This window comes from Poecilia reticulata, chromosome 6, assembly GCF_904066995.2.
Source record: "Poecilia reticulata chromosome 6, P_reticulata-male-v2, whole genome shotgun sequence".
In the NCBI taxonomy this organism is placed as follows: Eukaryota; Metazoa; Chordata; class Actinopteri; order Cyprinodontiformes; family Poeciliidae; genus Poecilia; species Poecilia reticulata.
This window is the reverse complement of record NC_088835.1, coordinates 2,267,700-2,495,909: the sequence shown is the minus strand read 5'-3', so window position 1 is coordinate 2,495,909 and position 228,210 is coordinate 2,267,700. Positions and strand designations below refer to the sequence as shown.

General features: G+C 40.1%; 4 protein-coding genes and 3 long non-coding RNA genes across 12 annotated transcripts; 5 read left to right on the top strand and 2 right to left on the bottom strand.

Moving 5' to 3' along the window:
- The first annotated feature begins 8,123 nt into the window (after positions 1–8,123).
- si:ch211-284k5.2 (uncharacterized) lies at positions 8,124–38,049 on the top strand. Its single transcript, XM_008410890.2, has 9 exons — positions 8,124–8,399; positions 15,065–15,145; positions 15,955–16,118; positions 17,689–17,872; positions 23,937–24,034; positions 28,905–29,088; positions 30,090–30,187; positions 36,834–37,011; positions 37,927–38,049. Exons 1-9 carry the CDS (start codon positions 8,307–8,309, stop codon positions 38,026–38,028), a joined length of 1,182 nt encoding a protein of 393 aa, XP_008409112.2. The 5' UTR covers positions 8,124–8,306; the 3' UTR covers positions 38,029–38,049.
- Positions 38,050–38,989: 940 nt separating this feature from the next.
- LOC103465763 (integrin alpha-11-like) lies at positions 38,990–156,230 on the top strand. Of its 6 annotated transcripts, none has more exons than XM_008410892.2 (30): positions 39,002–39,680; positions 51,252–51,363; positions 87,593–87,702; positions 91,657–91,748; positions 98,978–99,092; positions 99,200–99,327; positions 99,916–100,064; positions 102,514–102,658; positions 121,381–121,546; positions 121,644–121,714; positions 123,111–123,255; positions 123,723–123,871; positions 128,172–128,315; positions 128,562–128,765; positions 128,921–129,051; positions 129,478–129,650; positions 132,345–132,484; positions 132,578–132,688; positions 135,136–135,218; positions 135,301–135,505; positions 135,582–135,680; positions 146,231–146,307; positions 146,633–146,716; positions 146,953–147,052; positions 147,381–147,494; positions 151,398–151,481; positions 151,597–151,707; positions 152,947–153,042; positions 154,714–154,827; positions 155,108–156,230. In XM_008410892.2, exons 1-30 carry the CDS (start codon positions 39,632–39,634, stop codon positions 155,186–155,188), a joined length of 3,582 nt encoding a protein of 1,193 aa, XP_008409114.2. In that variant the 5' UTR covers positions 39,002–39,631; the 3' UTR covers positions 155,189–156,230. The 6 variants fall into 6 exon arrangements, with proteins under 6 accessions (XP_008409115.2, XP_008409114.2, XP_008409113.2 ...); XM_008410891.3 differs by having other exon boundaries at positions 39,003–39,680; positions 151,395–151,481; XM_008410893.3 differs by lacking the exon at positions 155,108–156,230 and having other exon boundaries at positions 38,990–39,680; positions 151,395–151,481; positions 154,639–154,821.
- LOC103465762 (uncharacterized) lies at positions 60,435–60,757 on the bottom strand. The gene is made up of 2 exons (XR_533844.3): positions 60,587–60,757; positions 60,435–60,515 (listed from the first exon to the last, which is right to left on the bottom strand). It is a non-coding gene; the product is annotated as an uncharacterized LOC103465762 (long non-coding RNA).
- Positions 156,231–160,022: 3,792 nt separating the features above from the next.
- Positions 160,023–171,538, bottom strand: fem1b (fem-1 homolog b). Its single transcript, XM_008410889.3, has 2 exons — positions 170,836–171,538; positions 160,023–161,907 (listed from the first exon to the last, which is right to left on the bottom strand). Exons 1-2 carry the CDS (start codon positions 171,168–171,170, stop codon positions 160,272–160,274), a joined length of 1,971 nt encoding a protein of 656 aa, XP_008409111.1. The 5' UTR covers positions 171,171–171,538; the 3' UTR covers positions 160,023–160,271.
- A 22,766-nt stretch (positions 171,539–194,304) lies between these two features.
- On the top strand, positions 194,305–196,778 carry LOC103470752 (relaxin-3 receptor 1-like). The gene has a single exon (XM_008419401.3). It carries the CDS (start codon positions 194,547–194,549, stop codon positions 195,687–195,689), a length of 1,143 nt encoding a protein of 380 aa, XP_008417623.1. The 5' UTR covers positions 194,305–194,546; the 3' UTR covers positions 195,690–196,778.
- A 2,084-nt stretch (positions 196,779–198,862) lies between these two features.
- On the top strand, positions 198,863–199,628 carry LOC145551888 (uncharacterized). The gene is made up of 2 exons (XR_014087752.1): positions 198,863–199,183; positions 199,277–199,628. It is a non-coding gene; the product is annotated as an uncharacterized LOC145551888 (long non-coding RNA).
- An 8,672-nt stretch (positions 199,629–208,300) lies between these two features.
- LOC145551887 (uncharacterized) lies at positions 208,301–211,403 on the top strand. Its single transcript, XR_014087751.1, has 2 exons — positions 208,301–209,623; positions 210,658–211,403. It is a non-coding gene; the product is annotated as an uncharacterized LOC145551887 (long non-coding RNA).
- Positions 211,404–228,210: the final 16,807 nt, after the last annotated feature.

Sequence of the window (228,210 nt, the reverse complement as noted above, 5' to 3'; positions counted from 1 at the left end):
CCTCTGCGTCTGCCTTTCTCTGAAGAACTACTGAGGGGAGGAGACAGCCAGGTGAGGAAAAACTGTTCTTATCTACCGATTCAGTATTTTTATCATACAGATATTGGGCTGTTGTTGATGTGCTATTAGCTAGCAGCTAGCTATTAGCTGCTAGCAAAGAAAGATAACTGAAAAGCGTCTTCCCCGTATCTTTAATGATGGCAGTCCGATCATCTCCATAATGGATATATGTCTTCTAATTTCCTTTGCTGCATAACGTACATTGCATTTATTCCAGCGTTAGGTAAATGTATCTTGAAGGAAAATAACACTTAAATAAAAGTCCAACAAGGATATTCATTTAGAATTAAAAATGACTCGCCCTGAATTACCATGATAGATATAATGAATGTAATGAAAGTGTGTCATTAATGAAGGAGATAAAACTCAATCCAGACTTTAAGTAAGTTTAGGGTCTGGTTCACAGAGTATGAAGTTAAATTTTTTCCCCAGTTATTCAATGAAAAAAAAACTAACCTCAGTTAAATCAAATAAAATTCTAATCAAAACTTTTGGAATTAATGATTTCTTTTTTTTTACACAAAAAGTTTAGTTTAAAAAACTTTTTTTAAATTAAATAACTAATTTTTGACTTCTGAACTTAAAAAGTTATTTGCCAAACAAACTTTTATTTGCACACATCCGAAATCTTTTGTTGTGATTTTAGGTCCTGCCCACGACATCATGTGAGAATCACAAGCAAAACTTTGAATCTCAAATAAAAACTTAGAATAGAAAAGATGACATGCGCAAATAAGTTTGTTTTGCAAATAATTTTTTTCACTTCATGAGACAAAAATGTGTGATTTTAATTTAAATAAATGTTTTATAAGCAAAACTCAGTAGGCTTTTCTCATGGTGACATGCATTAACAATTAAATTTTTGCTTTTGTTTTTTTAATTTTTCTGCAGTTCCACGTTAAAGTTGGATGCAGCTCTGCTTTCCTGAATGGACCATCTTCATCTCCACTGCAAATGTAGTAAACAGGCAGTTCTTTTTTTATAGATTACAGTACACTTAAAAGTTGCATTGTGCCCTTGTTTATATTTTTAATAGTGTAATTATGTAAAGACAAAATATGTCTGGTGGTCCAGCTCTGATTTACATATCTTGCTAAATTGCTGGTTTGAATATTGTAATACTTTCCTATAACAAAATAGACCTGCAGAAAAAAATTACTAATAAAATATCTTACATATGCATAGTTGTATGCTCTGTATAGATTTTCCTTAGCTTTTATTGTATATCTCACAATTTTGTAATTTATCATTGTTTTTTAAACTCTGAAAGCTGAGTGGCTTTGTTAATAGTCTGTCCTAGAATGCGGTTAGATGTGCCCTTTTTTTTTGAACACCTGTCCCTTTAGTGGTCTCTGCATGGCCCTGACCTGAAATGCATTTAAAACACATTCAGTACGTATTTTGTTATTCAGTTAAGTGGCATTTTCTTGAAGTATGTAACATATTTGTCTTTCCTATTAACAAGACAAGAGCCTCGCTTTCCACGCATTCTTCATTTCTACACAATGTATCAGCATAAATATTTTTTACTTCTGCAGCATTCCTCCATGTTGAATCTTTAGTTCTGCTTTTAACACATTTACAACGTCAGATAAATTGTTTTTTCTAAGATGATCCTGGGTTCAGCTGAAAATTTTCTTCATTTTCCATAGGATCCTCACAGTAGTTTGGGAACAGTTGGCTCCTAACAAACAAAAGTAAAACAAACAAAAAGCACCTAAACTTAAGCCATTTTATAGCTGCTTCTTAGGCAAAGTGACTTTTGGGGTGTAGCTTCTTATTTCTTTCTTAAAACAACTTAGGTTTTTTTCTGACGCTAATAACAATGAAACAGTTTGGCCAAAATCTCTATCAATAGGCAAAAATATATAGTTACTGTCATATCCTCGTTACTGAAAATCAATCTAAAAACATAAAAAACAAAAAGAAAAACAAAAAAATTGCAACACCTACAGAAGTCCTGAAGAAAGCAGAATAATTTTCTTACACAACATCTGGAGGCAAAGACCCCTGATGTCCAAAAGCTCAGTGGTCTGAAAACTTGAGAAAAGTAAAAACCTCTCAATATTTATGGAACAGACCTACATACACGAAAAATTTAGTTTTTCAACTCTGTGTTCTTTTTTTGTTAGTTTGTTTTACAGATCATCTGTCTCATACTATGCTGTCATGACAAAGTGACAATTTTAACAAATGTAAAAAAATGTCAATTCAAAATAACAGTGAAGGATAGCAATGGTCATAGACTATTTTCCACTGAATGTTTGGGAAGTTAAAGGGAAGAATTAGGAACTTCTCTTCCTAACATGGTGCCTCCTCACCCTGACTCTCATACCACAGAGGAACCACAGAGCTCTGTTAGGTTAAAAGCACATCTTCTGAATTTTGGATATTTTTCCTTCAACAGGTTCCAGAGGAATCACCTCAAACCAGATGTTGGACTGGATTTTATTTCAATGTCATTTGTGAATGTTAGAGCCTCATTTTCAACAGTGGAGCTATAAAAGTTGAAAAATGTTATCAAGTCTCATCAACATCAATATTTCCACTAAATAAGAGGCAAAAAACAAAATAGAGGAAAAGCCTCTCAGACTCTGAGCCCAACAGCACCAAACTATTTCTTTATATTAGACAATTAATTTAATTTCACATAATTATCGCAGTGGAAGCCATTTGTTTGTTAAGTACTTAATGAAAAATATATACTGTGTTTGATGTTTGTTGTTGACTTATTCTCCCAAAGAACGGGGAAATTTGAACAAGTTTGTCATTTATTTGAACGTTCAGAAATTACAGCGGTTGTGATGCACTACAGCAAAGGTAAAGAAAGGTAAAACAACCCGAACAGATGATCAACTGAAAACAACTCGCACTCTTTTACTCTCGTCTCTCTCTGTCATTTAAGCACACCCGTTGTCATGGCAACCTCCTGCGCTCCACAAGCCGACCCGAGATTACGTTAAAAATATAACATTCAGTCCGTTATGATATTAGGTTTGCAGGCTTGATATTTATTTTGCGATCATTAATAAACCTCTCATGAACACAGCGGTGGTTTATTAGTTAATTTTAAATTCCTGCTCTGCTAGTTATTTTGGTAATGGAACCGAAACGCACAATTGGATAACACCTTATTGAAACAATAATTTCTGAGATTGTTCGTTGGGTCATTAATTTGAACATGTTTTGTTGATTTTTGTTGTTGTTGTTCTTTAATAAAGTTACGAACATTTTAAGCGAGCCATAGGAGGACGTGCTGGTCTCAGCGTCCTGGCTGCGTTCAGTTTGTCACCTAATGCCGAGATCAACTCAAAACCTTCCGCGATCGACGTGTTACACCTCTGCTCTAGCAAAGCACGAAGAGTTCACAAACAATATGAAATGAGGAAAAAAGGTATTCATTAACTGATTAAGTCGTGTTTTAGATTGTTCTTGAAAAACTAATCAGTCACGGCTGATTAGTGGGTGCACTCACGGCTGCACAGTGAACCCATTCATTCTTTACAGCAGGCAGCCGCTCCCCTCTCTTGCAGGTACTGCGTACCCCCGCTAAATCTTTTAGGGGTACGCAGTACCCTGCCGTACCCCGCTACTTTCACCCCTGTTTATAACTGAGCTAACTAGAACAGCCCGTGTCCGTCACTCTTTTTCCTCCCAGTGCTCGTTAGTTCAGTTGCTATGACAACGGTAAATAAAACTGTTGTGTGGTGTAATACTACTCCATGCCACTAGGTGGAGCCGCTGACAAGTATGAATGAGAAACGGTAGGAAGCGTAAGAGAGATGATGTAAGAGAGTAGTTGATGTAATACATTAAATAAATGCACAGTTAGAACGTGTCTTGTTTCCACACCATTACAAATTGACGACGAGAGATCCTGCATGTGTTTTTTTTCTTCTACTGAAGTTTTTCTACCTGCTGAATTAGCATGGCTACTAACGTCCACTTGCCGCCATTGTTTTGGCCTTGCCCATGAGAACCTGCTCTACCATTCAACATGTGGATGCGTATGTTCAACAATTACTTGCTCGTGATTAATGCAACAGGGAATGCTTGGCCTGACACACGAAAAAGAGCGAATTTATTACAATGCTTAGGAGCCCCAACGACAACGAACATTTTACTCATTAACTAACACACTTGACACGTTTTCTTCTGCTGTTGCTGCTCTAGATAAACACTGCACCGAAAGTCAACATTGTTGCATAAAGGCATGCTTTTAGAAAGCAAACACAATCACCACATCAGACCATTGAGCAGTACATGACTGTTCTTCGTGACCTTGCTTCTAAATGTGACTTTGATGAGAAGACCGAAGAAATGATCCGTGATCAGAAGGTCGAACACATCTTCAACTCCAGAATAAGAGAGAGACTCCTACTTGAACCTGATTTGACTCTAGATAAAGCTGTTACTGTTGTAGCACAAACGGAATCGGCAGCTGACCAAGCTAAAGCGTTAACAGCTAATAGCGACAGCCAAGTCCAAGCCATACAGTCATGGCCAAAAGTTTTGAGAATGACACAAATATTATATATTCACATGATCTGCTGCCCTCTGGTTTTCATGTGTGTATGTCAGATGTTTTCATCACATACAGAAATACAATTGCAATCATATTATGAGTAACAAAAGCTTTTATTGACAGAATGAGTTAATGCAGCAAGTCAATATTTGCAGTGTTGACCCCTCTTCTTCAGGACATCTGCAATTCTCCCTGGCATGCTCTCAATCAACTTTTGGACCAAATCCTGACTGATAGCAGTCTATTCTTGCACAATCAATGCTTGCATTTTGTCAGAATTCCTAGGTTTTTGTTTGTCCACCCGTCTTTTGATGATTGACCACAAGTTTTCAATGGGATTAAGATCTGGGGAGTTTCCAGGCCATGGACCCAAAATCTCTATGTTTGGTTCCCTGAGCCAGTTAGTTATCACATTTGCTTTATGGCAAGGTGCTCCATCATGCTGGAAATGGCAATGTTCATCACCAAACTGCTCTTGGACGGTTGGGAGAAGTTGCTCTCGGAGGACATTCTGGTACCATTCTTTATTCATGGCTGTGTTTTTAGGCAAGACTGTGAGAGAGCCGACTCTATTGGCTGAGAAGCAACCCCACACATGAATGGTTTCAGGATGCTTTACAGTTGGCATGAGACAAGACTGGTGGTAGCGCTCACCTCGTCTTCTCCGAACAAGCTGTTTTCCAGATGTCCCAAACAATGGGAAAGGGGAGTCATCAGAGAAAATGACTTTACCCCAGTCCTCAGCAGTCCACTCCCTGTACGTTTTACAGAATATTAGTCTGTCCCTGATGTTTTTCCTGGAGAGAAGTGGCTTCTTTGCTGCCCTCCTTGAGACCAGGCCTTGCTCCAAGAGTCTCCACCTCACAGTGCGTGCAGATGCACTCACACCTGCCTGCTGCCATTCCTGAGCAAGCTCTGCACTGCTGGTAGCCCAATCCCGCAGCTGAAACACTTTCAAGAGACGGTCCTGGCGCTTGCTGGTCTTTCTTGGGCGCCCTAGAGCCTTTTTGGCAACAATGGAACCTCTCTCCGACCCCTTATGACGCACAACAACCTTGGATCTAACGTTCCCTCGCCCGGACGCGGGTCACCGGGGCCCTACTCTGGAGCCAGGCCTGGAGGTGGGGCACGATGGTGAGCGCCTGGTGGCCGAGCTTTTACCCATGGAGCCTTGCCGGGCTCAGCCCGAAGAGGAGACGTGGGTCCCCCTTCCAATGGGCTCACCACCTGTCGGAGGGGCCAAAGGGGTCGGGTGCAGTGTGTAACGGGCGGCAGCAGAGGGAGGGGACCCTGGCGGTCTGATCCTCAGCTGCAGAAGCTGGCTCTTGGGACGTGGAACATCACCTCTCTGGTGGGGAAGGAACCGGAGCTAGTGTGTGAGGCTGACAGGTTCTGGCTAGAAATAGTTGGCCTCACCTCGACGCATGGCTCTGGTTCTGGAACCAGTCTCCCTGAGAGGGGCTGGACGTACTTCCACTCTTCAGTTGCCCACGGTGAGAGGCTCTACCTCTTCAGCCTCTACCACTGCCAGATGGGCCATGAAAAAAACTTGGACTTGACATTGTAGGTCCATTTGATACGGCTATTTCTTCTTGCAGATTTGCTATTACATTGACTGATTATTATTCTAAATGGCCTGAACTTGCTTTCTCACATACTGTCACTACGAACGATGTTATTCAGTTCTTATCAACCGTTTTCAGTCTTCATGGCAACCCTGAGAACATTGTTACAGAGAATGGCACTCAGTTTACATCTGGAGCTTTCTCATCATTCCTCCAGAATAGAGGAATATCTCACAGCAGAATATCTCTCTACTATCCTGCTACCAATGGTGCCATTGAAAGGTTTCATCGTGCCCTCCGCACCTGCATTCAGACTGCAATCCAACAGTCTACATGGTGGAAAGACACTTTCTCAGAATGGCTTCAAGTATATCGTGCAACACCTCATGTAACTACATCCACCTCTCTGTATGAACTTCTCTTTGGGAGGAAAATGCGTACTAAACTGAACATACTCCCTTTGCCTCCTGCCACATCTTCACTGCACGACAAGGCACAACATGAAGTCCTGAAACCTCAAACCAAAATGAAATGCTACACTGATGCCAAGCGCAGCACAAGAGTACCTTCATTCCAGATAGGAGAGAGGAGAGGGTAAGGATACGGAATCCATTACACGTTGCAAAAGGTCACCCTAAGTTTACCCTTCCTGCAACCATCCTTTTGATGGTTGCAGGAGAATGAAGCACTTGCATGTGTGTGGGCTACAGAGAAATAGAGAACACATCTGTGTGGTCGACGCTTCACCCTTCAAACAGACCACCAACCTCTGACCACACTTCTGAGCACAAAAGGAATGAGTCAAGCTGGACTGCGCATTGCATGATGGTCAGCTCGCCTGCTATGTTTTGATTATGATGTCATTTACTGACCTGGTTCTCAAAACTACACACAGACATGGTGGTAACTGTGTACCACCATGTCTGTAGTTCTGACATTCCGTCATCACAGTAAACACACCTTCATGCTAAGTGACGGAAGGAATTGGAACGTATTCCACCTTGCACGCTGCACTCCAGTTTCTGGACAAGACTCTACTACGACAGGACTGGAAAATTCCTGACCTGATTCACTTCCTCACAAGAAGCTCCCACGTGCAAAATACTAACCAGGTTGGCACGGAGACTTTCTTATGTCTTAAAAGTTATGTAGAAACCCATCTGTTTCATAAAGTCATAGAAGGATTGCCAGAATGTTAAGACAGCTACCGGTTACCAACATGGGTTAATTTGTTTTATTACAAAAAATTGAGAGAAAATCTAGTTAAAATTAAGGGTTTATGTAATCTTTATTATTACATTTGTTTTATATTTCTGTTGCTACAAATATGCAGATAATTTTCAAATGCATTTGGATAATAGGTTTTACTCTTCAGCAAATTCTGTTCAAGTATACTTTGGAGAAAGTTTAAACCTTAACAAGGGTGGAAATGTTGTGTCCACCCTTGTTGGACACAACATTTCCAACAAGGGTGGAAATGTTAGTCACTATGGCCACTACATAATCACTATGTAGTGGCCACATAGTGACTATGTGGCCACTATGTGGCTGACTATAGTGGCCACATAGTCAGCGGCCACTATGTGGAGCCGCTGACAAGTATGAATGAGAAACGGTACTAACAGTAAGAGAGATGATGTAAGAGAATAACGGCATTGTAGTCGTAAGGTTAGTTGTAGTTGATGTACGTTAAATAAATGCACGGAGTTATTCAAGAACGTGTCTTGTTTCCACACCATTACAAAAACACAAAAGGACTAGTAACTGTGTACCACCATGTCTGGAGTTCTGACATTCCGCCATCAGAGTAGTTCTAAAGAGCAGCTCAGGGCAGATAAAATTCTATGTCTATTTTGAGTCTAACTGACACTGTTTTGTGTCAGTTAGACTTTTGTTTTGAGTGAATTTGGCTAGTTTTTAATTATGTCGCCACAGTTACTCTAAATGCCAACAAAAGTAATAGCTCCCATCACGGGATCGAGCCGGCCTGGGAGGCAGGCCTCTCTATGCATTGCTATGGCAAGCCCCAACTAATAACTAACTGATCTGGTGGCACAGGAGAGGTGTGCGGGGAGTGAATAACGTCTCTAGGCAACAGCGTGTTAACACAACCAGTACAGACAGCTCCAACGATGAGAGGTTAAAGTAATATCGACATGTACAAGTGCTATCAGCCCTTTAATCCTGTCGCCAGCCGTTTCCTGCAGCAGAAATGGGAATTCAGACGCTATTCAACTCACCTCCACAAAGTAAGTTGATGGGAAAAGCAGGGGTGAAAGTAAGGGGGTACGGCAGGGTACTGCGTACTCCTAAAAGATTTAGCGGGGGTACGCAGTACCTGCAAGAGAGGGGAGCGGCTGTTCTGCTGTAAAAAGTCAGTGGGTTCACTGTGCAGTCGCGAGTGCACCCACTAATCAGCCGTGACTGATTAGATTTTCAAGAACAATCCAAAACACGACTTAATCAGTTAATAAATAACTTTTTTTCCATTTCATATTGTTTCTGAACTGTTCGTGCTTTACTAGAGCAGCGGTGCAATACGTCGATCGCGGAAGGTTTTGAGTTGATCTCGGCATTAGGTGACAAACTGAACGCAGCCAGGATGCTGAGACCAGCACGTCCTCCTCTGATTGGCTTAAAACGTTCGTAACTTTATTAAAGAACAACAACAAAAATCAACAAAACGTGTTCAAATTAATGACCCAACAAAAATAATAATCTCAGTGATTATTGTTTCAACAAGGTGTTGCGCAATTCTGTGCATTTCGGTTGCATGATCAAAATAGAGCAGGAGTTTAAAATTCCTGCTCTGCAACACAGGGTGGTTGCACCCTGTGTTCAGGGAGGCTTATTAATCATCGAAAAAATAAATATCAAACCTGAAAACCTGATATCGTAACGGACTGAATGTTTTAAACAAAATCTCTGTTCGGCTCGAGGAGCGAGCGGTTGCCACGGCAACGGGTGTGTTTAAATGACAGCGAGAGAGAGAGGTGCGAGTGGTTTGAGTTGGTCACCTGTTCGGGTTGTTTTGCCTTTGCTGTGGCTCATCACAGCCACTGTAGTTTCTGAACGTTCAATAAACGACAAACTGGACTAATCTCGTTGGTATGTGACTATACATCATTCACAACAAACATCAAACACGGTAAATATGTTTCATTAAGTATTTAACAAACAAATGGCTTCTACCGCGATAATTATGTGAAATTGTCTAATTCAAAAATAATAGTTTTATTGCTCTCTGGCATCTTGCTTTGAGCTCAGAGTCTGAGGCTTTTCCTCTATCAAAATTTTTTTTTGCTTCTTATTTAGTGGAAATATTAATGTTGATGAAACTTTCTACCAAATAACCTTTTTCAACCTTTATAGCTCCACTGTTGAAAATGAGGCTCTAACATTCACAAATGACAGAAATAAAATCATCCAGTCCAACATCAGGTTTGAGCTGATTCCTCTGGAACCTGTTGGCAGTGGCGGAGCCAGAGGGGGGGCCAGTGCCCCCCCCTCCTGTCATCTGATTGGCCCCCCCAGATGCCTCCCCTGATGATTGACATGTAACAGCACCAGGTTATTCCTGTACATTATTTGGAATCATTCTTAGCCAACCTAATATCTAAAGAAGAAAACCAATAATAAATATATGAAAAGAAAATGTATAAAACTTTATATAAGTCCATGTGATGACATAAATAGATTTTTATCAGGCGCGATACCAGCCTCCTTTATACTCATAACAACAAGCTGATATTCTTCTCCTGGGTGTTTTAGTTATGCTGCGCTGTGGTGCAACTCAAAGGCTAAAGCACGTCATACCTGGTGGTGATGGTAAAACACCAATAAGTTATTTATTGATCCTCCGCAAAAAGAAAAAAAACCGAAGAGGGGCCGACAATGTTCGTAGTTGTCGGAGTTGTAAGAGGTAGCGCTAGAGTTTTTTCGTTGCCTGTCAAAGAAAAAAATCATTTTATTTCCAATTTCTAGTCATCCAATGAAACATTTATTATTTCTCTGCGAGAACGTTTTTTTAAACAATTCACGAAATGACGGGATTAGAAGACGACAGAACTCTGATCGTTTCCTGATCCCGCATCATTTCCCTCAGCGGGAGAAAAACCAGCAGAAGCGGATCAGCTGCGCTAGACGCTCCAAAGCCGCTGGTCCGTTAAAGCGTCCAGATCAGAGATGATTCTCTGACTGATATTGTTCTTATAATGATTAATAACAGTGGCGCAACTACACATTATTCAGGTGGATGCGAAAACATAAATCGGCGCCCGATTTAGCCCCCCCCCCCCCCCCTCTCCAGACGACGATACGTGAAGGGTAAAACTCGCTATATTTACCTCGTTATGTGCGCGAGGTGAAGGAGCAGGAGGCGCTCTGAAGTGTTTGGGAAAACATCATCGGCGCGTCGCCCCCTCCAGACAGAGTTTTTGGCGCCCCCTCTGGTGCTGCGCCCCTATGCGTTTTATACGCTGCATACCCACTTTTTGCGCCACTGATTAATAATGAGCTCCGCGATGTTCTCTGTGCGTAAAGTTGAAACTGTCTGCGCACCAAGTGGTCAGCTGCGCTTGATCACAGTCTGGACAGAAGACGAGGGTGAGGAGGGAATCTGACATATTAACTAGGTTAGGTTTTTACTGGTTTTGTTTTTAAAACACCATTAACATAAGCAGTGTAACTATATATTGTATATTTGGCGTTTGTCGTCTCATGTGTGATTAGTTGGAGCGTAACGGTGGAGCATTTACGCGCATTTATTGCCCAGCGCACTGCGCTTGTTTCTGTTCAACGGATCTGCACTTTAATTTCTTTCCTCTGTCAACAGTCAGCTGTTATTCCTCTACTTAAACTACAATAAGTAGATCACATTCTCTTTAGGTTTTCTCTGTGTGCTCCAAACTCATTAAATGTAAACTCATTAGAAGCCCGAGCACCATCAGGCAAACAATTCTGGTCCGACCCGGACTATTTTTACCTGTCCACCCAGAACGTCCTAACCAAGGTGTCCATAACTCTTCAACACGCTGTCAGCTCCCGGTCAGAAAGATGCATTTAGTTCAGTGTCCATGAGATGATATTCAGAAAGATCTTTTATTTGATTGATTTTAGTTGCCTCTGCGATGAACCTCTTTGCGTAAAGTCTATCATGTCTCCATGTGCGCCAGTCAAAGGTGTTAATTATAACATGTCAAATGACAGAGGGGCTTAAAAAATAACCATATATATATATATATAGATAGATAGATAGATGTACACACACACACACATTTTAAATTTTTCCCTCCCAGAGGTAGTCCTGGCCCCCCCTTGGCCCCCCCAACTTTAAAAGTCTAGCTCCGCCACTGCTTGTTGGAGGAAAAATATCCCAATTTCAGAAAATGAGCTTTTAACCTAACAGAGCTCTGTGATTTCTCCTATCAGTATGAGAGTCAGGGTGAGGAGGCGTCATGTTAGGAAGAGAAGTGGAAGTTGCAGGATCTTCAGAACAAACAGGTCATGATGCTGGGCTACTGATTATTCCTCTGTCTGGACACAGGATCAATAGGATCAGTTTCAAAGCTAAAATGAATAGTTATATAAGAGACATGGAAAACTGGGACTGTTGGATTTAGGTCTCATGGCATCTAAAGGTGTCAACACTGCAGCCAGTGGGCTGAAGGAAATACAGCTTTATTTTGTAACAATTCAAGAGCTACCAGCTTTTATTGCTTCGCAAAAAAATTAATCAGCACAGAAATTCCATTCCAAAGCACACAAAAAAGCAGTTTTATATACTGTATATCCATCCATCCATCCATTTTCTTGACACCCTTGTCCCTTGGTGGGGTCGGGAGGGTTGCTGGTGCCTATCTCCAGCTAACGTTCCGGGCGAGAGGCGGGGTACACCCTGGACAGGTCGCCAGTCTGTCGCATATACTGTGTGTGTGTGTATATATATATATATATATATATATATATATATATATATATATATATATATGGATTGATTACAAGAAAGCCTATGACTCAATGCCACACACTTGGATCATTGAATGCTTAGAGATGTACAACATCAATAGGACTCTAAGAGCCTTCATTGCAAACTCGATGGGGCTGTGGAAAACCACCCTTGAAGCCAACTGCAAACCACTTGCACAAGTGTCCATCAAATGTGGCATATACCAAGGAGATGCTCTGTCCCCACTGCTGTTCTGCATAGGCCTGAACCCTCTCAGCCAAATCATCAACAAGACTGGCTACGGATACCGACTCAAGAATGGGGCCACGATCAGTCACCTCCTCTACATGGATGACATCAAGCTGTACGCCAAGAGCGAGCGAGACATCGACTCACTGATCCATACCACCAGGATCTACAGCACTGACATTGGGATGTCATTCAGACTAGAGAAGTGTGGTCGGATGGTTACAAAGAGAGGGAAGGTCGCCCACACAGAAGGGGTCTCACTCCCAGAAGGAACAATAGCAGACATAGAGCACAGCTACAAGTACCTGGGAATACCACAAGCAAATGGCAACCTCGATGAGGTCACAAGGAAAGGAGCCACAGCCAAATACCTCCAACGAATAAGGCAAGTCCTGAGAAGCCAGCTCAATGGCAAGAACAAGATCCGTGCAATAAACAGCTATGCCTTACCAGTAATCAGATACCCTGCCGGAATAATTAGCTGGCCAATGGAAGAGATGAAGGCCACAGATGTTAAGACTAGGAAGCTACTAACCATGCATGGAGGGTTCCACCCCAAATCCAGCACCCTGAGACTGTACACGAGCCGTAAGGAAGGAGGCAGAGGACTAGTGAGTGTGAGAGCCACTGTCCAGGATGAAACATCCAAGATCCATAAATACATCAATCATTAATTTTAATGACAACACTAATTAAGTGTGTAACAGTGGTTTGGTTAAACCAGTCATGTAAGGCCCAAAAGAACAATTGCTTGATGTAAAAATGGTCAAGGCTTTTATTTTGAAATGTTCAGTAAGCATCATTTTAAATGGCCACACTAATACAGTCTGTGACAGTGATTTTTTTAATCAACAGAGCAATTGCAGGATGTAAAAATGATCAAGGGTTTTATTTTGAAAATTTTATTAAGCTTCATTGTAAATGGCCACACTAATCCAATGTTTAACAGTGGTTGTATTAAACCACTTATATAGTAGCCCTCTGCTTTAACTGAATGTTTGCCATAGTGTTTGTAGTCTGAATCAGCAGCTGTGGCCTGTGTTCTGTTGCTATGGTAATTAGGGCACAGGGTGCCAGCTGTGAGAGAGACACACAGGGGAAGACATAGTTCTATCTGTTTGAGCCAGTTTCACTAAAAAAAGCAGTCCGAACAACTCCTTCCCATTCAGGAACCGTAAGGCCGATCTAAAAACCGTTTGAGAGCGATTTCAAAATTATTTTTGGGTCAAAATTCCACTCCATTTCTCACTCTAAAAAAGGGGCAGTTGGTGTCAGTTACACTCTGCGTTTCGGCAGTTGGAAATTTTGCTCGTTTTTTGCTTTTTACGTCGCCGTTTTAACTCCGATCCCCAATAAAAATAATAGCTCCCTTCTCGGCATCAAGCCGCATGATTTGATACCAGTTTTGTGGGTGGGCACACAGCGGTACGAGCTGCATTAACGTGATGGAAGAAAAATAAATAATCTATAATAAAGAGACATTCTATTGGGTGTAGAACAATAGGTGCCTGCCATGCAATGCATGGAGGTACGGTTGTACCTCCATGCAATAGATACCGCCCATCAGAACGGTATCTGATGGGCGAAATATTGGCCATCAGATACCATTCCCCGACTATAAAACAAGGTGAACGGTATCTGATGTGTAAGATTGAGCATTAAAATGCATTGCCCTGTTGTATATATATATATATATATATACACTGCTCAAAAAAATAAAGGGAACACTTAAACACTTAAGTGAACACTTAAGTGTTCCCTTTATTTTTTTTAGCAGTATATATATATATATATATATATATATATATATATATGCACCATAATGCACAAACATAGTGCCATGGGAGGACAAGCCCCTACATGGGATGTACCACCGACAAATAACTGAAGTGGCTGATAGCAGAAAATCCAACCAATGGCTGGAAAAATCTGGACTCAAGGACAACACAGAGGCTCTCATCCTGGCCGCCCAGGAACAGGCCCTAAACACCTGAGCAATAGAGGCTCAGATCTACCAGACCAGACAAGACCCAAGGTGTAGGTTGTGCAAGGAGGCCCCTGAGACAGTCCAGCACATAACAGCAGGTTGCAAGATGCTGGCAGGGAAAGCATACATGGAACGACATAACCAAGTGGCGGGCATAGTGTACAGGAACATCTGTGCAGAATATGGACTGGAAGCCCCGAGATCAAAGTGGGGAACACCCCCAAAAGTGGTGGAGAATGACCGATCTAAGATCCTGTGGGACTTCCAGATCCAGACAGACAAGATGGTAATGGCGAACCAACCGGACATTGTGGTGGTGGATAAAGAACAGAGGAAAGCCGTTGTGGTGGATGTAGCAATACCAAGTGATTACAACATCAGGAAAAAGGAGCATGAGAAATTGGAGAAATACCAGGGCCTCAGGGAGGAACTGGAAAAGACCTGGAAGGTGAAGACCACAGTGGTGCCTGTGGTCATCGGGGCCCTCGGGGCAGTCACCCCCAAACTGGAGCAGTGGCTCAAACAGATCCCAGGAACAACATCAGACATCTCAGTCCAGAAATGTGCAGTTCTAGGCACAGCCAAGATACTGCGCAGAACCCTCAAGCTCCCAGGCCTCTGGTAGAGGACCCGAGCTCAGAGGATGAAACAGACCACCCGCGGAGGGTGAGAAGGGAATTTTTTTTTTTTTTTTTTTTATAATTCAGTTTTCTTTGGTTCTACCTGCACAGGTGCAATTTGCCCACCCTGTAGTGGACACCAGGAGAGTGCTCACAACAGCAAATTCCCAATATAAAATGAAGAGATTGCAGGTCAGTAAGCACACATACACACAGAGATGCAACAAGTCATAAAGCTAACTATATGCAACAGTTTAGTGACCTAGTATAGAGCCAGTATCCTACAAATCATTTAGAAAGAAAAGGTAAAGCAAATTACGTAGGCAGACAGATAGACGGATAGATCAGTGTTTCCCAACCCTGGTCCTCAAGGCACACTGACCAGCATGTTTTAGATGTTCCCCTGTTCAGCACACATGATTTCAATTGATGGCTGATTAACAGGGTTTTGCTGAATTGCAATCATCTGAATGGGCTGTGTTGAAGCAGGGGAACATCTTAAACATGCAGGTAAGTGTGCCTTGAACGGGTTGGGAAACACAGAGAGGGAGGGAGGGAGTGTGTGTGAGGGAGAGAGAGAGAGAGAGAAAGAGAGAGAGAGAGAGAGAGAGAGAGAGAGAGAGAGAGAGAGAGAGAGAGAGAGAGAGAGAGAGAGAGATCCTACAAAAGCAATGTGCAGAATATTTGAAAGGTAAAGAAGGCAAATATTGATAAATGTAGGTTTGCATGTGGACAGACCAAGGAAACTGAGTGCTGTAAGCAAAACCAGTCTCTGCAAAGTCTTTAGTCTAAGGTTTTACTGTAGGTTATTTTCATTGCAGTTGGCCATTTCTTCTAAAAGCTTAAAAATAATTTAATAGGTTTTCCTCCTCTTTCTACATCACAAATAACTCTCCAAATTGTGGAGTTTACCCCAGTGTATGGATTGTAAAGACAAGAAAATATAAAAATTAGTTTTAATATGTTTCCATGTTAAATTTCTGGTTTTTAACTTGGTGAAGGAGGAACGACTGTCTGCTGCCAGGAGAGACAATCGTCTTTTGGTTTCCAGGATGAAAAACAATCGTCTTCTGGCGTCCAGGATGAAAGACAATCGTCTTCTGGCTTCCAGGATGGCCAACATCAAAGGCACAGTGGACCACAGGAATGAATACCGACGTAAAAGGTTAAACTATTTGTTTTTGATACAATATAAAAGAAACTATTTTATGAGTCACCTTTATGTTTTGAGTCACTTGACAATTGGTATCATGAAAGGCTTTGCTATTCTTCAATTATTTCATTCTTAACTAAAATATTTTTTTTACACAAGCACATCTAATATGTTAAGTGGAAATTGATATCAATGTAGCTACATTATATTGCCAAAAGTATTTGCTCACTTGCCTTGACTCACATATGAGTTTAAGTGACATCCCATTCCTGATCCCTATAGTTCAATATGAAGTTGGTCCACCTCTTGCTGCTAGAACAGCTTCCACGACCTTGTGAAGGCTGTCCACAAGATTTAGTTTTTATGGGGATATTTACCATTCTACCAGAAGCACATAATGAGGTCACATACTGATGTTGGACGAGAAGGACTGTCTTTCAGTCTCTGCTCTAATTCACCCCACAAAGATGTTCTGTCAGATTGAGGTCAGGACTCTTTGCAGGCCAGTCAAGTTCATCCACACCAGACTCTCCATCCATGTTTTTATGGACCTTGATTTGTGCTCTGGTGCGCAGTCATGTTGGAAGAGGGGGCAAGCCCATGTCCCGAATAACAACCCCACACCACTATCCCCCCTCCACCAAACTTCATAAATGGCACAATGCAGTCAGACAAGTACAGTTCTCCTAGCAACCACCAAACCCAGACTTAACCATCAGATTTACAGGAGAAAAGCAATTTGTCACTCCAGAGAATGCGCCTTCACTGCTCTAGAGTCCAGTGGTGGCGTTCTTTACAAGACTGCATCCGACGCTTTGCATTGCACTTGGTGATGTTTGGCTTGGATGCAGCTGCTCCACCATGGAAGCCCATTCCATGAAGCTCTCTGTGGTCTGTTCCTGAGCTAATCTGAAGGCCACATGAAGTTTGGAGGTCTGTAGTGATTGATGCTGCAGAAAGTTGCAGACCTCATCGCACTTTGTGTGCTTCAGCATTCGCTGACCCCTGTCCATCAGTTAACATGGCCTACCACTTCACGGCTGAAGTGGTAGGCCATGTACCCAAACACCAAACAGTTTTTCCCAAACACTTACATTTTCTTATAATACAGCTGACATTTAACTGTGGAATATTTAGGAACGAGGAAATTTCACAACTGGATTTGCTGCACAGGTGGCGTCCCATCACAGTTCCACAGAGAAATTCACTGAACTCCTGAGAGCAACCCGTTCTATCACAAATGTTTATTAAAAAAAACGTCTGCATGCTTATCTGCTTCATTTATACACTTATGGCCATGAAAGTGATTGGAACACCTGATTTTGATCATTTGGATGGCTGGGCAAATACTTTTTTCAATATAGTGTATAATATGAATGGCTGAATATGTAAAAGGTCCACTGATGGACTATGTAGAATCCAGAACAGGTTAATGATTGACCGCAACTGAAATCTCTTCATAATCTTAGATACAGGTGCTACCTGATGCTTTTTTCTTTATGTTGGTTTTTTGGGGGGACATCTTGGAGAACAAATAGGAAACAAAATAACAATTTTGTTGAACTTTTTTCTGCATCCTCAGTTTGAATGCTGGCAAAAGGAAGCAGGATCTTATGGTTATCAGTGAGGGAAATCAGGCCATGTGCCAACGACTCTTATCCCGCAAGTCTGTATACTCCCGGGAACATTGGTTGGGTGACTGGAAGAAGACGGAGCATTTACTCAAACACATATCCCGGTACCCCAAGGAACAAGCAGCTAAACAGGTGAGACCACACTATCATCATGTCTGAAAGTTTTACTCAGAAACAAAGAATTCTTAAAGGGATCCATGATTACTTGTAGTAATAGACTTCATTTGAGAAATATTTAGGTTGTTTAGTTTTACTGAACTCTCATAAAATATTGTCACATGAACGTTGCCATGTGGGTCATACTGCAATGCATTCTGGGTAAAAAACATTTAACTGTCTGATTGCTTTAGGTCCATCTCGCCAAAATAGCGATGGGTAATGTCTTTAAGCCTTTTCAGAATGAATCAGAGAGCATTGAAATAAATGGGAATGTAGAAATCACAAGGAGTAATGATGATGGAGCTGGTGTCTTGGTGCTGCTGCCACCTTCAACTTCATAAATGAAAGACATATCTGTGGTCGGACTGTGTGATCTGTAAGTAAGTGACTCTATAGCTCCGTGTCTGGTCCAGTAACAGCTGTTTAGGGTCCAGTGTCAGTTCAGTCGTATATATTCAGTATCGGCAGCCGCAGCAATTAGCTCTGTTAGCATTTCAAAAAGCTTCCAGCACTGCATGTATGATGTTCCTCCCAGCTGTTTAGCCGGCAGCAGTGGGATTTAGGCACTTTGTGGATAAAAACTGTTGATCACCTGTTGGACCCTTTGTCAGTTTTGCTCATACAAATGACTCACAGTCGCCAGGAGTGAAATGTTGAGGGCACAATTAGGTCCTTAGGAAGTTGAGTTTGGCTCTTTCCCGCACCTCTTCCTCTTCTTCCCTTTGACTATTGACCCTGTCCTAAACTTTGTTCTTCCACTGTCAGGACATAAACTTGCCAGTTGATGGTTCATACTGATAGGTATTTTTCTAGAACCTACATAAAAGAACCACAGACAACGTATATGAATTTTATGACCAAGCTTTTGCAAAAGGAGAAAACTCTGTCAATTGCTCCTCCGAGCCGTTCACAGAGCATTCTGAAGATCTTTGGGTACAGCTTGTCTTTTATTATCAAACTTCAAAGAGGGAGGATAGGTAAGATAGACAGCAGAGGAAAAACAGCAGAGGTCGTAAAACATCATACCCAAACACAGCAAAGGTCGTAAAACAATTTACCTAAACAACTAGCAACCCAGTTCCAGATGCGATATCGGATCTACGGTCTGAGCCCGGTTCAAATCTCGGTCAAACTGTTTCACATGAAGATGAACAGACAGTTGTGACCCCCAGGTTAGTTCATACACACACTAAAGAAGAGAACACTTTAAACTGACTAACATTAGACTGAATATGAACTAAAGCAACAACAAAATGATAATACCAAAAAATCTCCATCACATACCTCTGAACTATTTCAGAAAACTGGTTGATCGCTCCTTTTTTTCATGTGGGAAATAATTCGGAATCACCTCACTTTTTTATTAAGACACCATAGCGAGACCATTACAAAGTGAATCAAAATTGGAAATAAAAGAAGAAAGCGCCCATTAAAACGGAATTAGGTTTTAATAGGAAATTGAAATTTGAAAATGTTGTTGATCAGTTAAATAGCATTGAGGGGAAATGCTATTTAACAGCTTTTTAAATAATACTGGGATCATTATGAGAATATGAGGTGTAGATATTAGGATCCAGTAGATGGCAGTAGTGCAACAATAATGGATACAAGCTGCTGTTGAAATCTAAAGAAGAAGGCACCCATTTTCTTTTAGCACATGCTAGTAGCAGACACGAAGGATGAGCACTTTTACTGTTACAGTTACTGTCCGGAAACGACCGTAATCAGTTCAGTTAAATCTAAACTTGGCAACTTTTTCTTTTTCAACGTAATAAATGTGATATTCAATTGACCTGTTATGACTCAAATTTTGACTGTCCGCCCCCCTCTGCTGCTGCTGCATCGTTGTGGAAAACCTGGAGCGGCAGAGATATCTGCGGTTTATATGTGTATGTTTACTGGTTAAAAAAAAAACTTTGGGGTTGTGGCTTATAGTCCGGTGCGGCTCATAGTTAGGAAAATACGGACTATAATCCGTCCTGGATTTTTTCTGTGAAGAACCCAGAGAGGGTTATTTGGTTATTTATTTCATTAATAATGTTATTATTTATTTCCTGATTTTTGTTCTGCGAAGAACCCAGAGAGGGTTATTTGATTGTGCTTTCTGGAAAACAATACATTACAATACAATACAAGCAATCGTTTCACTTTTTCTGTTACAAACTGACTCCGGCCCCCGACCAGAGAAGGAAAACGTTATGTGGCCCTCACAGGAAAATGTTTGGGGACCCCTGGCCTAGGGTCTCAGCAGCAGCAACAACAATCAATGTGGCCAATATGTAGCCTTTTATAGTCCCTGGCTGTTCCAATTAACAAACCCACCAAGAAACAGGGTAAAACAAATACACAAACAAACTTTGACAAAATAACCAAATCTTCAGAATAATATACATTACCAAATGCTATTCATTTTAAGCATATCTAAAAACAAATCTCTATCGATAAAAATATAAATACAACATTAAATTTATAAAGTGCATAGCTCTATTGCTCCCCCTCTTCCATCTGCTTTGGTCTCTTCTGGAACCTTTAAAAGGTGCTCAGGCCCCTGGGAAATCTTTTAGCCCAGTGTTTCTCAACTTTTTTTGGGCCAATGCCCCCCTAGCCTTTATCCAGGTCCCTCAGCGCCCCCCACCAAAGAATTTGCAGGCTACTTTGCACTGACTATTATTTTATCATTAATATTACTATCACTATTGTAGATGTTTTGATTTTTATGCTTGTTTCTGTATTTATCATCAAAAATAATTTCCCAGAGAACAAAAAAGTCATGGGAATAGAAAGTATTTTCACAGGCGTTCATTGCATTGGTAGGCCTAACAGCAGCCAATCAGAGTGGAAGAAAAATCTTGCCTTGTGCCATTTTCTAGTTGTTAAATATTCCACAAAATGACCAGATAAAAGATGAACAACATGCCAGTTTAAACTTTGAACTGTTTGCAAAACGACTGAGCTCTGCAACATTAAAACATGGATAGAACTGTAGCTACATTAATCATAACTCTTCTTCTCTTCAGTGTTTGTCAGTTTCTGGTGGTGCAGCTCTGTGCTGCCTTCAGGAGAATGGGACATCAGAGTATCATCCATAAAACTTCACCCACATGGCATTTATTGTGCAAACCAGAGCTTTCAGTGGAAAAACAAAAGTTTCAGGTCCTTTTAATGCCATACAAAGATGAGACAGAAACATGGATTATATCTTTATATAGACCTGACTATTGATTTATAGATTAATAGTTTTACTGGACAGAAATTACAAAGAACAAATCTGGTTCTTAATCAAATCCTAATGAGTCAAATTCAAAGTGTCATAGAGTCATCAACCTCATGACATTAACACTGAGATGAAAAATAATATTGAAGAAATAAATATATCAAATGTAATTAAAAACATAAATATGTGATACGTTATTTACTGTTATGTTCTGTAAGATATATTTATTCTCAGTACTAGATGATAGGTATTTTCCTAGAACCTACATAAAAGAACCACAGACAACGTATATGAATTTCATGACAAAGCTTCTGCAAGCAAAAGGAGAAGACTCTGTCAACTGCTTCTCAGAGCCGTTCACAGAGCATTCTGAAGATCTTTGGGTAGAGCTTGTCTTTTATTTTCAAACTTCAAAGAGGGAGGATAGGCAAGATAGACAGCAGAGGAAACAGCAGGGGTCGTAAAACAATTTAACATCTGGCCCATGATCTGAGCCCGGTTCAAATCTCGGTCAAACTGTTTCACATGAAGATAACAGGCAGCTGTGACTTCCAGGTCAGTTCACACATACAGTTTAAACAAGAGAACACTTTAACCTGAATATGAACTAAAGTAACAACAAAATGATAATACCAAAAATCTCTATCACTAGATATGGTCGCAACAAACCCATGACACTTCAACAATATTATTTTACCTTTTATCTGGAAATAGTGTCCGTTTATTCTTGCCTCTGTATTAATTATTGCTCGAAAAGTCTTGCTATACCAGTTTATTCTTCTGTATTTACTTTAGTTTCTTAGTTTATTCTTGCATTTTGTTCTTCATTCATTTCCATTTAGTTTCCTTTGATTAGTATTATCCTCTCTTGGTTTATTGCTATGTCCACTTTAGTTTCTTTCCTGTTGCTACATTTATTTGATCGTTTATTGACCATCAGTAATATTCACTGAAAAAATCAACACATGATGTGTTTCACATCATGTGTTGATTTTTTCACTGTTCAGCGTCAGATTCTCTGTTTTTATGCCATAATTCACATCTAGTTCGTTGCTCCGTTTTATGTCCCGCTTCTCCTGTTTCAGAGTTTTGCGCGATGTGCGTGTCTTTTTTTTAAGCCCCTAAGGTGCAGGGCAGTCGGGAAGCGTATCGATGGGGAAAAGGCAGACTGACATAAACCTTTTAAAACAACGGAAACAATTTCTGCATTCTGATTATTGAAATTTAAAAGTGCTGTGTTGTTCTATCACCCCCATTTCATACCGGACCACTTACAGCACTGGTGTTAACGCTATAAAATGAACGCTCTATATCGTGGTATCACCTATGGAGGGATTTCTTTCTTTCTTTATTTAAATGGGTTCATTTTTCAGAGGGATACACAGTGAGGGTATCGTGATTTCAGCTACTAGTAGCACGAGAACGGAGCTGCGCCAAGAACCTAACAGAAGCTAACAAACACTGAATAGAAGAAGAAGAGCTGCCATCGATACAGTTGCAGCCAAGCATGGTTTAATGTTACACAATACAGTTTTACCAAGTTGCTCAAAGTCTAAACTGGCATTGTTGTGGATTTAAGGTGTAAAGTTTACCTTTGATCAAACGCCCCCCAAAGGCATCCCAGCGCCCCCCTTTTGTAAAAATGTCCGCCAGCGCCCCCTGGCGTCCTCTGAACGCCCCTGGGGGGCGGTACCGCCCACGTTGAGAACCGCTATTTTAGCCTGAACACCCTGCAGAGGAAGAGACGGAGGTAAGCCACACCCACACAAAGCTTTCAAACATTTCAGTGCATTTCAAACAATCACAATACTTATATTATCCCTTTGTTTGATGTATTTTAGCAGGATACCATCAGTTCCAGCTGAGATGCCACTGCATAAAAACACACAATCAATAAAATACTTCAATCTGTTTGTATCCGTTTCTTTTATCATTCAACATGCATTTCTTTTATCATTTAACACACATTTTAAGTGTTGTACAGCCAAGTAATGAAGACCTTCACTACAGTGGCATTATCTAAAATTACACCAGTCACACGCTAAAGGTATTGTAAATTGTCATTGTGGAAGATCAATTGCAAGAGACTGGACAAGATTCACATTTATGCTGTTATTGTAATGTGTTGACAGACCATGTCATTTTGATTCAAAAACGAAAAAAAGAGCACTGCAGAACACAAAAAATCTTAGAGGAGAAATGGGAACATATGACAATCACAAGGAAAAGTGTACATGCAGTGTGCTGCAGCCTTCTTTATGCAATGTGCAGAAGCTCTTCTTCTTCTTCTTTCTCACTATTAATCCCATCGCAATCTTTGTCCTTCCACTATCAGGAATGTAACATTGTTTTGTGCTCTGGCTATAAGCACTATGTACTTGCAAGTTGATGGTTCATACCTCTGAACTATTTCAGAAAACTGATCGTTCCTTGATCTAATGCTTCACGTATTTACCGATGTAAAGTCAGGATTCACCTGGCAGCAATTTATCAGTTCAGGACAGATTCAGAAAAAACATCAAATAAAAATGTATAGAAAATATGCCTGGCATATTATCAAGAATCAAGAATACCTTTATTAGTCCCCCAGGAAGGAAACTGACATTCTAGTACAGCCCATCCAAAAGAATAGACAAACACCATGTGGAAAGACGTGTTTGAGGCTGCAGCCATGGGAGGTGATCAATGACCTGAGTGATGCCTGTTGAACTGTGAACTTACTAAATAAGTTGTAAATGTTTACAAAATATAAATTTTTTAGCCACGGAGTTCATCTTATAAGCTGTATGTGTTTGTAATCAGTTCTATGTTTTGTGTTTGCAGAGACTGGAAAGGAAAAAGAAGATGGTGACCTTTAACAAGCAAGACCAGTCTACAAGCAAGTCAACCACTGGCAGAAGCAAAGACATTCCTGGAGACCAGTAAAGCTCACAACTTATACAGAAATGTTTAGCAAATTCTGCTTTAACATTTTAAACAAATAACATGCTGCCACTAGGCCTCGCTGTCAAAAACCCTTAAGTGGCCAACATCATCTACATCAGTGGTCCCCAACCTTTTTATTACCACGGACTGGTCAACACTTGGAAATTTTGCTGCGGCCCGGGTGGTCGGGGGGCAGTGAATCGTCAGATAAGTCCGGTGGATATCGGATATGTGGAAATGTTTATTATTATGTAAATGCCATTATTATATATGTTTATTATGTTTATTCAGTTTAAAATGTTAACTATGAAAAAGCATAGTCACCTCCAAATCATAGTGCAGCAAATAGAGCGGCTGCTCCCGCCGTCTTTTATCCACTGCCTTTTTCCTTTTGTTATGTCTTTTAACTCTTAAAATGAGTCCACAAACTATCATTATTGCTTCTACATCGTCATCCGTGTTTGGTTATTCTAAATTCCCGTATGCTATGTTGGGAGTTTTGTGGATTTTCTTCTGGAATTGGGATGTTCGTGACTGGAATCGGTTCGTGTTGCTCCTGCCGTGTGGCTGAAGACACAAACCAATCAAACTTGTTGTACTTTAATCAGCTTTGTGGTCACAGAGGTTTGGAGAATCGGCCGACAATTCTTAGATCTTGCCATCTAAACCAGACTTAAGACTCAAGCTCTACTCATCTCCTCTCGACCACTGCCCAAACGCTCTCTGACTGGTCGCTATGGTAAAGCTTACATATCCCTTCAAAATAAGATACAGATGCACCACAAAAACAAACATTTTACTTTCGTGAAAATTTTAACTCACGATAATGACTAGCGGGAGCCCTGAGCTTGTTTCTCTGCAACAAGACGGTCCATCAGGGAGTGACGAGAGACAATGACACATGAAGTGTTGCTTAAATCCACAGCCTGTTTGGTTTCTACGTGGCGAAGCAGCTTGAAGCTTCATTGCCTCAGTAGCAGCCGGTCGCCGCATGTTACGCAGAGCGGGCTTGTAATCTGGGACTAACCTACCGGTCCAGGATAAATCCATTCTGCTGTCTCTTCTCTGGGCCTTTTCCCCTTTGCAAAGAAACTTTCCAAAGACATCTGATCCATTTCTTACTCATTTTGCTGCTTGTGGACTCAGCGTTGGCGCGCAAGTAACCGAGAGAATCCGGTTAAAGGATTTTCAAATTAAAAGATCCTCCAGACTCAAATAATAAATATTTAATTATTTCTTGCGCGGCCCGGTACCAATTCACCTCTATGCTGCACTATGACCGGGGGTTGAGGACCACTGATCTACATGACATCACATGCAGCGAAGACATCACAAGTCTTATTTACTTCATGGAAGCAAATAAGACAAGACATAATATTTTTTATTGCTCGTTATGGATCTAGAGCATAAAATTACGGTGGTACGCTCAGTTATGAATGAATAAATACAGTTAATTGAAATATAATATTAATGTAACAAGAATTTAACTAGAAAGTTCCTGAAGAAATTTAACGGGAGCCTGCTGAAGTTTGCCCGCTGGTTTTGATGCAGTGTTCTGATGCTAAACATTAGCATCAATGCTAAGCTTGGCTAAAACATTACAGAGGATTATGTGGATAATCAAAAGCATGTTGGCTAACATGGACTTGCACCATTCAGCATGTTAAAATTAGTGCATAAGCTAAAATGAACCAAAATGCTAATCTTAGCATGAATGCTGTCAGTAGCATGTGGGGCATCACTTGCATGTGTCCGTCATTGATTTTCTCCATTCAGTATACTAAACATGACTAATAAGTAAGAAAAGCGTTCTGATCCTCAACATTAGCATCAATGTTAAGATGAGCTAAATTGTAGTAAATAACCTGTGGAGAGTCAGAAGCATGTTGACTAAGCTGTACTTGCACCATCCATTATGTTAATATTAATGCATAAGCTAAAATTAGTCAAAATGCTAATGTAAGCGTGAATGCTATCAGTAGCATGTGGGACATCACTAGCATGTTGTCTGTCATTGACTTACTCCATTCAGTATACTAAACATGGCTATTAATGGCTAATAAGTAAGAAAATTAGGTAGTAGCTTATTTTAGGTAAAATGCTATTGCTAATGCTTGCTGTGCAAGCCAGTACCCTACTCAAAAGAAAATTCTAATAAAGGCTAATATTATGGCGGTGCACTTACCTGAGAGTATTATTGAGGCTTTTATTTTTTAATTTTTAGTAACCTTCATTTGAAATGGCAATACTAATCCCATGTGTAACAGTGGTCTGGTAAAACCAGTTATGTAATGCCCAATAGAGCAATTACATGATGTAAAAATTGTCAAGGCTTTTATTTTAAAATTTTCAGTAAGCTTCATTTGATATGGCCACACTAAACCCATATGTAATAGTGATTGTGTTAAAGCAGTTATATAATGCTCAAAACACAAGTCGTTCTGAATGCCAGCTAAGTCCTCCTCTTTAGTAACTGACAACTGTCAGTTACATGTTGTAGTTCTGACATGCTCCTCCGCCCTCTGTTTTAACTGAGAGTTGGCCATAGTTAGAACTACAGTGATGGCGTGTTTGAAGTCCTAAGCAGGCCCTCTGCCCTGCTTTGTGTTCTCTCGCTACGATAATTAATCCCCTGCCAAGTGCAGCTGTGAGTGAGCGGGAGAGAATTCTCTGTTTAAGCCAGCCTGTTTCTCACAAAAAAGCACTTCAAACAACTCCTTCCCGTTCAGGAACCGTTATACATATTCAAAAACTGTTTGAAGCGTATAAGAGGGCTATTTGTCATCTCCGATATTCCCGCGATTCATATCTCCACCTCACTCACAGTAATAACAGCGATGAGACAAAGATTGTGCGTGCTGAGGTCTGACATTTTTCAGAAATATAATTGGGTCAGAGCATGAGTTTGTCCTGTTGCATGACATTGGTTGGAAGCACCTGAACAGAAAACCATAAGCCCTTGACAGAAATCCGTCAGCCTTAGAGAAATTTTGAAAACATTTTACGGGAGCAGGCATGTGTATCAATGTCATGACCGACTTTCATGCCAATAGACAAATTTTGGAGGCAGGAGAGCGATTTCAAAATTATTTTGGGGTCAAAAATCCACTCCGTTTCTCACTCTAACGGAGCAGCAGTTGGTGTCAGTTACACTTTGCGTTTCGACAGTTGGAAATTTAGCTCGTTTTTCACTTTTTACGTCACACTAGAATAATAGAATAAAGAGATATTCTATTGGGAGTAGAACAACAGGTGCCTGCCATGAAATGCATAGAGGCAGTCACTGCTCTCCCTATGCATTGCTATGGCAGGCCCCAACTAGAAAATTCTTGAAGAAATTTAACCGGGGCCTGCCAAAGTGTGTCCGTCGGTTGGAACCCAGCGTTCTGATGCCAAAAATTTGCATCAATGCTAAAGAAAGCTGCAATGTACTCAACAGCATGTGGAGAGTCACAAGCATGTTGAGTAACATGGACGTATGCCATGCTGTATGTTAAAATTAGTGCATAAGTTAAAATTTGCCAAAATGCTAATAATAGCATGAATGCTATCAGTAGCATGTGGGGTATCACTAACATGTTGTGTGTTATAGACTTACTCCATTCAGGATACTAAACATAGCTAATAAGTATGAAAAGCATTCTGAAGCTCAACATTAGCATCAAGGCTGCGTTGCTATGGTAATTAATGACCTGCACCTGGGCTGTGTCTCTGTGTCAAACAGAATGGTGGAGAAAGAGTTCCTATCTTTGTGAGACACTGATCTGAAGTCTGAAGCACTTTTACAGAGAACTACAACCCCTAGAAAAATTTCGAAAACATTTTACAAGAGCAGGCATGCATCAATGTCATGACTGACTTTCAGAGCAATAGGGCGATTTTTGTGCCCATGAGGGCAAGTTAAAAATAGTTTTGGAGTCAGAAATCCACGTGCTGTGTGTGTGTCAGAGAGAAAGATTCCTGATTCTGTGATACTCAGTCTTGCTCTTTGTTCATTTTTTCGCAATTTATGTTGCCATGGTAACTCCGAATCCCACTGAAAATGGATCCGGACGTTTTGATACTACTTTTATGGGGGTGCACGCAGCGGTACGAGTCACATTAACGGTGATGGAAGAAAAATAAATAAACTTAAGAGACATCCTATTGGGTGTGGAACAATAGGTGCCTGCCATGCAATGCATGGAGGCAGTGACTGCCTTGCTTCACTGGCAAGGCAGTCACTGCTCTCCCTATGCATTGCTATGCAGGCCCCAATAAAGATATGGATACCACATACACTATATTGCCCAAAGTATTCGCTCACCTTCTTAAGTGTTTCCCAATTATTTTCTGTCATGCCGCCCCTAGGGATAATATATTTGTTCACGTCCCCCGACTCTTGCCCAAATTGAAATACTATTGAGAATCTGATAATATTTAATAATTTATCTGTACATCCTACTGGCTCCACCATTAAATGACCCGGTTAAAAACAACTGAAATGAGAGGTAGTAGCTCATTTTATTGTTTTAAGTTTCTAAACAATTTCCAAGTTCAGTTTATTAACTCAAGACTGCTCAGTCTGTCGGATTCTCAATAGAGAAAAAGTGCAAATGATAAGTGATTTTAATTATTTGGATGGGTGGGCAAATACTTTTGGCAATATAGTGTATAATATGAATGGATTAATATGTAAAAAGTCCACTAATGGGCTATGTAGAATCCAGAACAGGTTAATGATTCTTAAGTGAAATCTCTTCATAACCTTACATATAGGTGCTACCTGATGCTTTTTTTCTTTAGGTTAGTTTTTTTGGGGGACATCTTGGAGAACAAATTGGAAACAAAATAACACTTTTGTTAAACTTTTTTCTGTATCCTCAGTTCGAATGCTGGCAAAAGGAAGCAGGATCTTATGATCATCAGTGAGCAAAATCGGGCCATGTACAAACGACTTGCATCCCGTAGGTCTGTATACTCCCGGGAGAATTGGTTGGGTCACTGGGAGAAGATGGACCGCTTGCTACAACACATGTCCCGGTACCCCAGGGAACAACCAGCTAAACAAGTGAGACCACACTATGTGTGTTATGTGTCAACATTAAAATTTACACTGACTACACATGTAGGAAACTGAACAACTTTTCAAATTTAACCAGAATATGTTGAAATCAATGGGAATCTAGAAATCACAAGAGATGATGACTGGGACCAACGGAGAAAGAGGACAGTTGGCCATAGGAGCTGGTGTTTTGCTGCTGCTGCTGCCACCTTCAGCTTCATAAATAAAACTGTCGCAGCCTGGGGTGGGTTGTCTTTAAGGTTATGAGTGAAAGAAACCAGCCTGGAATAATACTCCAGGAAAACTGAATTGTAATAAGGGCACATGCAAGTTCTACTGGAAGAAGGAGACAAGATTCAAAAGTTCTACATTATTTATTGGAGTTACCTCTGGTCGGACTGTGTGATCTGGTAAGTAGTTCTACAGTTCTGTGTCCGGTCTGGTAACAGCTGTTTAGGGTCCAGTCTTGGTTTAGTCGGATTGGTGGTTTCATATTCAGTACTGGCAGCAGCAGCAATTATCTCTGTTAGCATTTCAAGGAGTTTCTAATAGAAATATTAATTTAAAAAAAAAAAAGGTTTCCCTACAGAGTCCAGTTTATTTCTCAAAATCTGTAGTTTATCTCTCAAAGGTAAATATTTGTCAGTGAATATGTCAGTGCCTCAGAATGACAAGGAAACGCAGGGAATTGTACATAATCACTTGCATGGATGTACAAAAGCATTTGCAACTTGTTCACAGAAATGAGAAACTGTTTTTTTTCCTGTTGTACACAAGTGACACAGTGAATTAAAGATTGATCAAGTAGTTTTGAGAATTTCAATTCTGTTCTGAGAAAAGCACTAAAGTGATTGAGAAAAACTGTAAATGTATCATAGCACATGTCAGGCAGCATCAATGTGACCTGAGTGATGCCTGTTGAACTGTGAAATGGTGGAAGTAATATGTAAGTTCAGCTTATAAGCTGTACATGTGTTTGTAATCAGTTCTGTGTTTTGTGTTTGCAGAAACTGGAAAGGAAAGAGAAGATGGTGACCTTGGACAAGCAAGACCAGTCTACAAGCAAGTCAACCACTGGCAGAAGCAAAGTCGTTCCTGGAGACCAGTAAAGCTCACAACTTATACAGAAATGTTTAGCAAATTCTGCTTTGACATTTTAAGCAAGCAACATGCTGCCACTAGGCCTCAGTGTCTAAAATCCTTAAATGGCCTACATAATCTACATCACATCCCATGCAGTAGATAAGACATCACCAGTCTTTTTTACTTATTTTCATGGAAGCAAATAAGACAAGACATAATATTTTTATTGCTCATTTTGTATCTAGAACATAAAATTACGGTGGTACGCTCATTTATGAATGAATAAATACAGTTAACTGAAATGTAATATCAATGTAACAAGAATATAATAAAGATGTTGATACCTTATACACTACATTGCCCAAAGTATTCACTCACCTTCTTAAGTGTTTCCCAATTATTTTCTGTCATGTCGCCCCTAAGGATAATACATTTGTTCACATCCCCTGACTCCTGTCCAAATTGAAATACCATTGCGAATCTGAGAATATTTAATAATTTATCTGTACATCACACTGGCTCCACCAATAAATGACCTGGTTATCAAAACAACTGAAATGAGAGGTAATAGGTCATTTTATTGTTTTAAGATTCTAAACAATTTCCAAGTTCAGTTTATTAACTCAAGACTGCTCAGTCTGTGGGATTCTCAATAGAGAAAAAGTGCAAATGATAAGTGATTTTAATTAACTTTGACGTACATTTTTACAATAGAAATTTATTATCTTGCTTCTTTTTCAGCTTGTTTTTCAAAAGGTATATAGTTTCAAAGGTAAATTTTGTGCAAAATTTGCAACAATATTGTTTATTCCAGCTTTTTAGAAGAGATGAAAAGTGGATATTTTACTTTCACAGAAAATACGCCTTATCTACTGTATGTTTTGGGCTTTTTCTGAATGCTACAGTTATTTCCTTACAATGGGGTTAGAGCCAGACTAAGAGTGTTTGTTGTTTATTTGTTTTGTTGTTGTTGCTTTTTTGCTTTTATTTACAGTAAAGTTGTAATGATACAAGAATAACGTTTAAAAAAAGTTCTGAAAATTCAACACCACACTGTGCCAAAAAGAGGAACACCTAGGGTCTTGTAAAGTTATAGTTGGTTTTTACAAATAAGGAAATATTTAATCTTAACATATCAGAAACTAATCTGATCTATTAAGACGCTTTAAATAATAAACAATTATTTATTAAAGAATTGTTATTTCAAAGAACGACTTGCTGAGCTGGTAATGTCATATTTTGATCATTCTATCAAAGCTTTTTTCTTATTAAAATTTAAAATTACATTTTTCTTCTCGTCTTTTAAATACTTTGTAGTATCTACTCTTGTAATATGACATTGTTCTCGTAATTTTATGACTTTTTTTGTAGTTAAAAATAAAATCTTAGTCTGGCCCAAAAACTCTGTCATACTTGTTTTACTAACCTCTGCTGTGGTTTTTCTTTTCACTGTCACAAACTTCTTCATCTATCCTCTATGGCGGTAGATAAGTTTCTAAACATAGACATAATATAAGAATAGACGCCTCGTGGACCGCTCTCGCCTATTGTAGCTGATGAGATTTAGGGCAGCCATCTTTTAGCGACTCAGCCTTATGTGTTTGTCAGGCACAATGATGTATCTGCATATTTAATCCCATAATCATAACACGCATTTTTGTTAATGAAAACCGTTAACCGTCAAACAGCTATCAAAGCTACATTTATAAACACTTGTATTATTTAATTGTATTGATACATAGTTCAGAATATTTAAATATGCTTAGTGAGGAAAACAATAGAATAGAAATTCTATTGTTTTCTAATATTGATGTAATATTGAAGTATGATGAGCATTTTACAAAGCACAGAACCGTTCATAATTTATTTAATAAATTCTTAAGTAATATCAGTACATATTTATACGAATATACAAACACAAATAATGATTAAAACTGACGCAAATAATACTGAATAACATATTAGATTTTTTTATATATTTATATAAGTATATATAAATATACATATAAACAGGTATAGCCTAATATATATTATTGATTGACTGTTTTCCATCTGACGAGTTCTAGCTTCAGTGATTCAGCAGCTGAGATTGAGTCCAAAATACGATGCGAGATTCATCCATGCTGCAGTAAATCTGTCTCTCTTTAAAGATAGTTCCCACTTCTTCCTCACATCGTGTCTTTAGGAAACCTTCAAAACAAAAATCAAAGTTTTAGGAGGTGTCTTACTTTTGACAGAGTGAAAGAATTACATATACATAATAGTCTATACCACCTTGTAAACTTTGCTGGTGCAGTATAACATATATTAGAAAACTTATATTGTTATAGTACTTATAACAATATAAGTACTATAATTGTTATAGTACTTATAACAATATAAGTTTTATAATATATGTTACACTGTTTCATTTCTAAGGTACTCACTTGTGTCAGATAATCTAATTCAGTGTTAGAGAATAATGAATTTTTTATTTAATATTTACAGAATCTCAGTTAGCCTTCATAGCGGGGCTGAACTCCGGCATTACGCCAAGCACTATAGCTCAGTGATTCTTGAGAATAGGGAAAAAACAGGTCCCTATTATCCTATGGATAAAGCACAAAATTTGAATAAAATATACACAAAATATAATTTTTTCAAATATCTGACTAAACTAACCTGGGTCATGTGAGCACAACAATGTATATTTTCCAGGTATTTGCTGAATATTTTTTTATTTTAAACATTGTAGTTGGTGGATGATGTCCGTAAAAGCCATTGTCCAGGAGCAGAACTGAATACATTATAATAGTTTAAAACAATTAAAGAAATACTAAAATTATATATTATGACAATTAAGTATAAGTAGTCATATAAATAATTAGAAAAGTATCAATAAATTGAATTAAAAATAATTTTTATATATTTTACAACTCCATTGAAATTTGTCCCTAGTTTTTGTCAACACCGTCAGAAATTAAAAGAATGTAAAAAAATCAGGCATTATTAGGGGGCACCAGAACTTCTGAGGACCCCATGACCACTTCCTTTCTCTTTCTTTGCTAAGAGGGCTAGTTAGCTCTGGTTAGCTTATGTTATTCTCTAGTTTTTTCTTCTTTTTATTCCTAAATTGTTTGTCAAAACCATGATGTGTCAACGCCATAACTGACAATTTACAAAACTTTGATGAAATTTTGTGAAATAAAAGCTTAATTTTGATCAAATGTAAAGATTTCATGGACCTGAAGAGCTACAATATGGCCTCCTTCAGAATAACATTATATAAATTGAGGTAGTTTGGCATTTTGTCAACTCTGTCAGAAGTCAACTCCATCAGAGTTTTTGTGATTCTTTTCATGAAATTCTTGTCAAATCTCACTTACATGTGTAATTAATTCATTTTAATGTATTTTACATAAATTGCATTACTTCATATGTATCAAGTTTTTAATTTTACTTACTAGTTTCTCACCACCTTCAGTTCTGTCAACTCCGTCATGCAGTGTCAACTCCGTCAGATGGACTTTTTGTTGTTTTTTTGTTTTAAATAATATTTATTTTGTTTCTTGAGAAGCATTTGTCTGTAAAATGAGTAAAAATATCACTAAAAAGGTCATTAAAAATTATTTTTTATTTATTTTTGTCAGATGGTGATGACAACGTTCTAGGTCAGGTCAATTAAAAATGTAATTTTAAAAAAAAATTTGCAACTGGGAGCCTGTTCCTTAGCATCTTTACATTTCCAAAACATTATTTGTCATATTTGCATACATAAGGTTGAGAAATAACAAAAAAAAATTTATGGGAAAATTAAAACCCATTTTGTCCCTATTCTCAAGAATCACTGAGCTAATATTAGCTGGTATCTCACCGGTTGACATAAATACAGTAAAGTAATATTCTAATCACAAAATATACACAATAATATGTCCGTCATACTTGTGAAACGTTGCCTGTCGAGCCCTCACATCAATAATCCGTCGATCCGAACAATATCCCTCAGTGCTGAGCAGGGCCGTGCAGAGACCACTAAAGGGGCAGGTGCTCAAAAAAAAAAGGGGGCACATCTAACCTCATTCTAGGACAGAATATTAACAAAGCCACTCAGCTTTCAGAAATTAATAAACAATGATAAATTACAAAATTGTGAGATATACAATCATAGCTAACAAACATCTCTATAGAGCATAACACTATGCATATGTAAGATATTTTATTAGTAATTTCTTTCTGCAGGTCTACTTTGTTATAGTAAAGTATTGCAATATTCAAACCCGCAATTTAGCAAGATATGTAAATCAGAGCTAGACCACCAGACATATTTTGTCTTTACAGAATTACACTATTAAAAATATAAACAAGGGCACAATGCAACCTTTTAGTGTACTGTAATCTATAAAAAAGAGCTGCCTGTTTGCTGCAGTGGAGATGAAGATGGTCCATTCAGGAAATCAGAGGTGCATCAAAAAGACAAAAGCAAAAATTGAATCGTTAATGCTTGCCACCATGAGAAAGGCCTACCGAGTTTTGCTTAAAAAATTTAAATCACACATTTTTGACTCATGAAGTTAATTTCTGTTATTTGCAAAACAAACTTATTTGCGCTTGTCAGAAATCATTTCTTGCTATTCTAAGTTTTTGTTTGTGACTCAAAGTTTTGCTTGTGATTCTCACATGAGTTGTGGGCAGGGCCCAAAATCACAACAAAAGATTTCTGATTTGTGGAAATAAATGTTTATGTTTGGTAAAAATGAGTTATTTAATTAAAAAAAAATTTTAAACAAAACTTTGTTTTGTTTTGTTTTTTTAAAAAAGGAATCATTACAATTCCAAAAGTTTTGATTACAATTTTATTTGACTTAACTGAGGTTAGTTTTTTTTCATTGAATAATTGGGAAACAAATTTAACTTCATACTCTGCGAACCAGACACTAAACTTAAGCTCTGGAAGTTTGTCCCCTACATTAATGACACACTTTTATTACATTCATTATATATAACATGGTAATTCAGGGTGAGTTATTTTTAAACGAAACGATACATTCAGCGTTTTCCGTCATCTGACAAGTAGCAAGTCTACTCCACTTTATTCACCAAAAACGTTTTTTGTTTTTTTTATTCACCAAAAACTGTTCTGTAATCTGGAACGTTCGCAACGTTGAGCTCCACAGTTAGCCGCCTCATCTCACTGCGCGAGAGGCAACTGCGTCGTGCGTCACGGGCAAAGGTAACAAGGTGACCGGCTTATTATCCATCCATCCATTTTCTTACACCCTTGTCCCTCGGTGGGGTCGGGAGGGTTGCTGGTGCCTATCTCCAGCTGGTGTGCCGGGCGAGAGGCGGGGTACACCCTGGACAGGTCGCCAGTCTGTTGCAGGGCAACACAGAGACACACAGGACACACAACCATGCACACACACACTCATACCTAGGGGCAATTTGGAGAGGCCAATTAACCTGACAGCCATGTTTTCGGACTGTGGGAGGAAACCGGAGTACCTGGAGAAAACCCACGCATGCACAGGGAGAACATGCAAACTCGATGCGGAAAGACCGGGGCCGGGAATCGAACCCAGAACCTTCTTGCTGCAAGGCATCTTCTGCTGTTTTGCTTGAGCAAAGTAGGAGAGACGACCGCTCCAAGATGGCAGCCATATTTCCTGCGTCGGAGCAGCCAATGCGGGGTCTACTCTTATGTCTATGTTTCTAAACATCCGAGCTTGGTCTTAACGGAGCTCTCAGTTATGCTCAGCTGAGTGTAGACTACCTCTTCTACTGGCTTGAACAGGCAGGATATTGATTCATTTGAACTGCTGCTACCTAGTGACAGGAGGCTTGTTTAGCAGTCAAGCATAACTCAAGACAATTATAAAATCCTGCTTCTGGAGACATGGATGCAGAGTCTGGTGTGGAGACACCAGACTCTGCATCCATGTCTTTTTTTTTACCTTGCTTTGTGCTCTGATGCACAGTCATTTTGTAAGAGGAAGGGGTCAGCTCCAAACTGTTCCTACAAAGTAGGGAGCATGGAGTTGTAAAAGATGTTTTGGTATGCTGACCTATTCAGTTTTTTCACTGGAACTAAGGGGCCAAACCCAGCTCCTGAATAACAACCCCACACCACAATCCACCCTCCACCAAACTTTACACTTGGCACAATATAGTCAGACAAGTACTATTCTCCTGGCAACCACCAAACCCAGACTCGTCCATCAGATTACCAGATGAAAAAGCATGATTTGTCAGTCCAGAGAATGCCTCCACTGCTCTAGAGTTGTTTTGGTGGCGTTCTTTACACCACTGCATCTGATGCTTTGCATTGCACTTGGTGATATTTGGATGAAGCTCTCTGCGGTCTGTTCCTGAGGTAATCTGAAGGCCACGTGAAGTTTGGAGGTCTGTAGTGATTGAGTCTGCAGGAAGTTTTTGACCTCATCACACTATGTGGGCAAATACTTTTGGCAATATAGTGTATAATGTGAATGGATTAATATGTAAAAAGTCCACTAATGGGCTATGTAGAATCCAGAACAGGTTAATGATTCTTAAGTGAAATCTCTTTATAACCTTACATATAGGTGCTACCTGATGCTTTTTTTCTTTAGGTTAGTTTTTTGGGGGGACATCTTGGAGAACAAATTGGAAACAAAATAACTCTTTTGTTAAACTTTTTTCTGTATCCCCAGTTCGAATGCTGGCAAAAGGAAGCAAAAGGACATCCCTGGGCAAAATCAGGCCATGTACCAGCGACTTGCATTCCATAAGTCTGTGTTCTCCCGGGAGCATTGGTTGAGTGACTGGGAGAAGACGGAGCTTTTGCTACAACACATGTCCCGGTACCCCAAGGTACAACCAACTAAACAGGTGAGACCACACTATGTGTTATGTGATAACGTTAAAATTTACACTTACTACACATGTAGGGAAAAGCAACTCTAAATTCTATAACTTATGGCATTCTTTCATGACATTCTTACTCTCTTCAGTCTCTTTTCCCGTACTGAGTGATGCCCACTGCACCTCCCCCACACCTGTCCATTCCCCCACCCCTTTTTAATTTTCATCTTTTCATTAGGTGTGTATATGTTTTGTCCTGTTCAGTCATGTATGAAAAAGAAAAATACTCATAGTAGGTGAATTGTATGCCTTTTTCCATCTGTACACTCGATACCTCTTTTGTGCCCGTGTTTAGTCTTTTCTGTTGATGTCATGGACATCAACAGAAAAGATGTCCATCTTTTCATAGTACACAGTTGAAACTGTGTACTATGTGGCATACTGTGTCATTAGTAGTTAAATTGTATCTTGTAATGTCTCCTTTCCTCCTAATAAAAATATTAATAAAAAAAGGTTTCCCTACAGAGTCCAGTTTATTTCTCAAAATCTGTAGTTTATCTCTCAAAGGTAAATATTTGTCAGTGAATATCTCAGTGCCTCAGAATGACAAGGAAACGCAGGAAATTGTACATAATCACTTGCATGGATGTACAAAAGCATTTGCAACTTGTTCACAGAAATGAGAAACTGTTTTTTTTCCGTTGTACACAAGTGACACAGTGAATTAAAGATTGATCAAGTAGTTTTGAGAATTTCAATTCTGTTCTGAGAAAAGCACTAAAGCGATTGAGAAAAACTGTAAATGTATCATAGCACATGTCAGGCAGCATCAATGTGACCTGAGTGATGCCTGTTGAACTGTGAAATGGTGGAAGTAATATGTAAGTTCAGCTTATAAGCTGTACATGTGTTTGTAATCAGTTCTGTGTTTTGTGTTTGCAGAAACTGGAAAGGAAAGAGAAGATGGTGACCTTGGACAAGCAAGACCAGTCTACAAGCAAGTCAACCACTGGCAGAAGCAAAGTCGTTCCTGGAGACCAGTAAAGCTCACAGCTTATGCAGAAATGTTTTGCAAATTCTGCTTTGACAAACAACATGCTGCCACTAGGCTTAAGTGTCTAAAACCCTTAAGTGGCCGACATCATCTACATCACATCACATGACATGCAGCTTGCTGTGTTTTATGGAAGCAAATAAGACAAGATATATTTTTTATTTATCATAATTGATCATAAGGAACATAAAATTATGGGGGTATCCTCAGTTATGAAGAAATTAATACAGTTACCAAAATATAATTTTAATATAACAACAATATAATAAAGATATGGATACTACTTACATTATGTCAGAATGTGCTGACATTTGACAAGCTAGAATGATATGTGACATAAGTTCCTTTGGAAAAATATCAGGTGCTTATCCAATTTCAATTCAAATTATTTATATTGCACCATTTCACAACAAATGCTGTCTTGAGGCACTTTACAAGAAAGTCTTTTCATGCTGACATGGCTGAGGAAGTTGTTACTACCTACCACCAGGGACAGAACTAAAACATGCAGGATGTGGCCCTCAACTTTGGGCACTACTGGTGTATACATTCCAACTGATTGTATCAAGCAATACAGTAAGTCAAATTCATTACTGAAAGGAGTTTAAAAAGATTTATCTAAGGAAGGCGAGCAGTTTCCTCCTGTCTACTGTCACTGCAAACATAGCGACAGTAGAGAGTTGTCTTGTTGACTTTTCAGCAATCCCTCATGCTGAGCATGCATGTAGTGACAGTGGGGAGTAAAATGTCCCCTTTAACAGGATGAAACCTCAAGGAGAACCAGAACCTGGTTCAGTCCATCTGAAACAACTGACCAGACCGTCAGCTGTTTGACAACCTGGTCAAGTAAATGTTCTGACCAGCAGAACATTTACTTGATGGCTGGATTTTTTGTTTGTTTGTTTGTTTGTTTTGTTGTTGTTTCTTTTGGGGGCTCTTGGCTCTTTTTAGAAGCAGCAGATACCCAAAGGGAAGGACAGAAACATGCAAACAGTGAATTTTACAAAATAGTTGTCCATTTCAGACAGGACTTTAAGCCCACTTCTGCTGAGTGTATGCATTGCACATAAGAAATATTTCACACATTTTAATTCAAGTACAGTCTAAGGTTAACTGGCACAGGAATCTTTTGCATCGCACTGAACTTAAAAATCTATTTATTTTTTATGCCATTTAAAAATGGGAAATCATACAAACTGGATTTTTTTGCAAATTGGGTTTTTAGGGAGTTGATAAGAGTACCAGACCTTCAGAGAGTGTAGCCTATTGTTCACAGACTGAGCAAGAAAAAAAAGTCCTTTAACAGGTTACATTGAGGCACATCTGGTCTTAAGCACAGTGAGCTGAATCACAGACAGTTGGAGGAGTTTCCTGTTTTTGTAGCACCACAGACATTAAAGCTAACTTTTGAAAGAGAGGAGGTAAAGTGTAGGGCCATTTAGAGAACTTGTCTGTGTGAGCCCCTCCTCCTTCTCTTCCACTCTGTTCTGCCCCGTCTGTCTCCCATCAGAGCAGCACAGTGAACAATCCACCCTGGGATGAGACGTGCTTATTCTTACTCCATTCATCACTGTTTGTCCTTGAGAGCAACTCATGGATTATCACCACGTTCTTGTGCTGTGGATGTGCACCCTGTGGCCAGGTGAGTGAGCATGCAACACATGATGCATGATGCAGAGTTCATTTCAAATAAGTGCTGCAGGTGACTTTAAGGACATGCCAAATTGTAACCTTTGAGGCATTTATGTGAAATCCCTCCAAGCTGTCAATTACATGTAAGGGACTGTATTTTAAGACATTTAGCAAATTAGCCAAGCTTCCTTTGATTTACTAAATAATCTGCCTCAAATATTTCACATTTCAAGGTGCAGCATCAATTAGAACTGAACAGAGACAGTCCAGTTTATGAGACTGAAGAACTGTGTGTGTGTAATCAGGAGGTCAGCAGCACCGGAGCACCACAGGGAACTGTACTCTCACCATTCCTTTACACCCTGCTCATTTCAGATCTCCAACAGTCAGAGTCCTGACATATACAAAAATACTCAGATGATTCAGCAGCTGACTGGTTTATCAAAGATGAACAGGAAGCTGAGTACAGAGAGCTGGTGGACAGTCTTAACTCATGGTGTGGAAACGATCATCTCATCTTGAATTTGAACAAAACACAGGAGATGATTGTTGATGAAACCAGAATGTGATTCTGTCCTGCAGACTGTTCTGGAGGCTCTGGAGATGATTGTTTAAAACCCTCCTGTTGTCCTCGGGTCAAAATGACCGAGATTTGTATGTATTTTCCCTATACACTGAAAATGAGGACAACAGGAGGGTTTTTAAAAAAGATGTGTAACAAATTAAGGAACACGGAGAACCACGTTGAGCATCCCCTGGATAAGACTCATACAACAAAGATTAGGGTTTTTTTTAGGCTTGCTGTAATACTGACGGCTACAGGAGATCCTTCCTGCCCACAGCCGTCACCATCTGTAAGGAGTCTGTAAAGGGAATTGGAGAATTATAAAGTATTTTTTAATTGAATTGACCTCATCAGCATTTCTTCTGTTTTTGTTTCTTCACTCTTTAATGTTTCAAAAAATAAAACAGGTCATTTCTATCACGCAAAAACATAATCCAATTGCATCCAAACTTTTAAAATGACCAATTCATTTAACAATAAAAAAAATGTATCCATGCCATCCTGACTGAAAAAGTAATTGCTCCCTTAACTTTAGAACTGGTTGTGCCCTACAGCATGAATGACCAATTCACTGTTGCACTATGGCCTCCTTACTGGATTTAAGTCAAGACTTTAACTAGACCACTCCAAAGTCTTGTTTCAAGGTTTTTCTTCATGCAGACTCTTTGGTGTCATCATATACAGTACAAGTCAACAGTCGTTTTGGACTTAGAACTCTTCCATTCATGTTATTTTTGTCCAATTTTTTTTCTTTTTGTTGAATCATGAACCCAGAGCAGGAGTCCTCCACATGTTGTCATTTCACAACTCTTGGATTAAGTTTTGAATGTTGATTAGGGTAGAGATTAAAACCCCCCCACCAGATCAACCTAATAAGGTGGTCTGAAATGTTTCTATTATTCAGTAAGATCAAGTTAATAAACTCTAATGATTAAAGTCAATTCAATTCAGTTTATTAGTACACCAGTAATTCACAACAAATGTCATCTTGAGGCACTTTACCGAAAACAAGATTTTCAATTCAATCACACATAAATGGCTGTTAAAGAAGAATCAATCAATCACATTTTATTTATATAACACATTTCAGCAACAAGGCAGTTCAAAGTGCTTTACATTATAAAAACATAAAAATACAAAGTCATAGAACACAGTCAACTGAAACATTACATTTTGTCAAGTGCTATTATTACATATGAGATTATTGCTATGTAATATCAATACATATGTATTGATATACAATAATGTATATTAATAACATACATTATAGATGTAGACGGTAATGTTTCATTGATTGCGTCTCAAAAGCAACTCTAGACAGGTGTGTTATTAGTCTACCTGTTTTTAATGTACAGCTGAAATAACTTTTTCAACTCCTTTCAAGGAGTAAGACATCTTTCAAAGAGAAGATCTTAAAGTGAAGGGGTCTCTGTCTTTAGATACTCTTAACTCATTTCCTGTCAGGTCCATATTAGTATTTCTGGACCAAGTCATGCCTCTGGAAGTGCATTGGTAAATGGACCTTTCCTGTCTTTATTGTAAAATGAAATTAAACTATTTATTAGAATCTAAGTTCTTGACTATTAGGCTCTTTGTGCTTGATAAATAAGTGAAGCAGACATTGTAGAACCAAAGAAGAATCAGGTACAAAAACAGAAATCAGTGAGAAGATCCAGCAAACTTCTAAAAGATGACCAGAGAAGATCCTTTCTATTTATGTTTATATTATTTTTATTAACTTGTTTTCTCAATTATTCTTGATCTGGCTTTTGAATTATTTGGGGATATATAGATAAAATCTGAAGCCAGTCTCCTTCATAAAATCAATTGGAGTAGTTCATAAACTTTTCATTAGTCTGACATTTTCATTGGGCAACATTCATTTGAGATAGAACAACTTTTGGGGATCATTGGTGTTCAAATATTTGAAGTCTAAGCAAAATTCTTTTTGCTAACCACATGGGGCTTAGCATAGTGATGTTCTAATCTGACAAAGTTTGAGAAAGTGAAGTCAGAGTTGGATTACTTTAAAGTTGTATCCTTTCCACAATACATGAAAAGGACACAAATCAGGAGAGTGGAACTTTTTGGTGGCATGAGCTCTAAACAGAAAACTAACTAAATGAGGAGAGGAGACATTTATGAAACACTCAATTTCAGTAACTATAAACTGCAAAAGTTATTTATGCTTAGTTGCTCTTATAGTTACTAAAATAGTTACTTGCAGTAATTATTTAATTTAGAAAATTACTATTTTTTGTACTACATCACTTAAGTTGACTAACAACATTCAGTCATCCAAAGCCCCATAATGCAGATTTCACATGCAACATTTTCCTTATTGTTTTGAGATTAAATTACTTAAAAACTAAAATACAACTGTGTGAAATTTAAACTATTTGTGGGCAGCCTCTTATATTTGTGGATCCAAACATTGCCTCCAAATCAGGGCCTTCGTGTATAACTTTTTAAAATGTATTGATTCTGCAGATAATGGTGATTAATTGAGCCTGAGTGAAATTGGCTTCAGTTATTAAAGAATATAGTCAATACATAATTTACCACATTGGGATAATTAGTTTTGGATAGTAACTAAAACTAAAGACAGTGTTGACCCTTTTGGTCAGAACGGTGCATTACTTTAGCTAGCAATAGTAGTTCAGGAAGGAGGTGGAAAAGATCGATTGTTTTCACAGATTATGTGTCTCATAACAAACTGTCACGACATGGTGACAGCTTTAACAAATATGGAGAGATTTTTTTTAAATTAAAGTTATGTGGTAGGATGGTGTTCCACCCTCCCCCACTCTGTGCACCGGGCACCGTTGATTGGTGGGCGGGGCGAACGCCTTTATAGTTGGGCAGGCCGCTGCGAGGTGTGTGCGTCTTTGTTTCTCCCACTGTTGATACGGTCGGCGGCTACATAGCTGTCGGAGCGCTTGGGTTTGGTCGACTCGTCTGCGATCGTAAGTGGCAGTTTTGCTCTCTGTGGCTGGGATCATGGTTGGTTTTTGGGTGCTACACCTATCGTGCGTTTCTGCAGTGTTGCTCTGATGGCGTTGCCGGTGTTACGTCAATCCGCGTTTCGCCATCAGATACGGTTCCCCCGGCGTCTTCTTGCCGCTCTGCCCCGCCCACGCGGCAAAATACGCGCGTGCTCGTGCTGAGCACTGAGAAAAGCACGCGCATAGGGAACTATGGACATTGTGAAATCTCAAACAATATGTTTCGGCAAAGTTGTCACTTTCTTCACGTTTTAGCTGGAAACTAATAATAACAAGAACAACAACAACAATAATGATAACAATAATAATAATAAATAATAGTGATGATAAATACATATATGTCACATATATAATTATTATGTATATATATATGTTTTGTTATATATATTCATATATATATTTATGAAATAAAAACAGGGCAATGTATTTTAATATTCGATATTACCCATCAGATACCGTTCTCCTTGTTTTACATCAAAATGCATTGTCCTTTATATAATATATATATATATATATATATATATATATATATATATATATATATATATATATATATAAAAAATATAGCTCAATAGGTAAGTCACCAGTCTTCCACCTGGGAGACCTGGGTTCGAGGCCAGGCTGGGGGCTGGGGCAAAAAGTTACAACGGTGACATTGAGCTGTCAGTGTGGGTCCTTAGGCAAGACCCTTGGAGCTATATAGCCTATCAACTACAACTCCCCGCCCAGAGACTGGGTATGTAGCCCCAGTAATGAACGAACCATCTGAGCTGAACGAGGCAGCAACTGACCTCAGCCTAAAGAGATACACGAGAGAGAATGAAGCCAGGAGGATTAACCGGCTCTTCAGCAGAGGAGCCAAACACCAACTCCTTGTAGACCACACAGTCGCCCGAGATGTACAACATCAATAGGAGCCTTCATTGCAAACTCGATGGGGCTGTGGAAAACCACCCTTGAAGCCAACTGCAAACCACTTGCACAAGTGTCCATCAAATGTGGCATATACCAAGGAGATGGTCTATCCCCACTGCTGTTCTGCATAGGCCTGAACCCTCTCAGCCAAATCATCAACAAGACTGGCTACGAATACCGACTCAAGAATGAGGCCACGATCCAGTCACCTCCTCTACATGGATGACATCAAGCTGTACGCCAAGAGCGAGAGAGACATCGACTCACTGATCCATACCACCAGGATCTACAGCACTGAACCAGGATCTACAGCACTGACATTGGGATGTCATTCGGACTAGACAAGTGTGGTCGGATGGTTACAAAGCACTGAACCAGGATCTACAGCACTGACATTGGGATGTCATTCGGACTAGACAAGTGTGGTCGGATGGTTACAAAGAGAGGTTCCCAGGAGGAACAATAGCAGACATAGAGCACAGTTTCAAGTACCTGGGAATACCACAAGCAAATGGCAACCTCGATGAGGTCACAAGGAAAGGAGCCACAGCCAAATACCTCCAACGAATAAGGCAAGTCTTGTATGGCAAGAACAAGATCCGTGCAATAAACAGCTATGCCTTACCAGTAATCAGATACCCTGCCGGAATAATTAGCTGGCCAATGGAAGAGATGAAGGCCACGGATGTTAAGACTAGGAAGCTACTAACCATGCATGGAGGATTCCACCCCAAATCCAGCACCCTGAGACTGTACACGAGCCGTAAGGAAGGAGGCAGAGGACTAGTGAGTGTGAGAGCCACTGTCCAGGATGAAACATCCAAGATCCATAAATACATCAAGGATAAAGCCTCAACGGACAATGTGCTCAGCGAATGTCTCAGGCAATGGGGAACAGAAGACAAGGTGCTGGAAGTACCATCATGGGAGGACAAGCCCCTACATGGGATGTACCACCGACAAATAACTGAAGTGGCTGATGTCAGGAAAACCTACCAATGGCTGGAGAAAGCTGGACTCAAGGACAGCACAGAGGCTCTCATCCTGGCCGCCCAGGAACAGGCCCTAAACACCAGAGCAATAGAGGCTCAGATCTACCACACCAGACAAGACCCAAGGTGTAGGTTGTGCAAGGAGGCCCCTGAGACAGTCCAGCACATAATAGCAGGGTGCAAGATGCTGGCAGGGAAAGCATACATGGAACGACATAACCAAGTGGCGGGCATAGTGTACAGGAACATCTGTGCAGAATATGGACTGGAAGCCCCGAGATCAAAGTGGGGAACACCCCCAAAGGTGGTGGAGAATGACCGAGCTAAGATCCTGTGGGACTTCCAGATCCAGACAGACAAGATGGTAATGGTAATATATATATATATATATATATATATATAATTAAACATACGTATATACATTTATAATAATTATATGTGACATATGTATTTATCATTACTATAATTTTTTATTATTGTTATTAGTATTATTACTATTTGTTTCCCGCAAAAACGTGAAGAAAGTGACAACTTTGCCGAAACATGTTGTTTGAGCTTTCACGGTGTCCGTAGTTCCCTACGTCCGCGCTTTCTCAGTGCTCATCACGAGAATGAGCGTATTTTGCCGCGTGGGAGGGGCGGAGCGGCAAGAAGACGCAGGGGGAACCGTATCTGATGGGGAAACGCGGATTGACGTAACACCGGCTGCAGCTGGGGGTTGCTGTGGCGTGCGGCTTCCGTCTGGTCCTCACCTGCTGACCCGCTTCCTCACGGGTTAGGCTGTGTTTCCACCCCTGGGTAAGATACCTTCTATTTAGCTTTTGATTTCTTTTATCTGGATCCACCGTTAATTGGTTTTCTGTTTCAGGCACCTGATTGTGTTTGTGGCTGCAGCGCTTTGGACGCTCTGCTGTCTTGTCTTGTCTTGTATTGCTGTTGTTTGTTTGGGCCGCTCTCAACTGAAACCGTTGTGGATTGGGCCGGCTGTGTGGGCGGGGCGTTACTCCCCTGGCCCCATCGAATGGCATTTGGAACTGAATGACGACAACAATTTGTTCCACTGTTTGAAGTATTTTCTTTTGCAGTTTGTTTTGTTATTGAAGTACTAATTTGTTTTAGTTTTTACTCATTTCTTTTGGATTGCATGTTTTCTTTTTTGTTGGACTAATTTCCTTTGCATTGCATGTTATTTTGGAATAATTGAATTTGTCCATCCTTTTTCCTTGTGTGTTCCTTTTGTTCCAGGGACCGAGTAGTGGGCCTGAAGCCTTGTTTTTAAAAACTGTTTTAAAGAAGAATTGTTAAATAAAATATTGTGCACTGATAAGTCTGTGTTCGGGTGCATCTTGTCACTTTAAAAAAAAAAGATCTCCACCTGCTGGTCACAGTTACATACTGCAGCTTGCATAAAATGCAACTACATAGCATTTTTTGAGAAGTATGGAATGTTTTATGTGTATTTTTCACGTTGCTTTTGACTGTTGCTCGTGGGGAGAGACATTTCAGTAATCTAAAACTAAGAAAAAAATTAAGCAATCTACTTGCATACTGTATGTCAACTGTTGTATGTAAAATTCATGAGCAGTAAATATTGTGCTAGTATCAGTATTGGACCAAAGAAAGCAAGGCCTTTACAATTGTGATGCTTTTTATGGGTCACATTATTATACTTGAAGTGTGTTATTTTGGAACAATTATAAATGTATTTTAATGGTAATTGTATAAAATCACAATTTAAAGTGTACCAAATGTACTATACTTGTTTGGAACAACTAAAGTTATACTTTGTGTACCTTAAGTATACGGCTTTTTATGTAATATAAATGTGCTTGATTAGTATATCTTAAGTGTATTATTTTTGTGATCAAATCACATTTAAAATATATTTAGAAGTATACAAGTATTATGTGTTTTATATATTAGTAGTGTGATCACTTGCTACACTTTTGGTTTGCTAATAAAGTACACTTTTCAGTTACTTAATGTCTTTTATTATTATTCTTTGCCATAATACATTAATGTTCCATACACCTTACAGTACTGCAAACACAACAGGCTACAGAACACAGAAGGATCAATTACAACACATTTTCTGAATGACAAAAACTTACATTGTGCATTCAATATATTCACATTTTTCAAAAGTACAATATACTATCAAAATTGTACAAACTGTCAATATATTAAAAGTTTACAGACAACATGCTTATGAAAATTAGCGCAATAAAACAATAAGTACACTTTAAAGGAAATGTGAAAAATATTTTACCAAGGACAGAGTATTTTATACAATGTCACAGTATTCCAGTATTACTGCAGACTAACTGACATTTCTCCTTCCTAAGAACAGTGAGAGGCGGGGTATACCAACGAGCAAGTTGAACAACGTGCATAATTAGCATTTGTATTTATTTATTTCAAACAGGTTTTACAAACTAGTGAATCAGTAGGATAGAGAAAAACATGTGCATAAATAACCAAGAACAAAACAATTAGTTTAATACTACTTTGGTGTTTGAAAAAGAGCAGGAAGAAATGAACACTTAAGTGAACATTTAATCCTACCTCTTATCTCAATTTAATGAAATATATTACCTACTCACTCAATAATGATCAAAAATTTGAAATTAAAATTGTTGTAATATTCATGTGCCTGTTCAATGCACTGTGCTAATAAATTATATCACACAAAAAAGATGGCTACAAACTAACTCATGAGACAATAACATGTACGGATAATATTGGTAGTAGCAATGATGACTGTAAATAACAACCTGACATATAGCTAAAGGTTCCCATAATGATGCATGTTGCACAGAATTTTGTTGTTTCTGCTGTTCTTGTCTCTGTAAAATCCTTTTATGCTTATAAAGCTCATGATAGCTGGTTAAATGGGCAGATTATCTGTCCTGTTGCAGAACCAAACCTGAAATAAGCTGTTTATTGCAAAGACACAACTGCTACCTGAAAACAGCCTTTCCTGAAGAAAGGAAAGCATGGTGCATATCTAATATTCAAATGTTTCTCAGGTGACTTTAACAAAGATTTTTAACAGATTCTCCATTCTTAAGCTAGCCAACTGACAGCAAACTGAGATGATTGGACCAGATGGAACATTACCTACTTCTACTACATATCTAAAGGAAGTATCTGGCATTTTCTTTCTTTCAGAAGGAACTGAAGACAAAGGAACGGTGGAGCAGAGCGTGTTAAAACTGTAGCTTCTTTAACATACCTTGATTTCAGAAACATCAACCATCTTTAACTGTAATGAGATTAGAATTTTCCACATCTTTCTATATTGTAATGGTGTTAATATTGGACATTATGAACAGGAAATAAGAGTGCATGACAAATGGCCTTTGCCCTGTTCTACCTGCCAGGAAAGTGACATTAGCAGGAGCTGCAGTGGTTCTAAGCCAGCCATCTGTCTGCCTGCTGAAGAAGTGACTCAAAAGGCCACGTCAGACAGTGTGCTCACTTCTTCTCATAATCACTTTCATCTCTGGCCTAATTGGAATCATACCATAATAACTTTCATTTGAGACACTGGAATTTTTGCACCTTAAAGTTGTAACGTCTGCAAGCATATTCTTGGTCTGCAACAGCTGCTAATCATTAATCTGTTTTCACTTATGACAACAACAAAAATAAATATGAAGAAAGAAAAACCAGCCAATGAACACTGTTCCACCAAGAGCAACGTCTGACCAAAAGAAGGTCTGCTCAGTTCTATGAAAAATGTTAAGAATTTGCCGTCAGCGCCAGAGGATCATCCAAGTTACTCAAATTGGTGGCAGGAAAACGAGACACTCAGACATGGATCAGAATCTTGCATCCACACTCTGGCAAGCACCTTGTGTCTCCTGCCAACAGATCTGATAAATCATTCTGGGTTCAGCTCACACCGATTACTCTCAGCTGGGAGGAAACCATCACTCTAAAGACTCTGACAGTTCTTCTCTTTTCCAGTGACTTTTATTTCTCTCAGCAGTAGAAAAAAATTATATCATTGCCATCTGTGCTGGCAAACAGTCTGACTGAGCAGACTGTTTATTTCTTCAGCTGCGGTGTTGAATCACAGCACACACAGTACATACTGCAACAGAAAGGTAGCAAAGTAAAAGCTAAAAAATACATGGTGATGTGGTGTTATGTTGAATAGTGTAGCAAATTTAAAAACAGATACAAGAAAAGTTACATATAAGGCAATAAAACCGTTTCAGTGCATTTCAAGAAACTTTCCTCTTAAGAATGGGATTTATTTGCCAACTTCTCCACAGTATAAGTTAGCATATGCATGTCTCATGTTTACAGAAAATCCAGTGAAATACAGGAAAACATATCTTGTAGGTGTTGGTATAAAAACAAAAACACTTTGTCAGAGGTGAGCATGTCAATTTGAGATAATAGAAAAGCAACAGCAGCACGAGTAACAACCCATTCTAACCAAGAAGAATTCCTTACCCACCATAAGCTCCAATGTTACCTGGATCATGTAACAACCTCACTGAAAATTAATACATCTTGTGTCTTTGAAAAACAAATGTCCTCAGCTGATCCATATGTGCAGTTTGGTTAATCAGATCACCTGTCAGCACCGTTTATTGTCAGATGTCTGTAATCCTTCGGATCCCAGTCAGGTTGTCATTTATCTCTACTATCTCCGATGCTTTTATAGATTTTTTTTTTTACGTAGAGTTTTTTCCCTGTTGTGTTTTGCTTTGTAGTTTTGATAATTGTTTTAGCTCAGTTTATTTACAGTTTTAGTGCATGGAATCTAGTCTTGTTTTCTGCAGTCATGTGATTATTTTGTTTCTCACTCTTTAATCCCTATAAACACAGTTAAGTTTCTGTCTTTCTTTAGCTTTAGTTTCTGCCAACAGCATACAATCAGCATTCCATTTCCATGTACAGTATTCAGTATTCAGTGTGCAGCCGTAACAAAACTGGGACCAGTGTCCATTAGACTAATACGAAGCAGAATGAGATATTCGTCAGGATTCTCATGAAATGTGATGCTCAAACAAAAATGTAAAACTTATCAGAGCAGTTAGAATAACCAGGGCTTTACAAAGTGTGGGGTGTACAGTAAAACATGTTGGTGGCAGTGTAACGGTCTGGGGGTGCTTTGCGTTTTCAGAATCCAGAGGGTCTGAACTTAAAACCCTCCAATGTCTCAAAGCTCAGGTTGTTGTGCTTGGTTCGGCCAGCACATTTCACAAAATATGGCAACCATCTTATGCCATATTGAAAGACTCTCAGACAATTCAGCAAAATGTCAACTAAGACTTATTTTGTTGTTACTTGCTTTGTTTCTATGTTTATGCAATAGATGTGTGGATTTGTGGGTGGATTTGAATGTGTTGGTAGGGGATTTATTTTGCTGAAAATTCAAACAAAAGTATTCAAATAAAAACCCTCATTTGTGGCTGATTTACAACTGTGTAAAGATGTTCCTCCACCACTGAAAAGTTGTCCTAACCAGTCAGTAGGTTTAAGGGGAAATCACTTTTTCATACAGGACTATGTAGGTTTGGATTTGTTTCCTGCCTTAATAATAAACACTTTCATTTTAAAAACTGCAGTTTGTGTTTTACTTGTGTTGCCTCTAATATTTAAATTGGTTTGATGTTCTGAGACACTGAAATGTGACAAACATGTTAAAAATAGGAACTCAGTAGAACAAACACTTCTTCACACCACTGAGTAAAACGGGTAACAGCAAAAAGAGTAAAACAGACATACAAACTACAGAGGTCAAATTTATCACATAACACATTTCAACAATAAGGCAGTTATTGTTGAAATGTGTTTATGGCATAAAGTAGTTTATGCCATAAACACATAAAGTAACCAATTATGAAACAAGCAATACATGTTACATTTTGTCAAATGCCATCAAATTCATCAAAACAAATGTACATCAAAAATATTGATGTATATAATCTAACACAATAAAATACCTGAATAACACAATTAACTGGAACAAAAGGAAATTTTTTTTGACTCAATATAATCCCCAATTCTGTGTTGTAAACGTGTGTTGGTTAATTTATTTGTTGAGTGTGCAAAATATGACTATGTGTTTTCCTGTGTTTTAGATCTTCAGCTCTGCTTCAACTTTGACACAAAGAACTACAAGATCTTCCACGGTTCTATAGAGGCTCAGTTTGGATACACGGTTCAGCAGCACGAGGCAGGAGGGCGCCAATGGTAAGAGTCCCCCTAAATTTAAATATTCACAATCAATCAAACAGAATGAGATTTCAAAGCCAATATTCTGACATGTTTCAAGTTTTATGAAGAGTCCTGGGTGCTTTTCCTATATTTCTTTTCATTCATCCATCCTGAAACACTGCCAGTGTACCCATGTCTTTGTACCTGTATTTACATAAAGAAATGTCGCTATTACAGAATAATGAGTCACACAAAGAAGCTGCTGGAAAGAATAGAGGAAGATCGGTTTAGGTCAGAAAAGTGCATTTATGATTTCATGTTAAGAATAGTATTACAGTTGCAGACTTTGTATTAGGGTCCTGATAGAGAAATGCTGAGGCCAGATGGAGATGCATTGATTGATTGAACACCTTTTTACTTCTTAATTAAATCCTCTAGGCATGGTGGTGCCTTATCCATAAAACATAAACAAGACAGTCATTTCTAAATAATTGGAAACGGCATCCTAGTAGCTTTAAAGAAGGTGTATGAATGACAGAGTGCAGAGAGGAGCTGTGGTATTACATGAGGAGGTCTGAAGTAGTTCTTCACTGGCCAGTGACTTGTCAAAGTGACACAATTCAGACAAGGATGGACGCCAATACTAAACAAGCTCAAGTTTATTGGACACTTTTCTCCACTTTTCTCTCCTGGTCTGAGAGGCTAAGATCAGGTGTGCAGGTCCGATCTAACTGGTGGGGCAGTTCCAGCTCTCAGGGTCAGACAGGCAGAGGGCCAAAGTCAGGAAATCAAAATCAAGTGAGTAATTATGTCCTAGTAAAACATACAGGGACAGCAACAGGGCTTAAAGTAAAAAAAAATCCTGAGCTTGAAACTTATAGTTATGATAGAAATTAACGATACCGTTGCTATTGCCACAGTTTAATAAAAAGTGTTTTTGAATAGTGCAAACAATTGCTTCTAACAATAAAATTAACAAGCTAAACACTCAAACTTAAATAAGACTTCAGTACATTTCAACTCAAAACAAAATGTAAAATGTCTGTGCCCTAAAGGTTTGCCTTACAGGCAAAAATTCTTCAACATTAAATAAGAGTCCTTTCAGTCAATGTTTTATCAAATAATTTAGATCATGCAACATTACCAACTAACTCAGTGTTTCTCAACCTTTTTTGGGCCAGCGCCCCCCTAGCCTTTATCCAGGTCCCTCACCGCACCCCAACATAGAATTTGTAGACTACTTTGCACTGACTATTATTTTATTATTAATATTACTATCACTATTGTAGATGTTTTGATTTTTATGCTTGTTTCTGTATTTATCATCAAGATAATTTCCCAGAGAATAAAAAAGTCATGGGAATAGAAATTATTTTCACAGGTGTGTAAGAAAAATGCAATGAACATTCACGTTAAAATCTGTAGGCCTAGCAGCAGCCAATCAGAGCGGAAAAATATTCTTATTCTTTTCAATTTTCTAGTTGTTAAATATTCCACAAAATGACCAGATAAAAGATGAACAACATGCCAGTTTAAACTTTGATCTATTTGCAAAACGACTGAGCTCTGCAACATTAAAACATGGATAGAACTGTAACTACATTAATCATAACTCTTCTTCTCTTCAGAGTTTCTGTCGGTTTCTGGTGGTGCAGCTCTGTGCTGCCTTCAGGAGAATGGGACATCAGAGTATCATCCATAAAATTTCACCCACGTCGCATTTATTGTGCAAACCAGAGCTTTCAGTGGAAAAACTAAAGTTCCAGGTCCTTTTAATGCCATAGAAATATGAGACAGAAACATGGATTATATCTTTATATAGACCTGTCTATTGATTTATAGATAATAGTTTTACTGGACAGAAATTACAAAGAACAAATCTGGTTCTTAATCAAATCCTAATGAGTCAAATTGAAAGTGTCATGGAGTCATCAGCCTCATGACATTAACACTGACATGAAAAATAATATTGAAGAAATAAAAATATCAAATCTAATTAAAAACATAAATAAGTGATCAGTTCTTTACTGTTATGGTCTGTAAGATATATTTATTCTCAGTACTAGATGTGGTCTCAACAAACCCATGACACTTCAACAATATTATTTTACCTTTTATCTGGAAATAGTGTCTGTTTATTCTTGCCATACAGTCGTCTGTATTAATTATTGCTCGAAAGGTCTTGCCATACCAATTTATTCCTCTGTATTTATTTTGGTTTCTTAGTTTATTCTTGCATTTTGTTCTTCATTTCCATTTAGTTTTCTTTGATTAGTATCATCTTCTCTTGGTTTATTGCTATGTCCACTTTAGTTTCTTTCCTCGTCGTTTATCGACGCTCGGTAATTTTCACCTGCTGCGCCTCCTAATTGTCATGTTTTTCACATCATGTGTTGATTTTTCACTGTTCAGCGTCGGATTCTCTGTTTTTATGCCATAATTCACATATAGTTCGTCGCTCCGTTTTATGTCCCGCTTCTCCTGTTTCAGAGTTTTGCGCAATGTGCGCGTCGTTTTTTTGTGTGTGTTTTTTTAACCCCTAAGGTGCAGGGCGTTCGGGAAGCGTATCGATGGGGAAAAGGCAGTCTGACATAAACCTTTTAAAACAACGGAAACAATTTCTGCATTCTGATTATTGAAATTTAAAAGTGCTGTGTTGTTCTATCACCCCGGTTTCATACCGGACCACTTACAGTTCCGGTGTTAACGCTATAAAATGAACGCTACGAAATACAGTTTTAGCAAGTTGCTCAAAGTCTAAACTGGTATTGTTGTGATTATAAGGTGTAAAGTTTACCTTCGACCAAACGCCCCCCAAAGGAATCCCAGCGCCCCTGTTGTAAAACTTTCCACCAGCTTCCCGCTTGTCCTCTTTCCTCTAGCCATGCCCAGCGCCACTTGTTTTTAATTCCTTTCTCAAGTAAACGTGTTTCTTTACCGGGTGAGACAAAGTCCATCTTCTTTCATATCGCATTTCATTTAACCGCCGAACCGAACGCATGCGCTTCTTTTCCAGTGGCGGAGCTAGACTTTTAAAGCTGGGGGGGCTAAGGGGGGGCCAGGACTACCTCTGGGGGGGGCAAAATTGTAAATGTGTGTGTGCACATATATATAATTTTAAAAAATAACCAAACTGAATATTTGGTTATTTTTTAAGCCCCTCTGTCATTTGACATGTTATAATTAACACCTTTGACTGGCGCACATGGAGACATAATAGACTTTACGCAGAGTTCATCACAGAGGAAACTAAAATCAATCAAATAAAAGATCCTTTCTGAATATCATCTCATGGACACTGAACTAAATGCGTCTTTCTGACCGGGAGCTGACAGCGTGTTGAAGAGTTATGGACACCTTGGTTAGGAAGCTCTGGTTTGACAGGTAATTTGACGGGTAACAATATTTTGGGTCGGACCAGAATTATTTGCCTGATGGTGGTTCAGGCTTCTAATGAGTTTACATTTAATGAGTTTGGAGCACACAGAGAAAACCTAAAGAGAATGTGATCTACTTATTGTAGTTTAAGTAGAGGAATAACAGCTGACTGTTGAGAGAGGAAAGAAATTAAAGTGCAGATCCGTTAGGCAGAAACAAGCGCAGAGCGCTGGGCGATAAATGCGCTTAAATGCTCGATACGCTCCAATTAATCACGCATGAGATGACAAACGTCAAATATACAATATATAGTTACACTGCGTACGTTAATGGTGTTTTAAAAACAAAACCAGTAAAAACGGAGTTAATATGTCAGATTCCCTCCTCAGCCTCGTCTTGATAAGAACAGAGAGCAGTTCGCTGGTTTCTGTCCAGACTGTGATCAAGCGCACAGCTGACCACTTGGTGCGCAGACAGTTTCAACTTTACGCACAGAGAACATCGTGGAGCTCATTATTAATCAGACTAAGAACAATATCAGTCAGAGAATCACCTCTGATCTGGACGCTTTAACGGACCAGAGACTTTGGAGCTCCTAGCGCAGCTGATCCGCTTCTGCGGGGTTTTTCTCCCGCAGAGGGATCAGGAAACGATCAGAGTTCTGTCGTCTTCTAATCACGTCATTTCGTGAATTGTTACCTGATTTCAAAAACGTTCTAGCAGAGAAATAATAAATGTTTCGTTTGATGACTACAAATTGGAAATAAAATTCTTTTTTTCTTTGACGGACAACGAAAAAAACTGTAGCGCAACCTCTGCTCCAAACTACGAACATTGTCGACCCCTCTTCATTTTTTTCTCTTTTTTGCGGAGGATCAATAAATAACTTATTGGTGTTTTACCATCACCACCAGGTATGACGTGCTTTAGGCTTTGAGTTTCACCACAGCGCAGCATAACTGAAACACCCAGGAGAAGAATATCAGCTTGTTTTTATGAGTATAAAGGAGGCTGGTATCGCGCCTGATAAAAATCTATTTATTTATGTCATCACATGGACTTATATAAAGTTTTATACATTTTCTTTTGATATATTTATTATTGTTTTTCTTCTTTAGATATTAGGTTGGCTTAGAATGATTCCAAATAATGTACAGGAATAACCTGGTGCGGTTACATGTCAATAATCTGGGGGGGCCACTAGGGGGGCCAATCAGATGACAGGGGGGGCACTGGCCCCCCTGGCCCCCCCTCTGGCTCCGCCACTGTTCTTTTCTACAAAGCGTTTTACAGTCATTGGTCAAGAACACGGGAGCTAGAATTCTGATTGGCAGAAGACATCTTTGTAGACGGAGCTCTTTAAGCCCGGAGACTACAGTTTGGTTGAGGCGGACCGTTTGGTCAAAAGCCGGAAATCCGGCCCCCGGCCTGAGCTCTTTAAGCCCTGGATAGCAAATACAAGAAAATGGTGAAAAATTATAATGTAGCCCTGAATGGATATAAATTGTGTGACATGTCAATGACATATTGAAACAATACCACAGCGATTTTGTGCTGTAATCAAATGTAAAGGTGGTCCCACAAAACCGTAGAGCAGGGGTCCTCAAATCCAGGCCTTGAAGCCCACTGACCTGAAACTCTTAGATGTGTGCCTGGTTCAATATACCACAATCAATTGGATCCTCTGAAAACGACCTCGTTATTTGACCCAGGTGAGCTAAACCCTGCAGAACACAAACACACCTGGATCTGAGGGGTCCTACATTAGTGTGTGACAAATTTTGTAGCCATCAAACAATCTACTGACAAAGAATAAACCATCTACTTCTACTAATCAACATGAAAAGGTAGGAAATAATCCGAAAATATTCAGCAATCTTATTTGAATAATTGCTTAAGTTTTATTTTATTCATTCATTTTCTAAATCTCGTGTCAAAAAAAATTCTACTTCTGATTTCTTTCTCATCTTAGAGGAAAAGGAATGAAGTTCTACCTTCCAGCTCCAAATTAAAATAACAACTTTCATATGTAAAAATACAATATAGGTTGAGGTTTGCAACCAGCAAAGTGTTAGCAGTCCAGCCTTTTACCTTTCTCCCTTTGTTGAGGGAGCTTAGGCCTGTACTGCTCCAAAATATCTCCTCATATGGATGAATTGATCCCAGCTGGGACCAAACATGAAAGTAATAGCTAAATACTGAAGTTATTTCCATGACTGAGTTCCGTAAGATTCTCCAGTTTCTTGGAAGAACACAGAATAATTCAGATAAACCTGTTGGGTGAAAACATGAGAAATGGATAACAGACGCTGTTGATCGGACTGAACCATGTGAGCATCATACGGCTAACCTGTTCTGGTTCAGATTGTTTTCAAATTCTTCAGAATTACATTCGAATCTTTAGCTTCTAAAGTCCCCCAACTTCCATTTTATGAATAGTTCCTATCTATTTAGTCATTAGCAGTCAAGTAACTTAAGAAGGAAACTGGTTGCACTCAAAGAAAAAAGGGTGTTGAATATACCACACACCACACTTTTCAGTTTATTTGTAAAACATTTTTTGAATCATGTATAATTATATAACACTTTGTGTTGGTCTTTCACATAAAATTTATATTTATGCTTGTAATGTGACAAAATATAGACAAGTTGAAGGGGTATGACAGTGTAAAACCCTCAAATACCCATCTATAGACATTTCCACACAAAAGGCCAGAAATATCCTCCAAGCTAGTTGGACACTTTGAAATACCTCACACAACACTGTTACCATATCAATGTTCAATTATTCTAATAAGAGCTATAAAATGAGAGAAGAGTATTTACACTGTTATATTTCTCAGTTATTAAAGGAAAAGAGAATCACAGAATGTCGGGTTTATCAAACAAAGACAAAAGCAGCTTTCTTTAAAAAAAATAAGTAAGGCCTTTGGTGTGTTCCTCCGTGCAATCTGGAGTCAAAACTAACATACCGAAGAGATCTGGAAACAAATAGAGAAAAAGTTTATCAGCAAGTTGTGCAATACTGCCACATTTTTAGACAGGGCTACAGTCCTCCAGCCATGCAACATCTTTATGCCTTTGACATCTCAGGTAAACAAGTGGAAAGTATTAGTATGTCATGAGTTCAGCTAAGCCTTATGTCATGATGAAGTGCTGCATGTGGGAACGGTGAGCTCTAGCTTTTCCATCTGCTCCAGTCCCAGTTTCCTACTAAAATGAGCTACATTTGCATTCCAGCATTCAACTATGATCTTATTCCTCCCTCCTCACACAGAAAATCATCCTTTTTCCACTTCCTTTGTAATACACGTTTGTTTTCAGCAAAAGGATATTTTTTTAAAATCTCATTTTGTTTTGTCATGTATTACTTTGAAGTAATTTTTTTTTTGGTTAAAACTTGTATTATAGGAGCCTTGATTAATGTCTTCAGACAATTTCTGCAGTTCCATCAGGAACTGAGGACTTACATCTGATGTGAATAATTTGTTTCTGTGTGCTGGCCTGGTCATTAGTCACCTCCTTGTTCATTGCCTCTAACAACCTGCTTTGCTATAACTAACTCATAGGTACTTTAACAGAGCAATTCCTTCCTCCTAAGGTTATCTCTGCCTTAGTGAATCTTCTGAGGCTTTCATAATCAGAATCTATGAACTTAGGTAGAATTTATTTCTTATGCTCCGTTCATCCATGAGATAGCCAAGGACCAGAATTCACTTACTCAAGATAAAGCCACAATAAAAATCTGTGTGGAAAAAGTCCAGCTCACAAAACGCTTCTCCCTTGGTCCTTCAGCTGTCCCTTGGCGCTAGTGCGCATTTAAGTTGTTGCACTTTTTAGACGTTTTTATCCCCAAAACAGCTCACCAAAGTTCTTCTTCTTCTTCTTGTCAGTTTTACTGGCGGTTGGCAACAAACTGTTAGTTGCATTACCGCCACTTACTGGTATGGAGTGTGGCTCATGATGCTCTAAATATTTATCCATATCTATATATACATATATTCTATCATAAATTCTACCTAAACATACACTCACACATACACACGTAAAAACACATACGTGCTTATGCACAACTTTGTATACCATTCTTCTATATTATGCACACATTCACAAACACAGTTACTATAATCAAATTCTATGAAATAATTTAGTTTTCTTTAGAAATTGAATCATTATTTGCATATGTTTACTCCCCAAATTCTTCCTCAAAATATCTAATAAATTAACCTTTTCTTTAATACTTTCAAACTCTCTCTTCATACATCTTCTCTTTTTCATATGACATTCTAATGTAAGATGCTCTATATTTTTATATTTATCACAGTAATCACATTTGCCAGTTTTGTGCTTTTGAATTTTAAAAAGTGAATAATTAAGTCTTGTATGCCCAAATCTTAACCTTGCTATTACTCTTTCCTCCTTTCTATTTCTTTCTCCTACAATCTTCTGAATTTTATAAAACCATCTTCCTGTTTTATCTTTATCCCTTCTTTTTTGCCATACTTTCTTCAGTTTATCTTTAACAATACTCTTTCCTTCAGATTTACTTGTTTTAACTGTAAAGCTAATAGGATTCTGAATTATCCTCTTTGCCATTTTATCTGCCCTCTCGTTTCCTTCTACTCCAGTATGCGCTGGAACCCACACAAATATAACTATTAAACCCATGTTTTGTATTCTGAATGAAATATGAAATATTTCTAATAAAACGTTCATTCTACTATCTGATTATATTTTAAACTTAATAATGCAGAGCTTGAATCTGAACATATTGTTTTTAATGGTTTTATGTCTTCTACCCATTGCTAATATTGCCAACATTTCTCCTGTGTATACTGATAATCCATCTGTAATTCGTTTTCCTATTTTTATATTGAATTCTGGTACTACAAACACTATTCCTATTTTCTCAGTTATTTTTGATGCATCTATATGAATTTGAAGATATTGATAATGTTAGGATTTGAGTTTTCTGTGTTTATTTTGGGTTTTTTCTGGGTTTATTGTGATCCTGTTCCCCTCTGTCTGTCCTGTCTGCTCCCTAATTGTTTCCCAGGCGTGTCTCGTTTCCTGATCACCCTCCCAGTGTATTTAAACCCACCTGTTGGGTTTGACTGTTGTCGGGTCCTCATCTTTGTCACTGTCTAATGTCAGTTGTTGTCGTCTCACGTCTCTGCTCTCCAGTTGAACTGTAAAGTCCTGGTTAGCGTTAGCTCTCGTTTTCAGTTCTGTGTATCAGTAGCTACAGGCAATTAGCAGTGCGCTAAACTTTCTGCCGTGCTGCCTGTGTTGGACTGTTTTGAGCTTTCATCATTAAATTCATCATTTTCACTACAACCTGGGTTCAGCCTGCATCTCTCCTCAACACCTCAAACCCACTTCATGACATAATTACTTAAATTTAATTGCACTGAATAACTATCTACAATGTATGATTTATCTTGTTTCTTTTCCATTATTGACATATCTACTATTGCTTCTGGTAGAATCCAGGGTGGTATAATTGATATTGGTGTTTGACTAATTTCTAAACTATTCATTTAAAATTTTTCTTTTCAATTGTTCATCCAAAGCTCATTTCTTTTTCCCCAACATGGATTTAAAATGTCCAGAGTTGGATGATCAAAGTTACTGCCTTGCAAATTTAACCAATAATTTTGTTCTTAAATCTGTCATGTCGATATTAATTTTCCGAACCCACATGCAAGAACACGACCAGAAGAGACGAATAAAAGTACAATTATGGTTTATTGAAGTCAGGGGAAAATGGAGAGGGGGAGAATACTGGAACGGAGGACCAGGTCGTCTTACTGCCGATGAAAGACACGAGGTTAGAAACTGCGAGGAGACTGTTGTCCAGAAATAATCAGAGAATGCTTACTTGAGAAGGGTGGAGTGATCAGCTTGAGTTTGTGTGAGTATGACTCGATGGAGAGCGGACAGTGATAATTAGCGGCCGGAGTAGCGGCGTAGGTTTCTGTTCTTGTAGCATCTTTTCTCCGGTGAGCACTCAGGCGATGAGAAGGAGCGGAGCTGCTGCTAATATCCAAGACCCACGCCTTCTAAACAAGCTGCAGGTGTGCGCCCGGGTTGAACCTCGCCGCTATCCAGGGGTAGCACATGGGTGACATCTAGTGGATGTCACGAGGAATAACGGTTCCAGAGACAAGTGAAAAATAAAAACTAAAACTAAAGAAAACAAACTAAGAAATAAAAGGGGAAAAAACACAGACCCTGACACTAACGGCATTTCTCCCAGTTCTATTTCTAATGCTGCAGTCGGTGTGGTTTTGAATGCTCCAGTAATAATCTTAGTGCCTGAAGTTGAATAATGTCTAATTTAACCAGATGTGTTTTAGCTGCTGAACCATAAACTAGACAACCAAAGTCTATGTTAGATCTTATCATTCCAGTGTAAATATCTGTTTTAGTGATTGTGTATCTGCTCCTCAGTCACTGCCAGCCAAGCATCTCAAAATATTCAACATTTTCTTACATTTATCAACAATTTTTTGAATATGTATATTCCATTTTAACTTTTCATTAAACCATAGCCCTAAAATGTTATTTTACCTGTTCTAATTCTTGGTTATATAATTTTAATTTTAATATCATTACTTTCGTTTTATCAACTGAGAACTTAAATCCCCATTGCAACGCCCATTTCTCTATTTCAATAATAACCTCTTGTAATTTCTTTACAATAAAATCAAAATTGTTCCCTCTTTTCCAAACAGCTCCATCATCTGCAAAAATGAACAACCCAGGTCTTTTCCAATATCTTTAAATACGTCATTTATCATAATTGAAAACAGTAATGGATTTATAATACTCCCCTGTGGAGTTCCATTTTCTACAATATATTTTCCTGAGATAACTTCTCCAATTCCAACTTGTATTTATCTATTTATTCAAAAGTCTTTAATCCATTTAAATATTCTCCCTTTAATACTCAATTTATGTAATTGAATTAATAATCCCTCAACCCACATCATGTCATATGCTTATTCTATATCAAAAAATACTGCCACTAAACTTTCTTTATTTACTTGAGCTCTTCTAAGCTCACCAAAGTTCCAGCACTCTCCATCGAGTCTTTCTCTTCTCTCTCGGTCACTTTAGTTAGTCCCGCCCCTCAGTCAATCAGAATTCAGGAAAAGTGTAATCACCCAATAGCAACTGACCTTAGGCAGAACAACCAAAAGAAAAACATACACAGCACTATAGTCTCACACCTCGTGTAGAGCTGTTCATTACATACAAACTACCCAGTGGCGCAACTACCGTGTTTCCCCGAAAGTAAGACAGTGTCTTACTTTCTTTTTATCCCCAAAAGCCCCACTATGTCTTACTTTCGGGGTATGTCTTATATTGGAAAAAAATTGTCAAATTTTTTGTTTTAACCATAAAATTCACATTTATTAACAACCTGAACAGTATTGTATTATGGTATTTTAAGCAGGAGGCGGCAGTGACAAGTGCAGGGGACGGCGCGGTGACGTATGGAGAGGGAGACGGTGTGGACGTGGGCAGGAGGCGGCGCAGCTAGATGAGAGGGAGGCGGCAATACCCCCGTGTTTCCCGAAAGTAAACGGCTTATATTAGCCGACCCCCCTGAAACCCCGATACGTCTTACAATCGGGGGTGTCTTACTATCGGGGAAACACGGTACACATTATTTAGGTGGATGCGAGAACGAGTTTCAAACTTTGCGCCTTCATTTTTCTTCTCTCTTCGCTGCTCCATCTGTCTACGCCCTCAGCCAATCAGTAAAAAGCAGCGAAGCTTGGTGTTCCCGCTAAATCCTGAATATACCCAATTTGGGTTGTCTTGGAGTTTTTATCGCAACCTGTGGGGTTTTCCCTGTCTGGGAACGAGAATACGACCTGCTGAATGTGACAGGTAGCCAATCAAAAAGCGCGGTGACGTAAGAACAGAGGGGAATCCCAAACAGCTGACATATCGCGCAACTGAGTCCGGTGGATATCGGAGATGATATGTGGAAATGTTTATTATTAAATATAAAGGTCATTATTATGTTTATTCAGTTAAAAATGTTAACTATGAAAAAACATATTCACCTTCAAATCAATAGTGCAGCAAATAGAGCGGCTGCTCCCGTTGTCTTTTACCCACCGCCTTTTCTTTTTGTTACGTCTTTTATTCAAATGAGTCTACAAACTATCACTATTGCTTCTACATCGTCATCCGTGTTTGGTTATTCTAAATTCCCCCTATGTTGGGGGTTTTACTGGATTATCCTCTGGAATCGGGATGTTCGTGACTGGAATCGGTTCATGTTGCTTCTGCCTTGGAGACACGAACCGATCGAACCTGTTGGACTTTTATCAGCTCTGTGGTCACAGAGGTTTGGAGAATCGGCCGACAATTCTTAAATCTCTCCGTCTAAACCAGACTTAAGACTCAAGCTCTACTCATCTCCTCTCGACCGCAGCCAAAACGCTCTGACTCTGGTCGCTATGGTAACGTTTACATATCCCTTCAAAATAAGATACAGAAGCGCCACAAAAATGAACATTTTACTTTTGTGAAAACTTTAACTCACAATAATGACTAACGGAGCCCTGAGCTTGTTTCTCTGCAACCAGAAGGTCCCATCAGGGAGTGATGAGAGACAATAACACCCGAAGTGTTGCTTGTATCCAAGCAGGCTTCAAGCCTCTTCGCCGTGGCGAAGAGGCTTGAAGCTTCATTGTCTCATTAGCAGCCGGTCGCCGCATGTTACGCAGAGCGGCTTGTAATGTGGGACTCACCTACCGGTCCGGGATTAATCCATTCTCCTGTCTCTGCTCTGGGCCTTTTCCCCTTCACAAAAAAGCTTTCCAAAGACATCTGATCCGTTTCTTACTCATTTTGCTGCTTTTGGCCTCAGTGTTGGCGCGCAAGTAGCTGGTTAAAGGATTTTCAAAATAAAAGATCCTCCAGACTCAAATAATACATAAAACGGAAATATTTCACTATTTCTTGCGCGCCCCGGTACCAATTGGTCCACAGACTGGTACCGGTCCACGGACTGGGGTTTGGGGACCACTGGTTTATAACATCTTGTTGTCAGTTTACTTTTATATATAGAACTAAATCTTTTTGGTTAAGCCGTTTTAATTCTGGGATAGTCACATGTTCAAAATTTTACTGCTAACTGTTTAAAAGTTAGCTAGTCTAGTCACAATGATTTAGAATGAGACTGAAACAGCAGCAAAATTAGCCTTTTTATTATTTAAAGTGAGCAACACCTGATCATACTCGACCACTTAACATGTATTTATATTATATTATCCATCCATCCATCCATCCATTTTCATCCGCATATCCGGGGTCGGGTCGCGGGGGCAGCAGCTTCAGAAGGGTGGCCCAGACTTCCCTCTCCCCAGCCACTTCTTCCAGCTCCTCTGGAGGAATCCCAAGGCGTTCCCAGGCCAGCTGAGAGACATAATCCCTCCAGCGTGTCCTGGGTCCCATCGGGAGGGGCCCTCCCGGTGGGACGTTCCCGGAACACCTCACCAGGGAGGCGTCCAGGAGGCATCCTTACCAGATGCCCGAGCCACCTCAAATGGCTCCTCTCGATGTGGAGGAGCAGCAGCTCTACTCTGAGTCCCTCCCGGATGACCAAGCTTCTCACCCTATCTCTAAGGGAGAGCCCAGCCACCCTGCGGAGGAAACCCATTTCGGCCGCTTGTACCCGTGATCTCGTTCTTTCGGTCATGACCCAAAGCTCATGACCATAGATGAGGGTGGGAACGTAGATCGACCGGTAAATCGAGAGCTTCGCTTTTTGGCTCAGCTCTCTCTTCACCACGACGGACCGGTACAGCGCCCGCTTCACAGTAGACGCTGACCCAATCCGCCTGTCGATCAGCCGCTCCCTTCTTCCCTCATTCGTGAACAAGATCCCCAGATACTTAAACTCCTCCACTTGAGGCAGGACGACCCCCCTGACCCGGAGAAGGCACTCTACCCTTTTCCGGCTCAAGACCATGGCCTCGGATTTGGAGGCACTGAGCCTCATCACAGCCACTTCACACTCTGCTGCGAATGGCTCCAGTGAGAGCTGCAGATCACGTTCCGATGAAGCCAACAGAGCCACATCATCCGCAAAAAGCTGAGATGTGATCCTAAGGCCACCAAAACGGATCCCCTCAACACCTCGGCTGCGCCTAGAAATTCTGTCCATGAAAGTAATGAACAGAATCGGTGACAAAGGGCAGCCTTGGCGGAGTCCAACTCTCACCGGAAACGAGCCCGACTTACTGCCGGCAATGCGGACCACACTCTGACACCAGTCATACAGGGACCTGACAGCCCGTATCAAAGGGCCCGGTACCCCATACTCCTGGAGTACCCCCCACAGGGCCTCCCGAGGGACACGGTCGAACGACTTCTCCAAGTCCACAAAACACATGTACACTGGTTGGGCGAACTGCCATGCACCCTCCAGGACCCTACTGAGGGTGTAGAGCTGGTCCAGTGTTCCACAACCAGGACGAATACCACACTGCTCTTCCTGAATCCGAGGTTCGACTATCCGACAGACCCTCCTCTCCAGGACCCCTGAATAAACCTTACCAGGGAGGCTTAAGAGTGTGACCCCCCTGTAATTGGAGCACACCGTCCGGTCCCCCTTTTTAAACAGGGGGACCACCAGCCCAGTCTGCCAATCCAGGGGAACTGCCCCCGATGTCCATGCGATATTGCAGAGTCGGTGGCCCAACACAACCCTGCAACATCCAGAGCCTTAAGGAACTCCGGGCGGATCTCATCCATCCCTGGGGCCCTGCCACCGAGGAGCTTTTTGACCACCTCGGCGACCTCGTCCCCAGAGATTGGAGAGCCCAACCCAGAGTCCCCAGGCTGAGCTTCCTCATGTTGGTGGGATTGAGGAGGTCTTCGAAGTATTCTGCCCACCGGCCCACAACGTCCTGAGTTGAGGGCAGCAGCACACCATCCCCACTATAAACAGTGTTGGTGCTGCACTGCTTCCCCCTCCTGAGACACCGGACGGTGGACCAGAATCGCCTCAAAGCCGCATGGAAGTCTGTCTCCATGGCCTCTCCAAACTCCTCCCACGCCCGAGTTTTTGCCTCAGCGACCACCCAAGCCGCATGCCGCTTTGCCCGCCGGTACCCATCAGCTGCTTCTGGAGTCCCACAAGCCAAAAAGGCCCGATAGGACTCCTTCTTCAGCTTGACAGCATCCCTCACCGAAGGTGTCCACCAACGGGTTCGAGGGTTGCCGCCGCGACAGGCACCAACAACCTTGCGGCCGCAGCTCCGATAGGCCGCCTCGGCAATGGTGGTACGGAACATGGTCCACTCAGACTCAATGTCCCCCACCTCCCCCGGAACGTGTTCGAAGTTCTGCCGGAGATGAGAGTTGAAGCTCCGTCTCACAGGGGACTCTGCCAGGTGTTCCCAGCAGACCCTCACTACACGTTTGGGCCTGCCAGGTCTGACCGGCTTCCTCCCCCACCACCGGAGCGAACTCGCCACCAGGTAGTGGTCAGTGGACAGCTCCGCACCTCTCTTCACCCGAGTGTCCAAGACATACGGCCGCAAATCCGATGAGATGATGACAAAGTGTTGACATGGTGTTCGTGATGGACAATCCGTGACGAGCACAGAAGTCCAACAACAGAACACCACTCGAGTTCAGATCGGGGAGGCCGTTCCTCCCAACCACGTCTCTCCAGGTCTCACTGTCATTGCCCACGTGAACGTTGAAGTCCCCCAGTAGAACAAGGGAGTCCCCAGGAGGGGCACTCTCCACTACCCCCTCTAAGGACTCCAAGAAGGGTGGGTAATCCGAACTGCTGTTTGGCCCGTAAGCACAAACAACAGTCAGAACCCGTCCCCCCACCCATAGGCGGAGGGAGGCTACCCTCTCGTTCATCAGGGTGAACCCCAATGTACAGGCGCCCAGATGGGGGGCAACAAGTATGCCCACTCCAGCCCGGCACCTCTCACCGTGGGCAACTCCAGAGTGGAAGTACGTCCAGCCCCTCTCAAGGAGACTGGTTCCAGAACCAGAGCCATGTGTCGAGGTGAGGCCGACTATTTCTAGCCGGAACCTCTCAGCCTCGCACACTAGCTCCGGTTCCTTCCCCACCAGAGAGGTGACATTCCACGACCGAAGAGCCAGCTTCTGCAGCTGGGATCAGACCGCCAGGCTCCCCTCCCTCGGCTGCCGCCCATAGCACAATGCACCCGACCCCTTTGGCCCCTCCGATGGGTGAGCCCATCGGAAGGGGGACCCACGTCTCTTCGGGCTGAGCCCGGCCGGGCTCCGTGGGTAAAAGCCCAGCCACCATGCGCCCGCCATCGTGCCCCACCTTCAGGCCTGGCTCCAGAGTGGGGCCCCGGTGACCCGCATCCGGGCGAGGGAAAACGATGTCCAAAGTTTGTGTTCATCATCAGGGGTCTTCGGGCTGCGCTTTGTCTGGTTCCTCACCTAGGACCTGTCTGCCTTGGGTGACCCTACCAGGGGCATAAAGCCCCAGACAGCATAGCTCCTAAGATCATTGGGACACTCAAACCCCTCCACCACGATAAGGTGGCAGCCCAAGGAGAAGTATATATTATATTATATTATATTATATTATATTATATTATATTATATTATTTAGATATTTAGGAGAACAGCAGTGCTAGAATGATGTTGAAGAAAGGTGAAGAAGCTCTGGTGAGGTCTTCATTTAGTTTATTGAAATATGTATTAACTGTTTTTAATTTTTAAATAAACTATTTTATTATGAGAGGAGCAGGTCAGGGAAGACATAGGAGAACCAGGTGGAGTTTCAGAGTGTGAAGATATAAAAATTATATTAATTTCAATAAAACCAGAAAGGAGAACAGGTGAAGACTTATGTTGTAACAGTCATGCTGTTTGGTTCCTAGAGATGAGTAGGTATCACCTCAAGGGGGCACCTATTTCCTTTGTTGTTGTTGTGCTATTGTACAGAAGAAGAACTGATCTTCCTTTTTGTTGTAGAAGAGAACATAGGTGATTATCATAGACATAATATAAGGATAGACGCCTCATGGACCGCTCTCTCCTATTGTCGCTGACGAGATTTAGGGGGGCCATCTTGGAGCGGTACACCACTCCACTCAGTCCTATGTGGTTAGCAGCACAATGACGTATCAGCACATTTAATCGATTGTAACACGCTTTTTTGTTACTGGAAACCATATTCAAACATCTATCAAAGCTACATTTATGAACAATTGTATTATTTTAAGTATGTTTTTAATACATAGTTCAGCATATTTAAATATGCTTAGTGGCTATATCAATAGAATAGGAATGGAATATTCTGATATTGATGTATGATGAGCATATTACAAAGCATACAGCCGTTCATAATTTAATAAATAAATTATTTAGTAATATTAATACATATTTATAGAACTATACAAACACAAATAAATAATGATTAATACTGACAAATAAATAATGATTAGTACTGAATAATATATATATATATATATATATATATATATATATATATATATATATATATATATATATATATATATAAAACGGTTATTAGATATACAGATGAAATTCCTGCTAAAATTTGTTTCACAATTATCCTGTAATTGGTGGTTTATGGCGCCCCCTATTGGTTACCTATAAATTGGATGAGAAACCAAAAATTCCACACAGTTGGTTCAGCACTCTGTTGTGGTAAGTCAACAAATCCGGTTCTCTTCTAAATGGTGTTGGAAGTTTGTTCAGGAGGGTGACTGGAATCTTTGTTACATTGCACAGAGCCATAGGTTGACCGGTAGAGAGGCTCACTGCGCCATATGTGTTTTATCAACCACTGATTACAGGTAATTATGTTATATTAAATGTCAGTAATTTATTTTGTCAGATATGTGTATCAGTTTGTCAGTTGTGTTTGCCATTCTGTTTGTTTGTTGGTTTCTATGGCAACATGACATGTTTCTTTTCCACTAATCCCCAGAGAGCTTTTAATGACTGCTGTTGTATTTATTATTCATATTCTTTTATTTGTATTCTAAAACTATACGATCAAATGGCCTAGAAAATATAATGTCGGAATTCACTATAATTGTTTGTGAATTACACAATTGGTTCAGCGCTCTGTTGTGAGCCTTAGGTTGACCGGTAGAGAGGCTCACTGCGCCATATGTGTTTTATCAACCACTGATTACAGATTGCAATAAATCACCTAAAAACCAACCAACCGGCCTCCAAGTGTGCATAACAGGACGGACGGGTAAAAACAGAGCTGTCACATTGGTGCCGTGACCTGGATTTCAATCAAGCTCATCGGACCTGTGATCGTCCTAGCTGCCACATTGGTTTTTGAAGACATCAGTTCACACTATGTTTCTGATCATGTTCACAGTTGATATGGTAGCATTACAATGCAGTGTAAAGATATTACTGTACACTTTTATGTGGCATTACAGTAACTCACAAATTACTAGTTTTATTTTGTTGCTTTGATTTATTTTGTTTATTTATTTATTCCAAGTTGGTGATTTTATTTCCTATTGTATTTTGGATTCTGAATATCTTTACATTTGTCAAACTCCTGAACAATGTCTAATCAAAGTAACCACTTTTGGTTTAGCACACCCTAGTATTGGTAGGGGAAGAGGTGTGCTTGCTCCTATTCCTTTTTCTGTTGATAGTCCTGCTCCAAGTGGTCTTATGCCCTCATTAGATGAGATTCCTGGTGCTAGAGTCCATAATCCTGTTGACTATCATGGCAGCACATGTATGCCTAATGTTATACCAACACCAAATCCTAATAGTGATAGTTCTGAGCGTGTAGCAGCCCAGATGAAATCTGTTATCCAGGAGATAGGACATGAGTTGGCTGACACTATTATGTCACGCATGCAGCCACATAACACAGTTGCTCCCAGTTTTACAACCACACAAACTGTAATGAGTACTGTGGGTCAGTCCGGTTGTGTATCTGATGTTTCCCAAGTTCAGGTTGTCATGCAGAGAAAGGTCAAAGAACCTCCATGTTTTGCAGGTAATGGCTCAGATTCCATTACATTCTATGACTGGGAAGATCAGATGAGAACATTTGTTAGGAAAAGCGATGTTAAGATTCAAGAACAGGCTGATGAAATACTTATGCATCTGAGGGGAAAAGCTAAGGATGTAGTTAAGTTTGGGATTAGAAATAGCAACATTAATACTACTGCTCACCCTGACATGATTTATAATCTCCTCAGAAAACACTTCGGCTCTACTAAGTACTCTGCTGTCCCCTTAGCTGACTTTTACTCGACTTTGCCGAAAGACCAGGAAGACCCATATGACTACTGGCTGAGACTAAACCGAGCAGCTGACTTCGCCTCTGACTGCCTGAGAGAGCAGGGCAAATCATTGGAAAACCCTGAGATGGAGGTGACCCGTATGTTTATTAGGAATTGTCCCTGTAAAGACCTGGCTCTCACTTTCAGGTCCAAAACTATTGATAGGTGGTCAGCATGTGAAGTCCTCGAGGTGCTGAATGAGTACTATGCTGAGATGCGCTGTAGAGAAACTTCCCCAGTACACCACGAGAAGACAGTGGACATTAAAGTGCACAAAGCAGAGGTGAGCCATGGCTTAGTCCCTACACATAATAGTCAGGAGTACCCCCAGACACACAGCCCTCAGTATGTGTCCCTTAAAGATGTAATGACCATGTTAGAGAAGGTTCTGCTGCATGGAGCCTCTGATCAGTCACATGTAAGAAGACGAGCTCCACCCAGGCGACCTCTAGACAGTACAGACAAAATTGATGGTTTCACTATTAAACCATGTATTATGTGCAAAGCTGATGACCACAGTGCCTTGTGGTCATCAGCTCAGTGCCGAGAAAATAGGCTTTGTTTCAAGTGTTATGATCCAGGCCATTCACGCCACAACTGTCCAACTAAAATAACTGCTCCAGAGCATCAGGAAAACTGACTGGTCTGCACACAGGGGAGGACAGTGCAGATCAACTCAATAAACCTCCCACCAGTAATGAGTTACCAGAAATCCAAGATAATGCATCCCTCTATGAGTTGTATAGTAGTACATTGACACCATCCAAGAAACTGATATTCCAGGGATCCCAAAGAATAGCAGAAACTAACAGCCTGTTCTACACACCTGTGTCTGTACAGAATGGGCCCACCCTCAAAGCACTGTTAGACAGTGGTTCAATGGCTTGCACAATAAGTCAGACCTCTGTTCAGTCCCTTTTACAGCAGTGTCCTGACATAGCAAAAAGTACGGCTGAATATTATGTCATCATAGGCTGTGGTGGACAACAGGTTTTCCCCAAAGACATGTATGACCTTGATGTCATGGTTTATGGATGCAGGATGATAATTCAAACAATGGTTGTTCCAGGCCAGACAGAACAAATTATTCTTGGCAGCAATGCCATCAAACACATTCTAACCCAACTAAAGAACACTGACAGTTACTGGAGACTAGTTTCCTCACCCAACAATGGCCAGACACCCGACCACTGCCAATTTCTGTCACTGCTATCCAACACAGAACGTTGGAGGGGTGATTGCATTCCAGATAAAGTAGGGACAGTGAAAGTCAAGAGTTGTGTGACCCTGAAACCACAGAGTGAACACCTTGTCTGGAGCAAGTTACCTGAGTCAGCAGTTATGTCGGCAGGCAGTACAATGATTGTCGAGCCAACACGGTCTAAAGCTGGGCCAAAGCATATCCTTGTTGGCAGAGTTGTCACTCCTCTTTGGGGAGATCGATGGGTACCTGTTAGGGTCATCAATCTGACAGACCGAGTTGTAGTACTGAGGAGAAAGGCCAAATTAGCAGATGTGTCTCCATGTATTGCAGTTGAGGACCTGCCAAAAGCTGACAAGATTGAGTGTAATGTGCAGTGTGTACAGAGTGAAGTTGTGCAGCCAAAGTCAGAGGAGGACATGATGAATGCACTGAAAGCTCTGGGTCTGCAAGATATTGACCTGAAATCATGCGAAGTGCCACTGCAGTGGAAAGACAAGCTCCTTGATCTTATTGTGCAGCATGAGTCAATCTTCTCCCGTCACAAGATGGACTGTGGAGAAGCTAAGGGTTTTGTTCACCGCATTCATCTTGTTGATGACAAACCGTTCCTTTTAACCTACAGACGCATACCACCAAGCCAGTACGAGAAACTGAGAACGACTCTGAATGAAATGGAAGAGAGAGGCATTATCCAGAAGTCAAATGGTGAATATGCATCTGCACTTGTTCTGGTATGGAAACCAAATGGTGACCTCAGAGTCTGCACTGACTTCAGATGGCTCAATGCGAGAACCGTGAAGGATGCTTACCCACTACTGCATCAAGCTGATTCTTTGGCTGCTCTTGGTGGTAAGGCCTTCTTCTCAACAATGGACCTGACATCAGGCTTTTATAATGTCCCTCTGCACCCTGATGACAAAAAATATACAGCCTTCTCATCTCCATTTGGACTTCATGAATACAATCGCCTCCCTCAAGGCCTATGCAAAAGCCCGGCTACATTCATGAGGATGATGATGTCCATATTCGGTGATTAGAATTTCACAAGCCTATTGTGCTACCTCGATGATCTGATGGTTTTTGCACCTACAGAGGAAACTGCACTCCATCGCCTACACATGTTTTTCTCCCGCCTCAAGGAACACAACCATAAACTTGCACCCAAGAAGTGCTTCTTCCTAAGGCGATCTGTGAAGTTTCTTGGACATGTCATCAGTGACAATGGTGTCCAAACAGACCCTGCGAAAGTGAAAGCCATAAATGATGTCCAAGTCACTGACCTCACGGAGTCTGATGGGAAAACACCTTGCCCTAGCAAAATCAGATCATATCTAGGCATGATAATGTACTATCAAAGCTTTATTGAGGCATGTTCCGCAAAGGCAAAACCACTGTTTAAGCTTACAGCTGGACTGGATGCTCAAAACAAGCACAAAAAGGGTAGCAAACCTGTCAAAAAGAGAGGTCATGTGAAGCTGACACCTGCTGATTGGACAGATTCATGCCAGACTGCTTTTGAAACACTGAAACACGACCTCATGACAAGTGTTACTCTAGCCCATCCATATTTCAAAGCCCCATTCATTCTAGCTGTCGACGCATCCTTTGATGGTATTGGAGCAGTCCTGTCACAACTGCCGTCTGGTGGAACAGTGGTTAGGCCAGTTGCCTTTGCAAGTAGAACTCTTTCACGCTCCCAGCTAAACTACCCTGCTCACCAGCTAGAATTTCTTGCATTAAAATGGGCAGTATGTGATAAATTCAGCCATTGGCTGAAGGGTAGACACTTCACCATATGGACTGATGATAATCCATTGACATATATCCTGACTAAGCCCAGACTTGATGCATGTGAACAGCGGTGGGTGGCAAAGCTTGCTGCATACGACTTTAACCTGAAATACATTCCTGGCTCAAAGAACATTGTTGCAGACGCCTTGAGTCGTGAGCCATTTATCCAGTCATGTGTGGGTCATCGCCTCGTAAATGAGCCATATACCTGTTGTTGGATCAGGTCAACAGTGTGAATGACAGACTCGTGCAGGATGTCTTCAGAGTGTCCAACAGCTGTCAAGCTATTGTAGATGATGGTGGTGAGATACCAAATGAGCCAGTTCAAGACACAGTTCCAACAAACACAAAAGGCTCAGTATCAGCAGAGGAAGTTGCTGCCATCCTCAATGTTCAGTCCAGTGGAGGTGTGAGCCATATGATGGGAACTGGTGTTGACCCCAATTTTCTGCTGGATGAAAACCAATCATCTGCATTTCCACAGAGTCAGCTTGTCAATTGGCAGGAGGCTGACAACACAATCAGCAGAGCCATGTACTTCGTACGGAGACATAGAAGACCTACCAAACGTGATAGGGCTAATGAATCACGGAGCATGATTAAGCTGTTGAAACACTGGACCAGACTCACCATACAGAATTCGCATGCTGTACAAGGCAAGGAAAGATACTCACATGAACAAGAAAATCCTCCAGTTCATAGTACCTGACTCAATAAAACAGAAAGTTCTTCATGGTCTCCATGACGCAGCGGGTCACCAAGGCCAGCACCGTACCTTGTCTCTGGTGAGGCAAAGGTTTTTCTGGGGTGGCATGAGCCGTGATGTCATGAACTATGTTCGGTCTTGTCAGCGCTGCATTGTAGGGAAGACACCTGAACCACACAGTCGTGCACCACTCCAAAACATAGTCACTACAGAGCCTATGGAATTAGTCTGCATAGACTTTTGGACTGCTGAGCAAGGGAACAAGTCTGTAGATGTTCTAGTTGTTACTGATCATTTCTCCAAGATGGCACACGCCTTTCCCTGCAAGAATCAGACTGCCAAGGAAGTTGCTTGTCGTCTCTGGAACAACTTCTTCCTCATTTATGGGTTTCCTCGCCGTATACATTCTGACCAAGGGGCCAACTTTGAGAGCAAGCTAATCAAAGAGCTTCTAGAGATGGCCGGAATAGAGAAATCCCATACAACCCCTTATCACCCCATGGGGAATGGTGTTGCAGAGAGATTCAACAAGACTCTGGGAGACATGATCAGATCCCTTCCCCCACAGCCAAAAACAAAGTGGCCACAAATGCTACAGCTACTAACCTTCTGCTATAACTGCGCAGAGCATGAGACAACAGGGTTTGCACCATTCTACCTGGTGTTTGGAAGGATCCCTCGTCTACTTGTTGACGTGATGTTTCAACATGCCCTCACCAATGATACTGTTGTCAGCTATTCAGACTTTATCTCTGACCTAAAGAAAAATCTACATGAGGCTGCTCAGATTGTGCAGAAAAACAACCTCAAAGAACAGACTCGCCATGCCAAGCTATACAACCGCAAGATCAAGGGATCACCTCTTGTCATTGGAGACAGAGTACTGATCGCCAACAGAGGAGTACAGGGGAAACGCAAGGTTGCAGACAAGTGGGAATCTACCTCTTATGAGGTCATATCAGTCAAGCCTGATATTAATGTCTACAGAGTTAAGGATGTCTTAATGGGCAGAGAGAGAGTTGTCCACAGAAACCTGCTACTCTCTGTTAGCTTCTTGCCCTGTGAGAGTGCTGAGGACCATGAACCTGACCATGAATCTGACAGTGCTGCTGCTATGCATGGAAGTGGTCTATGTCCAGATGTACCTGATGTGATGGAGGAAAGCGATGTCCACACGGTCAACTGGCTGATGCAGTCCGGCGATGATGGAACCCATTCAGATGATGACGACTCATTTGACCAGAGATCCAGTGCCGCTCAATCTCTCACAGTCATCACATCCAGCCCAGCCAATCACCCGATTTCCATCCACAATATTGGCCACTCAACAGTCGATGATGTAGAAGATTCAGAACATTGTCCAGATATTCTATCCCCAGACATGGTCACGACCAACTCTGTCCATCCAGACATGCCCTGTCCTGACGAACTCCTCACGGACTCCCCCCTCCCGGTTGACAATCCTCGAGACATTAACACCAGATTGTTTCCTCACAACTTGACCGCCATATTCTTAGGGACCGTAGTTCCATTAGGCCCCCCAGACGTCTTATTTGTGAGATGAATAACCAAACAGTAGATGAGACTGCTTTATCTGCTGTGTCCGTTAATTCCCTGATTCAATTTTTTTCAAGTGCACTTTCAGTTAAGTAGCAGAGTTAGAACAGTGTTAACCATAGAAGTGCTTGAGTAGTACTTTTAGAACAACAGGAACAGTGTTTACATTTCAGAGGTGTAATGGGCACCTTTGAGTCTGTTTTTAGTTAGGAGCTTGATCGCCTCCTTTCTTTACATACTTCCTTTTGGGAGAGTGTTTGCACTGACAAGTATACCCAGTTTTGTTCCTAGTGTTACATTTTTTTTTTTGCTTTCTCCTTAGTACACCCAATTTTTTGTTTTTCCTTTTGTTTGATCTGAGGCATTACTTTTGATATTTAGCAGAATTTCAGGGGGGTGTATGTAACGGTTATTAGATATACAGATGAAATTCCTGCTAAAATATGTTTCACAATTATCCTGTAATTGGTGGTTTTTGGCGCCTCCTATTGGTTACCTATAAATTGGATGAGAAACCAAAAATTCCACACAGTTGGTTCAGCACTCTGTTGTGGTAAGTCAACAAATCCGGTTCTCAAATGGTGTTGGAAGTTTGTTCAGGAGGGTGACTGGAATCTTTGTTACATTGCACAGAGCCATAGGTTGACCGGTAGAGAGGCTCACTGCGCCATATGTGTTTTATCAACCACTGATTACAGGTAATTATGTTATATTAAATGTCAGTAATTTATTTTGTCAGATATGTGTATCAGTTTGTCAGTTAGTTTGTTATATTTATCAGTTTGTCAGTTGTGTTTGCCATTCTGTTTGTTTGTTGGTTTCTATGGCAACATGACATGTTTCTTTTCCACTAATCCCCAGAGAGCTTTTAATGACTGCTGTTGTATTTATTATTCATATTCTTTTATTTGTATTCTAAAACTATGCGATCAAATGGCCTAGAAAATATAATGTCGGAATTCACTGTAATTGTTTGTGAATTACACAGTTTGTTCAGCACTCTGTTGTGAGCCATAGGTTGACCGGTAGAGAGGCTCACTGTGCCATATGTGTTTTATCAACCACTGATTGCAATAAATCACCTAAAAACCAACCAACCGGCCTCCGAGTGTGCATAACAGGACGGACGGGTAAAAACAGAGCTGTCACATGTGTATATAAAAAAAAATAAAAATTCCCTTCTCACCCTCCACGGGTGGTCTGTTTCATCCTCTGAGCTCGGGTCCTCTACCAGAGGCCTGGGAGCTTGAGGGTTCTGCGCAGTATCTTGGCTGTGCCTAGAACTGCACATTTCTGGACTGAGATGTCTGATGTTGTTCCTGGGATCTGTTTGAGCCACTGCTCCAGTTTGGGGGTGACTGCCCGAGGGCCCGATGACCACAGGCACCACTGTGGTCTTCACCTTCCAGGTCTTTTCCAGTTCCTCCCTGAGGCCCTGGTATTTCTCCAATTTCTCATGCTCCTTTTTCCTGATGTTGTAGTCACTTGGTATTGCTACATCCACCACAACGGCTTTCCTCTGTTCTTTATCCACCACCACAATGTCCGGTTGGTTTGCCATTACCATCTTGTCTGTCTGGATCTGGAAATCCCACAGGATCTTAGCTCGGTCATTCTCCATCACTTTCGGGGGTGTTCCCCACTTTGATCTCGGGGCTTCCAGTCCATATTCTGCACAGATGTTCCTGTACATATTCTGCATATATATATATATAATATGTGTTTTCCAGAGTTCTTGTTTCAGAGAGATTCAGCAGCTGAGATTCAGTCCAAAATCCGATGTGAGATTCATCCGTGCTGCAGTGAATCCGTCTCTCTTTATAGATATCTCCCTCTTCTTCCTCACATCGTGTCTTTAGGAAACCTTCAAAACAAAAACGGAAGATTTGGGATGTATCTTACTAGTGAAAGAATTACATATAAATAATAGTCTTTACCACCTGTGTAAACTTTGCTGGTGAATGACACATACGTTTTATAATATGTGCTATATTGTTTCATTTCTAATATAGGCTCTTGTATCAGATAATCTAAGTCAATGTTAATTTTTATAATATTTACAGAATCTCAGTTAGCCTTCATAGCGGGGCTGAACCCCGGGGGTTCAGCCATATGTGAAGTGCTTACACCAAGCACTGTAGCTAATATTAGCTGGTATGTCGCCGGTGGACATAAATACAGTAAAGTAATATTCCAATCACAATATATACACAATGATATGTCATTCTTACTTGTGAAATGTTGTCTGTGGAGCCCTCACATCAATAGTCCATCGATCAGAACAACAATATCCCTCAGTGCTGAGGCATCTTCTGCTGTTTTGGTTGAGCAAAGTAGGAGGGACGACCTCTCGAAGATGGCCGCCGTTTTTCCTGCGCCGGAGCAGCCAATGCGGGGTCTACTCTTATATTAGAGTATGATGAGGTGCAGAGCGAAGGGCTTAAAGAGCTCCGCCCGGTGGCCGGATTTCCGGCTTTTGACCAAACGGTCCGTGTAAGTTTGCGACCCAAGAGAAAAACAGACCGGAACCAGCAGTTGTAAAGTACTCAATACTTTTCTTTTTTTCTTCAGTTCAGTTCAGTTCAGTTCAGTATACAGCGTGGCATATCAGGTCACAAACAAGAAGAGCGAGAATCTCCCTTTCACCTGAACCACCTGGCTCTTAAATGATTGGCTCCCACCAGGACTAATTGGAGGGTGGAGACATTCACATTTTCAGACAGAAAAAACAAACATTTGCACTAAACTATCCTAAACAATGTCTACAGTTACAATTAACTCAAACAAAAACTATCTGGCCAAACAAAATTCAAAATACATCTCTCCCCCAGAAACTGGATTTTCCCAATGAGGCTGATTGGTATCACCAGGTCCTGTCAGCAGCTCATGGGCGCTTCCATGGAACATGACCAGGTGACCTCAAAGAGAGAAGAGGATTAAAACAAGTAAATAAATCAAATTACTTCCCAAAACAATACATTTACACAAATAAATTAGAATTTATAAAACACAAAAACAGCACCTGTTAGGGAGGGGGCAAATCCCTCACACTTCCCTCCCCTTCAGGAGACTCGCTGTGTCCACAGCCAGTGGCGGAGCTAGACTTTTAAAGTTGGGGGGGCCAAGGGGGGGCCAGGACTACCTCTGGGGGGGCAAAATTTTAAATGTGTGTGTGCACATATATATAATTTTAAAAAATAACCAAACTGAATATTTGGTTAGTTTTTAAGCCCCTCTGTCATTTGACATGTTATAATTAACACCTTTGACTGGCGCACATGCAGACATGATAGACTTTACGCAAAGAGTTCATCACAGAGGAAACTAAAATCAATCAAATAAAAGATCCTTTCTGAATATCATCTCATGGACACTGAACTAAATGCGTCTTTCTGACCGGGAGCTGACAACGTGTTAAAGAGTTATGGACACCTTGGTTGGGAAGCTCTGTTTGGACAGGTAATTTGACGGGTAACAATATTTCGGGTCAAACCAGAATTATTTGCCTGATGGTGGTTCGGGCTTCTAATGAGTTTACATTTAATGAGTTTGGAGCACACAGAGTAAACCTAAAGAGAATGTGATCTACTTATTGTAGTTTATGTAGAGAATATCAACTGACTGTTGAGAGAGGAAAGAAATTAAAGTGCAGATCCGTTAGGCAGAAACAAGCGCAGTGCGCTGGGCAATAAATGCTCCACCATTACGCACCAATTAATCACACATGAGATGACAAACGCCAAATATACAATATATAGTTACACTGCTTATGTTAATGGTGTTTTAAAAACAAAACCAGTAAAACTAATGCCAGATTCCCTCCTCACCCTCATCTTGATAGAACAGAGAGCAGTTCGCTGGTTTCTGTCCAGACTGTGATGAAGCGCAGCTGACCACTTGTGCGCAGACAGTTTCAACTTTACGCACAAGAACATTGTGGAGCTCATTATTAATCAAACTAAGAACATCAGAGGATCATCTCTGATCTGGACGCTTTAACGGACCAGAGACTTTGGAGCTCCTAGCGCAGCTGATCTGCTTCTGCGGGGATTTTCTCCCGCTGAGGGATCAGGAAACGATCAGAGTTCTGCCGTCTTCTAATCACGTCATTTCGTGAAATGTTACCTGATTTCAAAAACGTTCTAGCAGAGAAATAATAAATGTTTCGTTTGTTGACTACAAATTTGAAAAAATTATTTTTTCTTTGACGGACAACGAAAAAACTCTAGCGCACCTCTGCTCCAAACTAGAACATTGTCGGCCCCTCTTCGTTTTTTCTCTTTTTTGCGGAGGATCAATAAAAACTTATTGGTGTTTTACCAACCACCAGGTATGAAGTGCTTTAGCCTTTGAATTGCACCACAGCGCAGCATAACTGAAACACCCAGGAGAAGAATATCAGCTTGTTTTTATGAGTATAAAGGAGGCTGGTATCGCGCCTGATAAAAATCTATTTATTTATGTCATCACATGGACTTATATAAAGTTTTATACATTTTCTTTTCATATATTTATTATTGTTTTTCTTCTTTAGATATTAGGTTGGCTTAGAATGATTCCAAATAATGTACAGGAATAACCTGGTGCTGTTACATGTCAATCATCTGGGGGGGCCACGAGGGGGGCCAATCAGATGACAGGGGGGGCACTGGCCCCCCTGGCCCCCCCTCTGGCTCCGCCACTGTCCACAGCGAGACAAGAAGTCTGCAACTGTATTCTCCTTTCCTGGAATGTAACCTATCTTGAACCTGTAAGGTTGAAGAGACAGGAACCATCGTGTGATGCGACTGGGTGTGTCTTTCATGGCCTCCAACCATTTTAGTGCACGATGGTCAGTCTCAAGGGTGAATTCTCGCCCCAGCAGATAATATCTGAGAGAGTCTATAGTCCATTTGATAGCCAGACACTCGAGTTCCACCGCCGAATATCTGGTCTCTCGCGGAAACAATTTCCTACTGATGTAGGCGACTGGTTTCTTCTCCGCCTCTTCTCCCTGCAAAAGAACCCCACCAATTCCCCTGGCAGATGCATCAGTCTGTACTATGAAGGGTAAAGAGAAGTTTGGGCTCTGAAGTACAGGTTCTTGACACAATGCCTGCTTCAAATCCTGGAAGGCCCTCTCCTGTGCTTCTCCCCACACAATTTTTGTCTTTGATGTCCCAGTGAGGTCAGAAAGAGGGGCTGCTCTAGCAGAAAAGTTCCTAATAAAGCGACGATACCAACCTACCAGGCCCAAAAAGGACCTGACTTGTCTTCTGGTTGTTGGTCTCTCTGTCGCTTTGATTGCCTCCAACTTGTCTTTCACTGACTTTATGACTCCCCCACCCAGGATGTGACCTAAATATTGGAGTTCCTTCTTTGCCAATGCACATTTCTTGGGATGAATAGTCAGGCCAGCTTGCTTGATGGTCTGTAGCACCTGTCTCAGATCAATTAGGTGTTCTTGCCAGGAGTTGCTGTAAATGACAATATCGTCAAGGTAAGCTGCAGTAAATGATTCCATACCTGACAGTACCTTATTCATCAGTCTTTGAAACGTGGCCGGTGCGCCATGAAGTCCAAAAGGCATCTTTGTAAACTGCCATAATCCCTGCGGGGTCCTGAAGGCAGTGAGAGGCTTAGCAGCATCCGTTAAAGGGACCTGCCAATATCCCTTGCAAAGATCTAAAGTACTTATATATTTAGCCTGGCCAACACATTCAATGAGGTCATCCAACCTTGGTAATGGGTAAGCGTCAAAGTCTGATTGAGCATTTACCTTTCTAAAGTCAATGCAAAAACGGATACTCCCATCTTTTTTGATCACCAAAACCACTGGATTGCTCCATTCGCTGGTAGATGGTTCAATCACGCCCAGTTTAAACATGACCTCAATTTCATCCTTTAACACAGGAGACATCTTCTCTGGAATCCGATACATTCGCTGTCGAATGGGAACACTGGTTTTCAGATGAATATCATGTTCCACCAAGTTTGTGGCACCTGGTTGTTCTTTGAAAAGATCCGCCTCAACCAAACTGTAGTCTCCGGGCTTAAAGAGCTATGTCTACAAAGTTGTCTTCTGCCAATCAGAATTCTAGCTCCCGTGTTCTTGACCAATGACTGTAAAACGCTTTGTAGAAAAGAAGCGCATGCGTTCGGTTCGGCGGTTAAATGAAATGCGATATGAAAGAAGATGGAGTTTGTCTCACCCGGTAAAGAAACACGTTTACTTGAGAAAGGAATTAAAAACAAGTGGCGCTGGGCATGGCTAGAGGAAAGGGGACAAGCGGGAAGCTGGCGGAAAGTTTTACAACAGGGAGCGCTGGGATTCCTTTGGGGGGCGTTTGGTCAAAGGTAAACTTTACACCTTACAATCACAACAATACCAGTTTAGACTTTGAGCAACTTGCTAAAACTGTATTTCGTAGCGTTCATTTTATAGCGTTAACACCGGAACTGTAAGTGGTCCGGTATGAAACGGGGGTGATAGAACAACGGTACCGCAGCACTTTTAAATTTCAATAATCGGAATACAGAAATTGTTTCCGTTGTTTTAAAAGGTTTATGTCAGACTGCCTTATCCCCATCGATACGCTTCCCGAACGCCCTGCACCATACGGGGTAAAAAAAAACACACAAAAAAACGACGCGCACATTGCGCAAAACTCTGAAACAGGAGAAGCCAGATAAAAGGTAAAATAATATTGTTGAAGAGCCATGGGTTTGTTGAGACCACATCTAGTACTGATAATAAATATATCTTACAGACCATAACAGTAAAGTACTGATCACTTATTTATGTTTTTAATTAGATTTGATATTAATAATAAAATAATAGTCAGTGCAAAGTAGTCTACAAATTCTTTGTTGGCTTCAAATCGCACTTCTCTCAACAGCTGGGTTTAGACCCCCAAAGACAAAGACCAAGGCAAAGATGAAGATAAAGACAAAGATAAAGACAAAGGCAAAGAGGATGAACTGTTGTGTTCCTTCCGTGGGACCAGGAAGATCGTGAGACGAGGAGAAGGGAGCTACAGAGCTGCAAGACAAGAAGCTGAGGACCGCTACGCACATGAGGAAGTCACCCTGATGCCCGAGACCTGCCGCTCTAAGTCAGTACTCTTCCTGTCCTGGGAACCTCCTGCTGCTGCTGCAACACCTTCTTCATCATCAGGCCAGTTCTGGGGTTCAAAATGCCAAACTCTGTCCGTCTCCCTCAAAGTTTCCCTTTTTTAGTTCTCAGTGTCAGCATTAGGGAAAGATAGGCTAGATTATTGATTTTACTTATTTGATTATTTCTGCTACTGAATTAAGCTGTACTGACCCTTGCAAAATTGCCTTACTAATAAAATAATTAGCATTTAAGAAAATCTAAAAGATGTTGTGGACATTCAATTAATGAGTCACCTTAAAGTTCTTTGATGGTTGTAAAATAGCTATGAAGTTTGATTTTGGGAGGAAAAAGTAGAAATGTTTTATAGGTTGCTTTTAGCCAAAACTAAAACAACACCCTTGGGACTCGCCCGAGTCACTAAAACCAACCTGGTTCAGTAACAAGTGCACGTTGTAAAAAAGAGAGAGCGACCGTTAACAGGTGTGCTCTGTGAAACTAGTTGGCTGCAGGCTGCTCAATCTGGCTAATTCACAGGGTGAAGAAGGGTGGGACATCTGGAGGGGGAGGTCGTTAGAAACCAGGCTAGTCTTTCTCGATGCCAGCTTAAACAGAGTTTACTCAGTTCTGAACAAGGTAAATCCCATCAGATTTAGAAAACTCAAATTACCCGTTAGATGGAGAGCTGGCTGCACATCTCCCTCCTCTGAGAAGAGGAAGTAGAGTGAAAGAGAAGGGGAGGGAGGTGTTGCGCAACAACAACTGAAAGGACTCTTATTTAATGTTGAGGAATTTTTGCCTGTAAGGCAAACCTTTAGGGCACAGACATTTTACATTTTTTGAGTTGAAATGTACTGAAGTCTTATTGAAGTTTGAGTGTTTAGCTTGTTAATTTTATTGTTTGAATAGTGCAAACAATTGCTTCTAAGACACTTTTTATTAAACTGTGGCAATAGCAACGGTATAGTTAATTTCTATCATAGCTATAAGTTTCAGGCTCAGGATTTTTTTTTACTTTAAGCCCTGAGAGCGGTAAACTAACGTTACTTTTCTCATGTATGGAAATATAATGCTTAGTACCGTGGAGATCTGGCTTTACTTGGACGAAGTTAAATAAATTGAAAGTGTGGAATACTTCAAAAGTGCGTCCTACTGTTTTGGGTTAGAGTGGCTAACCGCCGCTGCTAACTCCTTCTCCAACCTCTCGCCGCACCATCACAATGTCAGGTTGATTTCTTTCATTATTTCCACACTATGAGGGTAATGGTTAGGAGACAATAAGAAAAGTGCTTGAGGAGAGGTTTAAAAATAAATTAGAGAAAATTTTTGCTACACTGTAAATAGAGTTGAGATGTATAACAATGTATACATCTGAAAATTAAGTTGTTTAAATTCTCATTCTGTATGATAAAAACATATTTTTTATATTTAGTTCACATTCTGACATTACTGTAGTGTCTGTTGTAAATACATGAATCCATGCAGGAACATCAGGCTGAGGGAGAGTCAGAGGGAGGCAGAGACAGAAACACATATCCGTAGATATTTTAGTTAAATGTTTGTGGCTGAAAATGACAGGGAAAACAAACTTTTGGGCTTTTTGCCTCAGTGTTTTTTATGGCTCATGTTTGGTAAGTTACTGAATGCAGAGCTGCAAATTGAGACCGAGTTAACAGTGAAGAGTTAAGGTGTCTGTTAGACGTGAAAAGTATAATTTTTATTTATTTTGTAACTGTTGCACTGATGTAGAGAGTTGTTCAAGAAGAACAAAACTTGTTTTTTAGATTTTATTTTTGTTGGTCATACTGCTGTATTGAGTTTAAAACTGCTAAGTCCTATTTTATGAGCTGTTTTCTACTTTGGTTTTAGAAAGAGGTAGAACCAATTCAATTACCAGTCAATTTATATCCATGCATTTTGACCAATAATCAAATGTCTTTTGATCAATAAGATATTTCAGAATCTGGTAGCCTGTCTGTGCTACCAGAGTATTTAGCTTGCTAGTTGTGAGGCAAATTCTAAAGTGAGTGTTCATCCTGGAATAACGGTCATTATACTATGCATAACTTTAATCTGATTATTGGATTGTAAATAGTAACATGTTAGAATACTTCTTACTGAAACAAGGGTCAGATTAGAGTAACGCATTACTGATGTGTTGATGGCATAATTGTTTGACATTTCTGCTCAAGCTATTTACTCATCTGTCAGGTTTCCGATATGCGTCCCCCCCAATGACAGACTCGTTCCTACGCCCTTGGCTCTCTGTATTTTGTTTGTGCAGCCAGAGGCTACTGCCGTATTTCTATTTCTTTTCTTTTACAAAAGGGGGGCGCTGGGATTCCTTTGGGGGGCGTTTGGTCGAAGGTAAACTTTACACCTTAAATGCACAACAATACCAGTTTAGACTTTGAGCAACCTGTTAAAATTGTATTGTGTAACATTAAATCATGCTTGGCTGCAACTGTATCCATGGCTGCTTCTTCTATTCAGTGTTTGTAGCTTCTTGGCGCAGCTCCGTTCTCCTGCTCGTAGCTTCACCGCATCAGTTCAGCATTTCACCGACTGATGACGTTGCTGTGATTCACTTGTCTGGAGTCTCATTTTCAAATATTTCATGTTTTATTAAGGATTTTTGTACATATGTTTTGGCAATTCTGTGATCATGTAAAAGCAGAAACTTGTATTAAAAAGTGTTTTATTTCCGTTTGAAGCCTGCCCGCTTCCATGAAAGGACAACAGAAAATCGCTCTTATAAACATGTAATAACTAAAATCACGATACCCTCACTGTGTATCCCTCTGAAAAATTAACTCATTTAAAAAAAGAAATCCCTCCACGAGGTATTGTGTTACCACGATAGAGCGTTCATTTTATAGCGTTAACACCGGCGCTATACGTGGTCCGGTATGAAGCAGGTGTGATAGAACAACGGAACTACAGCACTTTTAAATTTCAATAATCAGAATACCGGAGCTAAAAGGTTTACGTCAGTCTGCTGTTCTCCATCGATACGCTTCCCGGTCTTGTGCGAAATTCTGTTTCCCCATGAAAATCTGTCCCCCCTCTGTCGGGAGCACGCATTGCAGCTAGAGAAGTTGATCCGGCGGATCTGACCATTTTCACGACCCTTCTGATCAATTTCTCGATAAAAACTACTCATATAATCATGTCAATGTTGTAACTTTCAGTTTAATCGGCATCTATCAAAATAAAAATACATACATAAATAAACAAGGTCTAAATGGTAATCTGATCTTTATTGAAGTCTCACAAATCACATAAAGGTTTCACAAATCTCAAACATGGATTAAAATATTCTGCTATTGGTTGAGAATAATTTAGTCTAGCTTTGAAGAGTCTAGGTGTTGGAGTTGGAGCAGCTCTCATGTGACACAGATCCAAAAAACGTCTGAAATCGACCTTTATTGAAGTTTCACAAATCAGAAAAAGGTTTCATAAATCGCAAACATAGTAATAAAGAGTCTTCTTGAAGAGGAGAATAATCTAGTCCAGATTTGAAGTGTCGCATTGATAATTTTATCTAATATTGTATGCAATATTGTATGTATCCAACATCCTACATATGCAGGATGTTGGGGGTTTTCTTGACCCTCAACCGCATCTACTTTTAATAACTAAAGGAAATTAAATTATTGTACTTATTAAGTTATAGACATACAATTTTGTTAAATAACTGTTTTCACATGTTGATGTATTAAGTTTTGGCTAAGTACTTATTTTTTTATCAAAACATACAAATTACAGTCATGATAAAAAATGTTCATTAACACTCAAAATAAGATTATTAATGTTATAATCACCACTGTTAAGAATAAGTCTCGCAGCAATGACCAACCTTATACTGTAGACTGCCGCAGTGGAAACAGGAAAATCCACAACCTCTTTTGCTAGGAGTTTTTCTGCAAACTGAAATATACAGCTTCATTTAATGATTCAAATTTTGGGTAACAAATAAATTAATTCACTGTACATGTTCATTTTATGTAGGGTAACATAATATTTCAGGTGGCTGAAAGAGCTAAAATATTTTGTTCCCCCTTCCTAACTTTGGCAAAAAAAGAGCAAATGTTATAAAAATCATAGTATTTATTGTTGATAATGAGAGGATTAAACACAGTTAAAGACTTCCAGGTAAATTAATTTGTTTCCATTTTATAGAGGGGGAACAGAATATTTCAGGCGGTTAAAATATTTTGTTCCCCCATCCTAACTTTGGCAAAAAAGGGCAAACGTTATGAAAATCACAGGATTTATTGTTGTTTAAACTGGCTTTGTTGTACATCTTTTATCTGCTCATTTTGTGCAATATTTAACAACTAGAAAATGGCAAAGAATAAGAATATTTTTCCACTCTGATTGCTGCTGTTAGGCCTACCGATTTTAAGTTGAATGTTCACTGCATTTTTCATAGACGCCTGTGAAAATAATTTCTATTCACATGGCGTTTTTTTTCTCTGGGAAATTATTTTTGATGATAAATACAGAAACAAGCATAAAAATCAAAACATCTACAATAGTGATAGTAATATTAATAATAAAATAATAGTCAGTGCAAAGCAGCCTACAAATTCTTTGGTGGAGGGCGGTGAGGGACCTGGATGAAGGCCAGGGGGGCTCTGGCCCAAAAAAGGTTGAGAAACACTGAAATAGGCCATTCATTGAAGGTGCGCCTTGTAATCCGCTACGCCTTATAGTGCGGAAAATAAGGTACATAGAAAAGTGAAAGACTGAAACAACAATGCCAGCATTGTATATGCTGGCATTCTATATCCAGCATATATGGAATGCCAGCGTAACGCAAAGTATTCACATGTATATGACCCTGCTGATGTCACATAGTGAGACTGTCGTGTCAGAGACTCTGTGCCCTGTAAAAATCTGGTTGTTGAAAAGTCAGATGCAAACGGTGTGTTTTGGGCCTAAATGTGGCTAGTGAGGCCTACGATAATTTATTTGATGTTCTGGGTTCTTAAGTGACCTCCTGGATGAATTGTTGTTGTGGTCCTGAAGAAATTGGTTTGTAATCTTTTTCCAGATTAACAGAGCTAAATAAGTTTGTTTCTCATCTGTTCTGTAATTGCTTTAAACTGGGACATTGCATTTTATTCAGTAATTCTGTGTTGATAGACCGTGACTGAAGTTCTAATATGGCATGAGAGGCAAACAATTCTGTGTGTGTTTTCCAGGTTGCTGGTCGGGGCTCCCTTTGAATACACAGGACAACTGCAAACTGGTGATGTTTATAAATGTCCACTGGATATCAAAAGCTCTTCAAACTGCAGCCGTCTTGACCTTGGTGAGCAAACCTCAAATAGATCATCAGTAGATCATGAAAATATGGCAGAGGTGTTTTTTTCAAATAATTGCTGCATTATGAACAAAGCTTGATTTGAGGTCTCATTGAAGTATAACTATGTATTGCTTGAGATGACATATGTAGCATATGATGTATGCTCTTTACAACTTAATGCAAAAGGGTATTCTTACATACCCATCGATCCCATTGTGGCATCAGTATAATGTACAGTACAGACTAAAAGTTTGGACACACCTTTTCATTCAGAGTTTTCTTCATTTTCGTGACTATGAAAATTGTAGATTCACACTGAAGGCATCAAAACTATGAATTAACACATGTGGAATTATATACTTAACAAAAATGTGTGAAACTACTGAAAATATGTCATATTCTAGGTTCCTCGAAGTAGCCACCTTTTGCTTTGATTACTGCTTCGCACACTCTTGGCATTCTCTTGATGAGCTTCAAGAGGTCGTCACCTGAAATGGTCTTCCAACAGTCCTGAAGAAGTTCCCAGAGATGCTTAGCACTTGTTGGCCCTTTTGCCTTCACTCTGCAGCCCAGCTCACCCCAAACCATCTCAATTGGGTTCAGGTCCGGTGACTGTGGAAGCCAGGTCATCTGGCGCTGCACCCCATCACTCTCCTTCTTGGTCAAATAGCCCTTACACAGCCTGGAGGTGTGTTTGGGGTCATTGTCCTGTTGAAAAATAAATGATGGTCCAACTAAACGCAAACCGGATGGAATAGCATGCAGCTGCAAGATGCTGTGGTAGCCATGCTGGTTCAGTATGCCTTCAATTTTGAATAAATCCCCAACAGTGTCACCAGCAAAGCACCCTCACACCCCCTCCTCCATGCTTCACTGTGGGAACCAGGCATGTAGAGTCTATCCGTTCACCTTTTCTGCGTCCACAAAGACACGGTGGTTGGAACCAAAGATCTCAAATTTAGACTCAGACCAAAGCACAGATTTCCACTGGTCTAATGTCCATTCCTTGTGTTCTTTAGCCCAAACAATTCTCTTCTGCTTGTTGCCTGTCCTTAGCAGTGGTTTCCTAGCAGCTGTTAAAATTTTTATCAATATTTTTTTTCACATATTTTTAAAAACTGTCATTATGTTGTGACAGTATAGTATGAGAGGTAATCTGTGAAAAATCAATTTCCTCTGCCTTCTCTCAGTGCTAGAAACAACCAGTCAGTGGCAGGAGAGTTTTAGTGCTGTCAATCACAATCTCATGTGGTGCTGCTCATCCTTCCTCCCCCTCAATTTGTGCCGTGCTGCAGTTAGCATAGCACAGAGCTGTGCAGATTCAAACTGTGAATGCTCAGTTTAGTTAGCATAGCTACCAATGACGGCAGATAAACGGTTTCTTGTAATGATAAGTTGTTTCTCCACCATTAGCACATTTAGCAGTGAGTGAATGAGGCTAATTCACATTGCTAAGAGCGTCCTACTAGTTTTGATTGGTTGTTTTGGTCAGAACGGTGCATTACTTTATCCAGTAATAGTAATTCAGGAAGCAGATGGAGGAGATTGATTGTTTTCACAGATTATCTGTCTCATAACAAACTGCTACAACATCGTGACAGCTTTAACAAATATGGAGAAAACATATTTTTTTATTAAAGTTATGTACTGCAGCTTGAATAAAATGCAACTACATAGCATTTTTGAGAAGTCTGGATTGCTTTTTTTTGCACATTGATTTTGACTGTTGCTCATGGGGAGAGACATTTCAGTATCTAAAACTAAGAAAAAATTTAAGAAATCTACTTGCATACTGGATGTGGACTGTTGGATGTTAAATTCATGAGCAGTAAATATTAATGAACCAATAAAAGCAAGGCAGATGCAAGCCTTTAAAATTGTGATGCTTTTTATTTGTCAAATAGACTCATAAAATTGTAACAGCAACTGCGCCGGGGGGCCCAAACAAATTTTTTGTCAGGGGGCCCACGATTCCTGTCAGGCACGATTCATTATAAGGTAACAGTTTAAAAAGACAATTTCAGAGATGAATTAATTGATACTATTGATTTGTTTTGGTGTTATTTTTTTGTCTTTATCTAGATATTAGAACATAATTCCATACCATCAAATGGTTATGCCTAGGCTAGGGATGTCCAAACATTTTGCAAAGGGGGCCAGATTTGGTGTGTTAAAAATGTAGGGGGGGCGACCTTGGCGGATGTACTTTACATAGAACAGCAATATATTTAAACACATTTCAGCAAGCCATTCTGTGTTTTACATTTGCTTTTTTATTTTAATTTCAGCGATCGTAAGCATGTCTTTTGGTTAATTTGAAACATGCATATCATATGCAATTGAATATTCACTTAACTTCACTTTTTTAACACTAACTCTTTTCAAACGGTTAAACAGAATTAATTGTATGCTATTGTGCAAATTACATTTGAAATATTAAAAAAATATCTCACCATGGCAGTTCAATATTTACAGAATTTTTAAATAAAATAACAGAAAACATAACAAGTAACAGTCATATCAACAAGTGCAGGGCTCATTTGAAATATGACATATTGGTAAATGTTGATCAGATTTTTAAAAGTTTATTATTCTGGAGTGAATACTGAAAACTTGTCTGAATTTATGACTTATTTTGATCTTAAAAACCAAACTATTTATTCAGAGATTTATTGTAAATGACAAATGACTTGCCTGCATTAATGTGATACTGAGATCTGGACTGCGGTACATAGGCCAGGTCTGACTCAAAGGCAGTGGTATTGATGCGCAAGATGTCTCGTAAGTGAGAGACCGTTATTTAAGTTCACAACCGAGAATGTCTTCTCACACAAATACGTCGACTAGGGTGGCAGCCCGTCCCGTAAAATAGGGAACCGTGCCGTATTTGACTGTTAAATGTAGCGTCCCGTAATGAACCGAAACGGGACGCGATTTGTTCCGTATTCTACAAATATGTACGTGTAATAACAAAGAAGTGGTCCCCGAGTACTTTATAGGCTGCCCCAGTCATTGTTTCACTCACGGTGTTGCGATATTGCGTCCAACTGCACCCCCCCACCTCTCCCTTATGAGACTAGGACGACGCGTCCCTTATTTTGATTTCTGACAGGTGGCAACCCTAACGTCGACCCAAACAAGTTTAGCATTTTCTTACCAAACCAAATCTCTCGAAACCTGTCCTTATCCAGCTGTCTGTAAAAGTTCGCGAGAGAAAGCTGCTGGTGCCGACCGCGGCTCTCTGCGTCACTCTGCGTCACTCTGCAGCTCAATGCGCTCCAGCTGCAAATGGTCTGAGTCACACGGGCTGCTGCCCTGGGTAAATGGGTAAATGAGGAACAGCATTTAGTGTGTAACCTACGCCCTATGCTGGTAACAGTACTGCTGCCCAACGTATTAATTCTACTTGCGGGCCAGACGTTATTGATTTTATGACAGAGGCTCCGGGCCGGATGAAATTTGACCACGGGCCTAGGCAGTTGGTCAGGATCCTTACTCTAAAGGCACACATAGTCAAAACGACGAGTGTGTCCTCACTGTAAAATGTAGTGACTCTTTGTATGCATATGATTCATGTCGATGTTTTATTCAAGTTGTGTATGCCCTACCATAACCACAATGCTGATACAAACATGAATTTTTGGAATAGCTAGCATTCCAGTCTGTGGACTGCCCAGCAGGGGGCCTTGTTAAAGTTTCCTTGCTGTCTGGCAGCACTCTCCTTTAAATTGTTGTTTTTCCTACAGAGCTTTTAAGGATGATGCTTTTGTCCGAAATGCAATTTTGTTCCACTCAGGATTTTCTTTGGATTAATCAGGTCCTTTCCTTTTTTCCACCTTGAGTGGAACAAAATTGCATTTCGGACAAAAGCATCATGCCTTAACATAAGGATAGCTGAATGTAGTGATCAAGTGTTCTACATTTTATTTTTTACATCTAGATTGTTTTGATTCTGATCAGGAAAACTTTCTCTGGACAACGTGTCAGAGAGGAAAGACAAGATGAGACTAGGAATGACACTGACCTCCAACTCCAAGGATAACAGCTTTGTGGTGAGTTATAAAAAACATACTGAGTTTGAAATGAATTAATTTTAGCCAGGATTCAACAGCAGACATGGAGGAGGACTCTTTCATGCTGTTTGGTCAAAGCTTTCTGTCCCTACAACACCTACCAGTAGATATTGCTTGGAGCGATTTGGAACAATTACTGGCATGGGCTCATTCTCATCAGTCACTTCATTAGAAGCAGCTTGCAGGTAGATTCAGCAAGATGTTGGAACTAGGGCTGGGGGATATGAGGAAAATCTAATATCCTGATATATTTTTGCTATACCACGATAGACAATATATATTACAGTATTCTTAACTGAGCTCCAATGTTATGTAGGGTAATGTTTGAGTGTTTTTGGTGCTGAATCCTGATGCATAAAGTTGCGTTGTTGTCAGCTGCTATGGCAACGAGTCTGCGTGTATCGTAAAGCCGACAGAGAGCGAGAAGAAAAAAAAAGAGTAGTTTTGAGTTATTTTTTTTTGTTCTACTACTCTGTATAGATGAGGCACAGACATTTAATTTCCATTTTTAGCCATTTTCCATTTTTTAGGAATTTCTTTGCTCAAAATGGAGGGGTTTTATTCAATAGTTTCCAGGTCATGTGACCTATTGACTCAAAATCACTTTCAAATAATTATACTAGTCTATATAGATAAGGCTGCCACCTTATCGTGGTGGAGGGGTTTGAGAGTCCCAATGATCCTAGGAGCTATGCTGTCTGGGGCTTTACGCCCCTGGTAGGGTCACCCAAGGCAGACAGATCCTAGGTGAGGAACCAGACAAAGCGCAGCCCGAAGACCCCTATGATGAATACAAACTTTGGACTTCGTTTTCTCTCGCCCGTACGCGGGTCACCGGGGCCCCACTCTGGAGCCAGGCCTGGAGGTGGGGCACGATGGCGAGCGCCTGGTGGCCGGGCTTTTACCCACGGAGCCCGGCCGGGCTCAGCCCGAAGAGACGTGGGTCCCCCTTCCGATGGGCTCACCACCTGTCCGAGGGGCCAAAGGGGTCGGGTGCATTGTGCTATGGGCGGCAGCCAAGGGAGGGGACCCTGGCGGTCTGATCCTCGGCTGCAGAAGCTGGCTCTTGGGACGTGGAACGTCACCTCTCTGGTGGGGAAGGAGCCGGAGCTAGTGTGCGAGGCTGAGAGGTTCCGGCTAGAAATAGTCGGCCTCATCTCGACACATGGCTCTGGTTCTGGAACCAGTCTCCTTGAGAGGGGCTGGACGTACTTCCACTCTGGAGTTGCCCACGGTGAAAGGCGCCGGGCTGGAGTGGGCATACTTGTTGCCCCCCATTTGGGTGCCTGTACGTTGGGGTTCACCCCGGTGAACGAGAGGGTAGCCTCCCTCCGCCTATGGGTGGGGGGACGGGTTCTGACTGTTGTTTGTGCTTACGGGCCGAACGGCAGTTCAGATTACCCACCCTTCTTGGAGTCCTTAGAGGGGGTACTGGAGAGTGCCCCTCCTGGGGACTCCCTTGTTCTACTGGGAGACTTCAACGCTCACGTGGGCAATGACAGTGAGACCTGGAGAGGCGTGGTTGGGAGGAACGGCTCCCCCGATCTGAACCCAAGTGGTGTTCTGTTGTTGGACTTCTGTGCTCGTCACGGATTGTCCATCACGAACACCATGTTCAGGCATAAGGGCGTCCATATGTGCACTTGGCACCAGGACGCCCTAGGCCGCAGTTCGATGATTGACTTTGTCATCGTCTCATCGGATTTGCGGCCGTATGTCTTGGACACTCGGGTGAAGAGAGGTGCGGAGCTGTCCACTGACCACTACCTGGTGACGAGTTGGCTCCGGTGGTGGGGGAGGAAGCCGGTCAGACCTGGCAGGCCCAAACGTGTAGTGAGGGTCTGCTGGGAACGTCTGGCGGAGTCCCCTGTGAGACGGAGCTTCAACTCTCATCTCCGGCAGAACTTCGAACACGTTCCGGGGGAGGTGGGGAACATTGAGTCTGAGTGGACCATGTTCCGTACCTCCATTGCCGAGGCGGCCTATCGGAGCTGCGGCCACAAGGTTGTTGGTGCCTGTCGCGCCGGCAACCCTCGAACCCGTTGGTGGACACCTTCGGTGAGGGATGATGTCAAGCTGAAGAAGGAGTCCTACCGGGCCTTTTTGGCCTGTGGGACCTCAACTCGGGACGTTGTGGGCCGGTGGGCGGAATACTTTGAAGACCTCCTCAATCCCACCAACATGCCTTCTGTTGAGGAAGCTGAGCATGGGGACTCTGAGTTGGGCTCTCCAATCTCTGGGGACGAGGTCGCCGAGGTGGTCAAAAAGCTCCTCTGTGGCAGGGCCCCGGGGGTGGATGAGATCCGCCCGGAGTTCCTTAAGGCTCTGGATGTTGCGGGGTTGTGTTGGCTAACGCGACTCTGCAATATCGCATGGACATCGGGGGCAGTTCCCCTGGACTGGCAGACTGGGGTGGTGGTCCCCCTGTTTAAAAAGGGGGACCGGAGGGTGTGCTCCAATTACAGGGGGATCACACTCTTAAGCCTCCCTGGTAAGGTCTATTCAGGGGTCCTGGAGAGGAGGGTCCGTCGGATAGTCGAACCTCGGATTCAGGAAGAGTAGTGTGGTTTTCGTCCTGGTCGTGGAACACTGAACCAGCTCTACACCCTCAGCAGGGTCCTGGAGGGTGAATGGGAGTTCGCCCAACCAGTCTACATGTGTTTTGTGGACTTGGAGAAGGCCGGTGTCAAGACCGTGTCCCTCGGGGGGCTCTGTGGGGGGTACTCCGGGAGTATGGGGTACCGGGCCCTTTGATATGGGCTGTCAGGTCCCTGTATGACCGGTGTCAGAGTCTGGTCCGCATTGCTGGCAGTAAGTCGGGCTCGTTTCCGGTGAGAGTTGGACTCCGCCAAGGCTGCCCTTTGTCACCGATTCTGGTCATTACTTTCATGGACAGAATTTCTAGGCGCAGCCGAGGTGTTGAGGGGATCCGTTTTGGTGGCCTTAGGATCGCATCTCTGCTTTTTGCGGATGATGTGGTCCTGTTGGCTTCATCGGAACGTGATCTGCAGCTCTCGCTGGAGCGGTTCGCGGCCGAGTGTGAAGCGGCCGGGATGAGGCTCAGTGCCTCCAAATCCGAGGCCATGGTCTTGAGCCGGAAAAGGGTAGAGTGCCTTCTCCGGTTCAGGGGGGTCGTCCTGCCTCAAGTGGAGGAGTTTAAGTATCTGGGGATCTTGTTCACGAATGAGGGAAGAAGGGAGCGGGAGATCGACAGGCGGATTGGGGCAGCATCTACTGTGAAGCGGGCGCTGTACCGGTCCGTCATGGTGAAGAGAGAGCTGAGCCAAAAAGCGAAGCTCTCGATTTACCGGTCGATCTACGTTCCCACCCTCATCTATGGTCATGAGCTTTGGGTCATGACCGAAAGAACGAGATCACGGGTACAAGCGGCCGAAATGGGTTTCCTCTGCAGGGTGGCTGGGCTCTCCCTTAGAGATAGGGTGAGAAGCTCGGTCATCCGGGAGGGACTCAGAGTAGAGCCGCTGCTCCTCCACGTCGAGAGGAGCCAGTTGAGGTGGTTCGGGCATCTGGTAAGGATGCCTCCTGGACGCCTCCCTGGTGAGGTGTTCCGGGCACGTCCCACCGGGAGGAGGCCTTGGGGAAGACCCAGGACACGCTGGAGGGATTACGTCTCTCGGCTGGCTTGGGAACGCCTTGGGATTCCCCCGGAGGAGCTGGAAGAAGTGGCTGGGAAGAGGGAAGTCTGGGCCTCCCTTCTGAAGCTGCTGCCCTCGCGACCCGACCCCGGATAAGCGGAAGAAAATGGATGGATGGATATATAGATGAGGCTCATCTATGCAGACTAGTAGAACAATTTCGAAGTGATTGTGAGCAGGGGTGAAAATAAGGGGGTTCAGCAGGGTACTGTGTACCCCTAAAAGATTTAGAGGGGGTACGCAGTACCTGCAAGGGAGGGGAGCAGCTGTCTGCTGTAAAACATGAATGGGTTCACTCTGCAGCCGTGAGTGCACCCACTAATCAGCCGTGACCGATTAGTTTTTCAAGAACAATCTAAAACAAGACTTAATCAGTTAATACATAGGTTTTTTCCTTATTTCATATTGTTTCTGAACTGTTCATGCTTTGCTAGAGCAGCGGTGCAATACGTCAGTCGCGGAAGGTTTTGAGTCAATCTCGGCTTTAGGTGACAAACTGAACACAGCCAGGAGGCTGAGAGCAGCACGTCCTCCTCTGACTCCTTATCAACACGTGCGTAGCTTTATTAAAGAACAACAACAAAAAATCAATAAAACATGTTCAAATTAATGACCCAACAACAATAATAATCTCAGTGATTATTGTTTCAACAAGGTGTTGCGCAATTCTGTGGTTTCGGTTCCATTATCAACATAACTAGCAGAGCAGGAGTGTAAAATTAACTAATCAACCACCACTGTGTTCAGGGAGGCTTATTAATGATCGCAAAATAAATATCAAGCCTGCAAACCTAATATCGTAACGGACTGAATGTTATGTTTTTAACGTAATCTCTGGTCGGCTTGTGGAGCGCAGGCGGTTGCCATGGCAACGGTTGTGCTTAAATGACAGAGAGACGGAGAATAAAAAGGTGCGTCTGGTTTAAAGTTGATCACCTGTTCAGGTTGTTTTACCTTTGTTTACCTTTCCTGTGGCGCATCACAGCCACTGTAATTTCTGAACGTTCAATAAACGACAAACTTGGACTAAATCCCTCAATCTTTGTGAGTATAAGTCATTTACAACAAACATCAAACACGGTAAATATGTTTCATTAAGTATTTAACAAACAAATGGCTTCTACTGCGATAATGTGACATTAAATTGTCTATATAAAAATATAGTTTGGTGCTGTCGGGCTCAGAGTCTGAGAGGCTTTTCCTTTAGCCTATCAAACAATTTTTTTTGTCTCTTATTTAGTGGAAATATTAATGTTGGTTAGACTTAATTATAACCTTTTTCAACCTTTATAGCTCCACTGTTGAAATTGAGGAGCTAACATTCACAAATGACATTGAAATACAATCCAGTCCAACATCTGGTTTGAGGTGATTCCTCTGGAACCTGTTGGAGGAAAAATATCCCAATATATATATATATATATATATAATTTTTTTTTTAATTTATATTTTTTGTCATAGTACCCCCAAGAATTTAAAACTACTTTCACCCCTGATTGTGAGTCAATACTCCACATCACGTGGAAGCTATTGAAGAAAACATATTATTTAATATTAAAATTATTGAAAATATTGTATATGACTTTAAAATTTAATAGATGATATTGAGTCTCATATAAAAGCATGAATTAGCAGTTACAATTAGTTAGTTGGTTACAATTCAAGGCATTTATTACCATTTCTTTGACAGGAATGCTTTGTTCGGTAATTTGTTGTCAGTCCCTAAGTGAACCTTCGGGCGCTGCGGCCGGGAGTTGTGGAGAACCACCGGCCGACATTAGCGTTCGTAAATCAGATCAACCTTGACCTAAACGCCGCTGCTCCCCGGAGCTCGAATATCGAATATCCAATTTGAAACTAACTTCACTGCGGTATTCACGGCTCGCCTCAAACTCGCTGTAACCATATTGTTTGTTTTCTCCAAGCAATGTGATTGGTAGAACATTTTCAGGTTGGGAGCGGGGAGGGACTATTGATGCAATCATATGATGTCGAATAAACCACACTCACAGTGAATTTGACAGCGAAAGTTTATTATTTGAACAACAATTTGCGATATATAGCCAATTTAACTATCGTAAACTGAAATGATCGCGGTACATCGAGTTTACTCAATATATTGCCCAGCCCTAGCTGGAACTAGTGTGGGAATTAATTGTAGGGTTTATATTTGCACACACAAAAAATCAAAAACCATAGCTAAAATAAGCAGCATTTTCACTTCAAAAACCCTTTTTTCTTGCAAAATTCTTGAATAAATAGATGTGTTAAATAACAAAGATGTTTATTGTTTTTAAGCTGTTAGGTTCTTCAACCATCAAATTGGTGTGAAGAGTTATAGCAAATCGGCTTTCAATTGTTTCAGGAACCCCTGATCATTCAGACTATTGTATTCATTTGAATACAGCAATAGTGTTTTTCAGAATCCAATCAGATTATTTATTTAGAAGCAAAAATAATCTTCCAGTGGGCATAGAAAATAATTTGCCCACTGGAAATTATCCAGTGGCATTTGTTTTGTGTATTTAAGAAAATACACAATAAAAGCAAAGAAACATGACTTTGGCATTCATGATTGTTGTTTAAACACATTTTATTGTGTTTAAGGGTGTACCAGAAACACAGTACACCCCTAAACATTCATTTAAACATAATTTAAACATTCATTTAAATGAACTTAAATGAATGTTTCAGTTCATTTTAGTGAACTTAAACATGTTCACTAAAATGAACATGTTTAAGTCCCGGCCCAAGTTGGAACATTTGGAGTTTTGTTCATCTCAAAGAACATCACAGTTGGAACTTTCATCCCTCGTTTTATTACTGTTTTCTTCAGCAAGGTGTTTTCACCACACACTAACTTTAAAGTGTTGCTGCCATGTGATTGGCTGATTTGCTTCTTAAATAAGTAAGCTACTTTATCGATGTAGAGTGTTTGGTGAGAGTTCATGCTGATTTAATTTAAATAATATTTTTTTAACAACTTTATTACACCAAACATATTTCAAAACCTACACAATAAAGGTAGTAAGAAAAAAAGTTTTGCTACCAACATAATAGAAAAATCTCTGAGACCTATGGTAGTAATCAAGGTTTGCTAACACAATGCTTGTCCAATTTGCTTACTCCATGGTGTCATGACTACCTTGGCAGGCCCTTTGGCATTTGGTCAGGTTTAGTTCCTATCAGTGTTCATCATGCTAAATTATACAAATTATTTTGCCGCAGAAATAAACATTTATTACATTATTAGTTTACATCTTTCTTTGCAGCTGATATTAGGAAAAAGAGGGTGTGTTTTGTATTTCTTTTGAAGATGTATGTTTTCATAGTTCTTGAAATTTTTGTCATTTTGTCACAACCACAAATTTATTTTGATGTTATATTGTGGACCAATATAGACATTTCCATCATAGTCAGAAATTTAGAATTTCTTTTAAGCTAATGAACTTCAAATAAATTTAATCTTCATCCATGTATTTTGCACTTTTTTTGCATTTTATATGATTTTGAATTTATATATATATTTGATGCACATAAATGTGTCCCTAGACTTGTGGTCCTCTCTGGTCCCATGAATGTGGAAGTTCTCTGTACAGCACTGGAATCTGCACCAAAGCCAACCAGCACTTCAAACTCACCCAGACTATTGCACCGGCTCTACAGAGTACTGCATCCATACACACACACACACGCACATGCACCAACCCACACAAACACACACTTACATACATATAATTTGAAATTTGCTGTCTGTCCATTTCAATCCTCTAGGGTGTGAAACATTTATGGACATTGTCATTGTTCTGGATGGGTCCAACTCCATTTACCCTTGGTATGAGGTGCAGAACTTTATCATGAACATCTTGCAGAAGTTCTACATTGGCCCAGGTCAGACACAGGTTTGTGTGTTGCACACCCAGACATGAAACAGAGAAAACGCATTAGGTTCTACTTAAAACAAAACAAAACAAAAAAAAAAGATTAAAACTTCACCACAACCATCAAATTGGTGTGAAGAGTTATAGCAAATCGGCTTTCAATTGTTTCAGGAACCCCTGATCATTCAGATCATTCAGACTATTGTGTTCATTTGAATACAGCAATAATGTTTTTCAGCATCCAATCAGATTGTTATTTATTTAGAAGCAAAAATCATCTTCCAGTGGGCATAGAAAATAATTTGCCCACTGGAAATTATCCAGTGGCATTTGTTTTGTGTATTTAATAAAATACACAATAAAAGCAAAGAAACATGACTTTGTCATTCATGATTGTTGTTTAAACACATTTTATTGTGTTTAGGGGTATATTCGATATATCTTAATCATTTGTTCAGGCTTTAGTTGTATAAATTAATACTTTTGTTGTTTAAAAAGCTCTTAAGAGCAGATGAATTCATAAAAGGAAAACATGCTGTCCGTTGGTTTTGGGTATACTACTGTGAGTAGTTATAAATGACAGTTCAGTTAAGTGTGATTTGATTGTAGGTGGGAGTTATTCAGTATGGCTCCACAGTCGTCCATGAGTTCAGTTTGGGTGAATACCACACAGCGGAGGATGTACTGGATGCTGCCAAGAACATCGACCAACGAGGTGGAGAGGAGACCAGGACAGCACTGGGGATCAGTGTGGCACGGTATCACAGAATGCTGATCAAATTAATATGTATCACTACCTGCCACTGTCATTTCTGAATTTTAAGAGTTATTTTAAAACTTATGTATCTACTGTTCTTTGATGGAATATGACTGAATTTCATTCCTTTAAGTGGTATCCCTCTCCTGCTGTTAAATTGTTACTTTCTCTTTCTTACTCTGTCTTCTCAAAGCCCCAGTTGGTTGTGGTAGATGGTCTCTTATACTAAACCAGGTTCTGGTTCTGTTGGAGGTTCCTTCCTGTAAAACAATTTTTCCTTTCCACTGTTGCTACATGCAGTTGCGGAGCCAGAGGGGGGGCCAGTGCCCCCCCTGTCATCTGATTGGCCCCCCTAGTGGCCCCCCCAGATGATTGACATGTAACAGCACCAGGTTATTCCTGTACATTATTTGGAATCATTCTAAGTCAACCTAATATCTAAAGAAGAAAAACAATAATAAATATATGAAAATAAAATGTATAAAACTTTATATAAGTCCATGTGATGACATAAATACATAGATTTTTATCAGGCGCGATACCAGCCTCCTTTATACTCATAACGACAAGCTGAAATTGTTCTCCTGGATGTTTCAGTTGTGCTGCTCTGTGGTGCAACTCAAAGGCTAAAGCACTTCATACCTGGTGGTGATGGTAAAACACCAATAAGTTATTTATTGATCCTCCGCAAAAAAGAGAAAAAACCGAAGAGGGGCCGACAATGTTCGTAGTTTGGAGCAGAGGTTGCGCTAGAGTTTTTTAGTTGTCCATCAAAGAAAAAAATCATTTTATTTCCAATTTGTAGTCATTAAACGAAACATTTATTATTTCTCTGTTAGAACGTTTTTGAAATCAGGTAACAATTCACGAAATGACGTGATTAGAAGACGACAGAACTCTGATCGTTTCCTGATCCCTCAGCGGGAGAAAAACCCCGCAGAAGCGGATCAACTGCGCTAGGAGCTCCAAAGCCTCTGGTCCGTTAAAGCGACCAGATCAGAGATGATTCTCTGACAGATATTGTTCTTAGTCTGATTAATAATGAGCTCCACGATGTTCTCTGTGCGTAAAGCTTAAACTGTCTGCGCACCAAGTGGTCAGCTATGCGCTTGATCACAGTCTGGACACAAAACCAGCGAACTGCTCTCTGTTCTTATCAAGACGAGGCTGAGGAGGGAATCTGACATATTAACTCAGTTAAGTTTTTACTGTTTGTTTTTAAAACACCATTAACGTAAGCAGTGTAACTATATATTGTATATTTGGCGTTTGTCATCTCATGTGTGATTAATTGGAGCGTAACGGTGGAGCATTTACGCGCATTTATTGTCCAGCGCTCTACGCTTGTTTCTGCCTAACAGATCTGCACTTTAATTTCTTTCCTCTCTCAACAGTCAGCTGTTATTCCTCTACTTAAACTACAATAAGTAGCTCATATTCTCTTTAGGTTTTCTCTGTGTGCTGCAAACTCATTAAATGTAAACTCATTAGAAGCCCGAGCACCATCAGGCAAATAATTCTGGTCCGACCCGAACTATTGTTACCTGTCAAATTACCTGTCCAAACAGAGCTTCCTAACCAAGGTGTCCATAACTCTTCAACACGCTGTCAGCTCCCGGTCAGAAAGACGCATTTAGTTCAGTGTCCATGAGATGATATTCAGAAAATATATTTTATTTGATTGATTTTAGTTGCCTCTGTGATGAACTCTGCATAAAGTCTATCATGTCTCCATGTGCGCCAGTCAAAGGTGTTAATTATAACATGTCAAATGACAGAAGGGCTTAAAAAATAACCAAATATTCAGTTTGGTTATTTTTTCCTGGCCCCCCATTGGCCCCCCCAACTTTAAAAGTCTAGCTCCGCCACTGGCTACATGCGTGCTCAGTATGAGTGATTGCTGTAAAGTCAATGAGAGCAAGCAATTTCTATTGTCACCAAGTCCAGGACTTAATGCAATCTGCTGGGTTTCCTTACAAATAAACTTTTTGAACTAAGTACATTAATGGGGTTTACTCCACTGTAATGTATGTATTATTGAACTGCAATTATTTTTTGTTAAGTGCCTCAAGACAATATTTGTTTTACAAATAAACTGAACTGAATTAAATTGAAATTGGATAAGCACCTGATGTTTTTCAAAGGAATTTATGTCTGAACAGCTAAGTCCCATATCATCCTAGCTAGTCACATGTCAGCACATTCTGACATTATGTAACATTTTAATTTAATTTAATTGGTCAATCAAAATATAGCAAATATTAGATATTTTTCAAAGTGCAACATTTGACAAATATCTCTTGTTTACAATATTTCCTAAGCTGAAGATCACATAAGGAAACTAGTTGGAACTGGAAGATAAATGAATCAATCAATCAACCAATGAATCAATCAATAACTCAATATTAGGATATACTATAGCTATGTAAGATTTCTCCACTTCACTGCAGGTTGGAGGCATTCCAGCGTGGTGGCAGGCCAGGAGCACAGAAGGTGATGATTGTTATCACAGATGGTGAATCACATGACAGTCCTCAGCTGATGGAAGTTGTCAATCAAAGCAAGAAAGAAAACATCACCATGTATGCTATTGCAGTGAGTCCCACTTTTATATTTAGAGCTGAAATATGAATAATTCACTACTCAAGTTTGAGATCATGATTTTCATCCAGTAGAAGGTGGACTGCTTCGTCCCTGATGGGGTCAGTCTGTGCCCCAATTGAAACATTTTAAGGATCTTGTTCATGAGTGATGTCAGGATGGCTGGGGAGATTTCTAGAAAGTCTAACATGTGGCAATGTTGGAACTGTGCTGTTTCTATGGGGTGAAAAAAAGCTGGGCCAAATCACTGCTCTTCATTTCAACCCTTACCTTTGGTCATGAAACATGAACGGTAACCTTGAGTTTATCCCGAATAAATAATTTTGGACTGGCTGATCTTTTTAATAATAATAATACATTTTATTTGTAGGAGCCTTTCTGGACACCCAAAGTCACCTTGACATAAAAAACAAGCAAATTATAAAATACATACCGGTAATAAAAAAAACATAAAAACACAAACAAGATTTATAAGATAATACAAAGATAATTAAAGGCTGTATGCTAGTTCAAACAAATGGGTTTTGAGTTTGGGCTTAAAATATTGCAAAGACTCGATGTTATGGAGATCAGGTGGGAGTGAGTTCCAGAGTTTGGGAGCAGAGCGGCTGAATGCTCTGCTCCCCATAGTGACAAGACGAGCAGGGGGAACGGTGAGATGGACAGAAGAAGAGGATCTGAGGGAACGGGTGGGTGTGACAATGTGAAGGAGGTCCGAAAAATATGAAGGTGTGAGGTTGTGAATTATTTTAAAAGTTAGAAGAAGTATTTTATAGTTGATGCGATATGTGATTAATATGCAATTCATGCAGCCATTTTTAAGTTAAATACTAAAATTAGCCTTCATTTTCAAAGATCAGCCAGACCAGAATGGTTTATTTGGTACAAAGGCGGTGCCATTATATTAAGAAATTCCTTTTCCATTTCTATGTCTCAAACTATACTACGGTTTCTGTTCTTGGATTTATATTCCATCCAGATAAGACAAGTTTTTTTTTGTCAATGAAATTAAAATGTCTGTGTTCACTATGTCCAGTGACGTGGGGTGAGGTTAATAGCTGATGAGGCACTGACTTAATCATAATTAGATTTATAAATATAGACCCCCTGCTTGTTATTGTTTACATACGGAAATTTTGTGCACAACGCTCAATCCGCGTTTCCCCATCAGATACGGTTCCCCCGGCGTCTTCTTGCCGCTCCGCCCCGCCCACGCGGCAAAATACGTGCGTGCTCGTGATGAGCACTGAGAAAGCACGCGCGTAGGGAACTACGGACACAGTGAAAGCTCAAACATGTTTTGGCAAAGTTGTCTCTTTCTTCACGTTTTTGCGGGAAAGTAATAATAATAATAATAATAATAATATTAACTAGAAAATTCCTGCAGAAATTTTAAGGGGCATGCCAAAGTGTGCCCGTCGGCTTTTACCCAGCGTTATGATGCTAAAAATTAGCATTAATGCTAAAGAAAGCTGCAATGTAGTCAATAACCTGTGGAGAGGCAGAAGCATGTACTAAGCTGTACTTGTACCATTCATTATGTTAAAGTTAATGCATAAGCTAAAATGTGCTAATGTTAGCCTATATACTGGCAGTAACATGTGGAGCAAGAGGACCATGTTGTTTTCATTTTACGTGCTCCATTCAGTATACTAAACATGTCTAACTAATGAGAAAATTAGCTAATAGCTAACTTTAGGTAAAAGTGCTAGTGCACTAGTCAAAGGCAGTAAAATGCTAATGTTTGTGCTAATGTTAATGACCTGTTCACTATCCTGAGAAATAAATAACATAAAAAAGGCTAAAATTATTGCACTGCCATAGGCGGTGCACTAACGTGAGAGGAATATGCAGACTTTTATTTTGAAACTTTAAGTAAGCTTCATTTTAACTACCACACCAATTTAATGTGTAACAGGAGTTTGTTTAAACCAGTCACATAAAGCCCAAAGAGCAATTACCTGATGTAAAAAATGTCAAGGCTTTTATTTAGAAATTTTCAGTAAGTTTCTTTTCAAAAAGCCACACTAATCCAATGTGTACCTGTGGTTTGGTAAATCCAGCTATATAATGCCCCTTACAGCAAGTAGATCTAAATGCCAGCTCATCCCATGTGTGCTATTTGAGAGTTCTGCCATGTTGTAGTTCTGACCTTCAGTCATTGTAGTTCTAAAAAGCAGCTCAACTATCGTGTGAGTGAGACACAAAGCGAGAAACAGAATTCTAACTGTTTGAAGTAGTTAGTTTTTCTGAACAAAGCAGTCTGAACATCTCCTTCCTGTTCAGGATCTGTAAGAGTGATCCGAAAACCATTTGAAGCATATAGTCAAGGGGCGTAAAATGTTAATGTTTGTGCTAATGTTAATGAGCAAAAAAAAATGGTTAAAAAAAGCTAAATATTATTGCACCGCCTGATATGAGAGAAAAATGCAGGTTTTTATTTTGAAAGTTTCAGTAAGCTTAATTTTAATGACAACACTAATTAAGTGTGTAACAGTGGTTTGGTTAAACCAGTCATGTAAGGCCCAAAAGAACAATTGCTTGATGTAAAAATGGTCAAGGCTTTTATTTTGAAATGTTCAGTAAGCATCATTTTAAATGGCCACACTAATACAGTCTGTGACAGTGATTTTTTTAATCAACAGAGCAATTGCAGGATGTAAAAATGATCAAGGGTTTTATTTTGAAAATTTTATTAAGCTTCATTGTAAATGGCCACACTAATCCAATGTTTAACAGTGGTTGTATTAAACCACTTATATAGTAGCCCTCTGCTTTAACTGAATGTTTGCCATAGTGTTTGTAGTCTGAATCAGCAGCTGTGGCCTGTGTTCTGTTGCTATGGTAATTAGGGCACAGGGTGCCAGCTGTGAGAGAGACACACAGGGGAAGACATAGTTCTATCTGTTTGAGCCAGTTTCACTAAAAAAAGCAGTCCGAACAACTCCTTCCCATTCAGGAACCGTAAGGCCGATCCAAAAACCGTTTGAGAGCGATTTCAAAATTATTTTTGGGTCAAAATTCCACTCCATTTCTCACTCTAAAAAAGGGGCAGTTGGTGTCAGTTACACTCTGCGTTTCGGCAGTTGGAAATTTTGCTCGTTTTTCGCTTTTTACGTCGCCGTTTTAACTCCGATCCCCAATAAAAATAATAGCTCCCTTCTCGGCATCAAGCCGCATGATTTGATACCAGTTTTGTGGGTGGGCACACAGCGGTACGAGCTGCATTAACGTGATGGAAGAAAAATAAATAATCTATAATAAAGAGACATTCTATTGGGTGTAGAACAATAGGTGCCTGCCATGCAATGCATGGAGGTACGGTTGTACCTCCATGCAATAGATACCGCCCATCAGAACGGTATCTGATGGGCGAAATATTGGCCATCAGATACCATTCCCCGACTATAAAACAAGGTGAACGGTATCTGATGTGTAAGATTGAGCATTAAAATGCATTGCCCTGTTGTGTATATATATATATATATATATATATATATATATATATATATATATATATATATATATATATATATATATACACTGCTCAAAAAAATAAAGGGAACACTTAAACACTTAAGTGAACACTTAAGTGTTCCCTTTATTTTTTTTAGCAGTAAATATATATATATATATATATATATATATATATGCACCATAATGCACAAACATAGTGCCATGGGAGGACAAGCCCCTACATGGGATGTACCACCGACAAATAACTGAAGTGGCTGATAGCAGAAAATCCAACCAATGGCTGGAAAAATCTGGACTCAAGGACAACACAGAGGCTCTCATCCTGGCCGCCCAGGAACAGGCCCTAAACACCTGAGCAATAGAGGCTCAGATCTACCAGACCAGACAAGACCCAAGGTGTAGGTTGTGCAAGGAGGCCCCTGAGACAGTCCAGCACATAACAGCAGGTTGCAAGATGCTGGCAGGGAAAGCATACATGGAACGACATAACCAAGTGGCGGGCATAGTGTACAGGAACATCTGTGCAGAATATGGACTGGAAGCCCCAAGATTGAAGTGGGAAACACCCCCAAAGGTGGTAGAAAACGTTCGAGCTAAGATCCTGTGGGACTTCCAGATCCAGACAGACAGGATGGTAATAGCGAACCAACCGGACATTGTGGTGGTGGATAAAGAACAGAGGAAAGCCTTTAGGGTGGATGTAGCAATACCAAGTGATTACAACATCAGGAAAAAGGAGCACGAGAAACTGGAGAAATACCAGGGCCTCAGGGAGGAACTGGAAAAGACCTGGAAGGTGAAGACCACAGTGGTGCCTGTGGTCATCGGGGCCCTCGGGGCAGTCACCCCCAAACTGGAGCAGTGGCTCAAACAGATCCCAGGAACAACATCAGACATCTCAGTCCAGAAATGTGCAGTTCTAGGCACAGCCAAGATACTGCGCAGAACCCTCAAGCTCCCAGGCCTCTGGTAGAGGACCCAAGCTCAGAGGATGAAACAGACCACCCGCGGAGGGTGAGAAGGGAATTTTTTTATTTTATATATATGTATATATACATTTATAATAATTATAATATTTGTGACATATATGTATTTATCATTACTATAATTTATTATAGTAATGATTTACTATTTATTATTATTGTTATTAGTATTATTACTATTTGTTTCCCGCAAAAACGTGAAGAAGTGACAACTTTGACGAAACATGTTGTTTGAGCTTTCACGGTGTCCGTTGTTCCCTACGTTCGTGCTTTCTCAGTGCTCATCACGAGCACGCGTGTATCTTGCTGCGTGGGCGGGGCGGAGCGGAGCAGCAAGAAGATGCAGGGTGATCCGTATCTGATGGGGAAACGCGGATTGACGTAGCAACGGCTAAGAGACTATTCTTTTACATACTATCATAGCTGCTGCCACGATAGAATAATTCTGTTAACTCAATGAAACTTGGAAATGTAGGTATTATTAATTTCGGGCTGTGCTCCACAGCAAAGGGAAAAACCGAAGTATAACTCACACCACTTCTTTCTCGCTTTCTGTATCGGCAGAGCTACATGCAGACTCGTTACCATAGCATAACAACGGCATTTTGTTTCAGGATTCAACACCAAAAAAAAACTCAAATATTTCCCACACAAAGAACAGAATATTCAGTCTGTTGTCGTTGTATTGCTTAATGTTTATTTTGCGATTATTAGTAAGTGACTGCTGTGGTAGAATGTAGCTACCACTGCTATTAGCTAGTCTAACAGCAGTTTGCGGGTTGTTTCTTTTCTGTATTCTTCACACATACAAACTTTAGCTCACAAAACGCACATTTAATTAATAAACTAAACTAAAAAAATTGACCTTTACTTATAAATGAAGTCCACACGCTGCTCATTCTGCACAAAAATATCAGTTCATTAAAAGCCAAGTCTATCCTTGACACTATGGGGTTCAATTTGGAGAAGGACATCGCTGCAGCAAACAGAAAGGGGCGGGGGCGGACCACTGTCAGCCTCATACCTTATTTGGAAATGGGACCATTGCAATCCGGAAGTGAAGGGGGAGCTATTTCCTATACTTACGTTTTTATTTTCTTTTGAAACCTGTGATATATTTTAACCTTAAGGAAGGAGTTCCACTCTCAGAATGTATTTGAACTTCTCTCTTTTATTAATTTCACGGCAGCTCAGTTTTTAGCAAATTCTTTTGGTGTACTTCTAAATCTGCTCCTTAGTCGCATCTTTTCGGGCTTGCGACTGCCTCTAGTGGCGTGGGGGTGGTAGCACAACTAATCTAATTAAATTACTAAATCAGAATATCACAAATTCTTAATTGCTTATTAATTCTGGCATTATCGGAACAGTAAAAGATAAATTCCCTCACAAAAGAACATACCTTTTCATTTTCTTAAGGAAGTAGAGCTAATTAAATGAGATAAACAAGAACTGAAAGTGATTACAGTTTCACTTGATGGCCAACCTGTTGAAACAGTAGCAAATTTCAAATACCTCGAGTCATTCCTGGACAGTCAGCTCAACTTTGCTGAAAACACTGACTACATTTTTAAGAAGCGTTCTCAAAGACTCTACCTTTTAAGAAGACATTTGTGAGTTTATCCCGAGTCGTGAATTTATGTACAAACATAATGCTGCTGCATTGTGTTTGTACATAATGCAACATAATGCACACACATAGTGCCATCTAGGCACTTTGAGTAGTAGCCTCAGGCCATCGTTGTATGTCACATAAAGTTTCTGCAGGCTACTTTTTTTTGTATCGTCGCCACAGATGGGCCATGTAATAATGTGATTCATGAATATGATTTATCGTTTTAGAGTCGAAGGAAAATTTCCTCGTTGATAGATTAAATAGTTCCATCTTATTTTTTTCTATATATAAGACTCTACCAACAAAAAGTCTCTCAATAATATACATGGCACTGTAAAAACAAAAATTGCAATTAACAACCTGGGTTGTTATTCTTCTTTACCTAATTCATTTGTTTATTTACTTTTGCTCAATTAAATTTCTTACTTGTACACTGCGAATGGTATTTTTATTATAGTTGATTATGTTGTTTTTCATGTCTTCTTATGTCTTTTGTTTCTCCCATAAATGATGGAGATATACAGATATTATTTATAATGTATAAAAGTATCTTTTGTCATTTTTGTTAAGAAAATTAAAAAATCTGTTGTTTTATAAGATAATTTATCTTTTACGGTGCTAGTAATGCCATTCTTAAGATAATGATAAATTAATAGTAAATAATAAAGGCGTTGTGGTATTCTGATTTAGTAATGTAATTATATTAGTTGTGTTACCACCCCCACGCCACTAGAAGCAGTCGCAAGCATGAAAAGATGCGACTTAAGGAGCAGATTTAGAGGTACACCGAAAGCTACAGAATTGCTAAAAACTGTGAGCTGCGCTGAAGTAAATAAAAGAGAGAAGTTCAAATACATTGAGAGTGAAACTCCTTCCTAAAGGTGAAAATATATCACAGATTTCAAAAGAAAATGTAAACGTAAGTATAGGAAATAGCGCCCCCTTCACTTCCGGATTGCAATGGTCCCATTTCCAAATAAGGTAAGGGACTGACAGTGGTCCGTCCCCGCCGCTTTTTGATTGCTGCAGCGAGGTCCTTCTCCGTACTGCCGCGAACCATATGCAACATAGATATATGCAGCATAGACATATGCAACATCTACATATGCAGCAAACGCATACGCAACATAGACATATGCAACATCTACATATGCATCATCTACATCAGTGGTCCCCAACCCCCAGTCCGTGGACCGGTACCAGTCTGTGGACCAATTGGTCCCGGGGCGCGCAAGAAATAGTGAAATATTTCCGTTTTATGTATTATTTGAGTCTGGAGGATCTTTTATTTTGAAAATCCTTTAACCGGATTCTATCGGTTACTTGCGCGCCAATACTGAGGCCACAAGCAGCAAAATGAGTAAGAAACAGATCAGGTTTCTTTGCAAAGGGGAAAAGGCCCAGAGAAGAGACAGGAGAATGGATTTATCCCAGACCGCTTGGTGAGTCCCACATTACAAGCCGCTCTGCGTAACTTGCGGCGACCGGCTGCTAATGAGACAATGAAGCTTCAAGCTGCTTCACTACGTAGAGACCAAGCAGGCTGTGGATATAAGCAACACTTCGGATGTTATTGTCTCTCATCACTCCCAGGTCGGACCGTCTCATTGCAGAGGAACAAGCTCAGGGCTCCGTTAGTCAGTATCGTGAGTTAAAGTTGTCACGAAAGTAAAATGTTCGTTTTTGTGGCGCATCTGTATCTTATTTTGAAGGGATATGTAAACGTTACCATAGCGACCAGAGTCAGAGCGTTTGGGCAGTGATCGAGAGGAGATGAGTAGAGCTTGAGTCTTAAGTCTAGTTTAGACGGAAAGATTTAAGAATTGTCGGCCGATTCTCCAAACCTCTGTGACCACAGAGCTGATAAAAGTCCAACAGGTTCGATCGGTTCGTGTGTCCAAGGCAGGAGCAACATGAACCGATTCCAGTCACGAACATCCCGATTCCAGAGCATAATCCAGTAAAACCCCAACATAGGGGGAATTTAGAATAACCAAACACAGATGACGATGTAGAAGCAATAGTGATAGTTTGTAGACTCATTTGAATAAAAGACATAACAAAAAGAAAAGGCGGTGGGTAAAAGACAACGGGAGCAGCCGCTCTATTTGCTGCACTATTGATTTGGAGGTGAATATGTTTTTTCATAGTTAACATTTTTAACTGATTAAACATAATAATGACCTTTATATTTAATAATAAACATTTCCACATATCATCTTTAATAAACATTTCCACATATCATCTTTAATAAACATTTCCACATATCATCGCGCAACTGAGTCCGGTGGACTCAGTTGCGCGATATGTCAGCTGTTTGGGACTCCCCTCTGTTCTTACGTCACCACGCTTTTTGATTGGCTACCTGTCACATTCAGCAGGTCGTATTCTCGTTCCCAGACAGGGAAAACCCCACAGGTTGCGATAAAAACTCCAAGACAACCCAAATTGGGTATATTGGTAAGTTCAGGATTTAGCGGGAACACGAACACCACCCGCCCCCTCCCCAGGGCCGCAGCAAAATTTTCCAAGTCTTGACCTGTCCGCGGTAATAAAAAGGTAATAAAAAGGTTGGGGACCACTGATCTACATGCAATATAGAGCATAGACATCTACCAAAGACACATAGCAACGACATAGACCAACGACATCTTATGCATATGACTTCTACTTATTTTTGACACAAATGGAAACTGATATGACACAAGTTGAGAAAAGGCGGCCAGGAAAGCAGAAAGGGCACTTTCCTAAGTGTAGAAATGTAGTCATCCATGTTGACGTCGGAGAAGAGGTGAAAACAATAAATATATCGCTGCATTTGACTTATTTACTGTATGGCTAGCTCACTGTCTCTTACTCTGCATACGTGGATTCACAAAACCAATGTCTGTGATCATGTGTATAGCGTTAGATTTGTTTCACAATTATTCAATCAAATAAAAAAAATCATGTCGAACAAAAAAGTAGTATTCAATAAAAAAAACAATCATGTCAAATAAAAAAAGTAGTATTCAATCAAAAAAAATTTGTCTAACAAAAAAGTAGTATCCCAGATAGCACACGATGTTAAATCAATGTTGAAAAATAGTTAGAATCGTTGATTTTTGGTTGAAGTCGACAAATGACAGTGGATCAACCATCAAACAACCATCCAATCAAACCGTTGAAACTGTGTCATTGAATCAATGTTGTTTTGTGGTTGAAATCTGATGACTGAAATGCAGAGGTCTGATTAATGGTTGATTTTTGGTTCCATCCATCCATCCATCCATCCATTTTCTTCCGCTTATCTGGGGTTGGGTCGCGGGGGCAGCAGCTTCAGAAGGGAGGCCCAGACTTCCCTCTCCCCAGCCACTTCTTCCAGCTCCTCCGGGGGAATCCCAAGGCGTTCCCAGGCCAGCCGAGAGACGTAATCTCTCCAGCGTGTCCTGGGTCTTCCCCGAGGCCTCCTCCCGGTGGGACGTGCCCGGAACACCTCACCAGGGAGGCGTCCAGGAGGCATCCTTACCAGATGCCCGAGCCACCTCAACTGGCTCCTCTCGACGTGGAGGAGCAGCGGCTCTACTCTGAGTCCCTCCCGGATGACCGAGCTTCTCACCCTATCTCTAAGGGAGAGCCCAGCCACCCTGCGGAGGAAACCCATTTTGGCCGCTTGTACCCGTGATCTCGTTCTTTCGGTCATGACCCAAAGCTCACGACCATAGATGAGGGTGGGAACGTAGATCGACCGGTAAATCGAGAGCTTCGCTTTTTGGCTCAGCTCTCTCTTCACCATGACGGACCGGTACAGCGCCCGCTTCACAGTAGATGCTGCCCCAATCCGCCTGTCGATCTCCCGCTCCCTTCTTCCCTCATTCGTGAACAAGATCCCCAGATACTTAAACTCCTCCACTTGAGGCAGGACGACCCCCCTGAACCGGAGAAGGCACTCTACCCTTTTCCGGCTCAAGACCATGGCCTCGGATTTGGAGGCACTGAGCCTCATCCCGGCCGCTTCACACTCGGCCGCGAACCGCTCCAGCGAGAGCTGCAGATCACGTTCCGATGAAGCCAACAGAACCACATCATCCGCAAAAAGCAGAGATGCGATCCTAAGGCCACCAAAACGGATCCCCTCAACACCTCGGCTGCGCCTAGAAATTCTGTCCATGAAAGTAATGAACAGAATCGGTGACAAAGGGCAGCCTTGGCGGAGTCCAACTCTCACCGGAAACGAGCCCGACTTACTGCCGGCAATGCAGACCAGACTCTGACACCGGTCATACAGGGACCTGACAGCCCGTATCAAAGGGCCCGGTACCCCATACTCCCGGAGTACCCCCCACAGGGCCCCCCAAGGGACACGGTCGAACGCCTTCTCCAAGTCCACAAAACACATGTAGACTGGTTGGGCGAACTCCCATGCACCCTCCAGGACCCTGCTGAGGGTATAGAGCTGGTCCAGTGTTCCACGACCAGGACGAAAACCACACTGCTCTTCCTGAATCCGAGGTTCGACTATCCGATGGAGCCTCCTCTCCAGGACCCCTGAATAGACCTTACCAGGGAGGCTTAAGAGTGTGATCCCCCTGTAATTGGAGCACACCCTCCGGTCCCCCTTTTTAAACAGGGGGACCACCACCCCAGTCTGCCAGTCCAGGGGAACTGCCCCCGATGTCCATGCGATATTGCAGAGTCGCGTTAGCCAACACAACCCTGCAACATCCAGAGCCTTAAGGAACTCCGGGCGGATCTCATCCACCCCCGGGGCCCTGCCACCGAGGAGCTTTCTGACCACCTCGGCGACCTCGTCCCCAGAGATTGGAGAGCCCAACTCAGAGTCCCCATGCTCAGCTTCCTCAACAGAAGGCATGTTGGTGGGATTCAGGTAATCTTCGAAGTATTCCGCCCACCGGCCCACAACATCCCGAGTTGAGGTCAGCAGCGCACCATCCCCACTATAAACAATGTTGCTGCTGCACTGCTTCCCCCTCCTGAGACGCCGGATGGTGGACCAGAATCGCCTCGAAGCCGTACGGAAGTTTGTCTCCATGGCCTCTTCAAACTCCTCCCACGCCCGAGTTTTTGCCTCAGCGACAACCCGGGCCGCATTCCGTTTCGCCCGCTGGTACCCATCAGCTGCTTCTGGAGTTCCACAGGCCAAAAAGGCCTGGTAGGACTCCTTCTTCAGCTTGACAGCATCCCTCACCGAAGATGTCCACCAATGGGTTCGAGGGTTGCCGCCGCGACAGGCACCAACAACCTTGCGGCTGCAGCTCCGATAGGCCGCCTCGGCAATGGAGGTACGGAACATGGTCCACTCAGACTCAATGTCCCCCACCTCCCCCGGAACGTGTTCGAAGTTCTGCCGGAGATGAGAGTTGAAGCTCCGTCTCACAGGGGACTCCGCCAGACGTTCCCAGCAGACCCTCACTACACGTTTGGGCCTGCCAGGTCTGACCGGCTTCCTCCCCCACCACCGGAGCCAACTCGTCACCAGGTAGTGGTCAGTGGACAGCTCCGCACCTCTCTTCACCCGAGTGTCCAAGACATACGGCCGCAAATCCGATGAGACGATGACAAAGTCAATCATCGAACTGCGGCCTAGGCCGTCCTGGTGCCAAGTGCACATATGGACGCCCTTATGCCTGAACATGGTGTTTGTGATGGACAATCCGTGACGAGCACAGAAGTCCAACAACAGAACACCACTTGGGTTCAGATCGGGGGGGCCGTTCCTCCCAACCACGCCTCTCCAGGTCTCACTGTCATTGCCCACGTGAGCGTTGAAGTCTCCCAGTAGAACAAGGGAGTCCCCAGGAGGGGCACTCTCCAGTACCCCCTCTAAGGACTCCAAGAAGGGTGGGTAATCTGAACTGCCGTTCGGCCCGTAAGCACAAACAACAGTCAGAACCCGTCCCCCCACCCGTAGGCGGAGGGAGGCTACCCTCTCGTTCACCGGGGTGAACCCCAACGTACAGGCGCCCAAATGGGGGGCAACAAGTATGCCCACTCCAGCTGGGCACCTCTCACCGTGGGCAACTCCAGAGTGGAAGTACGTCCAGCCCCTCTCAAGGAGACTGGTTCCAGAACCAGAGCCATGTGTCGAGGTGAGGCCGACTATTTCTAGCCGGAACCTCTCAGCCTCGCACACTAGCTCTGGCTCCTTCCCCACCAGAGAGGTGACATTCCACGTCCCAAGAGCCAGCTTATGCAGCCGAGGATCAGACCGCCAGGGTCCCCTCCCTTGGCTGCCGCCCATAGCACAATGCACCCGACCCCTTTGGCCCCTCGGACAGGTGGTGAGCCCATCAGAAGGGGGACCCACGTCTCCTCTTCGGGCTGAGCCCGGCCGGGCTCTGTGAGTAAAAGCCCGGCCACCAGGCGCTCGCCATCGTGCCCCACCTCCAGGCCTGGCTCCAGAGTGGGGCCCCGGTGACCCGCGTCCGGGCGAGGGAAAACGAAGTCCAAAGTTTGTATTCATCATAGGGGTCTTCGGGCTGCGCTTTGTCTGGTTCCTCACCTAGGACCTGTCTGCCTTGGGTGACCCTACCAGGGGCATAAAGCCCCAGACAGCATAGCTCCTAGGATCATTGGGACACTCAAACCCCTCCACCACGATAAGGTGACAGCCCAAGGAGAGGTGATTTTTGGTTGAAGTCGACAAATGACGGTGGATTAACTATAAAACACACTCTAAAAAGAAAAAAAAGAAAATAGTTGAACCAACTTAATTGAATTGCTTCTGTAGGTAACAAGCAATTCAATTAAGTTTATCCAACTGAATTTATTAAATTTATTCAACTTAAGTTATTAAGTTCAACCAATTCAATGTATTATAATCATCCAACTCAATTTGTCCGTCGCAGGAGGGAGCTGGAATTGAACCGTCAACCTTCCGACCACACAACAACTGCTCTACCCACAGAGCCACAGTGGCTTACCAAGGAATCTGTCCCTGGTTAGCTTGAGTCATTGTGTCAGAAGAGGGATACAAATGTGGTATCACACTTAATTATTTCAAGTAAAGTCAAAGTGAATCCAGTGTGTTTCAGCACTGGTCCTCCAAGCCCTGCAAGTTTTAGGCATTTCCCTAATTTGGCACACATGATTTTAATTGATGCCTGATTAACGGGGTTTTGCTGAAATGAAAACACGCAGGTCAGTTTGCCTTGAGGACAAAGTTTGGGGAAGAACTCGTGATCTAAATGTTCAATCAATAGAAGCTGTTTTTCACACCCCTCTAAACACACCCTTTCCCCCCACCACCCACCCCTCACCTGGGCCCATCTACCTCTCAATCTCCTCCCCCTTTCCACTCTCCTCCCCTCCTCCTTGGGCTCTGGGTGAAACAATTAAAATTTTAGTTGAGTGTTTTAAATTTTCCCATTTTATTTTATTAAAGATTTTTTTTGGCTCTAGTGGCCTTTATTTAATAATTAATTGACAAGAAAGGGGGTAATGAGAAAAGGGGGAAGACATGCAGCAAAGGTTGCCAAGACCAGGAATCGAACCCACGACACCTGCGTCAGGGACTGGGGCAGGGGTGGACAACACCAGGCCTCGAGGATCTCATGCAACTTTTAGATGCGTTTCTACTTCAACACACCTGAGTCAAATAATAAGGTTGTTAGCAGGGCTCTGGAGAACCTGACTGCACTGAGGAGGTGATTCAGCTATTGGATCCAGGTGTGTTCTGCCAGGGAGACATCTAAGAGTTGCACGACTCCGGCCCTCGATTACCAGGATTGCCCACCCCTAAGGCCTCCAGTGTGCAATCTGTGCAGTTTGTTGCACCCCTCATCACCTTCTCATCTCCCCCTACTCCCTCCCAAAACTCCCCACACCCACCTGCTCCTCCCAGCCTTCCCCTCTTTACCCCCTCTCATCCTTTCTTCCCTCCCCCCATCCTTGAGCTCTGGGTCAGTACATTTTATTACTAAGTGGGGGTTAATCATGTTTCAAATTACGCACTACATGTTGAGAACAGTGGGTTGTGATTCCTTTATGTACATTTTCTTACTTTTCTGCAAATATTATTACTGTGCATAATGTGTTGACACAAAAACATCTACAAGTCTCTACTAGGAGTTGTACAGTCCGACTCCCCCTTTTTACACTAGTGGTTTGTCCCAACCAAACAGCCATTTTGCTGCTGGTTTGTTTGCAACCAGCTTCTGAATTGAATTCTCCTCTGAGCAGTTTTATGGTAAGTTTTTCAGTATTATGTTGATCTTAAATGTGTTTATTGAAAAATAAGGGCATTGTTTTATGCCCATAGGTTATTTTGGGTCAAAACAGATATTTTTAATAATTGAGGTCATGTCTCATTTTGTATTATTTTCATCCTGCCCACTGCTCCAGGCCTAAGTATGAAATCCTGCGAGATTTTGTGAGATTTGAGTTTTTAAAATAGGGCGGGGTCTATTGTTTAGTCTGCTAGAGCATGTGGTGGACAAGGAAGTGTAAGGCTGGCTGCTCCAGGTAGGCTTTAAATTGTTGTGATAGTAATCACTTGTTTTTCATTTTTTATTATGATGTGCTTAGGGACGTGTTTAGATGTGTCTCTGTTCCAGAACAACTGAGTTAGATGATTGCATGACCGTCTGCAGCCATCAAGAAGTGCAGAAGGTTGTTAATCATCCACAGATTAAATCCAGGTGAGGCAGAAGGGAAACACTTAAAACAGGGGTGTCCAAAGTCGGTCCTTGAGGACCGCCATCCTGCATGTTTTAGTTCTCTCCCTGGTTTAACACACCTGGATCATATGATGGCTCGTTAGAGGCCTAAGAGGAACATTGACAAGCTGAAAAGGTTGTTACTACCAGTAAGGAGAGATCTAAAATGTGCAGGATGCCGGCCCTCGAGGACCGACTTTGTCTTTTGTCTTTATCAGCACGTGGACATTTTGTAATGAATTTAATAAATTTATTTGGAAATATTTGTAGTTGATTGAAGATTAAACCAGCTATTTGATGGAAGTTTATTCTGTATAAATTATAAATAATTTTTCCAACTACAGTATAAATCACCTTTTGCTCTATTTATCTGTCTCTGGTGTGTTAAATAAACCCTGATCCTCCCTGAGTTTTATCTTTAGGTTTCCTGATAAACAGCCTTTATTTTAAATATTGATTCCCTCATTTTAACATGAGTGCAGCATCATAAAACCTACACTAGACTGCAGCTTCATAGGTAAATGTAGTTGTATACGTAAATATTAAGATGAATATTAATGAACAATTAAGGTTTTAACAGTGAGTGTACATGGGGAACTACACTGCTCAAAAAAATAAAGGGAACACTTCAACAACACAATATAACTCCAAGTAAATCAAACTTCTGTGAAATCAAACCGTCCACTAGGAAGCAACACTGATTGACAATCAATTTCCCCTGCTGTTGTGCAAATGGAATAGACAACAGATGGAAATTATTGGCAATTAGCAAGACACCCTCGATAAAGGAGTGGTTCTGCAGGTGGGGACCACAGACCACTTCTCAGTACCTATGCTGTCTGGCTGATGTTTTGGTCAGTTTTGAATATTGGTGGTGCTTTCACACTCGTGGTAGCATGAGACGGACTCTACAACCCACACAAGTGGCTCAGGTAGTGCAGCTCATCCAGGATGGCACATCAATGCGAGCTGTGGCAAGAAGGTTTGCTATGTCTGTCAGCGTAGTGTCCAGAGGCTAGAGGCGCTACCAGGAGACAGGCCAGTACACCAGGAGACGTGGAGGAGGCCGTAGGAGGGCAACAACCCAGCAGCAGGACCGCTACCTCCGCCTTTGTGCAAGAAGGAACAGGAGGAGCACTGCCAGAGCCCTGCAAAATGACCTCCAGCAGGCCACAAATGTGCATGTGTCTGCACAAATGGTTAGAAACCGACTCCATGAGGATGGTATGAGGGCCCGACGTCCACAGATGGGGGTTGTGCTCACAGCCCAACAGCGTGCAGGACGCTTGGCATTAGCCAGAGAACACCAGGATTGGCAAATTCGCCACTGGCGCCTTGTGCTCTTCACAGATGAAAGCAGGTTCACACTGAGCACATGTGACAGACGTGACAGAGTCTGGAGACGCCGTGGAGAGCGGTCTGCTGCCTGCAACATCCTTCAGCATGACCGGTTTGGCAGTGGGTCAGTAATGGTGTGGGGTGGTATTTCTTTGGAGGGCCGCACAGCTCTCCATGTGCTCACCAGAGGTAGCCTGACTGCCATTAGGTACCGAGATGAGATCCTCAGACCCCTTGTGAGACCATATGCTGGTGCGGTTGGCCCTGGGTTCCTCCTAATGCAGGACAATGCTAGACCTCATGTGGCTGGAGTGTGTCAGCAGATCCTGCAAGATGAAGGCATTGAAGCTATGGACTGGCCCGCCCGTTCCCCAGACCTGAATCCGATTGAGCACATCTGGGACATCATGTCTCGCTCCATCCACCAACGTCACGTTGCACCACAGACTGTCCAGGAGTTGGCGGGATGCTTTAGTCCAGGTCTGGGAGGAGATCCCTCAGGAGACCATCCGCCACCTCATCAGGAGCATGCCCAGGCGTTGTAGGGAGGTCATACAGGCACGTGGAGGCCACACACAATACTGAGCCTCATTTTGACGTGTTTTAAGGACATTACATTAAAGTTGGATCAGCCTGTAGTGTGTTTTTTCACTTTAATTTTGTGCGTGGCTCCAAATCCAGGCCTCCATTGGTTAATAAATTTGATTTCCATTGATGATTTTTGTGTGATTTTGTTGTCAGCACATTCAACTTTGTACAGAACAAAGTATTCAATGAGAATATTTCATTCATTCAGATCTAGGATGCGTTATTTGAGTGTTCCCTTTATTTTTTTTGAACAGTGTATATGGTTTGTATTTGTTCTCAGACCTGTAACCATTGGACCGTTTAATCTTTCAATGTCTTTCAGAACTTTTCAAATGTTTATCATATTTCTAACCAGCACCTTCCTCACTTTTTGTGTTTTTCAGCCGTTGCTCTGCAGTTTGACCAAAAGCTGACTCTTGAGAACTGCAGTAAAACTGTCAAGAAGTGGCTTCATTACACGCCAGAATGAGAGGAAAACATCGCAAGAAATCAAACGCCAACCAGACTGAAACTGGTTACCACAACTTGTACCATTTCCCTGGTTCATACAGTACAAAGCTTAACCTCATGCACTCTGTTCTTCTGTGGACAATAGACTGTTATTCTGACAGTCAAAAAGGAGTCAAATATGTTTAAAGATCTGTCCCTTTTCTTAAATAAAATGTTCTATCAAACCTATGTTGTCATTTTTTTACTTTTGTACAGTTTACCCATGATCTGCCAATAATGGTGTTTAACACCAGTGAAGAAACTTTTAGCGGTATGTTATGATGCAGACCTAAAAATGTACATAAATCCTTAGCTTTCATTCAATATGAAATCAACCCAAATCTGCATGCAGATCCACATTCAGATGAAGGTTGAATTAATGTTGATTCCTAACTGATTCAATGCAATATCAACACAAATATTCATGTAAATTGACATACAAATAATGGTTGAATCAACATTGATATGTCAGTTATGGTTGAAACCCTAATGTTGATTCAACATTCAAGTCACCGACCACTTTCAATGTTGTTTCAATGTCAGCGTTCAATGTTGATTCAACATTTCTGGCTGACATTGATTCAATGCTGTTTTAATAATTCTGTGCTATCTGGGATTCAATCAAAAAAATCATGTCAAACAAATAGTATTCAATCAAAAAAAAACTGCAAAAAAAAAATCTTTAAAACTTAATAATAAAAATATTTTTTTATGAAACAAAAAAATTGAGTTTTTTTCTTTCAGGGAGTCGGAGTCATCCGCTTTAGTCAGCGCTAGTTCAACCAAAAAAAAGTTTAAAAAAAAAACGTAAGACTCAACCAAAAGCTTAGGCTGTCAACCAAAAAATTCTGATATGCAAAAATAAAAGTTTCAAACAAAAATTTGTGATTTCAATAAAAAAAAAAAAAAAAAAACTTGTTAAAAATTTTGTTTTGTAAAAAAAAAAAAAAATTATGAAATTTTTTTTAAAGATTTTTTTTGTTTTAATTATTTTTTGATTAAATACTATTTTTTTGTTTGACATGATTATTTTTTTTGATTGAATACTACTTTTCTTTGTTTGACATAATTTTTTTTTTTTTTGTTAAATGCTACTTTTTTTGTTTGACATGATATTTTTTTTTGTGAAGGGCGAGTGAGCGTCGCTCCTTCACCCTGACGTTCCTTCCCTCGGCGGGGGGTGCCGATCTATGTTTTTGCATCCATCTGAATAATGTTTAGTTGCGCCACTGGGAGGAACATAACATATTGAATAACAACCAGTGCAGTTAGCGAGAGATTGGCAATCCAAGGTGAGGTTTAGCTTGCTGCTGCCACACCAGCTTCGCTTCTGAGCATTTGAATGGTAAATTGCGAAAATTCTGCGATTTTGAAGAAAAAAAATAATCAAAATTGGTTAAGCTAAATGAAAAATATATTTTCTTTTTTCATTTACTATAATGGCCATTATAGTACAAACCAAACCACAGGGTAAAAATAGCAATATAAATTCTCTTATATTGCTATAAGAGAGGAGTGATGAGCCTCACCTGCCTCCCCTGACTGCATGTCACTGCCTATGTGTGTGTTCAGGTTCTGGGTTATTACAATCGCCGTGGAATAAACCCTGAGGCATTTCTTAAAGAAATCAAGTTCATTGCCAGTGATCCTGATGAGGAGCATTTCTTCGAAGTCACAGATGAGTCTGCACTGAAGGATATTGTAGATGCTCTTGGAGAAAGAATTTTCTCTTTGGAAGGTAAGTAAGTGGGATAGTTTCTTTAGATTTTGACTGAGGCAGTTTGGAGAATGTAAAGATAAGAGTCTTATCCCTCTGTTTTCTGATTGTTTTTTAGGCATTAGCAGTCAGGGTAAGGGATTTGGTCTGCAGATGGCTCAAGCTGGTTTCTCTTCACATTTAGTCAATGTAAGTAGCTCATAGTGTGACAGGCATTTTTTGTTCAGTGTTTTATAAAGTAAAATGTATATAAATCCAATTTTTTTCATCAAAACTCAGTTCATACATCTACCTTAAATCCGATAAAGACCACTATGGGTTTTAAATATCAGTAAGAGCATCTTAAAAGAGGACCTGAATGTTTGTGCCCAAAAAACGATATGAAGTTAGCTATATTTAGCTGAAAAGAAATTGTCTGCAATCTACAACTTGACACCAAAATAGATCAATGACTCTGGGGTCATGCAGCAACGTGCTTGACCCCAGCTACGTAAGCTAGGAAACACAAGATGAAAAAACAGATATATGAGCCCTTTTTCTTCTGTTAAAAGTACTTTTATATCTATATGACACTGAATCAGAAACTGCGTACAAAATATATTTTTGCCATCCATTTCATTGTCTCCTTTTCATCTTCCATGGCTTTTAGTCTTTAAACTTGTTTACTTCTGGTGTTTTATGGAGGTTAGCAGACAAATTATAGAGGTGCATTACTGCTACCAACTGGACTGGAGTGGGAACTAACAGAAAAAACTGATTCTTTCTAGAATCAATTTGTTTTTTAAAACTGGCATGATGTGGCAATCCCTGAGGTTCATCAAATACAAACTGAAAACTAAAGAGAAAGAATAAAATATTTGGTTTGAATAAAGGCACAGCTTGTTAGGCACAGCAGATTTTGACTGATATCAATATGGATTCAGCTCATAAACACAGAACACACGTTTACACTTCCCAGCTCTGAGAAGCAACCCACCGTTCCAGAAAAACTGTTTATTCGCCTCATTGTTAGCGGCGACTAATTAGCCTTCTTTCTGGAAGAAGCTGTAGCAAACCTGCTGTAGCAAACCACAGAACAGAGCAGAAAGTGTAAGCAATCTGTACATAAGCATGCTTGACAGCGCTAAAACCAACAGCACTAAGACCCTCCAGCTGGTTATTGGTTATTTCTGACCAGTGATATTTTTCTAAAGTTAGCATTAGAAGAAAAGAGTAGAGATTGATTTTTTTTGCACAGATTATCTATCTCATACCATACTGTCATAAAATGGTGATAATTTTAATAAACATCCATCCATCCATCCATTTTCTTTCACCCTTGTCCCTCAGTGGGGTCGGGAGGGTTGCTGGTGCCCATCTCCAGCTAACGTTCCGGGCGAGAGGCGGGGTAGGCCCGACCCTGCTTAGCTTCCGAGATCAGGGTGGTTTTAATAAACATGTAAAAAAAAAACTTCTATAAAAGCTGCATAGTGCAGTTTTAAGGCCAAAATTATTGTGAGAATATGGCCATTTGTGTTGCATATTTGTTTTTATTTTAGATTTATTTACGTTTGTGTTGCATGTTATCCTGTGTAAAAAAATTTAGGATGGTGTTCTGCTTGGGGCAGTGGGTGCCTATGATTGGAATGGTGCAGTGCTAAAGGAAACTAAACGTGGTAAAGTTGTTTCACAAAAATCCTCTTACAAAGATGAGTTTCCAGAAGCTCTGAAGAACCACGCTGCTTATTTGGGTAATTTTAATTATTCTTAATTGCTCTTTGTCAAGTTTATGTGCAAACTTCTATGCTGTTCAGGTTTTTGCACTAAATTACTAAGATTTCTAAATAAAGTGAGTAAAGCAAGTATTTATAGTAGTGTACTACTGTATACAATATTTGCAGCAGTTCATAACAGCAAAATGCAAGTCTACTGAGGATTAAAGAATCTTGTAAACTATGTGGTCTAATAATTTTGACCTAGTCATGATTACAGATTGCATGTTTAGTTGCATTTTGGGAAAGACCTTGTGATATTTGACTACTTAAATTATTTATAAGGTACTTATAGGTATTTATAAAGTACAACTGCTTGTTTCAGTGCAATTTCATTAACCTTTAACGTTTTGAACATATTGGATTTCAGAAGGGGTTGTGTTGTAATTCTATTCAAACATAAGGTGTGAAGAAGTAAGGAAAACTATTTTCAACTTTTATTTCAGGCTATTCGGTGGATGCTGTTATTTCATCTCGTGGCTCTCAGCTTTACATAGCTGGAGCGCCAAGGTTCAACCACACTGGCAAGGTCATTATATTCACCCTGAAGAACAATGGAAATCTCACTATCCTGCAGGCACTTCTGGGACAGCAGGTCTTCTGCACACACACACACATAATTTAATGTGGATGGCCATGATACTCACATTGACCAAAAATCTCTTCAATTAAATACAAAAATCACACAGGTAGAAATACTTCAAAGTCTTAAGATTAGATAAATACTAATTTAATGACAAAATTATATACAACCAGTTCACAATGCAAATCAGATGTGAAGAAAAATATTATTTTGATAAAGTAATATTTCATTAATTTGCTGAATGTGAAATCACTTTTCTTCGGTCAATTGTTTCCTAATCCATTATGCAGTCATTGCTTGGATGATGGATCTAGATTTTCAAGATGTCCGCTCAAAAATGTAGGTGCACTCACAAGATGACAGCTTAAAATAGAAATAAAGAGATTAGCATTGGGTGTTATTTAGCTCTGTGGCTCCTCATACCCACAATTTAATGTGCTTTGTGAGAGACATTTTATACACAATCTAGGTGTATATTCCAAACTCTGAATAAGTGACAAGATATCCAAACGAACCTCAGTTCAGTTTTTCACATGTGGTCTCAGCAGAAACCCACAATCATCTGGACTGGCTGCTTTTTATTACCTACCCACTCAACCAAACAGATCTACCAAAACAAGAACAAGGAAATATACAGTATGTACTAAAAAATTAACAAGTGGCCAAAATATATCTAATTACTCTGGGTTATTACAATCGGTTCAGGTTCTAGTATTAAATTTACAGCATTAAATATTAAGTGCAAACTTTACTCTGTGAACTTTTAATAATGAAATACTCAAACTAATATGTGAAACAAATACAAGTAATAAAGACATATACGCATTCCCTAAATCATTGGTTCTTAACCTGGGTTCGATTGAACCCCAGGGGTTCGATGAGTCGGTCTCAGGGGTTCGGCGGAGCCTCTGCCGCGGAGGTAAAGACACACTTGTATAAAGTCGTGATGACGCGCTCCGCTTCGCCATCACTTGCTGCAGAAAATCACGTTACATTGCTTAGCCAATCAGTGCTGCGGAGGAGCCCTGATTGAAGGAGCTCCACTTTCAGCATGGATTTGAACTTGTGTCTTTAATTACTTCAGCAAAGCTCACAGTTTTTACCAAATGGACACTTTTCACATGACGTCACACAACTTCCGTTATGGCTCGAAACGGTGTATCCTTAGTTCCGGTGTGTGTAGTTAACGCTGTTTCTGGACTCTAAAGCTGCTGCCACAAATATGATTTGAAGATATATCACTATTTGCAAACAGTTTTTCTTCATCAACATAATCTAAACTGGACAAATTCCTCGCTGAATGATTCCAGTTTGACTACGAAGGTACGTGTTTTGTTTTTTTTCTAGCTGTTAGTTGATATGCTAGTATAGCAATAGTAATTTCTTAGCTGGCTAACATTACGTAGCCTTTCTGTTTTGGAAATAGAACGTATTTAGGCTCTAATATTAATCAGATGTTTCTAGTATAGACTGGGGTTGCCACCCGTCATGTAAAATGCGTGATCGTATTAAACCCTCCTCACTAACGCTAGTTTCACCACCTGCTCAGTAGCGACATTACCTGTAGCCATAAGTCCAAAACTTAACAGTTATGCCAAACACTCGCTATTCCATCACGTCCTGAGAAGTTAAACTTTTGCTACGATCGAGACATAAGGAGGAAGACGCTGTCGTAGATGAGATAGTTATAGCTATTAACTTTTCATTGGAGAAATGTGATGAGCTATCTATATTAGCTCATTAACTTCACATTTCTCCAATGAATATTTATCAAATGTTATTTGATAAATCATAACATTTTAGAAGGTTAAGTTTCTTATACTTTGTCTTCCTGCGGTTCTAGACTTAGCAGTAGAAAATTGATAACATAGGAATAATAACTTTATATCCCTTTTAACAGGTTACACTTCATTCTCCTGTGGTGACTGTGGAAACGAAGTCCATGAAGTTTGTGCTCAGGTGGGAAAACCCTGTGGATCACATGGTGGGACTTCTGCTTCAAACTGTTCACTACAGTATATTATTGTCTCTGTCATCCACCAGTTCACTGCAGACTGGCACCCGCCAAGGACTCTACATGGATGTCTTCTTAAGTTGTAAACCCTGAGTACATACTGTTGAAATAAAATTGATATGCCTTTTGTAAATACATTTTCTCTATCAATGACTTAAATTAACTGTAGTAATTATGTTTGTGTATTGTAGTAACCATGTACAGTGTTTAATTATTAAATAGATGTTTTAAACAGCCACACCCTTATGTCTTTGGTCCACAATGGCAGCTTTAATTTTAGCATTTCCTCTCCTCCACATACTTTGTTGCCAGATGTGTAAAATTTACAAAAAGAAGCTATTTAAATGTAAAAGTTGCACATATGTAGATTACTCAAGAGAAGCTATTTACAATAGTTTTTACAGAACTCTACCCATCAATTCGTTTATATATATATATATATCAATTACAGGATAGATGCACAAAGATTTCATTTCTAACAGCTGCTAGCAGTAGTGAGTGTTCATCCAAGAAGTGTGACTTGCAGGAGCAGGGAGGCTGTATACTGGTTTCTCCTTTTAAATCAAGAGGCCCATGATAGTTTGACTAGGCAGCAGATGTCCCACAGCTGATTGATTGAACCTGCCATGGACAGAGGAACAAGACCATCCCAGATATGGTAGGTTGTTAGGTCGGCTACTGTTGAGAAAGGTGGACAACAAAACAAATGGAGAAATTATGAATCACATCAGAATATGTAAATTACTTAGCAAATAGTGCTTAAATCAATATTTAAAATGCTTTTCTAAACAACGGTGTTGGAAGATGTGATTTTAGTGAAACTTAACAACACAACACTGACAGGCAGCAGTGTATACATTTCCAAACTGTGGCTAAAGTTACTGCTAGCTGGTTTACTCTCCGATCGGAGGCTGGTTCCTTTAAATACAGTTGGAGAATGGTAAATTGACAATGACTAATACCGGCACTTAAATGCTGTTTTATTAAAGTTGATACAGAAAGTGAACCTCTAAACGTTACAGCACTGACAATCAGCGGTTTACATATTTTCCCAAATGTGGCTAAAGCTGCTGCTAGCTGGTTTACTATCCGATCGGAGGCTGTTTATTATATACACAGTCAAAGAATGGTGGATTGACAATGAGTAATGACGGTTATCTAACACTTAAATGCTGTTTTATTAAAGTTGATAAAGTGAATCTCTAAGCGCTACAGCACTGACAGAGAGGTGTATATTTTTCTTAACTGGCTAAAGCTGCTGCTAGCTGGTTTACTCCAATCGGAGGCTGGTTTCTTTAAATACAGTTGGAGAATGGTAAATTGACAATGACTGATGTAGGCTAACGTGTAAATACTGTTTTATTACAGTTAATACAGAAAGTGAACCTTTTAACGTTACAACACTGACAGACAGCGGTGTATATATTTCCCCAACAGTGGCTAAAGCTGCTGCTAGCTGGTTTACTCTCCGATCGGAGGCTGTTTATTTTATACACAGAGAATGGTGAATTGACAATGAGTAATAACAGCTATCTATCACTTAAATGCTGTTATTATTAACTTACCTTTTACTATATCCTTAAGATAATGAGTATCCGTGAATTTTTCAGTCAGGTTTCCCGAGGCAAAATCACACCGGAAGTAAAGATACACCGTTTCGCGTTATGGCGGCCATTGTCTGACGTCACTGTGAAAAGGGTCTATTCTGTAGTTTTCTGTGTACTAAAAAAAAAAAAAAAAAAAAAAAAAAAAGTTTTCTGTGTACTTCTAAATCTGCTCCTTAGTCGCATCTTTTCGGGGTTGCTACTGCCTCTAGTGGCGTGGGGGTGGTAACACAACTAATGTAATTTACTAAATCAGAATATTGCAAAATCTTTATTAATTATTATTAATTTTTCATTCTCTCTAATTAAATGATCTAAACAAGACCTTAAAGTGGTTCCAGTTTCTCCCGATGGCCAATCTGTTGAAACTGTGGCAAATTTTAAATACCTCAAGTCATTTCTGGACAGTCAGCTCAACTTTGCTGAAAACACTGACTATATTTTGAAGAACTGTTCTCAGAGACTCTACCTTTTAAGAAGACTTAAAAGGTAGAACCCCCAGAATTTGGAGAGAAAAAAAATCATATTTTATTTATCACTACAGAAGGGTTCAGTGAATGTGCATATGAAACTCGGTTCGGTACCTCAAAAAAGGTTAAGAACTACTGCCCTAAATTAATATGTTGCTGATATGTTGTAAATTCTAAACTCCAATTCCTTAATTTAATTTATTTCTTTTGTGTTCTATCAACAGATTGGTTCATATTTTGGCAGTGAGCTGTTATCAATGGACATTGATGGAAATGGCTACACTGACTTTCTTTTGGTTGCAGCACCCATGTATTACAGTCAAGGCTTGGAAAGAGGAAGGGTTTACATTTACTCTCTATCATCTGAGGTACAGTTCTCATCCTAAGAACTTGTTCAGAAAATTCTGTTTAAGCAACTTAATGCAAACTTTTAATGATTACATTGGTAAAAGTCACCAGTTAGCTAGTTTTTCAGGAATAAGACTTTTAACACAAACAGGAAAAACAAATGACTGAACGTTAATACAGCATTACAAGCAATTATGTAATGTTTGCTTCCTTCTGATACATGTAAAGTTTCATCAGTTAAAGCTAACAAACTGTCATGTCTTTAGGCATTCTTCACATTTCATGGAGTACTTGAAGTTCCCCACCATTCTCAAAACTCTCGTCTGGGTTCAGCGCTGGCGCAAATAGCTGACATGAATGGAGATGGCTATAAGGAGCTTGTGGTGGGAGCGCCTCTAGAAGATGACCATCAGGGAGCTATTTATATATTTCATAGCCAGAACAAGATGATTGGATCATACCACAAACAGGTAACAGCTTACAGCTTAAGAAATATATATGAAATATTTTTTCATATATTGTATATCTTTAGATGCACAACAAGAAAATAATATTTTCTGTCAGACATAAGAGCTCTGTGTCAATCGTGTGTAATAAATGATTTATCTTCATTTTCCTCTTCCAGCGTATTTCTGGAGCTGGTTTTTCTGCAGGTCTGCTGTACTTTGGTCAAAGTATTCATGGAGTTCTGGATGTCAATGGAGATGGGCTTGTTGATTTGGCTGTGGGAGCTCTAGGAGCTGCCGTCATCATCTGGTAAATTTGGAGATTGTTGGTCTCACAGTGTTGGTAGTTTTTGATTCATCACTTTAATGATGCAAACGAGTTTGTGACTGTTCTGAGAAGTGGGGCAATATAGGAAAAAGTTTAGAACTGTGGAAAGGGTTATCAAAAAGTGTTAAGTCTCCTTCCCCTGCAGACAAAGACATTCAGTTCTGGAGTCACCAGCTATCTCTTCAGCTGCTCACCTGGCCAGGGACATTAAATGTTTTCATTCGTTGGTATTCTTATGTCGTTTCATCACTGAATCTTTTTCCAAAGATGTGGTGTGCCTTTATGGACTTTTTTCATGTCCATAGTTTATTCCATAAATTTTTGGTGTTTAAATAGCCTTTGAATAAAGAGTTATGGCGAACTTCCTGCAAGTATAAAATGTGGACACGCAGTGTTCTGTCTGTTCAGGTCCCGTGGCGTAGTGCGAATTGAAGTCAAAATGACTTTTGAACCGGAGAAGATCAACATCTTTAATAAGAACTGTCAACGTGGTGGGAAGGAGGTCACTTGCATGTCACTTGTTGTCTGTCTGAAATTGGACAGTATGACAAAAAACAAGAAAGATTACAGAAAGGAAGTTGGTGAGTGATACCTGCACATTTTTTGTTATATTGTTACAACTTATAGTTGTGGTCTGAACCAGGTGCTTGGTGGGTAAGACTGGACAAGTTTGGTTTAGCCAGTGCACTACTAAAAATCAACAAAATGTGCCTGTCTTCTGGGGAGAGACCCCAAGAGTAACAATGTAAACTAGCAACATGAACAATCCATCCATTTTCTTTACACCCTTGTCCCTTAGTGGGGTCAGGAGGGTTGCTGGTGCCTATTCCCAGCTAACCTTCCGGGCAGGAGGCGAGGTACACCCTGGACAGGCAGCCAGAGACACACAGGACAAACAACCATGCACACACAACCATGCACACACCTAGGGGCAATTTGGAGAGGCCAATTAACCTGACAGTCATGTTTTTGGACTGTGGGAGGAAACCGGAGTACCCGGAGAGAACCCAGAACCTTCTTGATGCAAGGCAACAGCGCTACCAACTGCGCCACTGTGCAGCTATAGGGGGTCTCCAGCAGTGGTGGAGAAAGTACTCAAAAAATTTACTCAAGTAAAAGTCAAAGTACCACATTAACATTTTACTTATGTAAAAGTAAAAAAGTGCTGGCTTTTAAAAATACTTAAGTATTAAAAGTAAAAGTACTCGCTGAATGCATTACCTAATTGCTAATATCATTAAGTGTGCCGATTGTATTTAATTTTAATACATCAGAAATGTGTTTATTTTAATACATTTCTGATGTATTAAATGTGCCATTTTAATGCCACATTTCTGCCATTAAAATGGAACACGTTTAACCACAGATTAAACGTGTTCTTATTGTGTTTATTCTCTGTAACAGTTTAGACTTAGATATGTGATTCTATGGATCATAATTTCAGGGATGGAAACATCTTGTCTCCTGTCCTAACATAGCATGAACTTCATTAGTGACATTTATTTAGAAAGAAATCCAACTGAAAGGGGATAGAAAGAAGGTGAGGGGAGGCAACCAAGGAGCCATGTAGCAGAGTTGTAGTCAAGACCACCGAACCCGAGACCAAGACCAGCGCCCCGCGCTAAATGACACAATTAAATTAATAAAATTAAGTTTACCTATCAAAATTGGTTCTCAGATTGATCTGAAAGATCCCATTCCCATAAAAACACCTAGATATTAAATACTTAGAGCTGAAATATATTTAACCAGTATCAATTAAACTCACTTCATTCTGTTTTGCTTTCATCGCTGTGCTACAATCCGCAGAGGTCCCCTGCCATCCCTAGAAAAATAACGCCCTGGGCGGTCAGAAACCACAACTGAAACATTGCAATTAACGGTAAATAAAGTTCAACTATGAACACTGTCCAACGGTGCAACAAGTAACTAAGCAGAATGAGCACCGTGACTGTTCTCACCCTCCCTCCCACTGCGATGTTTGCCACCATGACAGGAAACGAAATCAATCAATGAGCAATGAGCATGCTCTGTGTTCATACATTCAACTTTTACTTATTCAGCGATTAAATAAATGTGTGTATGTGTATATATATGTATATATACATCTACTGCAGTATATATCTACTGCAGTGTACACAAGAACAAAGAACCGCTCTCAGTGAGGCTTCAGTCCTTAGGACTTAGTAAAGATCCGTCCAGAAGAATCGGATCATTCCTGAATGTCATACCACTATATTGCAGACTTTGGTCACAGCGTTGTCCCATATATGTGACACCTCAGTCAACACACAATAATTCAGCGCATGAGTGACAACTTTTTTTCATCGCAGATGCAAGATGTGTCTCTGTGGACGTGATGCTTTGTTAGCATCACGTCCACAGATTTTACCTTTCTTTAAGCTTTCCTTCCAAGTGACGCTAAAAGTAGGACGAAGTCCCGCCGTCTGTGAAAGCGAAGCGCTGCTGATTTTACATGTCGCCATATCTTATGATTTATGCAGCTATTATCGATTAGACAGACATCTCCTCCCGCTCAGAGGAAACCACTGCGCATGTCTGGCGCTCCGCGTGCGAGTAAAGGTGGAGGCGATGGGTGACAACAGACACTAAGTCACGTTATCCCTGAACTTCACATTTTAACGGAAGAAAGCACAATGCGACTTGGATGTAACGAGTAACGCAACAGTTTTGTAGAAATGTAGTGAAGTAGAAAGTACAGATACTTACTGTAAAATGTAGTGGAGTAAAAGTAGAAAGTAGCCATTATAACATCTACTTAAGTAAAGTACAGATACACGAAAACTGTACTTAAGTACACACTGGTCTCCAGCAGTATGGAGATAAGGGTCCTTTATTAGGGGACTGTTTCTGGTGCAAGTTGGACCACGACAGGGCTGACCCACCGGGACCCGGTTCCGGATAAACAGATGGCAAACGAGTATGAGTACAAAACAATGCAGTCAAGTTCAGTTCAGCAACATGAACCACAGTGTTTTAATCATTTAAGTTTTGATAAATGGTGTCCCACATTATACGATTGTTCTAGTCTTGTAACGCAGTTAGTAAAGATGGCATTACTGATGGCAGATGGCTGACTTTTGTATCTCCTTAAAAACATTTAATGGAATATAAAACATCTATTTCAGGAGACAACAATCTTTACAACCTGACTATTGTGTATAGAACCTGGATATGAAATGACTAGTGATGATTACCATCACCGCTGTCTTTACTACTATCTTTAACCTCTCCTTCTCTTTATTTCTCTTGAGCTGTTTGGTACAGTCTGGTTTTTGATGAGAGGCGATTTTCCTCCTGGGCAGTCCTGGATGAATCATTCCGGCAGCAGCCCAGAACTCTTCTTCTACACACTGGGAATCAGAAATGCGAGCGCCTCGACTTTTCTGTGCAGGTCAGAATAAATCCTTTTGACATAACATACTCAACGTAATAAGTTTTGCTTGGTGTGAATCTATAAAAGCAAAACCACCATCTGTATAAACAGGACATAACAGATTACAGGCGGCCCATAGTAGTTGCTGTGGAGGCAGGACTTCAGAGCCAGGTCAAAGGGCCGGTGTTGGACCCAGACTGGCCAACCACCTTACGAACTGAGGTGAATGTCTGATACATTTGTGTAATGTGTGTGTTTGTGCTGTGCTGTGAAAAAGCATTTTCTCCTTTACAGATTTCTTGAGTTTGTTTTTGTCACCCCGAAATATTTTAGATAAGAAACTTCTGAAGGAGAATGTCTGACCATCAGTTTATGATGCTTTAAGTATTCTTAGGTTATGTGATCCACATCACACCAGCAAGTCTATCACTGGATGACTCCAAAAATATAAATGAGCAGAAGTTTTGGAGTTTTCTAGTCAAAACTATTTAAATGCAATATATAATGCTGCATGACCCAAAACAAGATTTTCATTCTCAATGCAATCTATATTGTTTCCTTAGACAGAGGACTTTTGACCAATTTGAATAATATAATAAACTGAACTTGACTGCATTGTTTTGTAAAGGACCTTTATCTCCATACTGCTGGAGACCCCCTATAGGTGCCCATGTAGGACACGATCAAAAATCTTCGGCAAAACTGCCATGACCACACTGCTCTTCTGGAAGCCGAGGCTCTACTATCAGCTCATCTCTCATCTCCTGTACCCTAAGGCAGTGGTCCCCAACCCCCGGTCCGTGGACCGGTACCGGTCCGTGGACCAATTGGTACCGGGCCGTGCAAGAAATAGTGAAATATTTCCGTTTTATGTATTATTTGCGTCTGGAGGATATTTTATTTTGAAAATCCTTTAACCGGATTCTCTCGGTTACTTGCGCGCCAACACTGAGGCCACAAGCAGCAAAATGAGTAAGAAACAGATCAGGTTTCTTTGCAAAGGGGAAAAGGCCCAGAGAAGAGACAGGAGAATGGATTTATCCCAGACCGCTTGGTGAGTCCCACATTACAAGCCGCTCTGCGTAAAAATGCGGCGACCGGCTGCTAATGAGGCAATGAAACTTCAAGCTGCTTCACTACGTAGAGACCAAGCAGGCTGTGGATATAAGCAACACTTCGGGTGTTATTGTCTCTCATCACTCCCAGATCGGACCGTCTCGTTGCAGAGGAACAAGCTCAGGGCTCCGTTAGTCAGTATCGTGAGTTAAAGTTCTCACGAAAGTAAAATGTTCGTTTTTGTGGCGCATCTGTATCTTATTTTGAAGGGATATGTAAACGTTACCATAGCGACCAGAGTCAGAGCTTTTGGGCAGTGATCGAGAGGAGATGAGTAGAGCTTGAGTCTTAAGTCTAGTTTAGACGGAAAGATTTAAGAATTGTCGGCCGATTCTCCAAACCTCTGTGACCACAGAGCTGATAAAAGTCCAACAGGTTCGATCGGTTCGTGTCTCCAAGGCAGAAGCAACATGAACCGATTCCAGTCACGAACATCCCGATTCCAGAGCATAATCCAGTAAAACCCCAACATAGGGGGAATTTAGAATAACCAAACACAGATGACGATGTAGAAGCAATAGTGATAGTTTGTAGACTCATTTGAATAAAAGACGTAACAAAAAGAAAAGGCGGTGGGTAAAAGACAACGGGAGCAGCCGCTCTATTTGCTGCACTATTGATTTGGAGGTGAATATGTTTTTTCATAGTTAACATTTTTAACTGAATAAACATAATAATGACCTTTATATTTAATAATAAACATTTCCACATATCATCTCCGATATCCACCGGACTCAGTTGCGCGATATGTCAGCTGTTTGGGATTCCCCTCTGTTCTTACGTCACCGCGCTTTTTGATTGGCTACCTGTCACATTCAGCAGGTAGTATTCTCGTTCCCAGATAGGGAAAACCCCACAGGTTGCGATAAAAACTCCAAGACAACCCAAATTGGGTATATTCAGGATTTAGCGGGAACCCCAACCCCCCGCCGCCCCCTGCTCTCCCCGGAGCAGCAGCAAAATTTTCCAAGTCTTCACTGGTCCGCGGTAATAAAAAGGTTGGGGACCACTGCCCTAAGGATCCCTCCCTCTCTTTTTTATAAAGGGAAACCTCCAACTTGTTCTGCCAGTCCAAGCCAGAACAAGTTCCCAAGCGCCACACAATGTTGAAGAGGCACGTCATCCACAACAGCTGGATCTCATTCACCCGAGGCTCTGACACTGTGTTAGATAGCGTGGCTTTGGGGTAGCTTTCTTCACTAATAAATTAAATAATTTAAAATCTGCTTTTTATGTTTACCCAGATAATCTTTGTTACATTTTAAAATATGATTGTTGTTCCTAAACATTCAAATCTGTTTTACAGAAAAGTAAAACAGACAGAATCTGAAGGTGGGTAATGCTTTTCCACAGCACTTTCTTACCAAGAAATGTAATTTGTTATTGGATATGTTTCCTCTAATTGTTTTTTTTTTTGTATCTTTATTCTTGCTTATGTGAAGTGTTCTTGAGCCTAATTAATATATTTTGTTTTATTATTTCCGATGGTTGTGTGCTTTGTTATTTCTCATATTAGATATTGTATGTAATGTTTATCATTATTATTCCTGCAGCTTCAGTTCTGGAATGGATGTGAGGAGGATACCTGCACTCCTGACCTCATCCTCCACAGTCGCACCGACCTGTTAAATGTTCTGTGTGTAGTTAAGCCTGTTTTCAAAATGTAAACATACATCAAGATCTATTAGAAAAATAATCTGTATTTGTTTCACCTGAAGGCATTTCTGCAGCACAAGGAAACATGCCACCTCCTCACTCTGCAGCCATCAGAAGGGACATGAAGAGAAAATGTTTGTGGTTGAGACTGGACGGAGGAAGATGATTGTGTTTGCTGAGCTTCAGAACCAAGGGGAGAATGCATTCAGAACTTCACTCGACATCTCCACAACCCCTAACCTTCTCTTCTCAAGTCTCTTAGTCAAGGTACTCAAATGTCTTTCTGTGTATTGGAATTGAAGGTGACTTTGTGTTTCAAAATGACATGCATCCTGTCCCACAGGACCAATCAGATATCCAGATTGAGTGTTCCACTGAGAATAGGATGGCCTCCCAGAGAAGCTGTAACATCAGTGCTCCATTCATGAGGTCATTGTCGCAGGTGGGTTAAATATACTACTGGGAAATCTACTGGAAACTTGACATGGCATGGCTGCATTATATAATTAACATAAATCTTACACTAGTCTGCTTAATTTACTGAGCTTATGTTAGTTTCCCCTGCCTGCTAGCATCAAGACCGTCGATCCTGGTTTTGTAGAAGCATGTTACGGTAATAGGTGCTTTGTGAGATTCACGTAGTGTATAACTTAAATAGAACTTGTAAAGTTTTTTATATAAATTTAACTCATATTTTTTAATAGAATTTGAATTTAATTAAAAAAAAGAAACTTTTTCGCTGGGGCATAAATTACATTCCATATATTCATGTCTTTTATTTATTCGAGAGAGATTTAGATATACTTTGACTATAAAACGCTGCCTTCCATTATCTTCCATGACTGTCTCTATCTGCTTTGCTTATGTCTGCTCTAATCATGTATCATGTTGTCTGTTACTAACCAATAATAAGTCCCGCCTACTCCTCACAACTCTTTGGACTCACTACGGCCCAGTTCTCTGTCTAACAGGTCCGGAAAACCCCCAGAAACTCGAGTCTTACCCTAGAGATAGTTTGTGGAGAATTATCTGTTTAAACTGGGGTCGGAAAGGACTCGTCTAGCTCTGACTACCTTCGATCCAGAAGTTATGACCCTTTACAGTTGAAGAGCAATCCGCTGAGTAGCCCTCACAGCGGCATAACCCCTACAACCACTCCTGTTAACGGTAGCTCCTCTCCTAAAATAACGGCACTTGTTAACGGCTAGATTAAGTTTAGTGACTTAGATTCAAGTCCCAGGGTCATTATTTTAACACTCACCAGAGGAAAACACAAAGCCACCCTGTTTCTAGAATCATGTATGTTAACTTTACCACCTTTAGGAGAACCAACAATAATTAAGACTGACACAATTAAACTCACTGTTCACAATTCTCATTAGAATTTTAGTATTACAATTTTATTAAGCAAGCTTTAGCAGGGGCATACAACAACAGGTTAAATTCCCAAAAGTTATAAAAGAGGCTAAAATATAATGAAATCAACTAGGATCAATCACATCCTATCCTTGTTCTCATCCCTAACCTGTTTCACTAAATTCACTGAGCGAGGCTTTGGGGGAAGCTGGTCAACTCATACCCGATGGTTCTTGGTCTCGGCAGCTGTAATCTTTAGATGTCCTTGGTCAGAGTCTTTGTCAAGCCGGAGCAAAGTCCTCTTTACTGAAGAGAAGCGGAGAGAAGACTCACGCTGTCCTTTGAACGTGCAGACTCTTTGTCTTTAAAAGACCTCCGTCTCTTTTCCAAGTCGGCTGCGGTGATCTGGAGAGCGTTGGGTAGAGGCAGAGGAGTTGGTCGGATCTGGAACCAGGGTTGGTGGCGGGTGGAGCTCGTCCCAGGCGGCGTGAAGTCGTGGAGTAAGTTTCCCTCGGTCCCGGGGTGTAGTCCTCTGCTGATCTTTAGCCTGCTTCCTCTGGTGGCTCCTCTTCTGCGCCGCGGACGAAGAACGCTCTTTTTCCCCCGCACATCAGTATTTATGCCTTCCAACCCAGGGCGGTTCGCAAGGCAGGACTGTGTTGTGTTTCCATGGAGCCTGCCCATTGCATTATGTCATTACCTGATGTCATGCAAGGCAGGGCTGCCTGCGGAAAGTACCGAACTCTTCCTCAAGCCTCTGATGACTCATTTCTGCCTCCTTGCTCCATCGAGGCACTTCCCTTATTTTTCGTTGACCATCTGTTTCTAATTCTGCCCCACCCTTGTTTCTCGCTCAGTGAGGAGTGTTTTTCTTTTCAGTCTTCTATAATGTAATAAAATCAACTGATTAAGAGTACAGAGCATACATTATTATAACATTCACTTGATTAAAAGTACAGAATATATGTTCTGATCATACATTACAGACATTTCTTCATTGGCATGTTTGTTATCACTTCATAGTCACTTATCACTTATAATCATTATCAAATCATTATACAGGGTATACTGTTACTCTTCAGGCCTTTATTCCGTTTTCTGCGTGCGCCTGGAAAGATCTCACATACTCATACCTGATTTCACGACAATGTTCAAAAGCATCAGCTCTAAGAGTCGGTAGATTTGTTAGCAGTTTATTACTAATTAGTTTTTCTCATGTTAAATAAACATCAAATACCTGCTTTCTTAACAGGACAAATGCATACAATTATGCAGGTATAGCGCTTCTCATAAAAGCACAAAATGTAAAAGGATTTGTTGCAAAACATTCATATCACCAAGTTAAACTAAAATATGAGGCTACAGTTTATAAAACACAAAGAACCTTTTGGAAGCGAAAGTGACAGCCCTTATCGCCACAAAAGCTGAAAAGAGCCAAACGTCCCATCAACATCAGCTACTACACAGTAAAACTAAACACCTATCAGCCTTAGTATTCCAGGTGTCAAATATTAGGTCAGATAAAAGGTGAAATATATTTGCAGAGATTAGCTTGTTGTTGGGAAAGGCCAGAGTAGAAGAATATTTGATGGACTTGTTACACCACCTGTAGCTGCTGTCAAAACAACTCCATCTGGTTTATTTCTTTATTGTTTGTTGTTTAGTTTAAGATGGCAGTAGTTAGATTTTATTTAATGTAGTACATTAAGTTTAAATGTGAGGTAATTTTTATTGAATTTATGTTAAGTGTACATTCAAATGTGGAGGGGGAACGTTTGTTTTGTTCCGCGGACCAGGGAAGCTTTTGCTGGCGCACTTAGAGCCACATGGTCATTCAAGCTGAAGGAGCTGTAAGAAGTTAAGCTTTATTCCTCTGGAGTCAATGCGGCTAATGAGGTACAGTTTTGTTTATTTGTATCTTTATTTATGTAAATATGCCATTTATTGTGAACTGATTTAGGTTTGTGTTACCTTTTTTTGTAGTTCTGACGGCATTTTTTGGGGACTTTGAAAGACGTGTCCGCAATAAATGGCTGTTGAAAACCAAGAACTGCGTTAAGCTTTGATTTAACTCGAGAGGAGTAACAGTCAGAACTCAGCCTGCTTCGTGCTGGACAAGTGTGGAGTGAAGAGCGGAGCCTGTTGCAGCTGCGGAGCCGTCAACGAGCAGCTCGTTAAGGGGCGACGTCGCTCTCTAGCATCGAAGAAAAGACCGACTGCATGCACAGTTTACCCGAACCAGAGGCAGCCAGAGTCCAGGAGTGCAGCGTGGTTAATCTGCCACCAAGTAACACTTTTAAATAAGTTAAATGTGAAGAGGTGAATTAGCCTTGCTAACTTTGAAAGGGACTCTATAAGTACTTAAGGGGTAACCTGCTGTGCTATAAGCCAAGCTAAAGTTTAAGAAATTGATTTGTTTGATGCACGGTAATTGTTACCAAGCTATTTAAGTGAATTACAAGTGTTTTGACAATTTAAGAGTAAACTAAGGTACCTTAAAGGCAAGTTATAATTTAGTTTCACATGAAAGCTATTTTTTTTCTGTTTTGCAACAAGTGAAAGAAGTTCTTTGTTCTGATTAAGGTGTTGTAACACAACATTTAAGCTAATCTTTAAGAAAATAATTTAAGTTTAAACACATAAAAGGTGGTATTTAAAGAGTGTTAAAGATGCACTGCATTTAAGTTCATTTAAGAAAAAAAAAAATTTAAGTTTATAAATAATTGAAAGGTTAGTGCTTGAAGCTACATTCTTTAATGTAGGAAAATTTTTAAGTTACAGTTAAGAAAACCCTTAGTACATACACAATTGAACAGTGACATGGCCACACAGAAGACTGTGACACTGAAGCTATAGAGCTGCAGCAAGAGGGAGTCACGAAGAGAAGGCCTCAGATACAATCCCTTGGAGGCAAGAACAAGTCAAGCTGTTCCAGAAGAAGGCTTGAGGAAAAGTGTAAGGCAGAGAAAACTCACAGAGAAAGGCCAAGCACTACATGAAGAAAAGGTGAGGAGCTTCAAGCTCGTTTCAGGATCAGTTATGACAAATGGAAAACTGCTGCTAAACAAGCTAAAAGAGCACTCGAAGCACCTGATGAACCAAGTTTGCACAAGCATATTGTTCAAATCCAACATGCTTCAGGAGAAGTGAAGCAAGCCTACGAAGAGCTGCGAAGTTATGAAACCCCTGACAGAGACACTCGTCGCAGAGTGGACACATGTGACGCAGTTTCACAAAAACTTATAAACCAAGTTCAAAGAAACACTGCTGAAAAGGAAGATGGGAAAGATATAGAAAGGAGATCGGCTGGCTGGAGTGAAGCTGGCTCTGTGTTTACTTCAACGACCTCTCAAGGTTCCACACAATCAAGTAGTGTACGTTCAAGCCATTCAAGTAAGTAAGTTGTCTGTCAAAAGGCAAGAAGCAGCAGCAGAACTTGCAGCCATGGAAACCACTCTAAAGATGATGGAAGAAATGGAGTGTGAAAGAGAGAAACTTGAAGAACTTGAATTAGAAAACAAAGAAAGGCTTGCAAAACAAGAAGCAGAGAATGCTGAAACCCAAAGAATGTTAGAACGAAGAAAAAGAGAGCTTGAGCGTTTAGAAGCTGTAAAACAGATGAATGCTGCCAAAGCACGACTGAGAGTCTACAAGCAAGAACTCAACTCAGATGAAGAAATATCGGATCTTCTACATGATGTGGAAAAATCAAGGACCACATCAATTCCAGTAAGCCAGCCTCAGCCTAAGTTGAAACCTTCAAGACTTAATCCAAGCGCACAACCTTTTACACCACCACAAGATAACACCTCAAGTGCACAACCTATCAGCAATGCCACGCAGGAAGATGGAGTAGCAGTACTGGCAAAGGTTTTAGCAGAGTCTATTAACATTAACCGATTACCAGTTCCAGAACCTGCTGTTTTCAATGGTGATCCAATCAAGTACAAGGATTGGAAAATTTCATTTCAAATGCTGATTGAAAAAAAGAACATTCCAGTGGGTGAAAAGATCTACTACCTACGAAGGTATGTCGGTGGTCCTGCAAGAAAGGCTATTGAGGGTTACTTTCTACTGGGAACAGACATAGCATACCATTCAGCTTGGAACATTCTGGAGGAAAGATATGGAAGTTCATTCATAATCGCTAAAGCCTTCAGAGACAAACTCACATCATGGCCGAAAATTGGAACAAAAGACAGCGCTGAACTAAGAGAGTTCTCAGATTTTCTCAGAGGCTGTGAAGCAGCAATGTCTCAGATAAAGAGTCTTGAGGTTCTAAATGACTGTAGTGAGAACCAGAGAATGCTCAACAAGCTGCCTGATTGGCTTACAGCAAGATGGAATAGGCAAGTCATCCAGATTGAAGAAGAGACTGGTTCATTTCCAACCTTCAGCAACTTTGTTGATTTTGTCACAAGAGAAGCTAAAATAGCATGTAACCCAGTGACATCGCTACATGCTCTCAAAACAAATGACTCAGAGAAAGTGAAACCTTTAAAAGCTCGAAGTGTTGGAGCAAAGGCATTTGCAAGCAGCACAGAAGAGAGAACAGAAACAAACAAATGTGTTTTCTGTGAAAGATTAAATCACAACATTCAGACATGTCGGAAGTTCATGGAGAAAGCCATAGCTGAAAGAGTGAAGTTTGTGAAATTAAAAGGACTTTGTTTTGGATGTCTCAGTTTTGGACACCAATCCAAGAAATGTGAAAAGAGAAGTATTTGTCACACCTGTAAGAGAAAACACCCAACATGTTTACATGAAGAACGAGACAGAGAGTTCAGAAGAAATAAGGATAGTAATAAAGAACAAGGGCAAGTCAAAGAAACCAAAGAACAGAGTGAAGAAACATCAAGTGAAGCAATCTCAAACCGTGTGATCCAAGGTGATAAGAGTGATCTCACATCTACAATGATTCCAGTTTGGTTGTCCACAGCAAGTAATCCAGAACAGGAAATGCTAGTATACGCCCTCCTGGATAGTCAAAGCGACACGACATTTGTTCTCAAAGAAAAGGCAGATGCTCTGGACACAGAAAAAAGAGATGTACAGTTAAAGCTCTCTACATTGTCATCTAAAGACACTGTTGTTCCAAGTCAAAGGCTCTCAGGTCTACAAATCAGAGGTTTCTACTCTTCAAAGAGAATCCCTCTTCCAGTGACATATACCAGAGAGTTTATTCCTGCCAATTTAAGCCATATTCCCTCACCAAAGACGGCAAGAGCATGGCCTCACCTGGAGCACCTTGCTGAAGAGATTGCCCCTCTGATTGAATGTGATGTTGCTCTGTTAATAGGTTATAACTGTTCACAAGCATTAGTACCAAGAGAAGTTGTGTCAGGAAAAGACAATGAGCCCTTTGCTCAAAGGACAGATCTCGGCTGGACAATAGTCGGAGGTGTTGGTCATTGTGTTGACTATGGAGACATTATTGGATGTAGTCACAGGATAATTGTCAAGGAAGTGACACCTAATCCACCACCTGATCAGCTATCTAAAGAGGTGCACTTTATTTGTCGCACTCAGATCAAAGAGGTTTTCACCACATCAGATGTGATTAAAGTTCTCGAATCTGATTTTAATGAAAGGAAAGTGGAAGATTCTCATCTCTCTCAAGAGGACTTGCGCTTCATTTCCATAATGGAGGATGGAGTGAAAATTCAAGAAGATGGACATTGTGAGCTACCCTTACCATTTAAGGAGGATAGACCGATTCTACCAAACAACAAGAGCTGTGCAGAACACAGACTCAAGTGCCTCAAGAAGAGATTTGGAAGGGACAAACAATATCACAGTGACTATGTGAAGTTTATGAATGAAACAATAGAGTGCGGAGATGCAGTAAAGGTCCCTCCTGAAGAACTGCATAACCACCCAGTCTGGTACATACCTCACCATGGGGTATACCATCCCCAAAAACCGGGAAAAATAAGAGTGGTGTTCGATTGTTCAGCAAAGTATGAAGGAGTCTCATTGAACGATCACCTGTTGACAGGACCAGAGTTGACCAACACACTTGTAGGTGTCCTGTGCAGATTCCGAAAAGGACAAGTAGCAGTGATGTGCGACATCAAACGCATGTTTCATCAATTCAGAGTCAGAGTAGAAGATCAAGACTACTTTCGCTTCCTGTGGTGGGATGATGGAGATTTCCACTCCTCTCCATCAGTCTACCGCATGCGTGTCCACCTGTTTGGAGCTGCCTCATCACCAGCCTGTGCAAACTTCGGTCTCAAGTACATTGCAGCACAGGGTCAAGGACAGTTTAGTGAAGCGACAATAAAATTTATTGAAAGAAATTTTTATGTGGACGATGGTTTGATCAGTTTTCACTCGGAAAAGGAAGCAATTCATCTGGTGAATGAAGCAATGCAACTATGTCACACTGGGAAACTACAACTTCATAAGTTTGTTTCCAACCGTCAACAAATACTCAACTCACTTCGTAAAGAAGACTGTGCAGAGACAGTAAACTCTCAAGACCTTGTACTTAGTGAGCAAAAGACAGACAGAGCTCTAGGGATTAAGTGGTGCGTTGCCTCTGATCGTTTCCAGTTTCGAGTGGTTGTGAAGGAGCACCCACTTTCCAGAAGAGGAGTGTTGTCGACTGTGGCCTCCATCTTCGACCCACTTGGACTTGTGGCGCCTTTTGTTTTACTCGGCAAGCAGATATTACAGCAGATGTGTCGTGACAAGGCGGACTGGGATGCACCGCTCTCAAGTGAACTCAAGCCACGGTGGGAGTCCTGGCTGTCAGATGTCAAGAACCTTGCAGATGTTAAGATCGACCGTTGTTACCTTCCTAAGGATTTCAAAGAAGTTCAGAAGTATGAACTACACTATTTTTCAGATGCAAGTGTTGCAGGATATGGAGTCTGTACCTACCTAAGAGCCATTAGTGAATCAGGACAAATCCATTGCTCTCTTGTATTTGCCAAATCCAGAGTAGCACCTACCAAGGTGACTACAGTACCAAGATTGGAGCTTTCTGCAGCAGTGGTCGCAGTACGCATAAGCGACATGCTCAAGGCAGAATTGGAGCTGGAAAATGCTGAAGAATTCTTTTGGACAGATTCGCAAGTTGTGTTGGGATACATCAGCAATGAGGCAAGACGTTTCCACGTTTTTGTAGCGAATCGAATTCAACGCATCAAGGAGAGTACTGTGCCAACACAGTGGAAGTACATTTCTTCAGATGAAAATCCCGCTGACCATGTGTCTCGTGGTTTAAAAGCCAAAGACCTTGTTTCTTCCAACTGGTTTAGAGGACCACGTTTTCTCTGGCAAGAAGAACTGCCCAGTGGAGAGATTAAGGTGGGAGAACTTGGATCAGAAGACCCAGAAGTACGGAAAGTGGTTGCACACCACACGTTGACCAGGATAGATTCTTTGGCGGAACGTTTTGTGAAGTTTTCCAGCTGGTCAAGACTAGTCAAAGCTATCGCAAGACTTATCAGATTTGGGAAAGAGTTTAAGAGAATGCAAAAGAGAACTAATGAAGCTACAAGTCTCGAAGAAAGACAAGAAGCTGAACTTGCAATCATAGCCATTGTACAAGACTCAGTCTTCTCCAAAGTGATTAAGGAGCTTCAGTCCCGAAAGGAGTTAACTAAAGACAAGACAAGTAAGCTCTACCAGCTCAACCCATTTCTTGACCACAAGGGTGTCCTCAGAGTGGGAGGTAGGTTAGAGCAAGCTACTCTACATCCATATGTCAAGCACCCAGCTATTTTACCGAAGACCAGCCACATCACAAAGTTACTGATTGATCACTATCATCAGTGTGTGGAACATCAGGGCCGGGGCATGACAATAAATGAGCTAAGAGCAAACGGCCTTTGGATACTTGGGTGTAGTCAAGCAGTAGCATCCTATATCTACAACTGTGTCAGATGCAGGAAATTCAGACGAGGAACAGAAGAGCAGAAAATGGCAAATCTGCCTAATGAAAGAATGGAAACAACTCCTCCATTCACATATTGTGGGATGGATTGTTTTGGCCCGTTTTATGTCAAAGAAGGACGTAAAGAGCTCAAACGCTATGGACTTCTGTTCACGTGCTTGTGTTCCCGTGCGGTACACATCGAGTTGCTCGATGACCTGTCAACTGACGCCTTCCTTAATTCACTCCGATCTTTCATTGCCCTACGAGGAAATGTGCGGCAGCTGCGATCGGACCAGGGTACTAACTTTGTTGGGGCAGGGCGAGAATTCCTGGAAGCAGTTAGAGAAATGAACCAGGAAAGCCTGAAGAAACTCGGATGCAAGTTTGTTATGAACCCTCCCTCTGCCAGCCATATGGGTGGAGCCTGGGAGAGGCAAATTCGTACAATCAGAAGTGTGTTGTCCTCCATCCTAGACCAGTCTTCCCGAACACTTGACATTTCATCATTACGGACCTATCTCTACGAAGTGATGGCGATAGTAAACAGTCGACCCATCACCACGCACCTACTCAATGATCCTGACGGACCTCAACCACTCACTCCCAATCTTCTTTTAACAATGAAGACATCTGTGATACTGCCACCTCCAGGAGACTTTGTACGGCAGGACTTGTACCTTCGCAAGAGATGGCGTAGAGTTCAATACCTAGCCAATGAGTTCTGGCACAGATGGAGAAAAGAATATTTGTTGGGCCTACAGCAAAGACAAAAATGGCAGAAAACAAGGAGAAATGCGAAAGTCAACGACATAGTCATCATCAAAGATGAGACGGCACCAAGAAACAACTGGAAACTTGCTAAGGTCACAGCATTTATCCAAGTGAAGATGGATGTGTGCGCAAGGTGCAGTTATTGATCAGTGACTCCACATTAGATTGCCATGGAAAACGACTCACCAAACAAATACACTTAGACAGACCTATTCACAAGACTGTCACATTGTTAGAAGCAGAATAGACCCACTCATAAGTTTAAAAAATAAAATCACAAGTGATTTGGTGGGAGTGTAGCTGCTGTCAAAACAACTCCATCTGGTTTATTTCTTTATTGTTTTTTGTTGTTTAGTTTAAGATGGCAGTAGTTAGATTTTATTTAATGTAGTACATTAAGTTTAAATGTGAGGTAATTTTTATTGAATTTATGTTAAGTGTACATTCAAATGTGGAGGGGGAACGTTTGTTTTGTTCCGCGGACCAGGGAAGCTTTTGCTGGCGCACTTAGAGCCACATGGTCATTCAAGCTGAAGAAGCTGTAAGAAATTAAGCTTTATTCCTCTGGAGTCAATGCGGCTAATGAGGTACAGTTTTGTTTATTTGTATCTTTTATTTATGTAAATATGCCATTTATTGTGAACTGATTTAGGTTTGTGTTACCTTTTTTGTAGTTCTGACGGCATTTTTTGGGGACTTTGAAAGACGTGTCCGCAATAAATGGCTGTTGAAAACCAAGAACTGCGTTAAGCTTTGATTTAACTCGAGAGGAGTAACACCACCTTTTTCCATTGGTATACAGTAATAATATACAATCTACATATAAAATGAGACATCTTTTGGCCAGATACAGATTAGCATCTGCATACTAGCTATTATCTAAGTCACCTTCACAGGTTGGCTAAGCAAACATCTGTAAGGGAGACTGGACGATGGGCTGTGCAGGTTGTGACAGTTTTTCTTCTGCTCCAATTCAGGTAACTTTTCATCTGGAGTTGGAGTTCAGCCGTTCCATCTTTCTTCATTTGGCACAAGTAACCATGGTAACGACTAGGTGAGAAACTTATTTCTGATGTTTATCATTGTAGCAATATGTTAGTTTGACTTATCAAAAGTAAATTTGCATTATTTTAAAAATGCAATATTTATATTATAATATAAGTGAACTTGACTGGCTTTTTTGATAACTAGGATTATTATTGAATTGACTGGACTTTTTTTTTGGTAAAGTGCCTTGAGATGACATGTATTGTGAATTGGCGCTACTTAAATAAAATGAGTTTAATGAGTAAACTGAAATTAATTACATATACTTTTGCACTACAATGTGAAGGCTGGCTCGTCTCAAATGTTTTGAAATGTTTCCATGTGTTAATCAGTGAGGGAGAGGATGGATACCCAGATGACAACACCAATAACATTATCCTCCCTTTAAAATATCAAGCTGACCTTCTCTTCACCAGGTGGGCCTTATAGAATTTAGCCATTTAAAAGTAAAAGAATGGTGAACCTGAAATAAATGTTAGTTTATCAGGTGATTTATTTAAACAGTATTTTTGAAAAAAAAACTATACATTTGAAAATGTCATTTGAAAGCTCTTTCACCGTATGAAACTAAAGTTATGTGTGTTCGTGTGTGTGTACTTTACTAGCATAATAACACATTGTTAAAGCTGAATTCCTTTGTTTCTACTGACAGAGACACCGATCCTCACCGCTTTGAGATCAGATCTGGGTTGTACTCTTCTTCTGGAAAAGAACCAGACACCGCCTTCCCAACCTTCATTCTCACGTTTAATGCAAGTTACAGATAATCATTCAAAAACAAGAAAATAATGCTGATTGATGAGCTACAAAGAGCAAATATACCTGTAGTTGAACAAAGAGCTCTCATAGTTTTTTAGTGTAAAGTCATGATGCTTATAGCATAAGCTAATTTTCAGAACTTGTCCCTAGACGGATTTTTATAAATAATATATCTAAAAAAGTTATTTGTCGTATAATCTAAAATAGTTAAAATAAATTACTCACATTTAACATGACATTAATGCTCACATGTGGAATGACCTCTGTCTGGGAATATATCTTATATATAAATTTACTTTCTGTATAATTTACTCTTCACAGGTTCAGAATCTGGGAATCTTCTTTGTAAAGGACATCATTTTAGAAGCTGATATCTGGTCTGTGACCAAGGAGGGCAACCAGCTGGTGGACATTACAGATTATAGCATCGAAGAGGTAATTTATGTTATACATTTAATATATATTGCACTGCTAAAACACAAAAAGTCTTTGTACAATAAGACAAAGCTAACTTAAGAGTAATTTTTCAGCAATAATTTCTGAATATAGAATTTAAAAAGGTATTGGTCCCTGTGGCAATACAGGGACCAATACCTGTCCCTGTACTGGCCCCTGTATTTTGGCACTTCCAGTGCACTTCCAGTGCCAAAATCTTTTTCTCTTAGAGAGTAATAACTCTCATCAGATTGTTATAACAATCAGATGAGTGGAGATCTTTTTATTTCACAAAAGTCCAATAAAATCTCAAAAATGATAATATGAGTTGAATCAGGGGTTGGTAGAGCTGTTGCCTTGCAGCAAGAAGTTTCTGGGTTCGATTCCCGGCGCGGAGTCTGTGCATGTTCTCCCTGTGCATGCGTGGGTTCTCTCCGGCTACTCCGGCTTCCTCCCACAGTACAAAAACATGACTGTCAAGTTAATTGGTCTCTCTAAATTCCCCTAGGTGTGAGTGTGCATGTACATGGTTGTTTGTCCTGTCTGTCTCTGTGTTGCCCTGCGACAGACTGGCGACCTGTCCAGGGTGACCCCGCCTCTTGCCCAGAACCTTAGCTGGAGATAGACACCAGCAACCCTCCCGACCCCACTAGGGACAAGGGTATATAGACAATGGATGGATGGAGTTGAATCAGAATTCCTAATAAGCTAAATATTAGGAATATTTACAAGAAATAAATGAGAACTAATTTATTTCTTGTTGAATTATTCTATGTCCAACTGTTATGAGCTGTTTAGCAATAGCTGAGACAGATAAAATCTGCCAGTGTTTATATCCTTCTGTTATGATGAATTCATTAAAAAGTGAACCTCGGAGCACTTGAGGAGGGAGCTCAAGCGCTCCGAAATTAGCGTTCATAAATCGGATCAACCTTGAGCTAAACGCTGCAACTCGAAACTAACTTGAAGTTGGATACACAACAAAACCACGGGGATAAAGTTTGTTTTGGTCTGTGGCCTGCAACAATGGCACTGAGCGACTGCACCTAAACGCCCCACAACGTCTGATGCAGTGACGTTGGTTCCAAAGCTCTATTGGCCAATAGAAGACATAGAAGGCAGCTCTCCTCATTAACATAACAATGCAGCAGAAAAACAGCAAACGTAAAAACAGCAAGCAGAAAAGGGAGAAACAAAAAAAAAGACAAAATATCTATTTTTCTTGAAGGACACTCATGTGTAAGGAAAAGGAAAAACTAAATATACAGGTCCTTCTCAAAAAAATTGCATATTGTGATAGTTAATTGTTTTCCATAATGTAATGATTGTTATGTGCTTTGGGCACATTATGATTTTTTGTCCATTTCTTTTCCTCGTTTTCTTATAGACTTTAGTTGAATTACCTTTTGTTAATCTATTTTGGAGTTTGGATAATTCCTTTGTGGTAATTTAATTACGTTAATTTGTGGCGCTGTTGGTCCGCCTATAAATAGGCTGGCTTTCGGCATGTTGAAGAGTCCCGCCATCTTCCTGCCTGAGCTCCGCCTTTCCACCCGCTTCCGCTCACTCCAGTCACTGTGGGCTGCAGCTGACTTTCCAGCCTGCCATGCGGTATTTCTGTTAGCCTTTGTTTGCTTTTCTTGTGATTTTGGCCTGGTGGGACCGGTTGTCCTGTTTTTGATATTTTTTTTAATTAGATTCTTTTTTGATTTAGTCCGGTACAAGTAGGGGCTTCGACGGCCCTGTATAGGGTTGGCCCCCTGCTGTACCGTTTTGTTCTGTTTGATCGGCTCACCAGGTCCAACTTTCTGTTAATACTTTTGGGGGTTTGTTTTTCTTTACTTTTTGGGACACGGGATCTGAGGGCCTTAACGCTATTTTCTTCGCAGGAAATCAGAAGAAGCTGACCTAAGAAAATCAAAGTGAAGAGAATTTATGAATAAAACATTTTGTTAAACCCTCATCTTTTGTCACGTGTCCTCAAATATGTTGTGCCCTTGGTGGATGTAACAATGATAAAAATTAAACTGTCATATATTTTAGATTCATTGCACACCAACTGAAATATTTCAGGTCTTTTATTGTTTTAATACTGATGATTTTGGCATGCAGCTCATGAAAACCCAAAATTCCTATCTCAAAAAATTTGCATATTTCATCCGGCCAATAAAAGAAAAGTGTTTTAATACCAAAAAAGTCAACCTTCAAATAATTATGTTCAGATATGCACTCAATGCTTGGTCAGGAATCCTTTTGCAGAAATGACTGCTTCAATGCAGCATGGCATGGAGGCAATCAGCCTGTGGCACTGCTGAGGTGTTATGGAGCCCAGGATGCTTCGATAGCGGCCTTAAGCTCATCCAGAGTGTTGGGTCTTGCGTCTCTCAACTTTCTCTTCCGATTTATGGTTCAGGTCAGGAGAGTTGGCAGGCCATCAGTAATGCCATGGTCAGTAATACCAGTGGTTTTGGCCCTGTGAGCAGGTGCCAGGTTGTGCTGAAAAATGAAATCTTCATCTCCATAAAGCTTTTCAGCAGATGGAAGCATGAAGTGCTCCAAAATCTCATGATAGCTGCTGCATTGACCTGCCCTTGATAAAACAGAGTGGACCAACACCAGCAGCTGACATGGCTCCCCAGACCATCACTGACTGTGGGTACTTGACACTGGACTTTTGGCATTTTGGCATTTCCTTCTCCCCAGTCTTCCTCCAGATTCTGGCACCTTGATTTCCGAATGACATGCAAAATTTACTTTCATCCGAAAAAAGTACTTTGGACCACTGAGCAACAGTCCAGTGCTGCTTCTCTGTAGCCCAGGTCAGGCGCTTCTGACGCTGTTTCTGGTTCAAAAGTGACTTGACCTGGGGAATGCGGCACCCGTAGCCCATTTCCTGCACACACCTGTGCACGGTGGCTCTGGATGTATCTACTCCAGACTCAGTCCACTGCTTCCCCCAAGGTCTGGAGTCGGTCCTTCTCCACAATCTTCCTCAGGGTCCGGTCACCTCTTCTCGTTGTGCAGCGTTTTCTGCCACACTTTTTCCTTCCTAGAGGTGCCTTGATACAGCACTCTGGGAACAGCCTATTTGTTCAGAAATTTCTTTCTGTGTCTCACCCTCTTGCTTGAGGGTGTCAAGGATGACCTTCTGGACAGCAGTCAGGTTGGCAGTCTTACCCCTGGTTGCAGTTTTGAGTAATGAACCAGACTGGGAGTTTTTAAAAGCCTCCAGAATATTTTGCAGGTGTTTAGAGTTACTTCGTTAATTCAGATGATGAGGTCAATTACTCGTTCAGAGAACCTTTTCATGATATGCTCATTTTGTGAGACAGGGATCTTGGGTTTTCATGAGCTGCATGCCAAAATCATCAGTATTAAAACAATAAAAGACCTGAAATATTTCAGTTGGTGTGCAATGAATCTAAAATATATGACAGTTTAATTTTTATCATTACATTATGGAAAATAATTAACTTTATCACAATATGCAATTTTTTTGGGAAGGACCTGTATATTTATGCCCTGCGACAGACTGGCGACCTGTCCAGGGTGAACCCCGCCTCTCGCCCGGAACGTTAGCTGGAGATAGGCACCAGCAACCCTCCCGACCCCACTGAGGGACAAGGGTGTACAGAAAATGGATGGATGGATGGATGTATATTTATGCTTTTATTTCTTATCAAAATATATATTTATTCTTTTATTTATATATTTATTCTTTTATTTCTTATTATGTCGGATATATATTCTTTTATTTCTTATGTCGGTTTTGGTCCTCCGTAAAATTCACTATCAAATAAAGGCCATTAATCTTTAAACCTTGAAAAAAATGTCCAGAATATCAAATTTAATTATAGTTGAAAAACTTTACTTTTGTCATTTGTTTGTTTTTTTTCTCAGCAGGGAACTAATTCCAGCTGCATGCTACCTCCTATCAAAACTACTGCTCTGGGTAAACCAGAGGATCTGACTCATCTGTCTCAGCTGGTAAGAATAAACATTTTTTTTATTTCCTTATAAATGGAGAACCCACCCATAAAATAGTTTTTATTCGTTCTGTGTTTTTATTCTTTATTCTTGCTTCTGTGTGCATTTTGTGCAGAACTCCAGTAACAGTGTGAGCATACCGCTTCACTGCATGCTCAGCCTGTCACCCTCCAAGGCGCTGAAGCTCACATTCACAGGAAGACTTCATCTACCGACTCTGCAGGCTGTAAGTTACCATGTTTGTTTTACTCTTATAAAACTGAAGTTGGTTCACTGCTTATTGAAGTAGTATAAATTCATGGAGAACAGTTGCCAGACTGGCAGCTGTCAGGTTGTTCTATAAACAATACCTTGTTGTTAATGTTCCATCAAAACAAGTGAAAAATAATGAGACAAAGAAGTTCTCATTATTTTTGGAACCTGTGGAACCTGGATGGAGGTTTCCTGCCAAATAATTGTAACATTTCCAGTAATTCTGGGTAATTTAGTGTTAGATAGAATTAATATGAACAATTATTCATGTCAGCTTTGTGATGATTTTTAAGAATTCTGAATGAATTACAGTTCTCTAGAGTTTACCAAGATATGTAACTCTAACCTTCAGTTTAAAGTTAAGAAGGCATATTTTCTTAGAAGGCAGATATTCTGCTATACAACAGGATGTCCCATCAAGAACCCAAATTGTCAGTTTTTGCCAGAATTTTAATCTACTGTGGGGGACATGAGGGGTTTTCAGAGAAATTACAAATATGGGAGCACAGTGGGAAACAGGGGTAAAACACTGTAGTTATGTGGCCAAAATGAGAGACTTGACTTGACAGGTAAAAGTCTAATCTCTCTTTACTTTGAAATACCTAGGTTCTCATGTTTAGATTCAACAAAAAATGTTGAATCTAAACATTTTTTAGATTCAAAAAATGTTTTTTTAATCTAAAAACATTTTTTTTTAGATTGAAGCAGTAATCTAAGGCGCAATCATCTTGACATGATAGCGCCTTAAAGTTGCAGCTCATTCACAGGCTGTGCATCCATTTTCACAACTCATTCCATTTGGAATCTGTGAAGTACTTTTGAATGATTTTCAATCAAATTCCATGGGTGCTCTGTTGGAGTTTATGTTTATGAATTTAAAGTCCATCAACATACCATAAAGACACTGCCAGCTTCATGAACCAGTTTGAGATGTTCAGACACTGAACATTATCCTGCTGGATGTACCCAGTCTGATGTCCTGCTCCTGTTGTCCATCTTCTCTGAGATTCAATGAGTGTTACAATTCAGAGATGAAACTCCTATTTGTGATAACAAGCAGCTTAGCAGGTGTACCCGATGAAGTGGTTGGTTAGTGTGCATTTTCCCATGTACCCCTAAAGCTTGTATTTAAAAGTGTCAGGGATACTGAGCGAAATAGGATTCATCTAGTAACAAACTTAATTTTTGTGTTTGACATCCACTTAAATTACAGGTGAGTTTCAGGTCCTTAGAGCTGCTGACTGTTACCACTATACAGCTAGAGAAGACCAATCCCATGTTTCTTCAGGAGGATATCCTTGTTCGACAGGTACAACACTCTCCTGATTTCTACTAGTTAACCTACATATCTATTTAAATCATACATGTTCGTTTACTATCAGTAAGGGTGTAACACAACTTCAAAAAGTGAAAACCAAACTAACTGAGAGAACCCCAGCTATCACCCAGCTCTGCTATTTGGCAACACTAACGTTGCTGATACAAACAAAAATCTTTGTCAGCATATGCATTTTCCAACAGCTGGCTTGTGAAAATGTAAAAATAACTCCAATGTTATTTTGGAGTAAAAACATGTTTTATTCTCCAATATGGGCACAGTTTTACTTTAACCTAACCTTAACATTGTCTATTTCCAAGTGCTTATGTTGTTTTATAACCTATCCATTAGGTAGAAATATTCCAGGCATTGAATATATCTGGATAGTTTGAGAAAATAATACAATTACATTAATTTAAAAAAGTGAAACTTTTATGTTTATCAAAATTACTAAATTATATATAGTATTTCTTATTTAGTTTTCTTAACTGAAATGTACCAAAAAATGTGCCAAACTCTGCCTTTAAAACCAGAATGCATGCTGAACATACTGAACAGTGACTTTTGCGTAATTAGAATAATCAGGTTCCAAACCCACAAATCATATTTTGGGATCCTTTGAAATATTGACTGCTTTTAAAATGTACAGTAATTTTACCCCAAATATTTGAAGATTTTTACATGACCATAAATGTGACAGAGACCACCTGCGGCTTTGTACCAATTTGTTTGATTTATAATTTAATTGCTGAATGCTTAATGTTGAATTCTCTCTTTTACCATCTGACAATTAAACGTAGTTTGGTATTGTCAGTGTTGTGCCATTTATCAAGAATCACATTTCTTGAACTAGTTTGATGAACTTATGTTCAAAGTTTAGCACCTAAAGAATCTAAGCTCAACACAACTATGAATTAGCTCATTCATTTATCAAAAAAAAGTAAAGATATTTAAAACAATTGTCTGTGAATCATGAGATCATGCACTATAAATGTGCGTTTGTAAACTTTTCTTTTGCCAGGTTCTTCTGTTTAATTCTCTGTTCTGTCATTGTCTGAACTCTCATAAAAGCTGTTTTCAAGCAAAGCAATGTGAATGTGAGAAATTTTTTCCATTAAGACAATGTTTCTGAATGTTTATAAATGTTTTAAAATTTCAATTCTTTTTATACATGTCAGCTGATTAAATTGCACTTAAAGAATTGAATGACACAATCTCTGCTGCTATTTCAACTTTTTTGAGAACAAAGTTAGAAGTAACTGAACTAAACAACTATTCCTTTATCTGTATCATGCTGTGTGTACAAACTCTTACAGTTAACAGCAGCAAACAGGTACAGTTTATATTCTTAGAGCACAGCTTACATTATATTTAAACTGAAGAGGAAGGTGTTATAGTCAAGTCTAAGATTAAAAGAAGTTCATGTTAGCTTCTCCTTCTGCAAAAACATGTGTTGTGTCCAGTGGTGGGAAGTAACGAAGTACAAGTACTTTGTTACTCTACTTAAGTACATTTTCTGAGTACTTTCTCCACCACTGATTGTGTCTCATGTGTGCTTAAGACACATATGCATGTGTGCCTCTTCAGATGTCAACATCATATACAGCACAAGGAGGATCAGATTCAGCCAGGAAATGATTTGTGACTATTGCTTCAATGCAGACCATCCTGGATCTCAGAAAAGAGGGACCCAGCTCCATCCCCATCTGGATCATCCTGGGCAGCTCCCTGGGAGGCCTGCTGCTGCTCTGCTTAGTCATTCTGGGTTTATGGAAGGTACACAAACCCACTGTCAGCCCACACCTCCACTTTATCTGGGCTCGATTTTGATTCCAGTTTCTTCCTGTCACATGTTAATGTGTCGCTGGGCAAGGCACTTAACTCCAAGTTGCCTACTGATCTGCATACTGCATTATTAATTTGTGAGTGTTTGAATGTGAATGGGTGAATGTGGTTCTAGTGTAAAGCGCCAGTAGGGCCTGTTGGGAGCCTACATCAGGCAGCGACCCCCTGTGGTTAGGGTACACATTAACTTACCATGATTTTTTTTTCACAGCTTGGATTCTTCAAAAGACGGAGACGTCAGGAAAAGGAGGAGCAGTCCGTCACTAATGGGAATGCAGAGAAGCAGCTATAAAGCAGTTCGACGAGTTTCAATCTGCACTTCAAACCAAACTTTGACCTGTTACTGACAGACCTTGATGTTCTGTTCATTGCTGACGAACGCTGCAAACTGTTTCCATCAAACTGAGGTGAAATAATTAAAATTCTGCTTGCAGTTGACATAAAGTACTCAGTTCATATTGAGTATAAGAAGTATTCATTTACCAGCACCTCAGCCAGTCAGTGGAAATAGTGATGTATATTTCATAAGACTTATGCAAAACAATTAATGACATTTAATGACGTTTTGAGAGAAACTACTGCAGAGTTAGAGGTATGCAGGTTTCTATAACACAGCTTGCATTATACACATGTAAAGTCATTGACAGAGCTGTATATACAAGACATGTTTCTACTGATCTATATGTAAAACTAAATTTACTCCTATGGTGACAGTCAAAATATCATGGATAATTTGGACCTTATTCTCCATGTCAGGTCATCTCACCCCATTCTGTGTAACTCTGTTCAGGTATTCTTTGCTGTTTATACATGGCTCTATGGTGCAAAGAAAATCTAAATTAATCAGCATATTTATTTGTATTTTATTTAATAGCTGGCAAGAATGTATAAAGAATTGTGTTATATGAGCTAAACCCCAAATATTTGGATGGCTTGTTAGGATGTTTTATTGGAAAGCGAAGTGCTCACCTCCTGAAATTAGGATTACTACTTTTTAAACCAAAACGAATCATCAAGGCATTAAAGATCGAATATTGTTTAAAACTATTTTTATTATTCATTTTATCTGTATAAACTATAAACTTTAATGAACAGTGAGGATAGGGGCATTACTGTTGGATATAAAGCACAATAACACACACCTTTAACCATGTTATTCTCCTCTTTTATGCTGAAGATTCTTAGTCTGTATAGCAGACATACACAAAACATTAAAACCATGATAGTCCTCAGTGTGATAGTGCACACCCCAACAAGTATGGAATCACTTCAGATGTTTGTTGTTTCACTTTGCAGGAAAAATAATTTGTTCAATAAAATATCAATCTTATCAAGCATTGTGTTTAGATTTTTGCAATGCCATGAGGCACAATTTTCTTTTTTCAGGACAAGTAGATAAAAAAAAATCATACAATTACTAGAATCACAGTTGAGAACATTTTTAGCAAAACTTCCCAAAAAGAACAAGAAACAATTTCTCTGGCTTCTTTCATTCTTATCTCAGACTAGGTTTCTAAATTTGTTTTACATAATACTGAGACCCTCATTAGAGAAGCTCCTGCTTTATTTACAAAAGTCACTCAGATTCTTGTTTGTTTTTGTCCACCTCCTAAGTCCAGCATTTGAGGTCTTGGTTCAATATTTGATTCTTCTGATTTGATTCTTCTGTTGACTGATCTAATAATAATAATAACCTTTATTTAACCAGGTTTGTCCCATTGAGATTAAAAGTTATCTTTTGCAAGAGAGACCTGGCCGAAACCGGCAGCATACAGAGAGGGAAAACATTTAAAAACAGTTGCAACTAGAGGTGTGCCGATCGATCGGTCACCGATCATAATCGGGCCGATTTTCGTGAAAAAGTGCATGATCGGTGATCGGCGATCATTGGCTCTTGTTGCCTATACCGATCACCTGCATCTCATTTCGCAGCCTGCCTGTGCAGCTGGTCTCCTCTTTCCTTCACACTGCGCAAACGCAGCAACAAATCCTAAGCGATGTGCTTCTGATTTTCCGTTGCGTGTTGCGGTGGAAAATTGAAGCATGTCAAAATGCATCGACACAACGAAGCTAATACGGCATAAAAACAATGCCATACTTGACGGAGTTTGGCTACATCGAGGCTCACTGCAGTAAAAAAGACATACGGAGGATCAGATAGCAGGTAAAGCAGCGCACAGTTACAAACACTCACCCAGATTAGCATGTCGGTCAGAAAGCTAAACAAATAACCCGCAAAATTATTTAAGTCTTCGAGCTGCGATGTAAGACGCTGGTTCTGCTCTCGCTGTTGAACCGCTGCTACGCTACAGGTAGTAATATTTCACAGACGGAGCGCCGCTTCTGCTCCTGGTGACTCTCACACCGAACCTGTTTAAAGCTGCAGCATCTAACCTAAAAAAATACATTTTACATACATATTAAAACTTTCGCTGTCCTAACATGAGACAGATAATCTCTAAAAAAAAAAAAAATCGATCTCCTCCCTGTTCTGCATAATTACTCCGCTCAGTCAGAAATGGCCACTCAGAACTAGCAGTAATCAGCTAGCCGCCATGCTATCAGGAAGTTTTCCTTCAGTAACTCTGGATTGTTTGTTTATTGTAATGGAACCTGTATTTGCCTTTGAATGTTAAGTTTTATACTTGAATTTTTTTGGCAATGTTGAGAGGTTTTATTTTGGCTCTTTGCATTATTTAGCCTCTTCAGAGCCTTCATATGTTTTCAGTCTGTTAAAGATAGTATTACCTATAGCAGTACAATTTGCACAATGCCTGTTTTGTTTAGTTTTCTTCTTGGAAAAAGTTATTAAAAACAAGTTTTTGTCTAAATTAAGGTGACTTCATGGTTCCTTTTTCCACATAATGTAACCGGTAGTGTTTATGATTAAAAAAAAAATAAAAAAATATGTGATCGGTATCGGTGATCGGCCCTCATGGATGATCGGCATCGGCAGGAAAAAACCTGATCGGCACATCTCTAGTTGCAACACATAGTCGCAGTATAATAATGAATATCCCATACATCTGTCATTGTATTTAGATTATGCAATGCCATGTTTATTGGCTTGGCTAAATCGTCCCCTTCATATTGGAATTCAATATGCTTTGGCCAGACTACTGACATGTTCCAGCAAGTACTGACACACGGAGAACTAAACAGCCAAGTCCCAAATTGTCTACCTAATCTCACAAAGCATACTGCTTGTCAGCTTATTCAGAATGTTATTCAGTTTTCCACCACAAGCTGTATACTGGACTACGAAGGAAAATCTATTGGAACATCAGCCCCAATGAAGGCGATTTACAATGTCCACCAAACTGCAGATAACAGCAGGAATGGCATGAGAGCGTTCATCCAAACAAAAGAAGTGCACATGTTGACTTTTTTCTGTTTTTTACCCCAACATAAAGATCGATCCCTGTGGTTCAGTCTTGGAATGATACTGGGTAGGAATTGTGCATACAAGCACCCCTTCCTAAGCCAACCCTCTCCTTTTGACTTCAAAATAAAAGTCAAGTCTTTTCAAACTGTTTGGGTGATCAGTTTGGAAGTTTTGTGCAACACTTGAAGAAAGTGCAAAATAATAAATTAATATAGTTTCATGAAACCTTACCAAAAAACCTGCATAAACCTATAGAAAGTTTAACTTTTTTTGATGTTCCATGTCAGTCAGGTCTCCCAGGCTGAAAGCAACAAGAATTCCTCACCATGTAAATCCATCTGGGAAGAAACGCTTGACTGTTTTAAACAGGACTTAGCAGTTTTATAGCTGCCAAGAGATTTCTTCATCATAATTCACTCTGACTTTTGATCACTTTCAAGTAAAACTATTAATTCACAGTGCTGGAAAAAAAATTCTTGTTTCCATCTTATAATACACATGGAATTCAATTTCATCTCTGTTGAAGAAAATAGTAAAAATTACTTATTTGTTTCATTTACTGGAACTCTTTGGTTTAAGAGTTCCAGTAGAGGAACTCATAAACCAAAGGTTGTCCCACCAAAGACAACCTAGTAGTTCTGAATTATTAAAGAAACCAGGTTGATTGTGTATCAATAACTTTTAGAAAACTTTGATGTTCATTTTGCTACTTAATAAAGATTAGAATACATACACTTTAATTATGAAAGAAACCAGAACAAATCCAGTACCAAGAGTTAGACCATATTCAAAACATGATCAACTTAAACTGGTTTTATTGATAATTTACCAATAATACCAAGGGGAAAAAAAAATATATATATATATATATATATATATATATATATATATATATATATATATATACACTACAGCACCAATCATCACCCTCATGCAATAATTTACAAACATAAAAGTTAGCAAGATAAAAGAAAATGGCCATAATTTGCCAAACATGCAGAGCAGCAAGTTGAGGATTTCATTTGCAAGGAGCTGCTAAGTCTAAAATGGCCAGCAGGGGGCATTTGGCCATTACCAATAGTGTTATTAGGCAGTTGTTGGGAGTCTGACATTTCCAACACAATCAAAACATTGAATAAGTCTTCAGAGACAACATGCCTCATAAATGCATAACCAGGACATATCCAGCAGCTGCATGGTGTGTGGATGGATGTACATCCACTCATGGAGCAGAATATAAAACACACTCCCGGTCATAACTGGGGTTATGACCCCTGACCCCTTAGAAATCTGTTGCTGGTAATTCTGTTCAATGCATTGATGAGTCAGAGAAATTGAAAACCCCAAACTTTTTTTCCAATGACATTTAAATGAAATATCTAAAGTCAAACAAATAGGAAAAAAAACATGTTTTCCTGAACATGTCTAATAGTTTGACCAAACAGCCTAATTCTGTCCAAACTATTTTTTTCTGAGCAGTTTAAGAAAGTTCTTTAAATAAATTCAATAAAATAGCTTTAATTTTAAAAATACAATTCATGAGATGAATACAGGGAACCTAAGCTAGGCTGGCTGTGCATTTCTTCATAGGCACTCGTTCATTTTGTCTGACAACCTTTTCACAGTAACATTGCCATGTTATATGACATAACGCAAAGGATGAAAGGACATGACTAACCTGCGTCTTCTCTGCATTTCAAAAATACACATTCACCAAACCGTCAGAAAATCTCTGCAGAACTTAAAAGGGATTTCTCTGGTTTATTGCAAAATAAATGAGCCATAGAAGCAATTCTACGCACATCAACCAGGACAGTCTGTTTATGCAGGTGTGTTAGTCTGCAAAACCAACATTTATAAAAAAATAGGTTTTATCAACATAAAAATGCTTTAAAAAACTTTACTGGTGATCTACTTTCAGCACCTTATGAATCCATTGTTTGAAAGAAACTACAGATTTGGCCCTACCTCTGACTTTTCTGATCTGAGTTCAGTGGAACTCCACAAACTCTTCCAGAGTTTTGGGAATCTGGTTGCGATAAGTGATCTGGTGCTGTCGGACAGCACGTGCTGCCAGGCACTTCAGGCTCATTTTCATCTGGGTCTTCAGCAGGATCTCAGACACACCTGTGGTACTTTTGTCCAGCGGAGTCTTCTTCTGCTTGTTGGTCATGTCTGTGTGGGCCCCAGCCTCGACCAAGTTGATGATAATGGCATGTAGAGTGAGGAAGTCACTAATTGGTCGGTTGTACTGGACAATAACGTGGAGAGGAGTGTTTCCTTCGTGATCCACTGCATTCACCTGAGAACCACAGTCCAGAAGCAGCTTGGTCACCTTGGCATTAGGGAAGCTGCAGACGTCATTGGTGTGAAAATCATCAACAGGTGTGCTGGAGCTGATGGCCAGGTGGAGCAGTGAGGAGCCTTCACGTGTCCGTGGATCCAGCTGGATCAGGTCATAAATGTGCTTGTTAATCTTGACTTGCTCCTCATCACTGCAGTTAGTCTTAGTGGAGATGCAGGCTAAATAAAGAAAAGTAAAAATATTGGATTCATAATTGTCCATGGCCTGTGGCAGCTCGGATTCAACCGCTTTGTCAACTCGAGCCATGCTGCGCTGAATCTCCAGAACACTGCAGCTGAGGACCTGCTCGACCGCTGAGGCCAACACCACCTCCTTCAGGTGCACCATCTGGGAGAACACCTGGGCAAAGCGCAGCAAATCTTTGTGCGTGTTCCGGTTCCCCTTTTGCCGGAGTCGAAGGGCATGAAGCCACAGTTTGATGCACTGCTCAAACTCCATGTTGTCTGCACAGACCGCTCCTCGATAAATGATGGGATGCGACAAGTCAATGTTGTCTGAGCCCATGATGCGTTCCCGAATCATGAGCCCCTCCATGTGCAAGGCATCCCTGTCCACCCGGATGGCTTCAAGCTGCTGGAGCGTTTTACACTCACTACGCCCCCCATAAGCTTCAATGGGTGGCAGCAAGTCCTTCACAATGATGTTGTCAGGGTCATAGTAGCGCTCCGTCATGGCCATGTGAAGGTACTGGTATGTTTTCTGGATGTCATAGTTCTCCCGGTCATTGGCAAAAGACGCCCCCAGCAGCTCCAAGGCCTCGATGCGACTGGGAGGGTCGCAGTCAGCATGAGCCATCAACAGCTCCACCACATCAGATTTACAGCTCTCTGCAGCTACCTTTAATGGTGTCATGCCATGTCCATTCATCCGCATGGCAGCCTGGGAGTCCATCAGCTCTTTCACAATTTCCAGATGGCCTGCCTCTGCTGCGAAGTGCAGGGCTGTGGCCCCGCAGTGAGCCTTGCCATTGACATCGGCACCCTGCTCCAACAAGAACTTAACCACATCCACATGGCCCCTATAGGCAGCGATCATCAAGCAGGTGTTGTTAAACTTGTTGGTAATGCTGATGTCGGCGTTGTGTTCCACCAGGTAGCGGACGATGTCCAGTCGACCATCGAAGCAGGCAGCCCGGAGGGGAGTGGAGTTGGTAATGGTTGTGTGATTGACGTTAGCACCATGGCTCACCAGGAGGTGAACTACCTCAAAGTGTCCGGCTCCAGCTGCACACCACAGTGCTGTGGCCCCGTCAATGATGTAGCTGAAACACACAAGAGACTGGATAAAATATCATGACAAGCCTGATCCCAGCAGAAGGTTTTCTAACTCAGAGCTGCAACATTTAAAGGGGCAGTGTTATGCCTTTTCTAGACATATTGTGCCATTTTATAGCACAATCAACTAACTATCAGGAGGAGGGCAGCCTGGCAGGTATGAATTAACAGGTGGTTGATGGAACATGGCAGGAGAATTACGACAAATCTGTGCAGCCTCCTCAAATTCAAAGACTGGGTGATTTATTATTAAATAATATACAGGGAGTCTTGAATTAAAACAATTGTCAGCATGTGCTTAAATGTGAAAATTCTTTTAGGATCTGGACTAAAATATTAAATTATTAGTAAAAAAATTGTACATTGTATTAAATTTATTAGTAAATTTATTCGGTCAAAATAACTAATTCATGATTATTATTAATTTCTTATTTAATATTTACAATTAATTTAGTTTGTAAGTTAAGTTCATTTCTTTCTTTCTGTTTTTTAGGGGTTTTTTGGCTCTAGTGGCCTTCATTTCACTGTAGATTGACCGAAAAGAAGGCAGCGGGGGAAGACATGCAGCAAAAGTCATAGTGGTTGGACTGGAACCTATGACGGCCGCATCCAGGACTCCAGCCTTTGAACATGTGGCTGATTGCTCTACATCAGGGGTCACCAACTCCAGTCCTCGAGGGCTACCGTCCTGCAACTTTTAGATGCGTCTCTGCTCAAACACACCTGGATCAAATAAACTGCTCATTTCCAGCCTATTGCAGAGAGGAATGAATGCTGGTGAGGAAATTCTGACATTTGGAGCAGAGGTGAATCTAAAAGTTGCAGATGGTACCCCTTGAGGACTGGAGTTGGTGATCCCTGCTTTACATCCTGTGCCATCGCCGCACCCATGTTCAGTTCTTTTTTTATATTTTAATATCTTTTGCTATTTTTTTATTTAGTATTTTGTTATTGAGAAATTGCTGAAGTACACTTCCCTACTGAATTTATTTTGTATCTAAAGTCTTACATTTTAATAAATACAGAGTTATATTCAGAAAAGATTCAACAACAAAGTATCACAGGAAAATTCATGTCCTATCATATTTATTAAACACAATATATTGCTAAATAATTGGGATTATAATAACTTCCATAATCTAGTAGCCAAAGTTATCAGCTGCTGTTAGCCATTTTATCCTTGTATTTTTGTGCCCGAAGATGCCTATCTCAATTTCTGAGTCTAGAACTGTAAAAGAGTTGAAGATGGCTTCCCCCTTAAATCTGCAGTAACTTTTACAAAAATAAAAGTTGGGTGTAGAACAATAGGCAGGCACCTATTGTTCTACACCCAATAGAATGTTTTTACATATTTGTTTAAAATATCACAATGTGACATGGATAATCTGTGAAAAGATCAAAATCTCTACCTCCTCCCACTGCTACTATTGACATCTACAGAAATACACCACTCCTAATCAAAAACATGTAGTCAATCAACCTTGTGTACGTGCCGCTAAATGTGGATTAACAACTTACCATTCCAGGAAAACCGTTTATCCGCTGTCATTGGTGGCCGTGCTAACTAGCCTAAGCATTCATAATGGGGCTGCAGCCTTCATTGTGGGGACCCAGCTGTAGCACGTCAGAGAGAAGGGGGAGGGTGTGAGCAGCGAGTACATGAGAGTGATTGACAGCAGTAAGACCCTCCTCCCGGCTCTGATTGGTTGTTTGAGAGTCACAGTGTATTGTGCAGATGACAACTGGACCTCAGGGAGAAGACAGAGAAGCTACATTTTTTCACAGTTTTATTATATTCTTTTATATTTAGGAGCATGTCATAGCAATGCATAGGGAAGAGCAGTCAGTCACTGCCTTCCATGCATTGCATGGCAGGCACCTATTGTTCTACACCCAATAGAATGTCTCTTTATTATTATTATTATAAAAATATAATTTATTATTCTTCCGTTACCGTTAATGCGGCTCGTACCGCTGTGTGCCCACCCACAAAAGTGGTATCAAAACGTGCGGCTCAATCCCGGGAAGTGAGCTATTATTTTTATTGGGGATCATTGTTACGACGGCGACGTAAAAAACGAGCAAAATTTCCAACTGCCGAAACGCAGAGTGTAACTGACACCAACTGCCGCTTTTTTAGTGTGAGAAACGGAGTGGAATTTTGACCCAAAAAATAATTTTGAAATCGCTCTCTTGGCCGCAAAACTTGTGCTATTGGCATGAAAGTTGGTCAGAAAATTGCACCGAATGCCTGCTCCGGTAAAATGTTTTTGAAATTTCTCTAGGGCTTACGGTTTTCTGTCCAGGTGCTTCAGAGCAAAGTGATGGGACATGACCAACTGACGCTCCTCCTCGGTGTTTTATATAGGATTTTGAAAAATTACTGAGCTCAGCGCACACCATATTTCTCTCATCAGTGCAATTACTGTGAATGACCTACAGATATGAATCACAGGACTATCGGAGAAGACAAATAACCCTCTCATACGCTTCAAACGGTTTTTGGATCGGCCTAACGGTTCCTGAACGGGAAGGGGTCGTTCAGACTGCTTTTTTCTTTAAAAGTGACTGGGTGTTCTCAAAGTTGCATGAAGTGTCTCTCTCACACACACACACAGCAGTTGGCAGAGGCTTAATCGCTATGGCAAACTGCTGGTTTGGACTACAAGGTCTCTGTAGTTCTAAACATGGCGAAACACCTTAATACAGAGGGCAGAGCAGAAGGTCAGAACTACAACATGGAGGATCATTCAGTTATTACAGAGGAGGGCTGAGCTGGAATTTAGAGCTACTTGCTGTTTTGGGCATTATATTGGTGGATTTACCAAACCACTGTTACACATTGGATTAGTGTGTCTGATTGAGATTTTTTGGTATTATCATTTTGTTGTTACTTTAGTTCATATTCAGTCTAATGTTAGTCAGTTTAAAGTGTTCTCTTCTTTAGTGTGTGTATGAACTAACCTGGGGGTCACAACTACCTGTTCATCTTCATGTGAAACAGTTTGACCGAGATTTGAACCGGGCTCAGACCGTAGATCAGATATCGCATCTGGAACTGGGTTGCTAGTTGTTTAGATAAATTGTTTTACGACCTTTGCTGTGTTTGGGTACAATGTTTTACGACCTCTGCTGTTTTTCCTCTGCTGTCTATCTTGCCTATTCTCCCTCTTTGAAGTTTGATAATAAAAGACAAGCTGTACCCAAAGATCTTCAGAATGCTCTATGAACGGCTCGGAGGAGCAGTTGACAGAGTTTTTCTCCTTTTGCAAAAGCTTGGTCATAAAATTCATATATGTTGTCTGTGGTTCTTTTATGTAGGTTCTAGGAAAATACCTATTTTATTATATTCTTTATAATAATTTAAAATGAAGCTTACTGAAAATGTCAAAATAAAAGCCCTGACATTTTTCACATCAGGTTATTGCTCTTTTGGGCTTTATGGGACTGGTTTAAACAAACCAGAGTTGCACATTGAATTAGGGTGGTCATTAAAATGAAGCTTACTGATACTTTCAAAATAAAAGCCTGCATATTCCTCTCACATCAGTGCACCGCCATAGGCGGTGCAATAATGGGTTTTTTTTTACCTTTTTTTTCTCAGTATATTAGCACAATGAGTAGCACTTGACTGCCCCTTAGTGCATTGCCTTGCGCAGCACACACAGCAGTTGGCTGAGGATTAATTACTATAGAAGAACTACAACATGGTAGAACTCTCATATACCACATATTGGGGCTGAGCTGGCATTTAGAACTACTTGCTGTTTTTGGCATTATATAGCTGGACTGTTACACATTGGATTAATGTGACCATTAATCCAATGTGTAACAAAAATGAAGCTTACTGAAAATTTCAAAATAAAAGCCTTGACATTTTTCACATCAGGCATTTCCTCTTTTGTGCTTTATGTGACTGGTTTAAACAAACTACTGTTACACTTTGAATTGGTGTGGTAGTTAAAATGAAGCTTACTGAAAGTTTCAAATTAAAAGTCTGCATATTCCTCTAGTGTTAGTACACCGCCATAGGCGGTGCAATAATATTAGCCTTTTTTATGTTATTTATTTATCAGGATAGGGAACTGCCTTGCACAACAAGGCAGTCCATTAGCATTAGTACATACATTAGCATTTCACTGCCTTTGACTAGTGCACTAGCACTTTTACCTAAAGTTAGCTATTAGCTAATTTTCTCATTGATTAGACATGTTTAGTATACTGAATGGAGCACGTAAAATGAAAACAACATGGTCCTGTTGATTTCACATGCTACTGCCAGCATTTAGGCTAACATTAGCATATTGGCTAATTTTAGCTTATGCATTAATTTTAACATAATGAATGGTACAAGTACAGCTTATTCAACATGCTTCTGCCTCTCCACAGGTTATTGACTACATTGCAGCTTTCTATAGCATTACTGCAAATTTTTAGCATCAGAATACTGGGTCCAAGCCGACGGGCACACTTTGGCATGCCCCTTTAAAATTTCTGCAGGAATTTTCTAGTAGATTATTTATTATTCTTCCATTATCGTTAATGCGGCTCGTACCGCTGCATGCCCACCCACAAAAGTGGTATCAAAACGTGCGGCCCGATCCCGGCATTGGAGCTATTATTTTTATTGGGGATCGGAGTTACGACGGCAACGTAAAAAGCAAAAAACGAGCGAAATTTCCAACTGCCGAAACGCAGAGTGTAACTGACACCAACTGCCACTTTTTTAGAGTGAGAAATGAAGTGGAATTTTGACCCAAAAATAATTTTGAAATCGCTCTCATGGCCGCAAAACTTGTGCTATTGGTATGAAAGTTGGTCATGGTAATCGCACCGAATGCCTGCTCCGGTAAAATGTTTTTGCCCTCTCATACACTTCAAATGGTTTTTGGATCGGCCTTACGGTTCCAGAATGGGAAGGAGTTGTTCGGACTGATTTTTTTAGTGAAACTGGCTGGCTCAAACAGGTAGAATTGTCTCCCCCTCTGTGTCTCTCTTACAGCTGGCACCCTGTGGCCTAATTACCATGGCAACAGAACACAGGCCACATGGCCATCTCTGTAACTATGGCAAACATTCAGTTAAAGCAGAGGTCTAGTATATAAGTGGTTTAACACAAACACTTTTAAACATTGGATTAGTGTGGCCATTTAGAATGATGTTTAATAACATTTTCAAAATAAAAGCCTTGATCATTTTTACATCCTGCAATTGCTCTATTGGTGATTAAAAAACTGGTGTTACCAAATCACTATTACAGACTGGATTAGTGTGGCCATTTAAAAAGACGATAACTGAACATTTCAAAATAAAAGCCTTGACCATTTTTACATCAAGCAATTGGTCTTTTGGGCCTTACATGACTGGTTTAACCAAACCACTGTTACACATTGAATTAATGTGGTCATTAAAATGAAGCTCACTGAAACTTTCAAAATAAAAACCTGCATATTCCTCTCACGTCAGTGCACCGCCATAGGCGGTGCAGTAATATTTAGCTTTTTTTTAACCTTTTTTTTTGCTCAGGATAGTGAACTCATTAACATTTGCACAAATTTTAGCATTTCACCCCGCTTGACTATATGCTTTAAACAGTTTTCGGATCACTCTTGCAGATCCTGAACAGGAAGGAGATATTCGGACTGCTTTGTTCAGAAAAACTAACTGCTTCAAACAGTTAGAATTCTGTTTCTCTCTTTGTGTCTCACTCACACGATAGTTGAGCTGCTCTTTAGAACTAAAATTACTGAAGGTCAGAACTACAACATGGCAGAACACTCAGATACCACACATTAGGGCTGAGCTGGCATTTAGAACTATCTGCTTTATTGGGAATTATAGCTGGACTGTTACACGTTGGATTAATGTGGCCATTAATCCAGTGTGTAACAATAATGAAGCTTACTGAAAATTTCATAATAAAAGCCTTGACATTTTTCACATCAGATAATTGCTCTTTTGGGCTTTATGCGACTGGTTTAAACAAACTACTGTAACACATTGAATTGGTGAGGTAGTTAAAATGAAGCTTACTGATGGTTTCAAAGTAAAAGTCTGCATATTCCCCTCAGGTTAGTGCACCGCCCTAGGCGGTGCAATAATATCAGCCTTTTTTATGGGTTTTTTTTTCACAGGATAGTGAACTGCCTTGCGCAGCAAGGCAGTTCATTAACATTAGCACAAATGTTAGCATTCCACTCCCCTTGACTAGCCTTTTACCTAAAGTTAGCTATTAGCTAATTTTCTCATTAGACATGTTTAGAATCCTGAATGGAGCAAATAAAATTAAAAGAACATGGTCCTGTTGCTCCACATGCTACTGCCAGCATTTAGGCTAATTTTAGCTCATGAATTAATTTTAACATTATGAATGGTACAACTAAAGCTTAGTCAACATGCTTCTGCCTCTCCATAGGTTATTGAATACGTTGCATCTTTCTTTAGCATTAATGCATCAAGACGCTGGGTCAAAGCCGACGGGCACACTTTGGCATGCCCCTTTAAAATTTCTGCAGGAATTTTCTAGTTTGTTTTGTACAGCACATTTTTAGCAACAGTGCCTGGGCAAGTCTTTTAAGTCTTAGTAAGAATACAATGTAACTTTATTTATGGTTTTAAATTTACCAACTTAGTACTGAATACCAACTTAGTACTGAATAAATTATTATCCTAATATTTTCCACAATTACATCATTTAAAGGACATTTTCCTCTCGATCATCGCTCCTTTTCCAATTTATGTTTACAGGCTTAAGGAAAACCTTAAGCTCTCATATTACATCAACAAAATATATTTCTAATCAACATGCATATGGGAGCTTTAGGTTTTCCTTCCATTTTGTCATGCACTGAGGAAAAAATCATATCTTATAAACAAGAAAACTATGTCTATATATTTGTTTGGCCTCAAAAACCAACATTGTTGCTCAAACAGTTCAATGTAAGAATCCTGTGGATATGTGTTTTAAGTCTTAGTAAGAATACAATGTAACTTTATTTATGGTTTTAAATTTACCAACTTAGTACTGAATAAATTATTATCCTAATATTTTGCACAATTACATCAAAGAAACACTTTAGGTAGTTTTTTCCTAGCTTTTTCTTTTTTTAATTATACAAAATATTAGTGCTGCAGATTTATACAAAAGCTTGGTCTAAATGTGTTTGGATTAACACTGCCGTACAGCTTGGACTTCTAACAACTTATCCCCTCAAACCTTTACCAACTCAGGATGTTGTGGATGTGACTGTACCCAGACTTTTATCTGATTAGAAGGCTTCTTAGGCTGGACATCCATTTCCATTACACACCGGCAACCATGCAGTATGTTAATAAGCTTAGTCAAACTGAAATTGACTAAATTGTTGAACATTTAATATGCATTTTTGTCATCTTCCTGGTTAACTGGCTCAACATAAATAGAATTAAAGCAGAAGATGTTGCATAATACATGACAGAATTTGGTACCTGTGACGTACTGACTGGGTGTGGTCAGCTGAGTTTCAGTTTCCAGAGAAGCAACAATGGATCTCAGTAGCGAAGTAATCTCAAAACCAATAGTTTGATCAAAGCTTAAATTTATTTGATCTAATTTAGTGTTAAATACTAAGGCCATCACAGTGAGGGATTTTAACATTTATGTTGACACTGAAAGGGATAACCTGAATTTAGTTTTAAATGCTATTTTAGACTCAATTGGCTTTACTCAAAGATTTATTGTCCAACCCACCACTGTGGCCTATTGCTCTAAAAGTAGAGTGGAAGAGAGATCTTTTAGTTGTGAAGCTCCTTTCCTGTGAACCAGTTCCCAGTTTTAGTCCATGAGGCAGAAAACCTGTCTACTTTTAAGACTACGCTTAAGACTTCCCTTTTTGATAAAGCAAAGATATTTGTCCAGTCACTGGACGAGTGGGAAGTAAGGACAGGTAGATTGTATGGTCCGATCTGACAGGGAGGAAATGCAGTCCAGAAAAACATTTCTTCCTGGCTCTTCCTTGCTCAAACCTCATTCTAAAGGAGTTATCCTGATGTAGGTTGTTGGAGGACAAACAGACTGCTTTTACTCACTCTAGTGAGGAAAAATTTGGTATTTGCTGTTATTTAAATTGTTACCTTTATGATTTCTAAGTTTTGTTCTCTCCAAGCTAAACAGTATTCCATTTAGCTGCGGGACCTTCCTGGAGGAGGACATCGGCTGAGATAAAGATGCCAGCAACTAATCGTTCCCCTCTCCTGCTATTAACTTTTTACTTTTCATTAACAAAATGTTTTTCTACATCAGCTCCTCTATTACTTTTTTGTGTATTCTCAAACCCCTAGTCAGTCATGCCCCAACAGTCATGGCCTGTTAAAAGGACAGTTTTTCCTCTCCACTGTTGACAAATCCTTTGTCCTCATTATTTCTGTTCTGCCATTCAATGTCAACTTCGGGATCTTAAATGGAAATATGGATGCTTTAAAAAAATCCCATCCAATCTTTCATAATATTAAAAAAGATTATCAAAGGTACAACCTGTATAATGCATCAATGTATATTGTATATATATGTATATTATACATTGTCCCCGTTTTAAATACATTGTATCCTGGTAATAACACAGTTGGGCTTATTGATGAAGTTTTGATCTGCTCAATATCCATGTTTTTTAGTAAGGTTAAAGTTTCTTAACGTGTGTAATTTTAATAGACTAAAATGCATTAGTGTGCATAATGAGCCCATATACGTGATTCGTTTCTCAATTTAACTACAAAAAGTAACTTTTCAATGATGTTCAAATGTATTGAGATGCACCTCAATATCAACCAGGTCTAAGCAGATTGGTTTAGAAACAGGTAGGTCTAACATGTGCTGTACACGGACAGCATAATAGCTGGCTGAACTAAACACGGACAGAGGATATCTCTGAGGGACCTACCCGTCGAACCGGACCGTGCCAGTCTGTTCCGTGTCCACTTTGTAGTGGTCCAGGAGGAGACGCACCACATTGTCGTGTCCGTTCCGTGCTGCGATGATAAGAGGAGTGGACCTTTGGCCGGCCAGATGAGTCACGTAGCTCAGAAGGAAACGAGTCTCCACCTCAGAGTGGTTGAGTAGAAGTGCGGCCAGTGTCAGGACCCGACCCTCGCTGGCTGCCTTATAAACGTAGCCGGCCAAAGACTCCATAGGAGCCCAACAGACAGCGATGTTCAACTTTCTCTTCTCAGCTCGTAAACCCTGGTGTGCAGTCCTCCAAAGGAAGCCGCCTCCCATTAAAATATCATAATGAACCAATGCGACCACATGGAATTGCTTGTTCCTTCTTTACAGAGACGTTTACTTAGTAAAGATTCTACAACTTAAGTAGCCTACAGAGAGCGAACCGCCACAGGGTTGGAGAGTCTAGGCAACGAGTGCCTAAAGTTGCTAGCTAACCGGTTAGCTCCTGTGTTTAATAATAGCTAACTGCTTAAAAACCAGTCCAGGATAGGGCTTTGGTTGTTTAAAGTTAGTTCCCGGGTTCTGCACTCCCAAGGGATCCATGCCATGCGGTGTCAGTCAAAAAAATTTAAACAAGGAGGAAAAAATGAAACAACTAAAACTGCAACTTTCACCTTTGCGACTAAGTGATTTGCCGGAAGTAAGAGTTCGACACAAAAATAGGTCCGACAGGAACTGTTTTCCACCGTTGATTGTTCCGAGAGGCACAACATTGTTCTGGCACATCTTAGAACTAGTTACTAGACCCCCTGTAACTCAACATCTACAATCCAGCCTTGACTCGTCTCCCCAGGCAGTTTCACAGAAACTCAGACCTAGAGACCTAAACAGTGTGCATTTAAGTTATTGGAGACTTTATAGGATTGGCAATGTCAGCAACAATTGCAGTGCAGGAGACGGTAGGGCCAGAGTTTTACGTCACCCCAGTGGCCTCATTCATTAGTGACAACAATTTCTTTGTTTGTGAGCTCTTCTGTCAGTCTGATTATTTCTAATTACATCTTATAAGCTTGACACTTCCAACTCCAGTTTCAGAACTGAAGAAGCTTTTTGGATGAGGTGAAATGTTTATGAGATAACAACAGATTCAATTCTAACTATTGCTTGTTTAGTAGTTACTGTTGAGGAAAAATGACTATTTTTAGTGTTCTACACAGTTTAAACCTTTTAGAACAAATTTCTTAATTTTGAACAGGTTTCTGTTAGTGATTTGAAACCAAATACTATTGCTGGTGTTGAGGAAAAAATGACTATTTTTAGTGTTTAACACAGTTTCAACTTTTTAGAACAAATTTATTAATTTAAATCTGTTAGTGATTTGAAACAAACTATTGCTGGTTAAGTATTGACCTGCAGAGAGCTCTCTGCAGGTCAAGAGCTCAGACCATCTTTATCATTAAAGACATGAGGTCATAAATTAACATATGCAGGAAGGTGGAGGACAGTATCACTTGAATTACTGTGAGAAAGGGAACTTGGGTCGGTTCACGTAACCAGGATGAGAAGTCTTCCAAAACTAACATCTGACATGGTGCAAAAACTGAATATAACAGAAAATGTTTTAAATCACTAACATTTAATTTGTAACACATTTTTCTTAGTTATTAATAACATGTTTTGACTGAAAATTGTATTATCTTGTTTAGAATTAATTTAAGCAATGATGAATGTATTTGAAATTGTATTATTTCTGACTATATTAGAATCAAATGAAAATGTTTTATTTAGTATTAGAAAAATACTTTGGTTTATGGTGAATGAATGTCTTAATTTTTATTTGAATATTATATTAGGTTAGAAACAGGAATTGTACTCCATTATTTTCTGTTGATATGAACTATTGCTTTTGTTTGATATCAGTACTAAACTTTGGAGATGCTGAGTGCAGAAGAACAAATAGGGTTTTTGGAGATAACTTTTCATTGAATTAAAATACAGTATTAAAGGTTTGTTCCTGGCAGAGCGGGAGAGAAACCAGAATTTCACAGCTACCTGTGAGGTTCCTTCATCTGTTTCTCTTTGCCCAGATGGCTGTAGAGCCTCAGGAGGCCGGATAGTGTTAAGAAAATAAATGTAAAATAAGTTAGTTTTAAAATTTATCATGACTTGATTGAAATACTCTTAATATAGTTTTAAAATTTATAATATATTCTGACCTATTGATCTTTATTTTACTTGTAGTTAAAGCAGATTGTTTGCCAAGATCTCTGATCTGCCCTTTGTCTGGACAGTGGTGGAGAAAGTACTCAAAAAATGTACTTAAGTAAAAGTACAAATACACAGTCAAAAATGTACTCAAGTAAAAGTCAAAGTACCACATTAACATTTTACTTATGTAAAAGTAAAAAAGTGCTGGCTTTTAAAAATACTTAAGTATTAAAAGTAAAAGTACTCGCTGAATGCATTACCTAATCGCTAATATCATTAAGTGTGCCGATTGTATTTAATTTTAATACATCAGAAATGTGTTTATTTTAATACATTTCTGGTGTATTAAATGTGCCATTTTAATGCCACATTTCTGCCATTAAAATGGAACACGTTTAACCACAGATTAAACGTGTTCTTATTGTGTTTATTCTCTGTAACAGTTTAGACTTAGATATGTGATTCTATGGATCATAATTTCAGGGGTGGAAACATCTTGTCTCCTGTCCTAACATAGCATGAACTTCATTAGTGACATTTATTTAGAAAGAAATCCAACTGAAAGGGGATGGAAAGAAGGTGAGGGGAGGCAACCAAGGAGCCATGTAGCAGAGTTGTAGTCAAGACCACCGAACCCGAGACCAAGACCAGCGCCCCGCGCTAAATGACACAATTAAATTAATAAAATTAAGTTTACCTATCAAAATTGGTTCTCAGATTGATCTGAAAGATCCCTTTCCCATAAAAACACCTAGATATTAAATACTTAGAGCTGAAATATATTTAACCAGTATCAATTCATTCTGTTTTGCTTTCATCGCTGTGCTACAATCCGCAGAGGTCCCCTGCCATCCCTAGAAAAATAACGCCCTGGGCGGTCAGAAACCACAACTGAAACATTGCAATTAACGGTAAATAAAGTTCAACTATGAACACTGTCCAAGGGCGCAACAAGTAACTAAGCAGAATGAGCACCGTGACTGTTCTCACCCTCCCTCCCACTGCGATGTTTGCCACCATGACAGGAAACGAAATCAATCAATGAGCAATGAGCATGCTCTGTGTTCATACATTCAACTTTTACTTATTCAGCGATTAAATAAATGTGTGTATGTGTATATATATGTATATATACATCTACTGCAGTATATATCTACTGCAGTGTACACAAGAACAAAGAACCGCTCTCAGTGAGGCTTCAGTCCTTAGGACTTAGTAAAGATCCGTCCAGAAGAATCGGATCGTTCCTGAATGTCATACCACTATATTGCAGACTTTGGTCACAGCGTTGTCCCATATATGCGACACCTCAGTCAACACACAATAATTCAGCGCATGAGTGACAACTTTTTTTCATCGCAGATGCAAGATGTGTCTCTGTGGACGTGATGCTTTGTTAGCATCACGTCCACAGATTTTACCTTTCTTTAAGCTTTCCTTCCAAGTGACGCTAAAAGTTGGACGAAGTCCCGCCGTCTGTGAAAGCGAAGCGCTGCTGATTTTACATGTCGCCATATCTTATGATTTATGCAGCTATTATCGATTAGACATCTCCTCCCGCTCAGAGGAAACCACTGCGCATGACTGGCGCTCCGCGTGCGAGTAAAGGTGGAGGCGATGGGTGACAACAGACACTAAGTCACGTTATCCCTGAACTTCACATTTTAACGGAAGAAAGCACAATGCGACTTGGATGTAACGAGTAACGCGACAATTTTGTAGAAATGTAGTGAAGTAGAAAGTACAGATACTTACTGTAAAATGTAGTGGAGTAAAAGTAGAAAGTAGCCATTATAACATCTACTTAAGTAAAGTACAGATACACGAAAACTGTACTTAATTACAGTAACGAAGTCCTTGTACTTCGTTACTTCCCACCACTGTGTCTGGACAACAATCAGTAGGAAGTTCTAGCTTTTCACACTGATCTGTGAAAGCCATAAACCACCATGAATTCGGAGAGTCTGCTTCCACCTTATTTAACAAAAGAAGGAACTGGTGTTTGATCTTGTGAACAACTCGCAGGGATTTTCTAAATTAAAAAAAGGGCCAGAGATGCCTTCCAGTTGGTCAACTAGAGATAAGCCTTATTTGAATACATTAAAGAGGAAAACACACCTACAGGTATAAAAATTTGTGCACAAGGGAAATAATTCAGAAAAAGCTGATTTTAGTTTACTTCTGCACCAGCTCTTTCTCCAAGGACGTCCTTGATATTTCTCTGTCTTCTTGTCTCAGGTAACAATGTTTGCATCTGTGTTTCTCCAGTTTACTGTTTTATCTTATACTTTCTTCTGATTGGATTAAATTCTGTAATTCTGCATTGTTGTGTTTCTGTCCCCACACGTGGCCACGCGAGATAACCCGGGATCAACAGGAAGAATCAGAGCCAGATTTTTTTGCTAAATTTATTTGTATAAAAAATTCGTCCTTAACATTATATTGGAGCCAATTATGTGTACTTTTGTTTTCGGTCACTAGATGGCGCTGTCAGCTCCAATATATAAATCAAGAGGTGACAGGTAGCTGTCAGGTGTTGAACCCGGAAGGGCATAAAAGTTTTTGATCGCTATGGTATGGCGGAGTCATTGTTATCATTGTTGCCATGTACTATCAAATAAATGGATATGTTTCACCAACGTTTATCTGTCTGGACCAAGTGTGGAGTTTGGACCATTACAAGATCGGGGATTGATTTTACACGCGATCAACAGGTACAATGTTAGCCGCTCAGCGCGTCATAAAGCAGCAACGGGTCAACGCTTAAGCCAATGCAGGTTGAACTGGCGTCTACACTGTAAAAACTTATCCCTTTTTGGACTCTAATAAACTCGGATGTCTTTGAGCAAAGTGATGGAAACTATGTGGAGCAGCTGAGACCGTTTGGACTGTGAGGAGATGTCGTTTGGTAGCTGGACGCTACGGAATTAAAAAAAAAAAAAAAACAAAACATCAAGCTGCGAAGTCGGCAGAAGAAGGATCGGATGGACGCGGTGGCAGACAATTTGTGATTGAAAGGACGTAACGCATCGGACCAGACTGCGGCAGCGATGGATCGGAAGGACGCCGTGGCAGATGGGCGCTGATTGAGGAGGATCAGATCGCTGGTCTTTGAAGGTCGTTGTGGATTTGAACATGGAATGTCAACTGGCGCCCAACGAGGTATGTGTAGCGCTACACCTTTCATGGCCATTGCTCTTTATTGTGTGCACACATTAAAACCAATGCATTGGTAATTGAGGCGTTTAAATTATAATATTGGGCATTGCCTCTTTGCGTTTGAGGCTCATTTAATAGCTTTTGCGCGTTCGTCTTTCAAGTGGATTTTGACACTATGGAAATGGACGAAAATACAGAGACCGAGCAAATGGCTGTCGGTGGGGAAACTCAAAAACGTACTGTTAAATTAACAGAAAAGGCCTTGGCTGAAAAACTTGAAACATTACAAAAAGAACGAAAATCAAAATTAAACAAAATGGGTAGTATAAGACATGAAATTCATAATTCAATGTCTAAAGGTGAAAAAACAAAGGTTTTAAGTGCGCTTGATATGTTGATTAAGTTGTGTGATGATGCCAAATGTTTGCATGAGTCTTTTCTGGGGTTTTTGCCGCATGATGAAAAAGAAAATCATGAGGTATGGTTTAAAGCAAAAATGATTCCTAATAATGAATGTATTTCTAGTGTAAATAAGTGGCTCTCTCAAACTGCAATTAGCAAAAATGATGATGGTGATGATGGTAAAGATGATGGTGTAAATCCCACAGACAGTGTGTCAAATGTTGGCAGTGGACATTCTCAAATGAGTGTTAAATCCAGCATCACTTCATCTGTAAAGTTAAAGGCAGCAGCTAAAAGGGCCTCCGTTTTGGCTCGTGTGAAAGCTGTTAAAGAAAGACATGCTATTGAAGAAGAGGAGGAGAAACTGAGGAAAAGAAAAGAAATGCTCACACTGGAAACTGAGTTGGCTGAATCTGATTTGCAAATGGAAATGTATAATTTAAATCTGGATTCAAACTCAATGAGCTCATTTTATAAAAGGAAACCAAAGGCAAAGGGATTAAAGCAAAGTTTGGACCCCTCTGTGAAAGAGTTTCTTCCTAAATTTGATATGGAAAATCCAACAACTCAACAGGACGATGTAAACCAGACTACACAAAGAAATGAATTAAAAATGGCACCAAAGGAAAATAAACCTATGGATGTGAGACCGAAGAGAACCGTAGCAACAACCCAGCACCCTGTGGGGGGTCAACAGAAGGCCAGTGGAACCCAAGTACAATCAAAAGAGCATTTTAAACATGAGAATATAACCCAACCATCAAACAGTTTACAATTGCCTGGAGAGCTTCTCACCATCATGAGCAGACAAACTGAAATCACAGCAGCCTTGGTAAAGCAGCAACAGAGCATGACTCTCCCACCACGGGACATTCCTATTTTTGATGGAGATCCTCTGCAGTACAGAGCCTTTATTAAAGCCTTCGAACAAGGAGTTGAAACCAAAGCAACCAATGCGGACTGTCTGTACTACCTGGAACAATTTACTAAAGGTCAACCTCGTGAGCTGGTGCGCAGTTGTCAGCATATGAATCCAGATTATGGCTACACTGTAGCAAGAACTTTACTGCAGGAACATTTTGGAAACCCTTACAAAGCTGCAACTGCATATATTAACAAGGCTTTGTCTTGGCCAACAATAAGAACTGAGGACATTAGGGCATTACAGAGTTACTCTTTATTTTTGCGTGGCTGCTGTAATGTAATGGAAGAGCTCGAGTATGTTCAGGAGCTGAATATGCCCGTAAATATGAGGGCAATCCTTGCTAAACTGCCATATAAGTTACGAGAGTGTTGGAGAAATAAAGCTTATGATATAATGGAGACAACTGGATACCGGGCAGGATTTAGTGATATGGTTGCATTCATTGAGCGACATGTTAAGATTTTGTCAGATCCTTTTTTTGGAGAATTACAAGATTACAGCTTCATCCATCAGTCGTCAACGGCAACAATTTGGGATTAAGACCAAGGGAAATGTAGTGGCCAGCACTGTAACAACTGTGAGTGCTTCAGGAGAAGTTGATCAGCAACATGCTGCAGCTATAGGAAGTGATGGCTGTTGTGCTTGTTGTTCAGAAGCTCGCCTACTAGAAGACTGCAACCAATTTAAAAGAAAACTTCACAAGGACAAAGTATTTCTGTTAAGAAGAAAAGGATTGTGTTTTGGCTGTCTGCAGTGGGGTCACATCAGCAGGAATTGTGAAGCGTGATCAACTTGTGAAATTTGTAATGAAAGTCATCCAACTGTGCTACATATAAGAAGAGGGACAACTTCTGCTGAGTCTGGAATATCAGAGCTCCCATCAATTGTGAATGCAACATGTGGCCATACAGGGGCCGGTAAGGACCGTGGAAGCCCATCTGTGCTCCCTGTAAAGGTTAAAGCAATGAAAGGACAATGTGCCATCCAAACATATGCCTTCTTGGATCCAGGAAGCACTGGAACATTTTGCTCTGAAAGGCTGATGCACCAACTAAAGCTCACTGGAAAGCAAACATAAGTCCTTCTTCGAACAATGGGCCAATCTAAAATAAGTCCAGCATTTTCTCTGTGTAATCTTGAGGTGGCTGGTTTGGAGAGTAATACATTTTATCCTCTGCCAGAAATTATCACACAGAGACAAAAGATGACATAATAACATCTGAGGATCTAATAAAGTGGCCATATTTGTCCAGGGTTCACATGCCATCCATAAATGCTGAGGTTGATCTGTTAATTGGTACCAATGCTCCAAAGTTATTGGAACCATGGGAAGTCATCAACAGTCAGAACGATGGTCCATATGCTGTCAGAACTGTACTTGGCTGGGTGGTAAATGGGCCCTTGGATAGCAACGGTGCTCAAGATGTTTCATCTGTAACAGTGAACAGAATCTCAGTGAGTAAGCTGGAAGAACTTCTCAAACGCCAGTATGACCATGATTTCTGTGAAGGAACAACTGATAAGCAAGAAATGTCCAGAGACGACCAAAAGTTTCTCAATATTATGGAAACATCTGCAGCAACACAGGATGGAAAGTATTGTTTGAACCTGCCATTTAAAAGAACGGATGTCTGTTTACCAAATAACTTGGCAGTAGCCAAACAGAGATTACAAAGTCTCAGGAAAAGATTCAAGTTTAATCAGAACTTTCATCAGGAGTATGTGGAGTATATGAATAACGTAATTTCATGCAAATATGCAGAACGTGTACCTGAGCACCTTTTGCATTGTGACAATGGAAGAATTTGGTACATTCCCCATCATGGGGTTTACCATCCAAGAAAGAAAGCTCTACGTGTGGTGTTTGACTGTGCTGCAGTATTTAAAGGAGTGTCTTTGAATAGTGAGTTGCTACCAGGCCCCAACCTCACTAACACTCTGCTGGGGGTTCTTATGAAATTCAGAGAAGAGCCAATAGCCATAATGGGAGACATCAAGGCTATGTTTCATCAAGTGCAGGTGCCAAAAGGAGATCGAGACTTCCTCCGCTTTCTCTGGTGGCCAAATGGGGATATTACACAGGAACCAGTACCTTATAGGATGATGGTCCATCTATTTGGAGCTGTTTCATCCCCAAGCTGTGCAGCCTATGCTTTAAGAAGAACTACCCAAGACAACCAGAATGAATTTCCACCAGAGGTCATAGAAACTGTAAGACAGAACTTTTATGTTGACGATTGCCTCAAAAGTGTAGCCACTGAAGAGGAAGCTATCCATTTGATGAAAAATCTTGTTGATCTGTGTGAAAAGGGAGGCTTCACATTGGAAAAATGGATAAGTAACAGTCGTGTTGTTCTGCAGGCCATCTCAGAAGAGCAAAGAGTTAAAGATTTGAAGATGTTGGATCTGGATATTGATAAGCTTCCAATGGAAAGAGCTTTGGGTCTGCAGTGGTGTGTAGAGACTGATGCCTTCCAGTTTAAGATAAAGCTGAAACAGCAAGCCCTGACCCGGTGTGGAATGTTATCTGTGAATAGTTCTGTGTATGACCCTTTGGGTTTCCTGGCTCCAGTGACGTTGAAAGCAAAACTGATGCAGCAGGAACTGTGTAAAAGAGGCTGTAGCTGGGATGATGCACTGCCACAAGATATTTTACACAAATGGAGAAGATGGCTGGAGGAGCTTGCGCTACTGTCTACATTTAGTGTCGGCCGCTGCATAAAACCTGTGGGCTTTGGAGCCATAAAGCATGCACAATTACACAGTTTTTCAGATGCTAGTGAAACTGGATATGGAACTGTTGTGTACATTCGGATGATAAATTATGAAAACACCATTCATGTTGCTTTTCTTATGGGAAAGGCCAGAGTAACACCACTGAAAGTCATCACCATTCCCAGGCTGGAACTTTCAGCTGCTGTGTTAGCGGTGAAGGTGGATGCTATGGTCAAAGCAGAACTGAATATACATCTGGAAAAATCGATGTTCTGGACTGATAGCACATCTGTGTTAAAATATATCAACAATGAAGACAGACGATTTCACACGTTTGTGGCAAATAGAATTGCATCTATTAGAAATTTGTCTGAACCTATTCAGTGGAATCATGTCAGCACAAAAGAAAATTCAGCTGATTATGTATCTCGTGGACTGAAAGTTTCAGACTTTCTGAAAACCAGAAAGTGGCTTGATGGACCAGAATTCTTGTGGAAAGAAGAAGAAAGGTGGCCTAAAGGGGTGATTGATGTAGAATTGGACGTCGGTGACAAAGAAGTTAAGAAGGAGACTGCAGTTCACATCATTGGCCTTGATACTCCTGCACCTACTGACCAGCTTATTGCACATTTCTCAGATTGGAGAAGACTTAAAAGAGCAGTGGCTTGGTACCTAAGGCTGAAGTGTGTCTTAAAGGAAAATTGTAAAGAAAGAAAACAGCTGAAACCTTTAATGGACAAGAACCAAGTTGTGCATCAGATGAACACAAGAGGGTGCCAAAGGACTGCTGATGACTCAAAAAGTGGAAATTTGTCATTGACAGAGCTCCAAAGTGCAGAGTTCTTTATTATTTTGTACTGTCAGCAGCAAAAATTCCAGCATGAGATTGAAGCTCTGTCACATAACTCTAAAGTAAGCCGTACAAGCTCTATCTACATGTTGGATCCAGTTTTGGAAAGTAACATTTTAAGAGTTGGAGGCCGACTTCATAGAAGTGCAATGCCAGAGGAAGTGAAACATCCGATAATTCTGGCCAAAGAGCAACACATCTCCAAGTTAATCCTCAGGCATTTTCATCAAGCTCTTGGACATGCAGGACGGACTCACACACTGTCAGCTGTAAGAAAAAGGTTCTGGATTACGAAAGGAAATTCTGCTGTGAGAAAAGTCATTGGTGAGTGCAGCATCTGCAGGCGATACAACAGCCAACCCTTAACGCAAAAAATGGCTGACTTACCTGTTGCAAGGATTCTCCCAGACCATCCCCCCTTTTTTAATACTGGGGTTGATTATTTTGGGCCTTTCGAAGTTAAAAGGGGAAGAACACGCTGCAAGAGATATGGTGTTTTGTTTACCTGCCTGGCAAGCCGAGCCATTCATTTGGAGATTGCAGCCACACTTGACGCAGATTCTTGCATCAATGCCTTGAGGAGATTTACCAGCAGAAGAGGTCAAGTTAAACAGCTATGGTCTGATAATGGAACAAACTTTGTCGGTGCTGAGAGAGAACTGAAAGAAGCACTTGCTGATTTAGACCAGCACGCAATAAAGTCATTTTTGGCACAGGTGGAAATTAACTGGATTTTTAATCCACCTGCTGCTTCCCATTTTGGTGGTGTTTGGGAGCGAATGATTCGTCTGGTGAGAAGAGTACTCAACTCAGTGCTGCGACAGCAAACTCTTGATGATGAAGGGCTAAATACAGTAATGTGTGAAGCAGAAGCCATCTTGAACAGTTGCCCTATTACAACCCTTTCAGATGATCCAAATGATCTGGAGCCACTTACCCCCAATCATCTGCTCTTACTCCGCGGAAAGCCTTCGTTTCCCCCTGGAATATTCAAGCCAGAGGATCAGTATGCAAGGAGACGATGGAAACAGGTGCAATACCTGGCTGACCTGTTTTGGAAGAGATGGGTTCGAGAATATTTACCTTTGCTTCAAAAAAGGCAGAAATGGAATGAGAAGAGGAAAGGTCTCGCTGTTGGAGAAATTGTGGTCATCATGGATCCTTCCGCACCTCGAGGATCCTGGCTTCTTGGAAAGGTTTTGGAAGTGTTTCCAGACAGTCATGGTTTTGTGAGATCAGTGAAGTTAAAAACTAAGTCCAATATTATTGAGAGACCAATTTCAAAACTTTGCATGGTGTATGGTATTTAAATTAACGAGTTAATGTCACATTTGCGTCACATATTGTCTCTTGTATTATTATTGTTTTGGAATTGGCATATTTATTTATTATGCCAATTAGGGGCCGGTGTATTGGAGCCAATTATGTGTACTTTTGTTTTCGGTCACTAGATGGCGCTGTCAGCTCCAATATATAAATCAAGAGGTGACAGGTAGCTGTCAGGTGTTGAACCCGGAAGGGCATAAAAGTTTTTGACCGCTATGGTATGGCGGAGTCATTGTTATCATTGTTGCCATGTACTATCAAATAAATGGATATGTTTCACCAATGTTTATCTGTCTGGACCAAGTGTGGAGTTTGGACCATTACAAGATCAGGGATTGATTTTACACGCGATCAACAGGTACAATGTTAGCCGCTCAGCGCATCATAAAGCAGCAACGGGTCAACGCTTAAGCCAATGCAGGTTGAACTGGCGTCTACACATTACCTATTACTTTCTAGAATTGCGTTGGAGCATATTGGAGTAGTTATATTAAATTGCTTTTGGTGTGTTCTTATTGTAAGACTTTTGTTGTAAATCTTTTGGTTGAGCCATTGCATGTTTGGATAGTTATTACCTCTGGTTCTGGATGTTCAGCTGGAAGAATACTTTCAAACAGCCTATGCATAATCATGGTGACAATTTGTTATTTTTACTAGGAGCAACTGATTGGTATATCAAGATATACCAATTATATTCACTAGCACTTGAATTAAGACCACAAATCCCAGAGGAATACAAAAGGAGGCTACATGGATGGAGAGCTGGGCCAAAGAGCGCGATATGGCAACTATCATCTCATCTTGAACGTGAACAAAACAATTTCAGGAGGAACAGGATTAGATCAAACCCTATTTCCATCATGAGAGAAGAAGTGGAGGTGGTTGAGGAATATAAATACCTCGGTGTTCATATGGACAACAGACTGGACTGGAGATGTAGCAGTGAAACATCTATAAGAAGAGACAGAGCAGACTAGACTTCTTGAGGAAGCTAAGACACTTAAATGTTGTTGAGAGCGACTTCTCTTCTGCTGTCATCTGTTGGGGCAGCATCAGAACCAGGGACCTACAAAGACTCAACAACCTGATAAAGTAGGCTGGTTCTGATTTGGTTCTGTTCTGGTTTTACTCTGGTTCTGTTCTGGAGACGACTGTAGAAGCTCTGGAGATAATGATGCAAAAAGGATTCTTCATAAAATCAAGAAAAATAAGACAACACTGACCATCTTCCTCACGAGACTATCTTAGAAATCTTAGAGTGTCTTCAATCAGAGGCTTCTTCAAATTCACCAGAATACAGAGAGGTTTCCTGCCAACAACCATCACCATCTACAATAACATAGCTTAAGTCATTGAATGTGCAACTACTTAAAAAAAACTTCATACTGTATAAGAAGTTTATTATATATATATATATATATATATATATATATATATATATATATACAGTGGTGTGAAAAAGTGTTTGCCCCCTTCCTCATTCCCTGTTTTTTTGCATGTTTGTCACACTTAAGTGTTTCGGAACATCAAACCAATTTAAACAATAGTCAAGAACAACACAAATAAACACAAAATGCAATTTGTAATTGAAGGTGTTTATTATTAAAGGAGAAAAAAATCCAAACCCTCATGGCCCTGTGTGAAAAAGTGATTGCCCCCCTGTTAAAATATACTATAACTGTGGTTTTTAACACCCAAGTTCAATTTCTCTAGCCACACCCAGGCCTGATTATTGCCACACCTATTTTCAATCAAGACATCACTTAAATAGGAGCTGCCTGACACAGTGAAGTCCACTAAAAGATCCTTAAAAGCTACACATCATGCCGAGATCCAAAGAAATTCAGGAACAATTGAGAAAGAAAGTAATTAAGATCTATCAGTCTGGAAAGGGTTATAAAGCCATTTCCAAAGCTTTGGGAATCCAGCGAACCACAGTGAGAGCCATTATCCACAAATGGCGAAGACATGGAACAGTGGTGAACCTTCCCAGGAGTGGCTGGCCACCCAAAATTACCCCAAGAGCGCAGCGACGACTCATCCAAGAGGTCACAAAAGACCCCACAACAACGTCCAAAGAACTGCAGGCCTCACTTGCCTCAGTTAAGGTCAGCGTTCATGCCTCCACCATCAGAAAAAGACTGGGCAAAAATGGCCTGCATGGCAAAGTTCCAAGAAGAAAAACACTGCTGAGCAAAAAGAACATTAAAGCTCGTCTCAATTTTTCCAAAACACGTCTTGATGATCCCCAAGACTTTTGGGAAAACATTCTGTGGACCGATGAGACAAAAGTGGAACTCTTTGGAAGGTGTGTGTTCCATTACATCTGGCGTAAAAGGAACACTGCATTTCAGAAAAAGAACATTATACCAACAGTAAAATATGGTGGTGGTAGTGTGATGGTCTGGGGCTGTTTTGCTGCGTCAGGACCTGGAAGACTTGCTGTGATAAATGGAACTATGAATTCTGCTGTCTACCAAAAGATCCTGAAGGAGAATGTCCGACCATCTGTTCGTGAACTCAAGCTGAAACGAACTTGGGTTCTGAAGCAGGACAATGATCCAAACACACCAGCAAGTCCACCACTGAATGGCTGAAGAAAAACAAAATGAAGACTTTGGAGTGGCCTAGCCAAAGTCCTGACCTGAATCCTATTGAGATGTTGTGGTATGACCTTAAAAAGGCCGTTCATGCTCAAACCCTCTAATGTAACTGAATTAGAACAATTCTGCAAGGATGAGTGGGCCAAAATTCCTCCAGAACGTGTAAAAGACTCATTGCAAGTTATCGCAAACGCTTGGTTGCAGTTGTTGCTGCCAAGGGTGGCCCAACCAGTTATTAGGTTTAGGGGGCAATCACTTTTTCACACAGGGCTATGATGGTTTGGATTTTTTTTCTCCTTTAATAATAAACACCTTCATTTACAAATTGCATTTTGTGTTTACTTGTGTTGTCCTTGACTGTTGTTTAAATTGGTTTGATGTTCCGAAACACTTAAGTGGGATAAACATGCAAAAAAACAGGAAATGAGGAAGGGGGCAAACACTTTTTCACACCACTGTATATATATATATATATATATATATATATTATATATATATATATATATATATACGAAAGAATCATTGGTCGTTTCTTGCTACCATTTATTCCTGCCGACATCCTTTAGCTCTGGTTTTCAGTCAAGACTTGAGTATTTTTACATTTAATTTGCCTAATTACTGGTCATTGTTAATGCTATTAATATCAACGCCTTTCAGTTAGATCTACTAACTTGACTGAATTGAGTTTATATATATATATATATATATATATATATACTATAAGTTTATAGTATACATACTATAAACTTCTTATATAATATGAAGTTTTTTTTAAGTAGTTGCACATTCAATTACTTAAATGTTAAGTGTGACTCTATCACTCGCCGTACGGATTCAATGTTTTTGACCATTTTTGAGAAAATTTGCAGTGAAATCAGGAAAAAATGGAAAAATTTGTTGATTTTGTGTGAATTTTGCAGATTTGTGAAAAAACTGGAAGGACTTATTGATGTAATTTGGAGTCAAGGGCCCACATAATAAGCTATGACGGACCAGATTTGGCCCCTGGGCCTTGAGTTTGACACCAATGAACTACTAGATAAACATCTCTTTACAGAGAAGCTTGGAGCTGGGATGAAAGAGAACACATGCAATTATTCAACATCAAAAGCTCAGCCAATAGCTTTCTGTTGGAGACGGACAGTTAAACAGTGAAGATTTTTGGTATATGACAGTCACATGACTGTCATGTGCTAAATTCAAATTTAAAGATACTTTTTTGATCCCAAAGGCAAATTAAATGTTATTTTAACTCATATTAATTCATGTTCTTCAAAGAGTTATTGTAGATGGTGATGGTTGTTTGCAGGAAAGCTCTCTGTATTCTGGTGAATTTGAAGAAGCCTCTGATTGAAGACTTTAAAAAAAAACTTAATATATGGGTGTTTTATTTCAAGGGGCGGGGGGCTTTGATGCTCTGTATCCTCAAACCCCCATGGTGGTCGATGTTTGAACCTGGTTCCAGGTTCTGCTTAAAGGAGAGGTTTCCTTTCCGCTCTTGGTACATGTATGCTGATCTGAGGGATTCATCTGAGTTACACTTTTGCTTTTCCAAAGAGAAAAAATTGCAGTCATTGCTCTTCTTACCCAAGGAGAGAGATCAATCACAGGAGACAAAGGATAAAAGTCTTTTATGTGTTCTGTTTGCTATCTCAGACTAATGGGGTAAAGTTAATTATGTAACCCATAAATACCAGTTTGGCATATGGAGGTGACAAGTTAACTTTATCTTAGTCATTAGACATTAAAACGTATGGTAAATGCTGGATACATTGTACAAGAGCAGAAGGATATGGAAGATATTTAGATAAATCATCTCTCTCTCTCTCTCTCTCTCTCTCTCTCTCTCTCTCTCTCTCTCTCTCTCTCTCTCTCTCTCTCTCTCTCTCTCTCTCTCTCTCTCTCTCTCTCATATATATATACAGAGAAAGAGATTTTTTTTATTTTTAAAAACTCATTTAATCACTCAGTGGTGATCCATAGGAACAATTAACACAACTTCAAATTAACACATTCATAAATGAAAGTTCAGAATTATTCAAAGTAAATAAAACACCTTCATAATCCCAAATATTCTGAAAAATATTTCGTTTGTCCATTTTTAGATATTTATATTCTAACATTACTCTTGCTCTAACCATAACTCTTAAAGAACTTTACACAATCAGTATTCTGTTCATTATTAATTTGAAATTTTCTACTCAAATAAATTGCAAGCTTTGCCTGACCAAGAAAAAAATTTAACAACCGTCCAATTTTCTTCTTTCTTTTGCCATATAAAAAACAAAAATAAAAGACTGTTCTGTAAAACTATCTCCAAATGATTTCCAAATATCTCTTAGTAATGTAAATAAATTCATTATTCTAACACATTGTACAAGACAATGAAAGCGTTTCTCTTAATAAACAAAAAGGACATTTATTTGGGCTGCGCAGTGGTGCAATTGGTAGAGCTGTTGCTTTGGAGCAAGAAGGTTCTGGGTTCGATTCCCGGCCCAGGGTCTTTCTGCATGGAGTTTGCATGTTCTCCCTGTGCATGCGTGGGTTCTCTCCCACAATCCAAAAAAAAAAAAAAAACATGACTGTCAGGTTAATTGGTCTCTCTAAAATTCTCCCTAGGTGTGAGTGTGTGTGTGCATGGTTGTTTGTCCTGTGTGTCTCTGGCTGCCCTGTGAAGGACTGGAGACCTGTGCCTCTTACCTGGAATGTTGGCTGGAGATAGGCACCAGTAACCCTCCCAACCCCACCAAGGGACAAGGGTGTATAAAAAATACACCCTTGGATGGATGGACATTTATCTGAAACAGCAGGGTTAATAATAGAAACAAAAGCATTGACTGCAATAATACCATGCAAAATTATCCACTGTAAATTACCAGCATTTTTAGACAATGGTGGCTTATGACAGGTTCCAAAAACAGGTTTTTGGAACCTGTTATATTGAGAAAAGTGAATCTAGTCACTTTTCCCAATATACATGCCAGAACCTTTGAGAAAATTATATAGTCAGTGCACAATAGGTTGACAGGTCTCCAATTCTTTGGATACCATACATGTTTCACCTCAAAACCAACTTTAAAAAAACTCTCCAAGGAGTATCTTATCTTTCTTTTAATTTTACTTTGTTCAAAGCCTTAACACATTTCATACATATCTTTCCATTTACAGAATCTAAACGTGTCCGTTCATTTTCTCCTTCTCTAAAAAACATCCAGGACAAGCAAAGTCTTTCAATTGTGGCTTAAAATACAGCTTAAAGAAAGGATCTGCTTTATCAGGTGCTAGAAGTCCATCACACCATCCCTTTATGAGTCTTTTTTCATCTTCTGATAACATTTGCATAAACTTTGCCAGCATCATGCCTACAGTTCCCAAAGAGTGAATCTCCAAACTTCGGGCCAAGGAAATGACATCATCCATTTCAGGTCCAACAAGTTCGAGCAGATGTTTCAGTGTAACCGCACCTCTTTTCATCAACAGTTCAGAAATCATCGCCATGTTGTCCCAAGTTGAACCCAAACGAGATCCCTTGAGGACAGGTTCCAATAATAACCTGTTTAAAGATGTGGATGTTCCAACTCTCTTTGTTTCCATGAGGTTCCATGACAATTCTAGGGGCTCTGACCAGCAGGGGACCCTCCACAGTTTAATTATATTTTGTTCATAGAAATAAAAAAATAAAAAAATCGGGGTCCTGTCAAATACAAAATTAATCATATTGTATTTTCAAAGATTGTTTTTAGCAATAAAAATTTAATGTTACCCTCCCAGACCAAAAAACACACATCCGTTTTTGCCCTGAACTCCCCCCTGGATCTGCATGAAATGGTTAATTCCTGCTTGGATCGCTTGAGAGTGACGCTGTATGCAGCTGCAGTCATTATGTTGTGACAGTATGGTATGAGAGGTAATCTGTGAAAAATTTATTTCCTCTGCTTTCTCCCAGGGTTCTCCAGAAACAACCAACCTGTGCTCTGAGCAAGCTGCAGCTTGCTCTGTGCTATCTATGCAATTTATTCAACAGCTGTTTGTAAATGCTCAATCTAGTTAGCATAGCTACCAATGAGCGCAGATAAACTATTTTCCTGAAATGACATGTTATTTCTCCACCATTAACACAGTTAGCAGTGAGTGAATGAAGTTGATTAACAAAACTAAGACCCTCCTCCTGGTTCTGATTGGTTGTTTTTGGTCAGAATGGTGCATTACTTTAGCTAGCAATAGTAGTTCAGAGAAGATTGATTGTTTTCACAGATTATGTGTCTCATAACAAACTGTCACGACATGGTGACACCTTTAACAAATATGGGGAAAAAATTTTTTTAATTAAAGTTACATACTGCAGCTTGCATAAAATGCAACTACATAGCATTTTTTGAAAAGTCTGGATTGTTTTATAAGTATTTTGCACGTTGCTTTTGACTGTTGCTCGTGGGGAGAGACATTTCAGTAATCTAAAACTAAGAAAAAAATTAAGCAACCTACTTGCATACTGTATGTCGACTGTTGCATGTAAAATTCATGAGCAGTAAATATTGTGCAAGTGTCAGTATTGGACCAAAGAAAGCAAGGCAGTTGCAAGCCTTTACAATTGTGATGCTTTATATGGGTCACATTATAGACTCAAGAAATTGTAACAGCGGCTGCGCAGGGGGCGGGAAAAATGGGTCATGGGGCCCCATTTTTTGTCATGGGCCCCAGGACAAAAAAATCAAATTTTTTGTCATGGGGACCAAGATCTGGTATAATCTACAAATTATACCAGATCCATAATTTGTAGATTTGGATGATGTGCAAAGAAAGACTACAAAATATAGAAAAAGACAGGACAAAAGCAGAGCAAGCAGGGCAGGCATGGACAGGGAGTGAGCAGAGGAAAAAAGCGTCCGCCTTCATCGAGAGCAAGAGAGAAATCCAGTAGTCAGACTATAGTTACCTAACGAAATCACTTTGCGTTACTATTTCCTATTGTAATTTTATTTTATTTCCTCTACACGTCTTGGGAAGTGACCACCGCGAGAGTGTCAGCAGCGACAGAAATGTAAACAATGGAGGGAGGAGAGAGATGCGCATTTCATTGCTGGAAAAACAGGAACTATTTTAAGTTTCTGTCGCCAAATCCGATTATTATAAGCGGTTTTGGGTTTGTTTTGTTTCTAAAGTTGCTTGCAGATTTAATGAGTCGCGGGTTGCGCTTTTGGCGGCTCATTTTTGAACGTGAAATTACTTATTTGTGCTTGGAAATAAGCAGAGACATAATAAATGCAAGAATTTGTCTGTCATGCAAGTCATTTAAGTCAGACTCTCCCTGTCAATTATTTCCCGACCCGGATGATCCGTCCTATGTAATGTCAAATTAATATATTTGTTGAGAATGACGTCGAGCTTCGTGTTGCGCTCCAGAAAACATCGAGACTAATATGAACAGCGCAATGAACGTGAAAACAGCCACGAATGAACGAGTCCGTGAAGTTGTGCAACTAAACGCCATTATAATAATTAATATAGGTGTCACAAATCTGTGCAGAAGGACAGGCCCGTGCAGAGTAGGATATCCGAGTTGTGGAGCCACAATAGGAGCTATGCACTGCTCTCTGACAACAAACGCAGGGCAGTAATGCAGAACCTGGAGGCAGGGGCAGGGGAATAGACCCTTTAAAATCCTTGTTAGTTTTCCAGACAATAGTTTAACACACAAATTACAAACTTTTTTGTACTGTTGTAACCATTAAACAATCTCCCCTTCAATTCAACCTTGTGAGTGGAAATACATTGTTGATGTTACTATTCTAAAATAACTTGCAATCAAGTATTGGCAAAGCTCAAAGTAATTTTCACAGATGGTGGAGCATTATTGTCAGCAGCTGCTGAAAGTAACTAAAAAGTACCTTTTAATGTAACTTAGTTACTTTCCAAATCAAGTAGTCAGTAATCTAACTAAGTTACTTTTTCAAGGAGTAGTCAGTAATCCGATTAAGGTTACTTTTTCAAAGTAACTATGCCATCACTGGCTGTGACTCACTGGGAAGAGGAGGAGTTGTTTCGCATTCATGAATTTAGTCAATTTACAACTTTATGTAGTGTCAACATGTATGTGTGACTGGTGTGATCTATCTTCTCCAACCCAGCGGTGGACTGGCTCCAGAGCAGTAAAGTCTGTAATCCAGTCTGTAATTCTTTTAAGCTTATCACTGTTTCTTAGAAGCAGTTTATCCTAAAAAATGAGACTTTACCTTACTTGCTTTCATAGTTAGCGAGGTCTGTGCAAAACTTTAGCCATTTTGGTGCCTATAGTCAAGATTGTGGTTTGGTGTTCTCATCCCCCCACAACCTTAATGTCGGCGGATGGGGGTAAGCAGCTTTATGTACTAAAGATTGTATTTTGAAATGTAGAGGTTTGTTGAAGTTGGAAACTGCTGAGGGAGAAAAGCAACAGGTTTCAGTAGTTTTCCATAGCTCTGAATGTTTTCTTTTAATTCTGAAGATTTTTACCAGGTGTCAGTTTCTGGAAGCAAGGTCGCAGCATCAGTCGTTCAGGCAGGAATGTACCTTTTTACAACCATTCCTCAAAACTAGTGCATTACACAAGTCCCAGGCAAATGATAGTGATTTGGTCAAATTTAAGACTTTCAACAGACTCCACGCCTCCTGGAAGCAATCATTTCTCAGCAGCTGAAAGTCCAGACCCTCTGGAGGAAGCAAATAGTGTAGGACAAGATCTGTTTTTTACCAGGATGTTGGATTCTGTTGCTCCACCTGCTAATTGACAACAAAGCCCAGAGTATTTGAAATCCTGTTTGCATCGTTTATGAATAGAGCAGTTTCTAGCTCTATTTTTACTGTGCAGCAAGAAGGTCTTGATTCAAATCTTGACCTGGGGTCTTTCTGCATGGAATTTCTTGTTCTCTCAGAGCATATGTGGGTTTTCACTGGGAACTCCTGCATACTCTGGCAGTCCAAAAACTTGGGTTAATAATCATTCTCAATGGCTCTTAGCAGTGACTCTGATCCTGTTTGCCATGTGTGTCTCTGTGAGGCCCAGTGACAGCAGCAGCTGGACGTGATCAGCTTTTCTGGAGATGCACTGAAAAAAGAAACCAGGTGATCCAACAGGCTGGCCTGGGAACGCCTTGGGATTCCCCCGGAGGAGCTGGAAGAAGTGGCTGGGGAGAGGGAAGTCTGGGCCTCCCTTCTGAAGCTGCTGCCCCCGCGACCCGACCCCGGATAAGCGGAAGAAAATGGATGGATGGATGGATGGTGATCCAACTAAAAAATTGACTAAAAAATTAAGTAATCAAATTAAATATAAAAAGTAAAGATAAAAAGTTTAATAAGTTGTTGTGTTAAGCAAAAGTAAATAAATTAAGTTTGACAAATTTGAAGTAAAATTAACTCATTTTTTTAAGTTGAAGTCACTGTGTTTTACCCAATAAGAAATGAGTGTAACATCTTTTACTGGCCTCTATCTTTTCATTTTTTTTAAAGCTTTAGAAAATGAAAAGATATGAGTAATGTATGTGACATGGGTAGAGATTATATAATTGTTCTCAAACAGGCTGTAAAATGAAACTACAAAGGTCTTAGATATACAAACAAAAGTTGTTTTAGAAATTGAGAAATCAAATAATGCAAATTCATAATCATCTGTGAGTGTTTCAGGAATTTAAGAAGACGTGAGAACAGTTAACTATGGATGTTTCAGACAAATTAGTTTTTGCAAGTTTGCCCGATTTATTCTCAGTACTTTTTTGTTTTTAACAAAGTAAGAAATACTATTTACACCTTTTCTAATATGCAATTTAAGCCTTATATTTGTGTGATATTAACTGTGTTGAATCGATTTTCTCAGTAAATTTGAAGGTTTACATAATTCTTAACATGTCTTTAACATATTATTACTCCTCAGCACAGCACAGAGCAGACAGACGTTTTTTAGTTCAGGCAGACACAATATGGCAAGCCGTTTAACATAAATTCGGTTTCGTCTGACTATCTGTAATTATATTCCAGATATCTAAAAATTCATTTTGACTAGACAAAACTACATGTTGACTATGCGGAAGGATAATTTAAGATATCTGTATTTACATTCTGACTAGTAAGAATAATAATTCGAGATATATTCAATTACATTTTGACTAGTCAAAATTCCTTTCAAGATATCTCAAAATACGTCACTGGATCTGTCATTTGACGGGACACATATAAGTAATTACGATTTAAGATATCTTCAACACAATTATGACTTGTCAAAATTACAATTTTAGATATCTGAATTAAGAATGACGTGAAGCCCCTTTGTGGTGTCCAAACAGTTGCATGCAGAATTTTATGCTTCCTGCACAAAATTGTCAGTAAATGCCACAAATTAGAAAAAGCTCGACAATGTTGGAAATGCGGAGATAGCAAAACTTCATAAACTATAAGAGTGCTTCTGATATCTGCAAATAATTTCCTGTTTATTCATTTCCGACGAACCGAATGCACTTAAAAGCAGCTGGAAAAGCTAAAATTGCTATTGTCAAACCATTTTCTACATGAAAGTGGCGCATTTTCAAACATCTTTTTTCGTTTTCTCAATTTTTCATTGTTTTATTAAATTGCTACGTAAGTCAGGAACGTTTTGACTAGACAGAATACTAATTCAAGATATCAGCAATGTCATTCTGACTAGTCGGAATGTCAATTTAAGATATCTTAAATAGAAAAGATATCTCGAATTCATTAAGAGATATCTTTAAAGGAATTTTGACTAGTCAAAATTACAATTCAAGATATCTTTAATTTAGTTTTATCAAGTCATTATTTACTTTTAAGATATCTATAATTTAGTTTTCACTAGTCAAAATTACATATCTCCTATCCAAAAATACATTTAACATATCTTGAATTATGGAGTAATTTGAGATATCTTTAATTAGAATTATGACTAGTCAAAACTAAAATAGAGATATCTTGAATATACTTTGACTAGTCATAATTTAATTGTAGATAGCCTATCTGAAATGTGTATTTCAGATAGTCAGTAATTCATTTTAGATATCTTGAATTGACGTCTCCATACAAGTCAATCTGACGTCATTTCGACTAGTCAGAATGTAATTAGAGATATCTCAAATAGTTATTTTGTCTAGTCGAAATATAATTGGAGATATCTTAAATCGCTAAAAAAAAAAACGTCTAGTCATAAAACAAATTGAGATATCTGTAATGTAAGGGCGGTAAAACCGAATTTATGTCAAAACTGCTTGCCATAGCCACAACTTGTTTTTGGCCTGAAAAAGACACGTCAGTCTCCTATCGTGCACTTGCCTCCTCGGGATCGCGCAGCGCCTGGGTCAAGGAGTGCGTCCAGGCTCATTAGTCGGGTACAGACTGGAAACAAAGTGTCTCCCTACGAAGCTCCTCCTGAGTGGAGAACCCAGGAGATGGCAATCGAGGTCTCTGTTCACCTGACCAATCAGACAGAGTGTGCTCTGTTGGGGCGCAGGAGTTGAGGCTCACAACTGGTACCGGACAGAATGGCAGCGCTGCGAAGTCACAACAACACGACTTTGTGGAACGGATCCTCGGTGGAGCAGAACCGGACCAGCAACCTGAATGATGTTGACGTGCCAGCGGATGGATCTCCGACTTTGCGCATCCTCATCTCCACCGTCTACTCGGTGGTATGCGCTGCGGGACTCCTAGGGAACCTGCTGGTGTTCTTCCTGATGAAAGCGCGCAGGGGCCGGAGAAAGAGACCCAGTATCAACCAGTTCATCCTAAACCTGGCGGTGACGGACTTCCAGTTTGTGCTCACTTTGCCGTTCTGGGCGGTGGACATAGCTCTGGATTTCAGCTGGCCCTTTGGAAACGCCATGTGCAAAATCATTCTCACAGTTACGGTGATGAACATGTACGCCAGCGTGTTTTTCCTCACAGCCATGAGCGTCACTCGGTACTGGTCAGTGGCTTCTGCTCTGAAGGACAGGACCCGGCAGCGGGTGTGCCCGGTGCACTGGGTGATTCCCGGACTGTGGCTCTGCGCCATGACGGCCTCTTTGCCAACCGCAGTGTTCTCTACGGTAAGAAGGGTGGCGGGGGTGAGACTCTGTCTAATGGGCTTCCCAGACGGCAAGCCTTGGCTTTTGCTTCATCACCTTCAAAAAGTTCTGGTAGGTTTTGTGTTCCCCATGCTGATAGTGACGGTGTGCTACCTCTTGCTGCTGCGCTTCGTCCGTCTCCGCAGTATGAACAACAATCAGGTGAAACGCAGCGCCAAGGTGACCCGATCGGTCACCATTGTGGTCCTCTCCTTCTTCATCTGCTGGATGCCGAATCACGCCATCACCTTCTGGGGTGTTCTGGTGAAACTGAATGTGGTCAGCTGGGATAAAGCCTATTACATGGTGCACACATACCTCCATCCGGTCACCGTGTGCCTGGCGCACACCAACAGCTGCCTGAACCCGGTTTTGTACTGCCTCATGCGCAGGGAGTTCAGGAAGATGATAAAAGATATGTTCTGGAGGATTTCCTCTCCCGCGGGGAGGAACACATGTCATCTGCAGCCATTCTCGAGAACAACCAGAGAGCCGGACGAAACGCAAACTGCCATCCCGCTGAAAAACCTAGAGACGGCTTTTACAGACCAGTGCGACACGGATGCATTCCAGACGTAGCAGGACCGAAATGGAACAGAACAGCACCAGACATCAACGTCCGATCATCAACTCAGTAATCACCTCACCGAGCACCATTTGTGGAGACCCTGATTTCTTTGCGAGTATTCGTGTGTGTTCAACAAACTCTGATGTATTTTGTAATGTTTGAAGCTTCTGTACTCTTCCTAATGTAAATGTCGCTCAGTGCTGCTCTGCATGGTGTTTTAACAACTTGGATTAATTAAATAGAGGATTCTTTAACCGCCTGTCTTTGTTTTCTCTGGTCCACTGATGGAACTGAGCTGCTCATATTCAGGGCCGTGCAGAGACCACTAAAGGGGCAGGTGCTCAAAAAAAAGGGGCACATCCAACCATATTTTAGGACAGAATATTAACAAAGCCTCTCAGCTTCAAAGTTTAATAAACAATGATAAATTACAAAATTGTGAGATATACAATCAAAGTTAACCCTCCTATGTTGCGGGTCAAATTGATCCGTTTTAAAGTTTAAAAATATTTTTAAAATAGTTGCAAGTATTTTTATTGCATGAAACGTTTTCTATTTGTCTTAATAGGTGAACTCTACATATAAATTGAAAATTTATTCATTTTACACATTTGCAGCTCCCCCTCCGTCTACTTGTTACATTGATACTGTTCGGGTCAATTTGACCCGTCAGTCAAGTTAAAGTGCAAAAAAAGATTAAAAATGTCCAATTCTATTTGTTTCCTTACAGCTATGAACCTTATTTCACCACACACACACAAACACAACACACACACACACACACGCACAGGCAGACACACACAAACCCACTTTCTCCCTGCTCTCTTTACTTCACAATGAGCTGCGAGAAAGCAGGTGTTCATACAACTTTTGACGGGAACCTTTTCTGTTCCCGTGGACAAACTCCACCCACACTGAGTGGACACTCAGTAGAAGTGGAGGAAAACATAAATACTCTCTGCATGACTCATTTATCTTGATTTTAATTGGCGGGTCAATTTGACCCGGAACAGTATGTGTGTCTCAAGTTCAATTATAAAGATCACCCTTTGAAAAAAAAATTTAAATGTAATATAAAAAAATTTACCAAAGATCACTTCAAGGAAATTATTGTTTTTTTGTGTTTTTTTCAGTGGACATAAAAAATGTAAATCCCATTTTTTATGTCCAAATGAGTAATTGAGTAAGTTGTCGTCATTAATCCTAAATAAAAGAAATAAAAAACATAATTGCACAAATTTTGATTGAGATTGATTGTATTAGAGTTAATAATCAGATAAAAAAATGTTTTAGAGGATTTTTTTGGTTCCTGACACTATTGCATGATAAAACTCTCCCTGGGTCAAATTGACCCACGAACATTATTGCTGTACCTCAGAAACGAACATAATAGGAGGGTTAAGGAGAATCTCTACATAGAGCATACAACTATGCATATTTAAGATATTTTATTAGTAATTTCTTTCTGCAGGTCTATTTTGTTATAGGAAAGTATTGCAATATTCAAACCTGCAATTTAGCAAGATATGTAAATCAGAGCTGGACCACCAGACATATTTAGTCTTTACATAATTACACCATTAAAAATATAAACAAGGACACAATGCAACCTTTTAGTGGACTGTAATCTATAAAAGAGCTGCCTGTTTGCTGCACTTGCAGTGGAGATGAAGATGGTCCATTCAGTAAAGCAGAGCTGCATCAAACTTTAACATGGAACTGCAGAAGAAAAAAAACAACAAATTGTTAATGTATGTCACCATGAGAAAAGCCTACTGAGTTTTGCTTAAAATTTTTTTTAAAACATTTAAATCACATTCGTCTCATGAAGTGATTTTGTTTTTTCAAAACAAACTTATTTGTATGGAGGACCAAAACTGACATAATAATAAATAAAAGAATAAATATATAAATAAAATAATAAATATATATCAGGCATAAATAAATAAAAGAATAAATATATAAATAAAAGAATACATATATATCAGGCATAAATAAAAAAAAGAATAAATATATAAAAGAATAAATATATATCAGGCATAAATAAAGACTAAATATATAAATAAAAGAATAAATATCATGCATAAATAAGTAAAAGAATAAATATATAAATAAAAGAATAAATATATATTGGGCATAAATAAAAGAATAAATATATAAATAAAAGTAGAAATATATAAATAAAAAGAATATATATTTCCATTTGCTGTATTTCTGTATTGTTTTCTGTATTTATTTCTGTATTGTTTTATGTATTGTTTTCTGTATTTATTTCTGTATTGGTTTCTGTATTTATTTTTGTATTATTTCCTCGCTGTATTTCTGCTTAGTCGGTATGTAAATGAGGTGGGCTGGCTTCTACGTCCAGCTCTTCTATTATTGGTCAATAAACAGGAAAGAGAACAATCCGTTTGCAGATTGATTGTAAATGCCTGCGTACTTGGCGCTTTCAACCTATGAGTTCAACAGTCCAGATGTTATGCAGGAATCACGACGCTCAGTTTCTGAATTGAGTGAGGCAGCGAATAGGTTGGATGAGTTGGAACGTGGTACATTTTTGGTCAACTATAAGTTTTGTGGAGGTTAATCATATTGTCATTTCATTAGCAACCACCGCTTCAACTCCTCCTACACAAAGCCCCAGGGCCAGGCCAACGCGCAATTGGAGAAAGTGTTTTTTTTGTTTCCCTCCTTGTGTTTGTTCTAGTTTTAATGTAAGTCGACAGCTTACGTATGTTTTTTTTCTTGATTTTATTATCGTTAGAAATTCTACCACTGGGGGAATTTACTAAGCTTATGTTAACCCAGACTTATTAAAAAACCCTGTCCCCCCACCCCCTGTCACTTGTGGTGGCGCTGCACAAAGAACTACTGAAGGAATCAACACAAATTCTCTGTTGAAGAGCAGCGTAACTTCCTTCTTCAGATTTTAGCGGTTGTAGAATTTCTTCATTGATAAACATTACTGGTTTGGACATCGTCTGTTAGCCTACCTTTATACGGTTCTTTTTCATTTTTCCACAGACCTACATTTAACACAATTTTTTTGCATTTTATTTTTTTGGGCAGATAATTGATAACATCAACTGGCCTAACGATGACGACATAGATGAGGACATAGTCTCTTTGGAAGATCACTGTCTGATCATGAGTTTCCTCCGCAGATTCATAGAAAGTGGTAAGCAATTATTAAAAAATACATTCTACATACTGTAATGAAGAGAGCTTCATTACTGGGTCTACTTTTACTTAAATCGCTGTATAGCACTTTAAATGCACTTTTTGCACTTTATGAACAAGCACTTTATTTAGCACTGCACTTTAAGCAGAGATTTGCACATAAATAGCAATTTGCACACGAGAAGTTTTAATGGTATTTATTGAGTATTTTTAGTAATTAGCATGTAGCCTTTTGTTCTGGGCTCTGCACAGCTGCTCGTCATTGGAGAGTGAGCTGGTTGCCTGTGGAGGGAGGATAATTGTTACTCAGAGCAATGAGCTACTGGTGGGTAAAACTGAACAAATGTGTGTGCATAATCTGTAAAGTGTGGAGTGCTGATATTGAGTGACTCACCTGTCTTTTCTGTGTCCTCTCCAGGGTGTTTGGGCAAATACTACCCCGGGGGTCCAGACACCATTTATAGGTTCTGGGAGAGGCCATTGAAGAGTGTGGGGAGATAATCGTTTATGGGTTTTTGTGGTGTTTCATTTGGTGTAGGATAAAATATGAAATATTTATAAAAAGTAAATTTAAATGTTTATATTTATTAAAGTGTATTTTATTTAAATAGGTGGAGATTTGTTAAGGGAGATCCCACTGTGAAGTGGAAGTGGTTGAGTCCAACACAGCGGAGACTATTTAAGCCTTCAGTTTTCACCTGTGAAGAGAATAATTATTGTCTGTGTATTGATGCTGTGAGGAGAATAAACCCACTGCTGTTACCACCTGACTCTGCCTCCTGAAATCTTCATCATCGTAAAATCCAACCGCAAAACGGCCGCCTTGTTACACATACATTTTAGTGTGCTTTTCAAAACTGCATTATAAAGATTTATTTAGCTGATGTATTGATAACTTAAACTCTTAACATAATTTGTTAATTTGTGTGTCTTAAAGGGACATCAGACATCCTAAGGAATCTACTAACTTTTTGGACTGGCTGGGGTCTGGTCAGCTCCAATCTGGAGGTTGAAGTTGTTGACTGCAATCTCCCGCAATCATCCACCTGCTTCCTGACGTTGAAGTTGTCCAAAAATCACAAAAACTATGCCGACTTCCACCAACATCTTATGGCCAGCATTTCTTCAAGCTACTCAGGTTTTTGCCTAATTTGAACCAGGTCATTTCAACATGTTACAAGTTTAATCACTTAGAAATGCACTATGTAATTTTTTCAAAGTCATGACTTTCAAATGTTTTGTAATTGCTATGAATCGGTGTCTAGTGCACTCGTTAATTTAGTTTTACAGAACTTTTCCTTCTTGTTTCAAATATAACTATCATGTTATTGTACAACATATTTTGAAGCTTGTTCTTGTGGCTATAAATTGTTAACCAGTTAAAACATTCATTAGCTGTATCACTGAAACTTTTAAGAAATATTAGACCATCATAGTAATTGATTTCATAGCTAGATATGGCTTGCATACAAAATGTTAAAGCTGATATGTTTGAATTTGTAATAAAAAGTACAATGGTTTCTTAATGGCGATTTTATTACATAAACATGTAATTAGCACATCTAAACACAGAATGTTGTTAATAAAAAAAGGTTTACATCCAATTTAATATGTTTGACAATTAATAATGTAACTTGAATACAACCATAATATTATTTAATAAGTATTAATAAATAGCAATTGGCTCTGTTAATGTCAATTTCAGAGTCTTTCAGAAAAAAGGTGGCACCCACATTGCTAAAAAATTACACCCATCAAAAAAGGATTTGTATGTATCATTGAAACAAAGTTGCACAAAATTAGAATGGAAATCCCTTTCAACTTACATATTTTCAAAAATTTCAGTGAGAATGTCAACTGTCTGAGGATAAACATTTATCACATTAGAAAACAAGGATTTTGGATCTGGTAGTGTTTCGATTTCCACCTGAGTCAAAGGCCTTGGAAGCTCTACCTCTGGCACAGTCACACCATCATGATGGCGGCCATATTGGCTCTCCCCATCAATGCCATACTGGTTGTCAACCTGTTTAAGAAAACATGTTGTAAATAACATCCAGATTACTTGTGTTTTATTTAAACCACAAAAGCAAATTCTGAATTGCACTTTGGAAAATGGCCTAAATTAAACACACCTGTGTGGGGTCGTGACCTTCACGTTGGTTTTGAGACCACAACAGTAGTGGTGACTGGTTCCGTTCTGTGCGTAGTCTGTGGTTGTTCCAGCCTTCCATGAAAAATTGAAGATGTCTGTTGATTTGAGGTAGAAAGGTCCAGTGTAATGCATATAAGTGCACCTCGTTGTCTGTTTGCAGGAGGCCCTCGTTCTCCAGGTAGCAGAAAGTTGTATAAAACAGATCCAACACTGCCCCAAATACATCTCTCCATAGCCTCTCAATCCTGGATTGAAAAGACATTTTAGTTTTGAAAAAGGAGTTAAACAAGGTTGTCATAATACACTTATATAAAGACCAACAACTTAAAATAATTACAATTTGTCAATCAATGTTACTCATTTATAATGACTAAGAAGTCATTATAAATGTGAAGAAATTGATGATTTAAAGTTAAATTTGTTGCAATGGCGGTGCCCTATATAGCTGCCGCTGTTTCAGCTCCCAGTAATACAACAAATTTATTGCTTAATTAAATATCTTCTTCTACATAAGCTCAGAGTAACAGTTTAAGAACAGTCTATGACCGTCAGGCTATGTTAATATTGAGCTAATTCAGTCATCTGGACTTCATAAATAAGAAGACACGGACAACTTTACAAAGCATTGGACTGCTACGTCAGTTAAATCAATTGAATCAAGCTAACTACACAGCAGCAGAATATTTCAAAAGCCCAGGGCCATGGTGATATGGAGACACCGGAGCAGATATGAGACAAAACAAAAGCGAGGGTGTCATGGTAGACTTACAGCCAAGCTAAAAGCTATCTCTTTCCGAATGATCCCTTGAAAGCAAGTTGGACTACGTGAAGTTGGATTTAATCACCAAAAGGGAAACAAAAAACTGCTGCATTCGAAAACATGGAGAATGGAGAATACATCAAGACTTTAATTTAAATACCTCTGGTTATGTGTGCTTCTTCCTTTTATGTGAGAATTTCTGTTTTGGCCTCTGGTTGAGACCATGAAGTGTGCCACTAGTACGTTCTCCCCTCCTTTGTCTGAACGAACACGAGATGGCACTCCATATGTATTCACAGCTTCAAGAAAGCTGTCAAGAACTGTTGTGGCACGATTGTTTGTAGCAGCAGTCAGGTAAACAATGAGGCGGCTAAAGCCGTCAATGCCCCCATGAACAACAATTCGCCATCTATATAGACAACAAAAACATTTTTGATTAGCACTGGTAGCAGAAACTTTCTTTTGTTTATTGAATGCATTCCTGGAATTCACAGTACAGTACAGTAAATGTTTACGTTAAAACACAGAGTTGTTCCATTAAGAGTACATTTAATGTCATTGTGTTTTGTGGTCTCTGTTATTCTCTATAAAAATGGCTAAACTACTAATAAAGAGTACATGTATTTGTAATGTCAACTTAATTCCTCATTTTTAAACATTACATTAATATTGGACCATCAGCAGGCAAGCATTTATATGAATACATTTTTTCTTTAATGTTCATACTTACAAGCTTTTCATTATGTGAATGTAATAAAGTAGCTACAGAACATTTACAAACATGAAACAAATATTTTCCTTAATAGGTTTATAGGCTTCATAACAGGTGTGACCTGTAAGAAACAGAAATTAAGTTCTCAAAACCATTTCAAAATAGATGCTCACTGAAGAAGAGAGAACATTTTTTATGCTTGATTTAGGACGATTTACTTTAACTTGTTTGCTAAGTATATCTTCCAGATACTAATCAAACACTCAAGCATTTATCTGGTTATTTTTCTTTGTTCAGGAAGTATCTTAAGTGTTGCTTTTTATTTATCAAACAAGTAATTCTGACCGTATAAGTTTATGGTTTCCATCTATGTGCCACAAGCTGTTTGGAGCTGGAACAGAGTATCTTCTACGCCGAACAGTGCGAAGCTGGAAAGTGCGCATCAAAATTCCTTGCTGGTCAACTTGGTGCATTGCTTCTTGCACTCTTCTTCCTTGAAAAATTAAGTAATCCATAATTAAAACATATTTCATTTGGAGGATATGAACATAATTAAATAGAAAATGTCAAACATTAACTATACACCTAAAACACTCACATGTCAATGAGACCATGGTGTACTAATGAGTTAAGATAAGGTTATAATATTACTATGCAACTGCAATATATTAGAACATTTAATTTTCTTTTCAACAATGATCACAAAAATCATTGTTTTTGTTATATTTTCACATTGCATATAAATGGTAAACTGCTATTTGTTATCAATTTAATGACACTGCAATTGGTGTTAATATAAGCAGCCATATGCTCATCTGTTGACTTACTTTGGATATGAATACCTCTGGCATTCAAGTAGCCCAATGTCATCTTGTATCCTGTGTTAGGGTGATGACTTAGAATCTCTCGCACAACTCCATCCAGCTCATCATCTTCAATGTTGCAGTATAATTCAGATACTCTACAAGAAAAAATAAAACGCAACCGAAAGTGAGGCTCTCCACACGGAAGGAATTGTAAGACCAAAATTCTGACACAAATGTGTTACACATTTTGAAGACGAATTACCATAACAGTCATGTGGAAGTACGTGGTGGACATCAACAAATTTGTAAATACTTTTCTGATGCCATCTACACCTCAATATATTTGAATGAATCTGTCCATTAACACTTATCCTAGCTGGGTCATGATGGGTGACGGCACCTATCTCCAGAGGTCAACAAACGAGAAGCAAGGTAGACCCTGAACAGATCGCGAGCCAATCGTAGATGAATATGAATATATCTCACAATTCAAAACTTCTTAAGTGGGTTAAAGGCTTAACATAATAGGTTTTACTAGTAAAAATCGATATTTGTACATCTGAACACAACATATCAGTGACGTGCGGTCAGGGAGGCATAGCCTCAGCGGTTATCATGGAAAAATAATGCAATAATAAGATAATTTATATTGCTATTTTTACCTACCCTGTATTTCCGTCGGTAAACTACAACATAATTTTGATTAAGTCAGAGATTCAACAGCCATGAATCTCCCTGCACCTAAATGACACAGATGTCCCGTAACAACTGGAATTATAATAAAAATATAAAATACAAATCAGTTCAAAGTAGCAAAATAAATACCATACATGCATTCTTACCTTGTACCGTACTCTGCCATTCGCCTGTGAACTGTTCTTTCACTGACCCCAAAAAGTCTGGCAATATCCATGACGGATACACCCGAAAGAAGAAATGATTCCAGGACGTAAGCGGGTAGCAAATATCCAGGTCTTCCAACTGTTCTTGTGTGGTACACAGATTTGTGCAAAAAACAAGCCACTTCCTCCAAAATCTGGATAACTAATAAGTCAGCATCATTATCCGTGTCAGCAGCTAACTGGACCAGCCGCTCACTCAAAACATCGACTCGAAACAGTAAATAGTCATCACTGACTATATTACTTTCAGCTAAGCTAGCAACGTGTCTTAATTCCTCAGCAATCCTACGATACATCTCTAATAGTTGCCTACTTTCTCTCAAATAAGGCTCTCTCCGAAGAGGACCACAGCGCAGGCATTTGCAATCGATCTGCAAACGGATCGTTCTCTTTCATGACCAATAGTAGAAGAGCTGGACGTAGAAGCCAGCCCACCTCATTTACATACCAACGAAGCAGAAATACAGCGAGGAAATAATACAGAAATAAATACAGAAAAATTACAAAAATAAATACTGAAAACAAAACAGAAATAAATACAGAAAATACATAAAAGAATACAGAAATAAATACAGAAAACAATACAGAAATAAATACAGAAAACAATACAGAAATAAATACAGCAAATGGAAATATATATTTATTCTTTTATTTATATATTTCTACTTTTATTTTTATATTGATTCTTTTATTTATATACAGTGGGGCAAAAAAGTATTTATTCAGCCACCAATTGTGCAAGTTCTCCCACTTAAAAAGATGAGAGAGGCCTGTAATTTTCATCATAGATGTACCTCAACTATGACAGACAAAAGGAGAAAAAAAAAATCCAGAAAATCACATTTTCTGATTTTTAAAGAATTTATTTGCAAAATATGGTGGAAAATAAGTATTTGGTCAATAACAAAAGTTCATCTCAATACTTTGCTATATGTCCTTTGTTGGCAATGACAGAGATCAAACGTTTTCTGTAAGTCTTCACAAGGTTCTCACACACTGTTGGTGGTATTTTGGCCCATTCCTCCATGCAGATCTTCTCTAGTGCTGTGATGTTCTGGGGCTGTCGCTGGACAACACAGACTTTCAACTCCCTCCACAGATTTTCTATGGGGTTGACATCTGGAGACTGGCTAGGCCACTCCAGGACCTTGAAATGCTTCTTACGAAGCCACTCCTTCGTTACCCGGGTGGTGTGTTTGGGATCATCGTCCTGCTGAAAGACCCAGCCACGTTTCACCTTCAATGCCCTTGTTGATGGAAGGAGGTTTTCACTCAAAATGTGACGATACATGGCCCCATTCATTCTTTCCTTTACACGGATCAGTCGTCCTGGTCCCTTGGCAGAAAAACAGCCCTAAAGCATGATGTTTCCACCCCCATGCTTCACAGTAGGCATGGTGTTCTTTGGATGCAACTCAGCATTCATTCTCCTCCAAACACGACGAGTAGAGTTCTGACCAAAAAGTTCTACTTTGGTTTCATCTGACCATATGATATTCTCCCAGTCATCTTCTGGATCATCCAAATGCTCTCTAGCAAACTTGAGACGGGCCTTGACATGTACTGGCTTAAGCAGGGGGACACGTCTGGCACTGCAGGATTTGAGTCCCTGGCGGCGTAGTGTGTTACTGATGGTAGCCTTTGTTACTTTGGTCCCAGCTCTCTGCAGGTCATTCACTAGGTTCCCCCATATGGTTCTGGATTTTTGCTCACCGTTCTTGTGATCATTTTGACCCCACGGGGTGTGATCTTGCGTGGAGCCCCAGATGGAGGGAGATTATCAGTGGTCTTGTAAGTGTTCCATTTTCTAATAATTGATCTCACAGTTGATTTCTTTACACCAAGCTGTTTACCTATTGCAGATTCAGTATTCCCAGCTAGGTACAGGTTTATAATTTTGTTTCGGGTGTCCTTTGACAGCTCTCTAGTTTTGGCCATGGTGGAGTTTAGAGTGTGATTGTTTGAGGTTGTGGACAGGTGTGTTTTATACTGATAACGAGTTCAAATAGGTGCCATTAATACAGGTAATAAGTGGAGGACAGAGGAGCCTCTTACAGAAGAAGTTACACGGCTGTGAGAGCCTGAAATCTTGCTTGTTTTTAGCTGACGAGTTAAGGCTCTGTCTTACGAAAACCACATTCATTCCGCAGCATTCATAACAAATCTCTATCTATAATATACAACGTAACAAAACCCAAGTACAACGGAAGATATAACAATTCTACTTTATAAACTAGAATTTATTATCTATAAATAGTCAAGAATAAACTGTATTTTGTCATTAAGATCTGGCTGGTGATGTTAATGATCATATACAGTGTGCGTGTGATAACACAGACGCACGCACGCACACACGTGCTCGCTCGCTCGCTCTCTCTCTCTTTCTCTCTCTCTCGAGACGTGCAGCAGACGCTATGTGTGAGCGTCTGCTGCACGTGTGGAGTGGATGGAGAACGAGTGTGATGTTTTCCAAAGGTGCTCTCAAGCGCTCCAAGCAGGAGTGAACCATTTCATGCAGATCCAGGGGGGAGTTCAGGGCAAAAACGTATGTGTGTTTTTTGGTCTGGGAGGGGTAACATTAAATTTCTACAGCTAAAAACAATCTTTGAAAATACAATATGATTAATTTTGTATTCGACAGGACCCCAATTTTCTTATTTTATTTCTATGAACAAAATATAAATACCTTATTTTCCGGACCATGATACGCACCGCCATAATTGAGATTCACGCTCTCAATTATGGCGTCCATTTCTGTATTTAACCCATTAATACATAAGGCGCACTGGATTATAAGACGCATGCTAAAACATTAGGTCAGCAAAAAAAAAAAAAAGGTAACGGAAACAAAACGGCAAGTTTAGTTGAACTTTATTTGACTATGTAACAATACACTCACATTATTTTTTATTCTTCTTCCACAAATTCATCAAAGTCCTCCTCTTCTGTATCTGAATTGAACAGCTGGGCAATTTCGCCATCAAACATGCCAGGTTCCGTCTCATCATTGTCGGAGTCAGTCTCGTTGCCTGGTGGCTGTTCAGCAATTATACCGGCTTTCGCGAAAGCTCGGACAACAGTTAAGGCAGATACATTAGTCCAGGCATCCACAATCCATTCACACATGGTGGCGTAACTCGCCCGGCGCTGCCTCCCCGTCTTAGTAAACGTGTGTTCGCAGTCTGTCATCCATCGCTTCCACGCTGCTCGCAAGTTCTTTTTGAGCGCCCCGTTTACACCAATGTCGAGCTGTTGGAGTTCTTTTGTTAATCCTCCCGGAATGACGGCAAACTCCAAATTAGTTTGCTTCACTTCCTTTTTCACAGTAGCAGTGAGATGGGTGCGCATAGAGTCGCAGATGAACAGGGACGGTAATGCGTGGAAAAACCTGTCTGGTTTTTACCGGAGGCATATGCTGCAGAACTCGGACAACAATTCTCTGATTGGTGCTGCTGGCGTACATACTTTACGTATTTTGTATGGTAGGTGTGCGGCAAAGCTAACGATGTTTGAGGGCCGCACTGGGATAACTCGGGGAATTGTAAACTGTCCGACGCGTGCTTCAAATAAGTCCAAGCCGCTTCTTTGTTGTTGCAATCATCTATTTATTCCACTTTGACTGTCTTACTTCAGATCTTACACTGACTGACCAGGCCAAACCATCCAATAGTGTCAACAATAAACTGCATTAAACACGGTCAACAGAAATTACGACCACCCCTGCGCACCCGCTTCCTCAAACATAATAAGCCAGCTCGCCAGTATGGCTCCCATTCATACCTTCAGTGACAGCCACGCCCACCTCAACACACCCACCACCCAAGTGTCAAAGGCGTGTGCTCCAGTCACCTCAATAATCATTCATTTCATTCATATGGCTCTTACATACGGTTTATCGCTGCCAGCGTACGCACTATACACTTTACGTCTCTATGTCAGGGACATATTTTGGAATTCAGTGCACACATGAGGCGAATCGAATTAAAAGGTGCACTGCTGATTTTTGAGAAAATTTAAGACTTTTAGGTGCGCCTTATAGTCCAGAAAATACGGTAATTAAATTGTGGAGGGCCCCTGATGGTCTGTGGAGGGCCCCTGATGGTCTATGGAGAGCCATTTCAGCCAAAATTAAATAAATAAATAAATGGGTGAAATAAATCAAAAATGAGTAAAATAAATCAAAAAATGAAGAAAATTAGTGAAATAAATAAATAATTTGTTAAATAAATAATTTAGCTTTTTCATTAACCCATTTTTTTATTTATTTATTTTTCATATTATCAATTTCTCAATTTCCCTTTTTCATTAATCTATTTTTCATTTACCCACTTTTCATTAATCTATTTTTCATTTAACCATTTTTTAATTTAGCTTTTTCATTAACCCCATTTTTCATTTCTTTATTTTTTATATTATCAATTTCCCAATTTCTCTTTTTAATTAATCTATTTTTTATTTATCCCTTTATCCATTTACCCATTTTTCATTAATTTATTTTTCAATTAACCACTTTTCAATTTCCCTTTTTTATTAACCCAATTTTTTCATTTATTTATTTTTCAGATTATCAATTTCTCTATTTCTCTTTTTCATTAATCTATTTTTCATTAATCTATTTTTTATTTGTCCATTTTTCATTTATCCCTTTATCTATTTACCCATTTTTCATTAATCTATTTTTTAATTTAAACATTTTTTGATTTCCTTTTTCCTTTAACCCGATTTTCTATTTCCCAGTTTCATTAATCAATTTATCATATATCCCTTTTTTATTTACCCAATTTTCTTTTATCTATTTTTCATTCAACATTTGTTTGAAAAATCTTTACTTTTCCCATTTTCCAATTCCCCTTATTCATTTAGTATTTCCTTATTTTCTTATTTATCACATTCTATTTCCCTGCAAAACTTAGGAAAAAAATAAATGCAAATGAGGAGAGGCACGTCATCAGGCTACAACTTCCCCAATTGGTTGGTTAGCGTCACACCCATACTTTACTTCAAGAAAGATGGCGACCTACTAACGGGTTATCAATAAGCTGAAGCTCATTAACTTCATTAGAAAATCGTGTTATTACTCCTGACTTTAGTTCTCGTGTGGCCGCTCAGACAGAACGTGTTTCAGTTGGCGGCTCTCATGGACTCAGAGCTTCACCGTCGGGAGTTTTTATAGTTTAAACGAAGCGGCCGCTGAAGTTGGCTTACGATTGAAGGTTCGGGACACCTTCGTAGCTACCAGCTGTGATCCAACTATAAGGAGCAACTTTACTGTACATCGTCAGTGAACTGCAATATCCAGAGGCAGCTCTATGGAGCATCGAGCTGAAAGAATGAGAGTGGAGAGCCTTGGAGATCTGTATCGGAGGCCATCTTTCAGACATGCACCGCTGCTGTCCGTCCAGGATCCTCCGGTTGCCCAGACGTTACACGGTGAGCTACTAACGCTGATGTTTGTTTTCCAACTACAGTCATATTTAATCAATAGGGCTCAATTACGATCGTGGGAGGTTTTGAGTTGATCTCGGCAGTAGGTGACAAACTGAACGCCTCCAGGATGTTGAGACCAGCACGTCCTCTGATCCAATACATCTTATTAAGAATAAAATCAACAAAACGTGTTCAAATTAATGGCCCAACAGGTTGATTAAAGACAGTAAAAAGGTAGGAGTGGTTTCGAGTCGATCGCCTTGTTTTACCTTTGTAAACAGACAACCGGAATACAGTGACCTTTAGTGAGGGTACAGAATGGATAAAAGCTGAACTCCTGCTACAATCTTTGCCTCTCTTGGTTACATCCCTGAGGTGTGCCAAGTGTGGCCCACATGCATATAAAGTAAATATGACTATTAATTTAAGTATTTCTTTGTATGTATAACTTGCCCACCTTAGTTTGCCTGTTTTTGGTCAACATGTGCCTCAACATTTGGTTACTGTTCCTTAGAGGTGGGCAGAGGACCCACAATTTATCCTGCAGGAATAACAGTAGCACTTCAACATGTTTTTACTCAAAGTAAATCATAGATGAATAAGAAATTAAACAAGAGTAAAGAAGCATTTGGTAAAAAGTTGATCAGTACTGAGTAACTGATCAAGTTATTATTTCATATCTAAAAAAAATTACACAATTAGAAGGCCCAAAATATTAAGTTCAGTGGAAATGTTGGTATTTTAAAGACAAAATGAAAAATTAGTTTAAATAATAGTGATGCCTCATAATAAAATGACTTGAGTAAAAGTAAAAAGTTCAGCATAGTAAGAGTATTCCTAAAAGTTCATTTGAGTTTCAAAAAGTTACTCAACTATATTTAAGTAAATGTAATTAGTCACTCCTAAACTCTGCCCTTCTGAGGGAACAGGAGATGGAACTGTTAAGGAAATAAATTAATCTTATTTTGATACTAAACATTGTTTCAATTAACAAATGAATCATAACACCAGAACATATTCTGTTATGTTTATTCAAGGGTGAAGGAACAGAATGACTGGAGGTTCTGGCTGAGAGGGACCAGGGCTGACATGGCAAACAGTGAGGAGAACCGTCTGCACTGTGAGCAGCACCAGAACTCCTGATGGGTCTCCTTCAAGAAGAAGCAGAGAGACGGCCGACCTCCACAGAGAAGAGTTCACCCAAACATCAGAGGAAATATTAATGCTGGTGCTCAACAGAGCAGCCTCTTTTCTTAAACCCAACACACACAGGGTGTTGTGGCATGATTAAAAACCTGCTAACTTCAATTTAACTGAAACACAGAACATCCAGAAATGTGATGAGCTTCAGCTATAGAGTGGAAATGACACAGTGAGATGAAAACATTTGTCTGTATCACTCTGTTATACAGGACATTAACATTTTAAAGTGTTTGTTCCAGAGCACCTGATACAAACGTTAGCATTAGCTCATCCATCAGACATTTACTGAGGCCTGAAACATGCAGGGCAGACGACCTGAGGACTGACCGGTTAAACTATTTCACTGACACTTCAGACTGCAGATTTCCAATTGAAGGCGTCCGTAAATGAACACAATCATTATTCAATAAACCAAACTGTGTAAAATAACTGCTAGGGTTGCTATTAAGAACCCAATATGTCATGTTTGTTCATTTCTACGTTGTCTTACATACAAGGTACTCCACTCACTGTTTAGCTTCATGTTGAAGAATCTTCAGTGTAATGAAACCAAAAAATAAAACGGGTCCAAAACTTTCAATCTGTATTCTATTTTTGTAGCTTTGTTCTATTAAGATTGTTTCGTTTACTTTAAGCCACAAACAAACAATCATTTTATTGTCTCTGGGACGTGAAAACATGAGATTTGATTAAATTAGAACTTCACATATTAGAAGGAACACAGATTTCATAATATTCAAACAGTTTGTTTATTCAAAACGGTAAAATACAAACGGTTCATGCATATCAATGGTATAAGAACAGACACATTTTTTTAAATGAATGTGTCACCAGTGCATTTGGCCGAGTGTTCCTGCTCCAGAAAGGTGAAGGTCTCTGGTCATCCTGAAGCTGTGAGCCCACTGGGAGTCTGAAGGGAAACACTGAGACCAGAGGCCTGCAGGATGGTCTGCATCTGAAAACATACATGATGGAAACATTAATAAATGTGCTGCGCCAAAAAGCTGTACTTTTGCCCTGGTGGCGATGGAACCAGTTATGGTAGATCTGAACTTTGGTTTGATGACCTAAATATGAGAAGCTTCAGAATGACAGGAGTTAGGTTAAAGCCACATCTTGTGAAGTTGGGATATTTTTCCTCCAACAGGATCCAGAGGAATCGCAACAAACCAGAAGTTGGACTAGAATTTATTTCAATGTCATTGTGAATGTCAGCTTCTCATTTTCAACAGTGCATATGCATGTGGGCCACACTTGGCACACCTCAGGGATGTAACCAAGAGAGGCAAAGAGTGTAGCATGAGTTCAGCTTTTATCCATTCTGAACCCTCACTAAAGGTCACTGTATTCCGGTTGTCTGTTTACAAAGGTAAAACAAGGCGATCGACTCGAAACCACTCCTACCTTTTTACTGTCTTTAATCAACCTGTTGGGCCATTAATTTGAACACGTTTTGTTGATTTTATTCTTAATAAGATGTATTGGATCAGAGGACGTGCTGGTCTCAACATCCTGGAGGCGTTCAGTTTGTCACCTACTGCCGAGATCAACTCAAAACCTCCCACGATCGTAATTGAGCCCTATTGATTAAATATGACTGTAGTTGGAAAACAAACATCAGCGTTAGTAGCTCACCGTGTAACGTCTGGGCAACCGGAGGATCCTGGACGGACAGCAGCGGTGCATGTCTGAAAGATGGCCTCCGATGCAGATCTCCAAGGCTCTCCACTCTCATTCTTTCAGCTCGATGCTCCGTAGAGCTGCCTCTGGATATTGCAGTTCACTGACGATGTACAGTAAAGTTGCTCCTTATAGTTGGATCACAGCTGGTAGCTACGAAGGTGTCCCGAACCTTCAATCGTAAGCCAACTTCAGCGGCCGCTTCGTTCAAACTATAAAAACTCCCGACGGTGAAGCTCTGAGTCCATGAGAGCCACCAACTGAAACACGTTCTGTCTGAGCGGCCACACGAGAACTAAAGTCAGGAGTAATAACACTATTTTCTAATGAAGTTAATGAGCTTCAGCTTATTGATAACCCGTTAGTAGGTCGCCATCTTTCTTGAAGCAAGGTATGGGTGTGACGCTAACCAACCAATTGGGGAAGTTGTAGCCTGATGACGTGCCTCTCCTCATTTGCATTTATTTTTTTCCTAAGTTTTGCGGGGAAATAGAATGTGATAAATAAGAAAATAAGGAAATACTAAATGAATAAGGGGAATTGGAAAATGGGAAAAGTACAGATTTTTCAAACAAATGCTGAATGAAAAATAGATAAAAGAAAATTGGGTAAATAAAAAAGGGATATATGATAAATTGATTAATGAAACTGGGAAATAGAAAATCGGGTTAAAGGAAAAAGGAAATCAAAAAATGTTTAAATTAAAAAATAGATTAATGAAAAATGGGTAAATAGATAAAGGGATAAATGAAAAATGGACAAATGAAAAATAGATTAATGAAAATAGATTAATGAAAAGAGAAATAGAGAAATTGATAATCTGAAAAATAAATAAATGAAAAATTGGGTTAATAAAAAGGGAAATTGAAAAGTGGTTAATTGAAAAATAAATTAATGAAAAATGGGTAAATGGATAAAGGGATAAATAAAAAATAGATTAATTAAAAAGAGAAATTGGGAAATTGATAATATGAAAAATAAAGAAATGAAAAATGGGGTTAATGAAAAAGCTAAATTAAAAAATGGTTAAATGAAAAATAGATTAATGAAAAGTGGGTAAATGAAAAATAGATTAATGAAAAAGGGAAATTGAGAAATTGATAATATGAAAAATAAATAAATAAAAAAATGGGTTAATGAAAAAGCTAAATTATTTATTTAACAAATTATTTATTTATTTCACTCATTTTCTTCATTTTTTGATTTATTTTACTCATTTTTGATTTATTTCACCCATTTATTTATTTATTTAATTTTGGCTGAAATGGCTCTCCATACTGGTCAGGGCCCCTAGAATTGTCATCACTTTTCACCCCTTTATCGCGCCCCTGCTGTGGGGACACGTCCAGTGTTATTCACCCTGGATTTATTAATGATAACAGGATTTCTGCTGTTTGGAACTGTGAATACCTGGCTTATTGACAAATTTGTGACTTGGCCAAACTAGTGAACACTCGGACTGTTGGTGTGGACAGAGACGAGGACTCTAAAATCCACTAACGAGTTGGAATCGATCTAGGAGAAGTTGCTAGTTTCGGTTCAGTGAAACGACCAAACTAATTTGGATGATTGGGAACTGAGATGTATTGGAGAGACTTCAGGGAAGATTTAAATTTAGAATCTTCCCGACCTAAGACATTCTGTTTCTGAATTGGCTTTACCCATGTGGCCTTGGAAGGGCTGCATATTTCCAATCTCCTTGAAGATATGTAAACACAGTGCTCTTCCCTCCTCACCCCCTCCTGTTTCCATGGAGCTGTGGAGCTGAGTGCTCCCAAGGACATTCCTCGATAACAACACCTCTATCGAACTTTGCCAGGAGTGTCAGTGGCATTGTTCCATGGCCCTTTGACGTCACTGCCTTCACTCGTGTCTTTGTTTTGCCCATTGTTTTGTCTGAATGTTACCATCTGTCCTAATGTGTCCTTTCCTCTTTTTCCTTTGGTTTGTTATTTTGTTTGTATTTCATTTTAACTCATGTAAAACACTTTGAATTGCCTTGTTGTTGAAAATGTGCTATATAAATAAAATTACCTTACCTTACCTTTGAAATAGCAACGCGTTAAATTACTTGTTAATGAAAAAAGTGGTCCGACGTCAGTAATGCGTTACAAACATCACTGGTCACAGCTAAGCTACATATGTTATACCAACATTAACTAGTAGACTGATTAACAGCTCATGCTTTTATGCACTTTTTGAGATTTGTTGTGATTGCTGTTGACTTTACTGTAGATGTCTGGAGCTTGGAGGTTGATGTCACTGCTAGCCTCAAGATACACCAGACAGATTGAGGGAAATAATATGGTGTATGCCAATAGTTTCAAAAAAGTTATTCAACAATGCAGTAAAGCAGGCCTTCAAACAGATGCTATAAAGATGGTAGATCACCAAAATGCATGTACTCAGCATTTTAAATCACATACAATACCAGAAATATGAAAAAAAACAAAACAAAAAAAACCCCCAGCAGGTTCATTCTGGAGGGTCTCCTCTAATGGTGCAGCATTAAGGAAACAATGGCTACCAAAGGCTGCTGCTGATTCTTATCAGGACTTTAAACGTCTGTAGAGCTACTCACATTTCATTCATTCATGGGAGCATGTTTAATTTATTTCTGATAGATAGTGTGCAAATCTGAGCTGTACAAACAGCCTAGAAAGTTCAAATCCTTAAATGGCTTGAACCGAAATAGAGGATGAAAACAGCTTGAATGAAATGGAGCTGTAAATTTACAGTGTCATTTGGGGATGGGATTTATACTGACTCTTCATTTCATAACTTTATATTTTACAGATAACTGTGTTTTAAAAAAAACATAAAATATTTTGTTTTTTTGATATAGTAAAAATGTTAAATACAAATCTATGTCACAAAACACGTCATTTGTGTCAGTGCAAACGCTTTTGGCCGTAGCTGTAGGACTGTAACAATTTGGTTCTTTCAATAGACCTCCCAGGTTCCAGCTGTGGCTCTGTGCTCTCGGCGTGATATGATGATCTAAATGTCCCTTTTCTAAATATTGGGACTGGTAGTTTATCTAAGTGTCATAATGAAATGAAAACAGAGAGGAGATAAAAGGACGCAAAAGACAACTACCGCATCTCAGATAAGAGGATTTGGTTTATTGCAGTTTTACTAAGTGCTACTCTGAAAAAAGTCATCAAATGGAAAAGCTTTTATACATATTCTGACAAATAAAAACAGGATTATTTCAGACATATATGATTAAATTATAATGTGTGTGCTTAATATAACACTTATATTATTGTATGCTCATTGTGCTAGGGGTTTTCCAAGAGTGTTTCCATATGTATTACACAGTTCATTAGGTGATCCTTTAGCATTACCATCAGCATTTGTAACCCAGAATAAAACTCTTCTACTGCTTAAGTTTTCTGAATATTGTTTTGCTTATAAATAATGATAAGGAAGGTTTGAGGGAAACAATAATATCAAGACATTTAGGGTCTTTGGAAAAGGTTTTTACCCCTCTATGGCTTTTCTTCTGTTTTATTTATTAGTCAAACTTAGATTTTCCCAGTTAACACATTTAACACCAAGCACTGATAACAAATACAAAAAAACATTATGGTCAGCTGCCCTCTAATTTAATAATAGATCCATCTGGGGACGAGTGTTGTGAATTAACTATACACACTGTGATGCAGACATTAGACTGCTTTGGCCTATATTTTGTATGTGCTCATATCAAATAAACAATAAATGAAATGAACTGCTTGTATCACCAAGATTAAATTTAATCTTAGATAGCTGGTGATTAGTCTGCTCTATTGGTGTGTACTATGGCTGTTAGGATCTCTTTCTCTCTCTCTCTCTCTCTCTCTCTCTCTCTCTCTCTCTCTCTCTCTCTCTCTCTCTCTCTCTCTCTCTCTCTCTCTCTCTCTCTCTCTCTCTCCTCACACCTGCAACCTGTTAGTTCATCAGATCAGGTCTATTGTTCTAACTTTTACGTTCCCAGTATTTAATCACAACTCTTTCATTTACTTCTCGCTGGATCCTTCTGTTACATTCCCATTTTAACAGGTACTCATATCTCCTTATTGGCTTTTTTGTTGCGGATTAAAGTAATAACTTTGGTGGGTTTTTTTGTCACACTTAAATTTTCATGTTCATTGTGTTCACTTTTGACGTTTAAACTGATCATTTATGTAAAGCTCATAGAGTTGTGAGTAAAATTGTCAGGGTTCCTGTGTGTGTGTGTGTTGAGTGTGAGTGATGCATCTTTTCCAGCGAAGATCTTGGTCAAGAACCTGGGCAGCCTACACAGGTGGATCTCATCAGCCCCATCGGTGTTGGGGATAAAGGAGCAGCAGAACCTTCACTCAGTGCTGGATGATTAACGTGCACCGGTAGTCTCTCTAGCCATCTTCTGTAGTCTACAGTACTTGTTTTTTGATCTGTCTCTTCGGTATTTTCCAGTGGTTTCAAAGTCCTTGTGTTTGCCGTCTCTAGATCAGTTTCTGGATTTTCCAACTGGATCAGTTCCATTGTTTTCTCCTCTTGTGGATCTCACCTGCAAGTCTGCCTGCCCGCTGCTCCCTCCACACCACTCCATCGATTCTCTGGCTCCCAGTCATCACCATCCTCACGCTCCTCTCAGCAACCATTCTCCACACTGGACCTTGGGCACATTCCCCCACGCTTCAACCAGAACCATTCTAAAGCACCTCCGATTGCACTACTCAACCGCTCCTGGAAGGATCAAGGAGAATTGTTTGTCTGTTTTTGCAAGGAAATAAAACCCTTACCTTTATTCAGACTTGTTGATTTTGCATGTGGGTCAGAAGGTTAAAGCCAAACATGGCAGAATCATCCAGCCAACTTGACCCAGCAGAATCAACTCCTGACCCCAATCAAGATCATGCTGTACTGGTCCGTCATGACTCTATGCTGCACTCTTTATACGATCAACAAACTATTACTAACCAGCGTTTAGATCAATTTGCTGGAATGTTGAAAGAGCTTCACCAAAAGCTAGTTTCTGCTGGCCCACCTCCTGCTTTGGGGCCACCTCCTGCCGCAGATCCACTCCCTTCCCAAGCCAGCGCTTCCGCCAGCCCTGCACAAACACCTCCAGTGTCCGTTCATCTCAGAGAGGTCTCCCCACCCACACCTGAGCCCTATTCGGGTGAGATAGGTAAATGTGGGGGATTTTTATTACAATGCTCTTTAGTTTTTTCTTTTTTGCCCCAAAGCTTTCAGACAGATGCTGCAAAGATCTCGTATGTTATTGGCTTGTTAAGGGGAAGAGCGCTAAGATGGGCGGAGGCTGAGTTTGAACAGCAAGTCTTTTTTCAGGGGACTTATGACTCGTTTGTGTCCGCATTTAAACAGACATTTGGGTATACTGAATCACGTTCTGATATTACCCGCAAGCTGTGGAATTTAAAGCAGGGTCGTCAAGCGGTAGCGGATTTTGCTTTTGACTTTAGAACCCTGGCAGCCTCTTCTGGTTGGAACACAGAGGCATTGAAGGGAGCTTTTCTACAAGCTCTGAACAAGAACATAAAAGATGAACTAGCTTACCGAGATGAACCAGCCTCATTAGAGGATCTAATCTCAATGGCTATTAAGATCGACAATAGGGTCAGAGACAGAACCCGATCCAAGAGAGAACTGAATATTTGCCCAAACAGAGTGGAATTTAACGTTACCCCCACAAATCAAGATCAAACCCCTGAGGAACCTATGCAAATAGGAAGAACCAGACAGGTCAGGCACCTGCCTTTACTGTGGTCAAACAGGGCACTACATTGCTAACTGTAAGAACCTGCCAAAAGACAAAGCCCATCATTAGCTACGGGAGACGTGGTGGGCAACTCAAAGAAGGCTTCCCGTTTAACTCTACTATGTTCCCTGATTACTAGTAATCGGTCCTTTCAGACATTTGTTTTAATAGATTCTGGTTGTGAACAAAACCTTATCGACAGTAACCTTGTTAATCAACTCCAGATACCCACCATTCCTCTTCGAGTCCCAGTCTTGGTTTCTGCACTTAATGGTAAAGCCTTACCTGTCATTACTCATCGCACAGTTCCCATTGAGCTTTTAGTTTCAGGAAATCATCGTGAGGCAATAACCTTTTTTGTATTCCCTTCACCTCAGTCTCCAGTGGTTCTAGGCTATCCATGGCTTCTCAGCCATAATCCACACCTTAATTGGAGGAATGGCCAGGTAGAGTCTTGGAGCACATACTGTTTATCATCGTGTCTTCACTCTGCTCCCCCTTCAGTTGTTTCTCATCCTGCAGATGAACCCTCTCCTGCTGACCTGACCAGTGTTCCGTCTGAATACCATGACCTTCGCATGGTTTTCAGTAAGTCTAAAGCTCTCTCTCTTCCTCCTCACCGTCCATACGATTGTACCATTGACCTACTTCCAGGAGCACCACTACCCACCAGCCGTTTGTACAGCATATCCAAACCAGAGAGGGAGAGCATGGAGAAATACATCAGTGAGTCCCTTGCTGCTGGCATCATTCGTTCATCAACCTCACCTGTGGGAGCCGGGTTTTTCTTCGTTGGTAAGAAGGATGGAACAGTCAGACCATGTATTGACTACAGAGCCTTAAACCAAATCACCGTAAAGAATAAATACCCACTGCCATTACTTGCCTCAGCTTTTGAACTCGTTCAGGGAGCAACCATTTTTACCAAACTCGACCTCCGTAATGCTTACCACTTGATCAGAATGAGGGAGGGAGACGAGTGGAAAACAGCGTTCAGGACACCACTTGGCCATTTTGAGTATTTAGTTATGCCCTTTGGCCTCATGAATGCACCAGCAGTGTTCCAATCGTTAGTCAATGATGTCCTCAGGGACTATCTTAATCAGTTTCTCTTTGTTTATCTTGACGACATTCTCATTTTTTTAAGATCTTTAGAGGAACACAAGAGACATGTCCGCCTGGTTCTTCAGCGTCTTTTGGAGAATCGGCTGTTCGTCAAGGCGGAGAAATGTGAGTTCCATGCCTCATCAGTGACATTTCTGGGTTATGTTTTGGGGAGCGGGCAGGTGAAGACGGACCCAGCGAAGGTTCAAGCAGTCTTGCACTGGCCTACTCCCACATCTCGCAAGCAACTTCAACGTTTTCTGGGGTTTGCAAATTTCTACCGTCGTTTCATTAAAAACTATAGCCAAACTGTTCTTCCCCTTACCCGTCTCACTTCCACCAAGGTTAGTTTCAGTTGATCACCAGAAGCTGAACGAAGTTTCTTAGATTTGAAGAGGAGGTTTGCCAATGTACCCATCCTCATTCAACCAGACCCATTTAAACAGTTTGTTGTGGAGGTGGACGCTTCTGATTCTGGGGTAGGGGCAGTCCTGTCACAAATTTCTTCCATTGATGACAAATTGCACCCCTGTGCATTTTTCTCCCGTCGTCTCTCACCAGCGGAGAAAAACTATGATGTAGGTGATAGAGAACTCCTGGCAATAAAGATGGCTTTTGATGAATGGCGTCACTGGTTAGAGGGGGCGGAGCATCCCATTGTTGTCTGGACAGATCACAAGAATCTAGCCTACATTCAACAGGCCAAAAGATTAAATCCCAGACAGTCTCGCTGATCCCTCTTTTTCTCGAGGTTCAACTTTACTATTTCTTATAGACCTGGATCCAAAAACACCAAGCCAGATGCACTTTTGAGACAGTTTTCCCCTGATCATGACATGCCTGAAACCACCATTATTTAACCATCATGTGTTGTTGGAACTCTTTCTTGGAAGATTAGAGACCAGGTACTGGCTGCTCAACAGACTGAACCCGGTCCCATAAATAGACCACCCAACCGTTTGTACGTTCCTTCATCCGTTAGAGCTCGTCTCATTCATTGGGCCCATACTGCAAAATTTTCTTGTCATCCTGGCATTAACAGAACAGTCTCTCTGATCAGACGAAACTTTTGGTGGCCGTCATTGTATAGAGATGTCAAGGACTATGTGCCTGCCTGTCCCATCTGCGCTCGCAATAAGACCCACAATCAACCCCCCAGTGGGTTGCTTCAACCTCTTCCAGTTCCCAAACGTCCCTGGTCGCACATAGCTTTAGACTTTGTTACTGGGCTACCACCTTCAAAGGGTTTCACCACCATTCTAACAATCATTGACCGCTTCTCTAGGGCTTGCCATCTGGTTCCCTTACGTAAACTTCCTACTGCCATGCAAACTGCCCATCTTCTAACTAAACGTGTTTCGTCTGCATGGTATCCCCTCTGAGATTCTGTCAGACAGAGGTCCACAGTTTGTTTCTAGAGTTTGGAAGGAGTTTGGCACTGCTCTAGGAGCTAAGGTAACCCTCAGTTCTGGGTTTCATCCCCAAACTAATGGTCAGACTGAGCGTCTGAACCAGGAGCTTGAAGCTACCCTTCGTTGTCTCTGTTCGTCACACCCTTCTTCCTGGAGTGTGCACTTGCCTTGGGTGAAGTATGCCCACAACAGCCACACCTCAACAGCCACTGGCCTATCACCTTTTGAGTCCTCTCTTGGTTATCAGCCCCCTCTGTTTCCTTCAGATGAGCTACAAACATCCATCACTTCTGTTCACCATCACATCCGCCATTGTAGACACATCTGGACACAGACCAATGCAGCTCTCAACCGGACAGCCGAGGGAAACCACAGATGGGCTGACCGTAAGAGAACCCCTGCACCGTCATATTCTCCTGGACAAGAGGTTTGGCTCTCCACTCGTGACATCAATCTCAAATCATCCAATCGTAAGCTTTACCCTCGCTTTATTGGTCCCTTTGAAATAACCTCTGTTCTCAGTCCTTCAGCCGTACGCATCAGGCTTCCTGATGGGTTAAAGATCCACCCTGTGTTTCACGTTTCTCTTATTAAACCGACCCGTTCCAGTCCTTTCTGCCCTCCTTCCAGACCCCCACCACCCGCCCGGGATATTGATGGTCACCCTGCATATGACGTCACAAAGATTCTGGCTATTCGTCGCTGGGGAAGAGGGTTCCAGTGTCTTGTAGATTGGCAGGGTTATGGACCTGAGGAACGGTCATGGGTCCCCCGTTCCTTCATTCTGGACCCTGATCTTATTAGGGATTTTGAAGCTTCGCATCGGTCATCTTCATCCGGACCGCCTGGAGGCGGTCTTTAAAAGGGGGGTAGTGTCAGGGTTCCTGTGTGTGTGTGTTGAGTGTGAGTGATGCATCTTTTCCAGCGAAGATCTTGGTCAAAAACCTGGGCAGCCTACACAGGTGGATCTCACCAGCCCCATCAGTGTTGGGGATAAAGGAGCAGCAGAACCTTCACTCAGTGCTGGATGATTAACGTGCACCGGTAGTTTCTCTAGCCATCTCCTGTAGTCTACAGTACTTGTTTTTTGATCTGTCTCTTCGGTATTTTCCAGTGGTTTCAAAGTCCTTGTGTTTGCCGTCTCTAGATCAGTTTCTGGATTTTCCAACTGGATCAGTTCCATTGTTTTCTCCTCTTGTGGATCTCACCTGCAAGTCTGCCTGCCCGCTGCTCCCTCCACACCACTCCATCGATTCTCTGGCTCCCAGTCATCACCATCCTCACGCTCCTCTCAGCAACCATTCTCCACACTGGACCTTGGGCACATTCCCCCACGCTTCAACCAGAACCATTCTAAAGCACCTCCGATTGCACTACTCAACCGCTCCTGGAAGGATCAAGGAGAATTGTTTGTCTGTTTTTGCAAGGAAATAAAACCCTTACCTTTATTCAGACTTGTTGATTTTGCATGTGGGTCAGAAGGTTAAAGCCAAACATGGCAAAAATTGCACAATTTTAAAATGTCGGTAATTAAAAAAAATGTTTGAATTACCTTGAACATAATGTGTAATTAATCTTTTCATGTAATTGTAGACTAAAGCAATGTAAGTACTGCAGTATACCCAGGTGAAAAAATGTTTAGTATATTTCAAACATACTTAAATTTGTGAAAGTACACTTTAAGTATACTAAGTATTACGTGTACTACCTATAAATATATCTGAAGTATACTAAAAGAATACTTGTACCAATTTTGAAATTAGAACTTTAAACACACTTAAACATAATTGTACCAAAATACACTTTTAATATATTTAATAAAAGTATACTTTAGGTGAACAAAATATATATTTGCCCAAGTCTAAATATACACTTTCTCAAGTATATTTAAAATATATTTTGTGTATATTTAAAAATATATGCTCAAAATAGAATTTTAAAAAATTTACATAAATTATTGATTTCAGTATGTTTTAAATTACATCTCAGTGTACATTTTAGGCTAATGAAATATGCCTTTTTAAATTTTCTTTATTTAACCAGGTGAAACCCGTTGAGATCCAGATCTCATTTTCAAGAGGGACCTGGGCAGAAGTCTGCAACACGCAGCAACCTAATTACAAAATAAGACTAATTAATACATATGCAGAAGTATGTCTTTTAAGCACCTTTAAAGTGGTTTAATGTAATATGTAGGCATACTTTTTAAGTATCTAAAAAGTATGAATTTTTAAGTGCCTTAATAATCTTTTACTATTTATTAAAATTGCATACAATAAAAAAATTATAATCATGATGTAATTTTTAAGAAAGTACTCAATCCATTTTCAGGTCTGTGATGTAAAACCTTATAATCAATGGCATTAGCTCCAGTTCACACTCCAGACCAGAAGGTGGCGGTATTGCACACTTTCATTTCTTTTAAACGCCATCAAAAGAAGAAAAACTTGAACACAAGGAATATAACAGACGCTGTTCAAATTCGCCATTTTTACTAGCATAATATTGCCTCAAAAGCAGAGAGGGCGATGACAAAAGTTACTAATTTTGGTAAATTCAAGCTGGTGACGTCCTAGTCCGAGTTAGACAACAGCACAACGGGACAACAACCGATGGAAATGAAATGTGTGTAACAAAAGGATCCCGGAGGTACGAAGGCTGCTAAGTTTTGCTAGCTGGTGGTAAGTTTGCTTATTAATTATCTTCATTTAATTATAAACAGTGCAGTAAAGATATATAACTTACGTTGGTTTCATAAATTTTATTGTGACATGTATGATTATTACTATAGGAATCATTCAGCTTCATGTTATAACTGCATGGAGGATCTGTTTGTTGCGACATACTTTAATTCATAAACTTAATCTGGTTTTAATTAAGCTCGATAAGACAAAGAGACTTTGATATTGTGAGGTTGTTGTTCTATCTCTTTCTTCAATGTTTTTATCTTCAGCATATGTTTGCAGTCTAAGCAAATGAAGATGAAAGAGGAAGCCAGAGAAATCAGGTGTTAGGAAACTAAAGACTTTCCTGTCTCAGAAGAAGCTCTTGCTCCACCAGATCAACAACCGGCTCTGAAGATGAACCTTCACATTGTCTTTATGATGTAAGTTTTTGTTTTTTTAATGAGGAGCTAGCTACATTTCAACAACAAAAACTGGTGTGTTACCAACACCAAGTGCTTAATAAACATGATTTGATTAAAGATTACTGGAAAGAATTTTTCTCCTTGTTAATCTAACATTTCTCTTTCATACATTTTATTAAGTTGTTGGCTTTCAGGGCCCTGTGATGGACTGGTGACCTCTACAGGGTGAACCCTGATGGCTGCTCGAGATGGGCACTGTTAAGGAAGAATTTTTATATTACTGGTAAATTTAGCAAAACTCTGGCTCTGATACTTCCTTTTGATCCCGGGTTTTCTCGCGGGGACAAAAACACAACAATGCGTGTTGACGTCACAGAATTACAGGATTTAATCCAATCAGAAGAAAATATAAGATAGTACAGGAAACTGAAGAAACACAGATACAAACATTGTTACCTGAGACAAGAAGACAAAGAAATATCAAGGACGTCCTTGGAGAAAGAGCTGGTGCAGAAGTAAAATAAATCAGCTTTTTTCTGAATTGTTTCCCTTGTGCACAAACTTTTATACCTGTAGGTGTGTTTACCTCTTTAATGTATTCAAATAAGGCGTATCTCTACTTGACCAATTGGAAGACATCTCTGGCCCTTTTAAAATTTAGAAAAAGTCCCGCAGTTTGGTTGCAAGATCAAACACCTTTTGTTAAATAAGGTAGAAGCAGGCTCTCCGAATTCATGGTGGTTTATGGCTTTTCACAGATCAGTGTGAAAAGCTGGAACTTCCTACTGATTGTTTCCCAACAGACAAAGAGCAGATCAGAAGATCTTGGCAAACAATCTGCTTTAACTACAGTAAAATAAAGATCAATAGGCCAGAATATGTTATAAATTTTAAAACTATAATTATGGTATTTCAATCAAGTCATAATAAATTCTAAAACTAACTTATTTTAAATTTATTTTCTTAACAGTATCCGGCCTCCTGTGGCTCTACAGCCATCTGGGCCAAGAGAAACAGATGCAGGAACCTCACAGGTAGCTGTGAAATTCTGGTTTCTCTTCTGCTCTGCCAGGAACAAACCTTTAATACTGTATTTTTAATTCAATGAAAAGTTCTCCAAAAACCCAATTTGTTCTTCTGCACTCAGCATCTCCAAAGTTTAGTCCTGATATCAAACCAAAAGCAATAGATAATATCAACAGAAAATAATGAAGTATAATTCCTGTTTCTAATTAGGAATTAGAAACAAATAAGAATTAAGACATTCATTCACCATAAACCTAAGTATTTTCTAATACTAAACAAAACATTTTCATGTGATTCTAATATAGTCAGAAATAATACAATTTCAAATACATTCATCATTAACTAAATTAATTATAAAACAAGATAATAGAATTTTAGTCAAAACATGTTATTAATAACTAAGAAAAATGTCTTACAAATTAAATGTTAGTGATTTAAAACATTTTATGTTCAGTTTTTTTGCCCCATGTCAGATGTTAGTTTGGAAGAATTCTCATCCTGGTTACGTGAACCGACCAAAGTTCCCTTTCTCAGAGTAATTCAAGTGATACTGTCCTCCACCTCCCTGCATATGTTAATTTATGACCTCCTGTCTTTAATGATAAGACTCCAGGGGTCTGAGCCGAAATTCTCTTGCAGATCCTCTATTCTCCTTTGTATTTTAAATACTTAACCGAGCAATAGTTCTTTGGGTTTTAAATCACTAACACAAACCTGTTCAAACCTAAGAAATTCGTTCTAAAAGGTTTAAACTGTGTTAAACACTCAAAATAATAATTTTTCTCAACAGTCCCCCTTTTGAGGTCTGAGATACACAGACCTCACAAATAAATTGATTAGGCCTTCCAATATAGGAACAAAAAATTCCGTGTACTAGAATAACTAAAGCATTTACCTTCTTATACAGTCCCCCTTTTCAACAGGACCCCTCAGCTCCACATCCCCCTCATCTGCAGCACCACAGTAAAGCATCTGATAGGGAGGCGGAGCAGGTGGGCCTCTGCTACCCTTATCAGTTTTATTCATCTCAAATTAAACTCCTTATTCTACCTGTAGATGATAGATTTGTTGTGTCCAGTAATTTAATACTCACCTGAAGTATTGCAAAAATTTGTAACAATCTCAATTTAAATGTAAAAATACCTATTAACCTTTTAAAAATCCTATAACTCAATTATTTCAAAACAAGCAAAACACATTACAAATCATCACCCAAAAAGGATAAAATGGAAAAATGACCGAGGTACACAAAACTTACCAAAGATGGACACTAATCACAAAATCAATACTGATCATAACAATTACAATCCTTCAACAGTGTAAAAAGCAACACCAAAAACAAAGCTGTCAAGGAAAAAGAAATTAGAACACATAAAAATCAATTACACGTTTCTTTTTTTACAGAATTCAATAATAGTCTTAGAGTCTGTGTCTTTCTTCTTTGCCATTCCTCAAAAACAAAAGAAGTTCTTTGTCCAGAAATGATCTAAAAATACGCGCGAAAAAAGAAACGAAAGTTCATTGAGTTCGCAAGAAAAGACGAAAATACGCAAAAGAGAGAAGATGTGTTAACGGTGATCCTCTTATAACTTGATCCTTCGTGTAACCGTTTTCCTCGTCGGGTTTAAACCTCAGGTTCCCACCTGAGTGTCCGTTGCTCACTGAAAATTGGATTTATTGTGCCAATATAACAGTGAGTTTAAGGAGAGGGTGCAATCTCCTTTTCTCAATATAAGGACACCGGAAACAGGAGTATTATGCCTGTCCGGGCCTTTTAAGCCTCGAATTCCAGGAATTAGAAGTGGTCATGGCAGGAATTGCTGATCCTCCTCGGTCCTGGGAAGTGCCTGCAGACGCTCCTCGTCTGAAGTTGCAGATCTTCTTGTACGTCTCGGAGCGCGTTGTGGCTCCTCAGCTGTTGTGCAGTGACTCCAATGGAACCAGGTGTCTCCTTTCCCTTGCAGACGGACAGCATGAGACGTCCTTTCCACGAGTTGGTATGGTCTGGTGAAGCGAGGTTCAGACCACTGTCTTTTGATGACCTTCAGCCACACCCAGTTGATTCCTGGAACCGGTCCTGAGCCTGGACGGTCCTGTCCATTCTGGAATCCGAGTGCAGGTGCTGGAAACATCCTTCTTGTGTGGAGCTCATAGGGACCCTGTTGATTTGTTAATGGACATTCAAACAAACATCCAATAATAAGTGATGCATTTACCCAATTTAAATTTAGACTGTGCACAGTTTATAGCCAATTTTGTTTTATTTACTTTCTCAACCTTGCCTTGTGATTGGGGATAATATACTGTACTGAATAAATTGGTCAATCCGAGCATCTGTTCCACATTCTGCAGATCTTGATTCCTAAAAGGAGTACCATTTACTCACCTGATCTTTGTTAGAAATCCATAGCGTGGAATGTCATGATTGATCAAGCAGAATATGAAAGCTTTGCTGTCTTCCTTTGCGCTGGCCACGCCTCCAGGTATCTTGTGTATTGCATCCAGAGGGATTAATACCTACCAGCGTCAGCATATCTATCCTTTAACCCCGTCTTTGAGAAAAGATACCACCTGTGCTCCAGGTTTTCATCACCTGTGAAATCCTTTCATGCCAAGTCCATAGACTTCTTGAAGAACCTGGAGTCTCATATCCGGAGAAAGAATCACCTTACCATTCAGTCCTTGTCTGAGTCGGTCTTTAACTGACTCCTTATTGCTCATCAGAAAGCTCCAGTGGTGACACCCCCTTTTTGTGTTAAAATATCTTGTACAGATGGTTCTATTCCACCTGCTTCAGTTCTAATACTTACCATTTTAAAGGAATGACAAGAATCAAACAGCCTTCTTGGCTGTGTTGTCAGTGGCAGCGCCTTCAGCTGTCACTCTTGTCCTGCTTTCTTCATGACCCCTGTTTCAATCACAATAACAAATTAACACAGGAATAATGCTTCTACCAATTTCCATTTCCGTTTCATATTTTATGCGTTTTTAAGAACCCTGCATTTGTTGTCTTCTATGTTTTTGACTAAAGTCCCAGTTAAACGTCGTTAAACTGAAGTCCTAAAAGGAGTGTGGGTTTTAATATATGTATCTTTTTAAATCTCTCTATCTCACTGTTTACTCAATGTCACATGCTGTTTTATTTCAACTATGTAAAGCACTTTGAAATGCCCTGCTACTGAAATGTGCCACACAAACAAAATTCAATTTATGGATTGGTTCTGTTCCTGAAACTCACTACTTAAATCTTAAAGTAGTGCATATGCTGCTTTTATTTCATATTTACAACAGGAACCGTCTGTGTACAGACTTCTCAAATCTTTCA

Excerpts from the sequence above, each read along its gene's own strand:
- si:ch211-284k5.2 (XM_008410890.2), top strand. The coding sequence starts at position 8,307 with ATGTACAAGTGCTATCAGCCCTTTAATCCTGTCGCCAGCCGTTTCCTG. Across the intron at positions 8,400-15,064 it reads ATTCAACTCACCTCCACAAA|GTGCAATTTGCCCACCCTGT; the intron begins GTAAGTTGATGG and ends CTACCTGCACAG. Across the intron at positions 15,146-15,954 it reads ATAAAATGAAGAGATTGCAG|GAGGAACGACTGTCTGCTGC; the intron begins GTCAGTAAGCAC and ends AACTTGGTGAAG.
- LOC103465763 (XM_008410891.3), top strand. The coding sequence starts at position 39,632 with ATGGATTATCACCACGTTCTTGTGCTGTGGATGTGCACCCTGTGGCCA. Across the intron at positions 135,506-135,581 it reads TCTCAAGTCTCTTAGTCAAG|GACCAATCAGATATCCAGAT; the intron begins GTACTCAAATGT and ends CCTGTCCCACAG. Across the intron at positions 154,828-155,107 it reads TCATTCTGGGTTTATGGAAG|CTTGGATTCTTCAAAAGACG; the intron begins GTACACAAACCC and ends TTTTTTTCACAG.
- fem1b (XM_008410889.3), bottom strand. The coding sequence starts at position 171,170 with ATGGGAGGCGGCTTCCTTTGGAGGACTGCACACCAGGGTTTACGAGCT. Across the intron at positions 161,908-170,835 it reads GGCACGGTCCGGTTCGACGG|CTACATCATTGACGGGGCCA; the intron begins GTAGGTCCCTCA and ends TGTGTGTTTCAG.
- LOC103470752 (XM_008419401.3), top strand. The coding sequence starts at position 194,547 with ATGGCAGCGCTGCGAAGTCACAACAACACGACTTTGTGGAACGGATCC.